This window comes from Myotis daubentonii, chromosome 3 (assembly GCF_963259705.1).
Source record: "Myotis daubentonii chromosome 3, mMyoDau2.1, whole genome shotgun sequence".
Lineage (NCBI taxonomy): Eukaryota > Metazoa > Chordata > Mammalia > Chiroptera > Vespertilionidae > Myotis > Myotis daubentonii.
In genome coordinates this window covers 184220593-184508950 of record NC_081842.1, presented here as the reverse complement: position 1 = coordinate 184508950, position 288358 = coordinate 184220593, and the positions used below count along the sequence as shown (strand labels likewise).

At 40.5% G+C, this 288358-nt stretch overlaps 3 protein-coding genes and 2 pseudogenes across 16 annotated transcripts in view; 3 read left to right on the top strand and 2 right to left on the bottom strand.

Annotated features, from left to right (window-relative positions):
- Nucleotides 1-2069, top strand: part of LOC132231104 (calmodulin-like) — a 428233-nt gene extending 426164 nt beyond the window's left edge. The window contains exon 2 of the mRNA XM_059689646.1: nt 1013-2069. Within this exon, the coding sequence (XP_059545629.1) occupies nt 1027-1476 (450 nt within the window). The 5' untranslated portion in view covers nt 1013-1026 and the 3' untranslated portion in view covers nt 1477-2069. The remainder of the gene's footprint in view (nt 1-1012) is intronic.
- Nucleotides 2070-15879: 13810 nt separating this feature from the next.
- On the bottom strand, nt 15880-24910 carry LOC132229759 (calreticulin-like; annotated as a pseudogene).
- A 25181-nt stretch (nt 24911-50091) lies between these two features.
- On the top strand, nt 50092-191357 carry OSBPL9 (oxysterol binding protein like 9). Of its 13 annotated transcripts, none has more exons than XM_059689628.1 (25): nt 50117-50256; nt 72174-72224; nt 94796-94874; nt 120211-120287; nt 146805-146873; nt 151737-151832; nt 152838-152885; nt 154106-154135; nt 154866-154916; nt 162383-162421; nt 165006-165096; nt 166339-166443; nt 170853-171012; nt 177798-177910; nt 178035-178153; nt 180974-181059; nt 183195-183366; nt 184452-184536; nt 185187-185297; nt 185805-185868; nt 185984-186124; nt 187866-187944; nt 188830-188921; nt 190273-190408; nt 190662-191357. In XM_059689628.1, exons 1-25 carry the CDS (start codon nt 50146-50148, stop codon nt 190734-190736), a joined length of 2280 nt encoding a protein of 759 aa, XP_059545611.1. In that variant the 5' UTR covers nt 50117-50145; the 3' UTR covers nt 190737-191357. The 13 variants fall into 13 exon arrangements, with proteins under 13 accessions (XP_059545612.1, XP_059545615.1, XP_059545611.1 ...); XM_059689627.1 differs by having other exon boundaries at nt 146805-146888; XM_059689629.1 differs by lacking the exon at nt 146805-146873 and having other exon boundaries at nt 50092-50256.
- LOC132231090 (la-related protein 4-like) lies at nt 82936-86201 on the top strand (annotated as a pseudogene).
- Nucleotides 191358-191996: 639 nt separating the features above from the next.
- Nucleotides 191997-277409, bottom strand: NRDC (nardilysin convertase). 2 transcript variants are annotated; one of them, XM_059689621.1, is made up of 31 exons: nt 276896-277409; nt 260679-261030; nt 255957-256038; nt 254469-254622; nt 240668-240741; nt 239504-239599; nt 237030-237152; nt 234843-234900; nt 232437-232510; nt 231073-231142; nt 227868-227945; nt 224732-224852; nt 224593-224651; nt 224283-224337; nt 211851-211955; nt 210234-210357; nt 209053-209139; nt 208333-208452; nt 207091-207142; nt 206017-206167; nt 201113-201240; nt 199463-199625; nt 197650-197681; nt 197275-197413; nt 195394-195441; nt 195054-195106; nt 194587-194670; nt 194026-194116; nt 193637-193753; nt 192712-192801; nt 191997-192587 (listed from the first exon to the last, which is right to left on the bottom strand). In XM_059689621.1, the coding sequence occupies exons 1-31, from the start codon at nt 277237-277239 to the stop codon at nt 192390-192392; spliced, it is 3522 nt and encodes a 1173-aa protein (XP_059545604.1). In that variant the 5' UTR covers nt 277240-277409; the 3' UTR covers nt 191997-192389. The 2 variants fall into 2 exon arrangements, 1 of the variants encoding a protein (XP_059545604.1); XR_009451987.1 differs by lacking the exons at nt 191997-192587; nt 192712-192801; nt 193637-193753; nt 195054-195106.
- Between the last annotated feature and the right edge of the window lie 10949 nt (nt 277410-288358).

The following is a 288358-nucleotide window of genomic DNA, read 5'->3' as shown; positions in this document are numbered from 1 at the left end:
GATGTAATATCATGTGAGGAATGCAAAAGGGAGAGTAATAACTTTGTACAGCACTTTATGATTCACAAGGGATATTAATATCTAAGGCCCAATTTGCTTTTCACATCAGCCCTTTGTGTAGGCATTATTGACATTTCACAGATGAAGAAACTGAGACACAAAGAAGTTAACTTAATGTAAAGAAGTGGGCATGTATTATTTGATGGTTTCCCAGCCTCCATTCACCCTTTTTTGTGTGAAGGTACTCTATGTTTCCTTAGGTGATCAAATACCTGCCATCTCATCAACAGCGATTGGATCAACATGAGCAGATAACATATCAGGTCTTTGAGGGTCAAGCTTAGAACTTTTGTTTGGGCTTTTGTTCAAATTGTTGAGATGGAGAAACTCTCTTAAACCCTTGGGTATGAGTCTGCAGTTAATGGCTACCACCACAAGAAAAATATATTCTGTGTAAATTTTAAACCCGTAGAAGACAATTCAGCTTAGCCTAGTCCAGTGGTCGGCAAACCGGCTCGGCAAACCGCGGCTCGCGAGCCACATGCGGCTCTTTGGCCCCTTGAGTGTGGCTCTTCCACAAAATACCGGCTCTTCCACAAAATACCGACTTCTGCGCATGGGCCACGAAGTTTCATTCTTTTTTGTTTGTTTTTGTTTTTTTTTGGAGGGGGCACCCGGATCACGATGTTTCAATCACACTGTACGTGCGCACCCGCACGTGGTATTTTGTGGAAGAGCCACACTCAAGGGGCCAAATAGCCGCATGTGGCTCATGAGCCACGGTTTGCCAACCACGGGCTAGTCAATGGGAAGCAGAAATAGAGGTTAAAAATAAAAAGAATGTATAGTAAATGGATGGTAGACTAAATCTTATATAGTCATCACATTAAATGCAAATAAGTTAGTCTCGCCAATTGGATTTTTAAAAATTACATCCAACAATAAATTGGCTCTAAGAGATGCTGTTAAAACATAAAGATAGAAAGATTAGGTAGTTGTGTCTCAGAGACAGGTAGCGCTTGCAGCATGGCTGACCAACTGACGGAAGAGCAGATTGCAGAATTCAAAGAAGCTTTTTCACTATTTGACAAGGATGGTGATGGAATTATAACAACAAAGGAATTGGGAACTGTAATGTGGTCTCTTGGGCAGAATCCCACAGAAGCAGAGTTACCGGACATGATAAATGCAGTGGATGCTGATGGCAATGGCACAATCGACTTCCCAGAATTTCTGACAATGATGGCAAGAAAAATGAAAGACACAGACAGTGAAGAAGAAATTCAAGAAGCATTCCATGTGTTTGATAAGGACGGCAATGGCTATATTAGTGCAGCAGAGCTTCGCCATGTGATGACAAACCTCAGAGAGAAGTTAACAGATGAAGGGGTTGATGAAATGCTCAGGGGAGCAGATATTGATGGTGATGGTCAAGTAAGCTATGAAGAGTTTGTACAAATGATGACAGCAAAGTGAAGATATTGTACAGAATGTGTTAAATTTCTTGTACAAAATTGTTTATTTGCCTTTTCTTTTTAACTTATCTGTAAAAGGTTCCCCTACTATCAAAAAAAAATATGCATGTATAGTAATTAGGACTTCATTTCTCCATGTTTTCTTCCCTTATCCTACTGTTATTGTCCTGAAACCTTATTTTAGAAAATTGATCAAGTAACATGTTACATGTGGCTTACTCTGGATATATCTAAGCCCTTCTGCCCATCTAAACTTAGATGGAGTTGGTCAAATGAGGGAACACCTGGTTATGCCTTTTTTTAAGTAGTTTTCTTCAGGAACTGTCAGCATGTTGTTGAAGTGTGGAGTTGTAACTGTGTGGGCTACGGACAGTCAACAATATGTACTTAAAAGTTGCACTATTGCAAAACGGGTGTACTATCCAGGTACTCGTACACTATTTTTTTGTACTGCTGGTCCTGTACCAGAAACATTTTCTTTTATTGTTTCTTGCTTTTTAAATTTTGTTTAGCCACTTAAAGAAAATCTGCTTATGGCACAATTTGCCTCAAATCCATTCCAAGTTGTATATTTGTTTCCCAATAAAAAAAAATTTTACCTCCCCCCCCAAAAAGATAGAAAGATTAAAAATAAGATGAAAACAACAACAAAAATAAGATGAAAAAAGATACATCAGGAAAATATGAAGTAGGTCATTATTCTAATATCTGCCCAAAAAGAATTTTAGTCTCAAAAGATAACAAGTGAAAAAAAGTCATTATAGGTTCATAAAAGAAACAATAGGCAAGCACATAAATGCAAAACACATAGATGCACCTAATTATACAGCATTAAAATATATAGAACTGCAGGGAGAAATAGATGATACATAATTGTAGCTGGAGCTTTTAATATCTCTCTTTCATAAACTGATATATCAAGGTTTGCAGTACAATTACCATATTTCAACAATTCTACACCGTATACAAGGTTGAACTCTAGAAGTATTAAAGACATAATATACATGAAAAAAATACAGAAGAAAAATATATAGCTTATGATTGAGGAGAAGGAAAGGCAAAAATTCAAAAGTGCAAACTATAAGACAATAATATTGATAAATAATAAGGATTTCTATTCAGCAAAAGACACTGTGGACAAAGTACCTAGATGAGAAGACATTTAAACTACTTAATACACAAAACTCTTGCAAATAAACAAGAGGGCAGCAACCCTTAGGAAAAAGATAAACAAAAAATATAAAAGAGGAAATCCAAAATTCAAAAGCTTTCATTTAAAAAAACAAACAAACAACAAAAAATATTCTATGAGCCCCCAATTCTACTCCTGGGATATATCACAAAGAAATTCTTAAGCAAGCACATAAAGGATTATGCATTAAAATATTCCTGTATTATTTATGATGGTGGGGACTTGAAGACAACCTGGCTGGCTATCATATCACTTAGAGACTTGATAGCTAAAATATGATAAATGTTATATCATGAAATATATGCGGCAATCAGAAGCAAGATTATATATATATATATACTAGTGGCCGGGTGCATGAAATTTGTGCAGGGGGGAGGGGTGTCCCTCAGCCCGGCCTGCACCCTCTCCAATCTCGGACCCCTTGGCAGATAGGGCCTAAACGGGCAGTCAGACATCCCTTTCGCAATCTGGGACCACTGGCTCCTAGCCACTCACCTGCCTGCTGGCCTGATTGCCCCCAACAGCCCCTCCCTGCCGGCCTGATCACCCCCAAATGCCCTCCCTCCTGGCCTGATTGCCTCTAACCGCCTCTGCCTCAACCCCCCCACCCCCCATGGCTTTGTCTGGAAGGTCTCCCGGTCTAATTAGCATATTACCCTTTTATTAGTATAGATACAGCAATATGAACGCATTGTAAAAACATTGCTCAGTGAAAAATATGAAGAAACAAAATGAGATTTAAACACTATACCATTTTCATAAATTAAAAATACATCCAATCAAGATCCATTGGACAGTCTGACAGATCTCAGAGGGGAGGGAGATGCGGGAGGGGGGGGGGCAGGAAAAGATTAATAAAAGAACTTAAATACATATAGGCATAGCCCAAGGGCACAGACTAAATAGCAGGGTGAAGGCCTGGGGTGGGGCAGGGGCTGGGTGGAGGGGGGACAAGGGGGCGATGGGGGACATCTGTACTATTGTCAACAATAAAAAATATATATTAAAAAATCCATGCAAAACAAAAATCTACATTTTTAAGAACATATACAAACAAAAAGATACATATCAAATAGAATTTAGTTGCCTGTGTGAAGAAGGGAAAGGGAATAAAAGGAAAAAATCAAATAACAAAATTTTAAAGTGGTAATCACCCACCAAAGATAATAAAGTGCCATTTACTATACAGTGTGATTAACTAAAGGCTCTCAACTCAAAACAACCAATCAATAAATAAACACAAAGCTGGAAGGAAAGACAACAAAAATATTACACAGTTGTCACTGGATTTGGGGATAATGAGAAATGTTTACTTTCTTCGTAATATGTTAGTAGACTCAACATTTTTTACATTGAACACCTCTGACTTTTGAAAATTAAACATATTATCAGAATTTAAGGGGGGGGGGGGGGAAACGCACCTGGCCGACCGAGTATGTTTCAGTGGCAGAAGGGTGGTGTTCAAAAGACAAATCCTGGAAGAAACACAAAAATTTCAAAGCACAGAATGAGAGGAACTAGGCATGAATTTTTTCTTGTTAAAGTACCTTAATTTCTGAAATAAAATTTGTACCATTAATCAAAATAAAGGCAAAAGAAAATTTAACCAAGGTAAAAGCAAGAGCTTAAAAAATTAAAATGTATCCTTACTCTGCATGAAAATTAATATCTTTATCTGGTGATATTTGAAAATATGTAACAATTGGTAGACCACGTATGCCTGACCAATCAGAACAGATATTGGTAGTAAACAATGTTCATATCAGATTGGCATTCCTAAAGTACAGATCACCCACACATCAGCCCTCCAGCTCCAAGACTATGTGCAAACTCAGCACCTGCTCTTTTTCACAACAGATTATTTTTATGTTATAGAAACAGATATAAAGGTGAAGGGTGCCAAAATACTAGTATGACACTCACCAAATTGCCACTTTGACTTAAGGATTACTTTCAGTTAAAGGCACTTGAAAAACAGCAGATACAAAAGGGACACTCTGATCTCCACTTTACTGCCTGAAAACAGAAAACTCATATGTGAGAGCTGCCCTCCATATATCAGGAAAGAAACATTCTTATCGCCAAGGACGGAAAGCTGAGACAGAGAATTCTGCACAAACAGACTTTCTTAAAATAATTCTTATCTTCCTTTAACCTCCCTCTGTATTTTATTTTCCACAATTGCCTCTCTTTGTTCAACCTACTATTAAAGCATTTAGGTTTTGCCACTTCTTTGGGTCTTTATTTCCTTATGAGGGCTCCTATGGCACATAAAACTATTATTAAATAAAATTTGTATGCTTTTCTTCTGTTAATCTGATGTCAGTTAAATTCCCAGGCCCAGCCAAAGACCCTAAGAGAGAAAAGTCTTGCCTCTCCTGTCGCAACCTTCACAGCTGGGTTCAGGATGACTTGAAGGAGAGCCGATGACAATAAATACACTATACAAAATATGTGAATTTAGAAGGCATTGGGGGGCCAGGTGGAACCTCTTTCGTGAAGAGTAACACCGAGACCCAGTCTGTCTCCTTTTATTCACTTTGAATACACATTTGTCCTTTAGCAATGCATACAGGCGGATCAAAGGTAAAGTGTGGTATACAATGTAAAGATTGTCAGGTCAGGAAATCGCCTTGAGCCATTGCAATCACAGCAGGTCTTGCAATCCATTGGCCTTCCAATGTCTCTTTTTGATGTTAACTGCTATTTGCTTCAGCCTCCAGCACTCTCCTACAAAGGCAAGTTTCCCAAACCAGAATATCCCAAAGATTGTAAGGCCCAGAAGCCACAGCAGGTGCCAGCCTACTAGAAAGAAGGAAGAAAGAGTTCTTGCTTCTCTTCTCTGACCTCACCACCCACCTGCTGTCATCCAGCGCCCTACTCTTTGACTCTGAAATTCAGTCCACATATCCCCTTCTCCATCGGACACATTCTTACGCATTCTACAAGATCTGGCTCAAAAAGTCACTTCCTTCATGACATTTTCCCTGATACCATTAGCCAGACTTTTGTTTACTATTCTTTCAACTAATATTTATTGAGCACCTATTAAGTTCCAGACACGCATTTTTAGCCCTGTGCTATCAAATAATAGCTATGTCTGGGCCTGACCCACCAGCTGGACTTGGATTAGTCCTTGGTGCACTTCTGGTAAAACAAAGGAAGAAATGAGTCAGCATTAATCCTCACAGTGAGTTTGTAGTAGGCCCCTTCATTAACCCAGTTTTACAAATGTGAAAACTGAGGCATGGGAAAGTTAGATGACTCGCCCAAGATAATACAGCTGGTAAGTAAATAGAGCCAGGAACCAACCATGGTGGCCTTGAACAGCTAGCTGGCAACCACACTAGCTGTATTCACTTCTTGATATGTAAAGGTTGTCACACTTAATCATTTATTTGTAGGTTTGGAGTTTATTTTGTTTTTGAGAAATGTTTTAAAAGAGGGAAATTTCTTTGTGCTTGTTTTCCTTGAAAGGGTCTTTCTTCCATATGGAACATTGCCTACTATCTGTATTTAATAGTAATAGATATTCACGCACTCTTTCAACAGATTAATGCAATGGAAGGATAAACTTTGGAACTAGACAAACTTAAGTTCAGATAATGGCCCTACCCATTACCAGCTGTTTGACTCTGAGCAAGCAACTTGCCCACTCTGAGCAATTTCTGCATCTGTAAGAGGAAGATAATGATGGTGTCCTGTACAATGGCTGCTATGAGAGTTAAATGAACACATTGCAGGAACTCCTCAAATTTAGATTGCTTTGTAACCTGTACAAAGCTATGTGAATGCATATGATAATGATGTTGTGAGCAGGTGGTACAGAAAAGATAAATGCAAGACCATCAAACCACAAAGAAGCAAAAGGACCTTCATAAATTATCTTTCTTTATGTTAAGAAACCTGACTTTGTTTTTTGTTTGTTTTTAAAGTCTAGTTATTTATTTTTTTAATATGTCTTTATTGATTTTAGAGAGAGGAAGGGAGAGGGGTAGAGAGAAAAATTGATGAGAGAGAAGCAAGGATTGCTGCCTCTTGCACGCCCCCTACCGGGCATCAAGCCAGCAACCCAGGCATGTATCCTGACAGGGAATGGAACCAGTGACCTCTTGGTTCATAGGTTGATGCTCAACCACTGAGCCACCCCAGCTGGGCCTGATTTTTATTTTTAAGTGCTTGATACATCTGCAAGAAGAAAACATCATAAATCACAAGTACAGCTATCAGAATTGCACAGTAAATACTACAAATACAGATATGTAAACAAAATAAAATTTCCAGATGTACTAGATAAATTGAAAGTGAGGATCAATTTTATACAGAAGCTTATTTACCAACAATTAATTTCATAAACACCATGATAATGATGGTAGTAATAGCTACTATTCCTACTGTATTTTTATATCAGGCTTTTTGCATATATCGTATTTAATCCCTACAATAGCCTCATAAAATAGGAATTATCACTCCTTTTCCATTGGCAAAGAAATAGAAGCTTCAGGAGGTGATATGACTTTCCCAAGATAGTTCAGACCAAAGGAGGTGGAGTAGAAATACAAATCTAAAGTTCATTCAGAAAGGGCAAGCAATTTTGCTTCCCAGATTTTGCCAACCTCATGAACATTTCTCCTTCTAAGCAACAGCATTTGCCTCCGAGTGTAACTACCTTATTCAGTTGCAATTCATTCTTCTGGTCAGCACCGATTTCTTTATTTTTACCCAGAAATGTTCTTTCAGCATCAACTTCCTCCATCTGCCTGTCATTTCCTGGTTCCTCAGCAAAATACTCTTCATTTCCTTCTTCTTCAATTCCCCAGATGTCATCTTCCCTTTCCTTCTCCTTTCCTTTTTCTTCTCAGCTTCTTCCTGTTTTCTTTTTTCCATTTCTTCAAACAGTTCTCTCCATTGCTTCTCTACATCCTGTTTAGACTGTGGAATTTCAAAATAATTTACAGATGGTATAAGCAAAGTTAACCCACTTTAGAAATGTCTGACATCTTCCCACACTCTTTAAGATATCTGGGATGATGTTTATTTACATACAAATTTTCAGTATGTGTGGGGTGGAGAGAAGTGTGTGTGTGTGTGTGTGTGTGTGTGTGTGTGTGTGTGTGTGTAATTTGTTCAAAAATAAAATTGGTTCAGATTCAACAAACATTTACTGAAAATGCTTATAGCATTGCTAAACTCAGTGCAAAACAAGCTATACACATTATTTCTATTCTTCACAGCAATGTATGAAGTGTTACTAGTCTCACTTTCTAGAAGAGGAATCTGAGGTCCAGACTCATTAGATAATTTGCAGAAGCTATAAAGCTAGTGAGTAGCAGAACTAGAATTAGAAACCAGGTTTGAGTTCTGGCTCTGATTCTGGCTCCAAGTCTGGCTCCCCTTTTGCTATATGACAGTAACACAATCTTGAAGGAACTCTTTGAATTTGCTTTTGAACTGTGACCAATAAAACACTGCATTAAGCCCTAGCTAGTTTGGCTCAGTGGATAGAGTATTGGCCTGAGGACTGAAAGGTCCAGGGTTCAATTCTGGTCAAGGGCACATGCCCAGGTTGCAGGCTCAATCCCCAGTAGGAGGCATGCAGGAGGCAGCTGATCAATGATTCTCTCATCACTGATCTTTCTATCTCTCCCACCCCCTCTATTCCTCTCTGAAATCAATAAAAAAAAAATAATTAACAAACAAACAAACAAACAAAAACCACTGCATTAAGTCAGAAATGGGACTCCTTCTGACTTCTCTATGTGTTCATCCAGGCCCTAGAATTTGATCCCTAGAACAATCTTCATAGATTTTTCTATTCAGAAGGGCCTTAAAGAGAGGACACACAGAACAAATTCCTTTAGGGCTTCAATCCTCACTTGGATCATTTGGGTCAATAGGTCTTTTACCCAGTGTTGGGGGGTGAAGCTAGATTGAGAACCTATATGCCCAATAGGCTGGGGCCGGCTAGAATCCTGCTGGAAGCGAAAGTTTGACGTCTTGTTGTGTTTCCCACATTATTAGGGGGCAAATCTCTCTTTCAATCAGGCCTTCGTTTTCTTCTGCCTGGAAAGCACGGATTACTATTAATGTCTCGATTTCTACACTTCCCTCTCACTGCTCTACTCATGGATCTGTTTATACTCTCCATTCTTTACCAAAACTGCTCTAGTCGAAGGTAAACAACTCCACCAATTCCTCACCTCCACCTGGAGCTACACAGTCCACTGCTCCTATCTCCTTTTTTTTACCTTCCAAACTATAAGATAAATTTTATTTAGAAAGTTCCAGAGGTAGAAGAAATGAGCTCAGGAAACAAATTACAGAGGCAAAAGAAGGGCCCTTGGAGTTGAGGAGAGAAAGGCTAAAGGTAACATGCCTGGGGTTGCGGGGAGAGGAGGGAGGACGGGAAAGGCACAGGAGTACTTCACAAAGGGAGAGCACCAGAACCATCTCCTTTACATTAGACCTCAACCGACTCATGTCCTCACTTCCCTCCTTTCTTTACTTTTGTGCAATTAATCTCTTGCAAGCATCCTCAATTTCCTTGCTCTTCCCTCCTTTAAGTGGGCAAACCCTTGATTCCAGTTAAATGCAACTCTCCATCCCTGCATCTAAGCAGAGAAAGCGGCCAGGGAAAACAATAAAACCAAGCTGATTGTTCCCATTTTGAACTCATTATGGCTAAACTGAAGTGATCCCTTAAGTACTAGTCGGTGGGCCTACTGTATTTCTGTGGTTGATTTGCTCTCCTCCCTAAATAACTATTTCTCACCTTTTTCTTCTCCTCAAACCTCCAAAACATCTTTCTCAATCTCATGCTAAGTTATTGGCCTTACTTCCTATTTCACAATCATCAGAAACTTTCCACTTACTCAGTGGCAGCCATGGAAGTATGCCACTTGGATTTTCCTTAAAGAACTTGTCAGTTAGTTGTGAGGAATGGAGTGAGCTGACAGCCTGTAGCTGCAGCACCTGAGGATCCACTGAAGCATTTGAACTCAGGGCATGATTTTCCAAAGCGCCCCCGGCCAGTGACTGAGTATGGCTGCCTGGCCATTCCCAAAATGGTACTCTTCTGTGGTCAGTCTTCCCACTGGAGCCCTGTGAGCTGGTGAGACTTTCTTAGAGCTGCACTGCGCTTGGCAGCAATTCCTACCCAATCCTCCATCCACAGAGGTCAGACTTTTCTGCCTGTTCCTTTACCCTCTGCCCTTCATCTTCCCGGGCATTATGCCCAATAAGTCTCCTTATTTCTAACTCCATCATGGTGTCTGCTTCCCAGAAGCCAACTGACACATACTCCCACCACCACAATATAGCCACCTATTTGTATCTATTCTCATATAGTCATTCTTACTTTTAAAAATTGATTTTAGAGAGGGAGGAAAGGGGAAAGAGAGCGACAGAGAAACATCAATGTAAAAGAGATACATCGATCAGTTGCCTTCCATAAGGGCCCTGACAGGTGATGTAACCCACAATGTTGGTATGTGCCCTGACTGGGAATCAAACCCATGACCCTCTGGTGCACAGGCTGACACTCCAACCAATTGAGTAACACTGGCCAGAAATATAGTCATTTTTCACTCCTCTAATTATGAATAAAATGCCTGTATTCCTATGGAAAGTTATACTATCTTCTTTGGCAATAGATCTCACCCATTCTCATATTCTCAAGAACATTACTCCAGAAATTCTTCTGTTTCTCTCCTATATTGTTTCTCTCTTTGTATTTATTTCTTTTAATATATTTTTATTGATTTCAGAGAGGAAGAGAGAGGGAGAGAGAGATAGAGACATTAATGATGAGAGAATCATTGATTGGCAGCCTCCTGCATACCCCACATTGGGGATCGAGCCCACCACCCGGGCATATGCCCTGACTGGGAATTGACTCTTGGTCTCCTGGTTTACAGGTTGACACTCAACCACTGAGCCAGTCCAGCCGGGCATTGGAACAACAGTTTCTTGAACAAGCGAGTTATGCTCCTATTTCAGTGACTTTGCATTTGCTATTCTTACTACCTAGCAGGCTTTTCTTCTCCAGGGATCTGCACAGCTTGCTCCTTACTTCAAGTCTCTTAAATGTTACTCAATGAAGTCTGCCCTGACCACCTCTATATACTAATAAAAGAACAAAACCCTTGTTATCAGAGTCCATTCTATTGCTTTGTTGTTCTTCATCATTTATCTCACCATCTCACTAATATGTATGTACTTCTTTATATGTTTTTTGTTGGTCTCCCTTAACTGAAGGTAAGCCCCATGAAGGCAGAAATGTCTCTGTTTTATTTCACTGATATATCCCCAGCAACAACAGAAGTGCTGTGAACAGGCACTCAACAAGTATTTTTCAAGTGAATGTATGGTTTAATAATAATAGATACCACATGTTGAGCACTTACTATATATCAGGAACTTATAAGATAATTGCTACCATCGTTCCCAATTTAAAGATGAGGAAACCAAAGGCCAGAGAGGTTAAATAATTTTCCAGTGTCATACAGCTTGCAAGTGATGGATCCTGGATTTGAACCTAAGCAATCTAGCTCTAAAACTCATTCTCTTAACCAGCATGTAATATTGCCTCAAGAAAACAGTATCAGATGGTAACCCCAAAGTAAAAGCAAAACAAAACCAGACTAAAAAGTATACAAGAGTCTAATACATTTTTCCATGGTGACTACTTCAAGGCTTCTTTGGAAGTATTAAGTATCAAAGTTCTCTCAAAAATTTGTTTGGTGCCTGTGCTTAATTGGCACTCTAAGCATGAGCTTAATCTGCCTATTGCGTAATCCAGCACTGGCCACAAACTTGCTTGAGTGGACCTTCCTGCAGAACCAGGAAGTCTAGATGGAGGGTGTCACCATCATGAAACCATTGTCCCAAATATCACTCCACCCCCAAAAAATAGTTCTAGGAGAGCAGGGATGCTGGTAAATAGCACAGCACCTTCCTTCTTTCTCTGAGTCATCCATCAGAAATGGGTTCAGTGGCTCCCTTCTAGACCACCACACTGCGAGCAGGAGAGTGAATGCTAACATAACAAGTTAAAGGCTGTATGTGACCTTGGGTAGTTTATATATGCTCTCTGAATTTCAGTTCCTACCTGTGAAAAATGGGAATAACATCTGTCTTGCTGGGTGGTTTTAAGGGCTAAGTGGGATACTTTTTGGAAAGTACTCGCAGAGTTAAATACAAAGTTGTAGATGTCCAATGAATGTGGGTTCGTTCCCCGACCCTCAGGGCCATGTGACCAGCAAATAAGGTAATGACTGTGAGGCTGATTTTTTTCGAATGCAAACCCTAGTGTACAAATGAGGAGTCAGATATCTGGAATTCAGAGTGGGAGATATCTTACTTTTCTTATTCCCCAGGCCTTATTTCCAACCTCTTCAGCATTTGTAAAAAGGAAATTGTCAAAGATGCTGCCTGATTTCACCTGTTGAAATGAAAACAATGGGATTATTAGAACTAGGTCACAGGGTTTAAGAAATCACCTGAGGCCTTGCTAAAGGCAGATTCCCAGGCCATGGAAGCTTTTACTCAATTCCTTTTATTTATTTATTTATTTTAATTGTTTATTATTTAAAGTATTACATATAGTGTTACATATGTCTCCTTTTTCCCCCATTGACCTCTCCCCAGCCACCCCCACTCTCACCCCCGCCCATCATGCCCTCACCCCCTCTAGTGTCTGTGTCCATTCGTTATGCTTATATGCATGCATACAAATCCTTTGGTTGATCTCTTAACCACTTCCCCTTCCCTGCCTTCCCTCTGAAGTTTGATGAGTCTGTTCAATGCTTCTCTGTCTCTGGATCTATTTTTGTTCATCAGTTTATGTTGTTTATTATTTTCCACAAATGAGTGAGATCCTGTGATATTTATCTTTCTCCGACTAGCTTATTTCGCTTAGCATAATGCTCTCCATGTCCATCCATGCTGTTGTGAATGGTAAGAGATCAACCAAAGGACTTGTATGCATGCATATAAGCATAACCAATGGACATAAGACACTGGGGGGTAGGGGAGGCCAGGGGATTGTCAAGGGTGGGGGGAAAAAATGAGACATATGTAATACTCTTTGTAATACTTTAAGCAATAATTAAAAAAAAGAGTTCTTTCTTTTTTACAGTAGCATAGTATTCCATTGTGTAGCTGTACCACAGTTTTTAATCAACTCATCTGCTGATGAGCACTTAGGCTGTTTCCAAATTTTAGCTATTGTAAATTGTGCTGCTATGAACATAGTAGGGCATATATCCTTTCTGATTGGTGTTTCAGGTTTCTTAGGATCACTGGGTCAAATGGGAGTTCCATGTTTAACTTTTTGAGGAAACTCCATACTGTTTCCACAGTGGCTGCACCAGTCTGCATTCCCACCAGCAGTGCATGAGGGTTCCTTTTTCTCCACATCCTCACCAGCACTGTCGTTTGTCAATTTGTTGATGCTAGTCATTCTCACAGGTGTGAGATGGTTTTTTACTCAATTCTTAAGGTGAAGTGAGGAAATACAAAGGTGATTAATAATATAGAGGATTCAGATGCTGTACTACCTTTGCTGATCCACTCTAGAAAGACATTTACTGTTTCCTGAGGTTCTGTGCTCCCCAAGCCTCTGACCACTTTTCAGAGGGTTGGAAAAAATCTTTCATCACCCTGTTAGGCTCCAAATTGCTACCCAGTGGCTCTTGTCTCAGCTCAGATCGACAGCACCTACTTCTGATGCCACTTATAAATGCCCTTTTTAAGGTTCTCTCCTAATATAATCAGAGAAACTAAAAGAACACAGGGAAAAGAAAAGGAGTGCTAGCAGAATTTAGGTTCTCTACCACATTTTACTATTTTCTTTAAATAACATATTTCATATTTGCAATAAAAGGAAAAGGTGAATTCACATATATAATTTAATGATAAAGGAACAGAACAGAAAGAGCACAAGTCATGGAGTCATACAGACCAGCTCAACCACATATCAGCTGTGTGACTTTGGGCAAGTTACTCAACTCCTCTGAGCCTATTCTGTCATAAGAAAAGTATTGAAAAAATAATAACCCCCTTGCAGTATTGTCATGTGAGTTAGAGATAATATATGTAAAACACGGTGTCTGACAGATAGTCAATAAATGGTAATAGCTATTATAAATTTTCAGTATCTGGATATGTTTCAAAAGGAGCAAAAGGAAGGTCATTGTGTTTGTGTTTTTTGGTGTGTTTTTTGTTTTGTTTTTATGTTAGCATTATGTTACGTAAATCAGTAAGTTACTAGTAATTGTGTGGGAGCACGCATGTGATCAAGAGATAGTTAGCACCCATTTCCATACAGAGAGTCACTAGGCCTTTCCAACAAGGTGCAGGGGCCCTGTGGTAAACTGGATGTGCCATGTTGGCTGAGTGGATAGAGTAGAGTAGGACCTGTGACTGCCAGACCCAGTTAGAACTGGAGGCTATTGTCTTGACAGAGCCCTGCCTATCTAACTAGTTTCCATTTTCTCCAGGTTCACTCAGCAGGGAGCGTAGAGACCTGCAATATCTCCCCTCTCCCCCAGGCCTTCAGCCAACCCTGAGACATCAGGGGCATAGTCCTCACCAGGAGGTTAGTCTTGCCACCCTGAGCCTGCTTGCTGGGCCTGAAAGAAACCTAGCCCTTACTTTTCCCATGGTGCTAAAGGCCCAGGCGCATCTCCTGGTCATCTGCGTAATTCCCTGACCACACTTCCCTCCCCCTGGGACTGAAGCCCTTTGCTAAATCCCCTACACATGGCTCACTGCCTGCCTCTCTGCAGGTCTCCCCTTAGGAACTGGATTCCCGCTCCTGTGTCCCATGCTGCCCCTTGCTGAACCCTGAGCATCTCCTCTGCATGAGGCTGACTCCACTCTGACCTGGAGAACAGCAACGTAGTAGGTGAGGCCCTTCATGGCCTGGCTTTAACAGACCGTTCCAACCTCATCTCCCACCACTCCTACCTTGAACTTTATGCTCTTAAAATATTAAACTGCTGCTTTCAGTTCTTCGCACAACCACACCATGTTACTTTCCACCTAACTGCTGAGCCTTTTGCTCTTGCTGTTCCCTGGGTATGGAATATCTTCCCTCCAACCCAATGTCCCATTTCCCTCTAGTGCAGTGGTCGGCAAACTGCGACTCACGAGCCACATGCGGCTCTTTGGCCCCTTCAGTGTGGCTCTTCCACAAAATACCACGTGTGAGCACACATGTACAGTGTGATTGAAACTTCGTGGCCCATGCGCAGAAGTCGGTATTTTGTGGAAGAGCCACACTCAAGGGGACAAAGAGCCGCAGGTGGCTCGTGAGCTGCAGTTTGCCGACCACTGCTCTAGTGAATTCAAGGTTTGAAATTCAGTACATTATTAACATTTAAACGCTGTATATTAAGGACTCATTACATACAGACACTATAGTATGTATATAAATAGCTCACTTAATCTTCACAACAACCTTTGCATACAGTGGTTATAATAATCCGTTTATGAAATTGATTTTCACAGCAGTTATATTCCTTGCCCAAGGACTAACTATTAAGTTTCGGTCTCACAGTTAGTAAATAGTGGAGTTCAGATTCAAACCCATATCTATCTGACCCCAGAATCTATGTTTCCAACCTAAGGTTAACCCAATCACTCAAGTGTTGCCTCCTCCTTCCCAGACCATCGCCTGTACCCCAACTCAGGCTGGATTAGGAACCTTTTTGGGAGCTCCCATGGGATTTGGCTTCCCTGACTCTCAGCACTAATTACACAGTGTGACCTTTATCTATGTAGTTATCTGCATCCCCAACTAGATTCTGAATCCCAGGAGGATTCTCAATCACTGGATTGTCCTATTCTTAGCTATATCCAGGACAGCTTTCCAGTGAATGATAATGAACCGATGAATATACTCCATACACACTCTCTATCAATACTTTTGGAGTAAACAGGAGATTTAGGTTTAAGACTTGGTTCTAATGTACATGTCCTTGGGGAAGTCACTTCATTTTCTAAGTGCCATTTTCCTTAACCATAGAAGAGAGATTATAGCACACTGTTCACAGAGGATGCCAGAAGGGCCAATAGATCTTTAACAAATGTGAGTTGCCTCCCCTTCCCCCCATGCCTCTTTGGGTACCAATATTTAGCTGGACACCTCTTTGAGGAATTGATGCCCCTAGTCTCTGCTCTATTGTTCCCAGCCTCCTTCTCCCATCCTCACACCTGAATCCCCACGGGCTTCCCAGCTAACCATCCTCTGGCCTCCGATTTCTTATCTTCAGGATCCTCTATTTGCAAACATTCATCCCATTTCCTTGGTTCCCTGGCATAGGGGTCTTTTGTCTTCCTGGGAGGCAGGAAGTTCCAGTCGTCCTCCAGATCCCCAGCTGCTACTTGCTTGTTGTCAATTTTGACCTCATAAGTAGCATTGGGACAGATGATCAGTGTGTATGGGTGAGTGTCTTTATTGATCTAGACAGGGAAGAGGGAATATTTTAGTTCCACGTTGGACCTCTTTAGATCTCCAGCATTCAATGCCCCACCTAAAATACTCTCAGTTTCTAAATGCCACCCCCACATATTCACAAACACACTTCACCCTACCTCTCATTTCATTTCTCTCTGGTTAACCCAATAAAGATTCTGCGTTTCGTTCTGCTGAGTACACACTCCTCTAGTCTCCCCTAGTTTCCATCCTTCTCTACATCATAGTTCTGATCATTCTCTGATCTTGTCTGTCCCACTGGACTGTGAGCTTCTCAATGGCAGGGCCCATGTCTGATTCATCTGTTGTGTCTGCAGCTTCCAGAATAAGGCCTAGTCTGGAGGAGGGACTCAGGGAGCCTCTATGGAGAACGAAGAGAAGAAGAAGTATTTACATCTCTCTACAGTCCTGTTGGGGAAGGCCTTGAGCCTGAGCACAAGATCTCCAATGACCCAGGCCCTGTGGGCTTCTCTATGCTTAATTCTTGCCTCTCTCCACCTATACCAAACTTTTTGCAGTGCCACTCTTTATTAAGTCTTCTAGACTTTTCTCACTTGATTAACTCTTCTAGGAATTCAATCTTCCCTAAAATTGTCATACTTCTTTACAAGACCAAATCATGTTCTTCTTTCAAACTTCAGCACAGGAGGAAGCATTTGGGTGAGAGGCCTCCTGTGTGCTTCCACAGACCCTGACTATAACTAGGTGATCAGTCTGCTTTGCTTGACTCTTATCTTCACTGGGCTGTGAGTTCTGTGAAGTCAGTGGTCATGTCTGGTTCACTCTATTCCCAGCCCAAGGCCCAGCTGGTATTCTGTGAATGCCTATTGTGTTGCTGATGAAAACACCTATTATCTTCTAGTCAACCTAGGTCTCTCACCCTGATGTTACTAAGATAAACCCACCCCCATTAAAAAAAATGTTTTATTATTTTTTTCAACCACAGCTTATATTCAATATTACTTGGTATTAGTTTCAGGGGTATAGCTAGTGGTTAGACAATCATATGTTTTACAAAGTATTCCCTCCCCCCCACCCCCATGTTTCTGGTACCCACCTAGCACCATATATTATTACAATATTATTGACTATATTTCTTATGTTTTACTTTACACCCCCATGACTATTTTGTAACTACCAATCTGTATTTCTCAATCCCTTTACCTTTTCCACACAGTCTCCCAACACCCCTCCCCTCTGGTCACCATCAATCTGTTCTCTATGAGTCTGATTCTGTTTTGTTTGTTTGTATTGTTCATTACATTCCACTTATAAGTGAAATCATACGGTATTTGTATTTCTCTGATTGACTTATATCACTTAGCATAATACTCTCTAGGTCCATCCATGCTATCACAAATGGAAAGATTTCATTCCTTCCAATCCCCATTTTTTTAAAAAATATATTTTATTGATTTTTTACAGAGAGGAAGGGAGAGGGATAGAGAGTTAGAAACATCGATGAGAGAGAAACATCGATCAGTGCCTCCTGCACACCCCCCACTGGGGATGTGCCCGCAACCCAGGTACATGCCCTTGACCGGAATCGAACCCAGGACCCTTCAGTCCGCAGGCCGACGCTCTATCCACTGAGCCAAACCGGTTTCGGCCCAATCCCCATTTTTAAGCCCAGCATTTCCCAACCGCTTCATCCTTTCCAAAACCTAGCAGTGGGAACTAAGCCATGCCAATCGTCGTTCTAAGAGAGGACCTTGTATGTCTTCCTAGACTTTTGGATCAACTGCTCCTATGTGCACTCCTGCAAGTTACACTACTTTTCTAGGTCTATTTTTTAGTTTGTAAAATGGAGACAGTTCTATTTATTTTACAGGGGTTTTGTAAGGATTAAATGAGATAGCGTATATTAAAATGCTTCTTCTTCCCTCTTGGCTGAGGACTACCCCCACACTCACCCTGCACTTGTTGGTCTTGTTGATCTCATGGTATTTCCCTTGGTAATGGAAAGATGACCTATACTTTGTTGTTGCCAAAGCCACAAATGTCAGGGCCTGGAAAATGAACCACAGTGCATGATTTTACATCAATTTTAGGCAGTTTGACTGGTCTGAGGCCAACACAGACATAGACTGTGTATTAATTAGGGTCATAGTAGGAAATAGCAAATTTAGGATTATTTGAAGATAATGTAATAAAGAACTATTTACAAAGGTGGGGGCAGGACATTGAGAAAACTTAAGGAATAGTGCTGTGCTCTAGACTAGGAACAGTAGGGCTATTCCTAAACTTAAACCTGAAGGGACAGGGAAGGGGTGGTTACCAGAGCCCAGAAGAAAGAGTCCTGTAGAGAAGGCAGCCAAAAAGAGAAGCTGTGGCTTTCAGTTGAGGGACACAACTCTCTTCCCTCCCTCTGACCTCCTGCCAGGGTTCCCATTGTCCAACCCAACTGGAAGCTCCTCCTGTGCCAGGGACTTTGTCTTTTAATTTCTCACAAGTAGGTGTTACTATATCCACTTTCAGCTGAGAAAACTGGTGTCATACATTATTATAATATTATTGACTTAAGCACCTTGCCCAAAGTCAAACAACTAGTAAGTAACATTGCTGAGGTTAAAACTCAAGTTTACCTAGAAATAGCCTGAGGCTCTTCCTGCTTTGTGAAAATTTTTGGAACTGTTGCTCAGTGGCTTTGAGCCTAGAGAACTTAACTTCACAAAGGTCCAAGAATAGGTTTTGTGTGTGTTTGTGTCCAATTTGTTTCTTTTTAATTTCTTTAAATGGAATTTATTGGGGATACATTAGTTAATAAAATTATATAGGTTTAAGGTGTGAAATTCTATAATACATCATCTGTATATTGTATTATACAGTTCACCACCACAAGTCATGTCCTCTTTCCAAGAATAGGTTTAACCTAGTTTTTCTTTCTTTCTTTTTTAAACAGCAAATATCACATTTATTTATTATTATTATTATTATTTTAAAGAACAGTTGTTTTTAAAAATATTTTATTGATTTCAAAGAGGAAGGGAGAGGAAGAGAGAGAAACATCAATGATGTAAGAGAATCATTTATTGGCTGCCTCCTGCAGGTTCTCCACTGGGGATAAAGCCCGCAACACAGGCATGTGCCCTGACCAGAATCCAACCATGATCTCCTGGTTCATAGGCTGATGCTCAACCACTGAGCCACACCAGCTGGGCAAGAACAGTTTATTGATTTTTAGAGAGAGAGAAAAGGAAAAGAGAGAAACATTGATGTGAGAGCATAACATTGATCAGCACACCCCCTACTAGGGATTGAGCCCACAACCCGGCATGTGCCCTCACCAGAATTGAATCAGCAATCCCTTGGCACATGGGACGATGCTCAACCAACTGAGCCACACCAGCCAGGGCCTGCACACACACACACACACACACACACACACACACACAGATGTGCCCTAGCCACACTGGTCTCACTGCTTTTCTGCTTGCCTTTGCATTTCATGCCTCTGAGCTTTTTCACACATTGTTTCCTCATTACATTTCCTCCATCTCCTTCTCTGCTTATTAAAATCTAACTCATTCTTCAAAGAACAATTAATGCCTCCTCCCCAAAGCCTCCAGTTGAACTGAGTCATGCCATCTTTTGTGATCTCATAGCAACTCACCACCTTTTTCAAAGTATGTCTTTCATTCTGCCTTCTGAAAAATTAGTCACATGCCCATGTCCCCATCAAACAGAAGGTGAAAGGGTGGAGTAGAAAAAGCACAGGCTTTAAAGCCAGACAGACTGGATTCAAATCCTGACTTCCCACTACTCACCTTGGGCAAATCTCTTGCCTCTATTTCAGCCCAAACTTGTTGGGTTGTCTGAACATTGAATAAATAATATTCACATGGAAGAAAATAAAATCACATTTAAAAAATGCTTTCCAATTTCCCTACTACAATGACTATATATATATATATATATATATATATATATATATCTACACTAATAAAAGAGAAAAATGGTAATTGGCGTACGACGATACCCTTTTCATTGGCTAATCAGGGCTATATGCAAATTAACTGCCAACTAAGATTGGCAGTTAACTGCCAACAAGATGGCGGTTAATTTGCATATGTAGGCACAATGCAGGGAGGCGAAAGGGAAAGCAGGAAGAAGCCCCCTGCCACTGACAGTGATCGGAAACCCAGGGGGGAGCTAAGAACTGGGGGGCAGGGCAAAGGCGCCTTTGCCCTGCCCCCCAGCCATGATCAGAGAATCAGGCGCCTTTTCCACCCTGGCCAGTGATAGCAGGAAGTAGGGGTGGAGCCAGCGATGGGAGCTGGGCACGGTCGAAGCTGGCAGTCCCAGGAGCTAGGGGCCCCTTGCCTGGGCCTAAAGCGGAGCCCACGATCACGGGGCCGCTGCAGCTGTGGGTCCCCGCTGCCCGGGCCGGACGCCTCAGCCAGAGGCATCCTGCAGGGGCAGGGGCGGAGCCCGCGTGATCACGGTGCCCCCCGCTGCCACTGCAGGTCCCCGCTGCCCGGGCCAGACGCCTAGGCCAGAGGCATCAGGCCTGGGCTGGGGGCAGAACCAGTGATGGGGGGAAATGAGGGTCCCCTTCCCAGGCCTGACGCCTCTGTCAGAGGCGTCAGGCCTGGGCAAGGGGCCGATCCTGCGATTGGAGGGTGATGGGGGTCAACGTCTGAGGGTTCCCAGTATGTGAGAGGGGGCAGGCTGGGCTGAGGGACACTCCCCCCCGCCCCACACCCAGTGCACGAATTTCGTGCACCGGGCCCTAGTATATGTGTGTATATATATATATATATATATATATATATATATATATTCCTTGTTAGATGGGTGGATTCTGAAGAAAAGAGAGATGAGTGAAGGCACATGTTTTAGACACCCAGTGCTATATTGTTCTATATATGAAATAGAAAGATAAGAAAAAAAGAATTCGGGGAAAGGAGATGCAGTCAGAAAAAGGGTAAAGTGGCTGAAGAGAAGGATTTGGGCAAGAGCTTGAAGGGAGATATCTGAAGCTTCAGGAGAAAAGAAAGAAATATTTAGAGAGATTTTTAAGGAAATTTTGCTGTATGACGTGTAGTGTAACCCTTTCTTCCAACTTTGTACAAAAATACTCAGTAAAATCCACATTTCTCATCAGTGCTTTGGGAGTTGGATTAGTTGTTATTTGTTGGTTTTTCAATAGCTACCACATGAAAACTGGATTCAAGCTTGGAGCTAAGTAAGAGCTGGATTGCCCCCACGAAGGCCTAGTGACATGTTGAGGTTACAGATGCCACGCTCTGGACGCATTCCCCGTGTTTGGTAAAGGTGATCCCTGACCTCCTGTGCCTTTTTCTCACTTCAGAGCACAAGGGCTCGTTGTAATAGTTACATTTGAAAGTGTCTACACAGCTTATGACCCTTTTCTCCTTTTCTGAAACCTGTATCCTTGTTAATATCATGTGACTCTCCACCTCTTTGGTCTATTTATGTTAACATTCAGGTTTAGAGTTGCTTTTTTCCGTTCTTTGAAGAGTCCTCCAACATAGAGGGGTGGAGCTATGACCTCAGAAATTTCCTATTTCAGGTCAACCCGAGCCCTTTTGACATCTGCAGCAGCTCTCATTAAGAGCCCCCCCCCCCCACCCCCCCGGCTGACAGGGACTGCTGCTGTCAGAGGATTTACCAAATACAATGCACTACTCGGATTCCGAATGCATACCCTCGGTTCAGGGTGTCAGGACAGGGTTTCACGTACCTGCCACCGCAATCGATGCCTTGCTTGTGTTTTACTGAAAACTGAACCACCAAGGTCTTGTTCTCATTGTTGAACAGTTTAAACCTGGTTGAGAGGGCATAATACTTGGCTGGTCTGGAGACCTGGTAGCAGAGAGCACAGAATCGTGAGGCTTATATACCCAAGGAGCAGGCCGAAAGATCTAACACTTGGTCTCACCGACCTCTGGAACTTTCTTACACACCTACTGTGTGCCAGTTGCTGAGCTGGATAGTTTACACACATTACCTTTTCCAAGCTTCAGAGCAACCCTGCAAATTGGGTATTATCTCTACTTTACAAATTAGGAGTCTGAGTCATGGGGAGGTCAGGCCACTTGGCTAATAAGGACCTGCGATGGGGCTAATAAAGGACCTGCGATGGGACTTAAGCCATCATTGATTGATTCTTTCTCCTATACCACACCGCCCCTAATTTTCAAGAACTACTTGAATATGGTTTTGCAGCTTCACAAAGCAAGCCCCTGTTTCTTCTGAGGCCCCGTGAGTGGCCAGAATCAGGTTCTGCCATGCCCAACTGCTGTGGCAGAAAGAAGCTAAGCACTGCCTCTTGGGATAAATAATAACCATTGCTAACATTCATTCAACACTTCCTCTTTTCATTCATATGTATTACTGTTCTTACTCTTCATAATAACCCATGAGGTGGGCTCTATAATGTCTGCACTTTTATCATGAAGTCATTGACACTGTTTCACTTGCCCAGGATCTCAAAACCGGTCTATTTCATTCCAGAGGCCCCCACGCTAAGACTTTGCCTTTTCCTCCAGAGAATATCAGAGCTGTAAGGGCTCTCAGGGCCTTTCTGATCTAACTACATTGCTTTGAAGATGAGGAAACCAAGCCCCACACAGGGAAAGTTACTTAGCCAAGATCATACAACCACAAATGACAGACATGTAAGCCAAGTCTCCTGACTTCCAGGCCAGTGGTCTTTCCATTGTTCCCACTGCTGTCCAGCTAACTGGGTATGACTCTGTCACTTTAATTCTCTGAGCCTCAGTTTCCTCATCAGCAAAATGTGGATAATTATTTTTGCCTCATAGGTTTCCCATGAAAATCAACAGGTAAGAGACGTGAGAAGCACTTTGTAAACTGTCAACATAAAACGCAAGGGGCTATCATCTTCTCGCTCTGTGAGGGCCCTTCCTTCATGAAGCTCTCCGTACTTCCCTGGGTCACGCTAGGTTACAACCATTACCTTTTATGCTAGTCTCTTTGAATAAGTTTTAAGCTCCTGAAGACAGCGGCGTCACTGTATTCCCAGTATCTAAGACAAGGCCAAGCAGAGAAGAAATGCTCTGTGTTGAATTGAACAGAAGGATCACAGGTCCTGACTCAGATGTCTCTTGAGCATTTATTGCACATCAGACCCTGGCTAAGCACTTTCATGTCTGATGTTGCATTAGGAGCTCTCTGCATTTTAAAGAATGTGCTTACTTCCCCCAAAGACCTCTGATGAGGCTAGAGCAGCCAGAGAAGACTTCTCTGGAGGAAGGAGTGGGCACAAGGGAAAGAGCACTGAGCTCTAGGCAGAAGACCAAGCTTGGAATATCGGCTCTACCAAATCTTGCTATGTAGCCCCATGTTCCTGCTCCCTCTGAGCCTCATTTGTTCCCAAGAGACCTTCTAGACAACCAGGGGGGTCCTAAAGAAACTAAGTGTGGTGAGATGTGAGGAGCAACAGCCAAGCAATCAAACCAAGGAGTTGGGTGCCTGTGCAGACAGCCTTCATAACTGCTAAGAAGCAGGCGTCTCATGGGTCTCTTAATCTGCAATTCTCTCTCCTCTGGAAACAATTTTCCAGAGTGGATTTAAATGAGATTTGAAATGCTTAAGCTAGTTCGTAATTCTCCCCTTTAATAAACACGAAAATGAGATTCATAACAGTAGCCAGGAGAGAGAAGACGGGAAATCACTCCAGAGGATGATCAATGAATTCTATGTATAGGACAAAAGTTTTCTCAGACAAAAAAACAAATAAACAAAACAAAACAAAACACCAAAAACCTTGTCTGCAGATCTTGCCCTCAGGGGTCCCCCTCCCTGCTTAATATCATTTGACTCTTACAGCAGCCTGGTCCAATGAGCATGGCAGGTGATGATTACTATAGCCATCAAGGCTCAGAGAAGTGAAAAGATTTGTCCAAATGGTGCAGCAAGGCATGGGAGTTAGCCCTAGGTCTGTCTGCTCCATTCTCAGTTGTACCAAGCTGCTCCAGGGGAGAGCAGCATTCAGAGGTTACACAGTGTTTTTTCCTGTTTCAAGTGCAGTGTTATATAAAAAATTCTAGGGTTGGGGAAAGCAATATAGTCCGGGGGTAAGGAACATAGTCCTGGGTTAGACCTATAATCAGATCTCAACTCTGCTTCTTGCCAGTTGTGTATATATCTTTGTGCAAATTACCTCACCTCTCTGAGACATCTCTGCAAAACTGAGAACATTATAGTAACCAACTCATGAAGTTGTTAGAAAGATTCATGGGCATAATGCATCTAAGGGCTTAGTTTTAAATACCTGTGTCAATAAGTGGGCATTATTGTTTTTGTGGAGTTCATTCTTCATTTACTACTTTTTTTAATTAAAAAAAAAAAGAGAGATGGCCTGGCCAGCATGGCTCAGTGGCTGAGTGTCAACCTATAAACCAGGAGGTCAGGGTTCAATTCCCAGTCAGGGTACATGCCCAGATTTCAGGCTCGATCCCAATGTGGGGTGTGCCAGAGAGAGCCGGTCAATGATTCTCTCTCATCATTGATGTTTCTATCTCTCTCTCCCTCTCCCTTCCTTTCTGAAGTCAATACAAATATATTTTAAAAAAGAGAGAGAGAGAGAGAGAGATGATTTGGTAATCATGTAATCATGGATAAAAACAATTATATAAAAGTCAGAATTTTTCCAGTCGATTAGTACATTCCTGAATTCCAGTATTTACCTTTATTTTTTTCTTTGTCTACATAAAATTTTTCTGAAGTGAGCTGAAATCTACCATAATCTGGCCTATGTTTAGACTCCACCCATCATTTTTTCCATCCATCTATGGGGTTAAGAAGAAGAAAAAAAAACAATATATAGAAATTATCTTAGAGATAACAAGATGCAGCTAAGGCTGAGTATGACTTATGGGAACAGTAAGGGAATATAAGGGGATATTCCTGAAATACCTCTCTCTATTTGATGCCTGAATGCCACCATCTGTGTACTGGCATGTGGTGTGGCTCAACTATTTGGTAGTTGAGCCACTAATACATTAATGCTCCACCCTACCCTCCTCTATGAGAGTTAAGTCCTGAAAACCACCATGGGAATGTATAGTTGAAAGTAGATGGAAAAAATGTGTCTAGGGGGACTGAGCCCTTATACATATTTATGTTTAGAAAAATAAAATCAGCTCATCAAGTAAAGAGATTAGTAATACCATTTCATATTTCTTGAATTAGTAATGCTTATATTGAACAATCAATTTCCATTTATCCCTTTTTATTGCTTAAACTTTTTAGACTCTCCCTTGCAGTTACAAGGAGATGCTGATAAATTTGTTTTGCTCTGGCAAAGATGGCATGTAGACAAAGAGGCATTCTTTTTGGAATCTGGCACTCCATCCAAACATTCAGTGCCTTTCTGATTTTATGCCTCAGAATTGCTGACTCCAACTTCCTGGGCCCACTATGGTCCCAGAGTTTCAAGGCAATTTGGCAGCTTGAGATGGAAGAGGCTTTGCGGGTAGCCTTTATTTCATCTCCTCCCTGCAGCTGAACGGCTATTTTTCCTCTACCCAATATCAAGGGCTATTTCCTTAACTTTGTCCATGAAAACCCCACATTAACACACATTTAATTAAACCACCCTGAGCTGGCTCTGTCATCTCCTGCTACTCAAGTCTGATGAGTCAGCTATCTTCCCTCTAGCCCCAGGGGGTGGGCTTAATGTCTATGGTCTTCCTGTCTCTCCCAAGATCTGTGTTAGGCCAAGAAGTCTCAATGACCACTTCACCTACCGCTCCTGAGGGCCCCAGGAGGTTCTTTCTGCCTAAAGTTGCTGTGGTTTTAATGCACTTTTAATCCCTACACTACATGGTTTCCCATTAGGTCACATGTGTGAAAAGCCCTTTATGACCTAAAGAGTGTACAGCAAATGTAAGTCATAGTACTTTGCAGTTTGTACTTCATAGTTTGTAAGTGATAAAGTGATTTGTGTATAATTTGAGAAATGCCTGTCTTCCTCACCCTACCACTGTGTTCTGGTATCTAGCACAAAATAAATCACCAAAATATTTGTTAAATGGCTGAATGGTTGCATGATCATGCCTTTTGCCTACACCATAAGATTCTCAGCCTTACAAATGGATTACTTCATTTATTAATCCATTTAAAAAATGCTAATTGAGCCTAACAACCATGTAGAAATGGTTGTACAACTTTGACCTTGAACTTTATAGGCGAGATCAGAACTCAGAACTTTTTTTAAAAAATATATTTTTATTGATTTCTGAGAGGAAGAGAGAGGGAGAGAAAGATAGAAACATCAGTGATGAGAGAGAATTATTGATCAGCTGCCTCCTGCATGCCCCACTTGGGGGATAGAGCTCGCAACCTGGGCATGTGTCCCAACCAGAAATCGAACCGTGACCTCTTGGTTCACAGGTCGATGCTCGACCACCTCAGGGTATGAGAACTTATAGCTAATTATTTTGCTGGGTGAACAGTATTGATACAAATCAAAACTGACACAATTTAAGACGTCTCAAAATAAGAAGAGCCCTAGCCGGTTTGGTCAGTGGATAGAGTGTTGGCCTGCAGACCGAAGGGTCCCAGGTTCAATTCCGGTCACGGGCACATGCCCAGGTTGCAGGCTCGATCCCCAGTGGGAGGCGTGCAAGAGGCAGCCAGTCAATGATTCCCTTTCATCATGGATGTTTTTATCTCTCTCTCCCTCTCCCTTCCTCTCTAACATCATTAAAAATATATTAGAAGAAAAAAAGGAGACTTGCTTGTCAGAATAATGTCACATGGTTAATAAAGTCCCACTTTAATACTTTTCCTCTTAACATCATAAAAGGTTCAAGCCAGAATGACCTTTAGTGGTCATTTAATCTGGCCTCCTCATATTATGGGTAGGGAAACTGAAGCCCAGAGAAGGAAGTAACTTGCTCTTGGACACATAGTTGTCAGCAGAGCTGAGACTAGAACCCAGTTCTGCACCCTGGCTCTGGGCTCATTAATCCTTCACTTAACAAATATTTCTTGAGCATTCACTCTGTGCCAGGCACCAGAAACATGAATCTGACAAGGTCCCTTCAAAGAGCTTAGAGTCTGGGGAAGACACACACAAGTAAACAATTATAATACAGGCAAGGGGAGCTGTAGAAGAAAGCACAGGGCAGTGAAATTCAGAAAAGCACTGGCTACCCTCCCCTACTCTTCCCCCCACCCAAGTCAGAGTAGACTTCAGAGAAGGCATGCCTAAAGAGTAAGAATTAAAAAGGAAGAAAAGTGGGGACATTTCAGATAGAATGACTGAACATGCAAAGGTCCAGAGGCATGAAATAACCTGATATTCCAAGGGAAATGCAAGCAGTACTATATGGATTTTCACGGGAGAATAGACAGGGGCCAGCTCAAGCAGAGCTCTTACTGAGAGCAGGTAAGCAGTGTATTAACCAAGATTGGATGTTACCATCTTTTTTCCTCTGCCAACTCTTTCCTTCAAATTGGTCAAATATTGCATGTCCCCAGAGATCCATCCAGCAAAAAGTAACAGGTATTTGTGAGCTGGCACATTTTGCTCATAAATGCACATAATCACACCCAAGTCTGCAGAGTTATACAGGGGTGTCAATAGTAGGTTTACAGTTGCGAGTACAAGAAACACAGTTTATTCTTGTATTATTAATAATTAATTATTGTATTATTTTTCAAACAAGCAACTGTAAACCTACTTTTCCCCACCCTGTAGAACCATGGCGCTCACTTAACCCTGACTCCTCTGTCAAATGAACTTATCTCCACATTGCACCTCCCAGCATGTCAGGCTTGTAATATAGCTCAAATCAAAGGATTGGGCTTAGGGACTCACCTCTGTTACTAGCTTCAGCAGCATCTATAACTTCTGTAAGACTTGGTTTCTTCATCTATAGAAAGGGGTTACCTAGCTCATAAAGTTTCTGGGAGAATTAAATGAAATCTCATCAACACAGTGTCAGGCACATTATAAGTGCTCAAGGTGAAGCTGAATATATATATATATATTTTCAAAGATGTTATATATACAAAGATTTATAACATCAGCCTGGCCAATGTGGCTCAGTGGCTGAGCATTGACCTATGAACCAGGAGGTCAAAATTCAATTCCTGATCAGGGCCCATGCCCAGGTTGTGGGCTCAATCCCCAGTGTGGGGCGTGCAGGAGGCAGCCAATCAATGATTCTCTCTTATCATTGATATTTCCATCTCTCCCTCCCTCTCCCTTCCTCTCTGAAATCAATAAAAAAATTTAAAAAAAAACACCAAAGACATATAACATCCAAGGTAAAGAGAGATAAATATTTTTAGCGTTGCAGATAAAAGTTGTGCCTTCCCAGTACCAGGTCCTGAAACAGAATAGGTCCTTCAGAAAATGCTTGGTATTTATAGGAAAACACACATGTGTTGCATTTATTTGACAGCATCAGATTGTATGCTACAAAAGAGAACTTGTCAGGTAAACTAAAGCTTACCTCTTCACGTGCCAACGTTTTGTCTACCATTTTCAATGGAAATTTTTTGTAAGCATTATAAAAAAGCCCAGCCTCTTATATAGAGAATCTTAAACAAAAATTAAATTTCTTGAAGACTCAAGTTCTGTATTAGAGTGTAATATACAGTCAAACCAGGAGGTCATGGTTCGATTCCTGGTCAGGGCACATGCAGGGTTGCAGTTTCGACCCCCCCCCCCCCCCCCAGTGTGGGGCGTGCAGGAGGCAGCCAATCAATGATTCTCTCTCATCACTGATGTCTTTCTTTCTTTCTTTCTTTCTTTCTTTCTTTCTTTCTTTCTTTCTTTCTTTCTTTCTTTCTTTCTTTCTTTCTTTCTTTCTTTCTTTCTCCTTCCTTCCTTCCTTCCTTCCTTCCTTCCTTCCTTCCTTCCTTTCTCTAATCCTCACCTGAGGATATTTTCCCATTAATTTTTAGAGAGAGGGGAAGAAAGAGAGAAATATCAATGTGAGAGAAACACATTGATTGGTTGCCTCCTGCACCAGCCCCGATCAAGACCTGGGCCAGGGAGGAGCCTGCAATCAAGGTACATGCCCTTGACTGGAATTGAACCCAGGATGCTCTATCCACTGAGCAAAACCGGCTAGGGCTCGTCATTAGTGTTTCTATCTCTCCCTTCCTCTCTGAAATCAATAAAAATATATTTTAAAAAAATAAATATTGTATATATAATAAGTGCTCAATAAATGTTTGTTGAAAGATTGATTGGCATGATGACCAAATTAATTAACATAATAAAATTATTTTTGCCGTCACTGAATGGGTGCCTCTACTAGGTGGGGTAGACCCTCCATTCATTTTATGGGTTGTCATATCTAATCAACTATACACTATGAGACAGATAACCAAGTTTGTTTAAAACACGGGTATTAATAAGAGCCTCTATGCTAGAAATAGAAGAGAATGCAAGTAATTTTCTTAAATATTTACAGATCAACTATAGTGTGCCAGTGTGAGTGCTAGACACCAGAGTATTAATGGACGTAATTCTCTGAGCCTTTAAGGAGCTGCTCACAGTCTAATGAGTGTCAGCAAATAAAGTGTCTGCTTTTCTTATTTTACATTCCTTGATTTTTCAAATGAAAACAATTTGTTATAGAAAATATAGAAAGTCCAAAAGAAGCAATAAAAAACATCCATAATCTACCTCCCGGAGATGACCATTGTCAACATTTTGATATATTTCTCTCCAGGCTTTTTCCCCCCTGTATGTTAACAATGGCCCCTCTCGCCTCCACACCCCTGCAGCCCCGGGAGAGATCCCTACCGTCTGGAGAGAGTTTGTACTTGAGACCTGGAAAGGCCAGCTGGATCAGGCCTCTTTGGTCTGGGCACCTGTCCAGCGTGATTTTTCTCCAGGGCCAGCATGTCCAAGTATCTCCAATCCACAGATGCTCCCAATCACTTATCAGTCTGAGGCCTGAACAGCAGGCTGTTCCTCAGCCCTGCTGGGCTGTCCTCAGTGGGTCTGAGCCAACTGGGCACAGAGGCCCTTTGTCTCAGAATGTCTCTGTGGCCAAGTTTTCATGGTCAAGTCTGAGAGCTGACAGAATTAACATTCACTCACAGACCTCGTGACTTTTGTATCATTCAGCCCTTCATCTGAATTCCAGTTTTTTCTGCCTGATTTTGTGCTTTTACCCTGGCCACAGCCAATTCCATTAGCCCTCCCCTCACACTTATTAGTATCACTAATTCTATGATTCTCCAATCAATCAACATTCCTGCAGAGTTTAATGTAGGTTGTAGATAAACTTATCTTTTCAGGTGCCCACATTTTGTCTACCATTTTCAATGAAAATTAGTAACCTATGCGAGACCTGGGAATCCAAAAGCTTATGTTGTCCTGAGGCCACTGGGCACTTGGCAGCTTGCAGCAGTGGTCAATGTATCATTTATGGAGATTAGAGAACTGGGTTCAACAGACATATCTGCCACTGACTCACTGTGAGACTTTGGAAAAACCACCTTTCCTCCCTTGGTCTGTGTCCCCATCTGTACCATGAGAGGGCTAGGTTCTAAAGGCCGGGCACATCTCTGGTTGCTGAGCTGCTTTGTGGCCTAGAGCAGTCTGGGAAAACAGCAGAAAGCAAGGGGCCTGAGTAACGCTCTGCCACAAACCCACTTAATGACGCTGCCATGTCATATCCTGCCTCTGCCCCTCAGTTTTCTCACCCGTAAATGGGAAGAAGGGGGCCATTTAGGACTAGATAAGCTCTCAGCACCCTTTCAGCTCTGACATTCAAAGAATCTAAGATTTACCTTCCTTGAGGTTGCTAAGCATTTAAATTTTAAGCTAGGAGGCCTTCAACTTACTGGACTCATGGGAGGTAGTGGGGTGGGGAGCAGGAATAATGTAAGAAAAATCATACAATCCTAGGATCAAATCCTGGCTTTGCCATTTAATGCCTGTGTGGCCTCCGACAAATTATTAAACTTCTCCTGAGCTTCAGTTTTGTCTGTAGACTGGAAAAAATAGTAACTACTTTGAAGAGTCAGGGTGAAGATTAAAGTGTGTAAGCATCATGCCTGGTGTGCTTAAAAAGGTTACTTAAGGCATCAGATACAGCTTAGGTGTAAAAACTAGAGTTCAAATGGAGAAAATTCAGTTCCAAGAAGAAAGAGAAAGACAAAATAGTTTTCTTAATTTTTAATAGCTTTTTAATAAAAAGAGTAATGCAAGTTCAATGAAGCAAATAAAGTAAAAAAGAAAAAAAAGAAAAATTAAAGTCATCTGAAATTCCATATTTACCATTTACATTTTGATGTATTTTCTTCTATTCCTTTTTTCTGTGCACAAATATATTTTACATAGTGACAATATATACCTTACATGTAATTTGATACCTTTTATCACCACCAGAGACTATTCCATCTTTGAAATCTCAAATTCAAACTGCCTTCCCCATGACTCTGTCCTCCTATCCTCAAATTCTCACATTCTGTTACTTGAAATGCACCTATTCTTTTATTCCCTCCATTTTTTTTTTTAGTCAAGTGGCTCCTTCCTGTCTAATTCTCACAATCCCTCCTACTTCCCTCCCTCCTTCTTTCTTTTCACAAACTTTTAATTGAAAAATTTCTGTCAGGCACTGTACCAAGTGAAAGTTTTTAAAGTTGAAAGAGATGTGGATCCCTCATCTAGCTCATCTTTTCAAATCTCTCGTTAATTTGCCTTTCTGCAAAATCCTCACCTGTGTCATCCAAACTTTCACCTTTACTTTGCATCCCAAATTACCTACTTGAGCTCTGCTCTATTTCCTCTCTCAGCCAGAATTCTCCAAAATGTAGCCACACCTATTATAATCATTTCCTATGTCCTCATCCACCCTTCAACCTACTGTAGTCAACCTTCCACCCACACAATTCTATTGAGTCATCAAATGGTCTCCTAACTATAAAATGCAATGAATGCTTTCCAGACTTTGCCTTCCTTGGCCTCCAAACCACTTTTGACATTAGCTGTGTAACCTTGGGAAAGACACTCAACTTAAACTGTTGAGAGATTCAATAAAATAATGTATAAAGAAAAAATCCACTTGTACACAATAGGCATTCAACAAAGATTAAATTGTGACTCATTGCATTTGGTTTTCTGGGTCTCTGACAATCTTGGCTAGTATGAGTCCTCTGGTCTCTGGAAAGAGTCATTTCCCAAGAAAATCCATTTATTCATTTAATTTAAAAAAATTTTATTTGAGCACCTACCATGTGCCTGTTCTAAGTTCTGTTCTAGGAGCTGCAGATGCAGCAATGAACACAACAGGGAAGCACCGTGTTCTCCTAAAGCTAATCTAAGGGCGAAGAGATAGACAGATAATGAATAAACATACAAACAAGAAATGTGTCACACAGTGAAAAGTATTCTAAAAAAGTAAGCATGAAAAGGTTCACAAGGGAACTTTTAGGGGTCATGGAAATGCTTTGTATATTAATTGTGGTGGTGGTCAGCAGGTGTGTAATTTTCAACATTCAACAAATGATAGGTACACTTTAAATGGGTGCATTTTATTATATATAGATGATATTTCAGAAGGTTGATTTTTAAAAAATTAATTCATTTAAGTATAGAGTATAACTGTATATGGGGAAATAATTTTTGATAGGACAAACAAGAACAGCCCAAGAAGGAGACATTTAAGCAGATATCTGAAAGATGAGAAGGAGTAAAACTCAAGAAGATCTAAGAGAAGAATATTCCAGGCAGAAATCACAGCAAGTGCAAAGGCCTTGAGATGGGGCTGAGCTTAGCGTAGCTGAGAAACAGAGAGAAGACCAATGTAGCTGGACTGTCATGAAGAAGCAGGAGATAAGATTGGAGAGGTAGGCCCTGGCTGGGTGGCTCCGTTGGTTGGAGCGTCGTTGCGTACACCAAAACAGTTTGCAGATTCCATTCTTGGTCAGGGCACATACCTAGATGGACACAGAATTTTCAAGGTTTCCTGGAGGAGGTGATACCATGCAGAGCACATAAGTTACTGGATTTTGTTCATGATTTTGGCCTCATCAACTGTCTTGGGGCTTGGGACTCGAAGCTCTTCTTTCTTTGATTTCCAGGAGTATTTCAGAAATATTTGTCGATAACACCCTTAGGCATTTCACTCCTGCCACATCGGGCAAGAGGAACTCAGTCCTGGGGAAGTGACTACGGGTCTGTGCACGTCCTCTGCCTTCTGAGAGAAGGAACTGAGGTGTGAGTGCAGCCACCCCAGGCAGGTGGGTGGGTGCAAGAGCTAGCAGTCAGAAGCTTAACCTCACAGCGCTCCCTGCAAAGGATGGCTAGGTCAATCAGGAAATGGGGCCATCAACCTACCCTTCTAAGAGGCTTGTGCTTTGTCAAAAAATTCCCCTACAGCCAGTCAGGGAAGCTGAAGCCTTCCTGCGTCCCACTCTTCAGCCAACTCCTAAACATCTCTCCTGTTATCCCTCTCCTATGTCACCCCCCAACATATAGAGACCCTTGCAACCCCCACCCACCCAGGCTTCTCCACTTTTCTTTTCTTTTTAATTGTGAACGTTTTAAAATATATTTTTATTGGTTTTTGAGAGGAAGGGGGAGAGAGAGAGAAAAAAACATCAATGATGAGAATCATTGGGCAGCTGCCTCCTGCATGTTCCCTACTGGGGATCGAGCCTGTAACCCAGGTATGTGCCCTTGACTGGAATGGAACCCGGGACCCTTCAGTCCGCAGGCTGACACTCTATCCACTGAGCCAAACCAGCGAGGGCTAGGCTTCTCCACTTTCTACCAAGAAGATTACCGTAGCTCCATAGACGGAGATCTCCAGTCTCAACTTTGGTCAGCTTCACAGCCCATCCTCTACATTTTTGCTGAAGTGCCCTTCCTAATACCCAGGCCAGATCTCGTTCCTCCCCTACTTATCACCTTCACTAGCTCCACCCTGCCTAGGGAAAGGCCGAGCTCTTCAGCCCCCTTGATCTAGCCCAGGCCTCACCTTCAGGGCCCTCCCCGTCCCTGGAGATGCCACTGCTGGCTGTGCCATAGCTTGGAACCTTGTGCAGGCTTTTCTTTTTGACTGGAACACCTTTATCTCCATCCAGGCCCATCTGATAAACTCTTATTCATCCTTCAAAACGCTGCTTGGGTTTCACCTCTTCCCTGAAGCCTTCCTGCCCAGTCCCCTCCCCTGGGCTTATTCCCCTCTTCCTCTAACACCTTTGCACCTTGTTCTCAACACAGTGTTACTTGTATCACAGGTCGGGAAATTGAGCCCCAGAGACGGGGAAAGGCTTATCCAAGCTTTCAAGGTGGAATACAGAGTCAAATTCGAGAAATCGTGATACTGCCCTGGCACGGTGGCTCGGTTATTTGGAGCATTGTCCAGTGCACCCAAAGGCTGTGGAATGGATTCCTGGTCAGGGCACATACCTAGGTTGCAGGGTCAATACCCGGTTCAGGAGGGGAGGGGGGGCAGGAAACAGCCAGCTGATTGATGTTTCTCTCACTCCTTCCCTTCCTCTCTCTCTCAAATCAATAAACATATCCGCAGGTGAGGATTAAAAAACTCCTGATTCCTAGGCAAGTGCCCTCTCTCTCTCTCTCTCAGTATTTGGCGTTCTGAAACAGTACTATTGAACATCTGTCCTTAGGTAAGTAAACTCTGCCACAATTTTCTGATGTTTTCTGAGGCATTCCAAGGAGGGTGCTGGGCAAGGTGACCTCCAGTATTCTCTGAGCTCTAATATTTTATGAAAGACAAAAAATTTCACTATCACAATTAGTGCTCACATTTTCCCTCTAGACTGTTTTTAGAATGAAGGACACATTTATGGCACACCTACTATATTCTAAGAACAATGCTTTACATACCGTATCTCATTGAATTCTCAGAACAAGTTTGCAAGACCCATGTTATTGTCCATTTTATAGAGTAGGAAATTGAAATGCAGACAGGGTAAGCTACCCACCCAGGGTCACACAGCTAGGAAGGGATGAGCAGGAACTTGAACTACAGACCACTGCGGCAGGTGATTGACAAGGAACAGGTAGGACCTGGTCTCTCCCTACCCACCCTTCCACTCCCCACAAGCTCCCACCTCCACCTAGGGACTCTCGGGCCCCCAGCCTGGCCTCTTACCCCATCTTCAAACGTCTCCAAGTAGACTCTGTGGGGCTCTTCCTGTGTCCTCAGGGTGCCGGGGGCCCATAGCAGCGACAGCAGCGGCAGCCCCCACATCCTGTGGAGCCCAGAGTTCCTAAGCCCAGCCTCAGAGAGCCACTAGCCTGGCCAGGTGCTTCCTGGCTTCAATACCCTCTGCCTGGACCCTGGGGGAGGGGCTGAGAGCACCTGGAGCCTGAACCTGATTGCTTCTCATTTGAGGCCTTGGGTCTAATGAGGGTTGAGAGTGCTGAAGGATGGAGGTGAGAGGGCCCCACTGGGTGTTGAGGGAGCTACAGGGCAGGGTCCCTAGGGAGTAGGGGAGTGGCAGGCCAGCTGAGGCTGGCCTCTGGGATCCCTCTATCCCTATCCCTCTATCCTTTCTTCCTTCTAGCCACCCACTGGACCTATGCAGAACAATAACGGTGTAATGTCTATTTATTTTAACAGAAACACCTAAGGCCTGCAGGGGCCCAGAAGAGGCACTATTTCAGCATGAGATCTCAGGAAAGGCTTCCTGGAGGAGGTGACATGGAGATTAGGCAACAGCGAGTAAGTGGGGGGAGGGAAGAGAGGAACAAACGGAACTGTGGACAAAGGCCTAGAGGAGAGAAAACTATCACTTCTAAACAACCCAAAACTATGCACCCAGTATTATATCACCTACTGTGAGGAAACTGAGGCTCTCAGTGGGAAAAAACGCACCAACTATTTGCTGATCATTCTACTGTGTGCTAAGCCCTGCACCAGGTGCTTAGCATGCATTATATCATTTAATCCCCACAGCAATCTTGTGAGTTGTATTGTTATGCTCACTTTACAGATGAACAAACTAAGGCTCTGAGACAAAGTGACTTTCCACAGAGATGGAAAAGGGACTAGAACTCGGGCCTTCTCATTCCAGTGCCTTCACTACACCTTCATTCTACTATTCATCTAGTTAATATCTATTGATTGAGGTCCTACTATGTGCCAGCACTGGGCTAGGTGCTGAAGATACAGTAAGGAACAAGGCTGGCAAGCATCTTGCTCTCATAGGACTCACTTTCTAGTGGGGGAGACAAAATCATCAAGGAAGCAAATAAAGCTCAGATAATGATATCTCAGAAAAAGTAAATCAAGGTTATGGCTTAGAAAGTTAGAGAAAGATGGGTCAGTCTGGGAGAGGGGTGGGAAGTCCTCCTGAGGTGACGCTGGTGGAGGTCTGAATGAGCAGCCATGTATTGGTCTGGGGACAATGTTCCAGACAGAGGCAAAGGCTCAGAGAAGGGGGAAGATGACCAATGTGGCTTGAGCACAGTGAGCAAGGAGGACAAAGTCAGGAGGTGAGAAATCAAGACCTCGAACGGGCCTGTAGGCCATGGGAAGGATTTATGACAGGGAGCCCTGGAAGGGGTGACATTAGATTTATATTTTATAAAGATCACTTTGGTTTCTCTGTATTAAGTATGTTAAATGTAATCAATTGAGGATATCAAGTAGACAGTTAAAAAAAAAAATATATATATATATATATATATATATATATATATATATACATATATATATATATATATATATATATATAAATCTGGAGTTCATGGAGGAGATCCTGCCTATAAATATGAATTAGGACAGGCCTGATGGGGACCCGGGAGAAAGAGGGGTGGTTAGCTTAGCTGGTTAGAGCATCATCCCAATACACTAAAATTGCAGGTTCAATCCCCGGTCAGGGTACATACAAGAATCAACAACTGAGCCCAGCTGTGTGGCTCAGTGGCTGAGTGCCCCCTATGAACCGGAGGTCACAGTTTGATTTCCAGTCAGGGCATATGCCTGGGTTGTGGGCTCAATCCCCAGTGTGGGGTGTTCAGGAGGCAGCCGATCAACGATTCTCTCGCATCATTCTATCTCTCCCTCTCCTTCCTCTCTGAAAGCAGTAAAAATCAACAGCAACCAATGAATGCATAAATAAGTGGAACAACAAATTAATGTTTCTCTCTTTCTCCCTTTCTCTTTCTCTCTAAAATAAACTCTTTAAAAAAGAATATTCAGTATAAGTATAAATTTGGGGACATATAAGTGGTATTTTAGATCACATAGCTAGATGAGATCATTCTAAGAGGGAGGGGGAGATTATTGGCCAAGAATCATGCCAAGTACTTCAGCCCTGGAAACCCAAACTGTGAAAGGTGGGCAGAGAAAGTGGAGGCAGCAAAGGAAACCACAACTGGCTCCATAATAAAGAGCTTCCTTTAGAACTCTGGATTTTTTAATCTATTGGCAGGGTGGTCTTCTCTTAAAGGGAGCACTAACATTTTAATTCAACTAATATTTACTGATCAAACTACTGTGGGCAGGATGCTGTGCCAAGTTCTGGGGAGACAAAGGCAGACTGGACTCAATCCTTGCCCTGTAGGAATTCTTGAGGTGGCTGGAGAGACATACCTTTAGGCAACTAATTTAGGACCAAGGAAGCATGAATTTGGTGCCGTAGTAAAGGCAAGGAAATCTAGAGCACAGGAGCAGAGAGATGCACCCGTGTCCAATGGCTTCACTTGCATCATCTTGTGCAGTCCTTGAAATAACAACCACCACTGTTGTCCCAATTTTACAGAAGAAGAAACTGAGTCTTAGAGATAGTGGGTAACTTGCCCAAGGATACACAATTGGCAGGTTGTAAGCCTGGATACACAGCCAGGTCTGCCTGACTTCAGAGCCCAAGTGCTTAATGTTAAGCATGCCTTAACATTTTGTGACAGTCTGAGAGGGCTGGAGCATAAGGTTCCTGGGAAGATGGAGGGTCCAGAGAACAAGGCCCAAGGCTTGGGATAAAGTGAAAAGGTGGGAAGGGCCGGACTGCTCCAGATCTTGAATGTCAGCAGAAGGATTTGGATTTGGCTCTTCCAGCCAGCGTCTTTCAGCCTCAGCACTATTGACATTTGGGGCCAGATAATGCTTTGTTGTGGGGGACTGTACTCTGCATTGGAGGGTGTTTAGCAGCAACTCTGGCTTTTAATCATTAGATACCAATAGCACTCCCCCTCCCCAGTTGTGACAACTACAAATGTCTCCAGACATTGCCAAATGCCCGCGCCCCCAACCAGGGGTCTAAGTGCAAAATTGGTCCCCAGTTGAGAACTGCTGCTCTAGGTGCCGGTGGGGTTCTGGGTTTTGAAAGGAGTGTGACATGATGAGCACTAGGAGTTATCTCTTAGCACTAATAAGCTCCACCATTGTTATGCTCCTAATGTGACAAATTGTATCATGTTTCATTCTGGTAACTTGGAATCACCTATGCCACTTTGGTAACATTTCCTGCAGAGTCTGTTCATTTTTTGTGAAACCAGTAGATTCAGTTGACCATGTGTTCCTCAAGGGCAGCCACCACTGTGGTTTCTTTGTTTTTATATTCTCAGTTCCTAGCAAAATGAAAGTTAAATAGATGGATGAATCTTTAAATTTTATTTTGAACATAATTATACTTATTTTTTTATATCATGCTGATAGCAGAGATTTGTCAGAAGTCTGATATATAGTATTTATACTAATAAAAGGGTAATATGCTAATTAGACCAGTTAGACCAGACATCTTCTGGAAGTCCTTCCTGACAAAGCCGGAGCCTGGGCAAAGCTGCCCGGGTTCCTGGGTGCCTGCAGCCAGCCTGGGCAAAGCCGCCTGGAGGTCCCAGTGCCATGGCCCCTTCCGCAGAGGTGGCAGGAGATGGGGCTGCGTGGTCCTGCCCCTTCCACAGAGGCTGGGGGCACAGGGGGCGGTGTTTTCCCAGAGCCTCCCTAGAGGCTGGACTGGGTGCAACCGCAGTGCCTCAACCTCCCACAGCCCCTCCCCCAGCCGGCCTGGCTCCAGATCACCTCCCCTCACCAGTGGGCAGGAGGTGGGGCCAGTGCTAAGAAGCAGCGAGCCTGGCTTCTAGTTGAGCTACACTCCCCCCTTCCCCGCCCCCCGCCACACACACACACACACACACACACACACACACACTCAGCCAGAAGCTGGGCTCAAGGCTGGCGAGCACAGTGGAGGTGGCATGAGCCTCTCCACAGCAGGTGGATGGTAAGGAGCAAAAGGTCCTGAACTGCGAGAACCCCGGACTGCAAGAGAGATGTCTGAGTTCCAGCTTGGGCCTGTTCCCCGGGGGTGTCCTGAAGTGTGAGAGGGCACAGGCTGGGCTGAGGCCCCCCTCTCCAGTGCATGAATTTCATGCACCAGGCCTCTAGTACAGTGATGGCAAACCTATGACACGCATGTCAGAGGTGACACGCGAATTCATTTTTTTGGTTGACTTTTCTTTGTTAAATGGCATTTAAATATATAAAATAAATATCAAATATATAAGTCTTTGTTTTACTATGGTTGCAAATATCAAGAAATTTCTATATGTGACACGGCACCAGAGTTAAGTTAGGGTTTTTCAAAATGCTGACACACCGAGCTCAAAAGGTTCGCCATCACTGCTCTAGTAAGTATATGTCAGTTTTAGTCTTTTGATTCAAAAATTCTACAAATTGATAAAATGCATAGACTTCATTTACAGGTTTATTTTCCAGATGGAAAAGGCCCACATGATTTTTGCAGTATCTACAGGGTTTTCTTCAATCTGTAATGATGCACTGTTACTTGGGCCCTGTATAAAGCACTTTGGGGTGACTCAATGCAATTTAATTCAGCCCTTATTGAGCTATTCCTATGAACCAGGCACTAGGAGAGGGAAGAAGGCAGAGTTTCCATCTTCTAGATGCTTCTAATCAAAAGAGACGTCAGGTTTACCAGGGCCGGCCAGACCTTGTTTGCTCTGTCCCTTACCAGCAGTGTAACCTTCTGCCGCACAGGGCCATATTGTGACTTTTACAGTCCCGGGGCAATTTTTCCTTCATGGATCCTTCCTCCATATAAAAAGTATTTCAAGTTATACTTATGGCTGTATTGGCATAAAGACAAATACAGTGCAGGCTGGGTTCATGATGATATGTATATTCTTCATTATTCATATTATTACATTCATTTCTCTTTTGATTTTAAAAGAAATTAACATTAAAACACTGTCTTGAGTCCTAAGCACTGTGCCTAATGGATAAGCGGTTTCTTGGGCCAATTACTGACCTCATCTAGTTCTCATTTGCTTCTCTTTAAAATTTCAGTTTTGAGGCATTGTTAAAAAGATTACTTGAAATACTTAGAAGCTGGAAGAGGGTAAATCAAGTCTGATTTGTTATCCACTGTGTACTTAGAGCACTTGGCACATGGTAAGCACTCAACGAGATGAATGTGAAATTATCCACACAGTGCCAGAATACAGCAAACATTTATTAACTATCAGATTTTTCTCACCAAAACTCCTCGGCAACAGTTGAGGACAAACATATTAGATATCAGAAAGCTGAAGTGTTTGGTACAGACCCCAAGTATAACAGGAATTTGGGTCAGGAAGAACTGCATGGGTCAATAAGTTCACATGCTTCTTAAAATTTTATTTGTCATCGTGTCCGTCCCCTGGGTCAACTTAATTGTATCAAAACACAATCTATCATTAGCTACATAGATAAGAAAAGGGAGTATTGAAATGTGTCAGCATTGCCGTGTGTCTCCAAACCCTCTGCAGATTTAATTACAAAGCTACAAAGTGAGGGCATAAATTATGCACCAGGACCATGTTTTGGAAATCACTGTGGAGTCCTGGGAATTAGATAGGAGGTTAGATCTTAGTAATTGATATGCTCCCACTTAAGGATTAAAACCCTGTAGGTCTGTGAGAAGTGTCTTCTGCCTAAAGACAGTGTAGTGTAAACAGACTGTAGAATCTCAGAGGGAAGGCAGGGGTGGGTGAGTGGGTGGGAAGAGATCAACCAAAGAACTTGGCAGCCTTCAAGCCATTTTCAAATCTTCATGATTTTACTTAATGACAAATAAGTATAAGATAAAGTCCCTACCCTTGGAAGCTAACAGTATAAAGGAGAAAACAAGCTATATGCAGGTGTAGAAGATAATGAACAAAATAATATTAGGAATAATATTATATCCCTAATGAAATAAACCTAATGAAATAAAATAACTGAGGTCAAGGAGGATGAGGACTGAGAAAAAGATTTTTAGACTTGGAGAGAAAAACCACCTTAGAGGTCCATTTAGGGGCCTTGGTAGGACGTTTTTAATACCATATCTTATTTCATCTTCACAAAAAGCCAGTGAGTGATATTGTCTCTATTTCCCAGCAGGGGAACAAAGTCTCTTTGTCTGAGAGGTTAGGTGTTGTGCCCAAGGTCACACAGCTGGTGTATAGCAGAGCCATTCTATATTCCAGTCTCTAAGAGCCCTCTTCTTTTTTAAATGATAGCTGGATTATTCTGTGCCAATATTTTAGGGGATACTAATAATTTATATGTTACTCTTTACAAGCAATAAAAACATTTTAGCAGGGGTCTTTTGGCTAAACATTGTGGTGTAGTAGAACGAGTATGTGTCTTGGTTTGAGTTCAAATGCAACTTATTTAGGATGTGATGTCAGGAAACCTCAGTGGGAATATACTAGTAGTAGTGAGACAAGGGAGTAAAGAAAGCCAAAAATGTATACATTATCAAGCTAGTTACCATGGTAGACAACTGGAGCTCAGTTATGCTAGGGAACTCTGGGAGATAGGATAGGACACATTCAGGATATCCCAGTGAAGTGGTGAGGAACTGGGCGCTATGCTCCAACTTACCATCCATCACTGAGTTCAGGGCTATTTCTGGTGACATTGAATCTCTGAAACTCCCAGCTTGCTCTGCACATAGGCCAAATATGTCGTCTGGCCAGAAAGAAAAAAAACAACAACCACCTTAAGGTACAGAACTGTAGGCAATGCCTGGCCAGTGTGGCTCAGTGGTTGAGCTTTGACCTATGAAGTAGGAGATCCCAGCCTGATTCCTGGTCAGGGTATGTGTCCGGGTTGCGGGCTTGATCCCTAGTTGGAGCATACAGGAGGCACTCAATCAATGATTCTCTCTCATTGTTGATGTTTCTTTTTCAAAAAAATATATTTTATTGATTTTTTTTCTTTTTTCTTTTTTACAGAGAGGACAGGAGAGGGATAGAGAGTGAGAAACACCGATGAGAGAGAAACATCGATCAGCTGCCTCCCGCACAACCCCACTGGGGATGTGACTGCAACCAAGGTACATGCCCTTGACTGGAATCGAAACTGGGACCCGTCAGTCAGCAGACCAACGCTCTATCCACTGAGCCAAACCGGTCAGGGCTCATCGTTGATGTTTCTATCTCTCTCTCCCTCTCCCTTCTTCTCTATTAAAAAAAAAAAAAAAAAAAAAAGAACAGTAGGCACTGCCTGTAAGTGAGCTTCAGTGTGTAAAAATGAATGCCAAGAAAATATGGACAAGAAACTATTAGCATCTGTCACAAAATGTAATAGGATACAAATCCTGCCTCTACCACTTCATTCTACATTCTAAAGAAATTCACTAATTCACTAGGTATTTATTGTATATTATACACTAGGTCAGGAATCGGTAAACTCTGGCTCGAAGATAAATCTGGCCTGCTACATGTTTTGTAAATGAAGTTTTATTGGAACAGAGTCATGTTCATTCATTTACACTTTTGCTCTACTGTGACAGAGTTAGAGAGAATTCTGGCCTGCAAAGCCTAAAATATTTACAGTTTACAGAAAATGTTCACCAACTCCTGTACTAGTTACTGGAGATACTGAGATGAATTAGAGTCTTCTCTTGTCCTTAAAGAGTTTATCATCTAATGAAAAAGACAGACATGCAATCCAATAAATGCAAGAAAGTGTTACAAATACTACAGCAGCCATTTAAATGAGAGAACAGTGATTTCTAATTAGTTCGGGGAGACATCAAGAACATTTTCATAAAAGATAGGATACTTCAGCAGAACCCTGAAAGATGAGTAGGCATTTTTTAGACAAACACAGAGGAGGCAAGACATTCAACACAGAAGGGGCAAAAATAGCAAAGATGTAACATGCATCAACAATAAGATGGACTTAGGAAAATGGTGTCATATTTGGAGGTGGGGAGAGGAGGACACAAAAAGTAAAACTGGGAAGTAAGGAGTTACATTTTCTCTTTTCTTTAGAAATATGAATGGCTCTCACAGTTAGTGTGAAGGCCAGGTGGAAGGGGGCATTATTGGAATTGATAGCGCCAAGCTACTGTAGCAATCCAGGCGCCAAAGGGCACAGGCTTGAGCCCAGGTGGTACCAGAGGACACTGCAAGGAGCGACTATTTGTTTCCTGTGCAGAGTGAAACACTCTACCCTGTCACTAGGATGGCTTCGGTGCCTCCTCTGTGCTCCCATAGAACCCTTGCCCTCCTCTGGTTTAGCCTGAATCACCCTGTGCAGCAACACATTGGGTTTCCTGACAGGGTCTGAGCTGCTTGAGGAGAGGAACCCTGCATGACTGATCTCTGCCTTCAGCACTTGGTCTAGGGCAGTGATGGCGAACCTATGACACGCGCGAACTCATTTTTTTGGTTGATTTTTCTTTGTTAAATGGCATTTAAATATATAAAATAAATATCAAAAATATAAGTCTTTGTTTTACTATGGTTGCAAATATCAAAAAATTTCTATATGTGACACGGCACCAGAGTTAAGTTAGTGTTTTTCAAAATGCTGACACGCCGAGCTCAAAAGGTTTGCCATCATTGGTCTAGGGCTTGACACACAACTGTGGCTCAGCAAAGGTTACTCCCCCCCGCCCCCCCCCCCCCAAAAAAAGAGTGAATAAATACACTGCAAATTCATGGTGGGGGTGACTTATCTACAAGTTTGCAAAGTCGACCTGCTGCAATGTCAGCACACATGGGGCCTTCGATACAGAATGAGGAAGAGGGCGTAGGAATTCAGCAGGGCTTCTGATTGGACAGAAGGATCTGATAGTCTATCAGTCTTGGTATATTGTCACTTTGGACTGTGATGCTTGTTTATTCCAGCTCTGGAAGAAGGTCAGCATATTATGATTAGATAAATGGCAAATTCAGAGCTGACATAATTATCTGGTGGTATTTCTTATTATAATCTTTTTCATTCCTTCTCAAAATGGCATTTACCCCTCACTATAAATACCATGCCTATGACTTATAGAAAATTTGGAGAATACAAAGAAGTATAAAGAAAAAAATAAAATCAACCACAATCTCATAAAGTGACTACAAATGTTGTTCTGTATATCTTTATAGTCTTCTGGAAAGACATGGACATTTTTTATAAAATTAAAATCATACTATATATAATTAAAACCATTTTATACCTATTTATATATAACAATAATAATAATTTTGCATCATAATTATTTCATTTATTCAAATAATTTTCAGCTTCCATGTACATGAAGTATCTAGCATGGTGGTCTCACAATTCTTTGACTGCCAGTCTCCTGTAATCTATACCTCTCCACACACTTTAGCTATCCACTCCTACGCCTATACCCTCAACTTTCTATCACCTGAACTATTCTACCTCTGAAATTGAAAACTTTCTCCAGTCTCTGATTATAACCTCTATTAGCTCCTCTAAGTCAACCCAAGTAAATACAAAATATAGGTAAAAACTGTATTTCCAGCAAGCCAGCTTCCCCTCACCTTTTTATCCGGATTGCCTATGTTGCTTCCACTGTTCCATACTGTCCATATCAGGCTCTGTGCTAAGTTTGAGTATGCACATAGGACCAAATCCTCAAAAAACCCACTGTCAAGGCAGGCGTGGGGTTGGAGGGGGAGGGTGGGGAGGGGGAGCAATAGTCTCTCTGAACTAGTAAATGCAATAGGTGTCCCAGACTCTGTTAGATGTTTGTTCAGAGTATAGGTGGGGCACAAGGAAATGACAAGTCCATTCCATCGGAGGGAGAGATGTCTGTGGAATGTACAAAGCCCAGGGTAGCTGGGATGTGGGTCTTCAAGAGGACCTTAAAAGAGGGGGTTAAAAGCTAAGTGTATTCCTCTTTTCTCTCCTTGGAACACTTACAGAGCCTAGAGCTCCTAAAATATTTTTTCTTCTTTCCCAACTCCCCTTCTGCCTCAAAATCATAGCTAAATTTTCCTAAATTTTCTCTCTGGCTAGAAGAAAGGGTTTGTGGACAAAATAGGCTATAGCTTAGTTTGCTTTTCCCATATTTCAGTCTGATCTTCTGTTTCCTCTACACATAGCAAAGGACAGTCAAGTGTTTGTCGGTTTCTGTGTTCTCCCTTAGGAAGGCAGTGTTTTGTAAACGTTGTTTTATTTGATGCTCAACAACTGCCAATTAAGAAACATGACAACAGTAACAGCAACAACAAAAAAGCAGTTGGTAGGAAGTTTAGGAAGAGAAGGCAGGGAATTAGTAACAACAGAATGTATTTTGAAGCAATTTGTACCTATGATCTCGGCTGCGAAAATGTTGGTAATAATATTTTCACATTTCTAAACAGCCGTGTAAAGGAAACGTCACACTGAGAAACACAAGCCGTTTATGTTCTTCCTTTTTTAAAAAACAAAACTTGATTACCTAAACAATCATTACGTGAGACAAGTTATTGGTATTGGTATTGTCTCTGCCTCTGCTTATTATTTCTTTATTTAATTCTGTTGTTTAGTGAGTTTTAAAATCTTAACTCTAAAATGCTACTCAATAAATATACAATACAGTATCTTTCCCACCCTCCATCCCTGCTGTCACTGTATAAGTTTATACTCTTTCTACTGCTTGCTTGACTTTTAAAGTCTCTTAGTTTGTTTTCTTTTTCCAGCCTTGGCCCCCCCCTCTGATTTGTTCTCAATTTTGCCACCAGAATCATCTATCAAGAATCATATCAGTGTAACGTTTGTTGATATTCTAAGTGGCAGGATGAATTAATTCCAGTTCCTGCCATTGATGAGCTTATGCTGTTTAATGGTGAACCTCATCTCTTCCTTCTGATTCTGAATCGAATCCCCATTTTCTGCTCTGCTTCCGCTGCTACCTCATTCCACGAAAAGCCAGTCACTGAGGAATGTGGGAATCAAAGCTGATATGTCTTTTCCATGTTTAATTTTAGCCGATGATCTAAAGCATGTAGTTTGACACGTGGTGTAGAATGTGGACAAAGTGCTGTGCAATTGGACATGGAGTCAAGAACTGCCCTGCTCCCAGCTCTCCCTGCTGACCTGAGTTTTGACATTTGAAGCTATGTAGAACCTGCCTATGCCTGGTGACCCTGATAAAAGTCAAAACTGATTTAGAAACTTATGATACTGCCTGTGTCGTGTCCAAGACATTTATTTACACATAGACATTATAAATATAGCTTGCAGCGCGGGTGAAATGGATCTATGGTGAAAACACCTAGAATCTAATTCTGGTTCTGCTGTTTATTAGTTGTGTAACCCTGGGCCAGCCACTCAATAACTCTGTGTCCCACTGTCCTCATCTGTAAAATGGGTGTAATGATATAAGTGCTCAAGAATTGTTGTGGGGATTGTAGGAGAAAGTATAGGTGATGGTGCTTAGCACAATCCTTGGAACTTAGTAGCGCAGTTTCAATGGAACACATAATTCAGATCAAACAATAATTACTGAGCACTTTCTGTGTGCCAGGCCCTGGGATAGTTTCTAGGGTTATAAAGATGAGCAAAACTTGGTTCCTGCTCTTAAGAAGCTAATGGAGGAGGAGTAATTACTCTATGTAAATCTTTTAATTCAATCTGAATCATGATGTTTCAAGATCCAATACTCTGTTTATCCCAAAAGACATCAGCAACATGAGGCTTTCTGCTGAATAATGTTTCTAGACATAAAATTTCTGTGAGAAGTGTGTAGTGTATTTTGGGGAGGCTATTTAGCATAGTGAAAACACAGACAGTTGTTTATATGGACTCACGATTAATACTATTAGGTACCTGGGCAAATAAATGGAAAGATATCCTGTGTTAATGGATTGGAAGAATTAATATTGTTAAAAATGACCATACTACCTAAAACCATCTTAGATTCAATGCAATCCCTATCAAGGGATTTTTATAGAACAGAAGAAATAATCCTTAAATTTGTTTGGAACCACAAAAGACCTGGATACCCAAAGCAACCATCTATATTAGTGGTCGGCAAACTGCGGCTCGCGAGCCACATGTGGCTCTTTGGCCCCTTGAATGTGGCCACGAAGTTTCAATCGCACTGTACATGCGCGCCCACACGTGGTATTTTGTGGAAGATCCACACTCAAGGGGCTGCAGTTTGCCGACCACTGATCTATACTAATAAAAGCCTAGGTGGTCCTCGTGTCCTCGCACGCGACGTTGTCACAACATGGCTGCCACAAGATGGCCACCACAAGATAGTCGTGTGCACAGCGGTGACAGAGCCCAGTGGCCGCTCCGTGCAGTGAGGCCTGGGGGTCCCGTGGTTCCACGTGGCACAGAGGAGGCCAGTCTCTTCTGCCTCATGTGGAGGAGGTGGTCACGCAGGGGAGGGCAGTTGCGGGCAATTAGGCTGGCAGGGGCGGGCAGTTGGGGGCGATTGGGCCGGCAGGGGAGGGCAGTTGGGGATGATCAGGTTGGCAGGCAGAAGCAGTTAGGGGCAATCAGGCAGGCAAGCAGGCCTAAACTGGCAGTCAGACATCCCCTGAGGGGTCCCAGATTGGAGAGGGTGCAGGCTGGGCTGAGGGACACCCACCCCCCATGCACAAAGTTCGTGCACTGGGCCTCTAGTGAGAAATAAAAACAAATACTTCCTGATTCCAAGCTATATTACAAAGCTATTGTAATTACAACAGTATGGTATTGGCATAGAAACAGACACATAGACCAACAGAACAGAATTGAGAGCCCAGAAATAAACCTGTGTGTGGTCAACTAATATTTGACAAAGGAGCCAAAAATACTCAATGGAGAAAAGATAGTCTCTTCAATAAATGGCATTGGGAATACTGGATCTTCACATGCAAAAAAATGAAACTACACTACTATCTTTACTCGCAAAAAGTAACTAGAAATGGATGAAAGACTAACTAGTAAATGTAAGACCTGAAGCCATAAAACTTTTCGATGAAAACATAAAGAAAAAGCTTCTTCACATTGGTCTTGGCAATGATAAAAGCAAAAATAAAAATGTGTGACTACATCAAACTTAAAGGTGGTCAGAAGGTAAAAACTTCCAGTTATAAGATAAAAAAGTTTTGAGGATGTAATATACAGGATAGTGACAATAGTTAACAATACTGTATTGTATATTTGAAAGTTGCTAATCAAGTAGACCTTAAAAGTTCTCATCACAAGAAAGTACTGTGAGCCCTGATCGGTTTGGCTCAGTGGATAGAGCATCAGCCTGCAGACTCAAGGGTCCCAGGTTTGATTCCGGTCAAGGGCATGCACCTTGGTTGCGGGCACATCCCCAGTAGGGAGTGTGCAGGAGGCAGCTGATCGATGTTTCTCTCTGATCGATGTTTTTAACTCTCTATCCCTCTCCCTTCCTCTCTGTAAAAAATCAATAATATATATATATATATATATATATATATATATATATATATATATATACATATATATATATATAAAGTACTATGAGGTGAGGTGATGGATGTTAACTAAACTTTAATGTGGTAATAATTTCACAATATATACATATATTAAATCATTACATTGTACACCATAAATTTATATAATGTTATATGGCAATTATACCTCAATTACTGTGGGAAAAGATATCTAACAGATCAAGCATGAGAAACTTTAACTTACTTTAAATCTTTACCTAATTGATTAGCTAGCAAGTAGGTTCTCTGTTTAGCTCACTCAGTGATATTCTTTTTCCTAGCACTTCTGTTATCAGCAAAGAGAAGAGATTCACAACACAGTACCTGAAGAAACAAAATACGTTTTAAGTCCAAAATAAAATAAAACAAAATAAAATAAAATAAAGTAAAATACAAAGAAAACCTCTCCCTTGACCTCACTGCCACTTACAGCTAATGCTCCACTTCCCAGTTTCCTTTCTAGCTCTTTCCTTCTAGATATTTTTGTTTACTGTTTAGTGTTTGCTTTCAATCACCAAATTTAAGCTCTTAGAAAGCAAGGAACCTGTCTGACTCCTTCACTGTTTAATTCTCAGGATGTCTAATAGTGCCTGGATATAGTAAGACAATAGTTCCACAGTCCTTACAAGCTCTAAGTGATCTGCCCTTACTTCTCAGACCTTGTCTCCTACTTTCTCCCTGGCACTCCAGACATTGAACTCCTTGCTGTTCCTTTAAAATGTCAGACTCCAGGTCTTTTACACTTTCTTTTCTTGCCCCTTGGAAGCTCCTCCTCCAGGCTTCAGCCTTCACTTTCTTTGTTCAGAAGTTACCTTCTCATTCAGGCCTTCCCTATTTGTAAATTAAAAACTGTCGCCCCTACTCTCTGCTTCTTTCCTTGCCTAATAGTATTTACCACTTTTTAATATACTATATAATTTACTATTTATTTTATTGCCTGTTCCCCTCAACTCTACATGAGGTCTCAATGCTCAAAGCAGAAAACAGCACACATTTATAAAATGAATGGATTTGCGTCATGAATGCATAAATTGAAAGGCCAGATGTGTAATCTTTTGGAAATGTAAGGTATCATTATGGCTAGTAAAATTAATTCTTGTAATAAATAATCTTAATAGCTGTACTCATGCTTGCATTTGTCACGGCCCAGGCACTGAGTTCTACACACAATAGGCGATCAAAGAAAGCGTGTTTGAGGACGATAGCTGGGGGCGAGAGTTGGCAAGTCCAGGTGAGGCAGCGGCCGCTGGCCCCGCCCCTCCCGGCCCCGCCCCTCCCGGCCCCGCCCCCGCCCGCGGCGGCCCCGCCCCCGGCCCGATGAATGCCTTATAGGCGAATGACGTCAGGCCGTTTGTTGTCATTGGCGGCTCCCAAGATGGCGTCCATCATGGAGGGGCCGCTGAGCAAATGGACTAACGTGATGAAGGGCTGGCAGTACCGTTGGTTCGTGCTGGACTACAATGCAGGGCTGCTCTCCTACTACACGGTGAGTCCCCGCGGGCCGAGGCTCGGAGCTTCTCGGGCGTCGCTATCCCTGAGTAGAGGGGGGCCGGGCTTTTGGGGGAGCGGGGTTGAGGTTGCTAGGCTGGGGGTGCCGCCGTACGCGAGGGTTCCCTCGGAGAGGAGGGTTTTACGCCCGGATAGCCAATGAGGGTGAAGGAGATGCGGGTGCAGCCAATAAACAGGTGGTGGCTGTCTGATTTATGGGCTGGGGGCTAGCGGCGTTCGTTTTCTGGTGGGGGCTTAGCGTGGGTGGGGTCCAGGGGGCTGTACTTGGGCGGTGAGGGGGGTGGTAATCGTGGTTTAGGCTCCGGTGGCGCTGTCGCCCCACGTTGTCATGGACCTGACCCTGTACCCCCAGGCCCTGCGGACGGCCGCGCCCCTTCGCTTCCCTCCCGGGATTGACGAGCGCAGCTTGGCCAGGTCCGTGGTGACCGGCCCTCGGGCAGCACCAGGGGTCCGAAGTCCCTGCTGTGGGCCCACGTTGTTTCAGTGGGAGGCGAGAGTAACCGCCGCCTGAACTTTGGAGAGCCGAGGGTTCCTGCACAGCCGTCTCCTGTTAGCGAAGGGAATGGACGGTACGGTGTCTCCTGAAAGTTACATTCCAGGGAGGGCTGAGCTCGCGGCTGGACCGTCGTTAAACACGAATCCGTGGCGGTGGTACGAGTCCATGAGCTGCTGTGAATCTTACGCTCTGACTACCCCCTCCACCCCCATCGCTTTAGAAAAGGAAGGTGGGTGGTGTTAAGAGGAATTACTTCCAAAGGTACTTGCTCTGAATGGTGTCTTGTTAAGAATAGCTGATGATAGGGAGGAAATCACTTAGGACAAAAAAGAATGCCCTGAAGGCTCTAGAAAACAATAGAAGACAAGGGACAAAAAAATATGATCTTGGAAAAAGGTTAAATATTAATGAGATAAATGGGAACACTTGTGTTTATTCGTTCATTTAAAAAATATTTGTTGAGCTCGCTCCCACTATATGTTACTGCTTTAGGCTAGGAAGGTATATGTGGGTGGGTGTGCACGCTGGGGTGCATGTGAGCAAGAATCAATAGGAGTTCAAGACATTCACCATTTCTCTGGAGTTTATATTCTAGTCTAGTGGTTCCCTTACTTCATTTTACTAACAATAAATCTTCAAGGTAGGTATTTATTATCCCCAATGTATTTCCTCATTTTACAGTTTTGGAATCTAAGCATTCAGGCTTTTAAGTCGTTTGCTCAAGACCTAAGAGCTAGCAGTGAGTGGTGTAACCAGGATCCCAAATTCCTAACTTTCTGACTTTTTCCACTAAACTTCACTTTCACTACAGGAAGGAGAAAAGTGCAAGCTGTGAGTTACTAAAGGCACGCCTGCAGGAGTAGAAACTTTCAACATCCTTCAAATATCAACTTCCTTTCTCTGCATAATTTTTAAAGGGGGAAGAAAGGCCAAACCTGAATGAGATTTGAACAAAATTGTTCAAGATTATCTTTAGGTAGTCACAGAAGAGAGGTAACTAAATATTATATTCTGAAAACTGGGATTATGAAATCCCATGACTCAGATAACTGAAGAGTAATATTGAGTTTCAGTATACCTGATAATCAGAAAATCCCATGGAGCCTTTCCAGCTTATTCAAGGTAGAGTAGTTCCAATGACTGGCACGATGGAATTAAGTTACTCTACAAATGCCAAATTTGTGTGTGTCTGCATGTGGGGCCATACTAGAGAGGCCTCAAACGGGTTTTGGGGAAGCTCCTACCCCAAACAGAATTTTCTTTTTTCCTGTTTTTCTTCCATTAGTGTAGTCTTTTTCTGCCTCCTTGCCCTTTTAGTTTCTGAATACCTTGACAAATTTCTCTTTGTCTTACTGGCTAATACAGGTTTTTCATAGACCCCTCCCCCTATTCCCACCCAAACACTTAGCTTCCCTTCTGAAACTAGATTCTATAAAACATCATCCTCACCAGGAGAAGGAGGTATCATATTTCTCACTAATGGCTATTTAGAAGTTTTTTTTTTTTCTTTTCTGGTTTTTTGGTGTTAAAGCATTTGCTTGCATAGAAACAGCAGAGAAACATTGTAAACTAAAATCATCTTGTGAAAATAAAATAATACCCAACCTCTGATTAAAGGAGGTCCAATATAAAGATGGGGAAAAGATAGGTATTCACTTAAAGAGAAAGTAAGAGACACAGTGAATGTTGGCAGTGAGTTCTGTACACTTGGACATTGTTTCAGTACATTAGGATTCTGAAAGATTTGAAAGTACATCTTAATGATTTGTGTGTGGCTGATACCTTGGAGGTACATTGTCCAGGAAGAGTATCAGAATTAGTTGCACAGCCTTTAAGCGGAGCAGTAAATAGCAAGTCACTCTATTCCTTGTTTCAAAAATTACTTGGATTCTGGTCTGGCTCTCGTTGTAGATCTGTTCTAGGGTGACTGAAAATCTTTAAACTAGATTGGTCTTGCTTTAAAGTCAGCCTGTATGAAAATTGATATTGGGATAATCTCAGGGTTGGGTTAGGATCACTTAAAACTGCTGTGAACTGAATAGATTCTCCTAAAGCTTACCTTAGCCTGGGCCTTAGTCTCTGGTCCTGGGCCTTGGCCTAAACCCAAATCTATCCGCAGTTTTTGAAAAAGAGCTTAAGATATTATTACTTTGATTTCCTCCTTTAGGGAAGTAGATTTAGGCAGTCTTTTCAGCTCTAGCTCAGTTTCTTAATTAATAGGAACAATATGATGTAATCCATTCAGGAAATATTTATTTGGGGCCAACTTTATAATAGGCATTGCACTTTATATGCTGGAGGTGCAAGCGTGAAGGAGAGAGAGCCCTTACTATCTAGGAACTCACAATCTAGCAGAGCAGACACCTACACATAATTTCAAAACTTTAAAGCAAGACCAATCTAGTTTAAAGATTTTCAGTCACCCTAGAACAGATCTACAACGAGAGCCAGACCAGAATCCAAGTAATTTTTGAAACAAGGAATAGAGTGATTTGCTATTTACTGCTCCGCTTAAAGGCTGTGCAACTAATTCTGATACTCTTCCTGGACGATGTACCTCCAAGGTATCAGCCACACGCAAATCGTTAAGATGTACTTTCAAATCTTTCAGAATCCTAATGTACTGAAACAATGTCCAAGTGTACAGTACAATGATAAATTCTATAATATAAATAAGACTAGGCTGCTGTGGGAACATTGCCTGGGAAAGGCCAGGGAGACATTTGAGCCTAGGCTTAAAATAAAGGTAAAAGAGAATGGCCGAAACCGGTTTGGCTCGGTGGATAGAGCGTCGGCCTGCGGACTGAAAGGTCCCAGGTTCGATTCCGGTCAAGGGCATGTACCTGGGTTGTGGGCACATCCCCAGTGGGGGATGTGCAGGAGGCAGCTGATCGATGTTTCTCTCTCATCGATGTTTCTAACTCTCTATCTCTCTCCCTTCCTCTCTGTAAAAAAATCAATAAAAAAATATATTAAAAAAAAAAAAAAAAGGTAAAAGAGAATGGCATTCCAGGCAGTGGAAGTATGCACAAATTGAGAAGCTTGAGAACATAAGGGTTATTAAGAAGATTAGAGAATTTCTTAGCAGCTCTAGCGTAAAGGTGAGTTTGGGAGCTAACAGGAGATTGAAGATAGGAGATTGAATCCTTGGAACCAGGAGCCATAGGTCGGGCCTGGAGATAAAGATATGCTAGATTAGAATTTATTAGTTGAATTTTTATTAGATGAGATGCCTAGGGAAGGCTGTGGATATAAATTTGGGAATGCTGTGTGAACAGCCAACCATTTATGTGAATCATGATCAGGAAGGAAGATGGGAAAGGAAGAAAAATTGAGGGAGGTATAGATATGTGAGGAGTTGGAAAGTGGAGGGGTAATGCCTTTTGTAAATTTATTAAATATTTATTGAGTACCTAGCAAGAGGGGTTAAAATGGTAAATAAGGTGGAAATTATCCATGCCCTCATGATACCTAGATTCTGGGATGCAGGAAGTAAGAGCTATGATAGAGAAGCATAGTATGTTTTGAGGTTATATAGATGGGTTACTTGACTCAGTCTTGGAGGGCCAGGAAAGGTTTCCTAGAAGAAGCAGGTTTGCTGTTGTCTTAATGATGAGTAGGGGTTAGCCATGTGAGCAGAGAGAGAAGTTTAAACTGCTTGAGATAGAGATAATGTTTTTGGAGGGGGCAAGAGTGAGGAACTTGTCCATCTTGAAGCTTGGGCTGTAGTAGGCAGTTGTGAGATGAGCTGGAGAGGTAAATAGGGGTCATATATAATTAAAGGCTTTCTTGATAAACTATGCTAAGGAATTTGAACTTTACCCTCAGGACTGTCATTTTAAACACTTTTTTTTAAATAGAAAAAAACATTTTTGTTATAGAAAACTTCAAACCTATATAAAAGAGGATAGTAAAATGAACTCCTGTTATCCAGCTTCTCCTATATAATAAAAGGATAATATGCAAATTGACCCTAACAGCAGAACGACTGGGAATGACTGGTCGCTATGACGTGCACTGACCACCAGGGGGCAGACGCTCAATACAGGAGCTGCCCCCTGTTGGTCAGTGCGCTTCCACAGAGGAAGTGCCACTCAGCCAGAAGCTGGCTCATGGCTGGCCAGTGCAGTGGCGGTGGCGGGAGCCTCTCCCGCTTCCGCGGCAGTGCTAAGGATGTCTGACTAACGGCGTAGGCTCGCTTCCCAGAGGGATGTCTGACTGCCAACTTAGGCCTGATCCCCCAGGGAGCGGGCCTAAGTCATTAGTTGGACATCCCTTGAGGGGTCCCGGACTGTGAGGGGGCGCAGGCTGGGCTGAGGGACCCCCCTCTCCCGCTCCCTCCCCCCTAAGTGCATGAATTTTCATGCACCGGGCCTCTAGTTTATATACCAGTTTATCTTATCTAATAAAAGAATAATATGCAAATTAACCATCACACCCTCACTCTGTCAGTGCGTCACAAAGATAGTGGTGGCCACGGAGCTGGAGTGAGCAGGAGGCTTAGGTTGCCCCCGGCAATGGAGGAAGCCAAGCTTCCTGCCTGCGGCCATCCCTGAGCTCCGCTCAAGGCTACTAAGTTTCAATTTAGAAGATAAATAAATCCCAGATACCTGCGTCCAGCCGGCGTGGCCTCCGCTCAAGGAGGGGCTGGGAACATGGGTTGCCAGGGGAACCCAGGCTTTGAGCGGGACCAAGGCTACAAAGTTTCAATTATAGAAGTTAACTAAATCCCAGATACCTGCTTCCAGCCCGCAGCCGTGGCCAGCCTGAAAACAGCCGTCAGCCCCTCACCCAGTCTGGCCAGGCACCCCAGTAGGGCGCCTCACCCTGAAGGGGGTGTGGCCAGCCTGAAAACAACCCTCAGCCCCTCACCCAGGCTGGCCACACTCCCATGGGGTGAGGGTCCCCACTGTGGGGCTTGACCGGCCTGAAAACAGCCCTCAGCCTCTCACCCAGGCTGGCCAGGTACCCCAGTGGGACCCCCACCCTGATCTGGGACACCTTTCAGGGAAAACCAGCCAGCCCCCACCCATGCACCAGGCCTCTATCCTATATAATAATCCTATATAATAAAAGGGTAATATGCAAATTGACCCTAACAGCAGAACAACTGGGAATGACTGGTCACTATGACACACACTGACCACCAGGGGGCAGATGCTCAATGCAGGAGCTGCCCCCTGGTGGTCAGGGCGCTCCCACAGGGGGAGCTCTGCTCAGCCACAACCCAGGCTGATGGCTGCCCGCACAGCAGTGGTGGCAGGAGCCTCTCCCGCCTCCTCAGCAGCACTAAAGATGTCCGACTGCAGCTTAGGCCTGCTCCCTGCTGGCAAGTGGACATCCCCTGAGGGCTCCTGGACTGCCAGAGGGATGTCTGACTGCCAACTTAGACCTGATCCCCTGGGAGCGGGCCTAAGCCAGCAGGTGGACATCCCCTGAGGGGTCCCAGACTGCAAGAGGGCACAGGCCGGGCTGAGGGACCTCCCCCCCCCAAGTGCACAAATTTTTGTGCACCAGGCCTCTAGTCCTATCTAATAATAGACAAACATGGTAATTAACCATACCTCCGACACACTTCCCATTGGCTAATCAGGGTGATGTGCAAATTAACTGCCAACCAAGATGGTGGCCGGCAGCCAGGCAGCTGAAGCGAACAGGAGGCTTGCTTGCTCCAGTGATGGAGGAAGCCAAGGTTCCCCACCTGCTGCTGCCGGCCTCTGAGCTGCACTCTAAGAAACAATGTTGCAATTATAGAAGCTAAACAAACCCCAGAAACCTGCTTTCAGCCAGCCGAGCCTCAGAGCTAAAGCCAGCTCTCAATTCCAGTGACAGCCATAGAAGGTAAATAAATCCCAGAATAAAAAGAAAAAAAGGAGCGGTTGGGAGCTTCAGTCACTCACCAGCCTGAAAACAGCCCTTAGCCCCACACCCAGACTGGCCAGGCACCCCAGTGGGGACCCCACCTTGAAGGGGGTGTGACCAGCTACAAACAGCCATCATCCCCTCATCGAGGCTGGCCAGGCACCCAAGTGGGACCCCACCCTGATCCGGGACACTCTTCAGGGCAAATCAGCCGGCCCCCTCCCGTGCACCAGGCCTCTATCCTATATAGTAACAGGGTAATATGCAAACTGACCCTAACAGCAGAACGACTGGGAATGACTGGTCACTATGACACACACTGACCACCAGGGGGCAGACGCTCAATGCAGGAGCTGCCCTCTGGTGGTCAGGGCGCTCTCACATGGGAGGAGCTCTGCTCAGCCACAAGCCAGGCTGTTGGCTGCCAGTACAGTGGTGGTGGTGGGAGCCTCTCCTGCCTCCTCAGCAGCGCTAAGGATGTCTGACTGCAGTTTAGGCCTGCTCCCCGCTGGCAAGTGGACATCCCCTGAGGGCTGCCGGGCTGCCAGAAGAATATCTGACTGCCAGCTTAGGCCCAATCCCCTGGGGAGCGGGCCTAAGCCAGCAGGTGGTCATCCCCTGAGTAAGGGGTCCCAGACTGCGAGAGGGCACAGGCCGGGCTGAGGGACCCCCCCCCCCCAAGTGCACAAATTTTTGTGCACCGGGCCTCTAGTCAACACTAATAAAAGAGAAAAATGGTAATTGGCGTACGAGCTACCCTTTTCATTGGCTAATCAGGGCTATATGCAAATTAACTGCCAACAAGATGGCGGCTAATTTGCATATGTAGGCACAATGCAGGGAGGCGAAAGGGAAAGCAAGAAGAAGCCCCCTGCCACTGATAGTGATCGGAAACCCAGGGGGGAGCTAAGAGCTGGGGGGTAGGGCAAAGGCGGCCCTGGGGCTGCCTTTGCCCTGCCCCCCAGCCATGATCGGAGAATCAGGTGCCTTTTCCGCCCTGGCCAGTGATAGCAGGAAGTAGGGGTGGAGCCAGCGATGGGAGCCGGGCACGGTCGAAGCTGGCAGTCCCAGGAGCTAGGGGTCCCTTGCCTGGGCCTAAAGCGGAGCCTACGATCGCGGGGCCGCTGCAGCTGCGGGTCTCCGCTGCCCGGGCCGGACCCCTAGGCCAGAGGCGTTAGGCCTGGGCAGCGGCGGAGCCTGCAACCGCGGGGAGCTGGGGGTCCCCTGCCCAGGCCTGACACCTCTGCCGGAGGCCTCAGGCCTGGTCAAGGGGCCGATCCGGTGATTGGTGATCGGAGGGTGATGAGGGTCAACTCCTCTGGCCGGGGCATCAGGCCTTAGCGGGGTGCTGGGGGTCCCCTGCCTAGGCCTGATGCCTGGGCCAGAGGCATCAGGCCTGGGTGGGGGGCGGAGCCGGGGATTGGGGGGATATGATGGTCCCCTTGCCCAGGCCTGAAGCCTGGGTCAGAGGCGTCAGGCTTGGGCGGGGGGTGGAGCAAGCGATCAGAGGGAGATGGGGGTTCCCTGCCCAGGCATGATTCCTGGGCCAGAGGCCTCAGGCCTGGGCGGGGGCCAGAGCCAGTGATCGGGGGGAGATGGGGGTCCCCTGTCCAAGCCTGACACCTCTGGCGGAGGCGTCAGGCCTGGGCAAGGGGCCGATCAGGCCATCAGAGGGTGATGGGGGTCTATGCCTCTGGCTGAGGCATCAGGCCTGGGCAAGGGGCAGAGCCAGCAATCGGAGGGGTCTGGGGGTCCCCTGCCTAGGCCTGATGCCTGGGCCAGAGGCATCAGGCCTGAGCTGGGGGCAGAACCAGTGATGGGGGGAAATGAGGGTCCCCTGCCCAGGCCTGACGCCTCTGTCAGAGGCGTCAGGCCTGGGCAAGGGGCCGATCCTGTGATTGGAGGGTGATGGGGGTCAACGCCTGAGGGCTCCCAGTATGTGAGAGGGGGCAGGCTGGGCTGAGGGACACTCCCCCCCCCCCCCCAAACACACAGTGCACGAATTTCGTGCACCGGGCCCCTAGTATAATTATAAACATACAAGTGGCCCAGTGCACAGATTTGTGCACATTAAAAGGAAATTAATTAGAAGAAAGATTCATGTGGTAATTACATTACTGCCAAAAATTACATGTCAAAATAGTATATATAATATAGTATTATAAAATTAAAACATGCATGTGAGTGGTGCCAGTGAGAGCTTTATATATATCGTGCATGCGTGAGTCAATGTTTATTTTTAAATTGCCAGTGTGCATCATATATACCGGCCAAATGGTCAGATGTATGTACAGCCGGTCATTTAGCCTTTTATATATATAGATGGCCAATTTTTTTTTATTAATACTTGCATCAGTACCTTCATTCTCCAGTGGATTATTTTAAAGTAGATCCCAGACACCATATTATTTCATTTGTAAATATTTTAGTATGTATTACTAAAAACTAAGTTCTCTTTTAAAAAAATGTTACAGTGCCACTATTACAACTGAATATTAATAATAATATTGTCAAATATCCAGTCAATGTCCAATTTTCTTCATTGTCTCAAACATCTCTTTCCTCACCAGTTGGTTTATTTGAGTCAGGTTTCCAAACAAGATCCACATATAAAATCGGATCTCTTTTAATATGTGTCCTCCTTCCCTCTTTTTTTCTTTGCCATTTATTTGTTGAACAAACCATATCATTTGTTTTGTAGAATTGTCCACATTCTGGATTTTGTTAGTAACATCTTTGTGGTATATATATATATTTTTAATATATTTTATTGATTTTTTACAGAGAGGAAGGGAGAGAGATAGAGAGTTAGAAACATCGATGAGAGAGAAACAACGATCAGCTGCCTCCTGCACATCTCCCACTGAAGATGTGCCCGCAACCCAGGTAACATGCCCTTGACTGGAATCGAACCTGGGACCCTTCAGTCCGCAGGTCGACGCTCTATCCACTGAGCCAAACCAGTTTCAGCAAACATCTTTGTGGTATATTTAAACATGTGCCTTTGTCCTCTGTATTTCCTAGAGGTAGAAGCTTAATCAAATTCAGTTTGGTTCTTTTGGGGAAAGAATACTTTGTAGGTGGAACATATTACATTAAGTGGCACATTATGCTCTGGTTGTTGTCTCTCTGATTTTAAAATTGATGAATCGGTTCAGATGAAATTTATATTCTTTAAATACTGTTGTTGCAGAGAAATGATCAGGAGAGCACTATTTATAGGCCTTAGTGATGAATTGGATGTGAGTGAAAGGGTAGGAAGAGTGTGATGAAATCCAGGTTTTAGGTTTTACGTCAATGAATGCTGATAGGGAAGGTAGGAAGAACAGGTTGGGGGAGAAAGGTGGTGGCTTTGAGTCATGTTGAAATTGATGAAAAGATGTCATATGGCCTGGAATTTAGGAAAATATCTGGGTTATCGACAATACTAGCTTTACATATACAGAGAGTTGAGCATGAGAATAATAGAGCCTTTGGACAGGATGCTGAGAAACATCATTGGATTAGTTACCTGTTGCTTTGTAAAAAATTATTCAAAACTTAGCAACTTAAAACAGCAAACATTTATTATCTCATAGTTTCAGTGGCTCAGAACTTTGGAGTGACTTAGTTAGGTGGGTCTGCCCTAGGGTCTTTCATGAAATTGTAGTCAAAAGATATTGGCTAGGGTTGCAGTTATCTGAAAGGCTTGATTGAAGCTGGAGGTTTTGCTTCAGAGGTGACTCACTTTCAGAGCTGTTCGCAGAAAGCCTCAGTTCATTGCTGGCTGTTGGAAGGTGGCCTTAGTTCCTCACCAGATAGCCTTTCCATTGAGTGTCATCATGACAAGGCATTGGCTTCACCCAGCGGGAGCAGAGCAATCCAAGTCGGAGCAAGGAGGAAGCCACAGCGCCTTTTATGACCTAGTCTGAGAATATCACTTCACGTTATTCTGTTCATTAGAAATGAATTATTAAGTTCAGCTCAGGCTCTTGGGAATGGGAATTTTAAGTATGGGGAGGCGAATTAGACTCTTTTGTGAAAGGAGTGTCAAAGAATTTGTGGACAGATTTTAGATCACCACAAACACATTTAAGATAGTGACAAAGAAAAAAGCCAGAGATATAAGAAAAGAAAAAGAAAACAACAACAACAGAAGAAGAATGTAGTAATCAAGTGGGAATAGTGAGTTGCCTTGAATACTGTTGAGAGGATTGACTAGATAAAGTCTTGAAGATACCCATTGGATTGGTCAGTTTGGACATCACTGATGCCCTTAGACAGTTTCTGTGGAGCAGTGGGTGTGGAAGGCAGATTGGAGTAGTTTGAAGAATAAATAGGGGAGGTAAGAAGTAGTGAAATTCAAGACAAGGCATTTGTGAAAGAGGCAGAGAGGGATATGGAACTGAGGAAAAGGGCTTCTAAAATAGGAGTATGCTTAAATGTTGTAGGGATGGGAAGCAAGGTCTGAGTTAAAAATGAAGGTAGAGTCAGGATTTAAGGACTGAGGTAAAGATTTACATCAGTGGCCTTAGGAACTGGAAAAAGGTATAACTAGGGAAATGTTAAAGGTTAATCAAGTTGGTATGAGGAACTAGTTGAGATTACCAAATATGGTTTGTTTAGGCATTACCCATAAATGTTTAACTCTCTTGATTTGTATTGGTTTTGAAATATTTTGGAGAGAAAGGTAGAAACAATGAATTAGTAAGTTACCAGGACTATTCCAGGTATTCTTCATAAAAAGAATCATTGCGTTCCTTGCAGTTACATACTGGAAGACTCATAGTGACTTTGTATTTTAAAACCACTACTAGTCAAAACACATGGTATGTGTTTTTTGTTAATCCTCATCCAGGACATTTTTCCATTGATTTTATTTTTTTAGAGAGAGGGGAAGGGAGGGGGAGAGACACACAGAAAGAAACATCAATGAGAGAGACAGAGAGAGACATTGGTTGGTTGTCTCCTGCATGTGCCCCAACCAGGGCCAGGGATCAAGCCTGCAACCGAGTTACATGCCCTTGACTGGAATTGAACCCAGGACCCTTCAGTACAAGGGCCAATGCTCTAGCCAGTGAGCTAGGGCTCAAAACACATTTGTTATTTGGCAGTCCTTAGCATTGTCTACAAGATGACCAAAAATCTGCCATCTAATTTTTGCATTTTAGGTTTTTGAAGAGCTTAAATATATGTATTTCTCTTGCAAAGATGTAAAAGAGGTAGTCTCTGATTCTCCTAGAAAGATATCAGCACCACTTTCATCAAATAATTAAAAGCAGATTTATACTTTTCTAAATAAACTGTTCATGAATATGTCAATTGTGATGCTTATTAAGTTGACTTGGTACATATTAACAGTCTAAATGTAATAAAGCAGCTTTAGAATTATAAAAGGAACAAAAGAAAAATTGTATCTAATCTAAATGCCCCCAAAAGAAAACAAAAACCTCCTAAAATAGTAAGTAGTACCAGTGGGATGAAGTATGTGGAAATTTTATAACTTTTGTTTTCCTTCAATACTCTATTCAAACTTGATTTTTCCCTCTTCTAATATTTTTGAGCTTTGCTTATATAAATCTGTTGGGCATTTAATCATTTTACTTACATCTGTTATAATTAATTAGCCATATCTCTAGTACAATCTTTTTTTTTTAAAATATATTTTATTGATTTTTTACAGAGAGGAAAGGAGAGAGATAGAGAGTTAGAAACATCGATGAGAGAGAAACATCGATCAGCTGCCTCCTGCACATTCCCCACTGGGGATGTGCCCGCAACCCAGGTACATGCCCTTGACCGGAATCGAACCTGGGACCTTTCAGTCGGTAGGCCGATGCTCTATCCACTGAGCCAAACCGGTTTCGGCCTCTAGTACAATCTTCATCTGTATAGCGAGCTTGTGTACTCTTTGATGGCAGTACTGAGCATTATAATCTTCAAGCCCTACAATGAGGCACATTGTTCTCATAGTGAATGGAAGAATGTCCAAGGTCCTTTAAACAGGGCTTAGAGACGAGAGGCAGAAGGCTGTTTTGGAGTTGTTGCTTACACAGCCTTGTAAGTTGTGCAGAATAAATTAATAGCAAATATGTACATTTCCTGATTTATGTAAAACTTGATTGAGTTTATATTAGCAACAGTGGCTTTTATTTAATCATACTAGAGGCCTGGTGCATGAAATTAGTGCATGGGGGGGCCTTCAGCTCAGCCTGCACCCTCTCCAATTTGGGACCCCTCAGGGATGTCTGACTGCCAGTTTAGGCCTGATCCTGGGCCTAAACCGGCAGTCAGACATCCTCTCACAATCCTGGACGGCTGGCTCCTAATCGTTCACCTGCCTGTGTGGTCGTCCCTAACTGCCCCCCCTTGCCGGCCTGATCGCCCCTAACTGCCCACCGCTGCCAGCCAGGTTGCCCCCAACTGCCCCCTTCCTACCAGCCTGGTCACTCCTAATTGCCCTCCCTGCCAGCCTGGTTGCCCCCAACTGTCCCCCCCGCCAGCCTAATTGCCCCCAATTGCCACCCCTGCTGGCCTGGTTGCCCGCAACTGCACCCCCCTGCCAGCCTGGTCGCCCCTAACTGCCACCTCCTGCTGGCCTGGTCACTTCTTACTGCCCCCACTGCTGACCTGGTTGCTTCCAACTGCACACCCCCCGCCAGCCTGGTCGCCCCTAACTGTCACCCCCCCACCAGCCTGGTTGCCTCTTACTGCCCCCCCTGCCAGCCTGATTGCCCCCAACTGCCCCCCTCTGCTGGCCTGGTTGCCTCTTACTGCCTCCCCCCCCCCGCCAGCCTGATTGCCCCCAACTGCCCCCCTCTGCCGGCCTGATTGCCTCTTACTGCCCCGCCTGCTGGCATGGTCACTCCCAACTGCTCCCCCTGCTAGCCTGGTTGCCCCCAACTGCCCTCCCTGCCAGCCTGGTCGCCCCTCACTAACCCTGCTGCTGGCCTGGTTGTAGGCAGCCATCTTGTGAAGGCATGAGGGTTAATTTGCATATTACCTCTTTATTATATAGGATAGCCTGTCAAACATATCCCCAGTGTGCGATCATTTGCTTATAAAGTGTGCTAATCAGTCAAGCAGTTAGTTCTCTTATTAGTAGTTTTGTTGATGGTATTTGTGGAAGGACAGAAAGTAGAATATGCTACTCCTATATTTGGCAATAGTCATAGGATTAGATTTTCAAATAGTTACATAATCCCAATCAAAGCTAGTGATTTAGGTTAAGAATGGAATGCCTTTTACTGCTTATAGAGAAAAACAAATGACCAGCCCTGTCAATTGTTTTCCTTTTTATTTACTTTATTGTAAAGGATTATCTTCTTAGACTAGTTTGGTTCCTTAAAAAAATGGCAATTTACTTTCTTTTTTGGCAAAAGTTAAGTTTGCATGGTATATGGAATCATATAAATGGTTTCACATTCAAGGAAAAGTGTTTTGAGGTATTCATAATTAATTTTTCCCCATTCACATGCCAATGTTAAGGTTATTGTGAAAGTTGGTTTTCTGTTTTCTGGAGTTTTGTTCACATTAAGCCTTCATACTAAGATTGTCCACTTAGTTCATTTCTTGTATTCTATTTTAGTCTTACTGTTAGGGCACAGACGGCTAATTAAAATATTGGGTGAATATTTGCTTTGTCACTCTGACAGTTTTTTTCTACAATCTCTCAACCTTCCTCTTTCCTCCATCACTCATAGAAGATGCCATGCTTCACAGAGATAGTAGAGTCCATTTGGTGGGAATACCCTTGTCCCTCCACCTATTAGTGTATACTTATTTTCCTGCCTCTTCTTGCCTGCATCCTTCCCCATCATAGTGGAAGAGGTAATCCTTCCATGTTCTGGATTCCATCTGCTCACAAATTTTTTGAGGACATCAGTCTATGGATTTTCTCCTCTATCTTCTTTCTTCCCTCTCTCTTTCTCATGTATCTTTAACTTCTTGCCGGGGGCCGGTCCATCCTTGCTGTTTCAAGGGACCTGGCATATATAGCATACGGTTCTTAATATTGATAGGATTGAATCAACTGGTATAAATACAGATGTAACAAGACAGAAAGAGACAGAACTTAGAACACAGAACTTAGAAGAGGGAACCTACAGACAGAACCTACACAGAACGTTCTCTAGAGACAGAAGAACTTCGCTGGAGAGAACATGGCCAAAGATCCTGGACAGAAACTGGCAACAGAACCTAGAGACAGAACCTAGCGAGAGAACATGGCAAAAGATCCTGGACTGAACCTGACTATAGAACATGGCAAGAGAACCTGACTAGAAACTGGTGACTGAACCTGGCTGAACCTGGACAGAACCTGGCTGGAGATCCTAACCAGAACTTCGCTGGAGATCCTGAACAGAACTTGGCTGGAGATCCTGGCTGGAGATCCTGGTTAGGCTGCTGATCAACTGAACGCTGTCTCCGTGTCATTCCTTCTTCGCCGACTCCGTCCACACCTTTGGGGACCCCTGGACCTGCTGGGGTTGGACCCCGGCAACTTCTTCCTTTTTATGTATGGGCTTTTATTGTTTAAGAATATTTATTTTGTAATAGAATAGCTAAACATCTTAGTTGTAACAATTTCATATGAAAATTTTTGGTAAATTTTTGTGTTGCCTGTTGCTTTTTGTTCTTTTTTAAACAAACAGTTTTATTGAGATAGAATTCACATACCAGCCTTAGCCAGTTCGGCTCAGTGGGTAGAACGTTGGCCTGCAGACCAAAAGGTCTTGGGTTCGATTGTGGTCAAGGGCATATACCTTTGTTGCAGGCTCCTCCTCCCCGCCAGGCCCTGGTCGGGGCTCGTGCAGGAGGCAACCAATCAATGTGTTTCTTTCATATTGATGTTTCTCTCTGTCTTTTCCTTTCTCTAAAACTGTCCCTAAAAAAAATCAATGGAAAAATATCCTTGGGTGAGTATTAACAACAACAACAAAAATAATTCACATACCATCCATTTGAAGTATAAAAATAGATGTTTTTTAGTATATTTACAGAGCTATGCAACCGTCTCCACAATCAATTTTAGAAAATTTTCATCACCCCCCAAAGAAACCCTGTTTCCATTAACAATCACGCCTCAATATTTCACCCTTAACTGTAGGCAACAACTAATGTACTTTCAGTCTCTATAGATTTGTCTATTTAAAAATATTTTTTGATTGATTTTTAGAGAGACAGGAAGGGAGAGGGAGAGAGAAAGAGAAATATTGATGTGAGAGAGAACATTGATTGGTTGCCTTCCCTAGTTGATCTGACCAGGGATCGAACCCGCAACCTAGGTATGAGCCCTGACCTGGAATTGAACCCACAGTCTTTTGTACAGGATGATGCTCCAGCCAACTGAGCCACACTGGTCAGGTCAGATGAGACTCTGGCTTGATTTTTTTTTCTTTAGAAATAGTTAAAAAAATTTAAAATGGATTTTAGAGAGGAAGGGAAAGGGAGAGATAGAAACAACCATGATGTGAGAGAATCATTGATTGGCATGCCTCCTGCATGCTCCACACTGGGGACTGAGCCCACACCAGCTGGGCCTACGTGGAGAATATTTTGATCTGTTCTTAATTTAAGTTACTTTGAAATGTATGTAGCCATCCCTTCAGATGATGTGTTTTATGTGGCACACTGAAGTTCATTTAAAGTAATTGAATATAGTCAGTATGACAATTAAGAGACCTACTACTATTTTAACTCTTCCTTGTAAAGCAAGTATGTCAAACTCAAAGGCTAACACGGGCCAAATAAGGTTTAAGCTTAGGTGGGCCGCAAAAAAAAACAACACACCTTCAATTTTCATAGAAATGTAGGTTTATTTTGATAGAGACATGCTGAATACAAAGGGCTGAAATAAATGAGTAATCATTAACATAAAATAATAGAACATTTTATTAAAAATTAATATTTTTTCTTGAACATTAACTTACCAGACACTGAATAACTGCACAAATTAATAAGAGTAACACAAATAAACCTATTTTTATTGTTCTCCAAAAGCGAAATACTTCCTGTTGCTCACACCAAACAAGTCAGTCCAAGATTCATGAATCATTTTCTGCTATTCCTTCTGCCTTGAACTTTCCCCTGAGATTCTTCATTTGGCTGGCTCCTCTAATTCAAATCTCAGTTCAGATATCAACTCCTCATAGTCTTTTAAAGTCATCTAAGTTAAAGTAGAACCCCTCTCCCCCACAAGTTTCTGGTCACCACCCTACTTAATTTTCTTTTTAACATGATCGATCACCAGCTGATACTGTCGATTTGGTTTGCTTAGGAGAAGTATCTATTCAAATCTTTGGCCCATTTTTAAATTGGGTTATTTGTCTTTATTGTTGAGTTGTAAGAATTCTTTATATATTCTGGATACTAGTCCCTTACCAGATATATGACTGAAACTACTTTCTTCCTTTCCACAGTTTATCTTTTCACTTTCTTGATAGTATCCTTTAAAGCATAAATGTTTTTAAGCTTGATAATATTTATTTTATTTACAGTTGGTCTTGAACAGCATGGGGGATTAGGGGTGTCTAGCTCCCTGAGTCAAAATCCCCATATGACTTAAGTTGTTCTTCTACATATGCAGATTCCTGAGGATCAAAATACAGTTGACCTTTGAATAATATGGTTTGCATGAATAAGTGGACTCACATTTCAAACCTCTGCTGTTCAAGGGTCAACTGTATTTTTTTCTTTTGTTTGCTTGTACTTTTGACATCATAGCTAAGAAACCATTGCCTAATTCAAGATCACAAAGATCTATAACTGTGTTTTCTTCTAAGAGTTTAATAGTTTTAGCTTATTATTCGTAGTTTAATGGACTTATATGATATAGGGTAGGGACCCAACTTCATTCTTTTCATATGGGTCTAACCGGTTGTATTAGCACCCTCTATTGGAAAGACTATTCTGATGATCTTGGTATCCTTGTCAAAATCAATTGATCAAAAACTCTATGGGTTTATTTCTAGACTTCTAATTCTATTCTGTTGATTTAATTCGGCGATTTTTCAACTCTTTTCATCTCATGGCACATACAAACTAATAACTAAAATTTTGCGGCACACCAAAAATTATATTTTTTGCTGACCTGATAAAAAATAGGTATGCTTCTGATTCACTCACACTGGATGGCTATTGTTGTGTTGGCTGTTGTCATTTTTTTATTTGACAATCTAAGGGAAAAGAGGTCAGTGCTCCTGACTAGTCAGATATTGCATGTTTTTAATATTCTTACAACGCATCAGTGTGCCTCTTGCAGCACACCCGTTGAAAATTGCTGGTTTATGCCTTGTATGCATATATGCATAACCCATGGACACAGATAATAGGGTGCTGAAGGCTTGGGGTGGGGGAGAGAGGACAGGAGTGGGTTGGAGGGGGCCAATGGGGGAAAAAAAGGGGGACATGTAATACTTTGAATAAAGAATCCTATATAATAAAAGCCTAATGTACTAAGTGTCCAGTCATCCAGGTGGCCGTTCAATCAATCAAAGCGTAATATGCTAATGATATGCTAAGGCCGCTCAACTGCTCACTCTGACATGCACTGACCACCAGTGGGCAGACGCTCTGACTTGGTAGGTTAGCTTGCTGCTGGGGTCTGTCCGATTGGGACTGAGCGAGACAGGCCGGACAAACCCTGGAGCCCTCCTGCAGTCCCTCCCCAGCCCCGATCGTGCACTGGTGGTGTCCCTCGGCCTGGCCTGCGCCCTCTCGCAATCAGGGACCCCTTGGGGGATGTCGGAGAGCCAGTTTTGGCCCGATCCCACAGGCCAGGCGGAGGGACCCCACTGGTGCACTGGGCCTCTAGTTATTTAAATAAAAAAGAAAATTGTTGGTCTATGTTCATAGATTATAATGCAGTCAATGAGAAGGATAAGACAGACCTTTATGTACAGACCTGCGAATATCTCCCAAGAAATATTGTATTATTTTTTCCAGCTTTATTGAGATATAACTGACATGTAACATTGTGTAAGTTTAAGGTATACAATGTAATGATTTGATATACATACTCATATATTATAAAATGATTACCACAACAAGGTTAGTTAACACATCCATCACCTCACAGTTATCGTGTGTGTGTGTGTGTGTGTGTGTGTGTGTGTGTGTGTGTGTGTTGACAACTTTTAAGATCTACTCTTTTAGCAATGTTCCAAGTATAGTATTGTTAACTATAGTCACCATGGCACTTTAAATCCCTAGAACTTAGTTAACTTATAGCTGGAAGTTTGCCTGTGGCTCAGTACTTTGGATATAGGCATCTATGGTTTAAAGTGAGACAATTCTTTAAAACATAACTTCATGATATTGGCTTCTTTTGCTTCTTACATAGGGGAGTACAGAAAAGTACTGGTTGTTGAGGTACTAAATATTTTCAAAACTTTGATTATTTAAGGTTTCATTTTATTTTATTACACACCACTAAGTGATTTTTAGGAATATTTTCTGCTTGTTACCATAGAACATAGTCTTTGCTTGGCTCAGTCTAGTAAGAGACAAAGGATAAGCAATGTTTTTTGAGTAAATATTTTTTGAGAACCTAATGTGTTGCAGACACTGTTCTGAAGCATAAGCCAGATACAATTCCTATCCTTAAGGAATGTGCAGTCTTAATGGGTGAGTCAGACAAGTTAACTAGACTTTATTGCACAGGGTGGTACAGGCCACAACAGGGGAACACAGAAGACTCTGGGAGCTCAGGGATGGGAATCCAAACCAGACAGAGCTAAGGCACATTATGTGATCAGTGACAGCATGGCAGAAAATCAGGGTCAAAGATATTCCAAGCTGAGGAATTTTGGGATGAAAAAATGTCAGCAGGAAAAAGTGTGACCCATTTATAGAATTGCAAAGAGATAAAGCTAAAATAGTATTCCTCAAAATGTGGTCCTCTATCTGCCTGAGTCAGAATCATCTGGGAGTGATTCTTAAACTCCCAGGTGATTCTTAGCCTTGCAGGTGATTCTCAAATTCACTAGAATATGAGAAACACTGGTCTAGAGTTAAGGGGCATGATGGAAGAATGAAAACTATAGTGTAACTAGAGGCCCAGTGCATGAATTTGTGCATGGGTGAGGTCTGGCCTGCCTGACCCTGATCAGGGAGGATTGGGGCTGGGCCTGTGGGGAGGAGGAGACAGTGGGAGGTTGGCTGGTCGGCCCGCCCCACTGTCTGGGGGGGCCAGCTGGGGGGGACGGGCTGTAGGAGATTGGCTGATGGGTCCTGCCCCCGATTGGGGTGGGGGGATTGATTTGGGGCAGGAGCTGGCTGTGGGGAGGGGCTGTGGGCGGTGGGCCAGCCAGTCCCACCCCCGATTGGTGTGGGGGGGCCAATCACGGGCAGAGTTGGCTGGGTGGAGGGGCCTCAGGTGGTTGGCTGGCTGGCCCCGCCCCCTATTGGGGTGGGGGGCGATTAGGGGCAGGGCTGGGTGGGGGTGGGGCTGTGGGCCAATTGGGGTAGGGCGGGCAGATCAGGGGCAGGGCTTGCCAGGAGGAAGGGCCGTGGGGGAGGGGGTGGCCGGCTGGCCCCACTCCTGATCGGCCAATTCACTGGCTGCATTGGGTGTCATAGTGACTGGTCGTTCCAGTCATTACGGTGTTACGGTCTCTGGATTTTTATATATATACTAGGGGCCCGGTGCATGAAGATTGATGCACGGGGGTGGTGGGGGTCCCTCAGCCCGACCTGCACCCCCTCCAATCTGGGAGCCCTCAGGGGAGCCCTCTCCAATCTGGGAGTTTCTGTCTGTCTTTGCAATCATATGAACGAATTGCCTGAGACCCCCAACCCAGTTTGGTTTGTTGCTCACCGAATAATAGAGGCATTTTTTTTTTCTTTGCTTAATTGGTAGAGATTTCCTGGAAGTTTTAGGATAGCTTCCCTTTAATTTTTCCTAGACACTCTGATTTTTACTTATGTCTCTCACCTTTGCTTTCCCGCCATCCCCCACTGCAACAGTAACTTGCTCCAGGCTCACTTTGCTAGTGTCTAGGACAGGGGTCCTCAAACTATGGCCCGCGGGCCACATGGCAATACAAATATTGTATTTGTTCCTGTTTTGTTTTTTTACTTCAAAATAAGATATGTGCAGTGTGCATAGGAATTTTTTCATAGTTTTTTTTTAAACTATAGTCCGGCCCTCCAACGGTCTGAGGGACAGTGAACTGGCCCCTTGTTTAAAAAGTCTGAGGACCCCTGGTCTAGGAGATCCATCTGCCACCAGAACTATGATTCCAAGCATTCCTGGTGCTCTGGGCTTCCACTTCAGGTCCTGGGCTGCCACCAAAACTACTATTCCCAGAATTCCTGGTGCTCCCCATGTTGGGAGCAACCAAGGGAGCCACGGCCCCCCAAGCCTCTGGCTTTCCTGCTCTGCTCTCCGCCCGTTGGGTTAATTTGCATATTCACTCTGATTGGCTGGTGAGCATAGCAAACAGATAGTTAATATACATGTTTCTCTTTTATTATATAGGATAGACACTAGAGGCCCAGTTCATGAAATCATGCACAGGTGGGGTCCAGCTGGTCCGGCCCCTATTGGGGCAGGTTGGGGCCAGGCCTGTTGGGAGGAGGAGACAGCTGGCAATTGGACGGTGGACCCCGTCCCCAATTGGGGTGGGCGGGCCGATTGGGGACGGGGCCAGCCGTGGGGAGGGCCTGCGGGCGGTAGCCACCGGTCTTGCCCCTGATTGGAGTGTGGGGGGCTGATCGGGGGCAGAGTTGGTTGGGGGTAAGGGCCGCGGGCGGATTGGGGTGGTGGGGGCTGATTGGGTGTGGGGCAGGCCATGGGGAGGGGTTGTGGGCTGGCTGGCCCTGCTCCCAAATGGGGTAGGGGGACCAATGGAGGGGCCAGTGGCCGGGGGGAGGGGCCGTGGGTAGTTGGCTGGCTGGCCCCACCCCCGATTGGTGTGTGGGGTACTGATCGAGGACTGGATAAGGCAGGGGGAGGGGCTGCAGGCGGTCCTGCCCCTGATGGGGGGGGAGGGGTGCCGATCGGGGGCGGAGCTGGCTGGGAGGAGGGGCTGCAAGCTGATGGGGTGGGGGACCAATCGGGGGCGTGGTTGGCTAGAGGGAGGGGCCACAGACAGTTGGCCAGCTGGCCCGCCCTAATTGAGGTGGGGGGACTGATCTGGGGTTGGGCTGGCCCGAGGGAGGGGCCGCAGGGGGGTTGGCCAGCTGCCCTGCCCTTGATCAGGGTGGGAGAGGCCAATTGGGAGCAGGGCCAGCTGGGGGGAGGGGCCGAAGGAGGTTGGCCGGCCAGTGGGCGTCATAGCAACCTGTTGTTCTGGTTGTTACAGCGTTCCAGTCGCTGGCTTTATATATATATGATATGCTACATTAAAGGTATTCATAAAATCCTATAATTAGGTTTATTTGTATAGACTGTAAAACAATTTCATTTTAAACCTGCTAATTTCTATCTCGAAATGATTTGGGGGGAAGAGGGATGGGGAATATTACTATAAATTTTGTCTCTTAATCTCTAGATGATTCTAAAAATAATCAGTTAAGCTTTTATTCATTGAATGTTTTTGTTTTTCTTTTAGTCCAAGGACAAAATGATGAGAGGCTCTCGCCGAGGATGTGTTAGACTCAGAGTGAGTATTTACTCATTTTTATGAAAACCAATTTTGACAGAAAGAAAAACAATGTTTTGACAGAATCATGGAAGTCTAAATTTAGTTTAGCTTCGTTAGGTAAGTAACTAAGGCCAGAGAGAAAAAATGATTTCTCCAGGGTAACTGCTAGTCAGAACCAGAACCAGGGCTAAACTCTTTTGGCCTATGATTTAATGTTGTATCCATGACTTAATGTAGCTACTGATTTTTTTGTTTAACCTCTGTTTTATAATCAAGGACAGGGGTTGGAAAATGAGTTATAGTGTTGGAAGTAGAGCAAACAGTAGAAAAAACTATGAAAAAATCCTACTTTTTGCTTCTTTGTCCTTTTTGTTCAACATTCTTTAACAACAGTGATGTAGCAGCAACATCCAGTAGAAATATGTGAGCCACATATATACTTTAAAATTTTTACAGTAGCCACATTTAAAAAGTAGAAAGAGATAGGTGAAATTAATTTTAATAATATATTTGCTTAGGCCAAATAAATAATATCCAGAATTTTATTTCAACATGTAATCCGTAAAAAAGTTATTAATGAGATATTTTGCATTATTTCCTAAACTAGAGGCCTGGTGCATGAATTTGTGCACAGGTGTGGTCCCTTAGCCTGGCTGGTGATTGAGGCCTATCCAGGGGCTGGCTGGCTGCGGGGAGGAGCCACTGGAAGCTGGCTGAGGCTGGGGAGAGGGGCCACGGGAGTTTGGCTTTGGGAGCGCACTGACCACCAGGGGGCAGCTCCTGCGTTGAGTGTCTGCCCTCTGGTGGTCTGTGTGCATTATAGTGATTGGTGTTCCAGTCGTTCTGGTCATTCAGGTATAATGGTTGCTTAGGCTTTCATATATATATAGATATTAAGTCTTCCAAATCCAGGGTGTCTTTACATTATGGCACATCTCAGTTCCGACTAGCTGCCCTTCAGGTGCCCAGTAGCCACCTATGGCTAGTGGCTACTCTATTAGTCAGTGCAGATCTAATAGCTTCATGCTGCTTTTAATTGCTTGTTCAGTTTCCAAATAGCTAAAGGCAAGAAAGAATGCAGAGTTGGGGGATATAGTTTCTAGTAGCCCATTGTATCTAAAGAAGAACCAACTCTATCATAACTAGGTGAATCAGCTTCTAGTGGTAAGCTATTCTTTTGGTGAAGTTGCAGGATAGGAATGAGACAGGCTTATTTTGAGCAGATGATGGTATATATGTGATAGTATAAAGAATTTAGAAAATGTTTACTGTTTTATTTCTTTCCTTTGGTTTTCCTTCTGTCTTCTTGACTTAATTGCTTTTCTAAGCACTTGCTATTGACCTCAGTCACCACTCAGTCTGTAATTAACTGTTTTCTTTGCTTGAGATAGGCTCAATAGTGACCACTGCAGCCTCATTGCCCAAAGGTCCTTTCAAGGTGCACGAATTTGTGCACTGGGCCCCTAGTTACTAGTATATAGAACACGGCAAATGGGCAGAGGTACTGGGGTATGATCCACCCTAGGTAAGGGGGAAATGCTTAGATACAACGGCCTGTTCCAGGAATCAGCATGAGCTAGCACACCAGGCAGTATAGGGGAGGGACTGCTCAAACAGTCTCTGAGAGTTTTTATGAGAAACAATTTCTGTTCTGGCTTGGATCTAGCTTGATCTAACTTGAGAGTCCACATCATGGAACAGTCTCTCCACCACACAGGGTTGTTGTGAGGCTTAGCAATAATGTTTGCATAGGGTTTCACACTAGTACACAACATATATATATACACATATATATATATGTATATATATGTATATATGTATACACACACACACACACATATATATATACACACACACATATATATATATATATATATATATATGCATGCTATGGATGTTGATGTAACGGTGATGGTAATTGATATGCATCTATCATCTAGCGTCCAAATGAGCTTAATGAGCTTACATTGATCCACACCATAGATCTCTTCCCACCTCTCCATCCATCCCATCCTATATTCCAACTACATTATACTTCACGTTCCCTTATTGTGTTTCTTCATTCCTCACTGATCTTGAGATACATATTTTTAATTTTATTTTTCAATTATGGTTTACATTCAGTATTATTTTGTATTAATTTCAGGTGTATAATGGTTAGACGATTACTTATATACTTCACCCAATATTTCCAGTTGACATTGTTTCTCTGTCAGGAATTTTCTGTGCCCTCCCTGGTGAGCTCATCTTTTAAGAGACTTTTCAAATGTTGGTTCTGTTGTGAAGCATTCCTGATTCACATACCCTCTCCTCTGCCTTATCACATTTGTCACTTATAGCCATGAAAGTACCTACATTTTAACTTGTCTGATTTCCCCATTCGATAGTGAGTTCCCCATCCACTGTCAAAAGTGCCTGGTACATAGTAATTTATGTAACAACAAAAATGCTTATTGTTGATTTTGTATATTTATAAAATAATGAATAAATGTTGCAGAGTATTTACTATAGATTACATAAAAAGAAGCTGTGGAAGTTATCTTAAGCACAACATAAGCCAGTTGTACGATATATTTTCTAAAAACAAAACAAAACACCCGTGTGGTTTTATTTTACATGAAAGGAGTCTAGGGAAAGGAACCAGTAGTAATTGAGGAAGCTCACGATTAGGCACTGTGCTGGATTATTTGCACTTGTATTTTCATGATAACCCTTTTAGGTAAATGGTGTTACTTCATTTTACATGTGAGAAGACTGAGACTCAAGCTACTTTTAGTAACTTTCCAAGGTTACACAGTAAATGGTGAATCTGGGATTGAACTTGGGCCTGTCTCCAAAATCCTGTTCAGTCCTTAATGTCACCATGATTCTCTATTTCTTGACTAGAAGAGTTAACATAAAAATTCCCAACTTGTCGCAAGGTAGTGTAAAACCAGCTGAGGAAAGCAGGAGAGTGAGAAACCATTTCCTTCCCATCTACTTCCTTGGATTGTATTGGTGGCAGCGTGTGTGCCACTAGATGGTGCCCTTGCCTTAATGGAAAAGTAAAATGTTGGTTAAGTCCTGGTGTGATTTTTCCTCCTTCCCAACATACTAGCTAAAAGCAAAATATTGACATTTACAGGTAAAATCTAAAAAATGGAGATACAGTAACATTAAAGAGGTAGTATAGAGTAGAGACAAGAACAGGCCATATATGAAATGTAATTCCAATCTGGATTTTGCTAATAATTAGGTTTGTGACTTCAGGCAACTCATCTATTCAGCTCTGCATTTTATTTATCTCTCTGGAATAGGAGTCATGTCATTTAATCATGAAATTATGAGTAGCAAATTAATTGATATATTAAAAAGTATCCAAACACAGTGTCTGGGACTTAGATTCTTAGTCAATGGTAGTTACTGTTGTAATTGATAATTACCGTAGATAAATGAATCTCAGATTCTGAAGAATTCTACAGGGCCTTAGGAATCATTCAAATAAGGTGAGTTATATTCAACATAGTTTTAATGATAAATATATTGTGAGTTTTCAAAAACTATTAGTCCATATGTGATTTAAAGTAACACTTTTTTACCGGTTAGTGAAACTGGGTACTCCATTTTCCAATCGTGTTGATCATTAGAGGTGACTGATTATGAGTCAACTGTCCTCTTTCCTTTTAGTCTATCACAGGAGAGGTTAGCAGTGTACCATGATGGATTATTAATAGTTTTGGCACTGACTTTTTCTGCTGGTGCTTTATCTCATTGATTCTACATTATTTTTTCATATGTTAACATCTCTGGCATTGGGATGTATCTTATAATCATTGATATCTTAGAATGGATGCAATAAAGCATTATTTTTAAATTAATGTAAAATCTTAAGACTGTCCTTCCCCCTCATCTCCTTAGATTTGCTTTTGTCAATTGTCTTCTCATTTCATTATGAAAAATTACTGTATTAATTTCTGCCCTTTTTGTTAATTCAGTAGCTTTTATGCAAGTGTCATCTCATTCTTGTGAATTTGACACTAAAAATGTCCTGTTTTGGGCAAGATGTAAACATTTATTGAGTCCCTGTGATTGGTACATAGATGTCATTAGGGTTATATTTTCTGAATGTTTATAATATTTCGTAATTACAAGTTAAAAATTAAATAAAAAGAAAGTGATGAAAAAGATTTCAGGAAAATGTTAACCAAAAGAAAGGACACAGTATTACTTTCAGACATAACAGACTATAAGAAAAAAAATTTAAATTGTTATGGAAAAAGAAAACACCAAAACCCCAGTATTGCATAGATAACATTCTTTGACAATGGAGTAAATTAGGAATCCCTTAACAAAACAATAGCCACCACCACTTCACACGCATACTTCTAAATAATTCATTGGTGAAAGTAGAAATCATAATGGAAATTATGAAATATTTAAACCTGAATGATAATGAAGGGACCACATGTTAAAACTGCATCTAAGGCTATGATTTATAATCTTAGATGAATGTTATAAAATAGAGATTAAAAATTAGTTTAAAAATTAGAAAAAAGAAAAGTAATGATAAAGTACAAAGAAGAAAATAACAAAGAAAAATTTTAGGATAGTCACTTATTAATGTAAATGTCAAAACTTAAACAAAATATAGCATACCATACCCAGTAATCTACACTAATAAAAGAGAAAAATGGTAATTGGCATACGACGATACCCTTTTCATTGGCTAATCAGGGATATATGCAAATTAACTGCCAACTAAGATGGCGGTTAATTTGCATATGTAGGCACAATGCAGGGAGGTGAAAGGGAAAGCAGGAAGAAGCCCCCTGCCACTGACAGTGATCGGAAACCCAGGGGGGAGCTAAGAGCTGGGGGGCAGGGCAAAGGCGGCCCTGGGGCCGCCTTTGCCCTGACCCCCAGCCATGATTGGAGAATCAGGCGCCTTTTCCGCCCTGGCCAGTGAAAGCAGGAAGTAGGGGTGGAGCCAGCGATGGGAGCTGAGCACGGTCGAAGCTGGCAGTCCCAGGAGCTAGGGGTCCCTTGCCTGGGCCTAAAGCGAAGCCCACGATCGCGGGGCCACTGCAGCTGCGGGTCCCCGCTGCCCGGGCCGAATGCCTCAGTCAGAGGCGTCCTGCAGGGGCAGGGGCGGAGCCCGCGTGATCGCGGCGCCCCCCGCTGCCACTGCAGGTCCCCACTGCCCGGGCCGGATGCCTAGGCCAGAGGCGTCAGGCCTGGGCAAGGGGCCGATCCTGCGATTGGAGGGTGATGGGGGTCAATGCCTGAGGGCTCCCAGTATGTGAGAGGGGGCAGGCTGGGCTGAGGGACACTCCCCCCCGCCCCACACCCAGTGCACGAATTTCGTGCACTGGGCCCCTAGTCCTATATAATAAAAGCCTAATATGCAAATCGACCTAACAGCAGAACAACCAGTGGACTGACCAGTCGCTATGATGCACACTGATCACCAGGGGGCAGACGCTCAATACAGGACCTGCCCTCAGGCCCCAGGCCAGCCAAGGTGGGGGCCAGGGTACCCCGATCTCCCTGCCGGTCTCCCTACAGATCGGCCCTGATTGCCTAGGGACCCTACCTGTACATGAATTTCATACACCAGGCCTCTAGTGCATAAATAAAAAGTTCTATGACCAAATAGAGTTTATTCTGGGACTACTAGGATGCTAACTTTAAAATTAATTACTTTACCATGTTAGCATTAAAAGAGGAAATCTACATGACCATCTGAATAAACACAGAAGCAGCAGTGAATAAAATGAAACATGCATTCAAGATTAAGCAAGCTACCAAATATCAAGCTATATTACAAAGCCACGGTTTTCAAAACTGCCTGGTACTGGGACAAGAACAGACATATAGACCAATGGAACAGAACAGAGAACCCAGAAATAGACCCAAGCCATTATGCTCAATTAATATTTGACAAAGGAGTCAAGAGCATACAATGGAATCAAGACAGTCTCTTCAATAAATGGTGCTGGAAAAATTGGTCAGATACATGCAAAAAAATGAAACTAGATCACCAACTTACACCATACACAAAAATAAACTCAAAATGGTTAAAGGACTTAAATGTAAGACAGGAAACGATAAAAATCTTAGAAGACTCTATTGGCAGCAAAATATCAGACATATGTGATAGCACTATCTTTACCGATACAGCTCCTAGGACAATGGAAACAAAGGATAAAATAAGTAAATGGGACTACATCAAAATAAAAGGCTTCTGCACAGCAAAAGAAACCATCAACAAAACAACAAGAAAGCCCAGTGCATGGGAAAACATATTTGCCAATGCTATTTCAGATAAGTGTTTAATCTCCAAAATTTACAGGGAACTCATAAACTTAACAAAAGGAAGATAAACAATCCAATCAAAAAATGGGCAAAGGACCTAAATAGACATTTTTCAAAAGAGGACATACAGAAAGCCAAGAGACATATGAAAACATGCTCAGTCACTAATCATCGGAGAGATGCAAATCAAAACAACAAGATACCATCTCACACCTGTCAGAATGGCTATCATCAACAAATCAACAAATGACAAGTGCTGATGAGGATGTGGAGAAAAGGGAGCCCTCGTGCACTGCTGGTGGGAATGCACACAGGTGCAGACACTGTCAAAAAGTTAAAAATGGAACTCCTATTTACCTGGTAATCCTACTTCTAGGACTATATCCCAAGAAACCAGAAACACCAATCAGAAAGGATATATATGCCCCACTATGTTCATAGCAGCACAATTTACAATAGCTAAGATTTGGAAACAACCTAAGTGCCCATCAGCAGAAGAGTGGATTAAAAAACTGTAGTACATCTACAGAATGGAATACTACGTTGCTATAAACAAGAAAGGACTTTTACCATTTGCAGCAGCATGGATGGAACTGGAGAGCATTATGCTAAGCGAAATAAGCCAGTCGGAGAAAGATAAATATCACATGACCTCACTTATATGTGGGATATAATGAACAACATAAACTGATGAACAAAAATAGATCCCGAGACAAGGTAACACTGAACAGACCGTCCAACCTCAGAGAGAAGGCGGGGGGTTAGAGATCAACCAAAGGACTTGTATGCATGCATATTAGCAAAACCAGTGGACACAGACACTGGGGCGGTGGGGGCTTGTCTTGGGCGGGGGCGGTTGTGGAGGGGGGGTCAATCGGGAAAAAGGAGACATATGTAATACTTTAAACAATAATTAAAAAAACCTAAATGCATATTAAAAAAAAAAAGATTAAGCAAGCTAGAGATAGAAGAGACTATTCTTAACCTGATAAGGATATTTGCTAAAAGCTACAGTGTGCTAAATAGTGAGATAGTAGAAGTAATTGTCTTTAAAATCAGCAGCGAGGAAGAGATGCCTGTTTTTTGCAGCTTCTCCCTCTCCCTTCCTCTCTGAAATCAATAAAAATATATTTTAAAAAAAGTAAATGACACATTACAGATCAGTTCTGTCACTCAGTAAGTGAAACTGGATCAATTGGCTGCCCATATGGAAAAAATAAAATTACTGTCTCACATAGTACACAAAAATAAATTCCAGAGGTATTAATGATATAAAATGAATATTTATACTTATAAGAACATATAGAAGAATGTCTTTATGATAACAGGACAGAGAAGAATGTCTTAATGCACAAACCATGATAGAAAAGACTAGTAGATTTGACAACATTCAAATTTTAAAACCTTTGAACCACAAAAGGATACCACAATTAAAGAGAAAGACAACTGTTGACTGGGAGAGAAAATATTTTTTTTTTAATTAAATCTTTATTGTTCAGATCATTACATTTGTTCCTCTTTTTTATTCCCCCCATAACTCCCCTCCTCCCAGTTCCCGCCCCACCCTCCGCCCTCACTCCCCACCCACTGTCCTCATCCATAGGTGCACGATTTTTGTCCAGTCTCTTCCCACATCTCCCACACCCCTTTCCCCCCCAAGAATAGTCAGTCCATTCCCTTTCTATGTCCCTGATTCTATTATAATCAACAGTTCATTCTGTTCATCAGATTATTTATTCACTTGATTCTTAGATTCACTTGTTGATAGATGCATATTTGTTGTTCATAATTTGTATCTTTACCCTTTTCTTCCTCTTCCTCTTCTCAAAGGACACCTTTCAGCATTTCATATAATCCTGGTTTGGTGGTGATGAACTCCTTTAGCTTTTCCTTATCTGTGAAGCTCTTTATCTGACCTTCAATTCTGAATGATAGCTTTGCTGGATAAAGTAATCTTGGTTGTAGGTTCTTGGTATTCATCACTTTGAATATTTCTTGCCACTCCCTTCTGGCCTGCAAAGTTTCTGTTGAGAAATCAGCTGACAGTCGTATGGGTATTCCCTTGTAGGTAACTGAGTTTCTTTCTCTTGCTGTTTTTAAGATTCTCTCTTTATCTTTTGCTCTTGGCATTTTAATTATGATGTGTCTTGGTGTGGTCCTCTTTGGATTCCTTTTGTTTGGGGTTCTCCGCGCTTCTTGGACCTGTAAGTCCATTTCTTTCACCAGGTGGGGGAAGTTTTCTGTCATTATTTCTTCAAATAGGTTTTCAATATCTTGCTCTCTCTCATCTTCTGGCACCCCTATAATTCTGATGTTGGTACGCTTGAAGCTGTCCCAGAGGCTCCTTACACTATCCTCGCATTTTTGGATTCTTTTTTCATTTTGCTTTTCCAGTTGGATGTTTTTTGCTTCCTCGCATTTCAAATCATTGACTTGATTCTTGCGCTCCTCTGGTCTGTTGTCGGGCGTCTGTATAATATTCGTTATTTCAGTCCGTGTATGCTTAATTTCTCGTTGGTTCCCCAATATAAGATCGAGGGTCTTATTAGTTTTCGTGTACATCTCATTAAGTTTATCGGCAGCTTCTAAACAGTTCTTGAGAGACCTTAAAAGTGTGGTTCTGAACTCTATTTCTTCCATTGACAATTTTGTCCTGTTTCTTTGTCTCCGCATTTTGTTATGCTTCCTTGGTGCACCCCCTAGTGGTCTTTGTTCGCAGTCTTATAGATAAATCTTGATTGTTGTAGCTAATTCCAGGGAGGGTTTGACCTCCAGGCCAAGTGGCTATGAGAATCAGCTGTGTCAGCAGTGAGAGAACTTCTGTCCTCTAGGGAGGTGCTAATCTAGCCTTTGCCTGAGGCTATCCGGCAAATGCCTCTGTGCAGGGCTTGGGCGGGGTGGGTCGCACAGGATCAACAGGGTGGGCCGGAGAGAGCAGTTATGGCGGCTCTCAGTCCTGTCCCCAGGGGCTCTGCCTCTCTGAGTCCCAGCACCCGCTGCAAAGCTCGGAGAGAAAGCTGCACTCGCTCTGACAGAAGCCAGACAGTCCTGCTTCTCCGGTTTGAGTCTGGGTCCCCAAAGACTCGCCTGGATCTGGAGCTCAGAGTCTGCGACTCCCTCCCGATTGAAAACAACAACCGCACCCTCCGCCGCCAGCCCGGTCCGCGCACTCCGCACCTCAGAATTTGACTTCAGCACTGCGCCTCCTCTGAGTGTCCCTGTGCGTTTCTCTTTCCTCCTAGTTGTAGGACTTCCACTCAGCCAGCGTTCCTGTGGTTCTGGGTGATGTCCGTTCCGTGTTTTAGTTTCACTTTTGAAGTAGTTGTTCAAAGCAGCAAACTCCGGCGTTAACCTATGCCGCCATCTTGGTTCGACCCCGAGAAAATATTATATATAATGCACACAACTGAAAAAGGGTTGACATCCAGAATATATAAAGAACTACAAATCAATAAAAACAAAAGAAAACCCAAAAGAATTGCTGGGAGCCGGTCCATGCTTGCTGTTTCAAGGGACCTGGCATATATGGCATACTGTTCTTAATATGTTTGCTCACCTTCTTGGCACTATGTGTTTTAACCAAGGTCTCTGAGAAAGGTGGTTTCCCCAGGTAGGGATTTTCCCCTGAAGTTAGGGAGGGAATAAAACCCCTTAACTAAGTGCCAGGTGGGTAATTAATCACTTTAACTACGAACAATCATGCTTAAGCTACATAATCTTTACTCCCTGGAATGGAGATAAGAAATGCCCTAACCTTTGGAATAGAGATTGATAGGATTGGAATCAACTGGTATAAATACAGATGTAACAACACAGAACTTAGAAGACAGAACCTACACAGAACCTACAGACAGAAGAACTTCGCTGGAGAGAACATGGCAAAAGATCCTGGACTGAACCTGACTATAGAAATTGGCAAGAGAACCTGACTAGAACCTGGTGACTGAACCTGGCTGGAGAACCTGGACAGAACCTGGCTGGAGAACCTAGCTAGGGAACATGGCTACAGAACCTGGCTGGAGAACCTAGCTAGGGAACATGGCTACAGAACCTGGCTGGAGAACCTAGCAAGAGAACATGGACACAGAACCTGGCTGGAGATCCTGACCAGAACTTCCCTGGAGATCCTGACCAGAACTTCCCTGGAGATTGTGGCTAGAGATCCTGGAAAGGCTGATGATCAACTGAACGCTGTCTCCGTGTCATTCCTTCTTCACCGACTCTGTCCATACCTTTGGGGACCCCTGGACCTGCTGGGGTTGGACCCCGGCAACTGGCACCCGAACAGGGACCCCTAGGTAAGCGCCCCGCACTCGGGACGGATAGGACTCCACCATAGGAAGAGGGTGGATAGTCTTCGCCGACTCCGTCCACACCTTTGGGAACCCCTGGACCTGCTGGGGTTGGACCCCAGCAAAGAATGTATACAAGTCAGTAAAAAAGCAAAGCAAATTGTTCACCACTCTATTACTGTCACTTGGATCAATGCCTAGACTGTTCACTAAATACTTGTTGAGTCAATGAATGATGCTTAAGTAGGTCCTTCATGCAGCAGCATCTTTGGTGAGCAGGCTGGACCTTGAGCTTTCCTGCTTCCTTCTATATTGTAGAATCCTCTCTTCTCTCGACTATGTGCTCTTCCAGAGCAGGGATATATTACTTTTATTTATAGCCTGTGCCTGTTCCTTTTGGGAGCCGTGTCAGCAATCCATGTCCCAGAGGAGACATTATTCCTTGGTTTTGTTTTTGTTTTTTTAAATCATTTTTGGAATTGGTTTAGGAGCCCACTTTTCTCTTCTTGAAAAGGGAGATTGGCTCTGAAATAGCCAACAGCCTAAAATAGACTTCCGGGTGTTTTGCTTTTTCCCCTAAATCATGAGAAAAAAATTATTTTTCTGAATTTGGCACCAGAACTATGACTCATGTCTGTAGTATGTTTCTGTGTCTACTAGAAAGGAGAAGAGGGAAAGCAGGAAATCCATCTGGTTGCATACATAAGACTGCCACTCCACTTACTTTCTGTCTGGAACCTGAATAGTGCTACCCTGTTGGCACAATGGATCATAAAAGCAAGGCTGAAATAAAAACTTTGATATTTTGATGGTTTGGCATACAAATAACTTTGCTTAACAATAGAATATTGGAGAATTCAGCGGCTGACGGCGGGGAGGAGCCAGGTCCGCTGCCGGGTGCTTGGGCCGGTCGAGTGTCCTTATCCCAGCGTTTGGGGCTCGGGCCTGTAAGCCATTTGGAGTAGCAGCGGCGAGAACGATTGGGTTGAACCGGGAAGGCATGTTGCTCTTCGTGGAGCAGGTAACATCTAAAGTAACTGGTTTAAATCCTAATGCCAAAGTGTGGCAAGAAATTCCTCTTGGAAATACTGATGTCACGCCAGTAACTCATGGAACTGAAAGCTCTTGGCATGAAACAGCAGCAACATCAGGGTCTCATCCTGAGGGTAATACAGAGCTTTCAGATGATATGTGTAAGGAATATGAAGTAATGTATTAATCTTGTGAAACCACAAGAAATTCTACAGGCATTGAAGAATCAACTAATGGAATGATTTTAGGGCCAGAAGATCTGAGTTACCAAATATATGACATTTCCGGAGAAAGCAATTCAGCAATTTCTACAGAAGACCTAAAAGAATGTCTGAAGAAACAATTAGAATTCTGTTTCTCACGAGAAAATTTGTCAAAGGATCTTTACCTGATATCTCAAATGTACAGTGATCAATTCATTCCAATTTGGACAGTTGCCAACATGGGAGAAATTAAAAAGCTAACCACAGACCCCGAAATAATTCTTGAAGTATTGAGACCTTCTCCCATGGGACAAGTTGATGAGAAGGGTGAGAAAGTGAGACCAAGTCATAGCGTAGTATCGTGATTCTTAGAGAGATTCCTGAAACAACACCAGTAGAGGAAGTGAAAGCTTTGTTCAAGAATGAAAACTGCCCCAAGGTGATAGCTGAGTTTGCACACAATAGCAATGGGTATATCGCTTTCCAGTCAGACACAGGTGCACAACAGGCTTTTAAATATTTGAGAGAAGAAGTTAAAACATTTCAGGTCAAGCCAATTATGGCAAGGATAAAAGCCATCAGTACGTTTTTTGCTAAGAATGGTTTTTGATTTATGGATTCTAATAGGTATAGTCAGCCCATTCAAACTCAAGCACAGTATGCCTCACCAGTCTTTATGCAGCCTGTATATAGTCCTCACCGACAGTACTCCATCTATAGTATTGTGCCTCAGTCTTGGTCTCCAAATCCTGCACCTTACTTTGAAACACCACTGGCTCCGTTTCCAAATAGTAGTTTTGTGAATGGCTTTAATTCACCAGGACCTTAAAAAACAACTGCTGCTGCTGTGAATATGGGTCGACCATTCCAAAAAAATCACGTGAAGCCTCATTTTAGGGCATCAAGTGGTTCAGAACACTCAACAGAGGGATCTGTGTCATTGGGGGATGGACCAGTAAACAGATCTGGTTCAAGAAACTTTCCAACTGAACGGCATAACCCTATAGTAACAGGACATCAGGAGCAAAGCTACCTTCCAAAAGAGACTCCAACTTTGCTAATTGAACAGAATGGGGATTATGGTAGGGGCAGGAGAACTCTTTTCAGAGGTCGAAGACAACAACAAGATGACAGAATCCCAAGACCCCAACATTCAACAGCTGAAGCAAAGGCTCCAACACCAAAGTTTGACTTATTAGCTTCAAATTTTCCTCCTTTACCTGGAAGTTCATCAAGAACACCAGGTGAACTTGTTTTGGAGAGTAGGATGCCTGATGTTGTTAAAGGTGTCTACAAAGAAAAGGATAATGAAGAGTTAAGACAAGGGGATAGTTGCCCAGTGCCTGCAGAGGATGAACAGACCGACTGCACCGCTGCCCAGCAACTCAATACAAGTACCGGTCCTTGGTGTACAGCTGAGCCTCCTGCATTGAGCACAACTCATATAGAAAAGGATCTAGTGGACGATTCCACTGTTCAGAAGGATGTTCTCAACTCAACAACTATATCAGTTTCTTCCCCAAATCCTGCAAAGCTGTTGGGGACAAATACTGCTTCACCATGTGATAGTAACATAAATGCAGCTGTAACTGTGGCCCTACAGGAACCCCGGAAGCTGTTATGCTGAAGTGTGCCAGAAGCCCCCTAAAGAGCCATCTCCAGTTCCTGTGCAGCCGCTACGAGAACTTCGCTCCAATGTAGTGTCTCCCACCAAAAATGAAGAGAATGGAGCTCCTGAGAAGTCCATTGAGAAACCGCATGAGAAGCCAGAAGCAAGGGCTCGTAAGGATTATTCTGGCTTCCGAGGCAATGCCATTTCCAGGGGAGCAGCTGGAAAAATCAGGGAACAGAGACGCCAGTTTGGCCACAGGGCCATACCTCAGGGAGTTACTCGACATAATGGCAAAGAGCAATATGTGCCACCCAGATCACCAAAGTAAAACAAACCAACCAACAAACAAAAACTATTCAAAAACTTCTCTCTCTTCCCATTAAACTTGAGCCGTGGCTATAATGAACTTTTATGGAGGGGAGAGGGTGACCAGGAAGGAAACAAGAGAAAGTATATCCTTAAATCATTACAGATTTTGGAGTTGTGAGCAGTAGAATCCCAGAATTCATCTCTAAAGTGATTTTAAAATGCTGGAGGATTCCAATCAGTGTGTATATGTGTGTGTGTGTGTGTGTGTGTGTGTGTGTGTGTGTGTATATATATATATGAGTCCTGGTGCACGAATTCATGCACAAGTGGGGTCCCTTGGCCTGGCCTGCAGGATAGGGCCAAAACTGGCTCTCCAAAACCCCCAAGGGGTACCAGATTGCGAGAGGGTGCAGGCCAGGCTGAGAGACCCCACGGTGCATGATAGGGGCCAGGGAGGGACATGGGAGGTTGGCCAACTGAGGAGGGCCCCTGGGAGGGCTCCAGGGCGTGTCCAGCCCATCTCACTCAGTCCCGATTGGCCAGACCCCAGCAGCAAGCTAACCTACCAGTTGGAGCATCTACCCCCTGGTGGTCAGTGCACGTCATAGTGACTGGTTGACTGTCTGTTCCCTGGTGGTCAGTGCACATCATAGCAAGCAGTTGAGTGGCCTTAGCATATCATTAGCATATTACACTTTGATTGGTTGAATGGCTGACTGGTGGACTGGTCACTTAGCATATTAGGCTTTTATTATATAGGATAAATAAAATATAATTTTTCTATGTTTGTTTTTGATTTTAATTTGCAGAGATCTGCCTGGAGTCAATTTTGAGGGTTCAGATTTAGCTTGGGGAAAAAACATATTACACATCCTTCAGTATAGGAGATGAGGGAGTGAGAGAAAATATTTTTTGAAGAAGCATTTCTGTAAAATTAGAAATTACTTTTAAAAATCTATTTAAAGTTTGGCTTAGAGAATGCCATCTCTGCCTTTATGGCCTTGTGTTGCAAAGCAGATCAGAGGCTGGAGTGCCTGTTTGGGTGTGTTGTGTGTACAAGAGTGACTGAAGCCAAATCTTTTGTCATGTTAGTAAATGATTTGAAAACTGAATGTAATAATGTACTTGAGTAGATTATTTTTCCAGTTTGATATGTAGTCTCCTTTTGACCTTACTAATATTTTATTCAACAAGCTTTTGATTGTACTTGGAGATGTGACTACCAATCAATTTGATACTCACGGAAAGAATGGGGGTTATTCAGATAATTGAAAAATTTTTCTTAGATCTGAGTAGGGGTAAGTCAAAAGGCCTACAGAGGTTTAAACTGGCCTGTGATTCTCCCTTCCCCCCTAAAATAGGAAATAATTTTTTGTGTGTTACTTCATTTGCTACTCTCTGTTCTTTGACTACCAACCCCCAGAAGCAAATTTAACTAACCACCTACATAATTGTATGTTTCTAACCACCTTGACCAGTCTAGTCAAATCATATAACTGTTCTAAATTTCTTAATTGAACAGTGAAGTATTTTGCTCTTCTGTTTATGTATTTAGAAGTTTAGATCCCAGAATGGTAGAACAGACTATAATTTATTTGTATTAGTGTTAAAGATGAAACATTGTAATTGACTCTTAAAGTGTTAAATAGTGTAGAAGTAACAATAACTTTAAAAGGCTTAATTTGGGGGCAGCTTTTTCTGTTTACAGTGTATTTATCATAACCTGCCTTTCTCCAAAAAATTAAAATAAAATAAAAAATACAGTTTGAAATTCACAGAAGCAGAGCCAGCAAGTCAGGAGATTTTTGAGTTAAGGTGAAAAAGGTAGTTGAAGAAAATTATTACATAATATCTCAGTGAATCAAGTTGTAGCTCTCATATTAAGTAGGCAAGTTTACATGCTAGTGTATGGAAAATGGCTAAAGTATTAAAAATCATGTTGGATTAATCTGTTTTAAGTCATACCATTTTCAGAGTTCTATGTAAGGTGGGGTTTTGTTTTTTTAGGGATAGTTTGTAGCAGTAATAATTGCCCCTTATGTTAGTGAATGACTTGTATAAATTGAAACTGTAAATTGTGAACACTGGAAAGCACCATTGTGACATAGAGTAAACATCTTAGTAATATATTAAAATGAATGTAAATGGAGGTTAAAATTACATTACTGTGAAAACTCATCTTCCAACTCTAAGTTAAGCTGTGGAGATTTGTATTAGTAGGTAACTGTTCAGAGCTTTGAAAACACTGCACATTTCTGTACAAGCCAGAGTTATCATTTCTTTGTAACTTATTCAGCTTGGCAATTGCTTTTGATTTGGTTGGTTGATAACATGATATAATACATTTAACTAAGAAGAATCATTTCTACACACTATTTTTTTAAATCATCTAGAACTGAAATCTACAGTTAAACTACCTGTGCTGAAATTTGGGGAAGTTTAGGTGTTTTTTTTTAAAGTATTAATAATCATTGACTATATCTATGATGAAGTGCTTATTTTGGTTTACTTAGATAATGCTGCAGTTGGTGGAAATGATAAACATTTAAAGTGTTAACACTCTGTGAATGCATTGGATTTAAGAGAATAAACATTTTATAAAAATCAAAAACACACAAAAACAATAGAATACTGTTCCACATATGGATTAGTGTAGGGGTTTTGCTTTCCAGATGTAAAAAATAAATTGTATAAACTCAGATAAAAGAAGAGGAAGGCTGTTTGGTACAGTTGGTAAATCTCTAGAGGTGAGAGGTAGGCATGGAGCACATCACTGAGGGCCTTTTGTAGGCTAGGCTATAGCATGGCCTTGTCCCCTAAACCAGAACATCTTTAGACTAGAAGGGGGTTCTATTCACTATTATGGCAGGACAACAGGCATAATCTGGAACTGTCTCAGCCAAACCAGGTTATATGATCACTTTATTTGAAGATGAACAAGAACCATTGATTTGGTTACATATCCTACAAGGAATGGGAGGTTCAAATAAATTTTGGGTAGGAAGCTGGACAAGTCTGAATAATCTTAACTAGAAGGAAATGTAAGAGGTGGGGCAATTGCTAGATGAGGACATAGAATCGAAAAGGATCATTGTGGTGGTGGTGATGGTGGTTATTGTTGGAAAGAGAATAAAAACTTGAGCAGGTGGAAAAGAAGGGGGGGAGAGAGAGAGAGAGAGAGAGAGAGAGAGAGAGAGAGAGAGAGAGAGGAGGGGAGGGGAGGGGAGGGGAGGGAAGGGGAGGGGAGGGAAGGGGAGGGGAGGGAGAAGTTGAAAATTGGTAAAGTAAGAGACCCAAGGAAAGGTGAAAGGGGATGGAGCCTCTTTTCCATTATGACAGGTGGAAAGGAAGCAAGAATGGGTACAGATGCAGGTGAGGCTTTAGGTGGGACGTTCATAGCAGGTTTAGAGTTCCTACCTGATAACTGCTTATGTTGTTGGGGGTTTAAGGAAAGTAGAGAAGTTTTTAAATAGCTACAGTGGACAATGGGAGAAAGATCAATAACAAGACAAGGATGCCCCCTATTGCTACTTATATTCAACATTGTCTGCCACTGTAGTGGCCATCTTAAACCAGGCTGTCCTAGCAAATGAATAAAGCAAGAAAAGTAAATATAAGATATGATGATTGGAGTCAAAGAAATAAAACTGTTATTATTCATAGCAACTTAATTGAGCATGCAGAAAAATCCAAAAGAATCTGTAGATGGATATTGAAATTAGTAAGTGAATTTAGCAAGATCACTGAATACAAGGTCACTATACAAAAATGAATTGTATTTCAGCAATTAGTAATTAGAAAATGAATTTTTAAAAGTAGCGTACACTTACCATAGCACCAAGAACACAATTTAGTTACTTAGGAATAAATATTAACAAAAGGTGGGCAATACCTCTACTCAGAAAACTATGAACATTATTGAAATTAAAAATGACCTAAATAAATGGTAATCCCAGTTTGTTCTCGGTCAGTATCATAGCATGTGTGTGTGTGTGTGTGTGTGTGTGTGTGTATGTGTTTGTGTGTATCTGTGTAAGTGTAACTTGTTCAGCTGACTCTAAAATTTATAAAAGGATAGAAATACCCAGTTCTGAATTTTGCATTCTAATCAGCAGATTCCAGTAGAAATGGTTACTTGTTCTCACCTGCTCTTGTAGAGAGAACTGGTTATGACTATGGTGGTGATGTTGATTTATAATTTATAAAGGCCAAGAGGAAAACATTGGAGGACTTATTCTAACCTGATATCTAAATGTAAAGACTTCCAAAAGATAACATAGGGAAATATTTTCATTGCGTTGGGATTGGGAAAGACTTCTTAAAGAAGACAGAGAAAGCACAACCATAAAATATAAAATCATTACATTGTACTATGTTAAAGGTAATAACTCTTAATGAAAGAACATCATTATGAGAGTGCAAAGCTGGCAACAGGGTGGGAGAAGATATTTGCCTAATGCATAACCAGTGAAGTATTCATACCAGGTTATAGAAAAAAATACTACAAATAATTAGAATATGATAGTCCAGTCTTGTGACTGGGCAGTGGACTTGAACTATTTCACAAGAGGGTATTCAGATGACCAACAAACAAAAAAAGATACTTAAGCTCATTAGTTATCAGGGAAATGTAAATTAAAACCATTATAAGAACCATTACTCAGCTGCCAGAATGACTAAAGTAAAAAAGTGTTAGTGAAGATGTAGAGCAATTGAAACTTTTGCACACCATTGGTTAGTGCTTAATTGGCACAACTACTTTTGAGAACTGTTTGACAATGTCTATTAAAATTGGCATATGCATACCCTATGACCTAGCAAATTCACACCTAGATTTGTATTTAGAGATACAAACATATGTATAACAATATATGAAGGAGACTGTCATAGCAGCATGATTCTAATAACCTAAAACTGGAAACAACATATATGTCCATCTACAATGGAGACTACAAATAAATTGTGGATATTCATACAAAGGAATACTATTTATAGCAACAAAGTGAACAAACTACTGCTATGTGCAACAACAATGAATTTTTACAAACATTATGTTGAGTGAAAGAAGCCAGACACAAAAGAAAACACATGGTATGAATCCGTTTGTCTAAAGTTCAAAGCCAGATAAAACTAATATGTAATGTTAGAAATAAGGGCAGGCCTAATAATTAGGAAAGCTTACAAGGAGAGCTTATCTTCACTGAGCTTGTACAGTTAGGATTTTTGTATATGTTATCTTTCAATATAAAATTTGTTTTCAAATAATATAGTGTATGTAAAATGCTTATCATAGTGCCTGGCTCATTGAAAATGTCCAGTAACTGGCAGTGTCAACTCTTCACTGTACTTCAGTTCTCTGTGATGTCAAGTCTAGGGCAGTGCTGTTCAGGACAACTTTCTGCAACCATTCAAGTATTCTGTATCTGCACCGGCTTGTTCCATAGCTACTGGAACATTTGGAAATATGACTAGTATGACTGAGGAATTTACTTTAAAATTTTACTTATTAATTATAATTAAAAATTAAATATCCACATGTGACTGATGGCTGACGTATTGGATGGCGCAGGTCTATGGTACTGTGACATGAGGAATGAGCGACTGAAGGAGAATGGCAGTGAAGTTTAAATGAAGAGGCCAGAATGTCAGATGAATTGTGCATCTGTACAATGAAGAAAGCTCAGGGTAATGGCAAGGCCTGATTGGAGCAGGAGATAGCTAGCTCCATTCCAAAGTCTTCAAAGAAGCATTTGGATAGAGGAGGGGAAAAGTGTAATGGACCAGAAAAGATGCTTTCTTCCAACTAGGTTGTCAAAGGTACTTAGGTAGAAATGGTTCTGAAGCACAGCTTAGGTAATTAAGAGCCATGGAAGGAGTTTCAAGAAAGAAGTAGTCAGCAGCAGCAATAATGCTTCAGAGTGGTGCTGTGTGACAAAGCTAGAGTAGTGGGCTCATTGGAGACCTGTGAGAGCACAGTTTGTTACCCAGATGGGGAAGGAAACTAGATTGCAATAGTGAATGAAAGGTTAAGGCAAGGTCTGTGTTCAAAAAGCTCCTCTTTAAAAACATTGCGAAACTTAATGGTAGCTTGGGGTTGTGCTTTTGTTTAACCAATAGTGGGGAAGTGAGCTTGAGGAAGAATATAAGTGAAACTACCTGGTGTTTTTATTTAGCGTGTGAAAGAAATGTTTAGCCTGACTTAGTACATATAGAATCTCTGTGAGATGAAAAGGGAAGGGGCTGGGTATGACAATGGCAAGGTTAGTTGGGCCAACCTTGAACAGTCTAAATGGCATTATGAAGAAATGTTGACTTTATGTAATAGTTCATGGAGAGGCAAGGAAGGCTTTAAATTAAAAAAAATTTTTTGTTAATTCTCACCTGAGGATATTTTTTCCCATTGATTTTTTTTAGAGGGTGAAAGGGAAGGGGAGAGACAGAGAGAAAAACGTCGATGTGAGAGAAACACATCTATTGATTGCCTCCTGCACATGCCCTTGACTGGGATCGAACCCAGGACTCTTCAGTCTTCGGGCCAATACTCTCTCCACTGAACCAATCTGGCTAGGTTGCAAGGAAGGCTTTAAACATCTGGATCTCCTATAGGAGTCTGTGTTTTAGAAATATTACTCTGGTGATAAGGAGGACTGTGGACTAAAATGTGGCCAGACTGAAGGCAGACAGATTGCCTTATCTATCATAATAAAAGGGTAATATGCTAATTAGACCGGACGTCCTTCTGGACATTCTTCCTGACGGAAGCTGGGGCCGGAGGGAAGCAGGGGGGGGGGGGGGGCGGGGGTTGAGGCCTACTCTTGCATGAATTTTCATGCATTGGGCCTCTAGTCAAGCAAGAAGTGATGAGAGCCTGAATTAGCAATTCATCAGATGGGGAAGAGTTGGCAAATATGAAATTATAGTTCGAGAGGTGGAATGAGCACAATTTGTGGTGATGGAATGAGGGAGAACATGAATAGAACCTAGAGGTTTCTATTTGAGTTGACCAGGTAACTAGTGAATTTATGTTAAGGGACCTAGATTGGGGTGAGTTATAACAACTCTGTTCAGATATAATTCACATACCATACAACTCACTCATTTAAAATATACCATTAATGTTTGTAGTATACTCACAGAGTTGTGCAGACCACCACAATCAAATTTAGAATGTTTCCAAAACCTTACAAAGAAACCCATTCCCTTTTTACCGTACCTCCTCTCATCTCCCCAGCACTAGGTGATTACTAATCTACTCTTGGTTGCTATGAATTTGCCTGATTGCTATCAGTGAAATCATCATGTGGTTCCCTTGTGACTAGCTTCTTTTGCTTAACATGTTTTCAAAGCTCATCTGTGTAGAGATTCCTTTTTGCCTTGTATTGTAGTCACCTCTTTGCATGTTTGATCTCCTCCACTGGACTGTAAGTGCCTTGAGGGCAGGGACTACTGTTATATATTCAAGAGCTGTATTTAGCACATATTTTTGTATTTAGTTATGACTCAGCAAATATTTGGTACATCATAAATTAGAAGGTTAACTCAATTAACCACAAAATTAAGTTAACCAGAACGAGCTGCTCCCATACCTGCTTTCTCACTGAGGTGTGTCTGTATTTTCTGTCATGGAATAAGTAGGTAGGCACCATGCCAGTGGTTCTGGCTCTGCCGTTAGGTCTTTGTATGATCTTCGTTAAATCATTGTGCTCTCTGGAGACAGTTTCCTTATCTGAAAATGGGGATAAAAATCCCTATTCAATCTGAAACTGAGGAATAACTAAGATAATTCCAATTGATGGGATTTGGATAGAATTGGGGTTCATCTAGAAAGCCTCTGAGAAGGCTGAATAAATATTTGGCTCTGTTACCTAATCCTCCTGGGATAGGAGTAGCCCATTTGCGTCTTTTCAACCCCCATTTTCAAGGTCCTGGTTTTGGCTATGGCACATTGTTCTTTTGTCAGCAATCTGGGGCATTTTATCCTATCCCATGTTCTCTAGCTTTTCTCTCTGGAATATTGAAGACACTATTTCTTTCTTAAGGACACCAATCAAAGCATAGTTTCCTGTCACTTCCCTTAATCCCTCTTTTCTTAATAGGATGCATGTAGTTGAATATAAACAAAATTAAAGTTTAAAACCCATTCTTCCTGAAACAATTTATAAATGCAATCCCCTCCTCCTCCCTCTTTTGGAGAGATGTTCATGTTTTTATTTTGAAAACATATGCTGAGTGTGTATTTGAGTGTTATGTATCAAAATAAATAAAATAGTTTTTGACTTCTAAGATCTCATATCAGTTTAGTGGGAGGAGGCAGACATCTGATAAACAGATAATCACAGTGTAATGTGAAAAGTGGAAAGCAGAACCATGAATGAGTAGTTATGGGAGCACCTGGAAGAAGTGATTGGGACAGTGTTTTGAAGCAAGTGTCACCTGGCATTTCTGCACTAACAAGTATAACAGAAGCATCCTGATGAAGAGCCATCTGTGCTCTTTGAGCCTCACAAAAACCTGGTGAGGAGGAGGTTTTTGACTTCCATTTTAGAGAGTGATCTAGTAAAGCTCAGAAAGGTTGTGAGTGGCTTTTACACACAGGTCCTTGACTCAGATTCTGTGCTTGATCCCTCTCCCTCCCATCACTTCCATGCCCTTTAAGCAAGGATAGAAAGTACCCCCCTCTCCTTTAGTTCTTCCACCTTACGCAAAACTAGAGCCTCAGAGTCCCCTTTTCTGTGTTTAGTTTGCTTCCAGTGTCTTCGTTGGTGCAGTGAGCATTCCTGGGCTGTAGAAGTGAATATTGCTGATGTCATTGTTTGCCTTATTGGGATTTTGCTCTTTGTTTCACAGGGAGCTGTGATTGGTATAGACGATGAGGACGACAGCACCTTCACAATAACTGTTGATCAGAAAACCTTCCATTTCCAGGGTGAGCTGAAAGAAGAGATTCTTTCTCTTCATAGTCCCAACTGCTTCTTTCATTTTCTTTTGGGTCGTTTGCCAAATGAGGTTTTGTAATTGATCTGCATGAATGAACAAACAGGAACGTTCTGGATGAAGAGGTGCTGCAGGTTAGGGAGGGATTTGTCTCTGCAGTGGATACAGATCTATTTGAAACGACTGGATCTGGCTGCAATTGGAGATTAAAATTTTAAAGGATAAAAATCAGTGAAAGGAGAGAGTAATGGGCTGCTGCTGCTGCTGCTGGCTTGTGTTTACACAAGGTTGCTGATTTTCTTTATCGAGAAGTATGGTTCTGCTTCTGCATGAAGAATCTAAAGACTGATTGTGAAGGTTGCAGTTTTTGTCCGTGTAAAACTCAAAATGTAGATTAAGTTGAAGCTACTAGCAACCTTTGGCTTAAAGGTTTTGCTTTGCTTCAAGAAGTACAAGTTTGCGTTCATTTCACCTGCATTTCTGTGTCTTGTCTGCCAGCCGTCATTTCTCTGCTATTATTCTTTTTATAGTTAATAACACCAATGCCATCTGCCACTGCTATGTTTCGGCATTGCATGCTATGGCTCACCGGTAGAAAGGGTAAGGTATTGTATGATCATTCTCATTTCATCTTGCTTTGAAAACTCTAAACCAGCAAATAAAAATAGATTGTAATGATCCTGTCCTAATGTATCTCTCATATAGTAAGAGTGTCTATTAGCTTCATTACTAATGTTTTTGTTATTCAATCCAGAATAACCACTATTTTATGTTTAAAGCAGTCCAAGAAACTTAGAAATGAGATTTGGAGATGTTAGCACTTTCTTTGAACTGCAAATGAACAATGCATTATAATAGATGATATATCAAGAAAAATAAATGTTAAATTTACAGCTTAAAAATGTTTTGGTTATGAAGGTTCACAGTGATCAGATGTTATCTGATGTTCAGACAGTTTTTGTCCTTCTATGCTAAGGTATTAAACTGCAGTTATTTTTCTTCATTGTCTTGTTTAAGAGATTAACACCTAGAAATGAAAGATGCAACTTACATACAGTAAAGATAAACCAGTGTATTCAAAAGTGATATCTCTAATGCTTTTAAGAAAAGCACTCTTAAAAATATTTACTGTTTGGTCATATTCTTTATTCAGAGCTGCTTACCTAATGATGCTCTCCTGAAATTTTCATAACATTTTTTAACACATTTAAAATCTTGTTATAAAAGCCCAAGGCCTTTATTTTTAGGTTAAATATGTAATGCTGCTTACAAATTAAAGCAGATAATGCCCACACACTGGGACTTTTTTTTTTGAATGAAGTTGAATACTTGAATGCGTTTCCAGTCATAGCTGCTGATGCAGGTGAAGGCTGCAGTATGGAATTCTCTCCTCTGCAGTTGCTAAGGAGACACCTTCTGTGGACATCCAGAGACTGTATTGTTTGCCTGGTTAAAGGAGAGGAGACTCAGACCTCTAGAGCAAAGGAACCTCTACCTTCTGATTTACTTTTAAATTATTTATGTTAAACTCATCTCCCCTTTAACACTCCCAGATTTATGTGGCCTGCTTGTAAGACAAGCAACTCTTTTAATGCATTATTTAAATGACAAGGATAAATAAGAGTTATATGTATTTTTTAAATGGGTTCTTATTTCTGAGACCATCAGACTTATTTGTTTCTTTTCTAGTGAAATAGTAATGGAAGTCTCAGGCAGCATGAGATTATTTAGCTTTTTAAAGAACTCAATAAGACTCTCTCTATATATCCAAAATGAATTATTTCACATTCATAAGTTCTTACTCATAAATTCTTTGAAAATTTGATAAAAAGTTCTTATTGTCTGATAAATCTTATATTCTTGATGAGAATTGAAAGCAAGTTTTACATTAGCATATGTTTAAATGTGTTGAACTTTTTATTTAATATACCAGAATTTTTTAAGCAAAATGAAATATCAGTTGATGCATCTATAAAACAAACTCTGTTTTTGTTAAAGTGAAAGCTAGAATTTGTTTAAGAGTCTCATGCTCTACCGACTGAGCTAGCCGGGCGCGGTCAGAATTTGTTTAGATGTAGTCATTTATTCAACATCTATTTTAGACATTCTAAGTTCTGGGGGTACTGTAATGAACAAAACAGATGCCCACTGGAGTCATCCATTCTGGTAGAGGAGAAAGCTAATAAACAAGATAAGTTAGTAAAGTACAAGTAAATAAGAGAATGCTGAGTCCTGGAGAGAAAAAAATAAAGCAGAAAGGCAGAACATGAAAAAGAAGTGAGGTTGCTATGTGTGTGTATGTGTTGTGGAGGGAGTGTTGGAATTTTAGAGTGGCTAGGAAATGATTCACTGGGGTGGTGCCTTTCAGTGAAAGAGCTGAAGGAAGTGAGAGAGCAAGCTATAAGGCTTTGCTGGGGGTGGGGATGGGGAGTACATCATTCCAGGCAGAGGGAACAGTAAGTGCCAAAGTTTGTGCCTGCCATATTTGAATAACTGCAAGGAGGCCAGCTCTGGTTGAAGTGTAAATAACCATAGAGGAGAGTAGTGGGAGGTGAGATCTGAGACTATAGGGAGCCTGGTCATGTGAGGCCTCTATATGCCACTGAAAGGACATTGAATTTTATTGAGATGAGATACCAGGAGAGGATTTTGATCAGAGGAGTGACATGATGTGATTTATTTTAACAGTACTAGTAGCCCGGTGCATGAAATTTGTACACATTGAAAGGGAATTAATTAGAGGAATGTAATTTGGACTCACTATCTAATATCAATAATATGTGAGCGTGAGGCAGTCTGCATTTCTGAAATTCAGTGATATGAATTTTATCTATTACTTTGCCAAATAAATGGAATTTACAGATATCATTTAAAAGAGCATTCAGCTTCATATTAAAAACTCTGGCTACCAAGTCAGGTCTGTTTTCAACTTTTTGCCAGCTTGTAAATTGTTTGCAGTATCTGCCCATTTGGGGTTGCACGTCATGGTTACGAATAAATCGGGCTTGCCATACCTCATTACAATTGCTATAGCATCCTGATATCGCTGCTGCATATTTCTGGGACTACCCTCAGAAGATGATGGAAGTATTATCATTTTACCAATCGGCACATTGTCATTTTCAGATCTAGATTTGAGATAATCCATCAAACCACTATATTTTCCAACTCTCAACTTAGATTGGTTTGCTTTGATGAAATTTATCCGATTGGCCTTCATTTTTGAATATGAATCCACGATAAACTGTTGATTTAATTTTCCTGCATTTAAAATAGGATTGAACATATCCTGCACAGAGAGATGAAATCCATAATACTGCATTTGTGGGACTTGTGTCCTTACATTTTGTCTAGTATTATTGTCGATTACACTGTTGTCTCTGAGTCTTAATGCAATATCTGTTCCCCAGCCTTTTTCACCATGTGGAAAAAGAATAGGATATGTCATTGCATCTAATGTAGGAAACAGGATATTGATTTGTTTCATTTTAGTGGCATTGTGGATTATTGGGATCTGGTTTACAGTGAATGAGCAAGTCCCTTTCAAAAGGAGGTTCTCCATCTTTGTTTCTGAATATGACAGCAACCTTGGTTACACAGGGAGAATTATATCTACCTGGGTCACTGTTGCAATCCTATTTAATCGCCATTGTTACTTCTGTGGGAGCAATACCTTTGCTGTTGCTTTAGATTGGGCTTCCTTTTCTACCACATGTAGCATCTTGTACGATTTTGTTAATTCACTTATTTCATGCATGAGGTTGTTGATGTTGATCATGAGCCTTTCTGAGCAGTCCTGGTTTTCTGGCATTGCCCATCTTTTACTTGTAGCTTCGGCTATATCCCAAATACAGTGGGGCCTTGACTTACGAATTTAATTTGTTCCGTGACAGAGCTCGCAACTCAGATTACTCGTATGTCAAATCATAAAGTGAACGAGTGAGATACATGATGCTGGGCTGATGTTGTGGCGTTCACTGTGACATTCGCTGCGCCAACTAGCGGTGGGGTATCTGAAGCTGGCTCGTAACCCGAATTTTAGCTCGCAACTCAAAGCAAAAAATCGGCCGAGAGACAGCTCGTATCTCGAAAAACTCGTTAGTCGGGACACTCCTAAGTCAAGGCCCCACTGTATAGAGTTGAGCAAAATTCCAAGAAACACCATCCGAAGGATGTAAAGTTCCAGTACGATGATAAACTTGTCCGTGTATTCTAAAACAGTATGGCCTGTATCCTGATGGCAATGCAATATTTTCACCCATGGAAGCAAAAGCAAAAGAACTATTTATGGAACGAATATTTTCCATGAAATTTTTACTATCAGAATCTTCGTTTGTCATTAATCTTTTTAAATATGCCGGGTAATCTGGGAAATGTATATCATTTGGACAGATTTTCCCTTTGCTACAACATTGAGTATATTTCCCATCGGATGGTTTTTCATCAGAGAAATTTAATGATAGGCAAAATTCACATCGAACAGTCATTCCACCACAACTATGTTTGAGGATTGCATCTTCATGTACTCCATTTTCGCTGAGAAGGCAGTTCCTACCGGTATTGGTAGTACTTGTTGATGACTGTTCTCTCAACATATTCTGTCGGCGCCACCGCCTTCTTTCAACTTCAAAGGCACATTGGTCTTTAGACATTTTCTGTCGATAACGCCGGTGTTTTTCCAGTAGCTGGTGTTCAGATACATCCTGTCGTAGGCGCCGCCTTCTTTCAAGATCAGACGCATGCTGATCTGCAGACACTTTCTATAGATAACACTGGCATCTTTCGGCTGCAGAGCTACGTTGTATCAACAGTTGTTCTTTAGACATAGTCCCACCTCCCTGCTGTCACGGTCTGAGATGCAGGTGAATGAGAGCCCCGGCTGTCAGGCCGCTGAGAGCTGTCTGACCAAAGGCTGATTCTGGCTGATTCTGTGGGGGTGGGACTTCCTCCTCCTTGCTGTCAGTTTCCACAGCTGTGATGAGGAAGCTGGGGTGACAGAGGGAGCTGCGCCCTCCAGCTGCCCTCTCGCTCTGCTCTATGTCCAGCAGTCTCCTGCTCTGCCATGTCCTCCAAACCTCCTGTTCTCTGCCCACAAGGTCCCAGGAGCCCGTGGGCGTGGCTAGGTGCAGGCAGCCTCAGCTCCCTGCTGGTGAAAGTCCCGGTAGCCCGCAGGCATGGCTACAGCCTCGCCTCCCAGAGCTGGCGAAGGTCCCAGGAGCCCGTGGCTGCGGCCACTGTCACCTCCTGAGGTGCTTGACACCTGCGTATGCACATTAACCGCCATCTTTGCCGGATAATTTGCATAGTCACTCGGATTTGCTGGTGGGCATGGCTTGTAGGCATGGCTTGAGCATAGCGGAGGAATGGTTAATTTGCATGTTTCTCTCTCATTATATAGGATTACTCTGGCCACTGTGTTGAGAAAAAAATGCAGGAGGCAAGGACAGAAGCAGAGAAACTAATTAGGAGGCTTTTGTAGTCCAGAAGAGAGATGATGGTGGCTTTCATGGTAGCCTTGGGAAAGGGGAGGTAGTGAGAAGATGTCGAATTGTATATGTATGTTTAATCAACTTTATTGAGGTATTAACATACAATCTATAATAATAAAAGGGTAATATGCTAATTAGACCAGACAGCTGAACGACCTTCGGACATCCTTCCAGATGACCTTCTGGATTAAAGTCTGCAAGGGCCGAGGCAAGCCGCCATGGCTGAAAGGGCTGAGCCCCTTGCACGAATTTCGTGCATCAGGCCTCTAGTAAAATATAAACATTATACCGTTCAATGAGTATTGACAAATTTATTTGCCCATGTAACTGCTAGCACAATCAAGATACAGAACATTTCTATCATCCACAAGATTCCTTTATTCTTTGAGTCAGTCACCACTGCCAGCCCCTGGTCCCAGTCAACTACTGATCTACTTTAAATAGAGATTAGATTTTTCTTTTGGAGAGTTTCACATAAATGGAATCACACAGTATGTATTCTCTTTGGTCAGGCTTTATTTTAGCTCAGTATAATGCTTTTAAGATTCATCCATGTTGTGTGTATTGGTAGTTTGTTCCTTTTATATTGCTAAGTAATAGTTGCATGTTATATTAATTTTGAAGGTTGAACTGTATATATATGTGAGAGAAAGATAGGAGTCTAGGTTGACACCGAAATTTTGACTTGAGCAACAACAATGGAGTTGTCATTAATGGAAATGGTGAAGATTGCAAGAGGAACTAGTTTGGGGGGCAGGTGTTAGAGTTGGCAGGGGATGTGAGCATCAAGATCTTAGCCTTGTACGTGCTTAAAAACAAATTTTTGATGCCTATCAAACTTCCAGATGGAGATGTCAAGTATACAGTTGAGGTGCTGAGTTCAGGGGGAAAGTTCACGCTGGAGAAATAAATTTGGAAGCCTTTGGCATACAGATGGTATTTAAAGTCATGAGAATTTGAGAGTAAAGGTAGAGAAAAGAGAAAAGGTCCAAGTAATGAGTACTGGAGCACTCCAATATTTGTTTGGAGGGCACAGAGATGAGGCAGAACAGCCAGAGATGGAAAAGAAGCAACCAAATGGAGGAGGAAAACCAGGTGAATGTGGCACCAAGAGAAAGTGTTTCTAGGAGAAAAGAGGCACCAACAACTGTGTCAGATGCTCCTGATGATCAAGTAAATTGAGGGCTGAAAATTATTGCAGGATTTAACAATTAACAGTCCATTAGTGACCTTGAGAAGAACAGATTGAAGGTAGGAACATAGACAGTGTTTTCAAGTTCTTCTATAAAGGGAAGGTGGGAAATACAGCAGCAGCTGGAGTGGGGATGAGAACAGGGGAGTTTTTTGTTTGTTTTTTAAGGTAAGAGGAATAATAGTATCTTTTTATGCTGACAGTGATTCAATAAAAAGAAAAAATTGATGCAAGAGAGGGGTGAATTGTTGGATCCAGTGTCCTTGAGAAGGCAGGAGAGGAGGTGAGGCATTGCCTTTGACTAGGACAGTGATGGCAAACAAATATTGGAGTGCTCCAGTACTCATTACTTGGACCTTTTCTCTTTTCTCTACCTTTACTCTCAAATTCTCATGACTTTAAATACCATCTGTATGCCAAAGGCTTCCAAATTTATTTCTCCAGCGTGAACTTTCCCCCTGAACTCAGCACCTCAACTGTATACTTGACATGCATGTCAGAGGTGATACGCGAACTCATTTTTTTGGTTGATTTTTCTGTTAAACTTTCTTCATTTAAATATATAAAATAAATATCAAAAATATAAGTGTTTGTTTTACTATGGTTGCAAATATCAAAAAATTTCTATATGTGACACGGCACCAGAGTTAAGTTAGGGTTTTTCAAAATGCTGACACGCCGAACTCAAAAGGTTCGCCTCACTGGACTAGGAGCATGGACAGTTCATCCATAGTAATGAGAAAGAAGAGCAAGTGTATGGAAATGTATGTAGGTAGATTGTTACCCATCCCCTTCATTTCCATTTTGGTTTAAATCTCTAGCTGCCCTACATAGCCTGTATCCTGAAACATCATTTATTTATAATAAAGAAGATTGGTGCCAGGAAGAAAACAAACTTCCTTGAAATAATGGACAATTTGCTATTACAATGATTCCAAGTTCTGATAACTTGATATCTCCAATTTTTAAAAGATGCCATGAAATTCTCAAAACAAAGTCAATTTAAATTAACTTCAGTTTTGAATAGGCAATAATTGAATTTGCAATTTTAGCATGTTAGAGGTTTAAAAAAGTTTGAAAACTACAACGTTATTCTATCCTTTTAAAGAAATATTAAAAAGAAAATACTTGCTAAATTATCTTTATGAACTGGCTCTTTTTTCTTTTGAGCGAGGGCAAAAATGATCCCTTTTCCTATCAGTCAGCCAAAGTTGTTTGCATATATAGATTCATTAGACATTGGGTAGAAAGCAGCTTTGGTATTGTCTGGCTGTTGAATTCAAACATTTATTGTGTGTATAGTATGTGTTCAGAACCTAGGGTATACAAGTAAATAAGACATAGACCATGATGTCAAGGAGCATGTAAGGAAATAATTGTAATGTGAAATTGATGTAGCAGGAGAAATATGTATAGGGCACTAAATATAATGGAGAGTCAGACACTCAGTGCTTCACAAAATATTAGAGTTTTTCTTGTTTCCAAGTAATTTTAAAAATAAAATTAAAAATCATACTAGCTCTTAAAATTTCAAGTTGTTCAAAAGTATAGAATGTAAAAATTAAAAGTTTTCTGTCACCAGGCGCTGTCTCCCCTCTCTCCCTCATTACCTCTTCTATCTGATAGAGTTCTGAAGATTGAACTGAAGTTTGTCAGGTGGAGGGGTGTTGTAGCATGTGCAGAGGCATGGAAATATGACCCTGCCAGTGTGTTCACTAACTATGAATGTTTGGTACTATTAGAACAATGGGGGGAAAATGAGGCTGTAAAGATACGCAGAGGGATCAGATGTAACTAATATAAAAAGGTTATATTTTTATCCTGAGGTCAGTGAGAAGCCAATAAAGCAGGATTTTAAGCAGAAAAGAGACAGACCTGGGTTTTAGATAGATAGCTGTGATTGTTAATAAGGCCCTGAATGGATGAAAGCAGTGGTAATGGAACAGGAGGAGAGGAAATAGACTTGAGAGTTTTAGGAGGTAAATCTATATCAACTAGTGATCGCTTGGAAATTGGAGGTGAGAGAATGAGAGTAGTAAAGATGACCATTTTGTGTTGGCTTACTTTTTGGATGCTGTCAACATCTGAAATAGAAAATCCAGGAGAACAGAGGTGGTGAGGGACCTCTTATGTGTGAGGTGTCTGTGGGACACACAAATGTAGATGGTGATGGCAATTGGATCTGAATCTGGGCTGGAGAGGAGCTTTGTGGTTGTCAGGATATTGCTGGTAGGTGAACCAGAAGTTGAAAATTTGAATGCTTAAGGGCTAGTAAATGAATGAAGATTAAAGCTGAATAAAGACTCTAGCAATTTGGAGAGCCCATGCCCTGTTTGAAAAGGCAGCTGCTACTTAGTTCCAGACAGTTTGGGTTTTCGGTAATGCTTGTCCAATGTTCCCAGATTGTCAAGTTTTTCAAGTGAAGCCAGAAATACAGATTTTTGGTGTGTGAATGGGAGTATGGATGTGTTAAATCTCCAGATTAAACTCCACAACAATGAGGTGGTTTTATTTCTAGTTTTAGAATAGAGAAACTGAGGTTCAGAGAAGCAAAGCACCCAGGATTAGTGGATTATTGCCCAGATCTGCCTAGATCCGTATCTTTGAAGTGTGGTCCCAACCCAGTAGGATCAGCATCACCTGGGAACTTGTTAGAAAGAATCTCTAACCCAGACTTGCTGACTCAGAAACTTTGGGAATGGGCCCTCTTTAGTATTTCTGATGCACTCTAAAGTTTGAGAACCATTGGTCTATATCAAGATATTATTCCACTCTACTCTCGTAACAACTTACATATTAGATGGAATTACTTCCAATTTATATATGATAGAAGTGAGACACAGAGAGTCAAGTGACCTGGCCTTGATCTGAGATTGTCTAATACTATGTCCTTATATGTCTAGAAAGGGTGTGTTGCCCTTAAGCAAACCTGTTGTGTGAAAAATCTAAATTTTTTAAAGATGAAAATTAAGGAGATAAGTATGCGATTAGTTCTTCATAAAACAAACCTTCACTTTCAAAGGACTTGACTGAAGACATCATTTAAGCAGTATGTTCTCCAAAATGATTTCAAGTATGAAATTTGTTTGCAAATTTATTTGATATACTTTTAAATCAATACAAGTTGCACAACACAAAATACAACATTTTAAGCATTAAAAAATGTTTAAATTAAAAGACTCTCCAGGAACTGTAGAAGTCTTATTGGAGGGCATCTTGGGTTGGTCTGATAGCTGACCTTTTCAACTCAGTCCATTAGAGCTTGCTCATTTATTAAAATGTAGAATTACTACAAATCAGGCAGTGGTGAAGGAAAGAATTTAATTCAGAAAGGTTATATTGATCAAGAATATTAGGGCAGCATTGCCCTACTGCATTAACATGAATCAACTCAGCATGGCACATCTGCATCATTAATCATTTAGAACAATAGGCAGTTCGTCATTAGACTAACCCATGGTTGCCTGCTTGTGTCTTCTGCTTTAAAAACAACCATTTCAGCATTATCATTAGTTAAAAAGATTCCATTATCTTATGTTGATTATTGACTTAAAAAATTTTCCCTCTGCAGTTTTTTTTTTATATTTATGTGATAACTTCTCCTTAAATAAAAATAACCATTTAGACTTCATGTAAGGGAAGTATAATTAGCTATAACTAAATCTCTAGCTGCTATAATTTCAGTAGGTGTTAAGTGGGGAAATGCCACTGAATTCATATATTGGGGTATGTTGTATTATAGGAGTACTGGTTATCACTAGTATGTCTTTCTTCTTCCTAACTTGCTCCCTGAACATTTGAAATTATAATTTTCCAAGTTTAACCAAGTATGGACTTCTTGGCTTAGTGAGTAGCTAGGATTAGAGTGGATTTTTAATTTTATGTTTTTTATTAGTAATTTATGTTTTTATCCTACCATTCCCTTCTCTATAATTTCTAAGTAGAAAAATTAGTACCTGCTTAGTAGAATTTGAGAAAATACAGAGTATTATACTAGTAAAGATAATACCAATAACCACTCAAATCCTGCTACCTAAAGATAATTATTTGTAACATGTTTGTGGATTTCTTTCTGATCCATCAGTTGTGTGTGTGTATTTTTAATAATTGAGCCATTTTATTTAAATAAAGTTTTCATATTTTCAATTTAAAACATTGTCATGAACATTTCCCCATAACACTAAATGTGCTAAGATTTTTAATAGTTTCATAATATTTCATTTGATGAATAATTATATTTAACCATTCATCTGTGTTATACAGGTTATTTTTAAAAAAATGATATTTCTGAAACAATCCTCCCCAGTTGCTTTCAAGAGAGATTGTTGATTTCTACTCTCCTCTGCTTCACACCCCTCCTAGGCACTTAGTATTTTAATTTTGAAAGGATGCCAACCCAATGCCCCTCCTCCTCAAAAATATATTTAATGTGCTTTTTTCTCGTTTGATGACTTGTTCATGTCTTTGCCTATTTTTGTTATTGTTGGTGTGTATGCTAATCATTTTTTTCACATATCCTTTTTGAATGAGAATAGAGAATAGTCTTAGACTCATTTATTTACCCTACCATCTGAGAAATTGCTAATATATATTGTTAAGTAATCTTCTTACCCAATTTGGAAGCACATTTCTTGATGGATGTTAGTGTGAAGAGTAAATTAACATATATAAAGAAAAGTACCTCTCTACTTTAGAGTATAATGTGTACCTGAAAATATTCATGAAGGTAGACTGTGTGCCTTTTAGATGTAATATTTATTCATAAGATGTATTCATACATTTGATTACTTTTCCTTAAAAAATTAATATATAGACAATGAACCAAACTCTTACAGGCCAAAGTCTGAGTGTCCCATTGATGATAAAGGTGTACTTTTATATCACATTTGTTTTCTTCCTTCACTTCACTTCACTTCTCCTCCCTCCCTCCCTCCCTCCCTCCCTCCCTTCCTATTGCCAATAAATATTTAATTGCTTATTTTGCCAGTCATTAGGTTAGTTTCTGAATATAAAGTAGTGAGCAAAACAAAGTGCCTATCCTCAAGGATCTCACATTTTGAAAATCATTATTCTAGAGGAGTCTTCCTGGTTGTTCAATTTCAAGTAGTTCTCTGATCCCAGCCAGGCTAAATATACCTGAGTTAAAGCTCTATCTTCTGGTAATGCCTAGATTGCACTCCCCCTTATTTTTACTTTTAGACAGCTGATTAGCTGGTGAGTTCTCTTAGAAAATGCTCAGTTTGGCCAACATAATCTTTGTCTTTTCAGCCTCCATCATTAATTCTACGTTCAGTCTGTGAACATTTATCCTCATGATCATGATGCTTTAGTCAATGTGTTCCACAATTGGTCCAGTATGTAAATCAAAGTTGTGTTTCATTATTACACTTTCTTAATATTAAATTTGGAGGACCCAGGAAAAAAAGAATTCGAATTCAGATAATCTATAAAGCAGCTGCCTCTTCGTTGTGTTGCTGGCTTTAATGAGGACTACTGCTTTGGGTGACTGCCTAGTGGGGGGAATCAGAGGATCATATAAAAGAGATTTGATTTGAGCCCTTGCATATGGGTGATTTAAGTTGAGTGGGGATGGGTGTGAATGGGAGACATATATATCTATGTCTATATCTATATATCTATATATCTCTATATATCTATATATATATACACAGAGATATATAGATATATATAGATATATATATATGAGAGGATGATTGGAAATCTTTCTGGAGAGGTCATTATTCATCAGAAGGGAGCATCTGATGAATAGAAGAAGGAAGTAGGATGAAGAGGAAGCGAACACTTATTGAAGGTGCTATTAGTGTGTTAGGCACCATAATCCTTATATGTACCCCACATATCTTATGAGATAGGTATTTTTATTTCTGTTTTAATAGATAAAACTGAGGTAGGGAGGAGTTTTTAACCCAAGGTAACATGCATAAGAAGTGGCCAAGCCCTAACCGGTTTGGCTCAGTGGATAGACTGTCAGCCTGCGGACTGAAGGATTCCAGGTTCGATTCCGGTCAAGGGCATGTACCTTGGTTGCAGGCACATCCCCAGTTGGGGGTGTGCAGGAGGCAGTTGATCGATGTTTCTCTCTCATTGATGTTTCTAACTCTCTATCCCTCTCCCTTCCTCTCTGTAAAAAATAAATAAAATATATTTTTAAAAAAAGTGGCCAAGCCTGGATTCAAACCCATGCTATTTTCATTGCATGCTGATACTTGTTCATGTTTTTGTCCCTTGTTAACCTTTAGTCACACTGACTTCTTTTTTCACACTGATATCAGTCACACTGGTATCTTAGCCTCTTTGCAAATCTAGCTTCACTGCTGTTTTCTTCTAAACAGTACAGTACACTTCTTATTCTTTTAGTAGTTAATGTTTTCATGCTATTATGTGGTTTGGTTGTCACACTTTCTCCTGTGCTCAGTGTATCCAAGTTTATAGTTGTCACTTGGCAGGGACCCAGTGGAGGCAAGGGAATTGGGACATTGGTCAGAAGAGACTGGTATTGAGTCATAGCATGTAGCATGAGGTGAGCAATCTGTTAACTAAGTGTGAGGGAGGCTTGGAAGACTGGCCCAGGAATGTTCCTTGTAGGGATTTAAAGGACAGACAGTCAAATATGTACTGCTAACCTTCCCTGGCCAGTGTGGCGCAGTTGGTTGGGGCGTCATTGCATGCACTGAAGGGTTACTGGTTCAATTCCTGGTGGGGGCACATGCCTGGGTTGTGGGTTTGATCCCTGGTGGGGGCACTTGCAGGCGGGGTGGGGGGCAGCCAATCACTGTTTCTCTCCCCTCCCATTTAATTTTATTCCTGTTCTGAATGCAGAGTTCTTTTTTAAAAATGGATTTTAGGGAGAGAGAAACACCAATTGGTTGCCTCCCGTATGTTCCTCCACTGGGGATCGAACTCGCAATCTTGGTATGTGCCCTAACCCAGAATCAAACATGCAACCTTTTGTTGTATAGGAGACGTTCCAACCAACTGAGCTACCCGGTCAAGGCTGCAGAGTTCTTTTAATATGTCCGCTGAGAAATCATACCTAAGTTGTCAAGGAAAACAAACCAACATATCTTCTCAATTTTATTCCTCCATTGCAGAGGAAGTCCTGTCTACCTAAGAAGCCTAATTGTGGAGCAGGGGGTCACCAGTAAAATGAGAATGGCAATACTGACTTCTAGAATTGTTGTAAGATTACAGAGATTGCATTTAAATACTTAACATGATGCCTGGCAAATAGCAGGGCTCAAAAAATAGTAACTGCCCTGGCTGGGGCTCAGTGGTTAGAGTATCAGCATGCAGACCAAATGGTCGGGGTTTAATTCCTGGTCATGGGCATGTACCTCAATTGCAGGTTCTGGGGGCATGTGCAGGAGGCAGCCAATTGATCTCTCTCTCTCTCTCTCTCTCTCTCTCTCTCTCTCTCTCTCTCTCTTTCTCTGTCTCGTCAATGTTTCTCTTTCTCTCTCTCCCCTTTCCCCCCATATTCCCTTTCCTTCCCTTCTCTCTGGAAATAATTGGAGAAAATATCCTCAGGTGAGTATTTAAAACAAAAAACAGAATAATAACTGATTTGCACAAGGTATACTCTGATTTTTTAATGGAAAGACTAGGAGTATAGAAAATGACTATTTGAAGTGAACTTTTGAGCCATCTTGCAGAACTTTTGAACGTGGACAAATTAAGTCCTTTCCTTTTAGGAATCTACACTTTTAGGTAATGAGATAAATCAAGGTCATGCTATAAGTGTAATGTATAGTTGAGTGTTAGTAATACAGACAGGTTAGTTCATGGTGGACAGAGGGAAGCACATCTGAGTTACAGGCAATCTGGAAAGAGATGCAATTTTCTAGCTTTATTATAGACACTAGAACTAAATTAACATTGTTCTAATATTTTTAGCATGATTTTCATTAAGAATGTTTTAATGTTATTTACACTTTGTACTTAGGGAATTGGTTTAAGCATAGTGCTTTGGTATAAATTATTACAAATATGAGTCCTGCATTGTAGGGAGGGCTGAATCAATGACATTTTACTTGATTTAGGCTGTTTTATAAGATAGAGTTAAAGCTTGTGGAATTTACTGAGGTTATGTTTGAGTTTATACTGCAGTCTTGGTCTGGAAATATATGCTTTCCTAAAGAAAGGTGTAGATATTATATTAAGGGCTTACAGCTAAATATAGAGAAAGAAGCAAGGAGTTAATGCTCTCTCTCTCAGAATTCCTTGGAGATCTACTGAGGACAAAGAGTGAGGCCTTCAGAAAGGTTGTTTACTGTGACTATTGTAAGGTTATAATGCAGAAGTGCCTCTACTGTACTTTATACCCTGAAGATATACTTAATACTTTTTTTAAAGTCTAAAGGATTTCTCTACCTTCACTATGTAAGGAATAACATCTTACATACTCTGAATAAGTCCTTTTAGGAATCTATGTTCAGAAACTCTCTAAGTATTTTATTTGAAGTAACATAGATAGATCATTATAATTTCTTATTAATATGATTCTGTCATGTTGGGCCACATCTATTTTGGCCTTGTTTGCCTGGGAGGTAGATAAGAAAATAAAGTAGAGAATTCTCTTTTCTTAAATATATATATTTTAGTTGCCCTGCTTTAGTTTTCTTCCTGAATTTTCTCACATGTTTTAATTTATTCTCTTTTTCCTTTCATTGCTTAATTCAAAAGTTGAGTGATTCTGCAACGTCATTCTTCCTTTCTGAACAACCCTAAACCTTGGTAATCAGCTAAAGTGTTTTTGAAGTTCTATAGTTCTCCTCTTGAACTAAGACATGGCTTCAGCTTCTCAAAATTACCTACTTCCATCCCTCTCTCCCTCCCCTTCCCCAGAAATACATTAACAATGTGTTCTACCTGTTGGCTTCTCCTGGAAAAGGGAGTAATTTCTAGCAACATATATTTTAATGCTGTTATTTAATAAACTCAGTAAAACCTTTTATAATAAGGTTCTTCAGGAGATCAGGTTTGCCAAGTTGCAGAATTGAATCTGAGTCTCTTTAAACTCAAACTATAGTTTTTCAACCACCCACTCCCAATCTGTTTTTCCTCCCGTATTCTCTATGTTGTGGAGTAGCACTTCTGCTTACCCAGTTTATCAAATTTGAAGCCTTCTCTTTCCCTACATCTGCATCCCTTACATTGTCTCTACATCAAATGAGTCACAATGTCCATTACATTACCTTTTCTCTATCTGCTAAGTCACTGACATAGTCCAGATCATTATACTTTCACAGTTTCTATATGTATCTTTTTTAAAAATTGATTTGAGAGAGAGGAGAGGGGAGGAAGAGTGGGGGGGGGAGGGGAGAGAGAGAGAGAGAGAGCGCGAGAGAGACCGACCTATTTCTTTTTTTTTTTTAATTTTTATTTTATGTTTTATTTATTTATTTTTTATTTTTTTAATATATATTTTATTGAGTTTTTACAGAGAGGAAGGGAGAGAGATAGAGAGTTAGAAACATCGATGAGAGAGAAACATCGATCAGCTGCCTCCTGCACATCTCCTACTGGGGATGTGCCTGCAACCCAGGTACATGCCCTTGACCGGAATCGAACCTGGGACCTTTCAGTCCGCAGGCCGAAGCTCTATCCACTGAGCCAAACCGGTTTCGGCCCGACCTATTTCTTATTCCACTTATTTATGCATTTACTGGATGATTCTTATATGTACCCTGGGGTACACTGGGGGTGGGGTGGGTGGGGGGCGGAGGGGGTGGCAAACTCACAACCTTGGCATATCAGGATGACCCTATAGCCAACTGAGCTACTTGGCCAGGGCTGTATGTATCCTTCTTTCCCTTTTCTGGTCTCTGTTCTGCCAAATTGCCCTTTTTATTGATGTCTGGGTGAGTTCTCTAAAATCATCCTATTCCCCATACTATTTCTACCCTCTGTCAGTATTGTAGGTCCTAAAGATTGCAAACTGAAATCCTAATTTTTCTTAAATTCAAGATTAAGGAATAGTGGCGCCTTTACCAAAACATGGAGTTAAAGTAATTAGGAAACATCTTCTGCAGAAACTAAAATTATTAGGATACATTTACATACAAATTTGGTGAGGATTTTCATTGATTAGAAATAAGTTGATTTAGAAATTTGTGATTGTAGAATGACTTGAAAAGAACCCATTAATCTACATCTGATTTTCATTGTCTGCTTTGACTGAATCAAAGATACCAGTTGCCCAATGAATTGCTGACTCTGTCCAAGAGAAGCTCAGTATTGCTTCAGATAGTCAAAGTGGAAGTTGTGGGGGAGAAACACTTTTGTCAATATTTACTCAACATTTTGGAGACTTCAGCTAAAACTATTCATAAATCTTTGAGGGGGCCGTTATGGCAGCTTTAAGGCATACTAAAAGCAAAAACAATGATATCTTAGGAAATCCAACCTATTTTTAAATTACAAATATAAAAATGGAAGCATAACTGAATAATGAAATCAACGGATCAGTATTTCTCATTCAACAAATATTTATTGAGCACTTGTTTGCCTGGCATGATTCTAGGAGCTTGGGATATATCAATAAATAAAGCAAATAAAGATTCCAGTGGCAGCAGACTGTATATTTAAAAGTGTATGTGTATGTGTGTGTGTGTGGGGGGGGGGGGGGGGTAAGTACAGAGGAGAAATGAATATGGGGAATATGATGGGTTGGGGATCAGTTTTTAGTATATGCTGGTCAGGAGGTCTCTCATCATTTGAAGAGATGACAAATTATCATTTATCTGGTAATTACGAGTTTCAGTTAGTTGCTAAGAACATGCCAAGCTTTGAGAGTTAAGAAATTGTGCATCAGATTCCATCCCAGACCTCAGGGAGTACGCAGCTGAGCCAGGGAAGGTAAAAAAAGGTTAAAAAAAAGAGCATTATAGTGTTAGAGATGTATTGATATTATAATAAAGTGCATAGATCATTCTTTCTCTAATGTGATGTCATCACTCTTCTAATTATGATAAGCAGTCTATTTAAACTATGGCTCTTAAATCTTCTGAACATCAAAACATTGGTTTAGATTACTTTAGATTTAGAGTCATATGAATTGGTTTTTCTCTCTCCACACCTCTTTATTACCTTCTTTTAAAAATACCCTCTACCATGGCTGGTGTGGCTCAGTTGGTTGGAGCATCATCGAGCACACCACAAGGTCGCAGGTTTGATCCCCAGTTGGGGCGAATGGAAGAGGCAACTGATCGATGTTTTGCTCTCACATTGATGTTTTTCTTTCTCTAAAGTCAACAAAAGCATGCCAGGTGAGGATTAAAAAGAACAAAAACACCCTCTAATCACTCATGCTGTCCGAACTGGTTACAAATTATAGTCAACGGCATTTCCAACCACTTAATTATCTAAATGGAAGGTTTTTATTCAGCATCCCTCTAGCTACCCATCATGTACCCCCTCACAAATATATAATGGCTATCTATAAAACATGCAAGGTGCTTTGCTAAGTGCTAGAGATACAACAACGAATAAGACCAACAATCTTCTGATTTCTAGAAGCTTTCATTCTAGTAGAGGAGGCAATCAATAAGTAATCAAATAAGATGTCACATATAATATACATCAGTGGTTCTCAAACTTTTTCGTCTCAGGACCCCTTTCCAAATTTATTGAGGACTCCAAAGAGCTTTTGTTTAACGAGTTAAACCTGGTATTTACCAGGTTAAAAATGAAAACAGGGATTAAAAAATTATTTATTTATTAACTTAAAACAGGGGTGGGGAATGTCTGGGATGTATAAGGCCTGTGAAATCATTTGGTCTGTCCCTGCCAAGGCAACCGTAGGCGGGACTGGAAATTCAATAAATCTAGGAGTTTTTTCATAGCAACATACATTTATATTAAGTGAATAATATTAAGTGAATGATGTTATAAATATCCAAATGGCCCTTGGCAGAACAAAAGTTTCCCCTATCTTGACTTCAATATGTCAATAACAAACTAATTATGCTAATAACATCTTATGAGGAAATAATCATTTTCCCAAACAAGCAAGCAAGCAACACACAGAAAAAAACACACACACAGAAGAATGACATCTTTTAACATTTTTGTAAACCTTTTAAATGTTTGGTTTAATAGAAGACAGCTGGATTCTCGTACTGTTTCTTGCATTCAGTCTTTTGTGCTATGTTGTTTTGGTTGAAGTATATAAAGAAGTTATAGTTTCATGCAGATATATAGTTACAAAAGGGAGGAGTATTTTAATAGCCTTTTCAGATAATTGTATTATTCTCTGATACTTAAGCAAAACTCAACAAGTGATAGTTTCTTACAGATTAGTTGCAGTGTAGAATCTGTAACTATAACAGTGAAATTTATATATGAAAATACCCTATTAGGTTAAAATCCATGGTTTGCCTAGCACTTTGGATGGATCTTTGGTGCCATAGCCTCTATTTATGCTAAGATGCCCACTGTTCTACCTCCATTGCTCTTGCACCATCAGTTCAGATGTCAACAAAGTGAAAAAATGAAGGGAGTGTCTTAGTATTATCATGAAAATAATTTAGCCCTAAGGACCCTTGACCTCACCCAGTGTTACATATCTTATTTCACCTGATTTTCACAGTAGACCTTTGAGTTAGTTGCTGATATTCATTCTTTTTAAAATTTGTGCATACAACTCAGAGGTATTAAATACTGCCCTCCTGAGGTCACACAAAAGTGTAACTGGGACTTGAACCCAAGTTTTCTGACTAGAAATTTTGGCTCTTGTTCTTTCTATTTCATATGTCTCCAAAGTGTGTGAAAAGGTTTATATTGTTATCTTGTAAGAAGGACTTTGTCTAGAATAAGTGCATGGGATGAGGCTTATTAACAGTTCTAGGATTGCTTGAAGCCTTGGCACTCCATTTATATTTGCTGCTTTCTAGGTACAATGTCATTGCAAAGTACTAAACTTTTCTGTTTTTATCATCTGGATAATAATCCTATATAATAAAAGCATAGTATGCAAATTGTCCCCTCAACTGGGATTTGTCTGGGAGTTCGACCAGGGGGCGGGGCTGGCCGGGGGAAGGGAGGGAGTACCTAGCCAGCAGCCTGCAGCAGCTAGGGACCCTAGCAGTGTACACATTTCATGCACTGGGCCTCTAGTAATAATAATAATAATAATAATAATAATAATAATAATACCTATCTCATGTACTGGTTGTGATGACTTAATTAGTTAATACATGTTAAATATTTAGACGTATCAGACTGTGCTGACACAAATTAAGTGCTCAATAGTTAGCTTTTCTTATTTACACAGAAACAAGACTCAGGCATTTTAGCTGAAGGAACACCTTGAGCAAAGGTTGGGACTTGAGTCATCTGAGTAGTAAGTTTAATGTAACTGAAATGTAGTGGTTCATGGAGGACTATGTTGGGAATTATGATAGGAAAGATAGATTTGGACCCTAATTATGGCTGGACTAGACCTATAAACTATTGCTCAACATTTTGCCTCTAATGCATTAGACCAAGCATGTCAAACTTATGGCGGACGGGCTGCATGCCTCATTTAAATAAAGTAGGCATGCTGCACGGTTGACATGCTTGCGACAGTGCCTGGCATATGGCATGTATTTACATGTTACCTGAGTATTGAAATATTTGAATATTTGAATAAATTTAAGAAAGGACAGGGCAGATCCTCTTATCATGAGCAACATGCATGAATAAGGTGACATGTTAGCATAGCCCAGAAGAATGAATAGGAGTCTAATAAGCAGATACTAGAGGCTATTAGAATGGGTGAAGATAATCCCTTACTAAACAGGGTACCACCCAACCAAGTGATTGTACTTTTTAGGAGACTAAATTACTTGAGATTATGGTCTATCTTATCATTACTCAGACCTCCAACATAATACCTGATGCATATTGAGGCTGCATAGATTTTGAGTAGTTACTCAGCATTTAATCTTGTAAATACTGTTTTTGCATAATGTTTTCATTTCACAAGAACTTTCAAAGAAAAGGAGGCTTTCCTGATTATACAGGCTAATTTTATTTTTACTTCTTTTACAAAAAAAAAAAAGACAAATAACCACTTATTTTTGCAAACCGTAATTTATTCATAATAGTTGTATGTCTTAAAGGAGGAGAAAATGTTACTAAGAGAACAGATTCCTAACCAGTGGATCAGGAATGGCAAGGTGTAGTTTTGGAAACTTGTCTTAAAGTCAGCTTCAAATATGTGTAATATAGAATATGTGAATAGAATCCTGAAAATGTTAAGTATTTTACATACTGGATGGATATTGTTTTTTCTTCTGAACACTTATATTGCTTATATAAGCCAGATATTATTAGAAATTAGAATTTAGCAGTAATGCCTTCCCTACTCATTTTCTCTGGCTAATCATTTATTAGATTTATTAATAGAGCTTATTTTCTCTTAAGGCTGTGTGGGATAATAATATATTGATATTTTAGTGTATGCCAGGCACTGTGGTAAATATTGTAGGGATTAATTATCTCATTTAAACCCCACAACGATCTTATAAGATCTTGGTACTGTCATCATCCCCATAGGTAATATTATCATCCTCAGATTATAGATGAGAATGGATAAGGACAAAGCTAGGCATCAGAGCCAACCTTCTTAGCCTTTATACTGAGAGATACTGAAAAGCAATAGCTTTGTAGGACATTGAAGTAGCCCATTGTTTTTCATACTGCGTAGCACTTCTTTAGTGGATTGTGAATCCTATTTGGTGGGCCAGGATCAGCACTTTTAAAGTAGTAAAATATAACAGAAAGGAAATATCAGTATGTATATATATATATGTATATGTACACATTACATGTATTTGTGAGCTATAAATTGTATTTATGTGGATCACAGCCAAACAAAATTTGGAACCTACTGGCACAGAGAATGGAAAGAGAACTTGAAAATGTAAGAGGAGAGGTAGGTGCTAGAGATGTGAATTCTAGAGATAAATTGAATGTGTAAACTTTAGAAAAAGAGGCAGGAAGAGTTATTAACCTGTCTTTATGGAACATAATATACTATTGACATGTTTTTTTAACTAATTAAATTGGGCCCTTTTAGCAGGGATTTGTTCAAAAGTAATATAGCTTTAATATTTCTTCTAGAGAGTAGGTGGTTTGTAAATGGTATATATCATTACTGTATTTTTATTTCTCATACTAGAGGCCTGTGCATGAATTTGTGCACAGGTGGGGTCCCTCGACCTGGCTGGTGATTGAGGCCTGTTGGGGGCCAGCTGGCTGGGGGTGGGACCCCGGGAAGTTGGCCAGCCGGACCCCTGATCGGGGCCTATGGGGTGGGGCGATCGGCAGGGTGGAGGGGCCACGGGAGGTTGGCCGATTAGGGGTCTAGCCAGGGTGCGGGGCCATGGGAGGTTGGCTGTGGGAGTGCACTAACCACCAGGGGGCATCTCCTGCATTGAGCAGGTGGTCAGTGCATGTCATAGCGACTGGTCAACCGGTCATTCTGTTGTTCCATGGTAATGGTTGCTTAGGCTTTTATATATATACTAGAGGCCCACTGCACAAAAATTTGTGCACTGGCGGGGGGGGGGGGGGGGAGGGAGGTATCCCTCAGCTCCACTTGTGCCCTTTCACAGTCTGGGACCCCTTGGGAGATAACGACCTGCTGGTTTAGGCCTGCTCCCGGGTGGCAGAGGGCAGGCCCAATCCCTAGGTGCAGCCGTTGGCCGGGCTCAGAGCAGGGCCGATCAGGGGGTTGGGGCATCGCACCCTGTCACAGACAGAGCCGCAGGGCGATCAGGGGGTTGGGGAGCTCCCCCCTATCAGGCACAGAGCAGGGCGGGTAGGAAGGTTGTGGCCCCGCCCCCCTGTCACACACAGAGCCATAGGGCGATCAGGGGGTTTGGGCGCTGCCCCCATCACACTGATCCCGGTGCCAGGAGGCCTCGCAGCTTCGCTGATCCTGGTGCTGGGAGGCATATTACCCTTTTACTATATAGGATAGAGGCCTGGTGCATGGGTGGGGGCCGGTGGTTTGCCCTGAAGGGTGTCTTGGATCAGGGTGGGGGCCCTGCTTGGGTGCCTGGCCAGCCTGGGTGAGGGGCTGATGGTTGTTTGCAGCTGGTCACACCCCCTTCAGGGTGGGGGTCCCCACAGGGATGCCTGGCCAGTCTGGGTGAGGGGCTGAGGGCTGTTTTCAGGCTGGTGGGTGACTGAAGCTCCCAACTGCTCCTTTTTTTCTTTTTCTTTTTTTTATTCTGGGCCAGCTTTAGCTCTGAGGCTTGGCTCCAGCTCTGAGGCCTTGGCTGCTGAAAGCAGGTATCTGGTTTGTTTGGGTTCTATAATCGAAACACTGTTTCAACTCCAGCTCTGAGATCCCGGCTGGCTGAAAGCAGGTTTCTGGGGTTTTGTTTAGCTTCTATATTTGTAACAGTGTTTCAAACTGCAAGCTCAGAGGCCGGCAGCAGCAGGCGGGGAACGTTGGCTTCCTCCATCACTGAAGCAGGCAAGCCTCATGTTCGCTTCAAGCTGCCTGGCTGCCAGCCGCCATCTTGGCTGGCAGTTAATTTGCATACTGCCCTAATTAGCCAATGGGAAGGGTAGCAGAGGTATGGCTAATTACCATGTTTCTCTTTTATTAGATAGGGTAGATGAACAAATAACTTATTATGATTGAATAAACAAACTTTATTAATACTTCATATACCCAAAGATATTTGCCTCGTAGATCCAGTAGGGTAGAGGTTTGTTTACTGGCTCAGGGGAGAATGGGAAAAAGTAGGCTAGGTTAGTCAGGATATTAGAATATTGAATTTTCAGCTGGAAGGGACAATTTTGTCCAAGCCTCCAATTTATTTTTAAATTATTATAAAAAACACATAACATTAAAATTACCAACTGAACTATTTTTAAATTCAGTAGTGTTAAGTATATTCACTATGCTGCAGCAATCTCTAGAACTTTAGGACACTGAAACTCTATACCAGTTAAACACTAATTCCCCCTACTCCTTCTCCCTAGCTCATTTCTATGATTTTAATTACTTTATTATTTACTTTTATTTATAAGTTTTATTTACTTTATTTTTGTTAATTCTCATCCAAGGACATTTTTTGCATTGGTTTCTAGAGAGAGTGGAAGGGAGGGAGGAACAGGGCCAGAGAGAGAAAGAGAGAGCAAGCGGAAGGAAGGAAGGAAGGAAGGAAGGAAGGAAGGAAGGAAGGAAGGAGGAAAGGGAGGGAGGAGAGGGAGGGAGGGGAGAGAGAGAGAGAGAGAGAGAGAGAGAGAGAGAAACATTAATGTGTCATCAGTTGGTTGCCTCCTGCATGTGCTGGCCAGGGATCTAACCCACAACCCTGATACAAGCCCTTGACCAGGAATCAAACCCGCAACCTTCCAGTGCATTGGAGGATGCTCTAATTAGCTGAATCACCCAGGCTGTTTTCTTTTTTTAAAAAAAAATATATTTTATTGATTTCAGAGAGGAAGGGAGAGGGAGAGAGAGAGAGATAGAAACATCAATGATGAGAGAGAATCATTGATTGGCTGCCTCCTGCACACCCCCTGCTGGGGATCGAGCCGGACACCTGGGCACGTGCCCCTAACTGCAGTTGAACCCGGGACCCTTCAGTCTGCAGCCGGCCTGTTTTATTCTTAATCTCAAGGTGCAACCCTTTGAGGTCCCAGTCAAAACATGAAAGTCCTCAAAATTCGTGGGCCAAGGTCTCCAACTTTGGCCTTACAAGGCTGTTTGTTTGTTTAGTTTATAAACAACAGAAATTTATTTCTCACAGTTCTAGAGGATAGGAAGTCCAAGATCAAGGTGCCTGCAGATTCAGTGTCTAGTGAGGATGTGTTTCCTGGTAGATGGGCATCTTCTCATTGAATCCACTTGTAGTAGAGGGGTGAGAAAGCTCTTTGAGGTTATTTATTTATTTATTTATTTATTTATTTATTTATTTATTTAAGTTTCCTTTTTATTGAGTTTGTTGGGGTGACATTGGTTAACCGAAATTATGCAGGTTTCAGGTGCACAATTCCATTACACATCATCTGGATACTGAATTGTGTGTTCACCACCCCAAGTCAACTCTCTGTCCATCACCAATTATTCCCCCTATATTTTTATTTTTAAATAGACTTTGCTTTTAGAGCAGTTTTAGGTTCACAGGAAAATTGAGTGGAAAGTACATAGGGGTTCTTATATACCACCTGCCCACACATACTGACAAAGCTTTTGAATAATTGCTTAGTCACAATTCCTCTCATGGAATTTACAATTCTGCTAGCAGAATAGTGGCCCTGAATACCAGGCTCATCTTCTGGATGTTTGTCTTCTCCTAGATCTTGCCCTGTTAATTCTTTACTACCTTGCTTTTTTTTCTGATAGCTTCAGTCAGTTGATTTTAAATAATTATTCCAGCTTTTCTAGTTCTCAGTGGTAAGGTAAGCTTGGCTATTATTGAACACAGTTATTCTCTTTGTTATAAATTGCTGTGAGTAGATTGCATATTCAGAAAGGATAGAAGGGTGACTCTATTAAGGAAATGCACAACTAATAACCTTCTCTTATTAGCATCATGGTTTAAAATTTTACTTTCAATATTATAGAGCTATATTGTAGAAATTAATATTTTAATTTTTATAATCATTTATTTCAGCTCGTGATGCTGATGAACGAGAGAAGTGGATCCATGCCTTAGAAGAAACAATTCTTCGGCATACTCTTCAGCTTCAAGTAAGAGCCTTTACATGGCTTGTGGATAGTTCATTAGTTTTTGTTTTCTGTTTTCTTAAATAACTGTGATATGATGTAATGAAAAGTTTTCCTTTCTGAGTCACTTATTCTTGCATTTACAGTATTATAATATACTAGTGGCCCAGTGCATGGATTCACGCACATTGAAAAGAAATTAAGTAGAAGAAATATTTTAATATCACTATTCACCCTTTCTTTATAATAGAAGTATCAGAGATTAAAGAAAATTAGTGAAATGTATATGAAAATAATGTATAAATTGATTAATAAATAAACAATAACAACATGATATAACAACAACAAAGACATGATATAAAAACAACAAAAATATGATATAAAAACATTGATAAGAACAATGACTGGTAAATTGATTAAACTTATTCTAATATCTCCCTGTATACCACATTAAGAGTAAAAACACTTTCAGAGTGCTTGACTAATTTCCCTTGTGATGAAGTATTTACAACTTTAGCGTCACATGTTCTTCAAACTCAAGAGAAAGCAACATATAACTGACCATGTCCGAAAACAGGTTCAGGTAGGAATATTCCTACTCTGTCTAGAGTTTGTCCTTGTGATTTATTAATAGTCATTACAAATGCTGGCATAATGGGAAACTGTCTTTGAATTAATTTAAATGGGAGGCCAGTGTCAGATGGGGACAAATATTGCGCATGTGGGAGTCAACATTTATTCTTAAATTGCCAGTGCACGTCATATGTACCAGCCAGTTGGTCAGACGGACAGATGATCGGTCACTTAGCCTTTTATATTAATACTAGAGGCCTGGTGCATGAAATTCATGCACTGGGGGAGGGAGAGGGAGAGCGGGAGTCCCTCAGCCTGGCCTGTGCCCTCTTGCAGTCCAGGACCCCTCACTCCTTACTGCCTGCCTGCTCACTGCTCCTTACTGCTCAGCCCACTGTTCCTTAGCGCTACTGCGGAGGCAGGCTTCTGGCTGAGCGGTGCTTCCCATGTGGGAGCACACTGACCACCAGGGGCAGCTCATGCGTTGAGCGTCTGCCCCCTGGTGGTCAGTGCACATCATAGCAACTGGTCTTTCTGGTCGTTCCGCCATAACGATCGTTTAGGCTTTTATTATATAGACTAGAGGCCCGGTGCACAAAAATTTGTGCACTGGGGGGGGGGTGTCCCTCAGCCCGGCCTGTGCCCTCTCACAGTCTGGGACCCCTCGGGGGATGACCACCTGCTGGCTTAGACCTGCTCCCCGGGATATTGGGCCTAAGCTGGCAATCAGATATCCATCTAGCAGCCCGGCAGCCCTGGGGGGATGTCCACTTGCCAACGGGGAGCAGACCTAAGCTGCAGTCGGACATCCTTAGCGCTGCTGAGGAGGCAGGAGAGGCTCCCACCACCACCGCTGTGCTGGCAGCCGTCAGCCTGGCTTGTGGCTGAGCAGAGCTCCCCCATGTGGGAGTGCACTGACCACCAGAGGGCAGCTCCTGCATTGAGCGTCTGCCCCCTGGTGGTCAGTGTGTGTCATAGTGACCAAACATTCCCAGTCTTTCTGCTGCTAGGATCAGTTTGCATATTACCCTTTTACTATATAGGATAGAGGCCTGGTGCACAGGTGGGAGCTGGCTGGTTTGCCTTGAAGGGTGTCCCAGATCAGGGTGGGGGTCCCGCTGGGGTGCCTGGCCAGCCTGGGTAGGGGCGGATGGCTGTTTGCAGCTGGTCACACCCCCTTCAGGGTGGGGGTCCCCACTGAGGTGCCTGGCCAGTCTGGGTGAGGGGCTGAGGGCCTTTTTCAGGCTGGCCGGCAACTGAAGCTCCCAGCCTCTCCTTTCTTTCTTTCTTTTTTTTTTTTATTCTGGGGTTTATTTACCTTCTATAATTGAAACATTGTTGCTGTCACTGGAACTGAGAGCTGGTTCCAGCTCTGAGGCCACCGCCTGCTGAAAGCAGGTATCTGGGGTTTGTTTAGCTTCTATAATTGAAACTCTGTTGCTTTCGGAGCTTAGAGCCGGGCCGTGGCAGGCAGGGAACCTTGGCTTCCTCCATCACTGGAGTAAGCAAGCCTCCTGCTCGCTTCAGCTGCGTGGCTGCCAGCCGCCATCTTTGTTGGCAGTTAATTTGCATATCACCCTGATTAGCCAATGGGAAGCATAGCAGAGGTACGGTTAATTATCCTTTTTGTCTTTTATAAGATAGGATACAGTGGGGCCTTGATTTACGAGTTTCATTCGTTCCGTGACGGGGCTCGTAACTCAAATTTACTTGTATGTCAAGTCATAAAGTGAACGAGTGAGACACGTGATGCTGGGCTGATGTTGTGGCGTTCACTGTGACGTTCGCTGCACCAGCTAAGAGTAGGGTATCTGAAGCTGGCTCGTAACCTGAATTTTAGCTCGCAACTCAAAGCAAATATCGGCCGAGAGACGGCTCGTATCTCGAAAAACTCATTAGTCGGGACACTCGTAAGTCAAGGCCCCACTGTATAGTAAAGTTGTCATTTTCTTATGCTCTCTGTAGGGTAAAATACTGATTTTTGTTTAGAAACAAGACAGTGCAAGGCAATGTTGAAGGGAAATGCTATGTTAAAATGTGCCAGATTCCTTTTTTAAATTTAGTACCTATAGTTGATTATTGATATAACCAAATTACATAAAAAGCATTGCCAACAGGAACATGCTAAGAAGTTGACCTACATTTTTTGTTAAGGGATTTGGCAATTACCATATGTGTTGGATAGTACTCTTTGAGATGAAAGGGAAATAAAAATCCCAAACTGGTTAAGAAAAAAGCAAATCTGGCTTAAGTGTGGTTTGAAGTAGGCACTTAAACAATGTCATGAGGATCCAGATCCCCATCTCCATTTCTAGGTTCATGTTCTAGGTTGGCTTCATTTTTAGTTAGGTTCTCCTTTTTTTGGTGGTAAGGTGGTTGCAACAATTTCATCCTACCCTTGTTGGATCTCTCTGGATGTGATAGGATTAATAGGATTTGTGCTGATCATCACCAGTCATTTTCCCAATCCTGACCAATCACAGTGTCATAGTTGTGTTCCACCCCTGGAGCCGATATGTAATCTGCTTCATCAGAACACATTGCTGATGGGGGGGAAGATGGTTGTGGTTCCCCCACCCTCCTGTAAAGTCAGAATAAGGAACAAAAGATGCTGGGTGACAAAAACACCAAATGTCTACTCTGCCATAGTTCTCTATGTTTATTCTCCAGTGAAAGAGCTTATATTGTGGCATACATAGGATTTTGTTTTGATTTACAGGATTGAATTATAGAAAACTGAACTTTTATGACCCTTTCTCTCTATTTATCTTTGTCCTATACCAGGAATTGGCTTGAAAAGACAAGGTAGAATAGGGCATCCTATAACATGGGGAGCTCCCCATCACTTAAAAGTATTCAAATAGAAGCTTAAAAAACATTATTCCAAGATATGATTGTTAAGAGATTAAGAAATGAATACAAGCTGAACTAAGAGATCTACAAATTACTATATGAGCTATGCTATTTTTTACTTATTTTATTATTATTTTGATGATGATGATGATGATGAAAGACATATAACATACAATTTTTCCATCTTTTTTTTTCCATTATAGTTCACATTCAATATTATTCTGAATTAGTTTCAGGTACACAACATAGTGGTTAGACAGTCATATACTTTACAGAGTGGTCCCCCTAATATTTCAAGTACCCCCCTTCCCCCCGCCCATACATAGCTATTACAATATATATATTTTTTCCTCCATTGACCTCTCTCCGGCCACTCCCACCCCCCAGTACATGCCCTCATCCCCCTAGTGACTGTGTCCATTGGTAATGCTTATATACATGCATACAAGTCCTTTGGTTGATCTCTAACCCGCCTCTCCCCTTCCCTCTCAGGTTTGACAGTCAGAAGGATGCTTCTCTGTCTCAACATAAAGCTTTATGAGCTTTTGCTAAGAAGATAGCTTATGTGTCTTTGGGAATAACAGGAAGAAAAAGATAACTTTGAGAAGTCTTAGACTCTGATAGTTTTCATATTTTAAAATACATATGATAAAAAATAATTCTTTTTTTTAAAAATTGATTTCAGAGAGGAAGGGAGAGGGATAGTGAGATAGAAACATCAATGATGAGAGAGAATCATCAATCGGCTGCCTCCTGTACGCCCCCCTACTGGGGATCAAGCCCACATCCCAGGCATGTGCCCTTGGCCAGAATCGAACCTGAGACCCTTCATCCGCAGGCTGATGCTCTAGCCGCTGAGCTAAACCAGCTGGGCCAAAATAATTCTTTATATATTTTTTCTAAAGTTAAGCATGCAGAGGATAGGACCTTTAGAAATTTGTAATTAACTGTTAATTTGATTGACAAAAACGTAAAGATTCTCTTCTTACAGATAGTGAAGTGTGATGAAGAACCTGACTTTGGTGCCAGCTCTTGACATTGAACTTACTCTCTCTCAGTTCAAATGTCCTCATCTATAAAACAAGGAAAATAAAATACCTACTTTATAGGGTTGTTTTGACAATGAAATGCGTTAAATGCACATTTGTTGAAACAATGCCTAGCTGTCATAAGAACTTGATAAATGTTAATTGCATCACTAATACAACAATTACTCTTACCATTTCCCCTCCCAGAACTTGGCCTTTTAAATAGTGCTCAATAATGGTTAGTTAAATGAAGAAATAATTGAAGAAATTTAGGAGCTAGCAGATGATGTATGGGTTGCTTTTCCATTGTTGTCTATTGAGTACTTTGAAATGTATAACATACTATTAGGCTCTGTGGAGTAGGCACTCATAGAGTTTTCTTCCATATGTGTGTGGGAAAGGGTATTTGCATTCCTTCTTTTTTCATTGAGTTTCATCTCTATGTTAGCCATTAAGCTATACTGTTTTTTGCCTTGTCTTTACTAAGAGCTCCACCGCCTCCATAATATTGAATTTAAAAGTGTTTCCTCTTTAACTACAGTTTTCTTACCTTCAGCCTCGTCTACCACTTTACTTCTGCACTTTTCTTCTCTTGTTTTAGTCTAAACTCTACTTCTCCATTTTTCTTTGGCAATTTAGTACCTTTCAGTTTTAGTTATTTCACTCCTGTGTGAGCTTAGGATCAGTTTCTTCAGTATTGATCTTACTATCATCCTAAGAATTTCTTGTCACTGGACTTTTTGTTTGTTTTTTTGTTAATCCTCACCTGAGGATATTTTTCCATTGATTTTTAGAGAAAGTGGAAGGGAGGGAGGGGAAGCCCAGAATTCCAGTGTTTAAAGTATTCCTATATAATGAAAGGCTAATATGCAAATCGACTGAACGGTGGAACTACCGGTTGCTGTGACCTGCACTCACCACCAGGGGACAGATGCTCAATGCAGGAGCTGCCCCCTGGTAGTCAGTGCGCACCCACAGGGGGAGTGTCACTCAGCTAGAAGCTGGGCTTATGGCTGGCAAGCGCAGCAGTGGTGGCTGGAGCATCTCCTGCCTCTGTGGCAGCGCTAAGGATGTCCAACTGCCAGCTTAAGCCATCAGTCTGACATCCCCTGAGGGCTCCCAAACTGCGAGAGGGCACAGGCCAGCCTGAGGGATCACCCCCCCCCCCCCAATTGCATGTATTTCGTGCATCGGGCCTCTAGTTAAATCATAATGTTATTTAATGTGGCAAACCTAAATCTAAGTATGGACTTCTTAGGTTTAAAATGTTACAGAACTAACTAGACTTCTAAAAGAAAATTGCAAATTATATATAAAAAAACAATAAAACCCAAATTAACATTCATTTAATGTGATGAATGATAGTGCCTTGCTAAAAGTGCATTACTGCTTACAATGTGAAGATGGTTCTGACAGGGTATAGATTCTTTTTAAGTTTGGCATGCGTACACTACTGTGTGGAATAAGATAATTCTGTCATCTCACCACTTTCTTTTCTGACTGCTGGGAAACCTTCATTTGTACAGCACGTGCCAGGAGGTCAGTTGGATCTTACTTCACATATATGTAATTTACATGATAAAGGCTCTTCTGTGATAAGTAGTGGTAAGTGCTTGGTGCCAACTTGATTATAAACAAAAACATGGGCACTGAAATAGCTTGGTAGCATTTGTACTTAACATTATTAACTGAGCTGATTCAGTGTGTGGTCCCTGACTTATGATGGTTCAATTTACCCATTCACTAGAAACTTTACTTTGAATTTTGCTCTTTTCTCCTGCTAGCAATGTGTGGTACAATACTCTTGTGATGCTGGGTAGTAGCAGTGAGCTGCAGCTCCCAGGCAGCCATGAGATCATAAGGGTCAACAACAGATACTCTATAGCAGTGGTTCTCAATCTGTGGGTTGCGACCCCTTTGGGGGTCGAACGACCCTTTCACAGGGGTTGCCTAAGACCATTGGAAAACACATATATAATTACATATTGTTTTTGTGATTAATCACTATGCTTTAATTATGTTCAATTTGTAACAATGAAATTGGGGGTCACCACAACATGAGGAACTGTATTAAAGGGTTGCGGCATTAGGAAGGTTGAGAACCACTGCTATAGTATACTCATTGTGTTAGGATATTTTGCCCAACTATAGGCTAATATAAGTGTTCTCAGTAGAACACATATTTAAAGTAGGCTAGGCTAAGCTATGATGTTCTATAAGTCAGGTTTATTAAATGCATTTTCAACTTAATGATATTTTCAGCGTATGATAAGTTTATTGTAAGTTGAGGAACATCTTACTAATTTTTATAGTTATCAGAAATGAAAACACAGAAGATTGTAGTAAAGACTTTTTAGATCTCAGTTGGAAAACACTGATGTAGATGTCTAATTGAGTAGTATAGACCTTTAAGTTTTTTACTTTTATGCTGTAAGTGAAATGCTATTTAAATTTTTTTTATACTAAATGGCTTCTGTAATTATTCTTTGGGTCAAGAAATTGGGCTATAATTGTCCCATATACTAGTAAATAAGTTTATGTAGGCCACCGTAAATTGTATCTTAAATGGCTATCAAATTGGAATTTCATTGCTACTGTCTTGTAATTGTATAGTTTTTGCTCTTTACTATTGGTTCACTATCCATTGGCTTTGATCTCAAGCCCCTAGAGAGCAAGGGCATGATACCTTGTATAAGAATATGGCTGAGGGGAATAGGGAGCGCTAGTAGAAATCTCATCAGAAATGACATTGACCCCAGTAGGAGATGTGCAGGAGGCAGCTGATCGATGTTTCTCTCTCATCGATGTTTCTAACTCTCTATCTCTCTCCCTTCCTCTCTGTAAAAAATCAGTAAAAAATATATTTAAAAAAAAAAAAGAAATGACATTGAAACTGTAGATAAAAACATCATTATCCATAAAGCAGATGTGACAGACTTCAGATTTCAAATCATTATCAAGGCTGGAAAAACAATAGAGCCATTCTTAAACTTTAAAAAAATGAAATACTTCTGTATGATAATTATATCTGTCAAACTTTTATTATAGACAAACAAATTTAGTATTTAGTGTGCAGTTTAGGAGACTAGCTAAGAAATTAGTCGTTAGTATTAGGACCTTCATTCTACCTTCTTTTCTATAATGCTGTTTGTCTAACTGAGTAAGATTAATAAAAAAAAAATTTAGTATTCTTCTTGGGTGTTTCGCTACTTCGCTGAAGATTAGCTTTAAAAAAATATATATTTTTATTGATTTCAGAGAAGAAGGGAGAGGGAGAGAGAGATAGAAACATCAATGATGAGAGATGCCAGAGCTGACCAGCACACCCTGAGCAACAAATGAATGGATTACTCTTACACATTTGCTGTGAAAGAGAGGGCTAAGGGACTCCCTGGCTAAAGGAACCAGACAGCCCTGATTGCCTGCCTCATTAGGCTTTTATTGTAGCAGCAGTTTGAGAGAAAGTTTATCTTTTAGATACAATCAGTAGGGTAAGTAATATTGGGAGGGCACATGTGTTTGTAGTGTCCTTTAAGCAAGGACACCCAAAGATTAAGCATAAGGATTCCAGTAAACATCTGGGGGTCTGCACGTGCACAGACGTGTTTGGAAAGGTCAAGGAATAATTAGGGGCACCGACTTTGGCACTCCCCTAAGTCAGAATTCCGATAAACAGATTAGGCGGCCTTCTGCACACTTCCCTTTTCTCGGAATGTCCTTACAAACTTTCCAACCAAGTCTCATACTTCCCCACAGAGAGAGAATTACTAATAGGCTGCCTCCTGCATGCCCCCCCTGGAGATCGAGCCCACAACCAGGGTATGTGCCCTTGACCAAAATCAGACCCAGGACCCTTCAGTCCGCAGGCCGACACTCTATCCAATGAGCCAAACCAGCTAGGGCTGAAATTAGCTTTTGAACATATATTTCCAATTTTTCAATATGTACATATCTGTTTAGTACCTATAATGGTTTCCCTGGCCTCAGTTATTTTTGTATCATGTGGAAAAATAGATATGTTTTGTTTTTCTCCCTTGAGGCTCTTTGTGTTCCAAAAGGAATGACTACAATATAGATGTGTCATCTCTTTCATAGGTAAAGGGGTTTGGCGATGTAGCCAGTTATTTGGAGCTACTATAACAAAGGAAAATTCTTCTAAAGGCTATTGCCAATGTTGTTGCTATTACTGAGGGCAGTAAAATTTATGACTCCTAAATTATAACTTAGGAGTCTAGGATTAACTTTTTAAATTAATTCTATTGTGCTGGTAGTAGACCACCTATCTCAAACATTGGGAAACAACTACACAAATGGCACAGTTTTATAGAAGCTAAAGGTTATTCCTTTAACTGCCAGAAATTTATTTTAACTGTGTCTTTTTATGGGAATCTCTTAGAACTTATGTATTTTCTTACCTTCTCTTTATAAAAATAAAGTGCATGCTCAATTCAGAAGGTAAAGAGAATATGTTTCAGAAAAGTTATTTATTTGGTAAATATTTATCAAACACTTCATGTGTTCCATGCACTGTTACAGTTGTACAGGATATCATTGTGAGTAAACAACATATTGTCCTTGCCTTCACAGAACTCAGTCTAGTATACAGAATAAAGATAATAATGAGGATTGAATTTTTAAAGACTATAATAATGACATAAGTTGTGCTTTTTAAAATTGTTTAACTATGTAGAAATATATAAAATAAGAGCAATAGCTTTTCCCACACCCTTTCTTTAGAGATGAATGCATAGTTTTCATTTAACTTCCCAATTCTAATGTGAAGTTAGAATGCATAAAAGCTAGAGCATTTACAGTGACGAGTAATTATGCAGTACAAAGCCATTTCACTCATCTTATGGCAAGGAGCTGTGTAGGTCTAACGAAATTTGTCAACTCGTGCTTTTAATGAAATGTATAAGTTGTTTCAGAAGAAAGTTAAGTGACTAATGCAGATTTTACTTGTAAAAGTTGGGGCAATAGTACCTATCTAATATAATTTTAAAAATTGAGTGGTGCTGAAAGGTTCACATAGGAAAACATCGGCCTCTACATTTTCTTTGTTCTGCTTGCCAGACTAGCCATTTTCAACCTTGTTATGCGGCTCTTTTTATAGCATGGTACCTGGAATTTCAGTCATGAAACAGACATGTACCAGGTATGCTAAGGATACAGTGGTAAACAAGGCAATACTGTACACTATCATAGCTATTGTGTGGCGTTTATTTCTAACCTTGAACAAATATTTCATTTTTTTTAACAAATATTTCTTTTTGTTCGATAATGTATTGAGAATTGTAAATAATTTACAAACTTTTGGAACATGGTGGCCTTGATCATAAGGTAGGGACTGCTTCTACCACATGCTAAGTAGTTTATTTGTTCCATTTGGCCAAAGTTTCTACATGGAAACTTCTTGTTGTTGTTTTTTTGTGTGTGTGTTTTTTAAAAAATATATTTTATTGATTTTTTACAGAGAAGAAGGGAGAGAGATAGAGAGTTAGAAACATCGATGAGAGAGGAACATCGATCAGCTGCCTCCTGCACACCTCCTACTGGGGATGTGCCCGCAACCCAGGTACATGCTCTTGACCGGAATCGAACCTGGGACCTTTCAGTCCGCAGGCCGACGCTCTGTCCACTAAGCCAAACCGGTTTCGGCTACATGGAAACTTCTTGGCTGACTTTAATTTTCAGACTTCTGGTTATTGATCAGACAAAATAGTGGAGCTACATATACTGCTTCCAAGAGTTGTCATTTTTTTATGAAGTATTTTTAAAATATATTTTTATTGATTTCAGAGAGGAAGGAAGAGGAAAAGAAAGATAGTAACATCAATTATGAGGGAGAGCCCTGGCCAGTTTTGCTCAGTGGATAGAGCCTCGGCTTGCGGACTCAAGGGTCCCGGGTTCGATTCCGGTCAAGGCCATGTACCTTGGTTGCAGGCACATCCCCAGTAGGGGGGTGTGCAGGAGGCAGCTGATCGATGCTTCTCTCTCATAGATGTTTCTAACTCTCTATCCCTCTCCCTTCCTCTTTGTAAAAAATCAATAAAATATTTTTAAAAAATAATAATGAGGGAGAATCATTGATCGGCTGCCTCCTGCACACCCCCTACTAGGGATTAGGCTCATAACCCTGACATGTGCCTTGACCAGGAATTGAACCATGACCTCCTGGTTCACAGGTCGATGCTCAACCACTGGACCACAATGGCCGGGGGCAAGAGTTGTCTTTTAATGTTACCTGCTCCAAACATTTGGCCTGAGTTGCTAGGCAAATTCCTAGGGAAACTATGATTTTTTTAAAACCTATTTTTTTCTTTTTTTTTTCTCCTATTTCTATCAAAAATATTTGTCATCTATCTTTAAGATGACGTAAGAGGAGGATGTGATTTTAGGTAAACATTAGTGGACTCTCTGGCAGAAATAATATTTTTGAAAGTAGTACATAATACATGAATTCTGTATAAAATGTTCTTTGCATCTTTAAAGCTATAGGTAAAATTGGCCTATTTTTTACTTAATAGACTTCTTGTCATATTAAATACCCCCTCACTCTGAATCTTAGTGTTTGTATTTTTCTTAGATTATTTTATGTGAAACAGTCTGCATCTGGTGAGATGCAGTCAGAGGGAAATTTAGAATTTTGTGGGTTTTTTTTTTTTTTTTAGTTTTTCTTGTTTTGTATTTCTAGTTTTATTGAGAAATAATTGACATACATTATTATATAAGTTTAAGGTGAGTGTACAGTATGATTTTTTTTTGTACTTGATCACCATAGTCTGTTCTTCGTCTTGAACAACAAGAAAAATAAATGCCAGTTTAATTTAATCATTTGGTTATGTAGTTCAAAAATAAGTACTGAAGATCCTTTGATACATGGGTAGGTAATCAGTTGTCATATAGGGGTTTAAGGCATTGGTCACTTCTAAAATAACTTGTAGATTGCTTTAAAAACACGGAGTTCCAAAATTTGTTTATAAGTCCTATAGTTTCTTGGAATAAAATCAGTAAAGTCGACTTGTATTGTGTAATTACTCTTCATTATAAATGCTACATCTGTTATGTACACTAACTTTACACACGGATTAGGAAAATGAGAACTATATATATCTATAACAAATAGTTATCTCTAGTGTGAAACTGTGGACTATTACTGTGACCTCTTTAAATATATATGCAATTGAAGAAAACTCATTAAGAGACTGACTGTCATAAATCATATTCTCAATCATCATTACCCTTAATCTTAACACTTAAATCTATCAATAAAAAACTGATGATAATTGTATCTAAATTATCCAATTAAATTTTTACTCAACTATTTACATTAAACTGTCAAAATGACAGTGCATTCGATTTAGAAACTAGTGACCTATGATGATGGTGATGGGAGAGTAGGAGGATACTTTAACAAAAAATAACACTTGGGAAGACACTGTTAAATACAAAGTCCTTGATGACCTACCCCATAGGTCTTTTTGTCTAGTTGGGGAGATAAAGCCTAAGCACATGAAAGAACTGCTAAGCAAGGGTTATATAAATAAGTACTCTGTCTCTTATGTAAGGGTCAAACAGTACAATACACAGACAGAATTAGAGAGGTAGGCTTTTTTCCCCTGGCCCGGAGAACTGTGTGATCAGCTAATATTGAATTAAGTCCTTTGGCCTGCTCAGGTACAAAATTAGCTGCTAGAAAAGCAGATACTAAAGAAAATTTAAAAGGGTGTCATTGTAAGTTGTTGGATATTAACCATGTCCATCTGGCAAAATGAATGTATTTTTTTTTCTACATCACTGTTTATAGTTTAATATTTATCACAGAATTATTTATTTTCAGAATCTATTCCCATATGAAATCCAGGCATTTGGCTAAATAACTGAGGATATAATGTTTAACAAAATCAGATACGTAGATCCTCGCCTTATTGAGCTTATTGAGCTTACAGTCTGGTAGTGAATAAACATTTATCAAAGAATAATGGAAATAAAATAACCTGATTAAAAATGGGCATTAAATCTGAATAGACATTTTTTCAGAGAAGACATACAGATAGCCACCAGATACATGAAAAGATGCTCAACATTGTTCAAGATCTGGGAAATGCAAGTACGAACCACAGTGAGAGATCAGTTCACACTTGTTGGCATGGTTAGAATTATTTAAAAACAAGAAATAACAAGTGTTGGTGACAATGTGGAGATAAGGGATCTCTTGTGCACTGTTGTGCAACCACTATGGAAAACAGTATGGCGGTTCCTTAAAAATTAAATATAGAACCACCATATGATTCAGTAATTTCACTTCTGGGTATTTGCCTGAAGAAAACAAAAACACTAATTCAAAAAATGGGCCCCCATGTTCATTGCAGCATTATTTACAATAGCCAAGATATGGAAGCAACCTAAGTGTCTATTGATGGATGAATCGATAAAGAAATTGTAATGCACACACACACACACACACACAATATAGGATATTATTCAATCACAAAAAAGAATGAAATCTTGTCATCTGAGACAACATGGATGGACCTGGAGGGCATTATGCTAAGCGAAATAAGTCACAGAGATAGACTAAAGTAAAAAAACCCACCAAGCTCATAGATACAGAAAATAAATTGGTGGTTGCAAGAGATGGGAGTGGGGGCAGGTGGGAGAAATGTGTGAAATGCTTTCTGTTTTTTAGTTTAAGTAAATTGAACAAAAATTTTTTTTAAAGAATAATGCAAATAGAAAGCAGAACAGTGTTTGGAGGGATTGACTGCTTAAGGAGCCCTGGGAAATTTTATGATGATGGGAATGTTCTGTGTCTTACTTGATGGTTACATGTGTGCATATACTTATGAAAATATATTGAATTGTACATCCAAAATGGATGCATTTTATTGTATGCAAATTCAAATTCAATGAAGTTAAAAAGGACTAACTCAAATGCATGTAAAATAGCTGTGATAAGTTTCACAAAGGAGAGTTGCTTGGGCTATGAGAACATAATAGGAAGAATTCACATAGGCAGGGAGGAGATGATGATGAGTACAAGTAAATTAAGTGAAGGCTGGGATTGTTGTCCAGGGGAAAGTGTAAAAGACAGAGTAAAAGCATGTGCCAAGGTCCTGAGGTTGGAAGGTCTGTGGCAAATTGTGGAAACTTGAAAAGGGTCATTGTGTGAAGTACAGAAAATGAGGGAGTAGAGCCCTAGTCCATTTGGCTCAGTAGATAGAGCATCAGCCCACAAACTGAAGGGTCCTGGGTTCGATGCCCATCAAGGGCACATACCTGGGTTACAGGTTCCCCCGCCGGGTGCATGCAGGAAGCAACCAATGTGTCTCTCTCTCACATCGATGTTTCTCTCTGTCTCTCCCGTTCCCTTCCACTCTTTCTAAAATCAGTGGGGGGGGGGGGTGGGGGAGGGAGAAATATCCTTGGGTGAGGAATTACAAAATGAGGGAGTGGAAGGTATAAGATGGAGCAGGCGGGCAGGAGGGGCTAAACCTTGTAGGCCATTGACTGACCTGTATCCTAAGCACAGTGAGAAGCAGTTGAAGTTCTTTAATTGGGGGGCTTGGGGTGTTGAGGCTGTAATGAAATTGGAGGAGCTAGGGTAGATTCAGGAAGACTTTACTAAGATTATTGCAAGTGGCCTGGACCTGTAATTGTGAGGTGTTGATGGAGAGATGTAGACAGAACTGATAAAGTATTTAGGAGGTAGAAATGACAGAACTTGATGATGGATTGAATGTGAAATGAGGAAGGCGGTGAGGGCTGCTTGGTTTATGGTTAGCATATTAGAGTGGATGGTAGTGGTTTTTGTTTACAGAGATAGGGAACTCTGGAAGAGGACCAGACTTTTGAGGACTGCATGCAGGAAGAAGTGCTTTTGATATTTGAACATTTTGAAAAAACTTACATAAAACGAACTGAAGGTATCTTTAACACAGAGTTCAGCAAGCAGTTATTGAGCCTTTTGTGCAATCTGCGCTATGCTAGTTGTAGGGGATACCGGTAGAGCACAATTTATTAGACCCTTAGGAGTTTAATAGAGCTACAGGTGTATATAAGCCATAAAGAAAAATAGAAAGAGCAGTAAAGAAGATTGTCTTCCAGGAAGTTAAGGATTTATGCCTGTGACTTCCTGCATTTTAATGGATAATTTTCTGTCGAGGTCTGAACTTTAGATCTAATCTTAAATTAAGACCTTTGGATTCCTGAAGCAACTTCCTTCACAAGCCGCCTCCATTTCTCATGGAGATGCAGCACAGCAGAGGCCCACGATGCTCCCGGAGTTTTAAATAAAACAGGCACCAGAGCTTTTGTTTATGATAGTGTCTCCTCCCCCCGCCCTCCCCCCCCTTCAGCACTTCCCCGCAAGCGAAACAAACAACTTTCCGGAAGTAAGCGGAGGCAGTGATCGAGATGACACTTCGCCCCACAGCTGACAAAACATTTGGAGGTGGTAGGTGTGCCAGAACCACCGCCAAGTGGAGTGAAGCATGTTTACGTCTGTGCCCGGTCCTCGCGTAGGCGCCCTCTGTGGGAGTCGCCGGCCCAAGGCTGGGGAGCCTAGCGGAGCTCTCTCTCTCCGGCGATGCCCGCCCTTTCCTGGGGGCGGCAGCTGCCAGTCGCGAGGCGTCGGCGTGGCAGCCCCTGGCTCGGCCGGGTCTAGGCGGGGCCAGGGAGCCAAAAGCCCGGCCTCCCTCCGGGTGCCCACCCGCGGTGGCCGGCCCTCCCACCTCTCCCAAAATTGGCCCAACCAATCGTCAGCCTCTCACCTCCCTACAGCAGGTGACCCATGGCCAATCGCCAGGGGTCTCTTTGCCGGAGCGGACCGGCCCAGCCAATCGGGGCGGCCCCTAGGCCGAGCGGGGCGGGACGGGGCAGGGTAGGGGGAAGGGGTGTCCCGGGGGACCGGCTGGACCTGGCCTCACTGACTGCGCCGCAGCCCTGCGAGCCGCGAGGGGGGAGCAGGAAGGGTGCTCGGAAGCGGCCCCCGCTCCCTCCCCTGGAGGCACAGAGGGCGGGGGCCTTGGCGAATGGCTTTCTTGCTGGCCAGTTGCGGAGTGAGTAGACCCGAGGGTCTGGGAGAGGAGCCGGCCCTCATCCCGGAGTCCCCGGGGTCCCTGCTGTCTGCCCGGGCCGGGGGCGCGACAGTCGCCCTCTCCCTGCCTCCTCCCCGCCGCCCCCTGGGGTGAGTGGAACGCGGGCGTGCAGGCCCCCTTCCCGGGGAGCTCACTTCCTCGCCCGCAGGAGGTGGAGGCTGGGGCTCCGGGCCTCCTGTTCCACGGACTCATTCGCCACCAAACCAGATTGGAGACTCTTCTCTTTTCCGATTCATGTTTTGGAACTCTGTTTTCCTTTCGAAAGCTGTCTGAAGATACTTATTTTAAACACAAGAATTAAGCTTTCTCTTAATGTGGAAGCCTAATTTGACCAGTAGCCCATTAATAGAATCTCCAATTTCAGGCCATTTTCTGTTGTTTTATTTTTGGCATTGTGTTCTTACCTGGCCCAGTTTTTGGGTTGTGTAATGATTATGGGTGTTATTTGTGAGTATGTATGTGGGAGGAGGGAGGTGGTTTTATGCTTTTTGGGTAGCTTGTGCAAAAATATTGAAAGCTTTGGAATAGTTGTATGAGGCTTCAGGGGTGGGCAAACTTTTTGACTCGAGGGCCACAATGGGTTCTTAAACTGGACCGGAGGGCCGGAACAAAAGCATGGATGGAGTGTTTGTGTGAACTAATATAAATTCAAAGTAAACATCATTACATTAAAGGGTACGGTCTTTTTTTTTTTTTAGTTTTATTCATTTCAAACGGGCCGGATCCGCGGGCCGTAGTTTGCCCACGGCTGCTAGGTTTAGCTTCTCAGCACCGCTTAGTTATGGAAAGTTGAGTATAATGAATAGACTAGGAAGCATGTTTGGAATCATGTATTTTTTTTTGCAGTGTTCATACTCTATTTTGCTATGAATCAGTGAGATGTATTGAACTTCTTTTTGCTAATTTAAAGTAACGTGGTTTTGCTTGTTAAATTGTTTACTTTTAGCTGTGCAGGAAATTAAAAATAAATCAAGTAATTACTTTCCTAATTTCGGTGGAGAAACTGGGAAGAATCTTACAATAGTAGTTGTAGTTTTAAGAGCTTTTGTAGTGAGCTTTAACTTGGAAATTCTCATCTGCTATCTGTGAATCACCATCTCTCAGTAGATTGCCTGTATTGAACTGAGTAGGTGATAAAGCCCTTTAATGAATAGTGTTAACATCTCTCATTTGCTTTTACTTAATTTTAATTTTTTTTCCACTTTTTGTGCAGTCCAGCAAGAGACAACTGAAATAAAGATACCATATTACCTCTTCTAGCACAGAGAAGATATAAACCACTAAAAATCAGATTTTTGGTCTGAGAGGCTTAAATGGGAAATGAGAGGTAACAGAGAAGCTGGATCTGTTTCCAGACTGTCTTGAGTTTGGTTTTCACAGAGATGACATGATCAAGTGCTCCTCAAGAAAACTAGGCTGCAAAGGTTATGGTCACATCCATTTTGATATTTCTAAAGTTTTGGATGGTGTGTGTTGTTGTTTTTTTAATGTGAAAGATTGTGTTTGGTGTAATAATCTAACCACTTAGCTATCCACAATTAAAATGAAGACCAGCAGAGAATTTAGTACAATGTAAATTTAGTTTAGCCAGGAAAGAGCATTGTGATACTAACACATTCTGCTGATTGGAAAATGGCTGTTGCGTGGTTTGCAGTCTATTGCTTGAGAAAGAGGATATCAGACTTTTATTCTAAAAAGAAAATTCTAGAATGTCCCTGGAGAGATGTCAAGTTCTGTTAGTATCTAAACTAACTGATATTTATGGGGATTCTATAGAAGAAGACAGTTTTTATGATTATTTAATACTAGGGGCCCGGTGCACGAAATTCGTGCACAGGGTGTGTGTGTGTGGGGGGGAGTGTCCCTCAGCCCAGCCTGCCCCCTCTCACATACTGGGAGCCCTCAGGCGTTGACCCCCATCACCCTCCAATCGCAGGATCGGCCCCTTGCCCAGGCCTGACGCCTCTGGCCGAGGCGTCCGGCCCGGGCAGCAGGGACCCGCAGCTGCAGCGGCCCCGTGATCGTGGGCTTCGCTTTAGGCCCAGGCAAGGGGCCCCTAGCTCCCGGGACTGCCAGCTTCGACTGTGCCCAGCTCCCATCGCTGGCTCCACCCCTACTTCCTGCTCTCACTGGCCAGGGCGGAAAAGGCACCTGATTCTCCCATCATGGCTGGGGGGCAGGGCAAAGGCGGCCCCAGGGCCGCCTTTGCCCTGCCCCCCAGCTCTTAGCTCCCCCCTGGGTTTCCGATCACTGTCAGTGGCAGGGGGCTTCTTCCTGCTTTCCCTTTCACCTCCCTGCATTGTGCCTACATATGCAAATTAACTGCCATCTTGTTGGCAGTTAACTGCCAATCTTAGTTGGCAGTTAATTTGCATATAGCCCTGATTAGCCAATGAAAAGGGTATCGTCGTACGCCAATTACCATTTTTCTCTTTTATTATATAGGATACTTAGCCTAAAATTATATTTAGGAAGATTTTTCAGTAAATATTTAAACAAAGATTACATTTGAAGGAATAGTTCTTAGGCTGAAAATACAGCTAAGCCAAGTATCTGTTTCTAAAAGTTCCACTACACACAGGCAATTTAAAGCTATTTTCCATGTCCATCACTAGATCCTTTTAAACTTGCCTTACTAATATCTCTTGGATTTGGTCTCTTTTTTTCCCCATATGATATACTTTAATTCAAGCCCTCATCATCTATCATCTAGACTTCAGCAAAACTTTTTTTTTACCTAGACTTTTGCCAAATCTCCTAACTGGTCTCTCAAGTCACTAGACTCCCTCTCCCCATACTCTTTATCCAAAATTATATCCAGCTGAGTCACTCCTGTGCTTAACAATGTTTTGGGTTTCTCTTGCCAAAGTCCAGCTGTGTGGCATGTCCTTTAAGGCCCTTCTCAACCTAGTCCTAATTTTCTCTCTCGAGTCTGGACTAGGCTGCAGGTACTCTACCCAAGACATCTACTCTAGCACTGTGAACTGTGCATGCCAAAGCCTTTCATAGCTCTTTTGTCTTTTCACAGCCTTTCCCTTCTGCTTAGAATTATAATTGCACAGAATTCTGTCAAGTGATAAAATCTCCAGTTCTTCCTTTTTTTTTTTTTTAAATATATTTTATTGATTTTTCACAGAGAGGAAGGGAGAGAAACAGAGAGAGTTAGAAACATCGATGAGAGAGAAACATCGATCAGCTGCCTCTTGCACATCCCCCACTGGGGATGTGCCCGCAACCCAGGTACATGCCCTTGACCGGAATCGAACCCGGGACCTCTCAGTCCGCAGGCTGACGCTCTATCCACTGAGCCAAACCGGTTTCGGCTCCAGTTCTTCCTTTAACACACAGCTTGTGTGTTACTTTTTCTTTGTTTTTTGTCAGGCAGAGCAAGTTAGAATTACTCTTGACCGTTGTGTGCTACAACAGCACTTATTCATATCTCCATATTACATCCTTCACTAGATTGCATTCTACATTTTTTTGTTCACATATCTGATACTTACACTCCAATCTCCTAGGGACCAGAGGTCCTTATTCCTCTTTGTATCCCCATGGCCTTTGTCCTTAGTCCAGTGCTTGGCACATAGTGCTCAGTACTTTTTAAATGATCAAAATATGTGACTTTATTTCCTCAGTGTGCAGACCTTTGGCTCAGTTGTACTGGAATTAGGTTTATGCGTGTAAGTTAGAGATGTTTCCTAAGTCACCCTTCCTCTCCCTTGTTCTCTGAAATCAATAAAAATATATTAAAAAAAAAAGATGTTTCCTAAGTCACCAAGCTCCCTAGTGGCTGTGGCACCTGAGAGACAAGATTGGAGAAAATGTTTAAAAACTATGTTATAAATGGTGAGCAGATTCCCAGCTAAGCTGCCCACCCCCTCAGTTTATATGCCCTCTAATATAGTTGAAAGAATGCTAATAGCAGTGCTGGCACAAATTGATTCTGTGATAGTATCATAGGAAAAAGAGTTTGTTGCTAACTAGAGAAGTAGGGGAGACTAATTGGAAGGGGTGAAATTTGAGCTTATTTCAGAAGATTAGGTAATGATTAATTATATTTGCTATTATCTCTAGTGTCCTTAAAGATGTCCTTTGAAAGTGATAGTACCTGGCATATAACAGATATTCAATGAATATTTGTATCACGAAGGAATAGTAGTGGCTGCTGAGTGTGTGTGCCTGCACATGTGAGAGAGAGGGGGTCAGGGAGAAAGACTGACCCAAACTTGTCCTTTCTACATTGGAGTTCATTTATTTCAGGAGACACAATTACGAACTTTGCTTCTTTGCTCTATTGACTTAGCAACTTAATTTTTTCCAAAGTGTGCCATTGAACCAAGTTACATATTCTGCTTACTCAGTTGTTTCTTTGCATTCTCTGTATTCCAGGGTGTGTTTTAAAATCTGGTTGCATTAAGTCTTTCTCACTCAGTTTTAAGGTTACACTAAGTGATAGAGTTTATTATTGTTTTAACATTTCTTGTCATACCATGGAGGACTTGGTTGCAGTTGGAACCTGTAAGCTCTTATTGCCTTTACTTAAATGAAATGAACTTTTTTAAAAAAGTAAGTGGACCCCAGGTTTTTCCAATATGGTGAGGTATTTACAAACCTCGTTTACCTGGAGATACTGACTTCATAGAATCCTGAAACTGGAAGAGATCTTGGAATTTTAATTCAACCTCTACCTGTTTTTATGGTGGAGGAAATAGACTTAGAGAAGCCAAGTGATTTGCCCAAGGTCACACAATTAGAGAACAGAACAGTGAGGACTAGAGCCCTATGATTCTTGCTCTTTTATTTTTTTAGAGAATCAAGGTGCTGCTCTGGTGCTGCTTTCCATCCATGGCTGGCTTTATTCCCCAGACTCCAGTAATTTTTCCAGGTTAGCTGCTAATTTTGGTTTCAGCATCTATATCTGAAAAATATCATCTTGTACTTCTCCAAGAGAATATTATTCCTCATTTTGGCATCATCCTGCTTTCTGGCCTCCCTTTGTGCTTATTCTAGCCCTGCGTCTGTGAGTATACCTGCCTTTTCTGGTTGTTCTCCATTTTCCTGCAGATTCATTCTCTGCCTTTCTTTGCTCTCAGCTTCAGGAGGCTGACCTTTACAGCCTGTGTCACCTGGCATCCTTTATCCTCTGGCTTCTGGCTAGGGTTAGCCGATGGGAAGCAGCAACGTAATATTGAAGAGAGAAACTCCGCGGGTATTTAATCTTCTTGCTCCTTTTCTGATTTGATGCTTTCTAGCAGTGGCTGTTTCCTACAACTAGAGTGTCCTTTGAGTAGCTCCTTCTTTGATTGGTCCATGGTTAACATTGTTCCCTTCCTTCTTCCTTCAGTTTAGGATGATGAAGGCTTCCCTGCCTTTCCTAATTTCCAAGTACTTCAGCATGCCTTGTTAGTTTCCTTAACCCCACCCTCGTCTCTCTAGTCACATTAAATAGAAGTTCAGACATCCCATCTCATTATGCTGTTTCCAGTGGGGCCCACTGCTATAATACTTTCCCCCTCCCCATCTCTGTCCAAATCCTGAATTCAAAAAAGATGACCTCTGTGAAACCTAACTCATCCCCTTTAACATTCTCCTTGGTATCTCTTAGTACCTTTCTCATAACACTTATTTTATCATGCTTGGATCAGTTATTTGTAGATAGATGTTTATCTCCTCTAACTAGTAGCCTGTCATATGATATTGCGCTTGGTAGGCCGCCTCCACAGGAGCCACGCTGCTTCCACGGGAGGCGGGCCCGCCGTCTCTCTGGGCCTGCGCTTGGCCCTGGAGGCTGTGGCCGGCCCCCCTGTCCCTGTCTGTGTACGCTCTGGCTGGGCGCGGCGACGAAGCAAGCATTCCGCCAGGCCGCTCACACTGCCTGCTCTCAGTGGCCGTCTCCCTGGGACTGGGGGACTCCGGCAGAGCTGAGAGGACTGGGTGCCACCATCTTTTGTGACAGAGTGATGGTTAATTTGCATATTACCCTTTTATTAGATAGGATAGATTTGAAACTTCTTAGGGCAGGATATCTATTTCATCTTGGCATTCCCCAAATCGTCCAGAAGATACCATAATCATAGAGATTCCTACTGAATAAATCATTATAATGCCGAGTTCTAAGCCCAGAGCAATATGTGTAAAGCAGTGCTCATGATAAGATTTGTCACGAGAGAATGCGTTCTTAGAGGAACAGGTTAGTTGTCATTGCCAGGTCTTACAATGCCTTGCCTCCTATTCAATTTTTCATTTTTTCTTAAAAACTTTTAATTAGCCTTAAAAATTCAGATCCAGACTTATAAAATAAAGCATTTTTAATAACTAAAGTTATTTTTTTCATGAATACTCTATGATCTGCAAGAACTTCTTATACTTTGACTACTTATTGTTTAAAAGCCAACAAGTAAACACATTTCAGAATTCCTTATTTCATTCACTTTTAACATTTTTGTTGAGTACTTGCTACAAGCCAAGCACTAGCCAGGGGGATACAGTAGAGAACAAAACAAGTCCTGTATTCATGGGCATATATTCTGGTCGTATTTTAGACCATCTTGATATATTTCTGACATCTATCAAAATAAATCAGGGTAATTTGTTATTACACTTTAAACAGCTTTAGCAATAACTGAACCTGTTTCCTTCCGTTTGATATTTACTGGAAGCTAAAATCAGATATATAAAAACTGTTTTGGCGTATATAATTTTTAAAGGGTAAATGCCAGAATTTATTCTTTTTATTTCATGGTTATTGTTTTTGCTGTTTTGTTTGGTTGGTTTGTGTGAGATAAAAGCCTTCTAGGACGGAGTGTCCCGTGGTCTGATTAGTGTATCATTTGCTCCCTTGGGTATTACTTTTCTCTATGATATTTTTCTATACAGAGAGATCCAGTTTTGTTAGAGGAATATATGAGGTTTTATTTTTTAAAACATAATCAGATTTTCAACAAGGATTATGTTATGAATGAGAATTTTGCAGTTATTTCCAAACTTGAACTACTAAGACACTCAGTTTAAGGATTTATGTGTTTAATGTGAATTTCTTCTAGTTATTCATAGAGCAAATTTTCAGGAAACTTACCTAAAACATTTGGGTTTTTTTGGTGGATCCCTATAAATAGACTTTTTGCTTTCCAAAATGCTGTTAAGCTGAATGATGGGCAGTAATCTGAGGTTGGAGAGGGGAATAATGTATTTTTTCCTTCTCATGCTGGTAAGACATGCTGGTCAGAGCTCATTTGAATCCTGGAATGACTTACCCTCTGACTTTTAAGACATTCCTGGTAGCCTGACCAATTAATGTGTGAAAAGAAAAGCTTTGACTGATTGCCAATATCACATGGTCAGACAGTGCTTTGTTGGGAATTATGTAGAAGGTATTTTTGTTTTTTATTAATTTGCTTTTTGAATGTTGAGTCATGTTTAGCGGGAAGGATGTGGGGGGAAAATTAGGTATTCTGCTTTGTTTTACTGGCCATCATGCTCAGCATTTATTCTAGTATAGTGGTGATGGTTAATTTTTAAATGCTTTTTTGCTAGCTTGTGCTTTATAAGTGATGTTATAAATTCATTATGCTACATTTTATTTTGCTTGGAAAGGTGGATCTGAGCAGCTTGAGCATTGCCAAATTTACTTTCTTAAGACACTAGCATTTGTAGATAATGTTAAAAGAATAATGCAGATAATTTTGGAAGCTGAAAGTTAAACAAAATTTTAAAAATATTTATCATCTGTGCAGTTTCAGAATATTTTTTACATAAAGCTTTTGAATTAAAATAAATGCATACTTATAAAAACATCAGACAACATGAATATATAAAGTAAAGAACTGTCTCAAGTTCCCCCGTTCCCTCAATCCCTCATAATATATATGTTTCATGTGTTTTATTTCAGTGTGTGTCTGTGTGAATAAAATAGTTTTTTTAAATGTAACTTCTCTATTACTCATGTCTCCACTTACCTAGCATAAGGTAAGGATTAAGTTAATAATAATTGACTTGAATTCAGGTGTCTCTTTTGTTTCTGTTGTTTGCTTTGTACATTCAGAGTCTATAAACTTATGTTTAATTTTAAGTAATTTGCTACTTTCTGAAACCTCTTAAGCAGTTTATATGCTTTCTAGACCTTTATATCTCTAAAATGCTAGTTACATACATTATATAAAGAGAAACCTTAATAATATCTTGGTCAAACTGGGGCACTTTTTAGAGTAAGGAAGTTGCTAATAATTTTGCTGAGACAATAGGCAGAAACAGGGACTATTTCATACAAACTAGGATAGTTGGTCATCTTATTTATAAACTGCAAGTTTTTGTTTTATATAATTTTGACAATAACTTTTTGTATGGCTTTATTAAATAAATTTGGGGAGACTTTTGGATGGACAAGTTACCAGTGATTTAAATAGAGTAAGATGGTACTAATTACAAACCTTTTTTGTGTGGGTGAGTCACCAAATCACTTTATGGAATCAATATTAGTGGTTTGTTCTATAAGTCACAGAATGGTGTCAGTGTTAGATGAAGAGATCATAAAGAATAAGCAATTGTGCGGAAAGTTGTGATTAAAGTGCATGAATTTTGGCAATGGAGTCTGTAACTCATTCCTCTTTGGCAAAGCAGTCCTTTTTGTCCTAACTATATGAGCAATTCAGATTTGTTTTGTGGTATTTTTTAAACAGAAACTCAATGTTATGCATATTAATTGTTGTGCATATAATGCATAAGCTATTTTCTCTGTAAAAAAGATAAAAGTGATTCTGCTTTTCAAAGAACTAATGTATTTTCAAAAATCGGATTATTTTATGAGAAAAGGCTTTCTTAATATCATTTGCCTCTGTTACCAAGGTAATAATTCGGTGCTATTTACCTTTTCTGATTCAGGCATAATACTCAATACTTTTCTGAACATCTCATATGGAATTTTTTGTGTGTGTCCAAGACTGTATTTTATCACTGTTTGTCTGTTGTTCATACCTTTTTGATTACTATTTTCTTCTTCAAAGTTAACTTACTGTTCATTTTTTTAAAGGACTATTAAATACAATTTATATTTATATCCTTTTCTTGATTAGATCTCTATTAAAGTTGCATGTTTTTATGGTATTATTTAGTTATTAGTTCATTTTATTTTTATCCATCAAATATTCATTGAGTTTTTACTTCTCTATGTTAGGTACCACTGTAAGGCCTGGGATGCAGTGGTGAATCTTGGTTATTTACCATTCCAAATTATGAAGAGGAAGTAGAACACCTGCTGTTGTGTTACTTTACACATATTCTTTCATTTTATCTTTCCAACAACCTTGAGTGGAGGAAGTGGAGTAGGAGAAAGTGGAGGTGGAGAAAGTAACTTCACCTGATTATACAGGTTAATTGGTTAGGAAGCTAAAGATTCAGGATTTAAAACTACATCAGTCTTAACCTTAAAGCTTATGCTCATTTTCACTATATCAAGCTCCTTTGGGCAACATTTTTTTTCTTAATCATCACCCAAGGATATTTTTTCCATTGAGTTTTAGAGAGAGTGGGAGGGAGGGAGGAGGGGGAGAGAGAGAAACATGGAAGAGAAACATCCCTTGGTTCCTCCTCCCACATGCACCCCCATCCCTGCAACTGAGGTATGTGCCCTTGGCTGGAATCGAACCCATGACCCTTTGGTCCAAGGGTTGATGCTCTAACTATTGAGCAAAACCAGTCAGGGCTCCTTCAGGCAATTTTTAGATTACATTTTAATGCTCTTATGCTATGAATTCTTTTCAAGTATCATTGTGACTTAATGGAAAAGTGTAATGGATTTGAAATCCAAAGACTAGGTTGAAATCTCAATTAAAAAAATAATCCCAGCTGCATGAGTTAGGTAAGCACTACCTAACTATCTGTCTTAACCGTTTTGTGATAACGAAGTGAGAAAACATGTACAGCCTATAGCAGAAAATTTAATATCCTGAAAAAAAAGTTATTTTTTCTTTCTATTTTTTGTTAATCCTAGCCAGAGGATATTTTTCCATTGATTTTTAGGGAGAGTGGAAGAGAGAGGGAAAGACGGAGAGAAACATCGATGTGAGAGAAACACATCAGTTGGTTGCCTCCTGCATGAGCCCAACCAGGGCCTGGGCTGAGGAGGAGCCTGCAAACATGCCCTTGACCGGAATCGAACCTAGGACCCTTTGGGCCACAAGCCGGTGCTCTGTTCACTGAACCAAATCGGCTAGGGCCTGAAAAATATTTTAATATCTATTATGCATCTATAGAGAATCAGAACTATGAAAAAAGACCCTACTTTTAGGCCATTATTGGGGTACCTAGCAGTTGTTAAGAAAGCTATAGCTTCCACGTTCATAAAAATGAAGCTATTAATTTGGAGCCTTAGCTTATCAGAACATTGATTTAAGTGGAAAATATCTTCCTGAAGATACAGTGGAGGAATTTGATAATAGCCTCAATTTTATAGACATTTTAAAATTGATAATCTCAACTCCAAATGAATCAATAGCTGGGTATTGTTTAGGATTAAAAATAGGGAGCAATTCTTACTCTTAGAACTTCTCTATACCTCTAAATCCTGTTCTTTCCTTAGCTGAAGTGGATAAACAACAAACATCAGGGATTATAAATGTTTCTAAATTTTCAATGTAAGGAAAATACAAATTAGCATTCTCCACATAGAATCATGGTTTTATTACTATTTCTGGTTTCTTTAATATGCTTTTTTTTTTCATCATTAAGCCAGATTCTAAATCATTTGGTAAGAAGACAAAATGGTGTCTTTTCTCAAAAAAACTTAATTTGTTAGCAAATTTCTAAGGAACAGAAAGCCATTAAGTTTGGCATTCTTTTTTTTTTTTTTTTTAACTTCCCATTTGCTGTTCATGTATCGACTTCTCCTCTGTATAATTACAGATTTTTCTCTTATTATTCCTTTACTTAATTATTGATGTCAGACTCACAGCATGGTAACTTTCTATTCTCTTTTTTCCTTACCTTTATGGAAGATCAGTACCACACTTGCTTTTTTCCAGTCTTCTGGTATCTCTCCAGTTCTTGAATTTTCAAAAATAATTGTAAGTGATTCAATTGTAAGTATACGCTATACTTCTTTCATTGGATGAAAGTGTATCTGTGATGCATGTCACCTGAAATTGCTAATTGTGAACATTAACTTTCCAAATACTCTCATATTTTAATTAAAACAACATTTCTGCAAAGTTTTCATTATTTTAATTATATGCTTTGTGTTTTGCTAATTTTTAACAATCATCTGCTTTTGTCTGGATTCATGCCATTTATTTTTCATTGGGAGACTTATTTTTATTGGGGGAAGGGAGGGGAGTGTTTTTCCTTTGTTAAAATTTTAAGCTGTTATTTCCTTTTACAGTTTTACTGATAATTCTGTGTTATTCTGAACTTTTCTATGAAACTGACATAGAATATTGTCTCTATTTCTAATATATTTTCGTTTTCTCTTTTTGCAAGATATTTTTACCGAATAACAGTTTTGTCCTGTATAAGAGAAAGCACTGGATATTGCCAGGATACTTAGTCCTTAGTTTTGCTGTGAAATAAGATTTGATATGTGAAATTAATTACTCATTTGTGAATTTATTTTTTTATAATGTTATTATTCAGCTATAGCCCTTCTCCTTGTGCTATTCTCAGTTCCTCAAATTACCTATAAGTTTCTTATTTCCTGATTCTGACCTCAGAAGACCTTAAACCACCTTTTATCACCTGTCCCTCCACTGTTCATTACTCTTCCTCCGTCATTAGGAATTACATTAATAGTTCTTACTTCATCTCAAAAATTGCCTCCTGTACTGTTTTAGTTTTAATAAGAGAGTCTCCCCAAAGCAGCTACAATTAATATGTACTTTAGTTTTAAGGACATACCTTTCAATACCCTTTTTTTTTTTTAATGGGGGTGATGTATTCAGTTATGTGTATGTATAAAGTATAAGTAGTGTTTAATGTTCCAAGTCATCAATAGAAGTTCATTTAATTTTGCCGACATTTGTTAGCTTTGAGAAGTATCTTCTGAGAAAAGTGATACTGCTCACTATAAGTATTAGAAAGATAATAGGGAGTACTTTTATACAGCTTTGCGGCCGTATGATATTCTTCTACTAATCTTGATATTATTTTTAAAATTTCCCTTCAGTTGGGCCAGATGTGTGCCTCTGTGTATATATTTTAAATTAATTACATGGATCCTGATATAAAAATCATATATTACTCTTCTTGACTTTATATATATGTATTTTAGGTTTCTTTATTAGCCAAGTATTCTTACAAATAGTCTATTTTTTAAGAATTACTATACATAAGTAATATTTTTTCTTTGCATAGAGTTCTCATTTAATGCTTAGATTTAGATTTGATTTCTATTGCAGCTTTTCTAATTTAACTTCTTTTACATCACAGGACATTTCATCTTTAATTATCTATAATGGTTGTATGTAATTTAAACTGTAAATGAATTCAGACAGAAATCAAGACAGAACTATGGCTCATCAATATGATAAATTTGGAAGCGGCAACGTCTTGGGTCCCAAGTGCCAGAAGTGCTACAGAACCACTTCAGTCAGTACTGAAGGACATAGACAAATGAGAAGAAAAGAAAGATATGGAGAAGAGAGGGAGGAACTTTGAAAAGGGAAGGGGAGCGAAAACAGAAAGGCTAAGGAGAGGTCATGAAGGAGATACGGGTCCCATGGCACCAGCAGTTGCCACATGGCTGTAGTCAGTGCCACAACAGTCATTCAACACTGAGCTAGTTCTGGAGGGTATAATGTTGAATGGCACAGTTCCCGCTCTTATGGAGCTTATCCTTTTGATAAGTCAATTATTTAAATATTTAATTATGATAAAATGTGATAGATGTTAGATAATGTGAATAGAGTACTAGAAAGTACATCTGCTTGATTCTCAATCTGCAGATTGAGATTTATTTAAAATATAGATTGTTTAATTAATTTGAAATATGAAGTCACACTGTCTTAAAGGGTCTGCCATGTTCTAAGTTATTTTCAAAGACAGACCAACCTTAACATAGTAAAGGACTATATTCTGTTTTTTATGATCGGTTTTAAAACAAAACTCCATTAAAGAGGATATAAATAAGTGTTGTATCTTACATTGTAAATGTTGAAACGAAAGAGGAATAGTTAATAACTTTAGGGAATTCTTATGAAAAAGTTTGTTAGGCAGTAATAAGTTCCTTGTCTTTAGATACTCAAGCAAAGATTAAATGACTTTCAAAGATATTATAAAAGTCACTTCTATGAGTGGAAGGTTGGATTAGGTGGCTTTGATTCTATGTACTGTAAGTCAATTTATAGTGAAAAGTTATATTTCTTCTAGTGCATTTTTCTAGATTTGAGAAAATTACTATCAACTCCTTGTCTGTGTTACTAATAAATTTGTAAATGTTATTTTATCGATTGCAGATGGGCAACTGTATATGTAGATTTTGTTTTTAAGGTACACCAAAGATTTATGGATGACAGTGCAGGGGAGTTTAGGCCAGTTCTGGGATTTTAAGCTAATAACTGTTGTAATAAACCTTCTATCATACCTTTCATACAGAAAGATGGGTTGCTGAGTAGATCTTTGACTTGGATGTTGTGCCATGTGGAGTTTATTCTAACGGTATAGGAATGTTGTGGAAGACTAGAGGCAGGACTGAGAAAAGAGCCAAGGTGAAGTTCATATGATTAAAGGGTTGTTTTTGAAGAATTAATTCGTGTGGGTTTAAATCTCAGTAATTTAAATCTAATTAGTTTCTATGTATTGACTAGAGACTTTTAGTGGATAAGGATTGTTCAAAAGCGTAGGTTAATTAGATTTTACAATGGTAGTTCTAAGTGGATTCAGAAGAGGGAAAATTCTTAGAAATCAGTTTCTCTCTTTCCAAGATGCATCACCTTTTATTCATTTTTGAATGTGCCATTGACCTTTTTGATATTTAGCAGGAACAATGTATTTAGCTGATTTTAACTGCGTTTTATAATTAAATTATTCATAATATTATATTGCTTTTTTAAACAAAACATAAACCAAGCCAAGCAGTCCTTACAATTTATTTTTTGGAGGTGGGGGGAGGGAGAGGTATAGTAATGTGGAAATAAATTACTCCTTTCTAAGAATAGTACAATAGTAACTCTGAAATGTGACGGATTTATCCTTCCTTTCCACATCTGTTATTATCCTACTGCACATAATAAATGTTTCTAATAGGAAGTTTTTTTGAGTTATCTTTTAAAATGAAGCTATTTAGCCACACTTTTATAAATATATGTGGATTTGGCATACATAGTTTTATGATTTTTTTCCTTATATTTTCTTTTTATACGTGACATCTCTCATTGGGAAGAGGTTTTCCAATATTAATTTCAAGCAGTTTCTTTACAAACATGTAAAAATGTAGGCAGCTTATTGCCTTTGAATTTGAAAAAGAAATGCATTGATTTTCTCATGGTCTAAACAGGACTTATGTTTTTATTGTTTTGATTCAGAATTTAAATTTTAGTTTAGGAAGAGCAACAATACTAATAGTAGTAATTGATAGTGTTAGTAACTATATGTTCTTAGTAGAGGTAGTAGCTGCCACATTAATATTAGTAGGAGAGGACGCCTGTATTTGTTAGGTAAGAAAAGAGTGGCTTAGAGAGACACAATATCTGTTAGTAACTGAGCTGCAATTAGAAACCAGGTTTGCCAACCCATTGGTGTTTCCATAATACTATACCATCTCAATCTGGTGTTTAAGATAAGGGCTGTGGAAGTGCTTCAGTCACGTTTAAAGTATTACACAAAGATGAGGAATTAGTGTAATAAAAAGTGAATTCTGACCTCAGTTTGCCAAAATGGGGAATGTGAAAATGATGAGTATATGTTGGCCAAAGGCGGGGAAGATATGACAAGTGAAAGTCAAGTATATAGTATGTTGAACTATTGTTTTTCACCCATTTACAGAGTTTTGTGGCTAGGTGGGAATGTGACATTAGTAGTTCTAGACCCTTATTTCCCAGTTTAACTGCATGACATCTGAGCATGCAAATATGGCAAGCTAATAGTCTTGTTCAGTCTCCAACGTTTTGTCTTTTACACCCAGGATTGATGTGTTTTTCATGTAAGAGATGATTAAGAACTCAAAAGTTTCTTTTGAGTAAGTAGAGGTAAAAAATAGGAATCCCATGCTCTTGGAACTTACAAATTTTAGGGTACAAAAAGTAGGACGTGCAAATGCCAGACATTTAACTGAGAAATAAGTGGGTCCTCTAAATAAGTAAACATTTACGCCTTGTCCAGAGTGTAGTGTTTATGCCAAGGGTGAAAGTGAGGAGGGAACTTGATTAAGACAGAAGTGTTGTCAGTTTCACTTACAGTACTCTTCTTAGACAAAGTAAGAATTCTTAGGTTATTATTTTTTTCTTTTAATAAGGGAGGAGGAGGAAAACAGCTAATGAGGTAGGTTAAGGAACTGGAGAACTAAGTAGTGAGAATATGAAGTTAAAATTAAAGGCCTGGAGGGATGGACTGAACAATAAGTAGAGGGAAAATAGGTAATGTAGGTTGTTTTGTGTATGTTCCTTTAGCTGAATTACTATTGGTCTGGAGGTGACTGGGAGCTTTTATGGGGCTTTTTGGGAGAAAAGAAAGTGATTCTGAATAACAAGGTGAATCCGAATTTGAGAACCAGCACATGTTAATTGATGACAAGGGAATAGTGCTAGAAGTTCATGAGGAGATTGATGTACCATTGTCCTTGGAGAATTTAAAGAATTTAAACAGACCTCTTATTTTTGTAAAAGTACTGTATTTATTTTAAAAATTATAATGCCACATGTGAATGATGAAGTATCTTTTGTACTATTAAGTGTTGCTTGGGTATTGCTAGATTTATTGTAAATTTTCTTTTTCTCTAGGGTCTGGATTCAGGATTTGTTCCTAGTGTCCAAGACTTTGATAAGAAACTTACAGAGGCTGATGCTTACCTGCAAATCTTGATAGAACAATTAAAGGTATGGCATTTGTTTATATATTGAACTTATATAAAGTAGCAAATGTTATTGAGCTTGATTTTGAGTAAAAACAGTTATTGATTTGATATTAATTTACAACCCTTTTGTGGTTCTTCACTAATTTTTAAAGCTGATTTATTAAAAGATTTTGGTGACTTAATTTCAAAGATCTTTATCTCTAATCTAATAATATTGGTAAATAGTATAGTGCATAATGTACTTTTTTGGTCATTAAAAAGGTAAATAGACATAATTAGAAGAAAGCAAGACAAGATTAGCTTCACATTCTGTTTAAAAATTCTATGAAAGTGGTAAACTTTAAGTGGCTCTATTTCTAAGGCCTTGCTTTTTTTTTTTTTTTTTTTTTTTTTTATCCTCACCTGAGGTATATAGGGGAGAGATAGATGGAGAGAGAGAAACATCGATTGGTTGCCTCCTGCACATGCCCCGACCAGGGCTAGAGATTGAGCCTGCAACGCAGGCATGTGCCCTTGACCGGAATGGAACTTGGGACCTTTCCACCCACAGACTGACATTCTATCCACTGAGCCAAACCGGCTAGGGTAGGCCTTGCTTTTTCCATTTGGGGATTTGGGGATTGGGAGAGGTGATTCTCTACTTCCTTTATTATTGAAATTGTCTTCTTCAGTTTCGACTTTAAAATTAATTACAACCATAGGTTCTGGGAAGAAAAAAGGGGTGTTGATAAACTTGAATGACAAAGTTGAAAAAACTAAGGTTTGAATTATTATTTTAAGCTCTTAAAAGTCACATGTTTTACTTGTGATCTCACCAGTGTAATTATTCCTGACCATTTAAAATAATTCAATAGAATTTGACTTGGTACAATGCTTTGAAAAAAATATACGTTATCTTGAAAATACATACAAATCATCCCTGGGAGAAGTGTGCGTAAGAACTAAACTTTGCTTTTCTATGTTTAGTAAATGAGTGCAATGTAGTAATGTGGCGTGATTCTATAATCATTTTTTTTTAATCCTGTAGCTTTTTGATGACAAACTTCAAAACTGCAAAGATGATGAACAGAGAAAGGTAACTTTATGTTTTGACTTAAATTTTTTTAAATTCAAGAGCCTTTTGGAGAAATAACAGAAGGACCTCAGTGTTATTGACTGTTATTGACCTATTATAATACTACTGCCACATAGACTTCAAGGGGAGTTTTGTGGTGAATTTTTGTTATGGTTTCATAACTAAACAAAAGGGCAATGCACAAAATTTTAATATGCTACCCTTTTAATAAGTACCATCTTCCTAGGAGTAAGTTTTTTCCTTTTCAGGTATCGTGTTGAAGGTAGAAAGTTATTAAATTTACACATGATCATTTCAAATTAATAAACCAACCTATAAGAATTTTCAGAATAAACAAGCCACACATGAGTAAACAAAACAAGTGTTGCTTTAATTTTAAAATATATTTTATTGATTTTTTACAGAGAGGAAGGGAGAGAGATAGAGTCATAAATATCGATGAGAGAGAAACATCGATCAGCCCCCTCCTGCACATCCCCCACTGGGGATGTACCCGCAACCCAGGTACATGCCCTTGACCGGAATCGAACCTGGGACCCTTCAGTCCGCAGGCCGACGCTCTATCCACTGAGCCAAACCGGTTTGGGCATGTTGCTTTAATTTTAGTTCTGAATTCTGCCGCTGACCTCCCTTGAATTTCTGACAGCTACTTTATAGTTTGAATATTATTTTCTTTTTTTAATTTACATTTTTTTCTATCTATGACTAATTTTCCTAATGCAACTTTATTTTTTTCCATTTCTGTTGACCATAGTCTTGCATTTGGCTGTTTTACACTTGGTTATAGTAGCATTTCATGTTTAACTCACCTTCCAGTCATAGTTTTTGAATTTAGTACGTCATTTTTAAACAACTTAGCACAGTTTAAGGTGATTCTAAAATTAGTATTTTACAATCACAAAGTGAATCTATAGAAAAAATTTATTTTAGGTAAGGAATAAAAATGTTTTATATTGTTTTTACAAGTTATTAATGGAATCACATGAATTTTATTTGAGGGTATAATTCATAAAATGTCTGAATTTTTAATCTAAATATTTGATTTAAATTAAAATTAATAAAGACATGAAGTATAACCAAAAGTACTCCCTTCCCAGCCTGCCTGCACTCAGAGTAATGAGTACATTTTGGTAAAATTCTTTAAATGACGAACCAGTAAAAAACAATAATACCTCTTTGTGCTTCTGATGATTTCTGTTTAAACTTATTATTTTTCACAGAAGATTGAAACTCTCAAAGAGACAACAAATGTAAGTTACATATTTCATAAATTCTGCCTTTGTGTTAGAAAGTACTTTAAAATGTTATTTGTGTTTTAAGTTGCTCCTATTGTTAATGAGGGCAATTTAATTTTATGAGTTTTTACAAGGGTATTTTAATGATTGTATTGTTTTCTAAAGGAATTTAAATGAATAGTTCCTCTAATTGAAATTGACTTTGTGTGCCATTTTATCTTTTTCTGGTCTTGTCTATTTGAGATCCTTGGATAAAAGGTGTCATCTATCCACAGCGTGTATTCTCTTTTATAAATTAAAATATATTGTAATTCAAGTTTTCTAATGTCCTGGTTTTCTGACTTTATATAATGGGCTACTAATGGGCTGCATTTAAAAACAGGCAAAATAGTATCCCACGTTCACCAATATTTTAATAGGATCCTTTATTCTCCATAATTCCATAAAAGTCTTGAATGGACGTTGTAGAAATTTATGGTGGGTTGCCAGCTATTGAAGATCATTTAGATATTATTCAGTCTAGATTAACATTTTTTGGCATTCCTTAACAATTTGTAGAATTGCTAATAATAACTTCATTTGACACTCACCATATTAAAACCCACTGGATATCTAGAGAGGGTGTTTCTTTTGTAGTATAGACCTAAACCCTGTATATTTGAACTCATTTTTCTATATTGAGCTTTAACACCATATGACCATTTATCCTGGGCAAGAACCTAAAATTAGTGTTTTGTTTTTATAGAGCATGGTAGAATCAATTAAACACTGCATTGTGTTGCTGCAGATTGCTAAAGTAAGTAAATTTTACTTTTGATTACTTTGTTTTAATGACATTTAATAATTATAGTTACATTTTTCTTAAAAAGCCAAAACCTCAGTTCTAAAATGTGTACCTTTCTCCAGTAAATTGTATTGTGGGGTTCCTGGTACTGTTGAACAACTGTTGTGTTTGGATGTTACCTATCAGCATGTGCCTGCTTGAAATGGGGACATAGTTTACAAAACCTTCAACAAAAATGTTTTTCTTAACAAGAAAAGGAATTAAATTTCAGTAGATGTCTTTTTCTCATTTATAATGAAGAGTATAATCAAGATATATTTTTAAAAATTGTGTTACAGATTTCTTTCTGGTACTAAACTACGTTAATGAACCACTATTTAAAATTGCTGTTCTGTATTCATGAAATAAAATATACTTTGAATTATTGTCTATACTACCACTGTATTATCCATAATGCCACTCCAGTGCCTAGAACAGTTGCCTGCCACATATTGGGGGCCTGATAAATAATTGTGAATTTTGAATGAATTTTTCTAATACATAATTTTTCATTGTTACATGGTTTCGTTTTTTTTACTATATGTGTGATTTTTTTTTTTGTTTAGCCACATTTCTGTTGTACCTTATGAATTAATCTGGGTAACTCTGATTAAACTGATTAAGATATTGGGTTTTTAAATAATAATGAGAGGCAGCATTATATTATCTTTAGGTGCATGGATTCTGGAGCCAGACTGTCTGGGTTTGAATCCTTGCTTCACCATGTGAGCAAGTTTATTCATCCTCTCTGTACTTTGGTCTTCTTTATAAAATGTGGATAATAATAGTACCTGTACCCTTACTGATGTTGTGAGACTTAAATGAATTAGCATTTGTAATGCTCTTATAGCAGGTATACAACAAGTCCTAAATAAGTGTCTGTTAAATAATTTTAGGAGGGCATAAAATTCGAAATGACATTGTCACATGTTGGTAAAAATGGGAGAACTTCCATCTAATACTAATGGAAATATAAATTGATATAGCCACTTTGGAGGACTATTCTAGTAGGATAATAAAATGTTGGAATCAGCTAGTTTGAAATATTACCATCTGAGACCCTAAAGGGATATAAGAAGATAGCTGATTTGATACTTTTATTGTTCTGGGTCAGTTTAGTATTAGCTACTTAGAGGCAACATGCTATGGGTAGAAGTTTAAGCTCCTACCAGTTTTGGTTCTTTCATCATAGAAATTCTAAATGATTATTAGTACATTGGTTTCCAAACTTTCTGCTGCCCATTGGAATCACCCTGGGCATCTTTAACAGTTCTGATACCTGGCTCCCCCGCTCTCATATTCTGTTATCATTGGTATGGGATATCACCTGGGCATTGGGAATTTAAAATTTCTGGAAGATTTTGCTATGCAGCAAAGCCTGGGCACCACTCGTTTAGTGGGATTTTCAGGTGGGCTGTGTTAACTCAGAAGACTTATTTCTTCCTTTATACCAATGAGACGGCTAGTGACCACTCATAGGGAACTGCAGAGGAAGTGAGGGGCAGGAGGAGAGAGCAAAGCAGAGATAATCTGGGAGGTTCCTATAGTTGGGGACTTGACCAGCTCTTCATCAAGATTAAGTGAGCCCTGCCTGTGTAGCTCAGTGGTTAAGTGTCGACCTAAGAACCAGGAGGTCATGGTTCAATTCTGTGGTCAGGGCACATGTTCTGGGCTTAATAACCCAGTGTGGGGCATGCAGAAGGCAGCCAATCAATGATTCTCTCTCATCATTGATATTTCTCCTCCCTCTTTCTTCCTCTCTGAAATCAAATACAAATATATATATATATATTTTTTTTAAAAGATTAGGTGATATGACCATATCCTACAACTATATAAGCAAATAAAATCAATTTTATTAATGTAGTTTATTTAACCCAGTATGTCCAAAATATTATCATTTTAACATGTTATCAATATAAAAATTCATTAATGAGATAGTTCATAGTCTTTCTTAGTGGGAGTTTTTTTTGTTTTGTTTTTTTTTAATGGTGTTTTGTGGGTCTTTCTGGCACCAAGTCTTTACTATTCAAGGTTTATTTTACACTTTGAACTAGCCCATACTTTAAGTGCTCAATAGCCAGATGTGACTTAGTGACTACCAAACTGGACAGCACAGGTCTAGATTATTCTTTCAGAATTAAGTTGTCTGTTCATTGATACTTTTAAAGTAGACTGTATATTTAAATTGTCCTTAGATCCCAGGTTCTCTCTTCAGCACATTTTTCTGCATAGACTTTATATTTTCATTAGTATGTATTCATTAATTTCTTGTCAGACTTAAAAAAGGTTTATTGATACATAATTTATATGCCATAAGGTTCACTAATTTAAAGAGTACACTTTAATGGTTTTTAGTGTAGTTACAAAGTTGTACAACCGTCACCGTAATCTAATTTTAGCAAATTTTTATCACCCCCGAAAAATGCCGTGACTGTTAAGCACTCTTTCACTATCTCTCTCACTACCCTGTGCTTCTTCCAATCCCTGGCAATCACTGATCTACTTTCTGTCTCTAAATTTGCCTATTTTGTACATTAGATATATTTAGGATCATAAAATACGTAGTCCTTTGTGACTGGTTTTTTTCACTTAGCATGTTTTCAAGGTTCATCCACGTATCAGGACTTAATTTCTTTTTATTGCTGAATAATATTTCATTGAATGGATACACTACATTTTGTTTATCCATTCATCAGTTGATGAATAATTGGATTGTTTTCATTTTGGGGGCCATACTGAATACTGCTGTTATGAGCATTTGCCTATAATGTTTTTGTATGGAAATATACTTTCATTTCTCTTCAGTATATACCTAAGAGTGGTATTTCTGGGTCATATGGTAACTCTGTATAACTTCTTAAGAAACTGCTAAACTATTTCCCAAAGCAGCCATACCATTTTACTTTCCCACTTGCAATGTATAAGGGTTCCATTTTCTCCACATTTGCACCATAATTTATTATTATCTTTTTTATTATAGTCATTGTGGTGGTATCTCATTGTGGTTTTCATTTGCATTTCTGTGAAAAATAATGATGTTGAACATCTTTTCATGTGCCTGTTAGCATTCATACATTTTCTTTGGAGAAATGTCTATTCAAATTCTTTGCCCATTTTTTAGTTGAGTTGTTTATTTTATTAAGTTGTAAGAATGATTTTTCATATTCTGGATACAAGTTCTTATCGGATATGTGATTTACAGATTTTTCTTCAAGTATTTGGGTTGTCTTTCACTTTCTTGATACAGCTATCCTTAGAAGCAGGCAATTTTTAAATTTTCACGAAGTCCAACTTATCAATCTTCTGTTGCTTGTGCATTTGATGGCTTATTTAGAAATCATTGCCTACTCCAAGGTCACGAGGATTTAGTCCTGTCTTTTCTTCTAAGAGTTTTATAGTTTTAGCTCTTACATTTAGGTCTATGACCCTCTTTGAGTTAATCTTTGTGGTGTGAGGTAGAGGGTCCAAATGCATTTATTTTTTTGCATATGGATATTCACTTTGAATTAGAAATTTTATTTTATAGTAAATTTATAAGTACATAATTTAAAAAGTGTTCACTAGACTACATTGCTTCATTAGAAAGATGGGGATATATTTCATGTATTTTTTTTTTGGTAGGCATGGTTTTAAAAATATTGGAGTCTGTAATTCTGATCAAAAGTCTTCCCAAATTACGTGGTGCTGATGTTTTTGTTCACTGTCATATTTCTTAAACACAGGCATGCTGGTATGTTCAGAGAAGAGAATAGCTATTGTATTGGGATTTAATAAGCACTTACAACATAACTAGAGGCCCGGTGCATGAAAATTCATGCACTGGAAGGGAGGTCCTTCAGCCCGGCCTGCCCCCTCTCACAGTCCGGGAGCCCTCAGGGGTGGGAGGCGACTCGGCGATCAGGGGAAGGCGACGCCCCATCACACCTCTGCTGCTGCCACAAGCCTTGGCCAGCCCTGGTTACCTGAGCCTTGGGCGGCCCTGGGGGGCTAGGGGACTGAGGGGACTGGGGACTCTGGAGGCAGGTGCACAGCAAGGCCGGGCCCACCTACTGCCCTGGTGGGGCTGAGGGGACTGGGCGCTGCCATCTTGTGGCTGTGGGTGCCGCCATCTTTGCAATGGCGGGAGGGTCAATTAGCATATTCCCTCGTTATTAGATAGGATTTAAGTGGGAAGTAGCATTAGACCAGTGGTCGGCAAACTCATTAGTCAACAGAACCAAATATTAACAGTACAATGATTGAAATTTCTTTTGAGAGCCAAATTTTTTAAACTTAAACTATATAGGTAGGTACATTGTTATTAACTTAATTAGGGTACTCCTAAGCTGGCCTTTGCTAAAAACGTCCCATCCACACTCCTCTTGTATACTCTTTCATCTATCTCCTTTCCAAAAACCGGCTTCTGCGCATGGGCCACGAAGTTTCAATCGCACTGTACGTGCGCGCCCGCACGTGGTATTTTGTGAAAAAGCCACACTCAAGGGGCCAAAGAGCCGCATGTGGCTCACAAGCCGCGGTTTGCCGACCACTGCATTAGACCATTTGTTTGTTTCATTAACATGATTCATATTGAATTCAATTGAATCTCTGGTTCAGTAATACTTGAGATTCAGCGTTAGCTGATCCCAATAAAGGTTAATTTGTGATTTACTTCCAAAACAAACAACAACAAAAAGAAAGGTGGAAGTCGGGGGCGGGGGGGGGGGGGGTGAATGTAAGCCTTTTTAAATAATAGGACAAACTCCCTAAAGTTCGTGATGGGAATGGATTGACAGTAAGGCATTTGATAGTCTATGGGTTTATAGATTTGACTCTGCCTTAAATGACAAACCACAATAGTAACAAAAATTATAAATCCCAATTTAAAATGATCTGTAAATAGCATGCATTATTAATCAAGAACCTTTGGGGGGAGGGCAAATGGTCACATATTTAAGTTTTAAAAAAATTAAGTCAGAATTAGAAGTGGTAGTTTTCTTAGATAATGTAATATAATATATGAGTGTTCTATTGCTACATAACAAAGCACCCCCAAACTCAGTGTCTTAAAATAGCAACAGTAATTTGTTTTTGCTCCCAAATCTTTCATTTGGATAGGCCTCAAGACTTGTTTCTGCTTTATGCAATGTCACCTATGTGGCTTGATTGGGCAGGGGGAGGGCAGTGAAGTGGGGGACAGAGAACCCACTTTCAGTATGACTCATACCTGGGAAATTGGCTGGGAGTCTGGGTTCTTCTCCATGTAGTCTTCTACACTGCCACTTGGGCTTTCTCACAGTGTGGTGGCTGGGTTCTAAGAAAACAAGGTAAATGGTTGTGGCATTTCCATGACCTATCGCAGAGGTCACCTATAGTCACTTCTGCTATACTTAATTAGTAGACTGTTGTTACAAAGGCCCATCTACCTGAGTTCAAGGATAGGAGACATGAATTCTTATCTCATGTTGGGACCATTTTTGGAAAATTTAATCTACCACAAGTATGTAATATTACTAAGAAGTACTTTGGAAAAATCAATTTTTAATATTCAGAAATTAATAGGGGAAAGCTAAAAGTAAATTAAAATATCATCTGAACAAGAAACTAAATTTCTTCCTATTTAATTCTCAATAGTTTATTTTCAACTAATTCTATTAAGAATTTCTGAAACTTTGGGTATTCTAGATACATAGTTAATTCAGTTGTGCAAATAAAGGGGGAAATCCCGACATGAATTATGAAGGCATCAAAAGGCAGTTATTCTCAGATATACAAAAGATATGCATTGAGTCTAAGGTTCCCAAAACCACCTAGTTTGGTATTTCACTTGGAGGACTTATAAGACATTGCGTGTAGTCATACCCAGAGCTATGATTTATTACAGCAAATTCAGCAAAGGTAGAAGGCACATGGGGCAAAATCCAGAGGAAACCAGGCATAAGCTTCCAAGAGTCTTCTTCCAGTGGAGTCATTCAGCATGTGCTGAATTCCTCCAGCATCAAACTGTGACAACACATGTGAATGTTGTTTATCAGGGAAGTTCATCAGAGACTCAAAACCCAGGATGTTATATGTTTGTTTTTTCAACACCCAAGGTTTTTATTGGAGATTTGTCATATAAGCACTCTCTATTTAGCATTTACCAAGATTCCAGACTTCCAGAACGAAAGCAGGTGTTCAGAATAAACCATATTGTTTAGGCAACAGTGAGCTACCCTTATCAGTTAGGGTAGTGGGAACCCTCCTGAAACAGAATTTCCTAGATACCAGCCAAAACAACTTTACAAGCAGGCTTTTCTAAGGATAGCTATTTTAGGCTTCCAATGTTAATTTTTTTTCTGCACATGCACTACAAAAAAACAAAAATAATAAAAGCATCCTCAAATTTTCAAATTGCTCTTGTTTGACCCTTCCATATGTAGATTTCTAAGTAAGCTCAATAATTAAAAAAAGAAAAAGTTATCAGTAAACGAGATAAAACTTGGCCATTATGTTTAAAACCAAGACCAAATATTAGTTTCTGTTAACACTTGAAAACTTCCTGATTATATGAAGTTAAAACTTTCATTAGTTTTATTTAAAGTTTAAATATACTGTCTGAGTAAAAACAATAATGTGTTGATAACTTTCCACCACTGTCACCCTCAAGTACCTAAAGGATTAAGGTAGTACCTACCACCCTAGCTGGCTTGGCTCAGTGGATAGAGCGTCGGCTTGTGGACTGAAGGGTCCTGGGTTCGATTCCGGTCAAAGGCATATGCCCTGGTTGCAGGCTCGATAGCCAGTAGGGGGCATGCAGGAGGCAGCTGATCCATGATTCTCATCATTGATATTTCTTTCTTTCCCTCTCCCCTCTGAAATCAATATATATATATGATAGTACCTACCTTATAGAGTTGATGGAATAAGTGAATTAGTTAGCTCCCTATATCATCATTTCCATGAATATAATGATTATGTTTACTAAAAGCAAAACCATGTCATCTATTTAGAAAAGTATTAGTATAATTGTTGGGCCAATAATCCGAATATGGGAAATGGTATCTATACTGAGTTTTTAAGGGTACATGATTGTCATACCTTTAAAGTACAGTAAGAGTTTGGGACATTTACTATAAATTTGAACCAAGAAATATTGTCTTCAATCCTAAATTAGCATATCTACATTTAGTCATTTAGGGAGATTACACAGTTCAATAGGATAGTTCTACAATGAACTTAATTAAATGCTTGTATGGAAAAATAATTGCGTTGGTGTTGATTATTGTGTAGCCAGTGATAAAATTATGTTTGGTTAGGAATGTACAAATGGAATTAAAATCTTAATGGAAGCAAAGAAATAGTTTTCTAACATTGTTAGTTACCTGATAAAATAAGCTTTCTTAATAGGGAAGAAAATACACAGCAGTTGCTTAAATGAGAGAATGAAGTTAATATTTTTAACATTTTTCCTTAAGGACCAGTGTAATTCGGAGAAGCACGCAGATGGAATTATAGTAAGTTTAATCTAATCTTTGTTTCCCTTTAATTCTGCAGAGTGTTATAACCAGTTATGTCAGGAGAAGCCTGAATTTCTACCTCTTTTTCAACGCAAATTCTTCTTTTCACCTACTCATTGCTTTTTGCTGTTGACTCTTGCAATTTTCCTTGAGCTCCTAAAGTTGTCCCTCTTTCAGCAATCATTTGAAGAGGAAATGTTGATCTTAAAATTTTTCTAAATGTTGGTCCTGATTGAATCACTTTGCATGTGTTAACTTGAAGGATTAATTATGGTATGAATATGCATCTCTAATACTAAATAAGGCATAACTCACAATGCTGCATTTCTGATCAACTTTGTTCTCAGTTGAAAGCAGAGGGGGAGGGGTATATTGAGACACATCTTAATCTATTTAAATATGTTTATAGGTTTCTATTTTCTCATCTCTTATTTTTTTATTTTTTTTGTATTGTGTTAACTATAACTAGCATTGCTACTGTGGTATTATTGCATTTTTTTTGGAACATAAACTTTTTTATTTACAGACATCATCTTACTCTTTCCTCCTCGTTGGCTTTTTACTCTTCCCTTATATTCAACTTCCTCTCTATAAAGAAAAGAAAATGTTATTGTTCCCAGCTGGAAATAAAAATTAGAAATTGAAGGGTTGTGGTTTGAGGTACCTTAGTTTTATGGTAACTGAGTGACTTCTGTTCAAACTGTGTTTCTGAAGCAGTCTTTTCTTTGTCTTAAGACTTTACAAAGGACAGCTTGTCTGAAATCTGGAATCTTCAAAACCATCTCATGATTATACTTAAAAAGATGTTATCTTTATATTTGGATTAAAATGAAAAAAAAGTTAAATATCCATGATGTTTGTATATTTTTTAAGAAAGCAGAGAGAAACATTTTTAAAATTTGAATTAAACACATTAGAATTTTTATTTCTCTTTTCACAGTGTGGGTTCAAAGTTTGAGTCATGATGATATACAATTATGTGGTATAAATACAATGTAATATAATCTCTGTTCGTGAGATAGCAAATAAGTTTGTAAGCCTCATGGAAAAAAGACTGTATATGTTGTCTAGCATTTCATGGTCCCCAAAGACCCTAAGGAAAATCATGTTGTCAATTACTTTTTCTCTTTTCCCTCTGAACAAAATTAGTTACTTTTGATTATGTTAAAAAAATAGTTTTAGAAAGCATTAAAAAAATGTTAATCATTTGCAATTAAAACGCCTACATTCCCTAACCATAGGAAATCTAAACTTGTAGAAAACAAACATATTTGAATCATTTGTTTGGGGATGATTGCATTTTTCCTTGCGTTTTTATTTTTAAGAAAGAAGGGATTTTAGGGCCTTGGACCCAGACTGCTGGGACCCAGCTTGCCATTCACTAGCTGTGACCTTAGACAAGTTACTTGACCTTAGAGTTTTTAGTTTCCTCTATAAAGAAAAGTTACTAGTTCTACCTCAGAAAGTTTTTATAAGGTGCAGAGGGGGCTTACAGTACTCCACAAATGTTAGCTATACGAACATATATGTATATATAATTTATTATATATTGTATGGTATGAGTTTTAATGTCACAACAGATTAGGGCTGTAGATTATCATTTGTTTACATTTCTTACACTCTGTAAATGCTTTTGAAAGCAAATTGTAGAATGTAATTTGACATATTTTAGCTTGAAGCTGATTGACCAATTACTTTTATTGTTCCTGTCCCACCCCAGGCCATCACTGAACTATTTTCTGTGTCCATGGGCTTAGTGTAGCCTTTTCTAAGTGGTGGATCTAAACTTTATTCTGGCAGAGACCTTTGTTTGAAATCCTCCATTTCTTCATATAAAAATGCATCAGTAAGCTATGGAGTCTTGTTTTTAAAATGCTGTAGGATAATTTCTTGGTTTGGAATCAGAGAAATCTGAACATTTTCTCTCTCCAAAATCATAACTATATGTTTATGTTTTTCAAATCCTAAAAAAAAAAAAAAAAAAAATCTTCTTCCCACACACACCCATTTCAAATAGAAGATACATCTCTTTGCCTTTAGTGATTGTAAAACTAGGTGCCTGTGTTGTGCAGTAGACAGTAATGGAGGTGACAGTAGTATGGAATGGAAAGATTAGATCCTTCTGGTGCCGGTACATAAGCTAGTCAGTCATAGGTGTAATATTTATTCACACCAAAGCAAGAGAGCATTTCTCTTTCTTAGAGAAACAATATTTATGGTGAATTTAACATTTGAGAAGCACTGAATTGAATTGAGAGGTTATTGTTTTGGCTTCCTGAATCTTGCCACACCATTATATAATGCTTTCCAAGTTTTTCCATTTAGCTTTACCTTCCTATAATACAGAGATTCATTCATTCATTTTTCCTCCTTACTATGCTTTTAAAATAATAATAATGAGAAACTTAGATTTATGTATAGAAAAGCTGTTTCATTTTCTCTTCATATTTTCATCAGCATATCTATATAGCAACCTTCAGGACTTTGCTGTCAGAAATATGGGCAATTTCATACATTTGGGAGGGTCAGTGTTGGAAGGGCATTTAATTAAAAATAATTATAATGTGTTTCTTTATCTCAGAGTACTATTAATCCTGTAGATGCAATATATCAACCTAGTCCCTTGGAACCTGTGATCAACACAATGCCTTCCCAGACTGTCTTACCTCCAGGTATAGTATTTGGAAAATGTTTCACAGATTCATTGCTGAGAAAAAACATAATTTGTATGACTGTCATAGTAATCTTTGAGGGCTCTATCTTTTTCTTTTAATACATAAAAATAAAAATATACAGCCAAAAATGAATTAGAAAATGATAGTATTTTTAATATTGGGGCTTCTTAAGTATAATGAAAGGGCTTTTGGTTTTCAGAGTGAGATGGAAAATAGACATGTTTACTAAGACCTGGATTAGCTGATGGGATAGAATCCTATGACTTGGATTTATGGCCACCAAGGTAAATAATATACCTTGATCTGCTTGAAGGCAATCCAGGAATATTCTATTTTGGGATATTCTTTATAGCTCTGAATAATACAAATGGTTTCTTTATGGTGAGCTTTAAGATAATGAGAAAGGGAAGAATGAAATTTGTTATGTCTACCAATTAAATAGACTTGTGTATTTTTAAGTATAGAGTACTATCCAACTATTCTGATTCCTTTTGCTTTTTTGTTGCATCCAACATAACTGTGTTGTTGTTGTTCTTTTTTTTTTTAAATCCTCACCCAAGAATATTTTTCCATTAATTTTTTAGAGAGAGTGGGAGAGAGAGGGAAAGACAGAGAGAAATATTGATGTGAGAATAACACATCAATTGGTTGCTTCCTGCATGAGCCCAACCAGAACCTCGGGCCAGGGAGAAGCCTGCAACCGGGGCACGTGCCCTTGATCAGAATCGAACCCGAGACCCTTCATCCACAGGCCGATGCTCCACTGAGCCAAACCAGCTAGGGTGTAATTGTGTTCTTAATGATGACATGGTTCAGTCAGAAATTGTACTGGAAAAAAGAAATGACTTTTTAAAAATTACTTAAGAGTATGTGAAATCCTTTTGTGAATGTTTATATATCCTTAAGAGAATGCGCTAACTTCTCTCATGGACTAAAAAGGAGATAACCTGCCCCCAGATATTATATGGTTTGATGCTTGGAAACACTTTATCATCAGAAGTGTTTGATGTTTTTACAGAGCAGTCGTACTGAGATATTGTCCTACCAGGACTGGTCTCTTGATATCCTGCCTAGTGTTTTGAGTTTAAAGGGGATAGGATGTTAGAGAGGAGTAGCATGGAAGTTGACTTAGTGGAATACAGTTTTAGAAATTACTCATCTGTAGGCTTTTGAATCCCAGTTAACAGAGTTATGTTTAGGCTATTTCTGTAATTTATTTTACATGTTCAAATCTCCTAGAACCTGCTCAGTTGTGTAAGTCAGAGCAGCGTCCATCTTCCCTACCAGTGGGACCTGTGTTAGCTACCTTGGGACATCATCAGACTCCAACACCAAATAGTACAGGTACAGATTTATGTAATTCCTTTACTTCTTATAACTCCCCATTTACATTTAAGATTTATATTTGATTACTAGCAGGGAAAAGATTGAAGAAATGTATCTTTCTGTTGGAGATAACATATTTTTTTGCTATTACAGTTCTATACATAAAGTACTTAATTTTATGATTGAACCAGAAGATTTAGTAAAATTATAATTAAAATAGAATATTACAGGATTTTGTTTTTTTTGTTTACCGTATGGTTTATTTTGAAGATTGACTTTTTTGAAAAATTTGCTCAAGTTAGACTCGTATACTTTCTCAGGAATCAGAAAATATGGAAGTACAGAGAACAGAAGCTGAAAATCTTTACTCTGTCCTCTGTCATTTGTGTACATGTATGTACATATATACCTATGCTGTGCATTTTAATTGTTGTTTTTCTTTTAACCTAAACGAGATCTTGTTTCTGTGACTTTCTCTTTTCATTTAACAGAGAACATTTAGAGAACTTTCCATGTTCATACAGTTAGTTCTAACGTTCTTTTTACAGCTGCCTAAATAGGTATCATCTTTTTTTCCACTGATGGACATTTAGATTATTTCCAATATTTTCCTACTATTAGCAAAATTTAAGTAAAATATCCTTGTACAGCAACTTTAAGCATGAGTTGGCCAAAAAAGGGGCTACATACCAAATCTGACAGTCTTAGGGGAGGCCTGCATGGTGGTCATCACATCCTAGGCCTGTAGCTTTCTTGACAAAGGTCAACCTTTACCTTAAATAAGCCTGTTACTGCCTGTTAGCATCTAAGATAACATACACTTGGAATGTCAAAGTAATCTCCTTTATCTGACCCCATAGACTACACCCACCACAGCAGAGCAAAGAACACAAAACTCATTGCTACTTTGTTCCCCCAACACCATCTCTATGTGCTATAAATGTTAATTATTAGCTATCTTGTACCCACTGGCATAAAAGAAGTGTCCCTCCATTTTACTTTTTATCTAATCGCAGAGATTTCCCCACTTTTCTTTCTCCCGCCTCCCTAATCTACCACCAGTGGATTTCATATTAACCCTCCTTATGTCTTCTTTGATTCTGATGTATAAAATAAGTTGCAAAACTGCAATTCTCTGGAGGATTTTCTCAATAAATTGAGATTTTGCTCCCAGGCAGTTGTCAGTGTGGTTCAGATAAACTAAAAAAATTCTCTACAGGTTTGAGTTTCTTACATTTACATATATGTGGGGATTTTTTTTTTTTAGGATTTATCAGTCTTTCATATTTTTACCAATTTTATAGACAAAAAGGAATACTTTAGTTTGCATGTTCTTAACTCATTTAGACATTATTTTATCTCTAATTTACAGGAATGCTATCAATGTTAGTATTGGATTTATTCCTTTTTAAAAATATATATTTTATTGAATTTTTACAGAGAAGAAGGGAGAGGGACAGAGAGTTAGAAACATCGATGAGAGAGATCGATCAGCTGCCTCCTGCACGCCCCCCAGTAGGGATGTGCCCGCAACCAAGGTACATGCCCCCGACCGGAATCGAACCCGGGACCCTTCAGTCCGCAGGCCGACGCTCTATCCACTGAGCCAAACCGGTTCGGCTATTCCTTTTTTTAAAATGAAATCGATATATGTTGGGTGACCTGTCAGTCATACTCAAGGAATCACTTAGTACTTTTGTCTCTGTTACACCTGGAGGCCAAAACCACTCTTGAGATCAGATAAGCTCCTGCAGTTGCTGCACAGATTTCTTTCCTGGGCAATACTTTCACTGTGTAATAATGAAAATTTTTCCTTGTGATTTTAGCCTATTTTGAAATTTAAATTAGTAAAGGTGCTGGTGTTATTACTTTGGTTTTTAATATTCAATAGCAGAGATCTTCTAAATTTTGAAAGAAAGCAAGCAACAATAGATTTCTTATTTGAAGCTCTTGGGGAAATACTGATTAGCAATTTGAATAATGAAGTTGAAATGTTTTATCTGACTTTTTCTGTTTTTTATTATCTGTGCCAAAGTCTTGTTCACTTCTTTAAAAAAAAATCCTCACCGAAGCATATGTTTCTTAATTTAAGAGAGAGAGAAACCTGTCAATTGATTGCCTCCCGTGCATGCCCCCACTTGGGATTGAACCTGCAACTTAGGTATGTGCCCTGACCAGGAATCAAACCTGAAACTTTTTGGTGAACAGAACGACGCTCATCCAACTGAGCCACCCAGCCAGGGCAACCTCATGTTCATTTTGAAAACAATATCTTAGAGTAGGTGGATTTAAAGAAATTTTAAAACTTAAATTAGTATCTAATTTATGTCTTTTTTATTTTCAACCTAATTTCTTCATTTTTTTCCACCTTTCTTTCCTTTACCTCTTTTAGTAGTACAAAAAAGAAATATGGAACAATTGAGAAAACAAATATTATCCTTTTCTTTCATAAGGAAAACTCAGTTCTTTTGTTTGCAGTTCCCATTCAAACTCATTTTCTTCTTGGATACATTTTACCTCGAGTATTTGCATTTTAATCATTTATAATTCCTGGTCTTTTGATGTTGTTAGGATAAAGTTTCTTTCTCATCTTATTGCTTTCTTTTGGGGGGTTGGGTAGGGAGAGAGAATTTAAAGATTTGCTAAGAGGAACTATCTTTGGCATTTCCACAGTAAGCGATACTACCTTTTTAGTTGGTAAACATTTGTGTTATGTTTTTAAGATACCTTTGTAAACATGGCAATTGAAGTGGCAGGTGGATATGCTCTATTGGGAATGGACTAAACATGCATGTGTGGTTCTGGATTCATTTTTATTGCTGCTGTTCTCAATTTTTTCTAGAACTATGGCCTTAGCTTTTAGATGGCCGTCAATGACTTAAATTTAATCTCCACTGAGCATCTGCAGCAGTTTGGCATAAATTGCCTGATAGCCAGCCTCCCTCCGTCCCTCCCTCCCTCCCTCCCTCCCTCCCTCCTTTCCTTCCTTCCTTCCTTCTTTTATTTTTTAATTGATTTCAGAGAGGAAGGGAGAGGGAGAGATAGAAACATCAATGATGAGAGAAAGAATCATTAGTTGGCTGCCTCCTGCATGCCCCCTACTGAGGATCGAGCTCACAACCCGGGCATGTGCCTTTGACTAGAATCGAACCCGGGCCCTTCAGTCCGCAGGCCAACACTCTATCTACTGAGCCAAACCGGCAAGGGCACCTGATAACCTTTGATGCTCAATAAACCCTTGTTGAGTTGATCTCAGTTCTCCATTGTTCCTATTGATATTTTCATGGTTATTACTTTATTACTAGACAATGAACCAGATGATCATCACAAAGATTAGGTGGTAGTCTTCTTTTTTAGATCTGTTAATCTCCATTTTCTTATTTAGACCATTGAAGAATAAAAAGATATTCCTCCTAGTCTTTTCCTTTTCCACATTCTTTCCATAGTAGCCCTGTGTTTTTCTCTGCCCCTGAACCCCAGGCACATTAGACTTAGATGGAAAAGAGGTGAGGAGTTTGGATGGTGAGTGCAGGACTTTTGTGTTTTCATGTGCCCACCAAACATTGACTAGAAAGAATGTGATATTCTGATCACTTTTTTAAATACTCATGTGGTCTTTAATATTTTTTCCATTTTGTATTCTTATTGGCTCAATACTGCATTTTTTAGGTTCTGGATCTACTATCTATAATAAAAGCATAATATGCAAATTAGACTGGACATCCCCCCGGATGACCTTCTGGACGAAGCCAGGGCTGCAAGGGCCGAGGCAAGCTGCCGGGCTGCAAGGGCCGAGCCCCTTGCACGAATGTCATGCCTCGGGCCTCTAGTATAAAATAAGAGCCCTGGCTTCCCTTTGGTGCTGGGTGTCTGTGATGGGACTTCCAATATGAGAGCTCACACATTGTAGTTATAACCAGAAGACTCCCTTCCTAATATTAAAGATAATTATAGAATGCGGACGTAACATTTTTTTTTCTCATTTATTTAAAAGACTATGTCCTGCTCTGGCTCAGTGATTCAGTTGGTTGGAGTGTTGGCCATACACCAAAAGGTTGTGAGTTCAGTTCCCAATCAGGGCACATCCCTAGGTTGCAGGTTCGATTGGACCAGTATGGGATGCAACTGACTGATGTTTCTTTCTTAAATCAATGTTTCTCTCTCTCCTTCCCTCTCTAAAATCAGTAAAAACATATCCTCGGGTGAGGATTTTAAAAAAGCTAAAAAAAACCTATTTCATATTCTATAATGTGATTTGCCTTTTTCTTTCTCTAAATATTAATTTTCTTTACAAATAGTATGAGGACTTTTACCAATTTAACTAAGCTCTCTTAATTTTAGAAAGATCTGCTTTCATCCCATCTTCCTAATTTCTTCCCCTTTATTACCAACTTTGTCCCCTAATTAAAAACTTTTTAACTTTCTAGGCAGTGGGCATTCACCACCTAGTAGCAGTCTAACTTCTCCAAGCCATGTCAACTTGTCTCCAAATACAGTCCCGGAGTTCTCTTATTCTAGCAGTGAAGATGAATTCTATGATGCTGATGAATTTCATCAAGGTGGCTCATCCCCAAAGCGCTTAATAGAGTAAGTGGATAAACTAAGTATGTGTTTAAACAACTCTCCTGATTTTTAAAAATGTAATTTCATTTTGAGACTGGTTTTAATGACAGGCTCCCTTAAAAGTTATTACTTGGAAAAAGTAAGAAGGACAGGTTTTTTTAATTGGCTTATTGAAGAAAGCCAGTTCTATGAGACTGTTGATTTTACTCATGACTTAATTCAAATGGAATAAATTAGCATCAGCTATAATAATATGCCAGTATTGTTCATGGAACTCTGGGCATTATTTCTCTAGCACCAACATTAGGAAAGGGTCAAATGAGAATGAAGAAACTAGGATGGATAAGAATATACAAATGAGGTTACCATTACAGTGAAACCTCAGTTAGCGAACTTAATTTGTTCTAGAAGGCTGTTCTAAAAGAGATGTGCTCGAAAACCGAATCATTTTCTCCCATTAGAAACAATGTAAATTCACTTAATCTGTTCCAGACCCACAAGTGATTCTCTGTTTTAACCTTTCTTATATGCAGTCCATGTCTAATGCACTGTTTAATTTATAAATAAACACTTCTTATTGTATTACCCTTGAACGAATTTTTCATATATCACTGCCTCTGAAATGCTATCACTGGCTAACTCCTTTTTGTTTCTCCAAATCCACAACTATTCAGCTGCCTGTGATTGTTGTTCTGTGAGCACTTTCACACCCTTAGCAACATTAGCACTCTTTTGATGGCCTCTTCATGTTTTAAAATTGTGCTAATGGAGCATTTCCAGCAACAAAATCATTTCTCCTTTGCTTGTTGCCTGAGAGACTCTTTGTCATGCTGAAAGGGTTGTCAGGTCAAAAACTGAAGTTTTGGACAACCGAGACATTTTTTCCTGTGAACAACTTGGGCAAGAACCGAGTTGTTTGAGATGGGAGATGTTTAGAACTGAAGTTTGACGGTACTTGTTTTTGTATTAGTGTGGAGAGCTATAGTAGGTGGAGGTGTAAAAAAGACCCAGTCTCTGCCCTCTGGGAACTCACTATCTTTTGGGGGAAGAAACAGACATTTATAATTTAACTAGAGGCCCAGTGCATGAAATTTGTGCACGAAGGGGGGGTGTCCCTCTCCAATCTTGGACCCCTGGAAGGATGTCCGACTGCCCTCTCATAATCCAGGGCTGCTGGCTCCCAACCACTCGCCTGCCTGCCTGATTGCCCCTAACCGCTTCTTCCTGCCAGCCTGATCACCCCCTAATGACTCCCCTGACAGCCTGATCGACGCCTAACTGCTCCCCTGCCGGCCAATTGCCCCTAACTGCCCTCCCCTGCCAGCCTGGTCACCCCCAAATGCCCTCCCCTGCAGGCCTGGTTCCTCCCAACTGCCCTCCTCTGCAGACCTGGTCCCCCCCAACTGCCCTCGCCTGCTGGCCTGGTCCCCCCAACTGCCCTCCTCTGCAGGCCTGCCCCCCCCCAACTGCCCTCCCCAGCCGGCCTGGTCCGCCCCAACTGTCCTCCCCTGCTGGCCCAGTCACCCCCAACTGCCCTCCCCTGCCGGCCTGATTGCCCACAACTGCCCTCCTCTGCAGGCCATCTTTGACCACATGGGGGCGGCCATCTTGTGTGTTGGAGTGATGGTCAGTATGCATATTACCTCTTTATTATATAGGATGGTATACGTGCTTCAATAAGAATAAGCACAGAAAGCCATGGGAGCATTTTGAAGTCCTGAGAAGTCAGAGAAGGATTCACAGATGAGGGGAGGGGATGTGATCCTAAGGTTCATGTGGACGAGTAGAGAAGAGGGACATTGAGAGAGAGAGGAGGGGGAATTGGAAATGTTCTCATGGAAATGGAACCCTGTTAAAGAAGGTCTGGAGTCAAGGGGAGCTTGATTGGCTGCAGCATAAGTTGTGGGGAGTGGTTAAAAAAAGATAACATAAGAGTTTGTCAAGGGCCAGATCATAAAAGAGTCCGTAACCTTTTACCGATTTTGAACATTTCCTCACTAGTGATGGAAGTTGCTGGTCACATCTACATTTTGGAAAGACAGTATAGGATTGAACGTATAGTATTAAATGCAGTGGGGCTGCATAACAGGTAGGGAGACTAGCCAAAACTGGGTATTAAGTTGACAAATCTTGACAGCCTGAGCCAAGGTAATAGCAAGGCAGTGGAGAGAAGTGTGTGAATTCCAGAGATATTAAGCAGGCAGATTTTGATAGATACTGATCATGGGTTTCCCCTTATTAGAAAAGTAGAGGCCCAATGCACGAAAGTTCTTGCAAGAGTAGACCTTCCTTCCCCGACTGCCGGCACCGGCCAGAATGATGGCCTGAATGACAGCCGGAAGATGTCTAGTCTAATTAGCATATTATCCTTTTATGATTATAGACTAGAGGCCTGGTGCACAAAAATTTGTGCACTCGGGGGGGGGAGGGTCCCTCAGCCCGGCCTGTGCCCTCTCGCAGTCTGGGACCCCTCAGGAGATAACGACCTGCTGGCTTAGGCCTGCTCCCGGGTGGCAGAGGGCAGGCCCAATCCCTAGGTGCAGCCCCTGGTCGGGCTCAGAGCAGGGCCGATTGGGGAGTTGGGGTGCCGCCCCCTGTCATGCACAGTGCAGGGCGGATCGGTAGGTTGCGATGCCACCCTCAGTCACACTCGGTAGGGCCGATTGGGGGGTTGGGGCACCGTCCCCTGTCACACTCGAGGCAGGGTCGATGGGGAGGTTGCGGCGCCACCCCCTGTCACGCACAGAGCAGGGTCGATCAGGGGGTTAGGGAGCTCCCCCCTGTCATGCACAGAGCAGGGCCCATCAGGGGGTTGGGGAGCTCCCCCCTGTCACTCACAGAGCAGGGCCGATCCGAGGCTTGAGGAGCTCCCCCCTGTCACAGAGTAGGGCCGATAGGGGAGTTGGGGCACCGCCCCTTGTCACCCACAGAGCAGGGCCGATCAGGGGGTTGGGGCGCCGCCACTCTCACACTCAGGGCAGGGCCGATGGGGAGGTTATGGCTCTACCCCGTCACACACAGAGCAAGGCCCATGGGGGGGGGGGGCGGGGTGCCGCACCCTGTCACACACAGAGCAGGGCCGATCAGGCGGTTGGGGCACCGCACCCTGTCACACACAGAGCCGCAGGGCGATCAGGGGGTTGGGGAGCTCCCCCCTATCAGGCACAGAGCAGGGCCAATCAGGGGGTTGGGGCACCTTCCCCTGTCATGAACAGAGCAGGGCGGATAGGGAGGTTGTGGCCCCGCCCCCTGTCACACACAGAGCCACAGGGCCATCAGGGGGTTTGGGCGCTGCCCCGTCACACTGATCCCGGTGCTGGGAGGCATATTACCCTTTTACTATATAGGATAGAGGCCTGGTGCATGGGTGGGGGCCGGCTGGTTTGCCCTGAAGGGTGTCCTGGATCAGGGTGGGGGTCCCCACTGGGGTGCCTGGCCAGTCTGGGTGAGGGGCTGAGGGCTGTTTTCAGGCTGGCGGGTGACTGAAGCTCCCAACCGCTCCTTTTTTTCTTTTTTTTTCTTTTTTATTCTGGGCCAGCTTTAGCTCTGAGGCTTGGCTCCAGCTCTGAGGCCTTGGCTGCTGAAAGCAGGTATCTGGTTTGTTTGGGTTCTATAATCGAAACACTGTTTTAACTCCAGCTCTGAGATCCCTGCTGGCTGAAAGCAGGTTTCTGGGGTTTTGTTTAGCTTCTATATTTGTAACAATGTTTCAAACTGCAAGCTCAGAGGCCGGCAGCGGCAGGCGGGGAATGTTGGAGTCCTCCGTCACTGAAGCAAGCAAGCCTCATGTTCACTTCAAGCTGCCTGGCTTCTGCCTGCCATCTTGGCTGGAAGTTAATTTGCATATCGCCCTGATTAGCCAATGTGAAGGGTAGCAGAGGTACGGCTAATTACCATGTTTCTCTTTTATTAGATAGGATATTTGACTTATTTTATATCATCAAATCAAAGCTAGATAACGAACTATTACACAGAAAAAAAACTTTTTTACATGTAGAGTTATTTACATGATAGCTAATAAGCAAAATACTTCTTAGCCCTACTGATACATAGACTGCTGTAAGACTTCGGATTCTGGAATCTAAGAAAGAATAGGTTCTAAATCTATTTTGATTCAAAGGTGTGTGATCTTGATCACATTATTTAACCAATGTAATTCTTCCTTGTATGTAAAATGAGGACAATAATGGTTTCAACTTCAGGAATTATTGTGGACATTTAAATGAGAATAATGTCTGTCAAGTGCTTACTATCTTTTCTGGCCTGTAACAAGCACTCAATCAATGGTAACTTTTAGAAGGCAAATTAACATTTATTTGCTTTAGTGTTCCTATGTTTGTTACAGATATAGTTGGCTTCATTTTTTTGTTGGGCATTTTTTCCAATACTCTGGCTTCCTCAGGAATTGGTACTACTGTTATACCTTGGGATTTGCTGTATAAAACATTACACATTTGGAAATGATTGTCTGTGAATTTTTAAGTTTATCATCAGCCAGGCCTTAGACCTTGAACTTTGTTGTGTTTTTTATTTTAATAAATATTGTGAAGGACTCTAGTACTCTTAAGTGTGCACATGAACTGAAAAGTACAATATTCATATATAATTTTATAATAACTGCCCAAAATTTCAAAATTCATAAAGGAAAATGACTATTGGATCAGAAAGTTTTGGATCAAATTTAACTTTTAAACGTGGAAAAAATGAAATGTATGTGATCTAGGTGAACATGTACTTTTAAGACAGGACACTTCAGTTAAGGAAAAGAACCTACAACTAAAAAGACCGGCCTAACAGAAAGGGTATCATGTCCATGTAGGGAAATAAACTAAGGAGAAACCATTATTACTAGTTTGCCAGTAAAAATTTCACTTTAACTTTAAAAAATATTTCTTATGATGATAGGGCATGTTGTAAAGAACTTGTGCTTTGAAGCCAGACATGCATTTGAAATGGCTCTACTGCTTATCAGCTGTGTGACTTCAGGTGGTCATTGATCCTCTGAGCATATGTATATGATGAGAATAATCATATCTAACTTGTTGTGGATTCTCTTGTAATTATAATTAAATCCAGAGCTTTAAATTTTTTGGCTTAGTTTATTATGATCTTATATTAAATTCTATACAAGTTAGCCCATTGAATATAAATCTTTTCTGTATGCATATCATTTTGTCAAGGCATTGTTTTTTAACTATATTCTATCTTTTGTCTTGAACATGGTAACTTATGAAATGGGTTTTTCCCATTTTGACCTTTATTGAGCATTCCTCTTGGCCCAGGCATGGTTTCTAATCTGAGTAAGGAGGAAAAGCACAGCATAAATAGATACGACCTTTGGAAATGCATCTAAAATAACATACATATTTTAAAGGATTTGGGGTTTTTAGACCAACTGGTTTAAAAGATTAACTCTATTTTGGTGATCTATCAAAGGGTCACAAAACATTTTGGAGATTATTTTCATGCAGCTCTTTTATTTAATGATAAATTGATTTTTCTTACCTATGTCTTTACTCATATTTTCCATGAACTCAAAACTAGTGAAGTAGACATTAGTTAAAGTACCTTGTGATGAATACTACTAAACTATCAAATAAGCAATATTTAGTTAACTAAGGATTTTTGAAAACTAGATTAAAAGAAGGTAAGTAACCAGAACAAACCATTTTTAAATTAGAATAGATATGTTTTAATATTAGAATAATAGGCAAAGGACGGAGAATTTTTAGGGTGAGAAACTTTACAATACTACAGTGTTGAAAAGTTGTCATTATACGTTGTCAAAATCCGTAGAATGTACAGCGCCAAGAGTGAACCCTGATATATATTATGGATTTTGAGTGAAAATGATGAGTGTGATGTTGATAGTGGGGGAGGTAGAGCATTAGGGATTCTTGTACTTTCTACTTGATTTTGTTGTGAACCTAAAACTGCTCTAAAAACTATAGTTTATTATTAAATAAAAAAATCAAAAGTAGGTAAGTAATCAGAGCAAACTATGTTTAAATTAGAATATATACATTTTGTACCTATAATTTTGTAACAAAATACTGGTTATATGTGTGTACCATTTTATAAGTTATATTTTAAATGTGAGAAATTTGGTTTCTATTTTTATATTTAATAAACTCTGACTTCGATTATTCTTTTATTAATGTACAAATACTTATTCTGGGTAAGTTATGTTCACATAACTATTGTATAATAGAGGAAGTGCTTTTACACCCTGTTAACCAGTTTGTAATACCAGTTACCATAAATTTACTTGTAAAAATTAATATGCTTTTTTATTTTGTAATTTTAAATACAGTTTTCTTATGACTGGGAAGAATGTAAATATCAATGTGGACTTTTATCAAAGGATCTCAAAAATATAGACAAGACCTCTTTCTGAGACTAAGTAATAGACTTGCCATTTTTGAGGTTCTAGAAATTGTTGCCAAGAATTATGACATACCTACATTTGTACAAAGTAACAAAATCAGAAAATGAACTCATTTTAAACTTAGACAAAAAAGCAAAACTAATTTTTGATGGCTTCTCAACATGGCTTGGTTGAGCACACCCTATGCAAAAAGCGTAAAACAAGAGACCTGGCCACCAAACTGGGCAGTCTCAGAATGGGAGCCACAGGGAGAGAGTTGGAAAGTGTATACCTATATGTATGTATATAAGCAGCTAACTCTTAAGAGTCTGGTTTGTCAGTTGAATATATTAGTTTTCAAGTAGCTTTGTAGGTTAACGTCTTACTGTGATTCTAAGTTGCTTTCTTAAAAGATTTAAGAAGGTGATTATTATTTTTTTAGTTCCTCTGGATCTGCTTCAGCCTTGACCCACAGTAGCTCAGGAAATAGTCTAAAGCGTCCAGATACCACAGAGTCACTCAATTCTTCCATGTCCAATGGAACAAGTGATGCTGGTAAGTGACCTTGGAGAATTTAACTTTTTTCTTTCCTTAAAAATATTTGGGGGAAATTTGCAATACTGGTAGCAGCACAGATTGGCCATTTACCACTAGTCTAAGAAGATCTGTTTTATTTTAGACCTTTTCGATTCCTATGATGATAGAGATGATGAAGGGGAGGCGGGGTCAGTAGAAGAGCACAAGAGCGTTATCATGCATCTCTTGTCACAGGTTAGACTTGGAATGGATCTTACTAAGGTAAGAATCAAATTTGTCATTTGCTGTCTTAATGTGTGGATTCTTAGTGATTGTATGGTGAGTGTGCCTGCACATATAGTGTAATGACATAATTTCTATTTATACTTTTGTTTTGTTGTGACTTAATATATATTTAGATGAATAAACAATATTTTTATAAATTAATGAAATAAAGCCAGAATAATTTCAGAGGTAGTATGGATGGATGAAGATTTGGATTTTATTGGGGCAAACAAGGACTAGTATTGGGTTTGGACAAAAACTAAAGCAGTATAGTGTACACATAATCAAAATAAGCAGAGTTCTGACCTTAGGGTTAGAGGACCTATGCTAACAACCTACCTCTGCTATTACCAAACCATGTGACCTTGAGCAAGCCCCTTCCATCATGATCTTTAGGTTCTTTGTATGCAAAGTGGACACACTGACTGACTTCAGAGTAGTAAGGATCAGAACAGATAATGAATGGAAAATTGTATGACACATATTCAGCCATACAATTACTGTGGTCTGGATTTACTAGTAAATTTGAATCTAATCTTGGTACTGGTGTATGGGTGCCTTTGTATATCTCTGTCACTGTGCTAACAGCCTCATCCTTTCACTTAATTTTCACCACAACACTACAAAGTAGGTGTTATTGTTCGTTCATTTTATTGATGAGGAAACTAAAACTCATGGAGGTTAAGTAACTTGGATAAATCCTATTAAATAGCAGAAGTGAGATTCTGATCTGGTCTGTGATTTCAAACTCTGTAATCTTTCCATGCTGCCTCTTGTCTTAGAGAGTTGAGCTGCAATAGCTTTATATTGGTTAACTTATTCTACCCAACTTTAGAAAGTTAATAACATTCAGGAGTCTTGCTTTTGTTATGACCAGGTCAAACTATAGTCTTTGTCAGTGTGAGCTTCATTTTGGTTTGGATTTAGAGAGTAATTAAGAAAAAAACTAATTCATAATATTTTCTAATAAAGTGTCTAAAATAAAACCTTCACAAGGATAGCACTAACTTGTGGAACCCAACATACTTGCCAGGAATGTTCTAGATAAGAGAATATTTGTAGGAGTTTGCCCCAAGAATTTTTTCAGTGTTCATTAGAGTACATAATTGCTGAATCAAAATTTGCACTTTGCATTTTAAAGTCATAACCTAATTTTAGACGTTGACATTTATATTTTTTCGACATCTTCTACCTTGGTTGGTTTTGGTCTCCAATTATGGAAGACCCACCTAAAGGTAACTTGAAGGATACTAGGTTTATTATCTCACATAATGAGAAGTCCAGAAGGAGAGGAGTCCGGGGTTGATGGGATTGGTGGGCCAGCAGTGTGGGAAGGACCTACAGTCTCTCTGCTCTGCCATCCTTACATGCTGACCTCTGAGAGTGGTAGGAAGTTGTACTGAGTCAGTACATAAGCTTACCTGCCAGTCTAGCTAAATTTAGATTATGAACATGTTCAGTGGAAGGAAAATGTTTACTTAAATTGATAATAAACATCCTAAATGTTACCGCCAGAGTGCACCTTTCTAAGCTTGTGCTCCATCAGCACTCTATATGCCCTAACCCTCACCAGCCACACTGGTCAGTTTCTGTCGCACCCAATTTCCTGTCTCCGTGTCCTTTTCCCCCCTCCGATCTTCATTTCTTAGTCTTCTGTTTCCTCCTCTTTTTTATTACAGCCTTACTCTCCCCTAAGGCTTTTGGCTAGTGCCACCGCAATGAATTCTTTCCCAGCTCTGCCCTCATTCCTGTCCCCCAAACAGAACATGATCCTTCCCTCTCCTGGACTTCCAGGGTAATTTGAGCATCTCTTGTATGATAACATTTAACACAGGTCTTGAATATGGTGGATATGCAGTAATTACTAAATTTAAAGGAATGTTTACTTATTATGGTGCTTTGTTTCCCTAGTAAATTATTTATAATCTGATATACACTTAAAAAACTCTTCTTCCACTTCATAATGAGATTTTTCCTTTTTTATTGATTATTACTAATCTTTCTCATTCCTTCTTCCCATATTCCAACTTTTTATTTTATTTGCTTTCTCCTCTGCCACATTCCCAGCCCCTCAGCATTTTTCTTCATGGGTTCAGCCCCATGATAGAAATAGTTCATTGATTCCCATCCTTGTTCTCTTCACCCTTGGTCCTTCCTTCAGTTGCTACTATAAAAATTTCTTAACTGTGTAATAGTAGCTGAGAATGCAAGTGTGAGTAAGGGTGGTCCTTGCGTTCATGTCAGTTACTTGAGGACACAGATTCATAAGTAGATAAATTGCCTAGTGCATTTAATGATCGAGAAGCATCAGCAGATATGGAAAGTGCACAAACCCCCTCCCCAAAGTAAGCAGACCCAATTTTGAATTCCCACATTAGTAACAGTACAGTGAGAACATTTCTCACTCTCTTTGAGCTTCATTTTCCTCCCCTGTAAAACAGGGATAATAATTTCTTCACAACAGGGTTGTTGTACAATTCAATAAGATGTGTATGTAATGCCCAGCAGGTATTAGGCACCCAAAGATTGTCTAGAGTAGTTTGTTGTTCTTGTCTCACTGAGCCAGGCAGCTAAAGGGAGGTTCACAGAGGAAGTGGCTTTGAAAATTCAAAACCCCTCTCTGTTTTTCATCTGCTGGGCAGGGTACTGGGCATTTCTGAAGCAGAGCAGTTTGGGAAGTAGGTATCAGAAGCATGCCAGGGCAGTACTTGGTGGGTGTGACCATGGTTAGAATGGGTTTTGTTTTTTTCAGCAGTGCAGCAGTCTGTTTCTCTGTAGTAGAATATGATACTCAAGGCTCAAATGTGTGTTTTGCAGGTAGTTCTTCCAACATTTATTCTTGAAAGAAGATCTCTTTTAGAAATGTATGCAGACTTTTTTGCACATCCGGACCTGTTTGTGAGGTATTTGATGATAAACACAGTAGTTTATAATTGTTAAAGATTTTACCAGTAGCTTTCTGCCTTTGCAGGATAGATGGATTCCCGGCCTTTTAAGTATTTCTGGATGAAAGGCATTGAGTATTTTGTTTATACTAGAGGTCTGTCTGTTTGCTTAGGTTACATGGTAGTGATGATGTTAGGCAACCAACATGTTAAAAAAAAATCGTAAGAGCCCATTAATAGGTAGCCATTATTTACAGAGCCACATCTATAAGCTTATTTGGTCCAGGACTGGTATTCACTATTAAATTACTTACACATATCCTGATGAAGTTCAGTTAACTGAGTTCATCAAAACTTTCTAAAGCACCCATTATTTCCCAGACACTTCTATGAGCTGGAGAAAGAAAAAGTCACTGTTTGCCCTTGAGGAGCTTACAGTCTAGTTTCCAGATTGTAAAGCTTGAAATAGTAGATATATGCACAAAAGACAGACGTCATCAAAAGGTGGAATTGATTTACAAGGAGGTGAGTTCGCATTGCTTTTCAGTGGTAGCAGGACAATTTTCTTTGTAAGGGGATGTTCTAATCCGTTCTGATGCATTCGTTGGCTTTGGGCTGTGGTTTACTAAAGCCAAATACAAATCACTGAGGTGTCACAGTGGGTGGACTCATTGGCCGACATTGATGTGCATGTTTCCTTCCTGATGAAGATTTAAGAGACCATTTTACCACTATCCTAAGGGAAGAACTTCAATTAATATGGCACTGTTTAATACATAATTGAACAAATAAAATGTAAACATTTATTGGTAATGTGTAAGTAAAGATTCAAAGTACCAGTTATTCTTTAGATATGGGTTCAAGATTTAAGGGTAGTCTTTATGTATGAGAATTTAAACTTTGAGGTCCCTTAGAGGAACCATTTAAAAATATTAAAAAGTACAGCTAAAAAGCCAGTAGATAAGATTAAGTGGAATTCTAAAAATACTAAATCCCAAAAAGGAAGTAAAGGAACAAGTCACAAAGGGGACAAATAGAAAACAAATTCTATACTAGATGGTAGGGTTAAACCCAGCTTTATCAGTAGTGACACTAAATATAAATAGCATGCATACTCCATTTAAGAGTGATTTTCAGACTGGATAAAAAAAAGCAAGATCCATCTATGCTATTTGCGAGCAAGAAATTTTAAATATGAAGTAGAAGGATGGACAAATACATATGCAAAACACATATAACAAAGCTGGTGTCGCTTGTATTAGTATCAGACAAAGAAGAGTTTTTAAGACAAATATTGCCAGAGACAAATAGGGATATTTCATATGATTAAGAAAAGGTCAATTTATCAAGAATAAATAAGAATCCTAAATGCATATGTACCTAGTAACACAGCTTCGAAATACATTTCAGCAAAAATTGACTAAACTGATGGGGATAATAGACAAGTGCACGATTGTGGTTGGAAATTTCTTAGGAACTGACTTAACAGTAGCTCCCTGCATGCACTGCCCCATCTCACCCCCAGGAAAACCTGTAAGGCTATAGGAGAGTCAAACAGCATTACCTATCAGCTCGACCTGGTTCACCTTCTGGACACTATCAATTTGTATAACACAGTCTTTCAAGTACACATGGAATATTCATCAAGATACACCATGTACTGGGAAGATGTAATAAATTTTAAATCATTGGAACCATACAGAGTATATTCTCTTTGAGCATGAAAGAATTAAATCAGAAATCAATAACACAAATACATCTAGAAAATCTCCAACTATTTGGCAATTAAGCAGTGCACTTATATGAAGTTCTGGAACACGGAAACTAACCTGTGGTACTAGAAACCAGAAACAGTGTTTGCCTCAGGGTGAGGGGTGGAGATTGCTTGGAAAGGGGGGATAAGGAAACTTGGGGGGAATGGAAATGTCCTGTATGGTGATTGAGTAAATGGATTACACATCTAAGTCACCAAACCACACGCTTACGACCAGTGTGTTTAATTATCCCTATTATACCTCAGTTTTAAAAGGAAACTGGGGTAACTCCTGGTCCTAGGTCCTCACCTGTCTCAAGGTGGGCCATGCTGAGGGTTGCTGCATCAGCTTGCATCCTGTCAGAAAGCAAAACACAAATATTGTCTTTCTCCCTTTCAGCATTAGTGACCAAAAGGATGCCAGAGACCGAATGGTTCAGGTTGTGAAATGGTACCTCTCGGCCTTCCACGCGGGAAGGAGAGGATCGGTTGCCAAAAAGCCATACAATCCCATTTTGGGTGAGATCTTTCAGTGTCACTGGACATTACCAAACGATACTGAGGAGAACACGGTGAGTTCTGCACTGGCGTTTTTAATTATCTTCAGTTGTGTACTGGTCAGGATTTCATTTTATTTGGAGATAGATAACAGTTATACAGGTAATGATCAGAAGATGCTCACCACCCATAGAATTGTGCTGTAGGATCAGCATATTTTGAATATAATGAGCAACGGGAAAGAGGGGCATGAGATAAAGGTAGAAATATAATCATGCAAGGCCTCGTGGGCCATAATGATGATTTTATGGCTTACCAGGATGTCATTTCTTTGTTTTGAAAAGATCTTTTAATGATTTTAGGAAAAAATAAATTAGAAAGGGGCAAAAATAGAGGCCAGGAGACCGTTGAGGCCTTGGCCATTATTCCAGGAGAGACATGGTTGATGCGAGCTGTATTTTGGAGTTAGAACTGATAGATGGACTGCGGGGAGGTAAGGGAAAGCAGACAGAGATGAATCCTTGCATTTGGGGCTTCAGCAGTTGATTGGTGCTATTTATTAAGAAGGAAAAGATTGGATTTGGGGGAGGAAAGATCAGGAACTCAAATTTGAAACATCAAGTATGAGTGATCTGTTAGACATTGAGTGGAGCTGTCAGTTGGGAGTTAGAATTTAAGAGTCTGGAGTTCAAGGGAGTGATCTAGAGTGGAGATGGTGCTTTCGGAGACATTAGGTAGCTAGCACAGAGCAGAGTTGTAGGTGACTCACACCTGAGCCCAGGGCTCCCAGCACTTAGAGGTTGCTTTGAGGAAGACGACCAGCAAGGAAGATTCAAATAAAGTAAAAGGTCTCGAGGGATGAGGAACAAACCCCCTGGCCCACAGCGCCTGGCACAGAATAGTCTCATAGACATAACTCCCCAGATCTTTCCCTTTCCAGGCAACACGTCACATTAGTTCTTTCTGAAGACAGGCAGTCACATGTCTGTTCTTATTCCAGCTGTGTGATTCAGCGCCGTGATGACATTGGGCCAGGTGCTTTGAGTGTGTAGAGGGGGAGCAGTAACCACCAAGGAAAGGAGAGATTCCCTCATTAGAGTCTCTGCAGTGTCATTTGTGTTTCCACATCAAAAGAAAATGATGTTATATTTGCTTGCAGGAGCTAGTTTCAGAAGGACCAGTTCCCGGGGTTTCCAAAAACAGTGTAACATTCGTGGCTGAGCAGGTTTCCCATCATCCACCCAGTAAGTCACAGAGCTTAGTTCTTCTGCAACAACCACTTGAAACCATGCTGGCAAAAAAGGGTCATGAAAAGCTCATAGGCGAGATCACTACTGTCTTGTTTTATGGCTGCCTGTGTCTTCCCAGTCCTGTGAGGATAGGCGCTCTTATCTGTTCCTTGTATAAGTTCCAAAGACTATTAGCTTCACTATTATTTTCCAAATAAACTTTAATGCTTCTAAAGTCATTACACATAATAGCTGTACTGTAGAGACCTCAGCAACTTTGAGACAATTTACATAAATGAGTTGTAGTTGCTGCTCAGTATATTCCTGACATCGGGGAGAGACCACATCTCCTCAGTGTCTTATTTGCTCAGTGCAGTGGTACTACTGATGGGCCCAGCTGGGGCTGAGAGAGACAAGCTTACTGACCAGAAGAACAGGCAGACCTTTTGGTTTTAAGCCTCCAGGATTGGCCATAGTCTCATGGTTCAGGGAAATTTCTGCTCACATGACCCCAAATGAATGTTAGATTTGGGGAAAACGGTATAAAAGGCAGTTCTTTGAGGATTAAAGGATTTTCCTCAAGGAGTCAGTTCTTTCCCCAAGTTAAGGGAGTTGGAGAGGTGGGTGTAATTACACAGTACACTAATTTAAAATAATTTCTATAGTTTCAGCCTTTTATGCTGAGTGTTTTAACAAGAAGATACAATTCAATGCTCATATCTGGACCAAATCAAAATTCCTTGGAATGTCAATTGGGGTGCACAACATAGGGCAGGGTAAGTCTTTGGGCATGGGGTGGACTCCCATGTTACTAGAAATTTATGTCATTCTAATGGGTGCTGGGCAATTGTCTAAGTCAGTGGTCGGCAAACTGCAGCTTGGCAAACCGCGGTTCGAGAGCCACATGCGACTCTTTGACCCCTTGAGTGTGGCTCTTCCACAAAATACCGACTTCTGCGCATGGGCCACGAAGTTTCAATCGCACTGTATGTGCGCACCCGCACGTGGTATTTTGTGGAAGAGCCACACTCAAGGGGCCAGAGAGCCGCATGTGGCTCGCGAGCCGCGGTTTGCCGACCACGGGTCTAAGTGAGAGGAAATGGCCCCAGAAAGCCAGACTGGATGTCATTATTTGCATGTAAGCACGTTTATTTGGGGTGAAAGCAGTGGTGGGGTGCGAGCTTGTTTTTCCCTAAATTGAATGGAGAATCCATCAATCAGACAACAAGACCTTATGGCCAGGTGACACTAGTCATCAGAGTTCCTATCCCTTCTCTCCATAGGCTGTGTCTCGTGTCTAGACCATGATGAACATTACATCCTCACATTCCCCAATGGTTATGGAAGGCAAGTAGAGCTGCATCCATTTCTTCTAATCAGCGAGCAACAAACCCTGCTGATTCTTAAGCTATGCTCTTTCCTCTGAATTGTCAGCCTTACCTGAAAACTTTCGATTTTGCAGGTCTATCCTCACAGTGCCCTGGGTGGAACTAGGTGGAGAATGCAATATCAATTGTTCCAAAACTGGCTATAGTGCAAATATTGTCTTCCACACGAAACCTTTCTATGGGGGCAAGAAGCACAGAATTACTGCTGAGATTTTGTAGGTATTTTGATTTTTCTGCGTGAGTGCTCTTCTCTGAAATACTTTTCCTTTTGTCTTGAATGATGATGTCTGTTAGGAATTGACCCTTTTAATGGTTCTGTCTTTGTAAACATATTTCACATCTTGTGTGTCATTTCTCTTCTTAAAATCCCATTTTCAAAAGGAGTCCTAAAATACAGGTTCAGAATGATCAGGTCACTGGTGGGAATTCCTTCCTACAAACCCGACTTGCAAATGGGGAACAGAAAGGGGTCTTTCCTAGATGATTAGCAAACCCAGCTCATGGATTCTTGACTCACTGTGGCCAGATAGGGCTATGAGCTAGCCCATGCAGTAGACTGACTCCCACCTGAGTGTCTAGAAGTCGTGTTCTTTTTTGTGTGCCTTTCTGGGGAAAAACAGTAACTGTCACATCTTGGCTTGATTTTGTTTGATACTCTAGGGCAGGGGTGGGGACCATCCATCCCTGGAGCCATGTAAGGCCCTTGAAATCATTTGGTCTGGCCCTGCCAAGGCATTAGGGGTGAGTTAATTAGATGTTTGACCAAATAGCAGGCTAATTTTTAAGCTGGTAATTTTGTATGGCCCGCAAATGCTGTTATAAATATCCAAATGGCCCTTGGCAGAAAAGAAGTTCCCACCCCTGGTTTAATCTTTTGTTTTGTGCAGTAATATGCTGTGCAGGCTTGTAGCCTGAGAGCAATAGGCCATACCATACAGCCGAGGTGTCGTAGGCTGTGCCACCTAGGCTTATGTAGGTGCATTCTAATCGTGTTTGCACAAGAACAAAATTGCCTAAAGACTGCTTTCTCAGAACATATCCCTTCGTCAAGTGGTACATGACTGAGGACAACTGGATTCTCCTACTTACTTGCAGTTAGTTGGTTGCTACATATTACATGGCCTCTGGGAAACACTCTACACTTGAGGGAAAATTAGAGTGGAAAAGGCAAATAACATCTTAGTGTTCAAAAATAGTTTTGATCTAAGAGGATCTTGGGAACCCAAGGGGGTTGCCAGACAACACTTTGAGAACCACTGCACAGTGACCTAAACCTGGGGTCCTATGGGGTTTTCTTTTTCATTTGTACCCCTTCCTCAAAGCCCCTAAATCATAGAGGAAACAAGTTTTGGTCCAGTGATAAAAGCTTCATCCCCTACCCTGTGTATTTCTCTCTCCGGACCTCAGACTCCTTCTGGCCTTTGCCTTGCCCCTCCTAACTTGTCCTTTGCTGTGATGCTTATCTTTCCAAATTCCATACCTGCCATACATGTCATTACCGTGTCTAAGTAGAGGCCTCTTGGGACCTTTGAGAAAATGATCCTTGTCAGGTAAAGAGGCCAAACTGTTTGACGCAGAGGTCCCTTTCCGCCTCAGGTTGAACGGTTTCTGGCATAAGCAAAACCTTCCCTGACCTTCATCCCAGCAGTTTTGCCCTTGAACTCCAGTGATCACATAACTCCCCACAGCACTTACCACCCAGAATTTATGGTGTCCTTTCTCCCCACTGGCTGTGAACAGCCTGAGGGCAGGGATTGCCCCTAGTCTGCTGTTAGCATCAGCTCAGGGCCCATCTGGTTCTTACTTTTGACTGGGAAATCCAGTCCTGTTAAGCTGCTTTACCAAAGACGTCACAGTTGCTCTTCTGTTTTCTGTTCTGTGTAGGTAGGTCACCCTGACCAGATTCTTTGGTAATTTTCAACTTGAGACTGACACAAATGTTTCTTTTCTGTTTAGTTCTCCAAATGACAAGAAGTCCTTTTGTTCAATTGAAGGGGAATGGAATGGTGTCATGTATGCAAAATATGCAACAGGGGTAAGAAGCTATATTTTGCCACTTGTTTCAGGCTACATTGAATCATAGCCTATCCTTTACTCTGGCTTCCTTCATCTGGAAATTGAACCCTTGAGGCCAACTTGAATGCCATCCCTTCAGGGCAAGCCTTTTCCTTTCCCCACCTCTTCCCCAGCAGTAAAGGTAGTAGAATGATCTGACTTTCCTCTCAAAACATTCAAGAATAAGTATGTTTTATGCTGTACACCTGAAACTAATACAGCACAATACTGAATGTAAACAAGTTGAAAAAATATTTTTAATAAACATTTTTAAAAAGAAAAAATGTATGTTAAAAAATGCTTGGCACATAGTAAAGCACCAGTAAATGTTACCTATATCATTAGAATGTGTGGTATGTTTATAAAATGAAGTGCTGAACTAATTTGTGTTTATGTGCAGTTTGATTTTGTATAAGAAATGTAGTGAGTGCCTGGCACCAGGGATACAGAAATGAATAAGATAGTCCTTGCCCTCAGGGAACTTGCAAATGGTACCTAATTAAGGTAGGAAAGGTGGTGTGGGATTAACCGGAGTCAGTGAACTGGATTTTGGATTTGGAGAATTTGAAATGTAAAAAGCACTTCAGTATACTTATCATTAGTAGTAGTTGTTTTTGGGTCTAGCTCTCCAAGAGATTACATCCTGAGAATGTGGCATCTGGTCACGTCGAAAATGTTTATTGAATTGAGCCGCTACTAAGACTTAAGACAAAACTATATTTTAAGGCTGAAGATTGCTGATGAAACTCACTGTCTTTCTCAATATGTGGGATTTGATTATAACATCTATTAAAATCTTCTAGGAAGAGTTGACTCTTCTTAGAACAGGATGAACAATAAAATATCTACCTCTTCTGTTTCCTAGGAAAATGCAGTTTTTATAGATACCAAGAAGTTGCCTATAATCAAGAAGAAAGTGAGGAAGTTGGAAGATCAGAATGAGTATGAATCCCGCTGGTAAGGAGATAGAGCTGTTGATTGACTAGGCATAGCTGCAGGACTGGGTTATGGAGACAGTAGAACAGAGTGTAAGAGCACATACCAAGTTTGAATGCCTAGATTCATACAAGCTCCACCACTTACGATTTTGTAACAAAGACTTGTAAGCTTGCCTCTCTGCCTTTTTACCTGCAATGAGAACTGCTTCAGAGTTGTTGTGAGGAATAAATGAGATGACATGTTTGTAGCATATTATGATACTTGATGTATAGTAAGTACTTAGAGTGTGTTGGCTTACCACCCTCTTTGTGGTTTAGAAGAGGTGGCAGTGAGGTCCCAACTGAGAAATGTGTAGCAAAACACCTTCAGGTCTTTTATTTGCAAGAAACTTTAAAAAAAATTTCATCCCTAAGTATTTCAGCATATATCTCTCTAATGACATAAGAAAAAAAAACAAAAACAAAAAACCCCCACGAAGTATCATTATCACGCGTTAAGAAAATCAGTTATTCCTTAGTGCCTATTTGGTATTCAGTTTTCCAGTAAACTCAAACATCATTTTTTCCTTTCCCAATAAAATCAGGATCTTTTAGTGGTATGAGGAATTATGCACTAAAGTTCTTTGTTTAGTGTATTAGGGTGTTTAGTGTATTAGGGGGTTCATAAGTGAAGGTAGGGGGCCTTACAAATCATTACTCCTACTTCTTGTCACTAACTTGTTAATAATCTGCTCAGAGTTACATAAGTGGAAACATGGAAATATATGCTCTGCTACTCACCACAAGGGGATCTTAGGCGTGGACACTTTTCTAGTCCCTAGGAGTCTTCACTTGTAAAGTAACATGTTTGGACCAGACCTGTCCAGTTATCACCTTCCAGGCCTTGAGAGGAAGCTTACCCCTTTAAGCCTCTACAGTTGACTCTCATTCTCCATTTACGCTGTTTCTCCAAGGGAGCTTTTCTGAAACAGAACTTCTCAGCTCCTCTGTTCTAATCCTTTTATTTTATAATAAAGGACAACACTCAAGCCCTTGAGAGGTGAACTGACATCACCAAAGTTGCATAGCTAATTAGATGTAGAGTCAGAAATAGAATCCCAGGTCTCAGTTCTCACTTTTCTTTCTCCTCTGTTGTTCCTACCATATATCCAGCTTTCTGCCCATCCTTTATTTCCTCCTTTGACAAACGAGCAGTGGAATCTCCCAAGTCTATTTTTCTGATCTTTACCCCAGTGCCCTAGTGCCAGTTTAAGAATCTTTAGTCTGTGAACAATGGCACTTAAGGGTAGCTATAGACTTGCATTTCATTCTCAAGATTGCTCATAATTATGTCCATCTAGTACTTAGCACCTTTACTTCTTTTTTTTTAGTCTTTGGAAGGATGTCACTTTTAACTTAAAAATCAGAGATATTGATGCAGCAACTGAAGCCAAGCACAGACTTGAAGAAAGGCAAAGAGCAGAAGCCCGAGAAAGGAAAGAGAAGGAAATTCAATGGGAGACGAGGGTAAGCTTGCTCTGGGGAACCTGCCCCAACCTCCCAACTGCTACTGCTCCTGTATGCTGAGCTGTAACTCATTCATTTCAATGAATGTTGAAGTTCCAAACACTGTTTTAAGCAAGCATGCTGATGAACAAGATGAGTCCAGGTCCCTGCATGAAACTCATTTAGTGTAATGGGACAGACATAAAATAATAAAAGGTATGATACTATAGAAGTACATAAATGTTTAACTGAATTCTCCCTCTTTCTTTCACAGTTATTTCACGAAGATGGAGAATGTTGGGTTTACGATGAACCATTACTGAAACGTCTTGGTGCTGCCAAGCATTAGGTTGGGAAATGCAAAGTTTACACCTGATAACCAGGGCAGTAGGCATAATTGAGCAACAGTCTTCCTTTGGGAGAACATACTTACTCCCTTCTTATTGCAGTGGTTCCTATCTCAGGGATACTGGACTTTCCGATGCAGATGAACAATTAAAGCGAGAAAAGCTTCTCTTTTTCCTCTTTTGTGGCAGTTACAATTTTGACTTCAGTCCTGAGAAAAACTTCAGGTTTTGAAAACACCATGTCTGCTCCTTTTCCAAACCCCAGGCTTTGAAAAGCATTTAAAACTCCCAGTCTCAAACTCTGCACTCTAGTACTGCTGTTGAGATAATACACCATCTGTTTCTTAGTTCATATAACCTTGGGATATATATACATATATATATACATACACGTACATTACATATATACCTGATGCCAGATTTTTCATAAATACTCCATCTGTAAATATTGGTTCCTCTGCGTTGTTTTAGAAATTTAGCGCAATGTATTAAAATCAAGTATTGGGAAATTTCATGGTCTCACCTACAATAACTTTTATTTTGGAATTGTATCTAACTCTGAGTTATAGTTTAATTATACTCAGTGCTTCTGAAGGCTTCATAAAGTACTTTTTCCAACCTTTTTTAAATGTGTTTCGTTTATTATCTTTATGGTTAAACTTGGAGGCAATTATTTGGCAACTTTTAATACAGGAATTAGCTTTTCACAAATAGGAGGGCCATCCTGGCCGTCTCTACCCCTGACCAAGTCCTCATCGAACTCTCATGTAGCAGACATAGGACTACCAACATTTTATTCAAAAATATTTTATTGCCTTAGAGCAGCGGTTCTCAACCTGTGCGTCGCGACCCCTTTGGGGGTCGAACGACCCTTTCACAGGGGTCGCCTAAGACCATCGGAAAACATATATAATTACATATTTTTGTGATTAATCACTATGCTTTAATTATGTTCAATTTGTAACAATGAAAATACATCCTGCATATCAGATATTTACATTACGATTCATAACAGTAGCAAAATTACAGTTATGAAGTAGCAATGAAAATAATTTTATGGTTGGGGGTCACCACAACATGAGGAACTATATTAAAGGGTCACGGCATTAGGAAGGTTGAGAACCACTGTCTTAGAGCAAGCATGTCAAACTTGGGCCCACAGGCCTCATTTTGAGTTTGACATGCTTGCCTAAGAGGGTTTGGGGAAAGTTTATATCTGTACCCCACACTGAAACAAGAATGCCACAGCAGCAAATACCTCATTCTGAAGGGTAATACAGAACTATCTTTATTTAAAAATACATTAAAAACAACAACATCATTTAGGTATTAGTATTAGCACCTAACATTTAGGTACTAATAAGACATGGGTTACACAGGGCTGTCATACAGAACTGGATTCTCAATCTGAGAGAACCAGGTGCCAGGGCTTCTCAAACTGCTCCTATAAGCTTTTGGGCCACCCTGCCGATTTCTCTCTGCCAGCTGCTACCGTAACCCGTTTTGTTAGTCACCACAGAAGGGGTGGGGAGTAAATCAAATTCTATGATGCCAGTGCAAAAATTCAATGGGGGCCCTAAGGCCATAGTAGTATAACTTCATAAAATACACATTTTAAATACACAATGTTTCGTTCAGGCCAACGAGACTGCAGTTTATTTGACTATTTTATGGTAGGGGAGAAGGTTAAGTGTTGATGTGAAAGCCCTGATATCAGTAATGGGAATGGTAGAATCTGTCAGCAGAGGAGAGGTTGGCAGGTAGGTTAGCTGCATCGGTTCACAAGAAGAGTTTGAATCCTCACCATGAGGGGTGCCATCCTCTTCCAGCTCATACTTCCCAAATCCAACAACCTGGAAGAAGCCAAAGGTTCAAGGTGAGAAACAAGCCGACCAGATTTAGACAAAGACCTGTTAGGATCTCTGGTACCAGCAAAAACTCAGTGAATGATAATGGCTAAATGACAACCGTACTCACATGAACACTAAGCATTTTACTTCCTGGGCCTCTGTGAACCTTGAACCAATTGACCAGGTCTGATTTTGAGAAGGACTTCAGTGCTTCAATCTTTTAGAGGAAGGAGAGAGAGGAAAGAAAGCTATCAAAGACTAGCAATACATTTTCTTGAAAGACAGATCTTAAACTAACACCTGGCAGACTTCCTTGGTCTGAGCACATCAAGTTTCAGCTTGCCCCCAACCTTCCAGAATAGGATAAAAATGAGCTTTGGCTGCACATTTTAAGGTTTCATAAGCAAGAAAGGATAGCAGATACTGTAATTATAGCTAAGTAACACACTGAGCCAAACTTCAGGTACATAGTAACTGTATAATGAGAAAAATACAACTATTGAAACAGGTAGAGAACTTTATCTGCTCTAACAGGAAACCTGTAGTGCCTTAAGAGCTTCTTGTTAAACCTCTGCCTCAGTGTCCTTTGGTAATTCACCACAAGGGTTATATTATCTGAGAGACTGGACTGCAGCACACGGAGCTCTTTTTTGTGGATTTTCCTACTTTGTCAAAAGACCTACAGCAAGAATCCTGTCTGGAGGAGGAACTCTCTGTTCATAAAGATCAAAGTTTTAAATTTTCTTTAAATAGCAGAACACTTTTCCCCCCTCACAAATCTTAAAGTGAACCTCAATATATAAAACAAATGAATCTGCTCTAGTTCAAATTGGTTGGGGGTTGTAGGTAAGGATTAGCATCCTGCGCACTTGGCCACCTAAGATGTTAGGTCAGTCTGGAAACTAATCAAGCAATGAGCAAGTAAGGAACCAGGCCTGGTGTGAGCGCCCCAGGGGTCTCTTCCACCCAATACCAATGTGTTGGGAATGGTGACTCCTGCCAAATCAGGAGTCCCTGTGAGGGCAGTCTTATTCAGAGAACCATGCTATTACCTCATGGACAAGGCGGTCAAAGAGATACTGCTGTGTCACCACTTCGTTCCAGTTCCTATCCACCTCCTCCCCAAGGTGGGTATCCTCGCACTCCTTCAGCTTGATCAGGGCTGTGACCTGTTAACCAAAAAGAGGTCTTCAGGCATAGCATCACACTGGTGCCTCCAGAACATACTAGGCCCTGTCCTGTGTGGCTTGTGATGGACACGCTATGGTCCCTTCACTTAGGACCTGATAGCATGATGCAGAGGAACAAAGCTAAGAATACATGGTCAAGTTAAGGTGGGACTACAAAGTTCCAAAACTGGCCGGCAAAGCTAAGGCTGGTGTCCAGTTGTCTTGAGGGCTTGTCTGGGCCAAGAAACAAAAGACCAGGCCAGCTCAATCACCTGGGTGTTGAATGCATCTTCAGTAAGGTTTTCAATCTTTTCCTCAAAGCTAGAAAGAAACTCTTCTATCTTTTTATCAACAACTTCAGAGCTGAAACAAAACAAAAGTCATTAGAAACCCTGTCTCGGAAAGAGGCTGAAGTGTTTTCTTCCCAGTCCTCCTCAGCACTCCCTTAAATGGAGGGAGGGAAATGAATGGAAAGAACCTACCCCCAACTCTGGCCCATTTTCCTGGTATCCTCATACTGAAGCAGTGACTTATGCTTGGCCATTCCAAAGCTGAGAACCAACAAGGCCTTGCACCTTGGTTCTAGCATTAAGGCCAGTACCTTTGCCTTTCTTGTCTTTAGATCTACCTGAAGACATAAACATTGGCAAGCCCTGTACGGTGACCACAGGACTTGAGTCAAACCCTAATAGGAACCATTGATCAGTCCTGGATCAGGCCATCTATGACCAATCACTCTGCAGCCCCCACCCCCTGCGGCTGTGAGAGTTGTCTGAGGTTTATCTGTAGCCCCTGCTCTCCATGCCAATAATAATAGTAGTTTGCTTACTCACTTGTATTTGGTTGCCTGAGTCCCCACGGTGACAGAGAATCCTAGAATCCCAGATGTGTTCCTACAGGTAGGGTAGACATGGTACCTACAGCCAAAGCAAAAAGTTTTATGAGCTCAGCTGGTCACCTTGGCCCTGTCCTCAGAAACACTAGAGATGAGGGAAGGGTTTCTGCACATCTTTACTGAACCCCGAGATCCAGAACAATGTATATATCTATTTCATTCTCAGGTTACAGGACCACAGGCTAGCTTGTTCTCTTGCTAATTTTGAAATGTGACCAAACTGAAAACCCAATGATAGTCCAAGATGCAAATTCCAGAAGTTTTGACCAGTAGGTATGACTCTAAGTAGACATGGAAGGGCCAAAGAGCTCTGAGAGACAGCTCAGTCAGGATATCTGAAATTTCAGCCTGCAAAGTAAGCCCCAGGCCCTTATTTGAGCTCAGTGCTCTTGCCAGCAGACTTACCCAAGGGTCTGCTTGGTTCGAAGGAAGTCAAAACAAGGCTCTTCCATGTGCATCTGTAATTCAACATACTACCCATCAGCCCAACTCCTCCTAACCGAGAAACCTCCATTTCTTCCCCCTACCCCCCGCCAAATGTTCCATACACCCCCAAAGTCCAGCCTCCCTTACTGCCTTCTTCCTAAATTGCCCAGTCCCCTCTCTCGATGATCATACTGGTGAGAATACTAAATAACCATCTCACATTCCAACCATAGGTCTCTGACAATTCCTAAGTCCCTACCGCTAGGCAAAAAGGTCAGTCCTCTGTGGTCAGGGGCTCCTTAACTCTTACACAACTTACCACAAGCAGCTCCATCAGAGTGTATTCTTTCAAACTCCTGGTACCTGACTGAAAGGAGAAGTTGGTCAGACCAACTGAAAATCCAATGGCTTGCAGGGTGTTTTAATCAGCTATTCTTGACAACCATTTATTCATGTGTCCATCCCATTCTTTTCATCCCCCAAAGAAAGTTGATCATACCCTCTACTGCCATACTTTCCACAATTTTGTTATATATCTGTCTTCCTGTCAGAAAGTCTATGAGGATAGGATTCATGCGTGCTCATTTGTATTCTTAGCCTTAGGACAAACTGCAGGGTAGGCATAGAGGAAAGTCCGATAATCCCTATCTGCCAGCTCCTGCCAAGGACCTAGAGGACACAATCTAAAATTAAGTACTGTAGTTCAAGGTGCTAAGGAGAGCAAGAAATGTCTGGGTATCAATGAAGGGTAACGACCTATTTCTCACGTGGAAAAGATGTGAACAGGAGCTTTGCAGCCATGCCTAGGCACCCATAACAATTGATAAAAATGACTAGCAGATGCCACATCCTGGCTGCCCTGGAAACTGGCAAAATAATGTGGTTAGAATAAAAGAGGGCAAAAGTGCATCCCCCTGTCAGGCTCTTGTAGGCTCCTCTGACAGACTCATTTCTACCCTCCCCCCATTCACAGAGAAAAGACTTTATAAAGCAAGTGTTCCCTGCAAGCCCTGTTTAGTCAGCAGTAAGCTTTCTGGTTTGCCTCTAGAAGGACTGCAATAAAACTAGTCAAAACTTAATCTCCTGTTCAAAATGCCCTCTGTGAGGAAGGAAGTGGTTCTGTAAAGGAAGCAGTCTGTTAGAAGCTGGTAGTAAGAAGTGATCGATGGAAAGTACCTCAACAGAGGTGCTTACCAATTCTACCTAAAACTAGAGAGGTTACTCTGGGTTCTGAGCAGTCAAGCACTGGAAATGTGGACAAGGCTTAGCAGGGAGAGGCCATACCATTTATGAAGCTGGGACATGGTGGTCATTTCACCTTCAAATAAGTTTAAAACCTGGGGGGAAACTCAGGTAACTACAGCCAAAGGGAGATTGGCTCTACGGACAAGCTGGGCCTCTAGGGAAAAACTCAGGTTCAGGGCCAAAACCGCAATGAAAGGACAAAGAAAGTAAGACCATGCAGCCACGCCCAAAGCCCAGAGCAGAGATCTTCAGAAGGCCTGGCAAAGAAGAGACTTCCTCATGCAGGGGACCCAGGACCACAATAGCAGCTATAAAAGTTGGAGAAGTCTGAGATCAAACTAGATAGGCACAGGTCCCCATAGACCTGGAATTGAGTGGCACTAAACAAAGGCTATGGGCCAACTGAGATTGTTGCAAAGTTCTTTAAGTCCCATCTGACCTCTCCAGAATGGTGTGGAAAGAACACGGGATTTGTGTTCAAGCCCCAGCTGACATGACCTCAGAAGTAAGGGAGTCTGGACCTCAGATTCATCATTCATAAAATAGAGGTGATAAATCCTGTCAGGTGCTTTGAAACATTTAATTATAATTCTGATAATCATCCTGTTTGCTGTATACTGATTACATAGTTATGTTTACTTTTGTCTAATTTTCAAAATCATCCTTTTAACAAATGTCCTCCTATTGCTTGGGGTTCTGTCAGCGGAATGTACGGGAATTTCCAACCACTTTCGTCTGTCCTCTGGACTAGTACTTGGGTAATTCATGAAGCACTGTGGTTTAAAAGGGGTTCATTTTACTGAGCAATTTTTAAATGTTGTTGCTTCAAGAAAACAAATGACCCCAAGCACAAAACTACAGAGGGCCTGGGAGGTCAGAGGGTCACTACTCCCCCAGGCTTTAATGCCTTAAAGGTACTTGGCCAAGAGGATGGCTGTGCAAGGAGCAAACTGACCTGGTAGTACACAGTGACTTCAGAGTTGGCATCACCCTTGTTCAGAGCTCTCACTTTGCATATGTGGTGGCCACTGGGCAGTTCTACCACCTGGAACTGCACAGACATCTCCTGCTCCAGAGGCATGAAGTTCAGCTTGCTGCAAAAGAATCGGTGTGGGTCACTGAGGCAGTGCCTTTATCCTCTTACCCCACCCCAAAACTGAAAAAGGTCAGACTTTCCACAATCCCTTCTGAAGTGCTTTGTTTATATAACTAGCCTCAAGAAAACATACCACAAGAATTATGTCCACTGTGATTTGGTAACAATTGAGTAGTGCCCTCCTGCTGGTAAGAACACCTAACTCCCAAAGAGAAAACTCAGACTAATACTCACTCAATAACATATTTCAGGAAATCCATAGAGTCCTAGGAGGCAAAAGAGAAGAAATAACTGCATTAGGCTCTCTTGACATTAATTTCACCCAGAACCAACCAATATCCATATTCTAATCTCTTGGGAAGCCCTGGATAACATTAGGAAAGCAGATATAGTCTGTCACCCAAAATGCTGGGTAAGTCATTCATTGATTGGGCTCATCATTCACTGACTTAATATATGTCCATTGAACACTAAGTGGCTCTAAATTGAACAATTCCTTGGCACTCTGCTTACCTGTACACTGTGACACTTTCCCCACTGGGTCAAACTAACTGTTCGGTTTACCCCAATATTCTGTGCCCTCTGACAACTGCAACTATGCTTTAGAAACCTGGAGCCTGGCACAGAGTGAGCAACAGCATAATCCTAAGTGTGAATGCATCCCCTCCTCCTCTCAAAACTTGGTTTTTTAACCAACAAAAGGAGGGATTAGTGGAGGGGTAGGCCCATTTCTAAAGTGATTTCTACCTGGGGCAAGACATGGTACTAAGTCCTCTGGACCAAAGGCCCTGCCCAATACTACTACTGCTCAGAGAAGCAGCCAACTGTTCCTGCTCTTCTATGTGAGTTGAGGCTTTTAAACTTCTTTCTGTGAACAGGACAGAAACTAAGGCTGGGTAAGGGTGTGGGATAAAGACATAGAGGAGTGAGAAGGAAGCAGCCAAACTCAAGAGTGGCCATTTATATGTATATTCCATCAAAGGGCCGGTCCTGAGGAACTGAGAAGCCATAGAAGATGGTCAACAGCCAAAGAGTTTAGGAAGAGACCCAATCAATGATGCACTCTTGGCTACAAGAGGCCTGTTCGTCACAAGGCCCCACACATTTCTCCAACTCAAAATCTCACAACAAACTCCTCATATGCCCTCAAACCTACTATTGTTCCTCCTCCTCCACAAACCCACTGGGTCAGCAAGAAATTTGGGCATCATCCTAGGTCCTTCCCTTCTCCCTCACCCCCCACATCTAATCAGTCACTGTGTTTTGGCCATCCTCTCTACCTTATTATTTCTTAAGTACTTCTGACTCTTATTTTGCCAAACCTCTAAAGCTTCATTTTCACTTCACTTTGTGTGCGTGTGGAAAGACACATAACAAAGTTTACCTTCTTAACCATTTTTAAACATACAGTTCTCTAGTGTTAAGTATATTCAGTGTGGTGAAATGGAACTCCACAATTTTTCATCTTGCAAAACTCTACACCCATAGAACAATTCCCTCTTTTTACCTCTCCCAAATCCTGGTAACCATCATTCTGTTGTTTCTATGACTTCGACAACTCTAGATACCTCATATAAGTGAAATCATACTTCATATAAACTTTTATAACAGCCTCATAACTGGGCTGTCTGGGTCTTTCTTAATGACAAACCTTCTTTTAAACCCCTCAATGGTTCTCTATTTACTACAGGATAAGCCTGACATACAAGTTCTGCTTACTTATATGTGTGTCCATCCCTCACCACTCCCCAGGTCCCACTTTAATTTCTAAACTGTTTGTAGTTTCTCTATATAACTGTCAACAAACATAACCAATACCAGATTAGTATATTTACCAGACCCTTTTCATCCAAAGTCCCGGTCCATTGCCAGCAGTCTCCTTCATAAGAAAGTCTTGCCCAGCATCAGAGGGGCCAGGTTCCCCTCTGAACAGCCTATGACAATGCTGGCCTGCCAAACCCAGAGCTTCAGGGAACAACTAATGCAATCCCAGAGCCCACAAAAGCATTCAGACCTGCCCAACAGCAACAGAACACCTCACACTCACTGTGCTTGTGACATTTCCTTGTACCAGGCCTTCAACAAAGAGCTGGGATTTGAACTCTTTGACAAAGCTCAGCAGAGACTCAAGGGAAAGGCCATCCATCAAAGCCCGGTACTTGTCAATCATAGACCAACGGGCATATTCCAGAATTAAAAGCCGCACGTCTCTGTACAGAGGGCAGAAAAAAATGTTTTGTTGTAAGATATGAATCTTGAAGGTATAAAGAGATTTGGTTAAATTTCTACAAATGATATATTTTAAAAAGAAACAATTTCTATCACTATTTAAGATGGGGAAACAATCATCAAAAAGCACTTAAAATTGCACACATAAATTTTTACACAGATTTGCTCAATGGTACAACTCACTTTTATCTGTCACAGGTGCAAAATAAAATATTTCACATAAGTTGCCAGATGAGTCGCACACCAATTTAAAATTATTACTATTTTGATTAAAAATCTAACATTTTACTAATTTCTAGAGGTCACCATTATAGATATCTATTACTGAAGTCACAATATAATACAGGTAGTAGCTTTGGCCAAAATCAGACTGACCCTGACCCCACCCTAATCTGTTTATCTTGGGCAAGTCACCTGTGACTCAATTTCTTCATTTATAAAACAAAAAAAAATAATAATGGGGTTTTGGTGAGAAATAAATACATAAAGTTCTTAGGTCTAGCACATAATGAATCTTCAATGAAAAGGTATTATTATTACTTTACCACATTTTAATAAAGTAGCATTCAGGAGTAACTGCACACACAGGGCTATTTTCTCAACCTTTCAACAGTTCTGGACAACTCTCCTTTCCAACTTATATTTGGTTATTAGTTTTAATCAGATTATTAGTTATTACCTGCCCGATTCTTAACTGCTTTTGAATTTTGGTCATTTACGGGTTCATTCTTACTATCAAAAGCAGAACGTCTGTATCAGGTTGTGCTGTTTATTATTTGCAGATGCCCAGCAAGGAGGTAAAGTGGGGGTTTGCAAACCATGTACACAGAGGGCTGGGCCTGCTCAGAGGGGAACTTTTCCACTCCCTCCCATAAAGGCTCCACAAGCTGACAGAGGGGACCCCAAGAGGGTACTTTCTCCTGATTCACACAAAGGTACCCTATAGGCTACAGGCTCTGATGGAAGGCCGAAGGGGGCTGCTTATTAGCAGAGGGTTTAAGCATTAGTACACAGACTGTCCAGAAGTCTTTTCACTCTTTTCTGGAACTTTAGCTGAATTCTGGAAAACTGCAATTGCTAGAAAGATAAATGATATGTTAAGTAATTTATCTCAGCTACTCATCCCAGTACCCAACACAAAAATATCACCAGCAGGTAATTCTAAGCTACAACAAAGCCATAACTTCTTTAACTGTTATTTACTTACATACTTTGGGAAAAAAACACCCTAAAACCTTCAGCCTCTAATTAAATACAGTGAGCTACTTTCAGTCCTACTCACAGATGGCTACTTTAGCTGGATTTAGAAATCCTATAATCCCCATGGCATGGTTTCCTAAACCAGAGCACAATTCTAACAAGTCTGAAAATTAGCAGTAAAACTATAGCCTCAGCCCCCATAACTGACTCCTAGGAAGGTAAATACTTTCAGGCCTTCAAAATAAAAGCTGATCCCATGTGTACCCACTTGGCCAGAGTCTCAGGCTTGATGAGGATGTTAAAGTAGGTCTTCTTCAACTGTTCAGTTATCATTGTAAAGACAGCTGGTGTGGAATTAAACTCTGCTAAGTAGTCAATAATGAGCTGAAACAGTAGCTAAAAAGAAAAGAAAGAGGCACTTTAAGTGGAAAAGCATGGAAACCCACTATGTTTTTTGGGATGGTGGGGATGTTTTCCATTGGTTTTTACCAGGGACCCAAATGGTAATTGGCATTGTGGGAGATGTAAGAGAAGTACTGATGACTCAAACAATTTCCAGAGACTAAAATCCTCCATAACTGTCAAATTTGGAGCAATGATTCTTCAATTTTTATAATTTTCATGGGTATTCTTAAACATTTCTTTCTTCCATATGAACTTGAAAATAATTTTATCCATATCCCAAGTGCCCCCAAATATGATTTTAACTGGGAGTAATTGCTTATTACATATTAATTTTCAAGTAATGACAACTTTCTATCAAGGTGTTCTATGCAGAAACATTGTAATTCTCTCCCTTAAAGTCTTTTTTATATGCTTCAATAAGATATATAGCCCTGGCTCGTGTGCTCAGTGGTTAGAGTGTTGGCCCACAGACCAAAAGGTCAAGGGTTCAATTCCTGTCAAGGGCACATACCTGGGTTGCTGGTTTGATCCCAAGACCCAGTAGGGAGTGTGCAGGAGGCAACCAATCGATGACTCTCACACGGATGTTTCTCTCCTCTCTCACTCCACCCCTCCCTTTCTTTTTAAAAAATATATTTTATTGGTTTTTTACAGAAAGGAAGGGAGAGGGATAGAGTTAGAAACATCGATGAGAAACATTGATCAGCTGCCTCCTGCACACTCCCTACTGGGGATGTGCCGGCAACCAAGGTATATGCCCTGACCGAAATCGAACCTGGGACCCTTCAGTCCACAGGCCAACACTCTATCCACTGAGCCAAACTGGTTAGGGCTCCACCCCTCCCTTTCACCCTCGCTAAAAATCAATGGAAAAATATCCTGAGGTGAGGATTAAAAAAAAGAAAAAAAATCAAGAGCCCTGGCTGGTGCACAATGGTTAGAGCGTTAACCCACAGACCACAGGGTTTGGGTTCGATTCCCAGTCCAGGGCATGTTCCTCAGTTGCAGGCTTGATTTTTGGCCCATCGGGACATAAGCGTGAGGCAACTAATCGATGTTTCCTCTCTCTCGCCCTCTTTTCTCTCTCTCCCCTCTGTCTCCCTCCCCCCTCCCACTCTCTTTAAAAATCAATGGAAAAAATGTTCTAACTCCTTAGATGAGGATTAAAAAGAAAAAAAAGAACAACAAAATCAATAGGAGGTGCAGTGCTGAAGTCAAATTCTGAGGTGCGGAGTGCGCGGAGCGGGCTGGCGGCGGAGGGCGCGGTTGGCGTTTTCAATCGGGAGGGAGTCGCAGACTCTGAGCTCCAGATACGGGCGAGTCTTTAGGGACCCAGACTCAAACGGGAGAAGCGGGACTGTCTGGCTTCGGTCAGAGCGAGTGCAGCTTTCTCTCCCAGCTTTGCAGCGGGTGCTGGGACTCAGAGAGGCAGAGCCCCTGGGGACAGGACTGAGAGCCGCCATAACTGCTCTCTCCAGCCCACCCTGTTGATCCCCTGGGACCCGCCCCGCCCAAGCCCTGCACAGAGGCATTTGCCGGATGGCCTCAGGCAAAGGCTAGATTAGCACCTCCCTAGAGGACAGAAGTTCTCTCACTGCTGACACAGCTGATTCTCATAGCCACTTGGCCTGGAGGTCAAACCCTCCCTGGTATTAGCTACAACATTCAAGGTTTAACTATAGGACTGCGCACAAAGACCACTAGGGGGTGCACCAAGGAAGCATAACAAAATGCGGAGACAAAGAAACAGGGCAAAATTGTCAATGGAAGATATAGAGTTCAGAACCACACTTTTAAGGTCTCTCAAGAACTGTTTAGAAGCCGCCGATAAACTTAATGAGATCTACAAGAAAACTAATGAGACCCTCAATGTTATATTGGGGAACCAACTAGAAATTAAGCATACACGGACTGAAATAACGAATATTATACAGACTCCTGACAGCAGACCAGAGGAGCGCAAGAATCAAGTCAATGATTTGAAATGCGAAGAAGCAAAAAACATCCAACTGGAAAAGCAAAATGAAAAAAGAATCCAAAAATGCGAGGATAGTGTAAGGAGCCTCTGGGACAGCTTCAAGCGTACCAACATCAGAATTATAGGGGTGCCAGAAGATGAGAGAGAGCAAGATATGGAAAACCTATTTGAAGAAATAATGACAGAAAACTTCCCCCACCTGGTGAAAGAAATGGACTTACAGGTCCAAGAAGCGCGTAGAACCCCAAACAAAAGGAATCCAAAGAGGACCACACCAAGACACATCATAATTAAAATGCCAAGAGCAAAAGACAGAGAATCTTAAAAACAGCAAGAGAAAGAAACTCAGTTACCTACAAGGGAATACCCATACGACTGTCAGCTGATTTCTCAACACAAACTTTGCAGGCCAGAAGGGAGTGGCAAGAAATATTCAAAGTGATGAATACCAAGAACCTACAACCAAGATTACTTTATCCAGCAAAGCTATCATTCAGAATTGAAGGTCAGATAAAGAGCTTCACAGATAAGGAAAAGCTAAAGGAGTTCATCACCACCAAACCAGGATTATATGAAATGCTGAAAGGTATCCTTTAAGAAGAGGAAGAGGAAGAAAAAGGTAAAGATACAAATTATGAACAACAAATATGCATCTATCAACAAGTGAATCTAAGAATCAAGTGAATAAATAATCTGATGAACAGAATGAACTGGTGATTATAATAGAATCAGGGGCATAGAAAGGGAATGGACTGACTATTCTTGGGGGGGAAAGGGGTGTGGGAGATGTGGGAAGAGACTGGACAAAAATCATGCACCTATGGATGAGGACAGTGGGTGGGGAGTGAGGGCGGAGGGTGGGGCGGGAACTGGGAGGAGGGGAGTTATGGGGGGGGAAAAAGAGGAACAAATGTAATAATCTGAACAATAAAGATTTAATTTAAAAATAAATAAATAAATAAATAATTTTATGGCATTCAAAAAAAAAAAAGAAAAAATATTCTCAGGTGAGGATTAACAACAACAAAAAAGATTTATAGTTTTCTTTAGACTAGTTCGGCATTTTTTTTATTTATTTCTTCCTAGGTATTTTTTTTTTCAATATTATAAATAAGTAGTTATTACTACTATAGGAAAAAGAGCCATTGATTTGGATATACTGATCTTGTGACAAGCCATATCACAATTTATTTTTATAATTTTAGTAGCATCTTAGGTTTTCTAAGAATACAACCATATCATCTGCAAAGGAAAATATTTTTATTTTTCCAAGTGATTTTATTTTATTTCTTTTATTTTTTTCACTTTAATGTAGTAGCCATTGCATTACTTGCTTTATTGCGGGGGTCTAGAACCAGACCCACAAAATTCTGAGATCTGCCTGTCATGCTTCTCATTCAAACTGTTATTTATTCATCAACTTCCTAATACTGAACAACCAACCTTTTGCATTCCTAACATTTGGTCATAGTGACGTATTCTTTTTGTTACTTTTTTTTTTAATTTTCAAATTTTTTAAAGTTTGCACCTACATTTTACAGGTAAAACTGGTCTCGAGTTTTATATATTTATATTCTATCTCAGGTTTTAATATTAAAGCTAGGTAAGCTTCATAAAATGAAGACCCTCAAATACTTTCCTATGGTCTGTATTTTGAAAAGCTCTCTTCTGTTTAGGTTTTAATCTGTTTGGATCTTAAGTTATGTTACATGTAGGCCTTTGAAGGTTCACAAAAGTAAAATACTCCATGGTGTATACTCCTAAGACCAGTATTTGTTCTCTGAGGAGACTGACAGGGATGAGGGTATAAAGAGAACTGTATTATTCACTAGCATTATTGCTAAGATATTAAAGCTATCACCTCTTCGCACAGATCTAACCTCTGCCAGGTCCTTTCCTCCAGATTTTTTTTGTGTGTGAACCAAGAGCCCCAAACCTTAATATATGGTTTTATATCTTATTTTATATTGATTTCTACCCAAAAAATCAAGATATAAAATTTGTTGTTGGGTACATTATATTACTTTCCTGGTGTTTAATGATCTAATCCTCTTAGCTAGCACCCCATATTATTTCTTCTTCTGCTGATGAAGTTTTAGACAAAACAACACTGGAACGCATTCCTTACCAAAAGACAAACTACTGATAGGATACAGGATCCTGTTTCTAAAAGGTTCATAAACTTAGAACTAAGAAGCAAAATACACATACTTAAAACAATGGGCTAGAGTATAAGAGGAAGACAGGATATAAACATCTGAGTTCTACTCTATGTCAGGCAATGTGTCAGTGCCTGTCAGTGTTGCATGCATTGCTCTTATGTGTAGCCAAAGTTAAAATAGCTCTCAGAGCCAAAAAAACACAATAAACATTTTCTACACTAATAAAAGAGAAACATGCAAATTGGTGTCACTCTGCTATGCCCACCAGCCAATCAGGATGAGTATGCAAATTAACCCAACAAAAATGGCGGTTAATTTGCATATGCAGGCGCAGAGCAAAGACTGAAGACTACTGAAGACTGAAACCAACTGAAGACTGAAGAGGCTTGGCTTCTCCGCTGCAGCCAGAGCGGAGAAGCCAAGCCTCGAGGTCTGGGTGTCGGCAGCCAGGGGAAGGAAGGCCTATTGCGCGAATCTTCGTGCAACAGGCCACTAGTTTAATTAATAAACATTTCTTTCATTGTATAGCACTCCATGCACAAGCTTCTATGCTTTGTGCTATAGGGACAACAAATATAAATATGAAATTATAAAATTCTCTATGAGTAAAACAGCACTTGCACTTACAGGTAGTTTGTGGTTGAATCCTTTCACTCGAATAATTAAACCATGTTCTCCAGCTACCAGCTTATACTCCAGCTGTGCCACATCTGCTTCATAAGCTGGTTCCGCAAGGTTATGGGTGAGAATATTAACAAAGATATCAAAGAGGACCACACTGAGAATATAAAATGCAAAAGTCATTGTTAATTGACAAGAAATTGACATGAAAATATATGCTTTGATTTAGAATAAGAAACTTCACTTTTACAAAGATGTTAAATCACTTCTCCAGAACGTAAAAGTATATACTAACGGAGCTCCAGGTAAATACTGCTTACTCAGGACTCAGTTTCATAGGAGCATTACAGAACAACTACCTTCAGCAGTGCTTCCCAATCTTTTTCATCTCATACACACATAGAAACGATCATATTAATGCTGCACTGTGGGGAAGTGTAAAAGGCATCAAAGGCAACTGGCCTAAAGGCTCCGACTACTCCTAAGGCCTAACTTTTCTGATTGACAAATTAAAAATCTGAGGGGGAAGGATGAAGGTAATGTCTTTTTTTAAAGTAGATATTAATAAATGTTAATGCTGGTTGTCATTTTAAGGTTGGATTTTAAGAAAGAAACACAATATATTTTCCTGAGAACCTCCTATGTTTCAGGAATATTTTAAGCTCTCTGACCTCCTACAATGCAGCTATTTACATAAATATATAAGTAATTTGCTAAGAACAAAGCATACACAATCAGGTTCTCTGGCATTCTCTAAATACAGGATCAACAGACCCACTAGTCTTCATTATAGACTGGAAGCTAGCCCAAACTAATCTCTAAGGAACTACCTCAATCCACTAAGTCTATGATGAGTCTACGCTATCAGCCTGTTTCACAAATGGGCACTGGAAATGCAGCAGCCACAGTTCCAGTTCAATGTTTACTACTGATACAAATAATTTGTTTTGGGCACAAAAAAAATACATAATCAGCAGCATAGCCCAGGTACTGATAGAGAAAATGATAGAATGATTCAGAATGAAACAAAATAACTTTCAATAATAAATATTTTTTCTAGAAAAGAGGACAATTGCTTACTTTGCTGCAGACTTCTGAATCAAAGGTGAGATCAGATGAAAACGAATATATGCTGAAAGCAAAAAAATTATAGATAAGAAAATAAAGAACAGAGGACTCAAATATTTTATGTATCTGCTATTTATACCCCAAATCATGCTTTTTAAAAATTCTGAAATAAGCTACTAATCCTCAAATCCTTATTACATTTTTATCCTTAGAGGTCCTTTAAAAAGTAATATTTACCATTCCAAATAATGACCAAAAGGCACACTTTAATCTATCAGAAGATCAGATATATAGACAGATATACAGAGAGACTTAAGAATATTTATACTTATCAATAGCATTAGGCAGGGAAAATGTTTACAGAGGTATACATGTCAATAACATTAGAGAAAAATCCCAATGTTCACAAGAAGTTATAGCAGAGCCTTTCCAAGGAAGCTGAATAAATGTTAAAAACATTTTTTTAGAAACTCTTATAAGCTATTCAAGAAAGCAAGAACACTTAGTCTTTAATTCCAGTTTGCTTCAGTAAATTCCTATGCTATGCACAGGAACAGAAACAAAAGCAATACACTTTGGGCTGCCATGTTGAAGAAAAGGATTTTAGAGTGTGTTTAACTGTATACTATGTTTCCTCTATTCAGAAAAACAAAACGGTAGAGGGAGATGGGTATACAGAGAATATTTCACATTTGTAATGCTGGATGAGGCTCCAGTATCTAAGAATAATTTCCTTCAGTGTATTCTTAATTTTTTAAAAAAATCCTCACCTGATGATATGTTTTTGTTGATTTTAGAGAGAGAGGAAAGGGGAGAGAGAAACATTAAGCAGTTGCCTCCTGTGTGTGCCCCAACTGGGAACTGAACCCCCAACCTGGGCATGTGCCCTGACCGGGAATCAAACCCACAACCTTTAGTGTACGAGACAAAACTCCAAACAATGTTCAAAAGTACCTATTCCCTAAGATGGCCAAAAAACCTGGCTGTGGTTTCATTATACTGAAAGTAAAATATCTGAAAAACAATTTCATGTTAGGTCTGAATCTTTATTTCCTAGAATCTGTAGTGTCTACAGGATTTTTGTGATAGCACCGGAGCACAGTATTGATCTGACAGGTAAGCCTAGAAAAGGTGTTCAAATGGAAGCGGAAGGAAAAGGGAGGCAGATGATAGACATAAGGAAAAACATTTGCTACAAAGTGAAGAAAGATTTGAAACACTTATTTCACTCCTGTAAGGAATGGAAAATTTTACCTTTGGGGATTTTGAATTTGTTGTCTTTTTTATACCACAGGCAACCTTGTGGAGTGTTCACAATTTTAACAGGGTATTCTGTCTCAGGAGAATCAAAAGCTTTCAACATGAAGTCCGAGGCTAACAAAAGAAAAGAGTAATAACTCATTCAGATATATCAGCAGGGTTCCTAGCAATCCATTCTCGGTTTCAGAATTCTAAGTAACTTCTCTTAGTGAAATCTGGAACCAAAGTTCTTAAGATAATACTCTTTCTTTATGCAATTAAACATTTTGCTATTTTCCATTCTAATTGATTTTTTAAATGCTTTCACAACGATTACACTGGCATCACAACCCATTATACTGATTTCACAACTCTCTAATGGGTTGCAATCTAGAGTTTGAAAAACACTAAAACAACGAGATGAGATAATGGTAATTCCTACATAGACTGAATGAAAGGATCAGCTATGATAAAGCAAAAACAAATACTTCAGAGAGTCCCAAGATCTATGTTAAAGTCCTGTTTCCTCCATTCACCAACTGAATAGTCTTGGACAAGTTGCTTTGCTTTTTTGAGCTTCAGTTTTCTCATTCAAAAAAGTAAGAAAACAGTAATGCCCAGCCCAGAGTATTACTAGGGAACTCAAATATGAATCTAATGGTTCTTTGTAAAACATACTGTTCTATACAGGTGCCATATGTATGGATTATGAATAATGGTAGCTATTTCACTGACCTATGTACTTGTTTTCAGCTGGAAGATGAAGATCTGGATTTAATTCAAAATTACTCTTCCACAGTTCAGCCCAAGAGTTTTCAACATCTGTAGAAATGGAAAAACAAACTGATCCAATAAACAATGCAATGTTCAGAATTTTTCAATAACAAACCAGTCAACAACTGGCCTTCACAAATTAATTCTCCTTTGTTCGGAAACCTGTGATTGACATATCTAGGCATTCTAGACTCTTGCTACTCAGTGTGGTCTCTGCTGCATTTGGTATTACCTGGGAGCTTGTTAGAATTGCAGAATCTCAGGCCCCATCCCAGAGCTACTAAATCAGAATCTATATTTTATTTTATTTTTTTAAAATATATTTTATTGATCTTTTACAGAGAGGAAAGGAGAGGGATAGAGAGTAAGAAACATCGATGAGAGAGAAACATTGATCAGTTGCCTCCTGCACACTCCCTACTAGGTATGTGCCCGCAACCAAGGTACATGCCCTTGACCAGAATCGAACCTGGGACCCTTGAGTCCGCAGGCCAACACTCTATCCACTGAGCCAAACCAGTTAGGGCAGAATCTGTATTTTAATAAGATCTCCAGGTGATACACATGCACACTAAAGAAATTTAAGATATACTTTTCTAAAACATATTCAAAACTGCCCCCTAACTATCAAGACAACAGGATTTTTTAATGTCTAATAAATATAGATATAATCATAGCAGAAAATAATTTCCTGCATAGAAGTATAAGTAATTTTCATTTCAAAGTAATCTAAAGATACATACACTTTTTCACTACAGGAACTATCAAATTATTATGTTTTTATTCTATTTTTTAAAATCCTCACTTGAGGACATGCTTAGAAAGGAAGAGGAAGAGAAAGAGGGAGGGAGGGAAAGAGACAGAGAGAGAGACAGACAGACAGACAGACAGACACACCAAAGTGAGAGAGCGAGAATATCAATCAGTTGCCTTCCATATGTGCCCCGACCAGGGAATGAACCTGAAACCTAGGTATATGTCCTGACCAGGAATCAAACCTACAACCTTTCAGTGCACAGGATGATACTCCAACCATCTGAACCACTCCAGCCAGGTTATCAGTCAGATTATTAAGAAATAAAAATTCCTAGGTTAGTCAGATACACCTTAATTATGTAGGACAATTATTCAAAATATTTTACCTTCCATACTATACTGAGTCCCAAACCATTTCTCCTTGAGGTCACATTTTCCCTCATTAGCACCAGACAGCAGAACGAGATTTGCTTTTTGAGGAACTAGCTGATTAAGGGCTTCAGCAATGACCTAATAAGGGATGGGAATGGGGGGGGAGACACATTAACAGTAACAACTGTAACCTATATATCTCTGTTAAAAAGGCAGAACCACATTATGTTATGTTAAACACCCCAAGATCTCGACATAAACGAAAATGGCTATAGTTCATGAACACCCTAATTTATAAAACTTCATTAGACTATTAGTTGTTTAAAATGTTTCTAGATAATGCTATATAAGCAGTATTCATCTCTAATCATATATAGAAACAGTATTACCAGTAAAAATAGTTATCACTAAGTTTTTACTATGTGTCAGATAATGTTTAACAAATGCTATTTCATTTAATCCTAAAAATCCTAAGGTACACCAATTTTATTGAAAATAACATAGCTTCAGAGGTTAAAGATAATTTGCTCAAGTTAAAGATTACGTAATCTATACAAAAATGCAGCTAGAAGAAAAAAAAAGTTTGTACATGATTCCAAAGACTATACTCTTAACTGCCATCTCACACCCAAGAAACAGTAAAAACAATCCCAATGTAGGGCCTACTTCAATAATCTTTAAGCTATGACAAGGACTAAAACAAGATTTTATGGGTTAGTTTTGAAATGCTAACTACCATTTAAATATCATTTCTTTAAGGAAAAAAATGACAAATGGTAGTTCAGAAAAAAGCGCTTGGACTGTTGGGCACAACCATTCTGGGGAAACGACGAGAAGGTATGGCTGCTGCTTCTTCCTCTCCCTTTCCCTACCCTCTTTAAAATGAGTAGGTAAAATGTTTTACCTTACATCAAGGTTTCTCAAGCTTGGCATTATTAACATTTTGGACCAGATATTTTTTTTGTTGTGGCGTGCTGTCTTCATGTAGGATATTTAGCCATATCTCTGGCTTCTATCCACTAGATGCCAAGAGCAACCGCAGTATGACCACTGAAATGTTTCCAGATATGGACAAATATCCCCTGGGGGCAAAACCACCCCTGTGAGAACTGTCACTCTGTAAGAAACAAAATTACTTGTTTCCCAGGAACAGTGGAGGAAAGTTCCTGACCAACTATTTATGTGTATGTAAAGTTACCTATAAATCATATATATTTTAAATTCAGTGAATCTATTTTTCTTGTAAATATTTTCAAAATAATTAAAATTTAGTTGTGTAGTGTCTCCAACTGAATTAAAGGGTCAGCTAAACAACTTTAAGTATGCTTAGCAACCAAAGCACATAATTTTTAGGAATCACTTTAACTATTTAAGTAGATGTTTCAATATTTGAAAAATAGTGAAAATAGTACCTAAGAAAAGGACTTGATTTTCTCCTATTAAAACATAATCATATACAAGAATCATGGAAAATTATCCACAAAACTACTGATATTTCTTTGATTTAAACAACCAAGACACGACTAAATACAATTAAGCTTTCTCCATTCCCATGGTTCTTAAGCACTTTTCTGCACTTTCTCACCCTTCTTTCTCTAAATGTTAAGTGTTAGAAATGGAAACCTCCTTACTTCTGGCTTGTATTCAAAAAGAAGCTGATCTCCAGTGAGAAAGTCCTGCAGAGGGTACAGCTGCATGTTTTCGCACATGTTTTCCACATACTCAACTGGATCTGTCTGAAAAGAGGTAAAATTATTTCACACCAGAAACTCCCCATTATTATTCTTAATTTGCCACAAATACTTATTTCTCCTTTTTAAAAAAGGTGCACCAAAGCTTCTGAACTAATAGAACCAAACATAAACTCAGCTTAAGAAACTGATGGTTAGAATTCCAAAATGATATATAACCAGAGCCTACTACTACCTTAAGGAGCTTAACACACCACCAAAGCCTTTTCCTGAACCCTCCCACACACCAGGCTCTAATGATGTCACAGCCTCTTCATGAGAACAATCACGAGGCTGAACTGTAAAATCACAATATGGGTTTCTTATATGTCAAGTGCCCCACAATGCAGTGAGGTCCCTAAAGACAGGATCTTCATTTTATCAGTGCAGCACTATCACCTAAAAGCTATTTCTAACCATGAACCAAAATTAATGTAGAAATCCAAATGTGTGATTAGATAAGTCTATATAAGTTGTATTAATCAGCATATTACTTCAATTTCAATGCACAGAATCTTGAACCAACTGGTTCCATTCCCACATTTTGTAATGAGGACATATCTTCAGATTAGGTGATTTGCCTAAGGTGACACAGTGAAAAAGTGACAGACAGTTTAGGTACTAGAGCTCAGACCTCCTAACATGGTAATGAACACTCCTTCCAAAACATCACACCACCCAGTCCTTCACTAGACAATATGGGTTGTTCTCACAGCTACAGGAAGACAAAAAAGAAGTGAAGGTTACTACATCCCTGGAGGAAAAATGAGACTAGCATACATCAAATTAGAGACCATAGGGATATCACATAAAAACAGAATAAGGAAAAAATAGAGTAAAAAAAAAAGAGAAAGATTCATTATTAGCCTCACCCACCCATACTTCAGGAAACATTTCTGAATCAATAAGTAAATTAGTAACTAAAGTGCTATTATTGTTTGAAATGACTCCTCCTCCTCCTGTTTTAATTTTTTTTATCAGTTATTTTTACCAGCCATCTATATATATAAAAGGCTAATATGCTGTGTTCCTCCTACCATCTGACCGGCTGCTATCACACACACTGACCACCAGGGAGCAGACGCTCAACACAGGAGCTGCCATGACCCACACTGGCCAGCACCATGGACCTGGCACTGACAAACCAACACTCAGCTTCCCCCAAGTGGGACACAGGCCCCAACACCACCCCGGAGTGACACCCCACCAAATCGCAGCCAACACTGCCTAGACCCCATGGCGCAAAATGCAGCCCACAGCCCAGAAATGGTTGCTGTGGGCTCCAGGTAATGACATCACGTAGCAACACCCAGCTTCCTCTCTCTAGCGACTAGCCTCCTTGCAGTTTCTTCAGCCCAGGAACATTTCACACTTTAACCAAATGTCTGTGAAGCATTTTCCTGTGCCTTATCTCATTTGATCCTCACATCACAGAAGTCCTGGAATAGGTAGATAGGAGACTTTCATTAGCCGCAAAATGGAATTTAAAAAGCTTAGAAACTTGACCCGACTAAAAAAAAGAGATGTTGGACCTTAAAAACGACTTCAGGTTTTCTCACTGCACAGAATATAGTCAAACACTGCTGTAGTTAAATATTTTACCCTTTGTTCTCCCTGTGTGATATACAATAATAATCTGCTTCGTGTTGATATCTACTGCTGTGTTGCTGACAATTACCTGAAAGAGAAGTTGGGGTGCTTCACTGGGCTGGAAAAAGTTTAGCTACATCAGAAAGCAGGTCTAATTAAGCAAGTTTATTCTATATCTATAAAAAGCTAAATTGACTTGTGCATGTGCGATATATATAAAGCTCTTGCTAGTGCCAATTGCAGGTGTGTGTTTCCATCTGTCATTGTCGATCATTAATTTGGTTGACACTTCTATTATAGAGAAAGGGCAAATAGTGATATTAAAATATTTCTTCTAATTAATTTCCTTTCAATGTGCACGAATTCATGCACCGGGCCACTAGTTTATTTATAAGTTAACTGTTCTTTTCTGTACACTAAAAACTTAGTAATTTAAAATATTTCCTATGAGAATACACTAAGGATCCTAGCTAAAAGCAGATGTTTGGTGCCAAGACAATGAAGAAGGTACTAGGAAGAACACTTAAATGCTATCCTTTAATTTTTTTAAAGATATTATTCACATACCATAAAATTCACATTTCTAAAGTATATAATTACATATAAAAAATAAAGTGTACAAGTCAGTAGTTTTTACCATATTCACTAAATTGTGCAACCATAACCACTATCTAGTTCCAGAATAATCACGCCAAAAGGAAACTCCCCTACCCATTAAGCAGTTGCTCCCCATTACCTACACTCTCAGCCACTGGCCACCATCAATCTGTTTTCTGTCTTTATGGATTTACCTATTCTGGATATTTCATATACACTGATTCATATAATATGTGACTTGTTCTGTCTGGTTCCTTTCATTTAGCATGATGTTTTCAAGGTTCATCCATGTTGTAGCATGAAATGAGTAATTTATTCCCTTAAAAAAATTTTTTTAATCTATTTTATAGAGAGAGGAAGGGAGGATAGATAGAAACAACGCTGAGAGAGAACATTGATCGGCAGCTTCCTGCACGCCCCCTACTGGGGATTGAGTGCACAACTTAGGCATGTGCCCTGACTGGGAATGGAACCCATGATCTTTTGGTTCATGGGTTGACACTCAACCACTGAACCACACCAGCTGGGATCATTTCCATTTAATAGCTGGGTAATATTCCACAGTATGGATAGTCTACTTTTGTTTAACCATTCATTCACTGATGGACATTTGGGTTGCTTCCCCTTAGGGCTACCATGAATAATGCTGCTCTGAAAAGCTGTGTACAAGTTTCTGTGTAAACATATTTTCAATTTTCATGGGTGTGTATCTAGGTGTGGAATTGCTAGCTTATATGGTAACTCTATGTTTAACTTTTTAAGGGACTGCCAAACAGTTTTCCAAAGTAGTATACCATTTTACATTCCCACCAGCATGTATGAAGGTTCCAATTTCTCTCAGTGGTTCTCAACCTTCCTAATGCCGCGACCCTTTAATACAGTTCCTCAAGTTGTGGTCACCCCCAACCATAAAATTATTTTCGTTGCTACTTCATAACTGTAATTTTGCTACTGTTATGAATCGTAATGTCATTATCTGATATGCAGGATGTATTTTCATTGTTACAAATTGAACATTATTAAAGCAGTGATTAATCACAAAAACAATATGTAATTATATATGTGTTTTCCGATGGTCTTAGGCGACCCCTGTGAAAGGGTCATTCGACCCCAAAGGGGTCACGACCCACAGGTTGAGAACTGCTGCTCTACATCTTCTCTAACACTTGTTATTGTCTACCCTCTAATTGTTTCACCTACTACAAAGTCTCACTGTCTTCCATTGTTATTATTCCTGTTTTTCTGCCTACAGAAAGCATTTAAACAGCTTTTCTCGAGTTCACATAGTTGATTTATGATATATACTGAATCCAAATTCCTATGTAAAATTAAAAATTTTTTTAATTTCTTAATTAAAAAATACTGGTTTGAATAGTTTGAAAAGGGAATTCCTATTTACCTTTCTTCATAAAGACTAGTAAAAAGTCTGAAGAGGAGACATTTCAATTTTGTTTATAAAGGAAATATATAAACACAAAAATAAGCTGAGCTACTTGAGTTAATTTAGCAGTTCACACAGATATGGACCTTTCTGATTTGTTCTGACTTTGCACTGATCAGGTTTTAATTTAGGATGTTTGGGGATCATGTTTTAAAATCAAAGTACTCATGAATATTGCTAAAGGTGAAAGCAATGAGCTACAAAATGAGATGTCAGTAAAAAATCTTTGAAATGCCTTGCTAAGAAGAAACTGAAGGGACAGAAGGAAAATGTCACTCACTCAACCAATGCTAAAAAGCAGATCCCCCCAAAAAAGGAATTTTGGTATCACTTATAGTTTTAGTCCACAATTCTTGTTCCCACTCCTTCTTTGCCACAGTTCTTGCCCACATGTTGCCACCATAGCTGATAAGGACACTGAATAAAATCATTCTTGGTAAGGTACATAGCAAGACTTGTGGGTTCTATGCATATCAATCTATTTACAGGGAGGAGTGTCTACAAGACCCTCTAATAGCCAAAATAAGTCACAGAAATCTTTCTGTTTTCACAGAATGAGATTTTCATTTCAATTTCAAGTGACTTCAAGTATATAGATCAGATTACACATAGGAATCAATAGCAACTGGAAGCCCACAGTTTTTGTTACTTTGTCCTCGAGTACTTAAGTTTTCTCTACTTAGATATTCAGGGAATCATCTTTAGTAATGATCCAAAAAGGTAGGTTTCAAGATGCTCTATGAACACTGGCTGGGTAGCTCAGTTGGTTGGAGTGTCACCTCAATATACCAAGGTTGTGAGTTCAAGCCCCAGTCAGGGCACATATAAGAATCAACCAATGAATGCATAAATAAGTGGGAAAACAAATCTCTTTCACTCTCAAATCAGTAATAATTTAAAAAAAAAAAAAAAAAGATGCTCTACATCAGTGATGGTGAACCTTTTGAGCTTCGCGTGTCAGCATTTTGAAAAACCCTAACTTAACTCTGGTGCCGTGTCACATATAGAAATTTTTTGATATTTGCTACCATAGTAAAACAAAGACATATTTTTGATATTTATTTTATATATTTAAATGCCATTTAACAAAGAAAAATCAACCAAAAAAAAAAAAATGAGTTCACGTGTCACCTCTGACACACGTGTCATAGGTTCGCCATCACTGCTCTACATACTGTTCTTAATCTAGGGTCCATTAACACCTCCCACAAGGTATCAGTGGACAAATTCAGGAGGGGGTGGTAATGCAAGAATATGGTTGAAAAGGAATTATATATTTACTAGAGGCCCGGTGCACAAAAATTTGTGCACTCAGGGGGGGGAGGGGGTCCCTCAGCCCAGCCTGTGCCCTCTCGCAGTCTGGGACCCCTCAGGAGATAACGACCTGCTGGCTTAGGCCTGCTCCCGGGTGGCAGAGGGCAGGCCCAATCCCTAGGTGCAGCCCCTGGTCCGGCTCAGAGCAGGGCCGATTGGGGAGTTGGGGCGTCTTCCCCTGTCATGCACAGAGCAGGGCAGATTGGGAGGGTGCGATGCCACCCTCAGTCACGCTCAGGATAGGGCCAATTGGGGGGTAGGGGCACCACCCCGTCACACTCAAGGCAGGGTCGATGGGGAGGTTGCGGCGCCACCCCGTCATGCACAGAGCAGGGCCCATCAGGGGGGTTGGGGCTCCGTACCCTGTCACGCACAGAGCAGGGTCAATCAAGGGGTTGGGGAGCTCCCCCCTGTCACTAACAGAGTAGGGCCAATAGGGGAGTTGGGGCACCGCCCCCTGTCACACACAGAGCAGGGCTGATCAGGGGGTTGAGGCGCCGCACCCTGTCACACACAGAGCCGCAGGGCGATCAGGGGGTTGGGGAGCTCCCCCCTATCAGGCACAGAGCAGGGCTGATCAGGGGGTTGGGGCGCCTTCCCCTGTCACGAACAGAGCAGGGCAGATAGGGAGGTTGTGGCCCTGCACCCTGTCACACACAGAGCCGCAGGGCGATCAGGGGGTTTGGGCGCTGTCCCCTGTCACGCTGATCCCGGTGCCTGGAGGCCTCGTGGCTCCACTGATCCCGGTGCTGGGAGGCATATTACCCTTTTACTATATAGGATAGAGGCCTGGTGCATGGGTGGGGCTGGCTGGTTTGCCCTGAAGGGTGTCCTGGATCAGGGTGGGGGTCCCCACTGGGGTGCCTGGCCAGCCTGGGTGAGGGGATGAAGGCTGTTTGCAGCTGGTCACACACCCTTCAGGGTGGGGGTCCCCACTGAGGTGCCTGGCCAGCCTGGGTGAGGGAATGATGGCTGTTTGCAGCTGGTCACACACCCTTCAGGGTGGGGGTCCCCACTGGGGTGCCTGGCCAGTCTGGGTGAGGGGCTGAGGGCTGTTTTCAGGCCGACTGAAACTCCCAACTGCTCCTTTTTTTCTTTTTCTTTTTTATTCTGGGCCAGCTTTAGCTCTGGCTCTAGCTCTGAGGCTTCTGCTGCTGAAAGCAGGTATCTGGTTTGTTTGGGTTCTATAATCGAAACAATGTATAACTCCAGCTCTGAGATCCCGGGCTCGCTGAAAGCAGGTTTCTGGGGTTTTGTTTAGCTTCTATATTTGTTACAATGTTTCTTAAACTGCAGGCTCAGAGGCCGGCAAGGCAGGCAGGGAACATTGGTTTTCTCTGTCACTGAAGCAAGCAAGCCTCATGTTAGTTTCAAGCTGCCTGGCTGCCGGCCGCCATCTTGGCTGGCAGTTAATTTGCATATCACCCTGATTAGCTAATGGGAAGGGTAGCGGTTGTATGCCAATTACCATGTTTCTCTTTTATTAGATAGGATTAGACGCCCAGTGCATGAAATTCATGCGAAGGGGTTGGGGGGAGGGGCCAACATCACTCAGCCCAGCCTGCACCCTCTCCAATCTGGGATCCCTCTCACAATCCGAGACTGCTAGCTCCTAACCACTCGCCTGCCTGCCTGATTGCCCCTAACCACTTCTGTCTGCCACCCTGAACACCTCTAACCGCTCCCCTGCCGGCCTGATTGACACCTAACTGCTCCCCTGCCAGCCCGATTGCACCCAACTGCCCTTCCCTGCTGATCTGTCTTGCCCCCAACTTCCCTCCCATGCAGGCCTGGTTGCCCCCAACTGCACTCCCCTGCCGGCCCAATTGCCCCTAAGTGCCATCCCCTGCTGGCCTGGTCGCCCCTAACTGCTCTTCCCTGCAGGCCTGGTTGCCCCCAACTGCCTTCCCCTGATGGCCTGTTCACCCCCAACTGCCCTCCCCTGCCGGCCTGATCACCCACAACTGCCCTCCCCGGCCGGCCATCTTGTGGTGGCCATCTTGTGACAACATCACACAAGGGCGTCACGCCAGGTTTTTATTATATAGGATTTTCACTAATCTCTAATTTAGGATTTTTACTCAATTATGAATATGGCAACAAACCACAATAGTGTTAGTAGCATCTATGATTATAACCAATAGAAATCACAATATAATTATTGCAGATATTTTAAAATATCACACTCACTGCTACTTAAAAACTATAGTAATTATTAGACCTGCCCTAAATCTTCTTATTCACTGCATTAATAAAAAAATATTTTTTACTATTTTAAGTACTTTATTTCAATATTTTTTGGAAACTACTGTATTTTACTTTATGTACCTAGAAACACTATTCCATGAACTCTGTAATTAACAGAATTGTTTCTTTTTCTTAAATATATTTTTATTGATTTCAGAGAGGAAGGGAAAGGGAGAGAGATAGAAACATAAATGATGAGAATCATTAATGGCTGATTCTGCATGTCCCCACGGGGATGGAGCCTGCAACCCATGCATGTGCCCTGACCAGAAATCGAACCGTGACCTCCTGTTTCATAGGTCGATGCTCAACCACTGAGCCAATATTATTTCATTGTTAAATTGCCTGAGTGTGACAATTTTGGTCACATTATGTAAGAGAATACATTCGTTTGCAGATGCATGTTTTAAAATGTAGGGGTAAAGGGAGAAACCGAGATGGTGGCATAGATAAACACCGGAAATTGCTGCCTCACACAACCACTTCAAAAATACAACTAAAACACAAAACGGACATCATTCAGAACCACAGGAAGGCTGGCTGAGTGGAAATTCTACAACTAGAAGGAAAGAGAAAAGCACACTGAGACTCAGAGGAGGTGTGGAAGTAAAGTGCACAGGTACAGAGGCGCACATGGAAATGGCTGGCAACTGAGGACACGGTTGTCTTTTTCAATTGGGAGGGAGTCTCAAAATCCCGACTGCTCTGAACTCCTGTTCCAGGCGAGTCTCTGGGGACCCAGACTCATACGGGGAGAAACTGGACTGCCTGGCATCGGTCAGAATTTGAGGGCGGCTTTCTCTCAGAGGTCCTTGCGGCGATTACCGGGACACTGAGACAGGGGGCCTCTTAGGGTAGGACTGAGGAGCAGCCATAGCTGCTTGCTCCGCCCTGTTGATTCCCTGAGACCCCGCCCCACCCAAGCTGTGGGCAGAGGCTTTTGCATATGAAAGGCCTGACCCTTTGCAATCTGAAAATTACCTAATAAACTGCAGCTGGGTCAGAGAGACCCAGAACTTCCAAAAGAAGGCCCAAGGCCCCACAGCAGCTTGCATTGCTTCACAGCTGGGCATCATCTGGGCACCTCCAAACTCCAAACAAAGAGGAGGAAGCTGCAGATCTCCATAGCGTCTGCTGGGTAGCCTCAGGCAGAGGCTAAATTAGCACCTCCTTAGAGATCCAAGAGCCAGTATACCCAGTGGTCAGAGTGGAACCATCCAGATTACAACTCCTCAGATCCATAAGGGACACACTCAGGGGGCAGACTCAGTGAGCACCAAAGCCCCATTGAAGCAAGTCTGGCCCCAGAAGGGTGTCTCCAGCACAGAAGTTCTCCCACTGCAGACACAGCTGATTTTCACAGCCAATTGGCCTGGAGGTCAACTCCTCCCAGTGATACCTACAACAATCAAGGCTTAACTACAACAAGACTGTGCACAAAGCCCACACAGGGGTGCACCAAGAGTGTCCACCTCAGGTAATTGGGGAGGCTGAGCCACTGGGCCCTATAGGACACCTAGCACCAAAAGCCACTCTATCAACACAGGGAAGCATAAAAAATGCAGAGACAAAGAAACAGGTCACCAATGACAGAAATGGAGGAAAGCAAACGACTGGATATAGAGTTCAAAACCATACTTATAAGGTTTTTCAAGAATTTTCTAGAAACCGCCAATAAATTTAGTGAGACCCTCAAGGAATCTAGTGAGACCCTCAAGGTTATGATAAAGGACCAACTAGAAATTAAGCATACAATGACTGAAATAAAGAATATTATACAGAGTTCCAACAGCAGACTAGAGGATCGCAAGAATCAAGTGAACAATTTGAAATACGAAGAAGTAAAAAACATCCAACTGGAAAAACAAAAAGAAAAAAGAATCCAAAAATATGAAGATAGTGTAAAGAGCCTCTGGGACAGCTTCAAGCACACCAACATCCGAATTATGGGGGTGCCAGAAGAAGAGAGAGAGCAAAATATTGAAAACCTATTTGAAGAAATAATGACAGAAAACTTCCCCTACCTGGTGAAAGAAATAGACTTACAAGTCCAGGAAGCGCAGAGAACACCAAACAAAAGGAATCCAAAGAGGACCACACCAAGACACATCATAATTAAAATGCCAAGAGCAAAAGACAAAGAGAGAATCTTAAAGCAGGAAGAGAAAAACAGTCAGTTACCTACAAGGGAGTACCCTTACCACTGTCAGCTGATTTCTCAACAGAAACTATGCAGGCCAGAAGGTATTGGCAAGAAATATTCAAAGTGATGAATACCAAGAACCTACAACCAAGATTACTTTACCCAGCAAAGCTATCATTCAGAAGTAAAAGTCAGATAAAGAGCTTCACAGATAAGAAAAAGCTAAAGGAGTTCATCACCACCAAACCAGTATTATATGAAATGCTGAAAGGTGTTCTTTAAGAAGAGGAAGAAGAAGAAAAAGGTAAAGATACAAATTATGAACCACAAATACACATCTATCAACAAGTGAATCTAAAAATCAAGTGAATAAATAATCTGATGAACAGAATAAACTGGTGAATATAATAGAATCAGGGGCATAGAAAGGGAGTGGACTGACTATTCTCAGGGTGGGGGGAAGGAGTGTGGGGGGTTCGGGAAGAGACTGGACAAAAATCGTACATCTATGGATGAGGACAGTGGGGGGGGGCAAGGGTTGAGGGTGGGGTGGGAACCAGGTGGAGGGGAGCTATGGGGGGAAAAAGAGCAACAACTGTAATAATCTGAACAATAAAAATAAAGAGTTAATTAAAAAAAAATGTAGGGGTAAAGTACAGTGATATCTATAATTAAATCTCAAATGTTTTGAGGAAAAAACGCACATATACCCACACATACATCAACACTAATAAAAGAGAAAAATGGTAATTGGCGTACAACGATACCCTTTTCATTGGCTAATCAGGGCTATATGCAAATTAACTGCCAACAAGATGGCGGCTAATTTGCATATGTAGGCACAATGCAGGGAGGCGAAAGGGAAAGCAGGAAGAAGCCCCCTGCCACTGACAGTGATCGGAAACCCAGGGGGGAGCTAAGAGCTGGGGGGCCCCCCAGCCATGATCGGAGAATCAGGCACCTTTGCCACCCTGGCCAGTGATAGAAGGAAGTAGGGGTGGAGCCAGCGATGGGAGCTGGGCACGGTCGAAGCTGGCAGTCCCAGGAGCTAGGGGTCCCTTGCCTGGGCCTAAAGTGGAGCCCACAATCGCGGGGCCACTGCCACTGCAGGTCCCCGCTGCCCGGGCCGGACGCCTAGGCCAGAGGCATTAGGCCTGGGCAGGGGCAGAGCCTGCAACCGCGGGGAGATGGGGGTCCCCTGCCCAGGCCTGACACCTCTGCCGGAGGCCTCAGGCCTGGTCAAGGGGCCGATCCGGTGATTGGTGATCGGAGGGTAAAGAGGGTCAATTCCTCTGGCTGAGGCATCAGGCCTGGGCGGGGGGCTGAGCCTGGGATTGGGGGGATATGATGGTCCCCTTGCCCAGGCCTGAAGCCTGGGTCAGAGGCGTCAGGCTTGGGCGGGGGGTGGAGCAAGCGATCAGAGGGAGATGGGGGTCCCCTGCCCAGGCATGATTCCTTGGCCAGAGGCCTCAGGCCTGGGCGGGGGCCAGAGCCAGTGATCGGGGGGGAGATGGAGGTCCCCTGTCCAAGCCTGAAACCTCTGGCGGAGGCGTCAGGCCTGAGCAAGGGGCCGATCAGGCGATCGGAGGGTGATGGGGGTCTACGCCTCTGGCCAAGGCATCAGGCCTGGGCAAGGGGCAGAGCCAGCAATCGGAGGGGTCTGGGGGTCCCCTGCCCAGGCCTGATGCCTGGGCCAGAGGCATCAGGCCTGGGCTGGGGGCAGAACCAGTGATGGGGGGAAATGAGGGTCCCCTGCCCAGGCCTGACGCCTCTGTCAGAGGCGTCAGGCCTGGGCAAGGGGCCGATCCTGCGATTGGAGGGTGATGGGGGTCAACGCCTGAGGGCTCCCAGTATGTGAGAGGGGGCAGGCTGGGCTGAGGGACACTCCCCCCCACACACACACCCAGTGCACGAATTTCGTGCACCGGGCCCCTAGTATATATATAAAGAGAGAGAGAAAGAGGAAAAAATAAAATATGGTAAAATATTAGCAATTGGTGACGCCAGGTAAGGGATATACCAGTGATCACTGGACTGCTTTTTCTGAGAGTTTAAAAAGTTGGAGGGATGAACCATTATTCTGAGGAGGGATGCAAAGGGAATCCAAGGCACAAAAGGGTTTTTTAAAAAAATCCTGCTCTAAAATCCTTACCTTTCAGCCTTACATAATACCTTTCTTTCATATATCCTGTACCACAGACACATAGGATCATTCACTTTTTCACATTTCCCCAGAGTTCTCCACTGATGTGTTTCCTATTGCTTAGAATGCATCCAAACCTTATCCATTTAAAAAAAAAATGTTTTTGTTGATTTTAGAGAGAGAAAGGGAGACGGAGAGGGGGAGAGTGAGGGATTGAGGGAGGGCAAGAGAGAGAGTAGCATCGATTCGCTGCTCTACCCATTTATGCATTCATTGGTTGATCCTTTCTTATATGTGCACTGACAGAGGATCGAACCCACATATCGGACAACGCTCTAACCAACGGAGCTACCCAACCAGGGCCAAACCTTAAGCATTTTTTAATCCTGAACTCAATTCAAATTTATCATACCCATGAAACCTTCCCTCGTCATATTCCAATCAAGACAAATGCTCTCCTTGCCCAGAAATCCTAGAGTGCACTGTTTCTAACATTATATATGGTTATTACTACTCATTATCTTATAGAATGTCTTTACAATATTTGAATTCCCCAAATATTAAGTTCAATACCAAGCTCTGCATGAATGTTTATCAAGGAGATAGACAGATGGATGCCTACATAGATTACCACACAATATGATTTGTGTCAATCTGCCTAATCCTTCACTCTTACTCAGTATAAATACTCAAAAAGACAGAGTTAACTTTCAGATAGACTCAAGGCCATCTTGAGACTCGCAAGACAGAGAGAGGCAAAATTAGAACTCCAGTGACACTTCCAAAAAGAGGAACAATATCCACACCAGTTTCACCTTGGTCATAGAAAACTTTCAAAAAGAATTTGACTTCCAGTACCTGCTCTTGGTAATGGAACTCATTGTCCTCAATTTTCTGAATCTCTTCAAAAATTCTATGAAGGAAAAAAATTACAATTATACGACATATTAAAATTTCTCATTAGAATCATCAACAAGAAAAAAGAAGCATAAAAAAAAGCAGACTGGACATTTACATGTACAGAATAAGACTATGGAGCCAATACAGGAAATTAAGTAGGAAATGCCTGAAAAATGATCAAAGCAGGACTAAAACATGTCTATCAGCAGCCTAAAGCTAAAACATACTAGGATTAACTCCTGGCCTAATTCTAATAAGTATGTATTACCTTTTTTCTGGGCCTAACTTCTGCAGCATTTTTAAATACTGGAAAACAGTATGAGCCACCTAAAAACAAAACATCTGATTATATTTTTGCATGAAGTGATATCTATATATTTTAAAAACCCTCCATTTTTATTATTTACCTCATAGAAATGTTCATAACCCTCATCAGTCAATGTAATAGAAATGCTGAACACTGAGTAAGTAGAATTTTGCTCAAATCCTGTCTCACCATTTCCACCAAAGAGTGCAAGAGCCCAGCACCTACAGTCAGGAAAAATTAATCCAATCAATATATTGGGACTGATAGTCTGCAAATACATCAAATTCACAAAATAGGTCAGCTTTCTTTGTAAAATTTGGGGAAGTTCAGCCTTTGATGCAAACAGTAAGTTTCCAACAGTAAGTTTAAAAGCACAAATTTTAAAAGCACAAAGCCTCCCAAGGAATTGCAGTACATTCGGGAATCACAACAGGAAATGATAGCCTTGTTTAATAGAAACACTAATATATATTACAAAATAGTAAAACATTAACAGTTTTATGAAGCAATAGTAATTTTTGTTGAAGATAAAGCAAAATATTAAGGATCTAAAGCAGCCGTGGGCAAACTACGGCCCGCGGGCCGGATCCGGCCCGTTTGAAATGACTAAAACTATTGAAAAAAAAGACCATACCCTTTTATGTAATGATGTTTACTTTGAATTTATATTAGTTCACACAAACACTCCATCCATGCTTTTGTTCCGGCCCTCCGGTCCAGTTTAAGAACCCATTGTGGCCCTCGAGTCAAAAAGTTTGCCCAACCCTGATCTAAAGTAAGGAGGGAGAAAGCCAGAAGAGAGTGGGAAACTCTAATAAAATTAGTAAGGTACAAAGGTTATGCACATCTCAAAGCATTTTACATTTACTGTGCAAGGCATATATGTACCTAATATCATTATTATTTTATAACTAGAGGCCCGGTGCACAAAAATTTGTGCACTCGGGGGGGAAGAGGGGGTGTCCCTCAGCCGAGCCTGTGCCCTCTCACAGTCTGGGACCCCTCAGGGGATGACCACCTGCTGGCTTAGGCCCGCTCCCCACGGGACTGGGCCTAAGATGGCAATCAGACATCCCTCTGGCAGCCCAGCAGCCTCGGGGGATGTCCACTTGCCAGTGGGGAGCAGGCCTAAACTGCAGTTGGACATCCTTAGCGCTGCTGAGGAGGCAGGAGAGGCACCCACCACCACCGCTGTACTGGCAGCCATCAGCCTGGCTTGTGGCTGAGCAGAGCTCCTCCCATGTGAGAGCGCCCTGACCATTAGAGGGCAGCTCCTGCATTGAGCGTCTGCCCCCTGGTGGTCAGTGTGTGTCATAGTAACCAGTCATTCCCAGTCTTTCTGCTGTTAGGGTCAGTTTGGACATTACCCTTTTACTATACAGGATAGAGGCCTGGTGCACGGGTGGGGGCCGGCTGGTTTGCCCTGAAGGGTGTCCCGGATCAGGGTGGGGGTCCCGCTTGGGAGCCTGACCAGCCTGGATGAGAGGATGATGGCTGTTTGCAGCTGGTCACACACCCTTCAGGGTGGGGGTCCCCACTGGGGTGCCTGGGCAGTCTGGGTGAGGGGCTGAGGGCCATTTTCAGGCTGGCGGGTAACTGAAGCTCCCAACCTCTCCTTTTTTTCTTTATTCTGGGATTTATTTACCTTCTATGGCTGTCACTGGAGCTGAGAGCCAGCTTTAGCTCTGAGGCTCGGCTCCAGCTCTGAAACCTCGGCTGCTGAAAGCAGGTATCTGGGTTTGTTCAGGTTCTATAATTGTAACACTGCTGCAACTCCAGCTCTGAGATCCCGGCTGGCTGAAAGCAGGTTTCTGGGGATGGTTTAGCTTCTATAATTGCAACATTGTTTCTTAGAGTGCAACTCATAGGCCGGCAGCGGCAGGCGGGGAACCTTGGCTTCCTACATCACTGGAGCAAGCAAGCCTCCTGCTTGCTTCAGCTACCTGGCTGCCGGCCGCCATCTTGGTTGGCAGTTAATTTGCATATTCCGCTGATTAGCCAATGGGAAGGGTAGCAAAGTTACGGTTAATTACCATGTTTCTCTATTATTAGATAGGATAACCCTGCCCTCTCAGCTTTCTTTGAATGTTCTAGCACACACTAATGCTTTAAAGTACTTATATAAATTTATCATGTACCTTTCCATTCTTGAATTAGTATATAAAAAAGTCAAAGGAATTACTTTAATGCATTTGTCCTGATGCTAAAGCAATATTTCTATTATCTTATTAGACAATTTAAACACATGCCTAAATGCATTAGGAAACATTCTGCATACTAGTATACTGTTCACGGTCCCACATAGTTTTATGATTTATCGCCCAATGAAGTTCTCATTAGTCTACCTTTTGGGTTGTGAAAGCTTAGAGATCCTCAGCATGCATGCATGCATGCATTCATTCATTCATTGTTAATCCTCACCAGAGGATATTTTTCCATTGATTTTTAGAGAGTAGAAGAGAGAGGAAAAGACAGAGAGAAACCTCAATGTGGGAGAAACACATCGATTGGTTGCCTTCTGCACAAACCCCAACTAGGGCCCGGGCTGGGGAGGTGCCTGCAACCAAGGTTCATGCTCTTGATCAAATTCGAACCCAGGACCCTTTGGTCCACAGGCCGATGCTCTATCCACTGAACCAAACCAGTGAAGCGATCCTCAACATTTAAATAATTGACTTCTTTCAAATCTAAATTCTTGGTTAGAGCTAACTTTTGATGCAGTTCTGTAATGTATTACTTTGTGATTTTTTAATTTTTGTGTACAACTACTTCCAACATGGACTAAAAGGGGACTTCCAAGGAAATACACAAATATAATTAATACAGCCATAAAAAAAAATCTAGGTTAGCCCTGGATGGTGTGGTTCAGTTGGTTGAGTGTCGTCCATGAACCTTAAGATCATTGGTTCGATTCCCAGTCAGGGCACATACCCAGGTTACAGGCTCAATCCCTAGTTAGAGTGTGTGCAAGAGGCAACTGCTCGATTTCACTCTCTCACATCAATGTTTCTCTTTCTCTCTCTCCCTCTCCCATCCTCTCTCTGTAATAAGTCAATAAAAACACATTTTAACTAAATAAAAAAAATAATTAGTTATTAAAGTGACTATAATTAAGCATTAGATTTGATTCTAGGCTTCCTGGCTGATAAAGCAAAAAGAGAAAAGAATGGGTTATATTAACACTTATTGTCTACTATTTTTCAGAGATTGCTGTAATTCATTAATTGAATACTTGCTTTTTTCTAAGGTAAGAAAGAATGCTGCCTTTGCCTTCATGTCCAACCAGCCAAGAAATATAATGAAGTGGCTTTACCCTTTAAAAAAAAATGTTAAGGTTAGAAATTTTTTTAAATAAGGTATTAATACACCAGAAAACCATACTCTGAGACTATAATATTTGAGAATATGATTATAAACTTATTCTCACATAAATTCCACTACACATGAAAATATAATTAATTTGATAGTAGCAGGATAAAAATATAAAACATGGTAAAACTGAACTTCACCTGAAATCACTGAATGAGTATAATCATTCCAAAATTTAAGACTTTTCCTCTTGGACACCAAACTTATTTCTCTTCATAATAAAATCTTTCATTTTTGTTTCACTCAAAGTGGATTACAGATTTTTTATCATTTTAGGACCTAATGCAATATGAATCATTCTGCATCTGTAAAAGCTTTCAGTATTCCATCATGCTCTTCAGTAAACTGAAATGTGCTGCTTTAGGGGTCAGAAAACATAAGTTATAGTTTTAGTTTTTCCTTTAAGCAAATGCTCTTGAGCAGGAAGCTTAGCCTCTCTATATTTTTCTTTTCCTCTTCATTTGTCTAACTAGTTTCTCATGGGGTTTTCATGAAAATGCTTTTATTATATAATAACTAGAGGCCCGTTGCACCAATTCGTGCCCCAGTGGGGTCCCCTCAGCCTGGCCTGCAGAATCGGGCCGAAACCGGCTCTCAGACATCCCCCGAGGGGTCCTAAATTGCGAGAGGGCACAAGCCAGGCCAAGGGACTCCACTGGTGCACAATTGGGGCCGGGAGGGACAGGGGAGGTTGGCCAGCCGGGAAGGGGCTGCAGGAGGGCTCCAGGGCATGTCTGCCCCATCTTACTCAGTCCTGATCGGCCAGACCCAAGTTGGAGCGTCTGCCCCCCTGGTGGTCAGTGCACATCATAGCGAGCAGTTGAGCAACCTTAACATAACATTAGCGTATTACTACGCTTTAATTGGTTGAACGGCCGACAGGACACTTCATATATTAGGCTTTTATTATATAGGATATTCTTTAATAATCTGAGTAGTTATATATTATGTTATTCATATTGTGTTTTCCCACTGGATTCTACTATAATTTCAAAAATATATTTCTACCAAAACAAAATACAGAAAAATATACTGGGTTAGGAAATTTAACATTCTTAAATCTTAAAGTTACTTCACAGAATTATATTCAGTAAACTTTAAAACTCAAAATATAATATGATTTCAACTATGTTAAGCAAACCCCAAAACCAACACAACACTGTTTAAAGTCTGAATTTGAACTGTATCTATAGTGAGACTGATGGAGGGGAGCAAATCAGTTAAAGAATGAACCTAGCTGATTACACATTCACATCTGAACAAAGCTAACTGTACTGTATTTGGTAACTCTGGAGGGATAAACACTTGACTTTTGTGAAAAAGGGGCTCCCAAAAAAAGCTCATTTACTGGGAACTCACATAGTTGGAAATGCAAAATAACTCAAAAAATAAAAACTAGAAGGAAACATACAGCAATGTTAATGGTCTTTGGAAAACAGAATCATGGATGACTTTTTTCTACTTTTCAAGAGTTCTACAATGAATCACCTTAATAATCAGTCAGACAGTGAACAGGTTTTGTTAATCAAAAAAATATAAAATGTGCCTGGCCAGCATGGCTCAGCATTGAGCATCAACCTATGCACCCGAAGGTCACAGTTCCAATTCCCCGTCAATGTATATGCCCAGGTTGTGGGCTTCATCCCAGTGTGGGGCATGCAGGAGGCAGGCGATAAATGATTCTCTCATCATTGATGTTTCTATTTCTCCCTCTCCCTTCTTCTCTGAAATCAATAAAAATATTTCTTAAAAAAATAAGAAAGTAGAAAATGTGATTTCACTCATATGTGGAACCTAAAGAACAAAATAAACTGATGAATGAAATAGATCCAGAGACATAGAAACATGGAGCAGACTGTCAAATCTCAGAGGGAAGGCAAAGGCTGGGGTTGGGAAGAATTTAACCAAAGAACATGTATGCATGCATATATGCATAACCCATTAACAAAGACAATAGTGTGGTGAAGGCCTGGGGCGGGGGATGGGTATGAGCTAGAAGGGAACAATGGGGGGAAAAAGGGACATCTGTAATACTTTCAACAATAAAGATTAAAAAAAGAGAGAAAATAGGAAATAAGAAGTGTTTTATATTCATTATTTTAATGTTTAAACAATATAAAACTATTGATAATGGGCCTATATTTGAGGACAGAGACCAAGAAAAGGAGAAAGCAGAGCTTTACTTTTTATTTAATATCCTTTGTCCTATTTTAATATTTTATAAGCATGCATTATTTTCATAGTAAAAATTCAAAACAAATAAACTTTTAAATATGTATGTAATAATACTAACACTATTGGGGTCACTAACATATCTATAAAATCAATGTATATTTTTTATATATTATCCTTTTGAATGTTCTAATACATTTTTAAAAAATCAATTTTTATTGCACTTAGGCAATGCACATCAGTTTCTTTCCTTCTGTTTATTAGCATGTCCTCATAGTTTTGTTTTATTGGTTATAGTTTTTAAAAATAGGTTAAATTTTTATCAGTTTATTAGCATTTGTTTCTAATTAGAAAAGTATTTATAGGCATTGACTGATCTTTATCTTTAAAGAATGTCTTGACCCATGCTATATTGTTCAAATAAGTTAACTATATAAATAAGCTGAAATGTTTTCCTAATTTACATAAATCTGTCCCAACTCATAGTTAGACTAAGTCCTTGATATTTATGCCATAGTCATATTCTAGGCTCAAAATTATTTAACTATATTTTTGACAAGTCCAAACTAAATGGTCCCAATTGGCAAATCCATAAAGCAAATATATTTTGTACTCAAAAGTACTAAAGAAAATAATTACAAAAGTTAGTATTCACACTAAGCTACTTAATTTCAATGACTCAGGAAAGGCAACCAGTTACAAGATAATTCTAGTTTTTATACCCAAGAACACATTAAAATATATAGGAAGGCTTGACAAATTTAGTGGTGAGGTCTCAGTTTACCACATTACCAGTGTTTATAAATCCAGAATTCCCAAAGTTAAACCATTTAATATGCTTTAAAAAAAAAGACTGTCACTCAGTAATTAATGGGAGTAAATTTTCTCTTGAGCTCTTACCTGTAATGTTGCTGTTGAGGGGGAAGTGCCCACGTGATGGTCAGAGCATGAATTTTTCTAATTGGAACAACTAAAAAATATTTGAAGAACAAATATAAGACTTTCTCCATAACTTTGACTATGTTACACAAAATGTTTTAAATTCAATAAATTTCATCCTCCAATAAACAGGGTAAGGTTAAATACAATACAATTATTATTTCAAGTTGCCAATTTTCCAATTTGAATAATGCAATTTTTGGAATTTTCTTTTCAATTTGGTTTCACAGGTACAGTAGGCATGGATAAAAGATCAAAACATCAAATGCTCCTAAGGATGGATTCTTTTTTGCAAGAAAGGATACAGGACTAGGGAGTCAGGAGACCCATGGTTGAAATCCAGCCCTACCACTATCTTGCTATACATGTTTATTTAATCTCGAGAAAATCATTTGAATTTAAATCTTTTTGGATCTGTTTTCTTATGGTAGGCGAGGGAATTAGGCTGCAGTAACTCTAAGATTTTTTCCAGTGCTATTATTTTATGATTTTATGAAGAGAAAATCTAAAGCCAGAAAGAATAGTACCAAATATAAGTCAGCTTAGATATGGCACCAACAGCAGACAAAGGGTGTGACAAAACAGTCACTTATCAGAGGAAGGGAAGAGGGAAAAGACTGGCAGTGGGGTGAAAGAGGAAAGAGGAATACTTAGGTAACTAGGAGAAAGAAAAAAACCTGCCATAATAAAAAGAGCAAAGAAAGAGAAATGGTGAATTTTAAATGTTTCTGCAAAATTTGTTATAGGCAAATTGCTACGTAAATTATATGTGATGGCTTATTGGCCAGTTATTACAAATGTAATATTAAATGAAAAAGCAAGAAATAGAGGTATATATACTTTACAATCTCAACTACATTAAGAAAATATATCTAGAGAAACTCAAAAGGAAATTTGACAAAATTACTTCTCCGTATGTTAAGATTTAGGGGTGATTTCCCCTCCTATTTACAAATTTTTCTTCAGTTAACAAAAATGGTTTTTTATAATAAAGATACAAGAAAATAATTTCCAAAATGTTTTCCCCTCCTCTATTTCTTTCTTTGTCAAAGCAAAAAGAGAGCGGAAAATAGATAAAATGAAATGGGAAAGAAACAAAGGACATAAGGGAACAAGGGGAAAGGGAGAAAGCATGAAACAGACTCAAGCAGCAGCAGACCAATCTGCTGTGCATTAATGGCTAACTGGATCTCCGCTGTCCACCTACTCCCTTGACAACTTATCTGTACTTTCCGTTGTGTTTTCATTTTCAAAGAAAATTGGCAGCCTCAGTTAAGTTTTAGAGAATGTACTAAAGTTATTTCAAAAATCTTTGATTCACAAACCTCTATAAAGTTTGTTAAATGCTGGTGTGTCAAATGGATCCGTTAAATGGCCAAAGTTTGGTTTTGGTAACCCACTGAAAATAAAAAACAAATACATTAAAATTTAATTGGCAAAAGCCTTTATAAGCAGTATCTTTAAGGATACCTAACTGATAAGTTATTTACAATCCATTCTACATATTACTGGCTGAAAAGCACTCTAGGCGTAAGTGAATAGATGGCAATAAAGCCACAAATCTTGAATTACACAACCTGTTCTTAACCTCCGTCCAAATGACGAAAATATCTTTAAAACTCACAATAAAACAATAAATTAAAGGGACCTCCCCTCCCAATATTTATTGCCTCTCTCGACATATTCAACTTCAGTTATCCTCCTATACAAAGCCGTTTAAGAAAACTTAGATATAATTTTTTAAATTCAACAAACATAAATGATATGATTAAGTATAAAGCACTATATTAGGTACTTTGGTATTTAAAAGACTTGACTCCCCTTCTAGAAGCTTCCTATCTGGCTGAAGATATTGTAACTAATAATGGTCAATATGAATAATTTCAAATATCTAGAAAAAATTTTAATCTTTATGATTAAGAAACCAAAGTTAGTGAATACTAAGAAAATTTTTCAAAATGCTTATCAGGAATTGATAGGATTTAATGAATACCTCTAATTCAATTATACCTCTGATTTTTATTAGTAAAGTTTCACAGTGAAACATGTTTCAAACTGCCACTTGACATTTCCATAACTCAGCGATTTTCTTATCAAAACAAACAAAACAAAAACTTGCAACTTTGGCATGGCTTTCATTATCTTTCTGTACATAAAAAGTACCGCTAATTACTAATGGAAATTAACATAAAGCCAAAATAATAAAACAAATATATGTTATTATAAATTATTCTAACATTTTTTAAAAAATATATTTTATTGCCGAAACCGGTTTGGCTCAGTGGATAGAGCGTCGGCCTGCGAACTGAAAGGTCCTAGGTTTCAGGGCATGTACCTGGGTTGCAGGCACATCCCCAGTAGGAGATGTGCAGGAGGTGGCTGATCGATGTTTCTCTCTCATTGATGTTTCTAACTCTCTTTCTCTCTCCCTTCCTCTCTGTAAAAAATCAATAAAATATATTAAAAAAAATTTATTTTATTGATTTTTTACAGAGAGGAAGGGAAAGGGATAGAGAGTTAGAAACATCGATGAGAGAGAAACATCGATCAGTTGCCTCCTGCATATTCCCCACTGGGGATGTGCCTGCAACCAAGGTACATGCCCTTGACTGGGAATCGAACCTGGGACGCTTGAGTCTGAAGGCTGACGCTCTATCCACTGAAACATTTTTAAAGCAAATTTTTATTTTATAAGTCTACAATAAATCATGTCTTCAAATGAAGAAATGGAAAAAGTCATGCTTACTCACCTGATATAAGGAAAAAACTGATGTCATTTATTTTATAAAAATGCAAACCGTTAGGAGTGGGAAGACTTAATTGCTTCAGAATTAAAGTTTTATTTGTATTCCTTATAACACAAAAATGTAACAATAAAGTTTCAAATGTTTTTATTATTTGATGAATTTAGGTGCACAAAAAATAGCTTTCTGAACTGGAACCCTACATACAATTTCTAATAAAAAAAATTGGTTCAACTATATGAAACTGACTTTTCAGACAGTATGATGGAAAATCAATCATCTACGAGATTATTTCTTTTATGGGGTAAAGCATTCCAAGTTCCAAACAACTGACTTAAAAAAAAACTTTCAGGCCCTGGCTGGTGGGCCTAAGTGGTTAGAGTCAGACCGTGCACCGAAGGGTCACGGGTTTGATTCTGGGTCAAGGGCATGCACATGGGTTGCAGGTTCTATCTCTGGGCCTAGTCGAGGCACATGCAGGAGGTCTCTCTAACATCAATTCCACCTCCCCTTCCACTTTCTCTAAAAAATCAATGGGAAAAGTATCCTCAGATGAAGATTAATAAACAACAAAAAAAAACTTTCAAAAGATAATTTGTTCTAAGGCAGGGGATACAAATATATATATTCAACCTACCTCTCATAAAATACGCACTTTCATATAACACTTTCCACAATAACAGAAAAGCTCCAAGTAAATGTAAAAAGAGATTTAAATTCTTCAGAATTACTGCTTACCTTAAAGTTTATAAATTATGAACTACAGAAACTATGGAGATTTAGATTTTCATCTTATTTTTCCCACTCCGACTCAAAAGCTGTGCAATCTTACTAAACCACTTATAGTTCTTAATGACCTCTTTAAAAAACAAACAAAAAGAAAAAAAAACAACACAAAGAAAAACGAAAAACCTTTGGAACTCATATAAAAAAGATACGGTCTCTTTAACTATAAAGGTATATGATTTATGAGAATAAATGTCTTACTTGTTTGGTATCTGAGAGAAGATTTCAGTAACCCACTTTTCCAAAGTATCCAGTGTTTCTTGGGAGGGAGAATGGGGAGAAGACAGAAAAATGCAATTAGATTTTTCACAAATCTTTAGCTACACATAAAGGGATACTTTAATTTGGGCATTACCTGCCAGTTCATAACCAGCAATAACAGGAAAAATAAAAATAGTTAAGAAAACTTTAATAAACATATAATTTTGTTAGACTTCTTTATTCCTCCCTAGTAAAGTTAGAAGAAGCACACAGTTAAAAAAAAAAAAAAAGATTTTGTTTATCATTAAGCTACTATGAAGGGCCAAAAGATAAGAATATACCAACCATCCTCTAAGGAAGGTTCCTCTCAATGCACATTACACTGACCCTTCTTCTTGGCATCTCATCAGTACTTTTTTTTTTTAAATGTTACTATTTCTAATAACTTTTTTTATATATTTTATTGATTTTTTACAGAGAGAAAGGGAGAAGGATAGAGAGTTAGAAACATTGATGAGAGAGAAACATCGATCAGCTGCCTCCTGCACATCTCCTACTGGGGATATGCCCGCAACCAAGGTACATGCCCTTGACTGGAATCAAACCTGGGACCCTTCAGTCCGCAGGCCGACGCTCTATCCACTGAGCCAAACCGGTTAGGGCTCATCAGTACTTTTATACTGAATTTATTTTACATTAATTTATACTTGATTAGGTTTTAATCCACAGTCTTAAGTTTCACATATATATGGCCAAATCATATATACATGATTTCTATTTTCTAATTCTTTATTATTTCATAAGAAATTATAGTAAAACAGGAGAGCTAAATAAAAAAGGAAACCTTTGAGCTTTATCCCAGTGACTCATTACCATCACTGGACAGAATTTGTTAGTTCTATGAGACATGTTTCACTAATTCTCAAAAGAAATGCCCCAGGATATAAAACACAAGATGAAAATTACACTAATCAAGTTCTGAATTTATTCTACACTATTTATAGAGATATTTAACTCTTAAATGGTATAATAAATGCTAAAGCTCCAAAATCAATGAGTTTAAATTATAAAAGGCTCTCATCAAATATCTGGGGCTTATTTTAGAAATTTGCAATAATCATTAATATGCTCTTACATTTATTATCATAAGAGAAGAGAATGCAAAAGAAACAATACCTAGTGGAAGAAAAATGCATGTTCATGACAAATTTGGAAATAATAATTAACTAAGTATTATAAATTAATATTACACACTGAATATGAAATTGCCTATTTTAACAAACGTTGTAAAATGAATCTAAATGCCCATCTATGGTTTGAACAAAAGAATCTACTAGAACATATCCATAACTTTTCATTGATATCAACTTTAATAGGCTAATTTTGATTCTAAATGCAAAAATGTGTTACATTTAAATGCCAAGTCAGCTCTGACCTGAATTTTGATAATGAAAGAACAAAACTTTATAAAAATAAGAATATTAGGGTGAGAGGAACAGTGTCTTTTTTTGTAAAAAATGTATAAACTATACAGTATTTCAAAAGGAATAGTTTAGCAACTGATTGACTTTGAAAAATAGCCAAAGCTGATTGAAAAGTAAAGAGAACTACTATGATTTCTTTAATGAGAAAAAGTTAACACAAGCTACTGAAGATAATGATAAAAGAAGGAAAAGAGTATAGGAAATGATCAGTATTTTACATTTAAGATACTACCAGCATTACCATAATGGAATTCAATTAATCATGCCATTTTACTGGACCCTACAGAAGGATGAGAAGCAGACACCTTCCCCTATAAGAGTTGATAAATGGGGATTTATCAATGGGGATTAATCAATATGGATTAAATTCACAATGAGAGGTAACAGAGACAGTAGCTAAATGTGACTTAAAAAAAATAATTTATGACCTATTAGTACATTAGTATAATTCACAGACTAGCTTAGAATACGATCTGTCTATAAGAGAAAAAAACATTTGCTGATAATCAGATGATTTTGTGCTTCCCTGAACTTAGCCACTTGCTATGTAACCTCTCCAAATTCTGATTTCCTTTAGTTCATAATTAGGATCAAGCACTAAAGTTATTAACAGTGCACTCACTGCAACACTGGTCAAGGCAAACAAATCCAAAAAAACACACTATTTCAGAGTAATCCTAAGGGCCATAGTAGGTAATATTACCTTTGGATTGAACTACTAATGTCATGTAATGAGAAGAGTAGTAACGCATCCAGAATTCTCTCAGTCTAGTATATGTATCAATATTATTCCTTTTTGGCTCATGTTTGAGAGTCTCAGCATTTCCTGTAAAAAGATGAAAAATATTATAGAAATAAAGTTTACTTTGCTCAAAGTCTCTATCCCAATAATGCATACTCTGCTACTATATATAATTAATGAAATAACCCAAGTGACTCAAGAATATTGAACCAGTGTATAATAGTAATAATACCACTCTAAGACAAAAATTCCCAAGAAACAATTCTGAGACATATTTTAACACATAAGATATCAATAACCTCTAGTTGGTAAAACCTTAGCAACAATAATTGCCTTAAACTTCCTTTCTTAATAATTAGTCTATCATTCAAATCAGATTTTATCTCTGAATTACTTTTATAATATTCTGTATAATTCTTAGAAATAAACCACATAAAGCATGGATGCCATATAAAATGTTTATAACTGTACAAAATATACAGAGAAGCAAATCATCCTTTGAATGAAGTGCCATTTCAATCTATTCACCCCAGATTTGGTCAAGAGGATTAATATGAGGCTGTAACTGATATAAAACTAAGAAAATGGCATTATTAAAAACAGATACCATTTAAACAGCTTATCAGTTAAACAAAATTAGGTCACAGCTCAAAAACTATTCGAGAAATAATTGCTGAATCTCTGTTGATAAACGGAAATGTCAGGTTGGGGAAGAGAACAGATTTAATAATCAGATTAGTGACCCAGTGCATGGATTCATGCACACTGAAAGGAAATTAGAAAGTGGCCAGCGGGGCGGGACTGGGTGAGATGGGCTAGACATGCCCTGGAGCCAACCTCCCGCGATCCCTCCCCGGCACCTGGGGCAGCACCACAGCAGAGTTAAGGGGGTCCCTTCGGCAGGTGGGGTCCCTCGGCCTGGCCTGTGGGGATAGGACCAAAACCAGCTCTCCAACATTCCCCAAGGGGTCCCGGAGTGCGAGAGAGCACTCTGCTAAGTTGCTGTTATACAGGGTGTGGAACACAAACACAAGTGCGCAGTAAACCAGATTCAGTCCAACAGTGCACCAGCAACAACATGACCCACAGCCGAAGGTGGAATCACATGGCCCTGCAAGGAATCAGGCTCCCTACTCTCTGATTCCAGGGTGCAGCTCCTGTGCTGTCTGCCCCCTGGTGGTCAGTGTGTGTCATAGTGGCCAGTCATTCCTAGTCGTTCTGCTGTTAGGGTCAGTTTGGATATTACCCTTTTATTATATAGGATAGAGGCCTGGTGCACGGGTGGGGACTGGCTGGTTTGCCCTGAAGGGTGTCCCGGATCAGGGTGGGGGTCCCGCTGGGGTGCCTGGCTAGCTTGGGTGAGGGGCTGATGGCTGTTTGTAGGCTGGGTCACACCCCCTTAAGGGTGGGAGTCCCCACTGGGGTGCCTGGCCAGCCTGGGTGAGGGGCTGATGGCTGTTTGCAGGTTGGTCAAGCCCCCCCCCCCCCGCCAGTGGGGACCCTCACCCCATGGAGGTTTGGCCAGCCTGGGTGAGGGGTTGAGGGCCGTTTTCAGGCTGGCCAAGCACCCCGGCAATGGAAGCTCCCAGCCTCTCCTTTTTTCTTTTTCTTTTTTCATCTGGGATTTATTTACCTTCTATAATTGAAACTTTGTAGCCTTGAGTGGAGCTCAGAGCCGGCCAGGGCGGGGCGGGAAGCTTGGCTTCCTCCATCACCAGGGGCAACCCAAGCCTCCTGCTCGCTGCAGCTCCATGGCCACGGCCAGCTGAAAGCAGGTATCTGGGGTTTATTTATCTTCTATAATTGAAACTTTGTTGCCTTGAGTGGAGCTCAGAACTGGCTGCGGCAGGCAGGAAGCTTGGCTTCCTCCATCACTGGGCAACCAAGCCTCGCTCCAGCTCCATGGGTGCTGGCCGCCATCTTGGTTGGGTTAATTTGCATATAGTCGGTCTGATTGGCTGGTGAGCATTGGTTGGCTTAAGGCATAGCAAAGGTACGGTCCATTTGCATGCTTGTCTTTTATTAGTGTGGATCTATATATACACACACACACACACACACACACACACACACACACACACAGAGGTTCAAATCCAATCACTGTGTGATTTAAGCAAATTGTCTCCTCTTAGTGTGTTTCTTTATCTTTAGAGATGACAATAGTAACCAGCTCAAAACACTGTTTTGGATGATCAAATGAGATAATTTATGTGGTGTCAGCAGAGTATCTAACACCAACAAAGCATTCACAAATGTTAGGTGCTATTCTTCATATATTCAATGTTAGAGAACCTAATATAGGCAATACTACTTTATATTTGAAAATGTAAAAGTTACCTAGCTACCCTACTTGTATAATTTTCCATTCTTTATCAACTTTTCATATCCTCAATCTTCCTTAACTAGAAAATATGAAACAAGATAAAGTATCTTACCCCAAAAAAATTTCCCCATAGGATGTCCAGGTCTAGCAAGGCTTCCAAATAACATTTCCTTTCTGTTTGCATCAGAAGGTCTTGCTAGCTGATATTCTGTCAATTTTAAAGAAACACTTTGAATTAAATGAAATTCTGTATCTACTTTATTACCTGGAAACTCAAGCTTAAAGAACTGAAAGTAAGGAAGTAACAAAAATTAATCATGTGCTATAAAACTGAAGTTGAGTAAGCAATAATCTAGGCTAGGCTCTATGACTTAACACATTGTATGCAGGAAACGTATTTATACGTTTTAGTTGACTGGTAGTAGAGCGCGGGGCACGGATTAATACATTTTTTATAGAGTAGAGGTAGAATGCAGGTAATGTATAAATATGTTTATTTTTATACTTTTTTATTGCTCTAAAGGGATGCTAACATGCAGATATACGAATTCCAAAGGACAAAATTTGGGTCTCTAACACATACAATGGTGAATTATGTATGTACTTCCAGGTATAACGGTAATCAATCTATTCAACTGCAAAAATGGCCCACGCCACCTGTTAGTGCGCGATAAAAACTACCCGCAAACAATGTCTTAACATATTTATAACGTTGGATAGTCAGTTCACCTTTCTAGAGGTTTTCCCTTATTTTCAAATAAAACTAGGTAATTAATGATGTGAAGGTTAAAACTCCAGGATGCTATATCCAAGATTTTACTGATGAAAGTGTTAATAAAAAAGCCTGGGCAGCATGACTCAGTGGTTGAGCACCCGTACTATGAAACAGGAGATCACAATTCGATTCCCAGTCAGGGCACATGCCGGGGTTGCAGGCTCAATCCCCAAAGGGGCCGTGAGGGAGGCAGCCAGTTATAATTCTCTCCCATAGTTGGTGTTTCTATCTCTCTCTCCCTCTCCCTTCCTCTCTCTGAAATCAATAAAAACATTTATTTTTTAAAAGCCTGAAGAAAATAAAAATCTACCATCCTTTTATTTCAAATCCATACTGAATTATACATTTAACGGCTTCAGGAATAAATATGACACATCTTTTTCAATTTAACCCTTATTATATAAAAATAAAATAGAGTAGTGATAAAGAATGATAAATGTGCTAAATAAAAAACTGGTTCTATAAAGGAAAAAGTGGTACGACATAAAGCACTTCTCTCACCACTGTCAACAGCTTCAACTTCACGGTCAATCGCATCTCTTATCATTAGTGGATGGATGAAGAACTGGGCCCACCTGAAAAAAACACAAAAAAAATGGCATTTCTTTTTTGTTCAGTAAAAGCATTTCATCAGTCAACATCTCACTTTTTTAAGAAATTTTACTGAGTTGGAGATTAGTTCATAGTCATGTGTGTGAGAAATCTGAACAATATTCTGCATTTCTATATTTAAAGTCCAGAAACTACTTTCTTTAATCATGAAATTTAATACCATGCAGAAAAGTTTATAAAACATAAACATACAGACTAATGCATAACTGAGTTCACCACCCCAGGTCAAGAAATAGACCACTATCAAAACTCTAGAAGCATCCAACACCAATCCTATCCTTAGAGTTAATATTCCAAATGTTATGGTAATCATTTCTCTGCTTTCCTTTAAGTTTTGCCACCTTTATGTATTTTAGACCAGTTGTTTCTTGACTTTTTGTTTTTTCATTTTCAACCTGAGGGAGGCTTTGTAGAAATTTTCTCCTAATCACTCCATGAAATTTTAATATCACAGATATATGATCTGTTTATATACTGTACTAGAGGCTCTGTGCATGAAAATTCATGCACTGGATGGGGGAGGGGGGTCCCTCAGCCTGGCCTGCCCCCTCTCACCGTCTGGGAGTCCTCAGGGGCAGGAGTTGACCCAGCGATGAGGGGAGGGCAACGCCCCCATCACACCTCTGCTGCTGCCACTGCCGGCAGTGCAAGCCTTGGCCAGCCCTGGTTACCTGGGCCTCGGGCAGCCCTGGGCGGCTGGGCAGCCGCCACCCAAGGCTTGCCTGCACCTCGGGCTGACCCTGGGCACCTGGGCAGCTGCCATCTGAGTCTTGCTTGCACCTCAAGCGTCAGCTGGGCAGCCACCATGAGACTTGTCTGCACCTCGGGCAGTCCCTGAGCAGCTGGGGGACTGAGGGGACTAGGGTTTCTGGAGGCAGGCATGCGGAGCAGCGGGGCCCGCCTGGGAATGGCCCCGACCTTGCACTGCACCTGCAGCCCCAGTGGGGCTGAGGGGACTGGGCACCTCCATCAGTGACTGTGGGTGCCGCCATCTTTGAGGGCAGGGCAGTAATTAGCATATTCCCTCCTTATTGGTTGTGGGCGCTGCCATCTTTGAGGGCAGGGCAGTCAATTAGCATATTCCTGCCTTATTGGCTGTGGGCACTGCCATCTTTGCGACGGTGTGAGGGTCAGTTAGCATAGTCTCTTTATTAGATAGGATGTGTATCTGTGGTTTTATACATAAAAAGTGTATAAAGCCCACTTTTTATTCAATGCATGGTTACAAATAATTAAATAAAAATTTTAAGTTAAAAAAAATTAAAGGCTATTAGTATTTCACTTAATGTTATAATTGTAATTGCTATTTAATGTAATTTACTTATATAAATTGTGATGTATCAGATTATATATGCAAACTAGCATTTATATAATAGCAATGGAATCAATTTTTAAATTAATTTTTCCATCAATAGCAAAATACATAAAACTTTTCTATAATATTTAGTATACTTTTAACTTTTGCTTATCTGAGAAGAAACTTTTTTACAACTTCATTGAGGTCTAATTCACATACTGTAAAATTTAGTACACATATTTTTCAGTATATTCACAGAGTTGTGCAACTATCACTATAAATTAATTTTTGCTATTTCAATATCCCACAAAGAAATTGGATACTAGCCCTTCCCATCTAGGCAGCCATTAATTTATTTTCTGTGTCTGTGGATTTGCCTGTTATGGACATTTCGCATACGTGGAATCACACAATGTGGTCTTTCATAAGTGGCTTTTTAAAAAATATATTTTTATTGATTTCAGAGAGGAAGGGAGAGGGAGAGAGAGATAGAAACATCAATGATGAGAGAGAATCATTGATTGGCTGCCTCCTGCACACTCCCTCACTAGGGATTGAGCCCGCAACCCGGGCATGTGCCCTTGACCAGAATCGAACCTGGAACCCTTCAGTCCGCAGGCCAACACTCTATGCACTGAGCCAAACAAACCAGCGAGGCATAAGTGGCTTTTTAAATTTAACAATGTTTTCAAAGTTTACCTGTCATAGCTTGTATTAGTAGTTCTTTAATTTCATCACTAAATAGTATTCACTATATGGATGTATACCACATCTTGTTTGTCCATACATTAGTTGAGGGACATTTAGTTGTTTGTACTTTTTTGTCATGAATAATTCTGTTATGAATATTTGTGTAGATAATTGGGTTTTGAAGCTCACTTAGAGAAGAAACTTTTAACTAGCTACTAGATAATCATTAAGATAGTGTCAACATTTTTTCCTTTTCAGTATATGGTATAATTGATGGGTTAAATAACTTTTGATGAATTAAATAATAAAACAGATTATTCTTATTTAATTCTAAAACCCAAAGTCACACCCAAATGCACGAAGGATCAAAATTAAACAACATCCACAATGGCAACCAACTGCCACATATGTGCAATCGACCTATAGTGGATGTCTCTGAGATCAAACAATCATTTGAAAGTACTCCCATCATCTATCCACCAATTTTGTAGCCCTGACCTTGCATACACTTTGTATATCTTCCACAAACTCAACATTAGTGTCAATGGTGCTTATGATATACTTAAAGAACACTCAAGGAGAAATAGCAAGTAAAAATTTTGTTATGTAAGATTAAGCTTTTGGAGGCCACAAACTATTATCCTATCAAACATTTTTCACCCCCCCAAGAACCAGTACTTGCCACCAAAGAGAACACTATCATGTCCCCTGAGAATATGTGTACTAGAAAATACAGGTTTTTGAACCTTATATAGAAATAAACTATGTATTCTTTGTGTCTAATTTATTTAACTCAACATACGTTTTTAATATTCATCCATGATGGTATATGTGGCTGTTTCATTTATTTGCAACACAGTAGAATATGCCACTGCATGAATTTATTCATCCGTTCTACTGCTGATGGACAATTGGGCATATCCCATATTTACTATTAAAAACAATGCTGTCATAAACATTAATATTCTTATAAATGTGCACAAGTTTGTTTATATATACACATATATTTGTAGGAAAGGAAATCCTAGGTAATAACATATGCATGTTCAATATCACTAGATAATATCAAACTTTTTCGAAGTGATTATACTAATTTACACTTGCATCAGCAGTTCCAATTCCTCCAATTTCCCAACCTCACCCTCATTTGGTATTGTCAGACTTTAAAATGTTCAGCAATATATAAGAATAGAAGCCCGGTGCACAAAATTCGTGCACATTAAAAGGGAATTAATTGCCCTAACCGGTTTGGGTCAGTGGATAGAGCATTGGCCTGCGGACTGACGGGTCCCAGGTTCGATTCTGGTCAAGGGCATGTACCTTGGTTGCGAGCACATCCCCAGTGGGGAGTGTGCTGGAGGCAGCTGATCGATGTTTGTCTCTCATCAATGTTTCTAACTCTCTATCCCTCTCCCTTCCTCTTTGTAAAAAATCAATAAAATATATATTTTTTAAAAAGGGAATTAATTAGCAGAGATATTTTAATATTGCTATTTGCCCTTTCTCTATAATAGAAGTGTGAGAGATGAAAGGAAATTAGTAAAATGTATATGAAAATCTACACTAATAAAAGAGAAAAATGGTAATTGGCGTAAGACGATACCCTTTTCATTGGCTAATCAGGGCTATATGCAAATTAACTGCCAACTATGATTGGCAGTTAACTGCCAACAAGATGGCGGTTAATTTGCATATGTAGGCACAATGCAGGGAGGCGAAAGGGAAAGCAGGAAGAAGCCCCCTGCCACTGACAGTGATCGGAAACCCAGGGGGGAGCTAAGAGTTGGGGGGCCCCCCAGCCATGATCGGAGAATCAGGTGCCTTTTCCGCCCTGGCCAGTGATAGCAGGAAGTAGGGGTGGAGCCAGCGATGGGAGCTGGGCACGGTCAAAGCTGGCAGTCCCGGGAGCTAGGGGTCCATTGCCTGGGCCTAAAGCGGAGCCCACGATCGCGGGGCCACTGCAGCTGTGGGTCCCCGCTGCCCGAGCCAGACTCCTCAGCCAGAGGCATCCTGCAGGGGCAGGGGCGGAGCCTGCAACCGCGGGGAGCTGGGGGTCCCCTGCCCAGGCCTGACACCTCTGCCGGAGGCCTCAGGCCTGGTCAAGGGGCCGATCCGGTGATTGGTGATCGGAGGGTAATGAGGGTCAACTCCTCTGGCTGAGGCATCAGGCCTGGGCGGGGGGCTGAGCCTGGGATTGGGGGGATATGATGGTCCCCTTGCCCAGGCCTGAAGCCTGGGTCAGAGGCGTCAGGCTTGGGCAGGGGGTGGAGCAAGCGATCAGAGGGAGATGAGGGTCCCCTGTCCAGGCATGATTCCTGGGCCAGAGGCCTCAGGCCTGGGCGGGGGCCAGAGCCAGTGATTGGGGGGAGATGGGGGTCCCCTGTCCAAGCCTGACACCTCTGGTGGAGGCGTCAGGCCTGGGCAAGGGGCCGATCAGGTGATCAGAGGGTGATGGGGGTCTACGCCTCTTGCTGAGGCATCAGGCCTGGGCAAGGGGCAGAGCCAGCAATCGGAGGGGTCTGGGGGCCCCCTGCCCAGGCCTGACGCCTGGGCCAGAGGCATCAGGCCTGGGCTGGGGGCAGAACCAGTGATGGGGGGAAATGCGGGTCCCCTGCCCAGGCCTGACACCTCTGTCAGAGGCTTCAGGCCTGGGCAAGGGGCCGATCCTGCGATTGGAGGGTGATGGGGGTCAACGCCTGAGGGCTCCCAGTATGTGAGAGGGGGCAGGCTGGGCTGAGGGACACTCCCCCCCACACACACACCCAGTGCACGAATTTCGTGCACCGGGCCCCTAGTAATATATAAATTTATTAATAAATAAACAGTAACAAAAGGATATAACAACAGAGGCATGATATAAAAACGATGAAAACAACAAAAGCATGATATAAAAACAACAGTGATGAAAACAATGACTGATAAAATGATTAAACTTATTCTAATATCTCCCTGTACACCACATTAAGAGTGAAAACACTTTCAGAGTGCTTGACTAATTTCCCTTGTGATGAAGTTTAGAACTTTAACTGTAACATCACATGCTCTTCAAACTCGAGAGAAAGCAACATATAACTGACCATGTGCAAAAACGGGTTCAGGTAGGAACATGACTACTCTGTCTAGAGTTTGTCCTTGTGATTTATTAATAGTCATCACAAATGCTGGCATCACGGGGAACCGTCGTCGAATCAATTTAAATGGGAGGCCAGTGTCAGATGGAGACAAATTAATGCTTGGAATCAGAACAGCCTCTCCCTCTGCAGATCCTGTTAATACTTCAGCTTCGATAATGTTAGGTCGTAATCTTTTGATAATAAATCTGGTACCATAACAAAGACCCCATTTACTATTGAGATTTCTCAATAGCATGATGATTGCACCCACTTTCAATTTTAATTTATGACACGGCATTCCCGAAGGAGTAATGCTATTCAGAAATTCGATGGGGAAATTTTCTTTTGTTTCCTTGTTATGGGGTGGGACCACAACATTAGTAACAAAGAAACAGAATTAAAACTTTATTGTGGGGAGCCAGTACAGAGTTTTAGACAGGTTCAAGCCTTGGACTGATGAGAGGGCACAGTCCTCTCATTGCCACATGCAAGTCCCAGCTTGGAGGGCAGGGCCCTCCCAGCACAATTATAGCCAACAGCTGTAGCTGTGAGCCTGAACCTATGGTCAGAACACGTGGCCCCACGTGCCTGAGTGATTTGGCCTTGATATAGTTCAGGTGCATGTAGTTGAGTAGGATTGAAACCCAGCAGAATGTTTGTAAACATCTTGGTCACGCCCTTACTTTGCCTCGTAGCATCTGCTATAAAATAAAGGCATGGCTGTGGGTGTGGTCTCTGTCTCTCAAAGAAGCAGCGAGACCCGGCTTTCATTCTCTTGTCTGTCTTTTCTAAGCCTTTCAGCAGCCCCACTCAGGTTCACCCCGTGCTGGCACAGCATACTTTAGATTACAGGGATGGCGAACCTTTTGAGCTCAGCGTGTCAGCATTTTGAAAAACCCTAACTTAACTCTGGTGCCGTGTCACATATAGAAATTCTTTGATATTTGCAACCATAGTAAAACAAAGATTTATATTTTTGATATTTATTTTATATATTTAAATGCCATTTAACAAAGAAAAATCAACCAAAAAAATGAGTTCGCATGTCACCTCTGACAAGCGTGTCATAGGTTCGCCATCACTGCTTTAGAAAGATCTGCCTCCATACTCCCAATGCAGGTTCCTGCCTCAAACTCCACCCTTACAGGAAACAGCTCTGGGAAACAGCTTGGGGGAGGGCGCAGCCGTTGCCAAGACAACCCCTGTAGGACTGACTTCCTTCTGCTCAGTTGCTGTTAGTCCATATGTTAGGAACACCACCCATGGTTTTTATATAAGTAGATAGTTAAATCTCATGATGGTTTTCATTTATATTTTCCTGATACCTAATGAGAGTGAATACCATTTCATATATTTATTAGTGATTTTAATTTCTTCTTTAGTAAAATGCCTATTTACTGCTTTTTTTCTATGAGGTGGTACTTTTTCTTATTGACTCTAGAAATAATTATAATATATATAATTACCCATTTACATATGGTAAGTATGTTACATATAATTATATATATAATCTAATAATTAAAAATCAAGGACAGTTATTCTAAATGTAATGTATTGTAAACATATTCTTCCACTTTCTAGTTGTTTTTCATACTCTTTATGGTACCTTTTAATAAACATAATGCACAATCATTTGCCTTCATGTTATATGCTTCTTGTATTTTATGTGATAATTCTTACTTAAGCTAAATTCAGACTTATCTCTAAAACTTTTAGCTGTACTCAAAACTTTTTTGGTCTATAATCCGCCTAAACTTGATTTTTTTGTATATGTTGTGAGGTAGGGAGTCAATTTTGTTTCTGCCATTATAAAAGCCCAACTGTTTTGGCATCATTTCTTTAAAAAGCCCTTTCCCACTGCTCCATACTGTCCCTATTAATAACCAAGTGTCCACATATACATTGGTCTATTTGCCAGGATCTCTACTCTATTCCATCATCTCTTTGCTTACACAATGTCCTAATTACAAAATAAATCTTATTATCTAGTAGGTCAATTCCTGATACCTTGTTATTTTTCCAATTCAAAAGTATCTTGGCTATACTTAGGCCCCTATACTTTTTTTTTCACTTTATTTTATTTTTTAATTAATTATCCCCCTATAGGTCTCTTCCACTTCTCCTCATTTTCCTCCCCCTGGCAATCACCACACTTATAAGTTTTAGAATTAGCTTGTCTATTTAAAAATAAATCTCAATGTTTCTCTCTCTCTCTCCCCACCTCTCTCTCTAAAGTAAAAATTTTAAATTTAAAAAGAAAATTAAATTAAAAAGTAAAATAAAATATGCCCTGGCTGGTGTGGCTCAGTTGGTCAAGTGTCATCCCATGCACCAAGAGGCTGTCGGTTCGATTCCCAGTCAGGGTGCATGCCTGGGTTGCAGGCTTGATCCCCAGTAGGGTACAAATAGGAGATAGCCAATTGATGTTTCCCTCTCTCCCCCCCCCCCTCTCTCTAAAATCAATAAAAACATTTTAAAAATAAAACTAAATAAATCTTCGGAGTTTATGGTTATAATATCAACCATAATCTGTACATTAACTGAGAAAAACTGACATCAAACTCCATCCAACTGGCTCCAGAGCCAGAGCTCCTTTTAATTCTAGTATACTGTCCCCTAGGGTCTCCATCCTCTGGTCACCTCTACATGAAAGCTGAAACAAAAAAGCAGGGTGTTGCCTTGTTCAACTTCAGCTGAGAATGTGTGTCAGCAATTCAACTTTTCACAATTTATAAAAATTTTCACATGTCCATGAATGACTGCAAAATCATCATACTGATTTTGGAGTTACAAATAAATTTTAGTGAGTAGGTGAATTCTTCACAAATAATGAGAATCATTTTAATAAGATTATGTTACTTGCTAATAAAGATAGTTTTACTTCTTTTCCAAACTGCATACCTTTTATTTCATTTTCTTGCCTAACTGCCCTAGCTCAAACCTCCACTTCAATGTTGACCAGAAGTGGTAATAGCTGACATGTGGGTCCTAATCTGTGGGGGAAAGCTTTCAATATTTCACCATTATGTATGATGTTAGTTGTGGGTTATTTACAGATACTCTTTATCGGGTGGAGAAAATTTCATTTTATTCCTAGTTTATTAAGTGTTTTATTGTGAAAGAGTAATGGTTTTGTCAAATTTTTTTTCTGTTTACAATGAGATTGTATCTTGAAATGTTGAGTCCCACCTTATTATGAGGGGGGTTCTCCTTTAGATATTGCACTTTGTAGATGTCCTGGGCTTTGATGTTTCTGGCCCTCACCCTGAAAATACTTATAGAGTTCAAATTTATTGAAATTAGAAAATCCATCAGGGCAAAAGTTGTTTCGATTCTCATTTACTTACTAGGGTAAAAATTCAGTCTTTTCCTCAACTTTTTCCTTAAATGTCCCAAGAGACTGATAAACAATGAGATTTGCGGGAGGAAACTAGGTTTTACTGACCTATTCAAAAATACTGACACTATCTATATGAGTCATTTACAAATGATCCAAAGACTTTTTATTCCTTAACTGTAGAGGTATACTATTACCATGTTTATTATAGTATATCAAATACTTAATGCTCTATCACTGTCTACCATTGTGGCATGATCATGACTTGATATTCTTATTAATTTCTCCTATTAATCCAGTAGCATTCTTCTTAATTCTGGTAGGTTCTTTTTAATTTTAAGTAGAACTAAAGGTATAAATATCTTCTGATTTCCTGAAGCAGTTCTTAGATTTTTTTAAAAAATGTATAGAACCTCTTTAAGAAGAAATGAAACAAGTTCTTTAAATAGACTTTATGCTGTTTCATCATCTCTGAGGTAGTCACAATTTATTCAACATAACTTTTGTCTATTCTTTTTCCCAGTGAAGTGGGTTTTTTCCTTCTTTGTATTTGGTCCTATTGCTTAAGATTTCAACTTCAGAATTCAACTTGTCCACTGCTTAAGATTTTGTGAACCAGGAGAACTGAAACCTTTATGCAAACATGTAGTCACTCTCAGAGTATTACTGATTTTCTAAGTTTATAGAAAAACTTGAGGCCCGGTGCACAAAAATTTGTGCACTCGGGGAGGGGGGAAGAGTCCCTCAGCCCGGCCTGTGCCCTCTCACAGTCTGGGGCCCCTCAGGGGATGACCACCTGCTGGCTTAGGCCCGCTCCCCGGGGGATTGGGCCTAAGCTGGCAATCAGACATCCCTCTGGCAGCCCGGCAGCCCTCGGAGGATGTCCACTTGCCAGCGGGGAGCAGGCCTAAGCTGCAGTCAGACATCCTTAGTGCTGCTGAGGTGGGAGAGGCTCCCACCACCACCGCTGTGCTGGCAGCCATCAGCCTAGCTTGTGGCTGAGCAGAGCTCCCCCTTTGGGAGCGTACTGACAACCAAGGGGCAGCTCCTGCATTGAGCGTCTGCCTCCTGGTGGTCAGTGTGTGTCATAGTGGCCAGTCATTCCTAGTCGTTCTGCTGTTAGGGTCAGTTTGGATATTACCCTTTTATTATATAGGATAGAGGCCTGGTGCACGGGTGGGGACCGGCTGGTTTGCCCTGAAGGGTGTCCCGGATCAGGGTGGGGGTCCCGCTGGGGTGCCTGGCCAGCCTGGGTGAGGGACTGGTGGCTGTTTGCAGGCTGGTCAAGCCCCCCACAGTGGCAACCCTCACCCCATGGAGGTTTGGCCAGTCTGGGTGAGGGGCTTATGGCTGTTTGCAGGCTGGTCAAGCCCCCCCCCCCAGTGGGGACCCTCACCCCATGGAGGTTTGGCTGGCCTGGGTGAGGGATTGATGGCTGCTTTCAGGCTGGCCACACCCTCTTTAGGGTGGGAGGTCCCCACTGGGGTGCCTGGCCAGTCTGGGTGAGGGGCTGAGGGTCGTATTCAGGCTGGCCAAGCCCCCCAGCGATGGAAGCTCCCAGCCTCTCCTTTTTTCCTTTTTTCTTTTAATTCTGGGATTTGTTTACCTTCTATAATTGAAACTTTATTGCCTTCAGTGGAGCTCAGAGGCGGCCGGAAAGCTTGGCTTTCTCCATCACTGGAGCAACCAAGCCTCCTGCTCGCTCCAGCTCCGTGGCTGCCGGTGCCATCTTGGTTGCGTTAATTTGCATATAGTCGCTCTGATTAGCTGGTGGGTGTGGCTTAGGCATAGCGAAGGTATGGTTAATTTGCATGTTTGTCATTTATTGGATTAGATAATCTTGAGCACCATTTGCACTGCCTTCCTTGGTTTCTTTTGGTCTCTATTCTTTTGGGGGTTTTTTGAAGTTAAATGTTTAATTACATAAACAGACTACCCAATGTATGTGCTGTGCATATATCCTTAAGTATATGAATAAAAACAGCTATAAAATATTATAAAAACACAGGTAGACTGCCAAATTATAGATTAGTGAAGAAAAACCACCATGTTCTATCTACACTAATAAAAGAGAAAAGTGGTAATTGGCGTACGGCGCTACCCTTTTCATTGGCTAATCAGGGCTATATGCAAATTAACTGCCAACTAAGATTGGCAGTTAACTGCCAACAAGATGGCGGTTAATTTGCATATGTAGGCACAGTGCAGGGAGGCGAAAGGGAAAGCAGGAAGAAGCCCCCTGCCACTAACAGTGATCGGAAACCCAGGGGGGAGCTAAGAGCTGGGGGGCAGGGCAAAGGCGGCCCTGGGGCCGCCTTTGCCCTGCCCCCCAGCCATGATCAGAGAATCAGGTGCCTTTTCCGCCCTGGCCAGTGATAGCAGGAAGTAGGGGTGGAGCCAGCGATGGGAGCTGGGCACGGTCGAAGCTGGCAGTCCCAGGAGCTAGGGGTCCCTTGCCTGGGCCTAAAGCGAAGCCCACGATCGCGGGGCCGCTGCAGCTGCAGGTCCCCGCTGCCCGGGCCGGACGCCTAGGCCAGAGGCTTTAGGCCTGGGCAGGGGCGGAGCCTGCAACCGCGGGGAGCTGGGGGTCCCCTGCCCAGGCCTGACACCTCTGCCGGAGGCCTCAGGCCTGGTCAAGGGGCCGATCCGGTAATTGGTGATCGGAGGGTGATGAAGGTCAACTCCTCTGGCCGAGGCATCAGGCCTGGGCAGGGGGCTGGGGTCCCCTGCCCAGGCCTGATGCCTGGGCCAGAGGCATCAGGCCTGGGTGGGGGGCGGTGCCAGGGATTGGGGGGATATGATGGTCCCCTTGCCCGGTCTGAAGCCTGGGTCAGAGGCGTCAGGCTTGGGCGGGGGGTGGAGCAAGCGATCAGAGGGAGATGGGGGTCCCTGCCCAGGCATGATCCCTGGGCCAGAGGCCTCAGGCCTGGGCGGGGGCCAGAGCCAGTGATCGGGGGGAGATGGGGGTTCCCTGTCCAAGCCTGACACCTCTGGCGGAGGCGTCAGGCCTGGGCAAGGGGCCGATCAGGCCATGGAGGGTGATGGGGGTCTACGCCTCTGGCTGAGGCATCAGGCCTGGGCAAGGGGCAGAGCCAGCAATCAGAGGGGTCTGGGGGTCCCCTGCCCAGGCCTGATGCCTGGGCCAGAGGCATCAGGCCTGGGCTGGGGGCAGAACCAGTGATGGGGGGAAATGAGGGTCCCCTGCCCAGGCCTGGCGCCTCTGTCAGAGGCTTCAGGCCTGGGCAAGGGGCCGATCCTGCGATTGGAGGGTGATGGGGGTCAACGCCTGAGGGCTCCCAGTATGTGAGAGGGGGCAGGCTGGGCTGAGGGACACTCCCCACACACACACACACACCCAGTGCACGAATTTCGTGCACCGGGCCCCTAGTCTTATTATAAATATCAAAGTAATTGTGTCAATTTTTTTTAATTGTCAATTTTAATGGGATTTTGACATTGTTTTAACAAAAAAAAGTTGTTAATTTGGGGGTTCAGAAACACATAAATATTTATTCCACTGAGAATAATGGCATATACTTTCAACTTATTGAAATTTACCCAAAAGATTTCTCAAGGTCATGTTAATCTCTTATGGCACAAGACAATTCCTTTCAGAAAACTGGACCTTTGTCACGTTTTGAGTTTTTCTGGTCATTTGTGTTTTTCTACAAATAAATACATAATGAATTCAACAAATATCTTAGTATATACCAAATTATTGATGCTGGAGATATCTCAACAAAAAATAGACATATTTCTACCTTTAAGAGACTTACATTATACTGGTCAAATTCAAGATTTCTTTTTTTATATTTCAATCTTACATTTATCTAGAATTTTTTATAAAATGACTCTTTTATTCTAGTGTAGACTTACGTCTGCAACCTTGTGATATCAAAACTCTACTAATGCACTGATATAAACTTTCTCAAAAGCAATTTTGCAGTGAATATTAAAGATTTTACAAGAAAAAGCCTTAAATATATGTGCAAATATACTTCAAAATTTCACTTCTTAACTTAGTTAAAAGAAACAATCAAGCATGTGCACAAAGATTAGGATATTCATTACAATACTAGAAAACTGGAAACAACTCAACTGTCCGATAATATATAACTGGTTAAGCAGATTATGGTATTTCTACACAATGTAAATGATACACAATCATTTAAAATTATGTTTTATAAATTATATGATTTGTAAAAATGATTTATCTTGTTTAAAAACATAAAAGGACATAACAATATGATCCAACAGAGTAAAAAATATAGATGCTTATATACTAAACATTAATCATGTTCATAGGAGCAATCTTATCTCTTTTGTGTTTCTATTTTCCATATTTTCTAATAAATTAGAAAAACTAATATTGCCTAGCCGGCGTGGCTCAGTGGTTGAATGTCCACCTACAAACCAGGAGGTCACAGTTTGATTGCCGGTCAGGGCACATGCCCGGGTGAGGGCTCAATCCCCAGTGTGGGACGTGTAGGAGGCAGCCGATCAATGATTCTCTCTCATCATTGATGTTTCTCTCTCTCTCTCTCTCTCTCTCTCTCTCTCTCTCTCTCTCTCTCTCCCTCCCTCCCTCCCTCCCTTCCTCTCTAAAATCAATAAAATATATCCTATATAATAAAAAGCTAATATGCAAATCAACCGAATAGCGGAATGACTGATTGCTATGACATGCACTGACCACCAGAGTGCAGACGCTCAACACAGGAGCTGCCCCCTGGTGGTCAGTGCGCTCCCACAGGGGGAGCACCACTCAGCCAGAAGCCCTGAGCTGGGCTCATGGCTGGTGAGCGCAGCAGCAGTGACAGGAGCCTCTCCTATCTCTGCAGCAGCGCTAAGGTTGTCCGACTGCTGGCTTAGGCCCGCTCACCACAGGGAGCAGGCCTAAGCCGGCAGTCAGACATCCCCTGAAGGCTCCCGGACTGAGGGACCCCTACAAGTGCACGAATTTCATGCACCAGGCCTCTAGTGTGTGTGTGTGTGTGTGTGTGTGTGTGTGTGTGTATTTGAGTTTTAAAAAACTCCAAAGGTATTTAAGGGCTTCAGTTTAATCTTTAATAAAAAGACTAAGTATTATAGAATAAGGGAGAAAAGATGTTCTTTTCTCCAAATGAAGTATTGTTACAATGCTACAGAATTAGAGTACTGCTTAAAAAGAAATACCATGGAACAATGCCCAATATTTCAATTTGTAAGGTGTCATTATATAATTAAAATAAAAATACATTTTGAGTTAGTTACCTATCCAGGGCTTCCTTGAAGTATTTCCTCTGGACATCAAACTGAAAGACTGTCCGTTCACAATCAGTTGAAGCATTATCACTACCCCCATGTTTCTTCAGGAAAGCATCAAACCCATTCTCATCTGGATATTTCAAACTACCCATGAATACCACTAAGTGAAAAGAACACAGAGTCACACAAAAACAAAGATATAGATAATGTTTGTATTATCAAGGAAATTTCTCATATAAAGAAAAAATATTGGAAGAAATAATATCAACACATTAACAATAGTTATGTCTGGATAATAGTTTCTTCATTATACTTGTTTTTTATAATTTTCTATAATGCTCATATATTACTTTTACACTCAAAAACTAAACATTTTATTTTTAAAGAAATATGATTTGTGATAATGTTAAAATTTAAACATAAGCATTTATGCAGATTGTTACAATAAAAATTCATAAGGTGAGAAGTTTACCTTCAAATAGCTTAGAAAACCAGGATATAAAATATGAAATGAGTAATTCAGGAAAAATATAAATTTAAGTATAACTGTAAAGCATTTATATAGGTTTTAATGAGATTAAACTATTTTCTATTTTGTTTTATAGTAATCGTGCCTTTTTACTTTAGATATTAATTTTTCTTTTTCTTTTTCAAATTTATTTTCTGTATTTCTGATGCTATGACATCTTGGGGCCTGCCTAACCCAGGAAGAGACTACCCCTCCCATGGTTCTAGCCTAAATTCCTAGAGACTGGCAACTATCTGATGATCTTTTGGCCTTACCAGACCTGAATAATAATAAATTTTTTAAAAATGTTTTTATTGATTTCAGAGAGAGGGAGAGAGAGATAAAAACACCAATGATGCCCTGACTGGTTTGGCTCGGTGGATAGAGCATCAGCCTGCAGACTCAAGGGTCCTAGGTTCGATTCCAGTCAAGGGCATGTACCTTGGTTGTGGGCACATACCCAGTAGGGAATGTGCAGGAGGCAGCTGATCGATGTTTCTCTCTCATTGATATTTCTAACTCTCTATCCCTCTCCCTTCCTCTCTGTAAAAAACCAATGAAATATATTAAAAAAACAAACTAACTAAAATAAAAAACCTCAATGATGAAAGAGAATCACTGATCGACTACTTCCCGCATCCCCCCTCCCCCCGTACTGGGGCTCAAGCCCAAAACACAGGCATGTCCCCTGACCAAGAATTAAACCGTGACCTCCTGGTTGACACTCAACTTCTCACCCACACCAGCTGAGCTAAAACCTACATTTTCAAATAGTTTTCTAAGTTGTTTCATTCTAGTCCTCAAAACAAATACACTAAAGGAGATTAAAATTAAGTCTTCACCTGTGATATTCATAAAGATTTTTTTCTTAGACTTTTCTCTTGTTAAACATATACTTCTATCAAGCCAGTTAGTTATCTTTGAAATCAATTCATACAAATTTAAAGGGGGAAAACACCAGGAATAATATTTTACAAAGATCTTACTGTGCTCCAAAAAATGTGCCAGCCCAGGCAGGTCATCCGGATCAGCAAAACTCCCAACTCCAACACAAAGAGCCGCTGCAGACTGGAGTAAGCAGAGCACATACAAATAGTGAGTCAATACTAAAGGAATAATTTTGTGATCTCATCTTAAGGATCCACTTGGAGATGGATGTATTCCAATAGAAAGTAACAAAATTCTTTCCCTGATAATCAGGAGGAGCAGCAAAGTGAAACTCACCAGAACTGTGTCAGTTTCACCCTGCTGCTCCTCCTCTTGCCACCCTGCCAAATGCTGAACAGGTGCAGACCTAAGGGGAAAAGCAGAAACAGAAAAAAAGCAAAGAGCGACTGGCTAGCCAACCAAAATAATACTTTGTGTCAGCATTTCAGAATTCTGAGTGAAGTTTGTTTCCTGATTTATTAGATTCAGGAAATCTACACAATAATATACCTTAGATTACCTCGAAGATCTCTAAGCAATTAAAGGGCTTTGTGGTCAGTAACTTCTCAATGTTACTCAGAACTTTTCTTTGTTTTTATTTTTATTTCTTTGTTAATCTTCACTCAACGATATTTTTTCCACTGATTTTTAGAGTGTGAAAGGGTGGGGGGAGCAGAAGAAAAAGAGAGAAAGGGAAGGACAGAAGAAGGGAGAGAGAGAAACATCAATGTGAGAGAGACATATCGACTGGGGCCAGGGATTGAACCTGCAATCCAGGTATGTACTCTTGACGGGATATTGAACCCATGACCCTTCAGTGCATGGGCAGCGCTCTAACCACTGAGAAACTGGCCAGAGTAAAATTTTTTGTTTTTATTAAAACAGGGCATAAAGTAACATGTTAGGAAAACATCTAACAAGACGAGAAGTAAATGGTTAAAAAAGAAAATCTTTAGCTATTAAAATACTACAGAACTGAATTTTAAAGAGGTTTTTAGTTCACTTTTTTTTTGTAAAGGAGAGAGAAAGGAACAAGTTTATTGCATGACTTAGTAGGTGAGTGTTGACCTATGAACCAGGAGGTCACAGTTTGATTCCCCAACAGGACCCATGCTGAGGTTGTAGGCTCCATTCCTAGTGTGCAGGAGGCAACAGATCAATGATTCTCTCTTATCAATGTTTCTCTCTCTCCCTCCCTCTTCATTCCTATCCAGATTCAAATAAGGGACTTGGAGACAGAAGCAGTATAGCGAAGTGAGACTTTTAAATAGGTTCCTGAGAGCTGGTGTCCATCTGGTTGTACAGGCACCAGTTGTTCACTACTTATTGAAGTTATATAAAATACATTACATATCAACTGATAGTAATTTTCCATAGCTTGGGAAAACCAGAGTTTTTAACAAAATAGATGGTCAAGAGGTACACATTTTAAAAATGACTAGGGTATACCATATGTCATTGTTAAGTTAAAAGACACACAAAAAGGAAAGAAAAACACTCCTTTTTAAATCCTTGAGGATAGGAAGTTGAATTATTAACTTTCCCAAATTTTACAAATGTCAATTTTAAAGGGCTAAACATTTGAAGACCCAAATTGTTTGGAAAATGGTTACCCTCTTAAAAAGAGAGCTTTTAAAAAATAGTATGTAGCTGATATAAAGTCAAACCACGTGTCAGAAAATGAAAAGTATGTTTTCAGAAGAACCAAAATGCCTCACTTGCTACTGTTTAATATTTTAAAGAGTTAGGCACATAAACTCAGTTAAAACAGAGAAATAGCCCCTTTTTCAAGCCACAGTTTAATCTGTTCTGTGATGTTTAATAAATGCCTAACCTGCTTTCAGCTCCAACTACCCCATCAAGATTCCTTGTCTCGACCAGCAGGGTTGAAGACATTTTTGTATAAGGTGACTTAAACCACAATCTAGCAGTCAGCTTTGACCACAGCAAAAACGGGCTCTGCGATTGCTAGAAAAGAAATTCATACTTGAGAATTAACTTCCCAAGAAATTCATACTTCAGAAATTCATACTTAAGAATACACTAAAGAAAGCCCTGAACAAACCATAATTCAGTATATAATATATTTAAATTTCAATCTTGTTATTTTCTCAAGCCTTGATCTCAAAAATCAAAAACAATTTCCTTTTTGGAGGAAAATATAAGGGGACAAAAACAATGACCCAGAAAAGTAGTTAACTTCTTGAATAGGTAAATATTCTCCCAACACTCAAAAGTTTTTTCTTCTCACTTCCAATATTAATTCTCATATTCACCTTAAACAAGGTTCACATTTTTCAATTAAAAATTAAATCATAAAACCATTGCAAAATTCTATGCTATTCTTAAGCCTACTCTTATCTAAAATACTGTATCTCCCTTTTGCAGACACTTACTCATTCAATGAATATAAACCATTTTCCATTATTACAATCATGGGATCTTTCTTTTCACTAATGTACCCATATCTGAATCAAAACAATTTGATCTCCTCTTCAAACTACATTAGGTTCCTCAATTCTTTTCTAATATCACCCAGAAAATTAACTATCAATATTTTATGAAGGAATGTACCATATTGAGTTCTCAGAAAAGAAAGGCAGTATCTAAACCATTTTTTAAAGGATCATTAGAATCTGACCTTGCTGCTTCTAGAAAAATTAAGCATTTTGAATTTGATCAACAGAAGCAAAATAAAAAGGAATACCAAAAATACTGCATACATATCTTCATCTGTCAAAGGGATTCACCATTGCTGTATAAATCTAAGGTATTTTACTATGTCTTGACAGTAAAATTGACTGTCAAGACAACTTTTAAAATTTAGCCTGAGTTTTGCTTATCAATTGATAGAAGATATAAAAAAGTCCAAAGCATGAGAAAAGCCACTAATAAATATAGGAAGAAATTTATAGATAGGGAATGTTCAGTTATGAAGTTATAACACAATCAGTCTTAGAGCTAAAATGAACCTCAAAAAATATGTAATCTAATCCTGTTTTAGAAATGAGTAAAAAATAAGATAATGAAAAGGCCTAAGATCATTCAGAAACATACGGACAGAGTCAGAACTAGAACTCAGATTTCCTGATTGTCAGTACTCTTTCCACTCTGTCAGTATTCCTCCTTTCTGTTAATATTCTATGTAGAATTATGAGATCTATTTTAAAGTGAACTTATTAATTCCCAATTTATTTATAAAGACCTTAGTATAGACCAGTGATGGCGAACCTTTTGAACTCGGCGTGTCAGCATTTTGAAAAACCCTAACTTAACTCTGGTGCCATGTCACATATGGAAATTTTTTGATATTTGCAACCATAGTAAAACAAAGATTTAAAATTTTGGTATTTATTTTATATATTTAAATGCCATTTAACAAAGAAAAGTCAACCAAAAAAATGAGTTCGCATGTCACCGCTGGCACGCGGGTCATAGGTTCGCCATCACTGGTATAGACTATCAAGTGGCATATATATGCATTTCTCCCCCAACCCCAGTATTTTGGTTTTCCAAGCTAAAACCATTTGACCTATCATGCCATACCAAAACAGCCATCACTCATAATATGAATAGCAAGGAGCAAATAAGATTCAATCCCTTCACAACTTAGTGAAAGAATTGGCACAATCTTCTTTAAAAAATAATTTTTACAGAAGAGTGACTATCAAAGGATTTATTTAAAACCTATCTATTACTTGTATCTCACACCTTCACATCTTTGAGGACTGATCACTTTACAATCTAATACATCTGACATCTAGATTTTAGTCTTAGTAATCTGAACTTTAATTCATTTGTATGTGGACTATACATGTTAAATGTACTATCAATATTCAAAAGACTACCTTTATTTAACAAACATTTGACCAATTCCACTTTAATGCATAGAAAATATGACCCACTAATATAGGAACTTCCAACTGCAAAAAGGAGGCATTTTTCAAAAGATATCCAAAGATGGAAATTCTCCCTATTAATCCTCTTTATTCATTGATTGTTATATATCACACTAAGATCAACTCCTCACTTCTATTTCAATTCTTCCAATTTACTTGTAAGTTATCCAGATTTTCGGTGCTTTCTCATAAAAGGAGAGAAATCATGTTCAATTACCCATATGAGGACTCTTAGAACTACAGTCCCAGGCAAGGATTCTATACTATCCCTGTTCTTTTTCTTTTTCCATTCTCTCCAAGGATAATACTCTTTCTTATTCCTCTTTCCAAGGCTAAAAATTATGCAGATCCTCACCTCTCAGCATTTGTTTGGAAATATATAATATGCATAAATACAGATATAATGAAATATTACCAGTGATTACCTCTGAGAGTTATGGTTATTTTTAAAATATTTTTATTAATTTTTGTTTATTTTATTTTATTTTTTTAGAGAGAGAGGGAGAGAGAGAGAGAGAAACATCAGTGTGAGAGAGAACCATCCATCAGTTGCCTCCCACATAGCCCAACTGACCAGGGACTGAACTGAAACCTAGGTATGGTTCGAACAGCAACCTGGGTATGTGCCCTGACTGGAATCAACTGAGCCACACTGGCCAGGGTTATTTTGTCTGTCTTTATTCTCCATGTTTCTATAATAAACATTTTTCACATTTATAATCAGAGCAAAATGTTTATAAATGTAACCTTTATGCAAAATAGACCTTTACTGAAGATCAAAAGATACAGATTTCATTTTTGCCATTAGGAAATAAAACATAAGTTTAGAACTTATCCCAAAGAATTTTCAAATTAGAAAAAGATATAATAGACATGAATCACCTGTTTTTCAGTGGCTTTCTTTCTAGCTTCTGCCCTCTCTTCTAATTCTTCCAATTCATTAACTTCAGCATCAAGATCATTGTTATCATGCTCATCAACATCATCAAACTCATTTTCATCATCAAAACCCTCTTCATCATCGTCTTCTATTTCAGCTCCAGAATCTTCATCATCATCATCATCGTCGTCGTCATCGTCATCATCATCGTCGTCGTCATCATCGTCATCATCATCTTCTTCGTCATCTTCTTCCTCTTCGTCTTCATCATCTGTTGCGTCTCCTGTTTTACCTTCTGTATTACTTAGGTCTGAAATCAAAAGTGCCTGCAAGCCATTTTGTAATTTGATGTATCTAAAACAAAACAAAACAAAATACATTTGAGTCAGCAATTTATTAGAATACACAATACAAGTGATCAGCTTAGCAAAAATTTTGTAAAAAATTCAAGTACACACAGGAAAACCAACACTATTTTAAATTAAACTAATCAAAGTGGTTGTTCTGGGAGGGGAACCTCAAAAAAGCTTATCAGTTTCTGAGTAGTTGGAAAGAAAGGATGTGAGACACTACATTGTTATTTTATATACAGTGGTGGGCAAAAGTAGGTTTATAGTTGTGAATATGCAAGTTTATTATTGTATTATTATTTATTAATTATTATTTTCCAAATGAATGACTATAAACCTACTTTTGCCCACCCCTATATACAGTGTACATTTTAAATTACCATTTACATTTTTAAATTTTAAACTATGAAAATAGTTATTCAAAAACCAAATCTTAGAAGTTAAAGCCCCCACTCAGACCACCTTACTATTTTTTTAGTTTTTAAGTATTTAATAAACATTCTACCAGACCAGAAGACTTAAGAGAAACATATCCCCCAATGTACGAAGCAGTCATGTAAGCTTAAACATTAAAGCAAAATGTCATACATTTAAATTCTGTTGGTTCCCTTTGATACAATGTATTTGATATTTTATACCAGTCACCAAAGCTGCTTTTATGGACTAAAAATTCAATATAGCTCTAAGAAAACTAAATCCACAGTAGAGAGATGATTATCCTATTTTAGTAAAACTGCTATGCCAGTTTGATGATGGGTGCCTACTACAAACTTCTGTTTATACTCATTCTTACGTGTTATTCAATAAGCATTTACTTAGCAGCTTTTTAAAAACATTTTTTTATTGATGTCAGAGAAGAAGGGAGAGGGAGAGATAGAAACATCAATGATGAGTGAGAATCATCAATTGGCAGCTTCCTGCATGCCCCTACTGGGGATTGAGCCCCCAGCTGCATGTGCCCTGACCTGGAAGCCAACCGTGACATCCTGGTTTATACGTTGATGCTCAAACACTGAGCCACATTGGCCAGGCTGCTTAGCAGCTTTTAATGTATTAGATACCATGCTACATTAAGGGTAAAAAAGAATAAAACCACATTCCTCACCATCAGGTACTCACTGTCTAGTACCATGTAATACAATTAAGCCAGTACAATACAAATTGATAGAGGTAAACACATAATATTAGAAAGAAGGAAGCAATCAGGGAAGGCCTGTGAGACAAGGCACACTTAATTTGAGCCTTGCTGATAAGAAAAAAGTTTGTCTAGCAGAAAGTGAAAATATTAAGGTACAAAGAAAAGAAGGACTTGATTAAGATAGAAGGCTGAATACATGGCTTTATCTCTCTCCTTTCCACATCAAAAATCACATTTAAATAACCTCAATACTCCAGCTTACTCCTCATCCCCACCCAACACACATACCTCAAATCTATCCTCAGCAGCCTGAATAAAGCAGATCAAGAATGTGATAGGCTAAACTGTTTCCCCGAAAGTCTTTTGCAAAAATCCTAACCTCTAATACCTCAGAATGTGACTGCTTTTAGAAACAGGGCCTTTACAGAGATTATTAAGTTACAATGAGGCCATTAGAGTGGCCCTAATCTAATCTGACTGTTGTTTTTATAAGAAGAAATTTGGATCCATAGATATTGGACATGTCCACACACACATGAAAGGCCATGTGAGGACATAGCATAAAGGTGGCCATCTGCAAGCCAAAGAGAGAGACCTCAGAAGAAACCAAACCTAACACCTTGACCTTGGACTTCTAGGTGGACTTGGATTCCAGAAATGAAGAAAAACAAGGTTCTGTTGTTTAAGCCACCCAGTGTTGTTGCAGCCCTAAGGCTCCATATAATGTTCCCCCATTACCTATACAACCTCCTTTCCCACCCCACTCTATTCATTTTTTTGTAGTTGTTCTGACCAAATAACTTTATTGTTGTTTCTTGAACATTCCAAACAGGGCCTACGTGACTGCTATTCCCTCAGCTCTTGCCCCAGATGAGTATTTGCATGGCTGCTCCATCTCTTTCAAATCTTTGCTGAAATACCCACTTTTCAGAAATGCCTTTTCTAACCATAGTATCGAAGATAGCACCCCAGTCAATCTCTATCCTCTTTTACCCTGCTTTAACATTTTTCACACCATTTATCATCACTTGACTTTTTTTCTTACTGTTCCTATGTGGGCCTTTAGAATGTCAGCTCAAAGGGCAAGGCTTTTCTTTTCTTTCACAAGCACCTAAGACATTGCTTGGTACTTAGGGAACATTTAAGAAACATTTGTTGAACAAAAAATGTTACTGCCTAAAGAGGGCCTGATATATGATATGCACTTAAAACTGACAAAGTGAAACAAAATATCAGCTAAAATCTAATACCTAGTTTCATAAAGATAAATATTATAAGTATACATGTATACATTAAATGTATATAAAGGTATAGCAAATGAAATAATAGGATACAAAACAAATGTAACAGTAATCCTACATAATAAAAGGCTAAATGCAAATCAACCAAACGGCGAATCGACCGGTTGCTATGACACGCACTGACCACCAGGGGGCAGATGCTCAACATAGGAGTTGCCCCCTGATGGTCAGTGCATTTCCATAGAGGGAGCACTGCTCAACCAGAAGCTGGCTCATGGCTGGCCAGCGCAGAGGCAGTGGCAGGAGCCTCTCTCACCTCCGCAGCAGCATTAAGCCGTTAGTCAGGCATCCCCCAAGGGCTCCCAGGCTGCCAGAGGGATGTCTAACTGCCAGCTTAGGCCCAATCCCCTGGGGAGCAGTCCTAAGCCTGCAAATGGACATCCCCCAAGGGGTCCCGGACTGCGAGAGGGTGCAGGCCAGGCTCAGGGACCACACCGAGTGCACAAATTTTCATGCACCAGGCTTCTAAGTGTGTGTGTGTGTGTGTGTGTGTGTGTGTGTGTGTGTGTGTGTAGAGGAATAGAAGTAAAACAGGATACAAGAATTTCTGTGCCTTAATTTATAATTTCAATACTTTTTCAATTTTTTGTAATGAAAACATGTCCATTTATTATTTGTATAATAAAAGTAATTTAATAAAAACCCAAAACCCACTCCTTAACAAATTAAGAACACATACACACACACCTTTGTTTTATAGAGGACTAACTCCCCTAAGTCAACATCAAATCCATTTAAAGACAGTTAAGGATAAAATGCTCTTTATCATCACTTCTAGTCAACACTACATTGGAAGTCCTAATCAATAAAAAAAAGATTCAAAATATACATAAATAGAAAAATTATGAGGCCAAGATAGTGAAAGCTAAAACAAATAATTGCAAAATATGACTACCTAGAGAATTCAAGAAAAATTTTTAAATGAGTAATAAAGAGTTCAGCAAAGTATCCAAAATCAAGAACCATGAACAAAAAGCATGAACTTTCCTATGTAGCAAAGATAACTTATTAAAATGAGATTTAAATAAAAGCTCCTATTCACAAAAGTAACAAACTATAAAATACTTAAATATAAACCTAATAACAATAGCTCACATTTTAAATGTATTAACTTGCATGTTTTAACCCACTTAAATCTTCCTAATAACCCTAAAGAGGTATTATTCCCATATTACAGATGAGGAAACTGAAGTACAACGAAGGTTTGTCCAAGCTTACCAGGAACTGAACTCAAGTAGCATGGCACTAGAACCCATTCTTTTCACTACTACTTAACACAGCATACATAAAGAAAACTAGAAAACTTTACAATATTGCAAAGACATAAATTCTTCCCCCAAATTAACGTATATAGTATTCAAGGCAATTCCACTTTTAAAATCCCAAAGATTTTTGTGGAATTTGATATACTGACTCTAAAATTCATGTCGATGATAAACACAAAAAATGCCAAGAACATTTTTTTTTTAATGTTTTAATCCTCACCCGAGGAATATACTTTTTTAAAAATTGATTTGAGGGAGAGAGAGGGAGAGAGAGAAAGAAAAACAGAAACACTGATATGAGAAACATCCCTCGGTTGCCTCCCATATGTGCTCCGACCAGGGATGAAACCGCAACCTGAGCATGTGACCTGACTGGGAGTCAAACCCACTACCTTCTGGTGTATGGAACAGGACAACACTCCAACCAACTGAGCCACGCCTGCCAGGGACCAAGAACATTTTGAAAAGGGACAACAATGAGGGGGAACTGCCTTATAAATTATAAAAAGTCTTTTAAAGCAACTGAAATTAAACAGTCTACTGGTACAGGAAAACCTATAGATGAAAGAGAACAGGTTCTAGAAACCGAGAAATGTTTATAATACTATTGCAACACTGTTTATTATAATTCAATAAATGATGCTGAAACAAAAGACAATTCACTTAGGGAGAAAAACTAGCCATCTATCTCTACCTTACACTCAACACATAAATAAATCCCAGATAGATTAGAGAGCTAAAAGGAAAAAGCATTCTAAAAGTATTTAAGAGACAATAGTTATAACACTGGAATAAGAAAATTTGTGCTAAACAAGACATAAAATCCAGAAGCTATAAAGGAAAAAATAGAAAGATTTCACAACACTCTAATTTAAAACTTTTTTAAAACAAAACATCATAAACAAAATCAAAGAGCAAAATGCACACTGAAAGAAAACACTAACAGAGGACATTCATAAAAGAGAAATATTGGAAATCACCCAAATGTCCACAGATAGGAGAATATGCAATAAATTATCCTTTAGCCACACTTTACCATAATTCAAGATTTCATTTTCATTACAGAGAGAAAACAGCAACTTGGGTTCTAGTCTTAAATTGTTATTTCTAGGCCTAATAGATAGTGCTCAATCATTTTAGGTCCAAAGAGCATACCTGAAGAGATCAACCAAAGAACTTGTGTGCATAACCCACGGACACAGAAAATAGGGTGGTGGAGGCCTGGGGTGGGGGATAGGGGTGGGCAATAAGGGGTCAATGGGAGAAAAAGGGTACATATGTAATATTTTCAACAATATTTTTTTTAAAAAAGAGCATACCTGGGGAGCTAACTTTGTAATTATACAACTTGTCATTACCTTTCCCTAAATCATGTGGTCTCAAACATTTATATGCACATATCATTATTTTTGGAAAGGTGAGGTTCTTCTAAGATGTCAATCTTTCTCAAAACAAAACAACAAAAAACCTCTCTTCTAACTTATTTAACCTGTCTTCCTTTATTTGGCTTCATTATCCCACTGCTCCTGTACTGAAAATAAAAGCTGAAGTCAATTTTTCAAACCATTTTCAAAACAAAAATACGGAATTATTTTCTTTATAATAAAGTAGCCATCAACTCATTTTTATTTGTTATTTAAGAAACCAACTTTTGTGAATCCACTTTCAGTCACTAAAATTACCAGTTAAGAGTTCATGTATTTAAATCCAAGTACATATACTGAGACAATCTTGGGGGTTATTTTAACCAAGCTGCTAAAATTAACATTATGAAGGTTGAGGCATAATGAGAGACTCCATTCTTTAACTTTCCAGTCCTGTATCTATCTATATATATTTCCAGATAACCCTCTAATTGCCACCTGGTTATCCCCTGAATGACTCATGTATATATCCATCTGATATCCTTTACCCAAACCACTGGGATGTCACCAGACCTCCTGGCACCCATCTTCTGGACCATCTGGCATGCATCATCCTCACTGCCTGACATCTGGCTGACAACCATCCTGGACCAATCCTAGGACTAAGAACTTAGTAGAAATGATAATTCTCAAGACTGTACTTTTTACTATAAAAACTTTTAACCTTCCTTTCTTCTTTGGAACATTTCTGGGCTTTTGCCTAGCTGTGTTTCCCATTTGCAAATTCCAACACTCTTAAATAATTCTCTATCATTTATTTCTAGCAATCCTCAGAGTTCATTTGACAAGACTAAGCATTCGTTACAATATTCCCAACTCACAGGATTGCAACAATCAGAAAAATTAAAAAATTTAAAATAAAATCTCAGTAGAGTAAAATTTCTTCACAAAAGATAAAAATGAAAATAGAACAAAATTAAGTTTCTAAGTGGCTCATTTGTTAGCCAAGCAAGTGAGTTAGCCAACAAGTAGTTAGATTGTGTTGGTAGCAACTTAAGAAATTTATCCACAGAAAACAAACTTGCTTAAGGCTATCAGACTTGGGGTGAGAACTATTGCAAGAAGAGTTGACATACTAGAAATATTGAGTCAAATAAAAACAAAGCAAATCATTAAGATTTTGGTCTTGATATTACCAATACTGCTGGGTTGTTCTTTATTTGAGGAGTCAGTGCCAAGTTTGAAGCAACTGAGGAATTAGCCTCTATGAATATTCTTGTATGTTGTTATTAATCCTCACCCAAGGATATTTTTTTCCATTGGTTGCCTCCCACACTCGCCCCAGGTCGGCAGATCGAGGCTGCAACCAATGTCTGAAGTCAGTGCCCTTGAATGGAATTGAACCTGCTACCCTTCAGTCCATGGGCCGATGCTCTAACCATTTAGCCACACAGGCTAGGGCCTCTATGAATATTCTTCATGGAAGAACTAGAGACAAGATCATTTTCAAAGAGGTTGAGAAAACAAGAATACAATACAACCTAAAATGTTACCACATTTATGTTGGTAAAAACATGTATAGAGCAGAAGAAAAGCTTTAGTTGGACAAATTTATCTTTGGTGAGGTGTTTCCAAGCCCATGATTATTTATTGTCTTATTCATCAGCAGTACTTTGCAAAAAATACATGAATCTATCATGTCGTAGTGAACCAGTGGTGTTATTTGCTCTTGTAAACTTTACAATCACTAATTCTGTGAAATTTTATCAGAAATACAAGCAGAATTTCTTGAATTGCCCTTACTGTGGAGTAGTTTGAGTTTAGCAATGGGAACATTTTATTGCAATGTTTTGAGCCAAGATTGAAAATTTTCAACCAGTATTATCAAACCTCAAATGGCTTTGGAAATTAGCTTCTGCTGCAGACTTGATATGTTTCTTAATGAATTCAACTCAAATTACAAAACAGTTCTTATATGCAAACTTATCTTATGGTAAAGTCATTTCAACAACTAATGTTATCTGAATCACAAGTAATGGGAAACTGCTTTTTACACACACACTTCTGTGCTGTCAAAGTTCAAAGAAAAAGTCATACCTCCATTTGCACACAAATTTGTAGCAATATGTTTTCCAAGCAAACTACAGTTCTAATCGTGTTTTTCAGACCTTGGGGGAAGCCCTTTTAACTGTGCTACTGAGGAGCTTCCACCTAATTTTCAATCATTAATTTACAATGTAATGAGACATGCTAAAAGGCAAAGATATCAGAAAAGATTCTAATAGAATTTTATAAATGCCTTTTAAGTGATAAATATGCTCAAGTAAAATCACATGCTCATGGACTGATATGAGTATTTGGCAGTACCTGTCAGTGTGAAAGCACATTTTCAAAGATGAAGAATGTAAAATCGTATTACAAATCATTAAGAGGCGGACATTTGCAATCACTTGATGACAGGGAACACTAACTTTGACCCCCTCCAAAAGCAAAATATAGTCCCAATAAATAGAATTCTATTCTTCTCACTAGCAGACCTGTATTGCACTGAGAAAATTACTATCGTTATCATTTAAACTTAGTAAAAAATTTTATTAAAAATTTGCAGAAATTTTTTCTTTCTTGTTATATAAGTACCTATATAATAACCTCAATTTTTCCTCTTGATTGACAAAGCCCAAAATATTTGTTATCTAGCCCTTTACAGAAAACATTTGGTAACCTCTGGGATACATTATTTTTAAAACATGTGCTCAGACAACTGGTAGTCCATATACATCTATATATAGTTTGTTTGTTGGTTTATTTTTGTTAATCTTGACCCGAGGATATTTTTTCCATTGATTTTTAGAAAGGGAGAAAGAAACATCAATGTGAGAGAGACATACCAATTGGTTGTCTCCCACACTAGCCCTGACCAGGCAGGGGATCAAACCTACAACCCAGGTATGTGTCCTTGACCAGGAACTGAACCCACGACCCTTTGATACTCAGGCCAACACTCTAAACACTGAGTGGCACTGACCAGGGCTGGTTATCCATATTTTTAAAAAACAGTAATAAAATTAGATCCTTACTTAAATGTAAAAAGCAAAACTGCAAAACTTTTAGAAGACAATAATATGAAAAAAGCACAAACCATAAATAAAAATATGAATAAATCTGATTAAATTTTAAGAGTTTCCTTTTTTTTCTTGGTTAATCATTACTCACCTGAGGATATTTTTCCCACTGATTTCCAAAGAGAGAGTGGAAGGAAGGGGAGAAGAGAGGGAGAGAGAAGCTTTGATGTGAGAGACACATCAATTGGTTGCCTCCAGGAGGTGTGGATGGACCCTGAAACCCAGGAACTAGCCCTTGACCAGGAATCAAACCTGAGACCCGCTGGTGTGTGCGCTGACACTCTACACACTGAGCAAATGGGGCAGGGAAAATTTTAACTTTCTAAACAAAAGGTAAAGATAAGCTATTATTTTAGGAAATATATTTGCAATTTGTATAACCAACAAAGAATTAGTATTTAAAATATGTAATGAATTCTTACAAGTCAACTTAAAAAAGGAAAAGACACAACCCAATAAAAAATAGGCCACTGATAAAAGGATAAATCCAAATGTTCAGGAAACATGAAATAATGCTAATAATTAGGGAAATACAAATAAAATATTTTTAAAAGAGAAAAATATTTCCCACAGATCAGATTCTCAATAATTTTTTTTTTTTTAAATCTAGCATTAAGAGTCAGGAGGAATGTATAGAAGCAGGAGCTCTCATGCTCTATTTGTATAAATATAAACTAGTATGACTAATTATAAAGACTACTAGGGGCCCGGTGCACGAAATTCGTGCACTGGGTGTGTGTGTGGGGGGGGGGTAGTGTCCCTCAGCCCAGCCTGCCCCCTCTCACATACTGGGAGCCCTCAGGCATTGACCCCCATCACCCTCCAATCGCAGGATCGGCCCCTTGCCCAGGCCTGACGCCTCTGGCTGAGGCGTCCGGCCCGGGCAGCGGGGACCCACAGCTGCAGTGGCCCCGCGATCGTGGGCTTCGCTTTAGGCCCAGGCAAGGGGCCCCTAGTTCCTGGGACTGCCAGCTTCGACAGTGCCCAGCTCCCATCGCTGGCTCCACCCCTACTTCCTGCTATCACTGGCCAGGGCGGAAAAGGCACCTGATTCTCCGATCATGGCTGGGGGGCAGGGCAAAGGCGGCCCCAGGGCCGCCTTTGCCCTGCCCCCCAGCTCTTAGCTCCCCCCTGGGTTTCCGATCACTGTTAGTGGCAGGGGGCTTCTTCCTGCTTTCCCTTTCGCCTCCCTGCATTGTCCCTACATATGCAAATTAACCGCCATCTGGTTGGCAGTTAACTGCCAATCTTAGTTGGCAGTTAATTTGCATATAGCCCTGATTAGCCAATGAAAAGGGTATTGTCGTACGCCAATTACCATTTTTCTCTTTTATTAGTGTAGATTATGGCAGTATCTAGTAGGGTTTAAAATAAATCGTTTCACTTATAGGCATACTAGAGGCCCGATGCATGAATTCATGCACTGGTGGGGTCCCTCGGCCTGGCCAGTGACCGAGGTCTATCAGGGGGCCAGCCAGCCAGGGGGAGGGCCCCTGGAAGGTTGGCCGGCCAGCCCCCTAATATGGGGGGGCCAGTTGGCAAGGGGAGGGACCGTGGAGGTTGGCCAGCCGGCCAGCCTTTAATCGAGGCCATTGGGGAGGGGGGGGAGAGGTGTCTCGGCCAGACGGGAGGAGTGGCATGGGAGGTTGGCCAGCTGGGGGGAGGGGCCACGGGAGGCTGGCTGTGGAAGTGCACTGACCACCAGGGGGCAGCTCCTCCACTGAGCATCTGCCCCCTGGTGGTCAGTGCACGTCATAGCGACTGGTCAACCGGTCATTCTGTCAGAACAACCTCTTAGGCTTTTATATATATAGATACTGTGGATGAAAAAGGTACCACATACTAAACCAGACAAGCTGAGGGGAGGCCTACATGGTGAATCTTTACAAACTTAAGAGACCAAAAGTAACCACATAGGATGGTCTGAACATAAAAATTCCTAACTAAAAGTGGGTAGTCACACCCTACGCATGTAGCTTCCTTGACAAGGATCAATTTTTACCTTAAGAGAGGCTGTATGTTGTCTTTTTGCATCTAAGGTAACACATACTTTTTAAATGTCAGAGTAATCTTTTCCAGTCCTCTCAAGGCACACCTACCACAAGCAGAGCAGAGACTACAGAACTCCTCAATGTTATCTTGTTCCTCAAATACCATCTCTCTATGCTGTAAATGTTAACTATCTTGTGTCCACCAATGTAAAAGTGTCTCTCCATTTTACTTTTTGTCCAATCCCAGATATTTTCCTGTTTTGCTTTCTCCCATCCCCTAATCTACCAAAAATAGATTTCACATAAACATCTGTCTTATCCTTTTATTCTAAAGTATAAAATAAGCTGCAAAACTGCCATTCTCTGGAGTTTTCCTCAATTTGTTGAGATTTTGCTTCCCAACAATTGTCATCAGTTTGGTTCAAATAAGCTCATAAAAATGTTTTATAGGTTTAGATTATTTATGTCAATAATACATCTATATATATAAAACCCTGATATGCAAATAGACCAAACAGAGGAACAACCAATTCACTGGTGCGCTAACCACCAGGGAGCATGGCGGGCATCAGCAGCAGGCGACAGAGCACGGAACATGGCAGGCATCAGCAGGTGAGCAGGGGTGCCAGACCAAGGCGGGGTGCCGGTCGCTGTCATCCGGGCAAGCCCCTGGTGGTTACTGAAAATTCTTGGCTCCCACACACCACGGTCCCGCCCAGCACTTGCACCCGCTGCCGGCGCCTGATGCCGGCCCCAATTGCCCCTCTAGTCTTCTCCACCTTCCCCTGCTCATGAGGGGCGATCGGGGCAGCAGCCACCACTCACACCCGCTGCTGGGACCAGCCCTAATCGTCCACACCATCAGCAGGTGCGAGCAGGGCTGGCACCATCAGCGCATGGGAGCGGCGGCAGCGAGAGTGGGGCTGCTGGCAGATAGGGGACGGGGGTAGGGGCCGTGGCAGGAGGGGCCAGGTGGGGGCACGGAGGATGGGCTGAGACCTGCCCCTGTGCCCATTGCAGCCTCGCGGCCCACAGTTCTTTTCAAGGTGCACGAATTCATGCACTGGGTCCCTAGTATAGATATAAATTCTCAAATATGCACAAGGAATCATGTATAAAAATGATTGTTGTAGCATTGGAAACAACTTAAATGCCCAACAATGAAAGAAAAAATACATAAAGAAATATATAATAGAAAACTGGGAGCACTAGTGGTTTGGCTCAGTGGATAGAGCATCGGCCCACACTGAAGGGTCCTGGGTTCAATTCCAGTCAAGGGTACATAACCTCAGTTGAAGGCTTGCTCCCTAGCCCTGGTCAGGGCATGCAGAACACAACCAATCGATGGCTCTCTCTCACATCAATGTTTCTCAGGTGAGGATTAACAAACAAAAAGAAAGAAAATGGGAATAATGTAAGTGACCAATAATGGAAAACAGATAAATTATAATGTATTCATACAACAAGCTACTAAATAGCTTTTAACACAAATAACTAGTGTTATATTTATCAGCATGGGCAAATATCGAAAGCAATGCTAAACAAAACAAAAAAGCAGGTTACAAGACATTTGATGTGATATAACTTCTATTTCTATAAAGTCTTAAAACAGTAATACTATTTACAGATGAATGTATATTTAATAAAAATATACATAGAAACTGTATAGATGCCAAATTCAGCTAATGGTTAACCCTGGAAAATGATGGTAGAGAATGACATGGGAGGAGGCAGTGCACAAAGAGCTTCAAGTATATCTGTATGGTTTTGTTTCTTTAAAAAACTTTACCTCTAAAATAAAAGCAAGAAATAAAATTATTTTTTAAAACACACACACACACACAAAACAGCCTGGCCAGTGTGGCTCGGTGGTTGAGCATCGACCTATGAACCAGGAGGTCAAGATTTGATTCCTGAGCAAAAGTGATTGTGGGCTCGATCCCCAGTAAGGGGTATGCGAGAGGCAGTAGATCAATGCATCAATGATTCTCTCTCGTCATTGATGTTTCTATCTCTCCCTCTCCCTTCCTGAAATCAACAAAAAAATATATATATTTTTTAAATACAAACTGAAAAATATCTATATAATAAAAGACTAAGCGACCATTATAGCAGAATGACCAGAATGACTGATCACTATGATGCACACTGACCACCAGGGGCAGACGCTCAACATAGGAGTTACCCCCTGGTGGTCAGTGTGCTCCAACAGGGGGAGCACTGCTCAGCCAGAAGCCGGACTCATGGCTGGTGAGAGCAGTGGCAATGGCGGGAGCCTCTCCCCACTCCGTGGCAGCGCTAAGGAGCAGCAAGCTGAGCAGCGAGCAGGCGGGCCCCGGACTATGAGAGGAATGTCCAACTACCAGGCCTAAGCCAGCAGTCGGACATCCCTCAAGACCGGACTGAGGGACCCCTTCCCCCAGCATAAATTTCATGCACTAGGCCTCTAGTAATATAATAATTGGGCCAGAGGAGAAAAGGATGAAGGCATCAGAAATGGAAGCAAGATTACAAGACAGGTACTATTCTAGGCACTGAGGTACACCAGTGAACAAAACAAAGTCCTGGCTCTCATGAACAAATAAATATATACTGTATCTAATGACAGTAAGTGCTATGAAGAAAAATAAAATAGTAAGAATATAGGGGTGGGAAACCCGAGTAATGAGGTAACCTAGGGAGCAAAGGAAGCAGGGAAAAGATGTCTGGGGAATGAGCTCTAGGCATTCCAAAATGTAGAAGTCAAGAGGATAAGGAGGATCCTGCAAATAAGGCAGAAAGAGAACTAAGTACAGTGGTGACCTGGAAGCCAACTGAAAAAAGCACTCAAGATGGAAACTGTGTCATATGATACTGAAAGGTCTATGAAGATAAGAACTTGAGAACCAACCAATTGTAAAGGTCATTGGTGGTCTTGAAAATAGCAATTTTGGTACAGCAACAGTGGCAAAAGCCCACTGAGTTCAAGAAACAATAGAGGATGATAACTCTATCCTTTGTGTGTGTGTGTGTGTGTGTGTGTGTGTGTGTGTGTGTGTTAATCCTCACCCAAAGATATTTTTCCATTAATTTTTAGGGGGAGTGGAAGAGAGAGGGGAAGAGAGAGAAACATCAATGTGAGAGAAACACATCAATTGGTTGCCTCCTGCATGCACCACAACAAGGGCCCTGGCTAGAGAGAAGCCTGCAACCAAGGTACATGCCCTTGACCAGAATCGAACCCAAGACTCTTTGGTCCACAGGCCGACGCTCTATCCACTGAGCCAAACTGGGTAGGCCCAGACAACTCTTTTAATAAGCTTTGCTATAAAGGAAACCAAGAAAAGTTGAGTAGCTGGAAGGGGATAGCGCAAAGGGGATGTGAAGTAAAGAAATGTTTTTCCACAGAAGATAAAAACAATTACAGCATATCTGTATGCTTGTGGTAAAGATCCAATAAGAGAAGGAAACTGATGATGCAACACAGAATGAAATAATTGATATATGGGGTCAGTAAAGAGGAGATAGGTTCTAGTGTACAAGTGGAGAGGTTTTAGTATATATAGTTGATTTATTAACAGACGCATTCAAAGACTCAAAGAGTCAGTGCCTCCCTACAAAAAATTCAGCACAACAGAGGGGAAACACAAATAGAACTTACAAAAATGAAATAGCTTGAAAAAAGTTGCTACGGGGCAGACAAGATTGTAAATAACTTAGCCACCCAGCAGGGCTCAGCTACTGTTCTAATTGCCCTAGATGTATTCTTTCATTTAATGACCTCACTTCCGGCATATTCATTTGACAAATACTTCTTTTTTTGTGTTTTGTTGTTGTTGTTGCTGTTGTTATTTGTTAATCCTCACCCGAGGATATTTTTCCATTAATTTTTAGGGAGAGTGGAAGAGAGAGGGAAAGAGAGAGAAACATCGATGTGAGAGAAACACATCAATTGGTTGCCTCCTGCACGAGCCCCCGACAAGTTGGTTGGAGCATCGTCCAGTTGTGCCTTGGACTGCAGTCAGGGCATATACCTAGGTTGGGGGTTCGATCCCTGGTCAGGGTGCATATCAATGTTTCTCTCTCCTTCCCACCTTCCTTTCTCTCCAAAAATCAATAGAGAAACATATTAAGTGAGGATAAAAATTTTAAAAAAAGAACAGTACCTGATACATAGTGTGTATTCTATAAATATTAGCTGTTATTATGTATCTTTATATAGGCAGACAAAAACTGAAGCTGTTATTGAACATTTAATTTGGAAGACAAAAACTAAATACCTTTTATCAAGGTTTCAACTTGTTCATTTACATATTACTAATACAACCACATCTTTAATGAAAAAAGGAAAATTTAGCCCCTCCATAAAGATCTCTTTAACCTGCAACCTGGGGGGAAAAAATAGTACAAAGACATGGAGTGAAAAGACAAAACAGACCGGTCTTAAACTTGAGGTTAAATCTCCTTTTTCTAGATTTGTTTCAATCATCTGTCAAATGGGGATGGGTGGGGAGTGTAAAAAATTATCTCGAAGGTTCTTTCCTGCTCTACAAACAAACTGGAACTAAAAATCCTTCAGCTTTCAACTCAACAAGAGTAAGAATTCCATAAAAGTCAGTCAATGGTACACTGGGTTTGGTGGCAGGGTTTTCCAATCAACTATGTTATTATTTAGCTGTGTAATTCTGAGCAAGAAGCAAACTCTCTGGGTCTCAATTTCTTCAACCTGTAAAATGAAGCTGTATACAATCTCTTTAAAATACAGGACATTCTATGAAGTAAGCTACCTGTGAGGGAAATATTCAGGTGGGAATTCGGCCACCAGCTAAGAGATGTTTAGAAGGTTTCAGTATAAAGCAAAAGTAGAGAATTTCAGAGCTAGGAAACACCTTACAAGTCTAAGACTCACACAACTGAGACTGATATATTCTTGGAAGAGGTCACCCAATCATGCCAGTAATGAGAAACCCATGGAAACATGCCACTTCATCACGGGCCAACTATGATGCCTAAGTTCTTTCACTCAAGCCATACCATCCTCTAGTACAGCGGTTCTCAACCTGTGGGTCCCGACCCCTTTGGCGGTCCAATGACCCTTTCACAGGGGTCGCCTAAGACCATCCTGCATATCAGATATTTACATTACAATTCATAACAGTAGCAACATTAGTTATGAAGTAGCAACGAAAATAATTTTATGGTTGGGTCACAACATGAGGAACTGTATTTAAAGGGCCAGAAGGTTGAGAACCACTGCTCTAGTAACTTCCACCTATTAGTTGTATCCCTATTCCAACTAAGGACACCTCAAATATGTGTGAGTAGGTAATATAGCCCTTAAGTATCCTCTCCAAAATTAAAAACCCCAACTCTTCAACCTTTCCTCATAACATAATACCAAGACTCTCTTCGCATCCAGCCTATTTTTCCTTAGAGAAAACTCCATTCTTGCTTAACGTCAAAATTACTCGAACCACTATGCCCGTTCTGACATTCTGGTTCCTAGTAGAACCCAAGAGTTCCCACCTGTCCAGCTGCCACCACACTGAAGCCCCTAATTGCCCCCGCCACCTCCACCCGAGGAGGCATTCGGGGGTGGGCAGGGCGACCCTCCGGCTCCTTCAGGCGACCCAGGCACAAGAAGTGACCGCGGCAGAACGAGAGGGGCCGGCCCCCGGCTCTCCTCCCCGGTCCACACCCCTCCCTCACCGGTATTGCTTGGGGTCGCTAGGAGACTTGACGATCTCAGGGTCTCCGGCATTATTGATAGGCCCCCTCCGTCCCTCCTCCTCAGATTCATCTACTCCTAGACGGGCAACCCGGCCGCTCTCGCCAGCATCCTGGCACCCGGGCTGCAGGTCGGGGCAGCTGCAGGTCGACTTCGCCTTGTTCCTTCCAGGCATGGTCGTGGTAGGAAAGGGTCTGCCCACAGCCGAGTCTTCGCACCGATCCCGCGCGTCGATTCTCCACCGCGCCGCGAGCTCCCGCCCGGCCGCACACCACAACTTCCTCCCGGTGGCACTGACTGCAGCGACCGTGACTCTCCTCAGCATTCACCACCGAGCCGCAGCGAAGGGCATCCCATTCCTCAGGGCCCGCCTCCCCCTCCTACTCCTCCAGCTGCTTTTCCTCCTCCGCGTTCCTGAGGCGGTGGCGGCCGGCGCTGGTGCTGCCGCAGCCGCCAAGGAGGCCAGGCCTGCGCCCCTCCCCCAACGCGGTCTCCCGCACGCCGACTCTCCTCAGCGCCCCGCCCCGCCCCGCCCTCCCGCCGCCGATGACGCTACTGGTCCTACCCAATAAAGAGGCAAGGCGGCAGTCACGCGCACGTAAGCAGCCAATGGAAACAGGGAATAAAAGGAACCGAAGAGACCTAGGCAGATTCGCTGACCCGGAGAGGGCTCTTCGAAACTCAGGGTGGGCGGGGCGAGGAAGAAAGAGGCGGAGGGAGTGGCGCGGAGGACGACGGGAGGAGGGCGTCCGGGCAGCCCGGCCGCGTTTATGACGTATGCGGAGAGTTGGTGTGAGGCGGTGACTCAGAAAAATATTCCCCTGATGAGGAAACCGAGATGCGCGCCCTGCCCCTCAGGTTCGGGGCGGAGCCTCCGCCGTGATTCAGCACGTGGAGCGCCGGAAGTACTTTTCTTCGCCGCCGGATGGCAGTTGCTCGCCTGTGGAGCCGCGGCTGAGCGGGGCTGGAGGCCTAAGATAGCCCTGGCACTGCCCCACCTTATCGCTGGCCACCTTTTGCTGGTCTTCACCCTCAAAGCCCAAAAAGGTGCTTAACCCTTTGAGTGCCAACCAATATCCTAGGAACTATGCTAAAATTGCCAAGGCATTTTTGCTGATTTTACAGCAATTTAGGGAAAAAAATTATGAATCGCAAGTAAATGAAGTTACATATTCAAAAACTTAAGGAACCCTTCACTACATTGACATATTTAGCAATATCATCATCCCTAATAAAAGCAGACTTAGAACTGGACGCCATGTCGAAGCTTTGATAGCGCTCCCGGCACTCTAGGGGTTAGGAGACCGGTGAGGATGTGCTCACGCTTCTGTGCGAAAACATTTTTTAGCTTCCCGACTGACTAGAGCCCACAGTTAGCGTTAAGGTCAGCCACCATTTATAGAGCAGCTACAGCGGGTGGAGGCTGCTGCCCTCAGGTTATTTTCTGCTTGTAATGGCCTTCAGTGGCCAATTATCTAACATGTGACAGAAACAGACAGTCTTGAAAAATTAAAAACAACTGATATGTTAGCAAGATACAATATACTGGCACATAAAAGGAGTAAATATGTGAATGGGTGGAGAAAGAACTGTAGTGATGGCTGGTGTCTTTAGGTTTGTTTAGGCTCCCTGAGCTCCACAAACACGGAATAAAATCATGAACAAAACAAAAATCCTTTCCTTCATGGAACTTGCATTCTAATTGGGGAAAAAACACAAAACAAATAATGTATTTTTAAAACAATGACAATAAGTTGGGAAGGAGAAGTGCAATGATTCAGGCAGGAAATGAAAACCTGAACTAGGGCAGCAGGTGAGGTAAATTAATTGAAAAATGTTGAAATATCCCAGTTAATTTTCAGTCAGTAATGTTTGTTGTTGAATAAATACCTGAAGTGACGTCAATTTTGACGTTATTCTTTCTTTTAACTCTCCAAAGCAATGATTCCGTAAGTGAGAAATCTTCAAATTCAGCCAATAATTAGAACTTTCTAACTAGACAAAAAAAAAAAAGGCCAAATTCTAAAGTGTGACCTGTTAATTTTTCCCTTTAAAAAGAGGTCTCTGAATCTTACAGGTCACCAGACTGCAGAACTATGATAACACTGCATAGTGAGCCATTCCTTCATTCGACTAACACACTGAGCTCCTAATATGGGCCAGATGCTTGGAATAGAGTAATGAACAAGAAATTTCCCATTTTTCTTTGAGCTTACAAGAGAACTAGTAATATGTGAAACAAGCACACAACTTTTTAAATTTGCCGTGACTAGTTCTAGAAGGAGAAATACAGGGGGGACCTAGTCTAGTCAGAGAGTTTTCAAAAGAGAAATTTAAGTTTACATTTGAAAATTGTATAGTAATTGGTACAGGAATAGACTTGCTCAAAAGCTCTGAGAAAGCAGGTCAATATGGCTAAACTGTAATAATCTTGGATCAAAGGGAAAGTGAGTTAGTGGCCAGGATCATATAGAACCTTCCTAAGAGTAAAAAGAAGTCATTGCCTTGTCTATTTTGTATAACACTGGATTCCTATCTCCTAAGGGAAAGTGAGTTAGTGGCCAAGATCATATAGAACCTTCCTAAGGGTAAAAAGAAGTCATTGCCTTGTCTATTTTGTATTGCACTGGATTCCTATCTTCTAGAAGAATATATTGCACATTATAGGTACTCGGTAAATAATGGTAGAACAAATGAAACAGGAAGATGTAATCACATGTGGTTTTGCAGTAGATCACTCTGGTTAATGTGTAAAGAATAGTTTGAACGGGGGAGAACGTGGGGAGTGAGTGCAAGAAGAGGGCCCAAGAACCAAGTTTTGAGGAGCTTATAAAAGAAGAAGCATTCATACAAGAGTCTGAGAAGGAACTACCAGCATAGTAAGAGGAAAACAACAAAAAAATGTAATGTCACAGGAAAAATACCTCTTTGATGCTTGGCCCATTATTATTCTGACCACATAGCAAATGTCCAAAGTGTTAGATTAGATGTATGAAATATGAGAACTGGCAAGGGATCACAGAAGTACTTTAATCTGGCCTTTTCAGATATAAAGAGAAATAACCTATCTAGAGAGCTATAGCTTACAAGTAACCCAAGGTATAGCCAGGACTTCCAAAACCAGAAGTATTTTTTTCCCATCAAAAATAAATTAGAAATTTTCCACCCTCCATTTGAATATTCATAATTATTATAAAGAGTATTCAGCAGAGAAAACAGATAAATTAAGCTATTACTACTTTTTTGTGATTTTTTTTTTAATCCTCACCCAAGGATATTTTTTCATTGATTTTTAGAGAGAGTGGAAGAGGAGAGAGAAACATAGATGTGAGAGAGACACATTGATTGGTTGCCTCCTGGACCAGGGCCTGGGCTGGAGAGAAACCTGTAACCAAGGTACATGCTCTTGACCAGAATCAAACTCAGGACTCTTCAGTCTGCAGGAGGACGCTCTATCCACTGAGCCAAACCAGCTAGAGCTAAGCTATTACTATTTATAGGAAATTGACACATTAGAAAGTTAAAAAGACCTTGAGATCCCCATGAAAGTCGAGGAAAACAGTATAATTTTTAGCTTCATTTACTCAGGCTGTCTTAGAGTATGTAAGTGCTTTTTTCCATCTTCAGCCATCCTCTACTTTCCATTTTTATCTCAAGGATTTCACTCCCATCAGGTTTGGTGACCCTTCTCTTCCTATTTTGATGAGAGGTCAGAACTCATGAAAAGTAAAAATATCTCATTTCTATGTTTGAGGCCTACCTCTGAAAGATATTTTAGTCAGTGTAATGGCTGTCTACTTCCCATAGGGGCAGATCTGAGCCTTACTCCTAAAAATTCAAAGGTAAATTATTTTATTAACCTCATTATCTGCCTTTATATTTAGAATCAGGATAAGTCAGAAGTGTGGAATGTTGATTCTAGGTTGAGTAGATTGGGAGTGCTATGAACCCATTAAAGTCTCAAGCCCATTGAAGTGGTTGGGTGGTGACTGCTAAACGTGGGCGGAGAGACACTGAAAGAGGAGATAGGTAACAAGAGAAATATTATTTACTTTAGAATTTTGTCCTAGACCCACGCTCTAAGAAATTATACCTTTGGAGCTCCAGTAATTAAGTGTCCTGCCAATTAATTGCTCTCCTTAGTTGGTAGCTTTAAATTGAGGTCAAGAAGTAGACATGTTCTTATAGAGTCTTCTCTTGAAAGACCAAAGTGTGCACAGCATACTAAGAAGTTTGTATGCCCATAAGATAATGTTCTCCTGTACTATAAACATACTTCTAGGTAGAATTTGCTATTCAAACTTCAAGGTAAACTGGGAGTAACTATAAAAAATACTTGATGTCAAATAAAAAGTTATTCTATCACAAATCTAGCTTAGTGCTCTCATCTCTCAAGACACAGATTTTAAGACTGTCTGGAAAAGAGAATGTGAGACACAAAGTGACATTTAGAATATGTAATTCAGAAATCAGATCATATTATTCCCCCTTTGAAAGCCTAACAGTGGCTTTTCTTTGCACTTTGGATAAAATTTAGTTGCTTGCCATTTCCTATGAGACTCACTTATTATTTCTGTTCTTCCTCTATGTTTACAATCTCATTTACCACTTCTGTCCTTTGCTCTATTCACACTGGCTTTTTTAAACATTGATTTCAGAGAGGAAGGGAGAGGAAGAGAGAAAGAAACATCAATGATAAGAGAGAATCATTGATCGGCTGCCTCCTGCACACCCCACACTGGGGGTTGAGCCTGGCAACCCAGGCATGTGTCCTGACTGGGAATCGAACTGTGACCTTCTGGTTCATAGGTCGATGCTCAACCACTGAACAACACCGGCCAGTGACACTGGCTTTCCTAATGTCTTTCAGTATACTAGGATAATTCTTGCCTATAGGACCATTACATCTGCTTATCTGCCGCAGCCTCCATTTTCTTTTTGAAATGTGATTTTTGCATCACTGACTCCTTCTTATAAGTTGTATATCAGCTCAAATGTCACCTCTTAAGAGAAACCTTCTCTTACCATTCTACCTAAATTAATACTCATTAACTGAAATTATTTATTTGTCTAATGGCTGATTGTCTATATAATCTCTCTATTTTGTAAGATCCATTGGAGAGTTGATACTTTGTCTTGTTCCCTTCATTTCCCCAGAATCAAAAATAGTGTCTGGCACAGGGGTGGACAAACTTTTTGACTCCAGGGCCACAATGGGTTCTTAAACTGGACCGGAGGGCCGGAACAAAAGCATGGATGGAGTGTTTGTGTGAACTAATATAAATTCAAAGTAAACATCATTACATAAAAAGGTACGGTCTTTTTTTTTTTTTTAGTTTTATTCATTTCAAACGGGCCGGATCTGGCCCGCAGGCCGTAGTTTGCCCACGGCTGGTCTGGCACATAGTGGGTGTTCACTAAATGTTGAATTAATGAAAGAATGATATAGAAAACAGAGATCGCTATGGAGGCAAAAGATAGGGATTAACTTTAAATTAGGAAGGAACATCTCTGTCATTGGTCAGGAAGGAAAGAGGCACAGATTGAGCAGGAACTGCAAAGATTTTGTGTTGGAAGGAAGGAAGGGGCAGGAATTTAAAAGAGTTTCTATGTGACAGCTCCCAACCTCTATTTTCTTTTTGAAATGTGATACAAAGTGAATGCTGGGAATGAGGGGATAGGTTATTATGGGGCCTGCTTCCACGGGAATCAGTAGATAAGATATTTGCTTTTGGTTTGTTTGTTTGTTTAAATTTCACACATCTTGAAGCCAAGCTCAGTTGATAGTTTCAGTTTCCTGAGTAACTATAATACTTTGGGCCAAGTATTTTATGTATATTAACTCATTTAGCCCTCACTGCAACCCAAGTCTGTTTGTTATTTACTAGTTAACAGATGAAGAAACTGAAGTTCAAACAGGTTAAAAGAAAACTTGCACAACATCACACAAGAGCGCAGGATAACCAAAAATGCAAATCATGTAAGTTTAATTCCAAAGGCTTTACTCTTTTGCCTCGTACATGTTGCCTGTCCCATAGCTAGAATAAACAGACTTCTAATTTATTAATGTAATCATTGATATTTCCTGTTGTGGTTAATCCCCAGTGTAGTTTTTAAATGTAATATGCAAAGTAACAAATGTCGTAACTTACATATCCCAAAGTACGGTTCATAACTATCATTAAGAAAGTATCTGGGCTCTAGCTGGTATGGCACAGTTGGTTCAGCATTGTCCTGTGCGTCAGGATGATTCCAGGTCAAGGGCACATGCCCTGGTTTTGGGCTTGATCCCCGGTGGGGAGGCATGCAGGAGGCAGCCAATCGATATTTCTCTCCTTCTCCCTTATTTTTCTCTAAAAAAAATAAACTATTCTTTTTTTAAAAAAAAAGCATCTGGCCAAAACCGGTTTGGCTCAGTGGATAGAGCGTTGGCCTGCGGACTGAAAGGTCCCAGGTTCGATTCCGGTCAAGGGCATGTACCTGGGTTGCGGGCACATCCCCAGTAGGAGATGTGCAGGAGGCGGCTGATCGATGTTTCTCTCTCATCGATGTTTCTAACTCTCTATCTCTCTCCCTTCCTCTCTCTCCCTTCCTCTCTGTAAAAAATCAATAAAATATATTTAAAAAAAAAAAAAAGCATCTGATTTGCCCTAACCAGTTTGGCTCAGTGGATAGCGTCAGCCTAGGGACTGAAGGGTCCCAAGTTTGATTCCGGTCAAGGGCATGTACCTTGGTTGTGGGTACATCCCCAGTAGAGGGTGTGCAGGAGGCAGCTGATCGATGTTTCTCTTTCATCAATGTTCTAACTATCCTTCTTCCTTCTTCTCTATAAAAAAAATCAATAAAATATATTTAAAAAATAAATAAATAAAAAGCATCTGACTTTCCATCATACTTCCTTTTCTTCCTTTATGAATAATTACTGGGGACCCAGTGCACAAATTTGTGCACTTTGAAAGGAACTGTGGGCCGCAAGGCTGCAGTGGGCACAGGGGTGGGTCTCAGCCCATCCTCTGTACTGCCGCCTGGCCTGCAGCTGCTCCCACACGCTGATGGCATCGGCCCCGCTCGGACCCACAATAGCACGGAGCTATTGGGGCAGGCACCTTCAGCGGGTGCAAGGGGGGCCGGCACCAGTAGCAGCTGGGAGCGGAGGCTCCAGCGCTGGCTGCGGGTGCAAGTGGGGCCATCACTGGCAGCCGGTGCAAGCAGCGGCTGCCAGCCCCGATCGCCTCTCAGTAGGAGGGGGAGGTGGAGAAGTCCTGAGGTGCGATCGGGGCCTGCGCTAGGCACCAGCAGTGGGTGCGAGCAGTGACTCCAGCGCCGGCAGCAGGTGCTAGAGGGGCCAGTGCCGGCAGCAGGTGCGAGAGCCAGGTGGGACCGCAGCATGCGGGAGTAAAGAATTCTCAGTAACCACCAGAGGCTCTCCTCGATGATAGCAACTGGTGCCCTGCCTTGGTCTGGCACCCCCGTTCACCTGCTCCACCATCCCGCTGCAGCTAACACCTGCCATGTTCCACGCTCTGCCACCTGGTGCCAACACCCACCATGTTCTGCGCGTGCCCCCCTTGGTGGTCAGCACACATCATAGCGACCAGTTCGGTTGTTCCACCGTTTGGTCTATTTGCATATTAGGGTTTTATATATATATAGATGTCTAAAAGCCATTTGCTTAGGCAGGGCTAAGCAACCTAGGCACCTGTGCCCAGGGTGTACAAGAGTAGCCTAATGATTCATGTTGGAGCATGAGCCACATCAGGAGGGTTGAACATGTAGGTTGGTGGTGCAAGGTGTCAGAATTAAAGCAGAATAAGGAGGGTGAGAGGTGAGGGCAGTGGGGGCAATACAGGGGTGACTTATAAAATAAGTAGATATATTAAAGATATTAGGAACCAGGTTTCTCAATGTAGGAGAAGAGAGTTACAAATAGGGAAATGCAGAAGTTAGAATAAACTCTCTGGTGTTGTAAATGTAGGTGTCAATGTGAACTCATAAATTGTAATAGATATAGAAGTTAATATAGATGTGGGTGTGCATGTGTGTATGCATATGTGGGTTTGTATCTACATACATATATTCTCAAGCTGTGTTCATTGAGAGAGCCTGGAATAAGTGACACCCCAATAACAATGAGCATACCAAATAGCTCTGACTTGGTTTCTAAATTCTGTTTTCCACTGAAAGGCCATTTTCCACTAAAAGACACCAAGGCTTCTTGGATAAATGGCTGATCTGAAGGCTAGGATAGGGAAGGTATAAGATGAACCTGGAACATCTTGTATGCCAGAAAGTAATAAGGAAGGACATGTCAAAAAGACACAGAGGCCAGCTTGAAGGGGTTCCCACAGGACCAAAATGGGGACAATTTGTGAATCAAAATAAATCATAGTAAGTAGCAGATTATAACCTATTGTATAAAAAAGGAATCCATACATCTAAACTGATATAAATAAATAGGGAGAGAAGAAAGCTTTTTGTCAAAGTGGAATGCCAACAATGAATGTCAAAAGGATGATGGAATTAGAAGAAAGTCACTATTTGGCAGCCATAATAGTAATAATTCACTCAATCAAGAAACATCTATGGCCCGGCCAGTGTGGCTCAGTGTTGAGCGTCGACCTATTAATCAAGAGATCACCTGTTCACTTCCCGGTCAGGGCACATGCTCGGGTTGTAGGCTTGATCCCCAGTAGGGAGCATGCAAGAGGCAGCCAATGGATGCTTCTTTGTCATCAATGTTTCTATCTATCTTTATCCCTTCCTCTCTTTCTAAAAATCAATAAAAACGCCAAGACCGGTTTGGCTCAGTGGATAGAGCGTCGGCCTGCGGACTGAAGGGTCCCAGGTTCGATTCCGGTCAAGGGCATGTGCCTGGGTTGCGGGCATATCCCCAGTGGGAGATGTGCAGGAGGCAGCTGATCGATGTTTCTCTCTCATCGATGTTTCTAACTTTCTATCTCTCTCCCTTCCTCTCTGTGAAAAATCAATAAAATATATTTTAAAAAATCAATAAAAACACATTTATCAGTCCAAATTAAAGCTAAAAACTGCATATACTGTTTTAAAAAAGCAAAACATCTATGAATGATAGGTTACTTGGTGAAAATTTGATGAGGGGTGGGCTATTTACATACTCTCAAAGTATCTCTTTACAAAATTCCTATTAATTAACAAGGGGAAAGGAACAAGTTTACGGTGGAAGCACTGAGCAAACACACATAACATCAGTAATAGGAGAAATAAAAATTGTTACCACCTGATGATATGCAACAAGAAAAAACCAGCATCACTTCTGAGCTATTTCTGCTAAAAATGCACAAGCTTGCCGAAACCGGTTTGGCTCAGTGGATAGAGCATCGGCCTGCGGACTGAGGGGTCCCAGGTTCGATTCCGGTCAAGGGCATGTACCTGGGTTGCGGGCACTTCCCCAGTGGGGGATGTGCAGGAGGCAGCTGATCGATGTTTCTCTCTCATCGATGTTTCTGGCTCTCTATCTCTCTCCCTTCCTCTCTGTAAAAAATCAATAAAATATATTTAAAAAAAATAATAAAAAAAAATAAAAATGCACAAGCTTAATCTAATCAAGGGAGACATCAAAACTAACCCAAATCGAGGAATGTTTTATAAAATAACTCACCTACAATCTTTAAAAGTAGCAAAGTCATGAAAATCAAGGACTATGAAACTGTTTTAATTAAAGACTAACAAGATGTGATAATTAAAGGTATCACTATAAAGAACATTATTGGGCCCAGCCAGTGTGGCTCAGTGGTTGAGTGTCAACTCATGCACCAAGAGATTGTCAATTCCTGGTCAGGGCATGCCTGGATTATGGGTTGATACCTGGTGGGGAATCTACAGGAGGCAGCCTATCGATGCTGATGTTTCTCTCTCATTGATGTTTCTATCTCTCACTCTTCCTTCCTCTTTCTAAAACCAATAAACTTTTTTTAAAAAAAAAACATTATTGGGACAATTGTCTAAACTTGGAGTCTGTGGATTACATAATAGTAATGCATCAATGTTCATTTCCTGATTTTGATAATTTATGGGTGCTGAAGCATCATATGGGCAACCTACTCTGAGGTTCGGGGGCGGGGAGCCTTCTTTGTACTGTTCTTACAAGTTTTCTGTAAGTTTTAAATTATTTTTTAAATAAAAAGGAAAAAGTACTAGCAAGGGGATTCAAAAGAATACCATACAAAACATTGGTACTGACCGCCAATGTCTTAAATTTAATATGTGATTCCCAGAGGGGTGGGGACAGGGTGGAGGGGATCAATAGGGGAAAAAGAGGGAAATCTGTAATGCTTACAACAATAAAGATAAATTTAAAAACAAGCAAAATAATAAAACGTGGTTCCTGGAATTATGGGTAGAAAAACAGTGCTTTGTGGGAGTAATAGTAGTAATTGTTCTCCATCTAACCACACCCTTCAAGATCTTGCTCAAGACCCACCTCTACCTAGAAGCCTTCTTTGACCCTTCCAGCCCACACTGTTCATCCACTCCATACTTGAACTCAGGATGCATACTGCATCACTTCCTTGGCCCTTAACCATCTATTGCCTTGTGACTTCTCTTGTACTATTGTCCTATATAAATGTTGAGTTCTTCTTTAAATCTTTTCACAAATATGTTATCTCCATAATTATGTTGTAATCAATGTAGGAATAGATACCATATATGATCTTTTTTTCTTCCCAAAGTACCTGGCATATGTTTCAAAATCATATTTCCATATCCCAAGGGCTGCCAAGAATAATTAATCTCACTTAGCAAATATTTCTTGCATCCCAAGTATGTACCAGGCACTGTAAATAATAATTTCTTACATGTATAGAACACTTTACAGTTTATGCAGCGCCTATACATAACTCTTATTATCTGATGTGTTCTACATAACTCTGTGAGGTAGATGCTGCCACATGATAAACATGCTCAAAGAGGAAATGTGAATCTACTTCAGAGTCCAAGTCCACGGCTTTTCTACACCAGCACAGGAAACAGGTAACAAGTCTGAATAAACTAATGCCCATAGTATTATATTAGTTTTCTATTGCTCCTGTAACAAACTGCCACAAACTTAGTAGCTTATACAACACAAATACATTATCTTACCTTACAATTCTGTAGAGAAATGACACAGGTCTCACTGGGGTCAGCAGGGGTGCATTCCTTTCTAAAGGCTCTGGAAGTGAATTTGTTTCCTTGCCCTGCTGGATACTTCTAGATAATCTAGATAATGCTGGAGATAAATCATTAGGCCGTGTATTTTATGTTGAATAATCTCTCTGTGCCTTTCTTCAATGATTACATTTTCCTTTGACTCTCTTCCACTTATAAGAACCCTTGTGATTAAATTGGACCTACCCAGATAATCCAAAAAAATAATCTCTCTAGGTTCAGTTAATTAGCCACCTTAATATCTTCTACAGCCTTAA

Coding starts and splice junctions, on each gene's coding strand:
- OSBPL9 (XM_059689627.1), top strand. CDS start 50,146: ATGGCGTCCATCATGGAGGGGCCGCTGAGCAAATGGACTAACGTGATG. Junction 185,298..185,804: donor GGTGCACAACATAGGGCAGG/GTAAGTCTTTGG, acceptor TTCTCTCCATAG/GCTGTGTCTCGTGTCTAGAC. Junction 186,125..187,865: donor AGAATTACTGCTGAGATTTT/GTAGGTATTTTG, acceptor TTTTCTGTTTAG/TTCTCCAAATGACAAGAAGT.
- NRDC (XM_059689621.1), bottom strand. CDS start 277,239: ATGCTGAGGAGAGTCACGGTCGCTGCAGTCAGTGCCACCGGGAGGAAG. Junction 210,358..211,850: donor TTTTTGAATACAAGCCAGAA/GTAAGGAGGTTT, acceptor ATCCCTTATTAG/GTCATTGCTGAAGCCCTTAA. Junction 194,117..194,586: donor ACTCAGGCAACCAAATACAA/GTGAGTAAGCAA, acceptor GTTTTGTTTCAG/CTCTGAAGTTGTTGATAAAA.